General features: G+C 39.0%; 4 protein-coding genes across 7 annotated transcripts; 1 reads left to right on the top strand and 3 right to left on the bottom strand.

The window, feature by feature from the left end:
• Nucleotides 1-2,205: 2,205 nt before the first annotated feature.
• On the bottom strand, nt 2,206-10,253 carry PSMC1 (proteasome 26S subunit, ATPase 1). Of its 2 annotated transcripts, none has more exons than XM_084287124.1 (11): nt 10,170-10,253; nt 9,707-9,760; nt 8,833-8,929; nt 8,316-8,440; nt 7,630-7,815; nt 7,304-7,432; nt 6,581-6,677; nt 6,247-6,436; nt 4,750-4,901; nt 3,107-3,261; nt 2,206-2,516 (listed from the first exon to the last, which is right to left on the bottom strand). In XM_084287124.1, the coding sequence occupies exons 1-11, from the start codon at nt 10,170-10,172 to the stop codon at nt 2,382-2,384; spliced, it is 1,323 nt and encodes a 440-aa protein (XP_084143250.1). In that variant the 5' UTR covers nt 10,173-10,253; the 3' UTR covers nt 2,206-2,381. The 2 variants fall into 2 exon arrangements, with proteins under 2 accessions (XP_084143250.1, XP_084143251.1); XM_084287125.1 differs by lacking the exon at nt 10,170-10,253 and adding an exon at nt 9,888-9,907.
• A 55,534-nt stretch (nt 10,254-65,787) lies between these two features.
• KCNK13 (potassium two pore domain channel subfamily K member 13) lies at nt 65,788-127,908 on the bottom strand (the record flags this gene model as incomplete). Its single annotated transcript, XM_084287332.1, has 2 exons — nt 65,788-66,680; nt 127,563-127,908. The coding sequence occupies 2 exons, from the start codon at nt 127,906-127,908 to the stop codon at nt 65,788-65,790; spliced, it is 1,239 nt and encodes a 412-aa protein (XP_084143458.1).
• Nucleotides 127,909-139,955: 12,047 nt separating this feature from the next.
• TDP1 (tyrosyl-DNA phosphodiesterase 1) lies at nt 139,956-181,999 on the bottom strand. Of its 3 annotated transcripts, XR_014618458.1 has the most exons (17): nt 181,935-181,964; nt 181,253-181,800; nt 179,707-179,750; nt 178,033-178,088; nt 176,913-177,009; nt 175,420-175,454; nt 174,254-174,346; nt 171,648-171,818; nt 169,691-169,769; nt 167,903-168,088; nt 167,658-167,706; nt 165,494-165,560; nt 159,863-159,970; nt 157,938-158,040; nt 153,755-153,816; nt 152,908-153,006; nt 146,582-146,680 (listed from the first exon to the last, which is right to left on the bottom strand). XR_014618458.1 is itself a non-coding variant. In XM_084287364.1 (16 exons), the coding sequence occupies exons 2-16, from the start codon at nt 181,794-181,796 to the stop codon at nt 140,259-140,261; spliced, it is 1,821 nt and encodes a 606-aa protein (XP_084143490.1). In that variant the 5' UTR covers nt 181,797-181,807; nt 181,942-181,999; the 3' UTR covers nt 139,956-140,258. The 3 variants fall into 3 exon arrangements, 2 of the variants coding, with proteins under 2 accessions (XP_084143490.1, XP_084143489.1); XM_084287364.1 differs by lacking the exons at nt 152,908-153,006; nt 153,755-153,816 and adding an exon at nt 139,956-140,332 and having other exon boundaries at nt 146,566-146,680; nt 181,253-181,807; nt 181,942-181,999; XM_084287363.1 differs by lacking the exons at nt 152,908-153,006; nt 153,755-153,816 and adding an exon at nt 139,956-140,332 and having other exon boundaries at nt 146,566-146,680.
• Nucleotides 182,000-182,242: 243 nt separating this feature from the next.
• On the top strand, nt 182,243-241,552 carry EFCAB11 (EF-hand calcium binding domain 11; the record flags this gene model as incomplete). The annotated part of the gene is made up of 6 exons (XM_084287993.1): nt 182,243-182,296; nt 183,388-183,483; nt 186,898-186,943; nt 189,228-189,305; nt 190,675-190,765; nt 241,453-241,552. The coding sequence occupies 6 exons, from the start codon at nt 182,243-182,245 to the stop codon at nt 241,550-241,552; spliced, it is 465 nt and encodes a 154-aa protein (XP_084144119.1).
• Between the last annotated feature and the right edge of the window lie 19,222 nt (nt 241,553-260,774).

Below are 260,774 nucleotides of genomic sequence, written 5' to 3'. Positions count from 1 at the left end.
AGCTTCTAGAGAAATAACGTGAAATATGGTAACAATTTAGCAATATAATTGTTATACGTTTATTTTGTAAGACAGAAGATGCTGAAATATCTAAAAGACTGCATTTAGCATTCCTGCTCAGGACACCCAAATACTCAGAAACTAGATCCTCATCTGAAATAGAGTACCTGCAGCTACTGAGTACCTGAAACTGTTTCAGAGATTTTGGTTTTGTTTTGTTTTGGTTTGGTTTTTAGAAGAAAACAAACAACTGTCACTAACAGCACTAAAACAGTTGTGGGTCATCCAGCTGGAGAGAGATGATTACATAGAAAACTGTGGCTGGAGAAAGTCACACAAGCTCTAGCTCATTTTTGCCTAATAGTGGCATAGCACAAGATACACACGTTAGTTTAGGCTGTGCTTCATTTATTCATCTTTGTTAAAGTATTATAAATGTTACAGGGAACATGCATAATTTTTAAATAATAGTGCATATTCTAAGAGCCTTAAAATATCCTGGTGATTGTAGGTGATGCTGTTTTTTCTATAAAAAAACTTTTTTTCCCCAAAGCTTAGTTATCTTTAAAATCCATTCTTTCCAATATGAGACCACCTGAATTGGAGGTAAGAGTTACTTAGTGTATTGAATGGTGACATCAAAAAGTAGTTTTTTTTTTATAATTTGCTTTTGCTCTCCTGTCAAAGCAGAATGCCATTTCCTCTAAAGACCTGGAAGAGGTGTGGAGGTAGGGATGAGGGGCAGCATTTTTGTGCTCCTGTGTGTGTCTCATCTTCAATCACCTTTCTATTCCATGTGATCCTTCCTCTGGGGTCTTTCCTCTCTTTCTCTTTTGCACAGCTTTTCCTGGTGCCTCACTACAGCTGCTTCCTTCACTTGGGATGGTCAGAGGCTGGTTACTCAGTGGTGTTCCTGGAGTAAGTCTTGCCTTTTAATTCAGACCCCACGAGATTTTTTTGTCTCTATGGTGAAGTTTTTGATTTGACTTCAGAAATGTTGGAGAAAGTGGTAGAAGTTAAATTCTGCTTTAAAAGCTAAACATTTGTCAAATATGTATCTTCTTCAGCTAATGTTGTGGTAGTCAGTGTACCAGAACACAGTTCTTGATCTTGTTTAATACCTTGCAGCTTTCCTTGTCAGTTCCACCAGCCTCTCTGTGGTTGTTCCTTCGAGCCTGCCTTACCCGCTGTGTCCCAGATAAAAAAGAAAGCCTTGTTTACTGCATGTTCTAAAGCTCTTGAGCCCAACAAGCAGAGACGAGGCCTCCTGTCATGATTAGAAAGTGCTTGCCTAAAAAAGTGCTGGCTTTTTGTGAGTTTTTGAGGGAGACAGATCTCATAAGATTTACAGGAATGGGTAATAAACATTGCTGTTTTTTTCCTTTCTCCAGATGAAAACCAGCTCTATTTCAGGGTTCCTGTCATCCAGATAAACATTCCCCTCATATGTAAGATTTGTTTTTAACAATGAACCACAACTTTAACATGGAAAAACAACATCTCTTGGCCTTGCTGCTGCCATTGTTGTTAACAGCACTGGCAGTTATCAAAGGGATTGCTTTATGTGTAACTAACTTCCAAATTTCTGTTACTGTCCAGATTTTCTTCCCACAGAAAGTTTCCACAGCAAAGACTGTGCTCTACTTAATTGCATTCTGTATACCAAACTTACAGCTTTTAGTTATATATGTATATATATATATATATAACAACTTTTAAAATTAAGCATGTAGTGTTTGGAAATAAATGAGAACTGCCCTTTGTTAATGGTACAAGTATTTTACCCAAACAGATTACTCAGTGATATTAGTGTAAAGACCTAAATATTTCTTGTTTTTGGAAGCACAAATGCTAGATACAGAGTACTTTTCAGTAACAGATAAACCCTTAAAGTGTAATTTTTGCATTAATTTTTATGTATATATTACTTAGGAAAGTGAGGTACTTGGAGGTGACTTTTGTACTAGTTAGTTAGGCATGACCTGCTCCCCACCCAGAGTAAAAAAAAAAAAAAAAAAGGTACTCTAAGAATAGAGGCAAGTTGCAGTACTTGTACAAGATGGCCCTGCCTAACAAGAACAGAGTGGTGAGGAACCTCCCAATGTGCTCTTCGCTATGCACAGGGGTGTGCCAGCACTTCTTGGTGGACACAAGCCTGACTAAAGCAACAACAGTGTAAGTAATTCTTAATTACCACCAAAGCAGTTCAGTTCAAATAAATGTTTTATTGGGAAACAAAGCGTTACACTGACTGAAAACCACAATCCACCAGAATTTAACCTCTTCAGGAATGAGAATTAGCTAGACAAGGTGGTTTTACACACAACAGTCATCTCAACCAGGCAAGAGTTTCCAGAAGTTCCTTAACAGGCAGAGATGACTTAAAGATACAGTCCCTCGGGGGTTCCCTCCTGCTTCTTATAGAGAACATTCTCTTTTGATTTTTTGAAGTCTTCATTTGTTACTTTCATTCGCCGTTCCCTCAATGCCATCAATCCAGCTTCTGTACAAATTGCCTACAACAGAGAAAGCAGAAAAAGTTACTGGTTCTGCAGCTACTTCAAACACCACCTCAGAAGACAGCTAGAGCTATATGAAAAGGTTCACCACAGGCTGTAGTGCTAAAGATTATTAGCAAAATTAAAATGAAGTTTTTCATACTGTTTAGTAGTGCTGAAGCATGTAACACAACCTGGATAAAGCCAGATGTCTTCCCATAAAGTAGTATTTCCATGGCAAAAAAAAAAAAAAGGCAGCTTCACAATAATTCCATTTCCCTCCTGCCCACAGAACAAAGGCATCCAGCTCTTAACAGCAGACTGTTACACTTTCGCACTGGGATGACAAAAGAAACTTAATGCCATGGTGGTAACTCTAGCAAGAGCTCTGTTTACTTCAGACATAGTAGTCTGCTTGTCTGAAGCTTCCTAATCTAGAATTGTATTTTTATCTGTGTGCAGCATTGTCTCTAAAAAACGCTTCATATGCTGGACTGTTTTGCATGATTAATAATATCTTGGATACTCCCGCATGATTCCATATAGGTTTGGATACAGTTAAACTTGGGATTTAGGTTTTGAACAATGAACAATGGTGATGTACACACCTTAATATCTGCACCGCTGAGATCGTCTTTTGCCATAATCAGCTCATCCAATGTCACATCATCTGCCAGCGTCATCCTGCTTGTGTGAATCTGAAAGATTCGTTTCTTGGTCTTCTCATCAGGTAAAGGGAACTCTATTTTCCTGTCGATACGTCCTGCACAAAAGAAAAGTTTGCTCTTAGTTGTTTGTTGTGTTCTTTTTTGTGCGTGCTTCTACTGGAAAAAGAACAGAAAGAATGTTTCAAATTCATACTGATGGTAACTATCTTCATGCCAGAATCAATCATGTCTTACAGTAGAAAGTGCAATCAGACTGTTCTGTTTGTAATGAACACAAAGGTGGAGCTGAAAAGAGATGCACTGGTGCTTTGTAAAAGCCTGTGTAACTGCAAGTAAAAGGCATCTTATCTGGGAGGCATGAAAAACCATAGCTTCCTTGAGTCATGTAAATATAAGAATAATTCATCATACCACAGAGAAGTGTTAATCCAATACCTATATTCTTGTAACACACTTCATTTTACTGAGATTACATTTAGCTCTGAAGCTAAGTGATTACATTTAACTCTGCCACATACATACAAAAAGGAGTAAGTTACTGTGGCAACATGAACCCTTCCAATATAATCTTCTCAAAAAAAAAAATGTTAGAAGTATTATGTAGCACTGTAAAACCTATATGAAGAAAGAAGGCTTTGCATAAGTTCTGCTGGAAGTTCCTGCCAGATATTTCCTGAAGTCCCTACTGCCAGAAAGCTGTTGCAGCTCCTATGCTTCCAACATAATAATCTTTAAAAGGAATGCTATTTTCCATCTCTAGATCACACTTCTTCTCTAGTTTTAGTCTTTAGTAAAAGGGGTTGATGGTACCACATACAGTATTCCAGAAGAATACACACAGGTAACAGAGTTTACCAAGCTGCCAGAAGTACCATGGTTGCTCAAGCAACGGTAACTAAAATACATGATAGGTATAGGAGGTTTCTTTCCATTTAATTTCAGACCACCCTAACTTGGCTTTTAACATCAGTACAGTATTTTCTGCTCAGTTCTCAAACAACTGCTTTTGATTTGGAGGGGTAAGCCTAAGATGGGGACAAAAACAGCTTATTGAAAAATCACACCTTGGCAACTTCATACTGTGGAAGTTTTTCTCTAAACTCCTTGGTTCCGTACAGTCTATTGACCCCTCAGATGAATTATCTATCAGATTAATCTAGAATTATCTTTGCTCTCTATTTTACCTGTGTTACTTAAGAAGAAAAGTATCTTTACAACTCCTTCAATATTTCAGATTTATTCAGAGACTCTACCAGGAAGCTTAGCTTATTCCTTTGATCTCTCTGTGGCTTTCAAATTTCTCATTTAAAAGACACCGCATGTATTTATGCGGGTTTTGGTACATTTTTACTGGCCGTTTAAAAATAGTATGTGTGTCCGTTCAAGCTCTGGACTCAACATGTAACACACATAAAAATAAGATACTATTTCTCCCTCACTAATCCCTTGTGACTGAGTTCTGATTTTAACAGATACACTAGCACAGATGGAATAGAGACAAACCACTGACATGCGTTCTTTTGACCAGCCCATTTGTTTAATAATCTGTGTGACAAGTCCTTTCACAGGGGGAAGTCTCTTACCTGGCCTAATTAGAGCTGGATCCAGTGTTTCTATTCTGTTTGTGGCCATGATAACTTTAACGTCCCCACGAGAGTCAAATCCATCCAGCTGGTTCAGCAGCTCCAGCATTGTCCGCTGGATCTCTCTCTCACCACCTGAATTTGAGTCATACCTTTAAGACAACAAAAGAGTCAGAAAAAGCACTATGCAAATTTAAGAACATACTTTACATTAACTGCCATAAATACACAAAATGGCCTTTTTAATATGCCCATGTTACAACAGAATTTTAAACATTCGCCTACAGAACGCAAAAGGCAGGTTTTCACAATCTAATTGTGACATCTAGGTAAGCACAAAGGCACTGATCTATTCTTGTAGCTATGGAAAATAATAGAAATTACATGAAAGAAGTCTGTTCTTATCCAATGTCTGTAATATAGTTGGAAATCTCATTTATCCTTAACAGATGAATAAAAATATAAAAGAAAAAAAAACACTAATTTTTAAAAGGACATGCATCCAAACTGGAAGAAAATAAAGCCTGACAGTTGTTTTTCCCCTTATGCATACAGGTACAACTGTATGCCTTTCAGCCTTACTAATGTGGCTCCTTGTCTTACTCTGCCCTTACTAAAACACAGGTACCAGGGGATGCAGTGCTGTGCTTCGTGCGTGAGTCACTTTACTCTGCAAATACCAGACTAGGTACTCTTCATACAGAAAGCCTCATCCATGTTTAGGAACAGTCTGAAGCAACATAGCGTGTATGAAAAATTCTGAGTGTTACCCACTTCCCCATCTGTCCCGTCTGTTCTACATATGCTGAAATACATGGGGCAGAAGTTCCTTCATATTGGAGATTGAGGGTGGCAGCTGGGTAGTAAGATACATGAGCATCATTTTGTTTATTTAAAGGAGAACATATGACTGCTTTAAGGACTATCTGAATTGGAGAGCTCCAAGCAGCCCAAGGAGTCTTCAAATAAATACAGCTTGGCTACAGGCTGTACAGCAGCTTAGCTTGACATAAGCAATGCTGATCAAATTCCACATCCATGACATCACACTCTGTAACTTCCTACATCATTCTGAAAACTTAGTTATAACTGTTCAGTTAGCTATTTAGAAAGGCAAACAACACATGGGCATACTCAGTGTTAAATACACTGCTTTACTCTTGAATCACTAAAGCCAGTTTCTGTGTTTGCACTTGCACTGAAAGCATGCCAGACACTTGCACGGTGCCTCTTCCAGTGCAAGAGGCTGTGTCATGAAACCAGGTAGCAAGAGAAAAGAGGTTAAATCACTGGTCATACCTATTTAACGTGAAAATGTTGTGGTTAATCTGAATATTTGACCTTTTACTTGTCAAAAATTGCTTAAATCAAAAATAATACAGAAATTGTAGCAGAGCTAAGAAACAGAGTATCAACATGGTTGCAAAAGACTTTCCAGTAAGCCTTTTACTGTCCTTGGCAATACCTCTGTGTGAAGTGGAAGCTAGAACACCGTACCTCTTTGTACCAATGGCATCAATTTCATCGATGAAGACAATGGACGGAGCATGCTCTTCAGCTACACGGAACAGTTCACGCACAAGCTTTGGACCATCACCTAAGTATTTCTGTATAAGTTCTGAACCAACAACTCGCAGGAAGGTCGCTGAAGTTTGGTTTGCTACTGCTTTGGCCAGTAAAGTTTTACCTAATTGCAAAGAAATACTGTAATTAGTCTGCAGGCAAAAAAAAAAAAATCATATCAAATTTGTGACAGATTGGGCAGTGGTTTAACACTACCCAAGTGTAATTTATTTTTCTCGTGCTAGCTTGGTACAGAACCCCAAGATACCTGTGCCAGGCGGGCCATACAGAATGACTCCTTTGGGGGGCTTTATACCCATCTCTTCATAGTATTCAGGATGGGTGAGGGGAAGCTCCACAGACTCCTGCATCATGACAAAAACAAATGTGTTTTTATAAACAGTGAGCACTCTCCACAGAAGATCTGTGGGGTTCTTCAGGACTGCATTAATAAAAGTAAGAAAGACAAAAAGAACGCAAGTAATTGCAAGGCAGACCTTGAAAAACATGCATCTTGGTTGCCTGCAATTCTAAGGCAGGCAACTATTCTATCTAAATAGATCTTCGTATTGCTTCTCTTCACACGTCAAGTTGAAACAGTGAGAGTACCCCCTACTTCAACCTAAACACATGATGAATTTAGAACTCAGCAGTTCCTGGCTCTCAAACACGGGTGGAGTACTTCAAGGGGCAGACTTTCCTTAAATGATGCTTTCCAGTATGAACTACCAGATGCTATGGATGAATGTTTTAAGCATATTTATGATTTTGGATGTGTATCCAAAGCAAAAGAGTTGAGTTGGCTGTTTGACTGAGAGTGTTGGTTGATGAGAAGCTCAACACGAGCCAGCAATGTGCACTTGCAGCCCAGAAACCCAACCGTATCCTGCAACAGCAGAGCCAATTGGTTCTGCTGTTGCTCCTTCAGGCTCCTGACCTAACAGCTATGTTTATAGTTCACTTAACAGCACAAATTAGCACATCAGAATACCTTGATTTCCTGAATCTGGTTGTCAAGGCCACCAATGTCAGCATATGTTTCTTGAGGAGCTTTCTCAACTTTCATCACAGTAACTAGAGGATCCGTGTCATCCATCAGGACTCCTATCACAGCGTGAACCTAAGGCAAGCATTAAGAGTTGTTAAAGTTAGCAAGCAGCACTGATACAAGATCAAACCAAAACCCAACATCCATACAATAGGTGCATGAAATAAATGGCACTAGCCTCAGACCCTGTAATCCTGTGATCCTCAGAACAGAGGCCAGATAAAACAGCAGAAAAGCATGTGCTTCTTTTATCATCTCGCATAACTCACCTTATGATTTAGCAGAACAGAGCAGCCAGGCTCCAGCAAGTCCTTGTCCACAAAAGACAGAATGCTGACGTAGTGTTCTGATCCCACTGAGGTGGACACAATAGCGTGGTTATCATCAATGATCTCCTCCAAGGTACCCACAGACATCGGTGTTCCCCTCAGATCATCCACCTTTGATCTTTCCTCCTGTTGTCAAGGAGAATCCAAGAAACAACTTAAGAACACAGGCAAAAACATTACTATTCATTAATTTCTGGTTGGGCCAGAATTTTGAGTATTATCTTCAGCTGAAGTACAACACAGTTAAAAGCTGACAGCACATTTGGGAATTTCATTGTATTAGTCAATTAATTTTACAAGCCAAAAAGAACAGAACTAATTTTTGCTATTGCTTCACTGCCCCGAAAGGCATAAAAGCACAGGCCAGTAACAGAATTCACAATTATTTTAGTCCTATGGACACTAGTATATGGATACACATAGTGAAAATATTCTTTCTTTCTAGAAATTTTCACTAGAAAAATACCCTACCTTCCAAATAGTAACTGAGATGCAAGGAAAGATTTTAATACAAGTAATGTTTACATTGACTCACACATTCATGGCACTCTATTTCCATTGCTTCTGTATGAAGTAGATTACATTAGAGCACTCATTTTATTATTAACAGTTCACTCAAAGCTCACCTCTTGTTTTTCTTCCAAAGGTTTCATTTGTTCTTGATTTCTGATAAATTCTTCCTCCATTAACAGGTAGTCTTTAATCCTCTCTAATTTCAACAGTTTGAGTCTGCACTGTGTGTGAGGAGTCACTGCAATCACAAGTAAAATTTTAGGTCAAAATCGACCTAATTCATCCATTAACTATTAATTCATCATCAGAATTTCTGCTTTACTTTCTGACAATACTTTCTATACAAACAGCAATCAGTAAGTGACACCATTAAGTAAATCTTGCCGCACTAAATTCTAGTCAAAAAAATTTTTAAATGCTATTTCCCCTACTTTTCTCCTAATTTCAATGTCTGTCTCTTAAATGGGAATCCATGGAATGCATCTTGCATAACAGCAATCTTATTTTGTATTTTTTAAGCTTCTATGAAATAAAATTACATCTGGCCTTGTGGTTTAATCACTTGTGTCCTGGGCTGTACATACAGCCCCATCTCGGGGACAGGACTGCTGGGGCAGGCAGAAAGCTCACCTAGAGGGAGTTTGCTGGCAGCATCTGGTCCCTTTGTCTTCTTCTTCTTTTTCCCCACTCTGGTTGGAACTGGAGGTTCATATTTCTTCTTCTTGTCCTTATCCATAAAGGGAATTTCATGGGGAAAAAAAAAAATCATAATAAAAGCAATGAAAAAACACACGCAGAGGTTAGGTACACAGACTGAGAGCTCAACTTCAACTGAACGACTACATAACAAAATTGTTTCCTTTACGATATGGAGAAACAAAAAGTAATAATAATTTAAGTAGTATTAAGAAAATTTTAAAATTTATTCTCCTGCTTATTTCATTTTAGATTTCTTCCATTTTCAGGGAATATAGAACACAGAAAGCTGAAACCTGAACTAAATCACAAACAACTCATACACGAGAGGATGAGGAAAACACTGACACTGAACACTTCTGTTGTGTTTTAATCTACATGTAACATGCCTTCAGTTTGCCAGCTCATATACAGCTCACCACACACAGTATTATACTGCCTTTTCCTAAGGAAACTGACCTCTAAGGTTCCACAACGTTATGTAAAGACCTCATGCAAACACCTGTACGGTGCCATTTTCAAATCAAAACCAGTTACTTAACTGCCGCCTTAAAGACTTTCCTACCCCAGGCAAATTTACAGGTCTTTTATTTTTACAAGTAAACTTCTACTGCCAAGTATTTTCAGTTTTCCTTTGCACCAAAGTTCCCTTTTCTATTTTTGAACAGCAACCTACTTTCTCCTGCGTGCGTCCAGAAGAGACAAAACATTTCATGCAAACAAAACCACACTGTGAACAAAACCCACGGCAGCCAGCCTCTGCAGTAGCACAGCCGTAAGAAAAAGGCGTTTGTTTGGGTTCAGTTACCTTGTCATCCTTCTTGCCACCACCAGGACCGTGCCCTCCGCTTTGACTCTGACCCTAAATAAAATAAAATAGAATAAAAAAAAATCACAAGGGGCAGATAAACGCGGAAAGGCAGCAACCCACAGGCCTAAGCGCAGCTCCGTGTAAGCAGAAGGCCCCCTCAGCCCCCACCTACACAAACCTCCCGCCGCCACAGCACCAAGAGGCTCCAGGCGGCAGGGCAGGGCCGGGCCGGCGGCCGTTGTGGGCAGCGCTGCCCCTCACAGTACCGGGGCCGGCCCCGCGGCGCTGCCCCGCTCCCCGCGCCGTGACTCGGCAAAACGGCAAAACGCGCCGAGGGCTCCGGGGAACTCGGGGGTGGCTCCGGGGTCCCGCCGGGGCGCTGAGGGCCGAGCACGGTCCCCCCCCTCACCCCAGCCCCGGCCCCGCCGCGGCCCCAGCCCCGGCCGCGTCCCCCCCTCACCATCTTCCCTCCGCACCGCACCGGAAGCGCTGCGCCCGACGGTAGCCGGCAGGGGACAGGGCGATGGCGGCGCTACGGTGCGCCGAGAGGGACAAACGCCGCCGGCAGGAGCGCGCTGGGTTCCTCCCGGCCGCCCTTTTAGGCACCGCTGCTGTGTAACTTTTTCTGGTTTTCTTAGCGGAAGAAACATCCCGTGACAGCCAAGCGTGACGTTTTGAGCAGTCTGGGGGCGGCAGCTGTTGATTAAAACGAGTGGAGCGGTGTGCTCTGCCCCTCAGTGCCAGAGACTGAGGAGCTTCCAACTCTCCCTTCCCTCAGGAGATGTTCAGAAATTCCTACGCTTTAGTTCATGTCAGAACCAGAAGCACACAATGCTCACTACATCTCATCATCAACCAGCTGACACAATGTTAATATCCATAAAAACGATACTAAATCTTGTAAAATTATATTAAATCTGGATGCATTGGAAAAGCGTGTCTTAGTCTTCCTTGTCAGTCCAAGTGACCCCTCCTAACCATGACGAGAGGGGTCTTTTCATAAATGTTCAAAGCACTCTGGTATTGTTGTGCCACAAGTTGTGTTTGCAGCTCTCCTCTGCTGTCTGCACCTGTGAGGGAAGCCATCCTGCTCGGGTTGGTGTCATGGCAGGGGATTTAAATACACCATGGTGACAAAACTGTCAGTCATGTCTTAGCCTTGGCAGACATACTGCAAAGTCTGCTCTCAATGTGTGGCCTGGTGCTGTGAAAACAGGTAAGTGAACACTACAGAGAGTAGCCTGAAATACGGAATCATAGGGTATCTGAGTTGGAAGGGACCCATAAGGATCATCAAGTCCAAATCCTGGGTCCCCAACGTTTTTCCCCATAAATAAGTATTTTTTCCCCCATCTCCCCCATAAATAAATAAATAATAGAATCATAGAAGGAACAACAACAAAAACAAAAACAAAAACAAAAACAAAAACAAAAACAAAAACAAAAACAGAGGTAATGTTTTGCAATACTGATGGAAGGATCTTCTACTGGACCTGTGCCTGAACTAGCGCACTGAGTACTGCCTGCAGCAAGCGTTTACAGAGTGCTACCAGTACAGGTTGTTCTCCACCTGTAGTGTGAGCTACCATGTGTTTTGATTGTTCCAACAATATAAACAGGAATTAACTTTGTGTATAAAAAGCCAGCAGCTCTTCTTCCAAAAGTCTGTTTTCCTGTAACATTTTTTCCATCTGTGTTTTCAAAATAAATGAAGGCAACCAACCTTGTTTTACAGTTATTTGCAGAGAGAGTAACCAGAAAACCTTCTCAGTAATGAAAGAATGGAAATACAAATCAAAGAAAGTGAGTTTTTTTAAATGTATGTCTAGGAATGAAATCTAAATTTTGGGACTTCTAACTGCCAATAAAGAAACATTGTGGTGAATTTTCTGTTAGGACTCCTTGCTGTGAGCAGATCTGTGTGGGAGTGCAGCAGCAGCGGAGAAAGAGTAGTAAATATTCTTTGAATTTGTATTCAAAGTTAGTCTTTTTTTTTTTTTTTTTCTTTCCCCAAGACTCGATGCTTCCTTTCATCTCTCCCATCAGCTACTCAGTGTAAAAGCACAGAGTTTTTTTCTTTTAAGAATTGCTTTTCCTATAAGCAGCCATGAAAGAACACTAGTGAAGAAATCCCCCAAGTAAACATACTACATGTCTGCAACCTTCCTGGGGAAAAGCTGTAGAAACTTTCAGTGTTTCCACTGACATTCTCAACAGTAAAGCACAGACTGAACACAAGCATGTGCTCAACCCAGAACCAAACACCTGTTTGGGGTTGAGCCTGTTTCCCACTGCTTGCACACACAGAGCTGGGCACAGCAGCCCCGTCCCTGTTTTGGGCCCACCAAGTTTGCTCCCCACCTGTCCCCTGCAGCACCCAAATGCCTGCCTTCTCTGCAGGAGCAGTCACTGTGCTTTTGTAACACATACTGTATGGAATTTACTGTCTTACAGGATCATACCTGTTTATTTGTTTATTTATTTATTTGTTTATTTAATCTTACACTGTATCGCTAAACGACTATCCTCTCACTAAAATATATACACCTGTCCTCTCTTCAATCTCACTTTAGATTCAGGTATACCCATATTTATTTACAATTATACCTGGTAGGACTGGTTTCATAGAATTATAGAATCATTGAGGTTGGAAAAGACCTCCAAGATCACCTGGTCCAATCATCACCCTACTACCAATGTAGTCCCTGAACCATGTCCCTCAGCACCACGTCCAACCTTTCCTTGAACACTCCCAGGGATGGTGACTCCACCACCCCCTGGGCAACCTGTCCCAAAGCCTGACCACTCTTTCTGAGAGGAAATGTCTCCTCATTTCCAACCTGAACCTCCCCTGGTGCAACTTGAGGCCATTCCCTCTAGTCCTATCACTAGTTACCTGCTAGAAAAGGCTGACCCCCAGCTCCGCACACCTTCCTTTCAGGTAGCTGTAGAGAGCAATAAGGTCTGCCCTGAGCCTTCTCTTCCCCAGACCAAACAACCCCAGTTCCCTCAGCCACTCCTCACAGGACCTGTGTTCCAGGCCATCCACCAGCTTTGTTGTCCTTCTCTGGACATGCTCCAGGGCCTCGATGTCCTTCTTGTACTGAGGGGCCCAAAACTGAACTCAAAAAGTTACCATGCACCGCCCGGGAATCGAACCCGGGTCGCAAGAATGGGAATCTTGCATGATACCACTACACCAGCGGTGCAGCTGTGATTCAGATTTCTTGTCACTTCTTATAAAACCCAGATTTTAGTGTCTTGTAGCTTAGCAGTCATTTGAAATGGGAGAATTATTTCATAAACTCACCAGAATGGTAGGAGTGTGGGGTGAACCTAAAAGCTCAGCTTTGCATTTCTGAATTCACAAGACACATCTGTGATAGCAATCTGGTTTTGTAGCTTTTATAAATATTAGAATATGAGAGCTACATTAAAAGGATGTTGTCAAGATTGTCATCCAACTCATTAACTTAAATACATGCTATGAAACAGTTGTGGCAGAAAGCAAGAATCACAGAAGGGAAATACTGTGTTTTTTAAGCCAATTTCCTGATTTGGGGTGATCTGGTTAATGGTTTTGAATTCCTGGGGTTGTCAATGCTGATTGACTGTGAGCGCTATAGAAATACACTCATGTAACCTGGCTGCACATCTTAGCTATCAACATCCAGATTTTTGGTTTAGATGGAGAGCTTGGATGATGTCAAATTAGGAAATGTGAAGAATAAATAAGTTTAATGATCAAAGTGCCTCTGATTTTTGTGTTGCCCTCACTAGAAAGAGTGAACAAGCAGGGGTAGCAAAAAAGAACATACGGTCCCTTGTTTGCTAAAAATGAATGTAGCATTAAGAGCATCAAAAAGCTGGCCCTTCATATCAAAAAATGTTGAGCATTGTTCAGGGAGGGTGATTTTTTTTTTTTCATTGTGTTTTTCCTACAGTATTTTTTACTCCCTCTTCTTTATTCTGACATAAGCTTACTGCTGATCTTTTAGGCATATTGTAAAGCTCACATCTTTATTACCAAGCTTTTGGGGAAGAAGAGGGCAGTTGGGGTCTGGGGGAATACTGGGGCAGGGATTAGTAGCTAGCAGGGAGGTTTATTCTCGCTTTGTACATTGAGGAAATCACTAGGATTGCTTGTACTGTTGAGTTTAATCTCTATTTCTTAATACATAGCAAGGCACCTAAAGCTTTTTTAAATGTTTTCATAGATTTAAACAAACCTCCAGATAAGAAAAAGATCAGTCTTGTTATTGCAACTACATATAGTGGGTTTGGAAGATATTCCCACCACTTGCTGACTGGCACGTGACTACATGAAGGGGAGTTATAGGCAGGGTTCTGACTCCCTGTAGCCTCCCCTCCAAATCAACCAAGAAGTTTCTCCACCAATTCAGAACTATCACCTTCTGGGAGAGACTTTTAGAGTCTTTTACTTGACATTGCCCATCCAGCGAACTTGGGAGATGGCTTTTTTTAACCAAGCTGCGTAAGTGCCTTACACTAGGCAGCATGATTACCTTGTCCTTCTCCCATCACCAAGGCTAATATTATAATTTTAAAAATGTGAATGTCACCTTCAGTCCATTCTTTTCCTGACATCCACATTACACATGTGCAAAGTACAATTCATTGGATGTTGTTCATTTTAAAAAGGAGTGTTAGTTTTGTCCATACCCCCTTCCATGGCTCTTAGCTAAAGCCCATTTGGTATGAATTATCGGGTATGGATTATTGGGTATGTACAAATGAGGATAGCATTCCCTTAGAACAGATTCACTCAATCTTCCATGACTTGTCTTGTTAGTCAGAACGTCTGTGCTCTTCCTTGCCATGGCACTGTGTTTTCAAACTGCTAACAGTGGTGGTCCTTGTGCCTTCCCCATCCATGGGATATTCTGCAGCTGCCTTGCTCTCAGTGTGGATGAGAGCAGCTCTCAGCCTGCTCTTGTCTGCAGGGACTGCTGCATCCCCAAGGTGTCAGGAGCTCTTGCCCTGCCTTTCTTTCCTTGCACATAATCACCACACTATTACTCAGGAGGAAAGACTAAACTGCAGCTAACACCCACCTGCAGATTGCTCATTTGAGTGGAGAGCCCCGAGATGGCTCCCCAGCTCTAGCGCAGCTTTATGTTGCGTGAATTAGCATCAAGCAGCTGTCAGAGAATGGAGGGCTAGGGCTGCAGCTACAGGCTTAGCCCTCTGAAACATCAATGCGTGTTCCCCCCAGTGGTCCCAAAGACTCCTGTGAGAACATTTACCTGCTCCAACTGAAGTAGATGCCAAAGTGGATCGATTATGCTACACATTGGAAAGGAGATAATAAAGCAGATTAAAAATCCTCAGCAGCGTGACTTCCAGAAGAACAGGAAAACCACATTTTTGCCTGCATGGTTAGGAATAATCTGGGTGGGTGAACTTCATATCCTTGAACATGAAGTCCTCCATTCACACAACCTCAGTTGACATTTATTGTATTCATAAACAACCTTATGCTTAGATTACTGTTGTGAAATTTTATTTCTTGGCTGCACCTACATTAAAGGAATGTTTAGATGTACTAAAAAGTAAATGTTTTGACACCACTACTTATAGTCTTCATTTGAATTTTTGATTACTGATGTTCTGTTTAAAAGAAGGACACGTAAGAAATGGTGCAGGGATCATTCTTTAAAAAGGGTTAATGAGGTTTTATGCACTTGATTTTTGCAACAACCAGCTTAGAGATTTATATAAGCTGTGAGTATTCTATAAAATTGTATGTGAAGACAGAACTAAGTTTTTTTTTTTTTTTTTTTTTTTAATCCTTGAGGAAAGGAGCACATGAATCTTAATACATCTTAATGTACTGGGCACATGAATCTTAACCCTTCACTAGGAGGGAGTATCGTGAACGGCTACTGGGCTACCTAACAGACTGTTAAACTTCACCAATGTCTAAACAGATTGTGTAAAAACACCTTGGACCAGGTCTCTAGAAGTCTGCGGGGCTGCAGGGGGGCAAGTGGGCACAGGCAGGGCCATGCCCTAAGCAGGGTCCTTCTGCCCGGGGCAGGCTGAGGTGCTCTCAGCAGCCAGATTAACTCACACACCACAGTGAACAAACCTGCAGCAGCTGCCAGCACATTCCCTGATACCTGCTGGCTTTCCCCTAGGAGCCTGGGGACACCTCTTGCACCTACAGCTGCTTTTCTGGTCCTGACATGCTGCTGCTTACAGCAGCATCTCTTATAATAATTACCAGGCTGACCTTTTCTCCCTCCTAGCTTCAGCAGGCAAGGCAGGCACACATACCCAGCAACTCTCTGGGGAAGGCTTCCTAACCCATGAAAATTATTTCCACTATCACCATCAAACTTCATATGTTAGTCTTTGCATTTGTTATTCAAAAAATTTATTTGTGCTGCCACAATTGCCTGGTAGCATGCTTTAATCTGTCTCATTCTTTTAGAGGTTACCAGCTAATCAAAAATTCTTCTTCAGTAGAAACTTTTAACCCCTCCCTCCCCCCCCTTTTTTAACACTTATTAGTCAAAGAAAATCTATCTCGTGTTGTTATGAAGTCTGAAGGCCTAGTTAAAATTTAAATTTCCAGCGCACTTATGTTTTTGAAATATTAGAGGTTTCAGATTATTTCCTGTTTCTAACAAAACCAATGATAGAGAATAAATTTTAAAAAATTGAATGGAAATTTAGAAAAATTCTGAAGCATTTATTTCATTTTAACTATTTTTTTTTTAATATTTTAAAGTATAAGTTAAGTAAAATTTAGAAATACAAAGACAATAACAAAGCCCTACTTATTTTAAAAAGCCAAGTGGAATGGGTTGACAATGTTAAAACTTTTCCCCAAAGCATTTCTTGAGTAAAGTAATTAATTGTCAGAAACCCTTTCTGCTGACATACTTTTGGAAAAAAATACACTTTCCAAAGAAAAATATCTAACCAAATATTCCTAGCTAGACTCAGGAATAATTTACTAGTTTCTTGGTTTTGCTGAGTTTTGATCCAGTAGCTCCCCCCCCACCAAAAAAAAATAAATAAATTTAATACATCAAAGATTTATTTGAAGGGCAGCACCTACTTGAAGCCAAGTTGAATCAAGTAGAGGAAAGGGTTTCTAATCTGCAGAGGACACAGCTCATTCCAATGCATCGTAGCTGGAAGGTGTTCCACTTACATGTGTACATTTGGGAGAGGGAGATCAGGAAATGAGGAAAAATCATCAACAGCTGAATAGCAGGATTTCAAATATAAATATGTGTTTCTTTTTTAGGTTAATAGGAAATATCTGAGCAGTGCAGCAAATGTTCACCCTCAGGAGCCTGATTAATTACACCACACTTACTAGCAGTGTAAACAGGATGCCATAATTTTGATTGTCCCTTTTTGTTCTAGGAGTTGAGGCATGATGGCATGTTGTAAAATATCTGTCCCATCCCATTTCCCTGCTGGCTGTGTTGATTAGTGACACAACTGTTGTGTTTAAACTTATTTTTCTGCAGCATCTATTCATGCGGATAGCTCACTTGAGCTTCCAGCCATGGACTCATCTACATCACTTTATCTTCAGGTACTCATTCCTCTGCACAACAGCTCCCACTGATCTGTGTGGTGTTGTTTCAGAGTGCTACCGAAAGCCAAACTTCTTGGGGCAGGAATTATTTGGAGCTGGAGAAGCAGAAATCAAAGCAATTTAAATCTTTGAAGACTGAAAGAAGCATTTATGGGCACTTTTGAAAGAAGCTAAAAAAGCATTTATGGGTACTTTTGAAAGTCTTGATAATAAAAAATTTAGGAATTTTTCAGTGCTTCAGGAAAGTTACTTGCTTGAAGAATTGCTTATACATGGTTTTGGAATATAGCAGAACAAGCCATTATGTTGAAAATAACATTTGTAATATACTGTGTCTTCATATGGTCTCTTTTGGAAGTCTCAGAGAAACACACCATTGTCCTTGGCGAAATCTCTGAGTCTAGTAGGCAGGCAGGTAGGTGGAGGAGACTGCCTCAGGCTTATCATCCAGCAGCTGAAGGAACTCACTTCTCCCTTAGTGTAAGCAGCATCAGATTCACCTCGTTGGTTCTGGTGGCAAATACATTCCCCAAAGTGATAGCTGAGTCCGGCCCAGAGGGCTCCAGTGAGTGACAGCTGTGTAAAAGCAAAGTGGCATCCTAAACCCAGCGGAAAGTGAGTGGAAGAAGAAAATGTCTTTTCTTCCTGTTTTTGAAACAGTGGCTGGCAAAATGCAAGGCACTGCATTTCTGTAAGAAAAGATCCTTTAGTAATTCAGCAGCAAGCAAAGAATGAAGTTGCTATGGGGATGTTTTGTTGTGTGGCAGGCAAATGTAATAATTAGTTGATTTGTTCGTAAGGGCTAACGTACTAGCCAGTCTGTATTTTGTGGGGCTTCTGGTAGCTTTGTGAAAGTGAATACAGCAGACTGCCTGATGAGGAAATTACTAACTTTGGAAGAACAACAAAGGAAAGGGATGAAATATGGAGATAAGTCATCGGAATGGGATACAAGGATCTTCACTTGGCCTGTTAATAGTTCCTGATGTTGGAAAGATACAATCACCCAACACTCTTCGGATTCAATCTATTGATATACTAATAGTCTAGGATGGTTTTAACAAACTGGATACTTTATCATTAATTCCATCAACATTCACATAAACTAAGTTTGTTCCAGAGCCACTCTGCAGGACTCAGTCAACTGATGAAGAAATAGAGAAATAATTTTCAAGGAAAGAGGAAAACATGAAACAGGCTTTTCCTCTCATTTCTCAGACAGACAGTAATGTTTCTAATGACACATAGAAATAGTTTCTAAAAATTGTATTGGCTACTTAGGGTGTCAGTATGACATTCTTAGACAGCATCAGATATTTGCCAAGCCCGTGTGCTCCATCCAATTAGTAACTGCTGGTGATTTGTGTGTTTTTCCCCATGAAAGGGCCGAGTTGTTATAATTACTTTTATTTAATGCTGTGAGTGCTCATGCTTTGCAAAACCCAACAGAAGGGGTGTGCCTGCTCTGCAGGACTTCTCTCCTCAGCCCATGTAACACAGGAGGGAGGCTGGAGGGCAAAGACCATCAGTGTGGGTGTGCCAGTGAAGGATTAATTATAAGCAGTAGTCTGGAGGAGAGGCTTGAAGCTGGAAAGCAGTTAGGGACAGTCCTGGAGACCACTGAAGTGGATGGAAAGAAAGGCTGAATCTAACAATGACAGCCTAAGTGGACTGAATGCACCAGGCCATTAAAGGGAAGCAGAAAGAGGAGAGAGCAGAGAGCTATTGTCAGTGCAGGAGAACGGGAAGTCACCGAGACACAAGAAAAACAAGCGGAAAAGTCCTAATGCCCCTAATAACCCAGGAGTCACTAGCTTCACCACCTTGCCACTGTAATAAAGATGAAGATATGTTGGTTTTAATTGCTTCTCACTGAAGTACTGGTTCTGCATTAATCTGTTGGCTCTAATGTAATCACTCCTCTCTGTCATTTCCTGCAGCCCTGTAATCTAATGCTGCACAAGCGTCTCACCATGTTCACATCCTCTATTGAATAATTGTGGCTTCAGTTCTGTGATGCATAGTCTGCTTAATCAGCCTGTAATTGCAGCACTATCTGGAGGTATGGTTGATATACCTATGTAATTATGTTTACTGTTAATAATGCAAATTGAATCTATTGGGTTATTCAAATCAGTCATCCTCACTTGCAAGAAAAAGTTTCTACAGATGATTTCTTCAGCTGCTGAAGAAACCATCTAGTTCTAGTTTTTCTAATTCTCCTCTGCTCACACACAAAGGATACTCTTACTGAAAGACAGCTGAAACTAAGAGCCAAAGCCCTGTTGTGGAAGTGTTAGCACTTATTATGTAGGCTGTGCAGAACTCTTGTCTATACAAAAATAAACAAACAAATAAATAAATAAAAGAAAATGGAGAAGGCCCTGAATACAGTGGGGTGAGAGTGGTTCTGGTATGTGGAGTGAGAAATGAGAAGTGCATGAATTCTTGTTTGGATATTGTTTTATACGGGCCTTTCTGAAAAAATGGGCAGAGTGATGAATTCAGGACTATTTGGAGGTGCCAGTCTCATCTGAAAAAGTTTAAGAGAAACAGAAGCAGGCATGGTGATGCTGTGGCTCTGAAACTGTATTTTATCTTCCGTTGAACTCTGTTGAAAATCCTTTGTCCCTCTGATACAAATTCTCCCCTATACCAATCCCATATATAGTCAGCCTTGGCAATGATTTTCAGATCTGGGTTTACAGGTAGTGTAACTGTCCATATTCTCTGCTGTAAAAAATACCTCTACTCTTCAGTTTCCTTCTTCTTCATTCATTGCAGTTTCCCTCATACTGTACTACCCAAATGTTACATCTGTCAGGATAACATATTCCATAATTTCCTGTGAAGTGTTTAGAGATGTATACGACTGATTTTAGGATTATACCATTTTCCATTAACATCAAACTGCTCATACTCTAACATTTCGGATGTCACCTCTTCTTTCATAATCTTTTGTTTTAGAAGGTATGTCGTTTACTTTTATTTGCACTTGAAACATACAATCATCTGTGTTAATAATTTCTTGAATGGTAACATGAAGAGGTTGTAATCCTTTGGAAACAGGCTCATGTGAAAAGCTCTTCATGTCAGAAGTATTACACTGCATCAGTACATCGACTGCAACAGTGCTGCGAGCATTTGGTAGGACTTGTCTATGTCTCTGCTAGCACAAGAGAAGGGCTTAAGCCAAAGATTTGTAAAATTATACAAGTTAGAGGTAGAAGAGACTTCATTTTTTGCAGAGTAAATTTCTCAATCTGCAGAAACTGGTGTAACCCATGAGAGGTCTGACATGACCTATCTCTGGAGCTTACATAGCTACAGTACTACGCCGTAGCTACAGGCTACATTTCTCTAGTCAAAGCTTGTTGCCGTAGGCTGCTGTTCTTATCTTGACAGTGGGAAATGTATATTAGAACTGATTTCAAGCCAGCATCCATTTGTAAAGTGTTTCATCTTCTACTGACACAAGCTATATGTGGATCAGCAGCAAGGTACAAACAAAGTTTTCTGTTCCATTATCCTCCTGCCTTCATCATGCTTTGAACACCTAGATATAAGTCTCCGCAGTGGCACTATGTTGCTGCCAGGTCTCACATCCAAATAATGATCACATGTATTTATACCCAACATGTGATGGGATCATGGCATGATCGTGGCTGCAGGCACCTCATGGAAATGGAAGCTGAGGAAGTGTTGCAGTTAATCAGATATGAAACAGGGATATGAAACAGCAGCGTCAACATATTCTGCTGTCAGCTCTCAAAAGCATGTCAGCTTATGGCAAACCAAACCTTCCCAGCCTGAGGATGAAAACAGCAGATGTCCACTCAGAGGAACAATGGTCCTTTTGCAAAATTAAAAGAAATCCAGCTAAAATGGTGTGCTAAACACGTGTTGCACCACTGGTAATATTATGCAGAACTGTAGCTATCATTGGATCTAAGAGTATAATTTAATTTGAGAAATTAATGTCTTCCCATCACCAATTGTATCAATATCTATCATATCTATTTATTCAATACATATAACCAATATCTATCTATATTTATTATTGATATCTGTTTTTGTGAGTGCATGTGCTAAATCCACCTGTGCTTCCCTGAGATCAGTTTTAGAGGTAGCATATCTACCATGTATTGCCAACCTAGTGATGAAGAATTCAGAGTAGAAAAACAATTGCAATTTCAAAAATTGCAGAGTTAAGTTGTTTTTCATGATTTCCTGGAGGCCTGGCTCCAAACTGAACTCAGGGTTAAAAGTAAAATAAGTAGCATATTTCTCTACTTCTCTCCCAAACCCAGTCTGTCATGAAAGTCTTAGCTGACTCAGAATATATTTTCTGTTTATGCTGTAGTAAACAAGCAAACAAAACCCACACCAGTATCTGGAAGTATCAAGGACAGGGCAAGCCTTTAAGATTAATTTTATACCTTCACCAGGTAGAGCTGAAAGACAACATTGTTTAACATATTTTAGCATGCTAAGGACAATTATGATAACAAACTGCTTTATTTGAACAAAGATTAACAACTCGCTTCACCTAAGTGGGCTAACTGTGTGCACGTATGTGCAAAGGCTAAGGTAACCATGCAACTGTGAGTCCAGGGATGGGATTTGAGAGGGGCTTGTGGCAGGAAAAGCTGAGGGGAAGGCTGCCAATGACCAGTTTATGGATTGCAAGGAAAGTAGTGGAAAACAGCCAGCTGGGTTTTCAGACTAGGTTAGTAGTATTTTTGGTGGGAAATACACATTAAAAAAAAATCATGCATTGTGAGAAAGAATGCCATGACAACATGACAATATTCCTCCACAGACACACAAGTGAGGTCTTACATTTAGAAATAAAATTCATTAAACAGTTGAACATTTTAAGATGCTTTTTCTCATTTCAGTGATTCTCACATAGAGCTTGCCAGCAGAGGTCTATGTGTGCTTTTCTCATCATGAAGAGATGCACTTTGCTCTAGGTTTTTATGGTTTTCTCCTGTATTACTCATTTATTGTTTGCTGTTGCTCTTATTGATGGTACATATCTGTGCAGTGGTCATACAATCTAAGTCAACTGTCTCCCTAAACAGAAAGGTCACAGCTGCAGAGAAAAATAAGTGAGACACTTATAAAATATAGGCCAATTTAGCTCCATCCTAGCTACATGATAAAGTGAGAGAGCTAAACAATGACTGAATGGGATGTATTAATGCAAATTGCCAAGGGGGAAATATTTACCATTGCAAAACCAATAATAAATAGAAATGAAAAAATAGCTAAGCAATATCGAAACACATATCAGGACATACATATATAGCAGGGCTTGGGAAGAATGGTAAAGCAGTTTGTAAACACTTGAAGAACGTAGCCACTGAGAGAGGATGGGTAGTATGTAATTAGGAATACTAGAATGACAGAAAGAAGCAGAACACAATTTCATTGCCCAGAAAAAAAAAAAAAAAAAGAGGAAAAAGAAAAAAATAGGTAGAGGTGAGTTTGTGGAGTATCCTTCTAGACAGAGTATTGGAAGTTTAAATCCTAAAGACATCTGGAAAGACAATGAGCCAAATATTTGGGCACACACTGTTGGCAACGTCTCACTATGGCACTGAGTGTTTCTGTACATGAGGCAGGGACTTTCTGCTTCCCAGCAGTGTGTGGCACCTTGCTTCCTTATGCTGAAGCCTGCTTTGTTTGAACTCCCATGTCAAGAAGAATTACTTTGTGGTCGTTTTAGCTCAGGATGCTCCTTCTGTAAATTAAGAACTGGTCATAAATTACAAATAAAGTTTGAAAGGGGATGTCTTGAGTGCATTTAATTGAGACTGAATGTAGCACCGTTGCAGTGAAGTAAATTCAGTTCAGTTGCCAATAGGCAAGAACACTTCAAGGTTTAGGTCTCATAATCTCAGAATTCCTCCTGCCCCTCTTCTGCATTTAGATGGTTAGAGAAAACTGTTGATACTATATTATTCTGGACAACTGTGTTGCCAATGGCTCTGTAAACTCCCTGAAAACAATTATGAATGGCTCTGGGCACAGCTATTTACGTAATGGCTGTGGAGTTTTCTCAGGAAGCACGTTCTGAGTGTGCAGATCCCTCCTCCTGTTGCCTGTAGGGTCACCCTGCTCTGACTGACTCCAGACATAAGAATCAGAGAATCATCTCGGCTGGAGAAGTTCTTCAAGATCATCAAGTCCAACCGACAACCTGACCTTCTGAGTCCCATCACTAAACCATGTCCCTTAGTGCCACATCCACATGTCTCTTGAGTACCTCCAGGGGTGGGGACTCCACTGCTTTCCTGGGCAGCCCATTCCAATACTTGACCAGCCCCTCCATGAAGAAATTCTTCCTGATATCTGATCTAAACGTTCCCTGGCACAACCTGATGCCAATTCCTTGTGTCCTACCAGTTATGTGTCCTACTAGTTCTGTCCGTTCCTTAGCAACTCTGTTTCACACTTCATTTTGTTCAACTTAAGCTTTGAAGTTTCAGGACTTCAGGGCATTTTCAGTAGTAAGTCCAGGCTTTTGGGTAGTCTCACCAGAGCACAGTTACTACTTCTTAAATTAGAAGTACTGTCAAGTTATAGCAGTTCAATGGGAAGTATCAGGGTTTCCTCACAAGCTAGACAAGAGCTCTCTCCCATTGGATTTGATTTCCACTGTTACTCCACCTCCACTTTGCTCTGAAAGTAGGACTTGGCATGGAGATGGTCTGCTTTTCTTCTTTATAATATAGGTGACAAATTGCATTCATCTGTCTCTTCATTACATCTCCTTGATAACAAGACTTTTTGTTTGTTTCTTTTTTATTTTCTTTTTCTTTTTTTTTTTCTTCCCTGATATAAGTTTTGCTCCTGTGGAGCAATTCCACAGCCCTTAGAAGCAATCATCCCAGCAAATGCATAATTTGGTCTGGGCCTCAGATAAATGCAAACCTTATATCTCCATGCAAACTGATTTCACACCAGAGGTGGCTAAGAATGTCTGAAAGCTAGGCATCAACAGTGTGTTTCCAGAAAGCCAGATAGCCTCAATAATCATCTCTGATCAAAGAGAGTGAAAGCTTCTCCAGCTTTTTATCTGGTCTGTTCTTTAATGATGCCACACTTCTCGGCTAACAGATAAGACACAGTGTGTCTCAAACACAGCAGAACACCTGTGAAGCTTTTTTCAAGATCCTGACTTTCTCCATGCGTTTCCCAGGGGAGCCCATGCACCCAGTTCAGGGTCATGACTTCTGAGAGATGACAAGAGAAACAATACACAGCCATGCGATTCCTGAAGATTTTGGTGGGTGTTTGAAGCCCTGCTAAGCATTTGCACATTTGTGGATCTAAATTCATGGCCTTCACCCCTACAGTAGCTAAAAACTGCCCTGTACCATTATGAACCATACTCAGGTAGAGGAGAACTGGACATATTATAGTAAAGAATTATGATAATTAGCTAAAACTCTTAATACAGAATATCTGTTTTTAGCCAGAATAGTCTGTAGCCCATATAGCTGGTGTCTTTTTCACTTACACTAGACACTAAACTATTAATATACTGCCTCTAAAATACAACAAAATCCTAAAAGAACTTAATATGACTCATTGCCTTGTAAGGAGACTGTCTCTCTTTTTATTGACTAACTGCAAACTGTGTCTCCCCAGGGTAATTGGAGTGGCTGATCTGCCTTTCAATTCATGACTGGGTTATTGGTTATATCACAGCAGGATAAATAGTATCAGAATAAATGGTAGGCAAATGACAAATTTGTACAGTGAATGGCAGCACTGCCAATTATGGCTTGTGTAGACTTCATTGAAAGTCTGCAAGTAGCTCAACATCATCTGCAAGACAAACTAGAAGCAGGAATCTCTAAAGCAGGTGGATTTACTACTCCAAACAGATGTATTTTCCAGCGATCCTACTGCCAGTTAAAAAGTGATTGGCTATGTAATTACGGATATGATTACGAATATTAGATCAACAGGCTGACAATAATCATGGTAGCCAGATTTTAGTCTCTGGCACAAATGAGATTAACAATTGAGAAGTCCACTCATGGAGGCTAACCAGATTTCCTGTACGACATAAGCATTCTTTATTAAGCTTGTCAAACGAAAAGGCCACAAGGCATCCTGAAATAGCAGTTCCAAGAAAACTATCATTTCATCTGTTTTTCTTTCTCTGAATAGGTCGATGTGTGATGTTCCCCTGGCAGTTTGTTCTGTAGACTCAGGCAATGTGGAATGACAGCCAGGTTCAGTGAGCAATCCGGACCTGGCAGGTAGAGAGGCAGAGCTGGATCAATGCTAGGTGAGGCACCTCCACTGACTCTGGAGCAGGGCAACTCACTTGGGTACTGGACAAGCAGCGGGGAGCTGGTGTGAGCACAGTTCCGGGCAGCAGCCAGATCTGAATTGCAGTATCTAGAAGTCACCAACATCCCAGGCCAAGCAGGCAAAAATTCTGGACAAAGGCAGTGCAGCTGCTGGGAAAGGGAGCCAGCACCCTTCACTTGAGGCTCTGTGTTCACCACACTGGGTACCTTCCATTCATGCTGGTGCAGAGTCCGAACACTCTCCCCCTTAGGGATGCTAAATCCCTTTTAAGAGGTTCTTCTCAAAGCTTTCTACTGCCTTCTCCTCATTATTTTTCTATGGATGTCAATGATAATCCAATCCCTTGCTAACAACTGCTGGCTGCAGTGCCTGTGTGCAACATTCACAGAAATGCCAAGCCCAAATCTCCAGCCATGCTGTAAGCACCAAAATAAGAATCATGAATATTTGTATAAATTTTAAAAACATATTTTAATGGTCCCTCTGCTCTCAGCCTTACTGCCTTGCAGAGTGCACCTGAACCTTGTGTTCAGGCTTTCTTTTGTGGCCATGACAGCATACTGTCTTTTATAAAAGGAAGCTGAGGTGTTCCTGTATCACAGTAATGCAGGGACTGGGACTTCCAAGGAAAGTTTTCAATATCCTCAATACTCCAATAAAACCAACAGTGTTAACAGCGACAATGAGTACTGCTAATCACTCCAGGAGCAAAGCGGAGACCTTGCAAGGCAATGATAAAGCCATAAGAACATTTTGGCTGGATGCATGGTGGCAATAGCTAAAGTGATGAAGGGAGAGGAGGGGGAACAGAGCTTCGAAGTGGCCTGCTGCCTGGCTGCCACACAAATGGATTTTAGCCGATTCTTGTCGCTTATAGCCAGAGAAGGGATTTCCAGAAGGGGACAGCAAGAGTCTGGAGGTGTGTAACAGTGAATAGAAAAAGATGGGACTGTCGTTTCTTTCTCATCATTAGCTTGCGTTAAGAACATTGGCAAGTCACAGTTTACATACACTCCAAACTAAAAAAAAAAGGAGCGTTGGGTCTGACATGTCCTCAATTAAAACTGAAACCAGCAGGAATATGTTGTCTCTGGCTTTGGTGCCAGACTCCTTGGAGGAGGATAAAATTTCAGGGCAAACCCTTAACCTTAGCTCACATTATAGTGTCTTTGGTCTGTAAACTGTTCTATTTCTCCAGTGGTAAAAGAGATGTGAGGGAGGAAAACGAAGCCCAGAGTTTCATTTCTATGATGAGATATCCTTATAATGCCATGCATCTTTTGGACCCAGTCTAGCCAGGCTCCCCAGAGACTCGGGCCTGCTGGAGAGCTCACTGCTGGCCCCTGAAGGACAGCATTACACAGCAACCTGAGTGACCAAGTGGTCAGGAGGACCAGGAAGGCTTCATTCTTCCTTCTCCTTTCTATTCCCCATGCATCATGGCTGGAGATATTCACTGACAATCTGGTGACTGAAAATGTCTATACGTGCTAAGGACAGCCTGGATTTCATCCTTACCTGTCCACCTTAGGTGAGGGATACACTTCCGAACGCGCAGAAGAGCTCAGTTTTCTTGACCGTGTCTCTCTTTAAACTCTCCCCTCAGTGCACGTGGTGGCAGGCATCCCACCTGCAATGTACTCTGAGGCAGGAGCATCAGCCCCAGAGGAGCTGGCCACAGACTGACAACTTGCTGATTTTGGCCACCTCTGCGTACCATGGAGAAGGTCTCAAGCCCTTGGTCTGCACAAGGTTGGTTGGAAAGAAACTATCACTGCCTGAGCATGAATGCAATGCTCAGGACCAGAACCGGTTTTAGCCATTAGGTTAATTAAGTGTGGTGAAAGTAAATCTACACCAGGGCTGACTGTAAGAGCCCTGCCTGCAGTAAGCTGCAGCCAGGGCAGAGAGCGCCAATGAGAGTCCAGAAGCAGCACTAACACAAATATTTTAAGTTACCTCAATTAAAAAAGTGGAAGTCTGTTAATGGCTGTAAGTTCTTTTTGTTAGGCTTAAGCACATGGGATCAGAAGCATTTCATGCTGCCTGAGGATTATGTTATCAAACAGCTACTGTTACAACTAGCCATAATAGATAAAATCCTCTTTAAAGCATATTTCAGTTCATTGTCTGAACTCTGCCTTTAGCTCAGTTATTCATTTCCTATCTAATTACCAAGTCATATTTCCTCTTTGCTACAAATCCCCTACTATTTTATCCCTTATACAGAGATAGTCTGAAATTTTACTTCCCTGCTGCTATATACCTAACGTGTAAATTGCTTCAGGAATTCAGCTGGGGCAGTTTGTTAAGGACAGGTCATTAATTTACTTGCCTGGATTGCCTGCCCAGTTCTCTGCAGCTGGGAGTGCAGGTGCAAGCAAACACTGGTAACCCCATCTTGCAAGGTGCTAGGTATTACTTTCCAGCACACAGCCCTGCTTTCACTGCAACCAGCCTGGCGCTGCCTGGCAAACACTAGCGCAGGGAGTACCTTCATTAGCAGCCCCCCAGAGAATGAAAACACCACGTTAGCTTTGAGACTGGATTCACTTAGCAGCAACACAAGTGCTTCTCCTAACTGCAAAATGACAACGTTCAGGAAGTAGAGGGGGATTTGCAAGACTGAGGTTGAAATGTGAGCCAGCAGATAGCATTTGACACTTGCCTTTCCACTGCTCACTGCCCTCTAAGTTACACTGTTGGGATCCACTTCTTTGCTACGTTTCCTGATTACAGGGACGCAGGGTGTCTCTTTGTGGTATCTCTTCCCTCACAGTTGGTGTGGGGAATCCTTAAGCAGAAAAATCACTAGAGGCTGAAAGGCTGCACGGAAATACTGTTGCATGAAGTCCCCTGGACTTCTGCTATTGACTGCTGCTGGAAGCAGAATCAGGTCTTTGACTTGATCTGATCTGGTACAGCTTCATTAAGACTTTTTCCATGAGTGCTTTTTAATTACCCTCTAGCATGTTGCAATGTAGAGGACAGCTTATATACAGAAAAGCATTGAAATTAGCAGGCAGTACAGCCACAAGATGCTCACATCTATTCCTTTGTGCCCCTCGAGAGAAGAAAGCTCATTTCTAGCCACAAGAAGCATAGCGCTATGTAATGAAGAAGCCTTTTTTGCTCGATTGGCAGCTTTGTTTTGGCAGGCTAAATCAGACAGCAGAGATCCCTGTCTGAGCGTTACCTCTTTAGTGAAACTCAGAACAATCAAATTCTGCCTCGAGAGGTCTTTGGTTTGCAGGAGACAAGCGCATTTGTGGAAATGTGCATAATGGCTTGGTTTCCAACAGAAAGTCTGTACTAATGCAGGAGGAAAGAGGGAAAACACCACCTGCCAGTGCTATGCACGCTCATGATGGGGAGAAGGGGCTGCAGCGATGCAATCCTTCCCTGCTAGCACTGGTGAGTGAGGCACACACTCCCCAGAGTTGTGACAGCCTGTACCGAGCAGAGCTGCCCGTGCTCCTGGCTCCTGGTGAGCAGCTGCAGCACCCGTCAGCCCTGGCCAGGCACAGCTGGGGCTCAGCTGCTTCTGTCCATGTGAAATTTTAGCTCTGGAGCCAAATAAAACTTCCCCTTCTGTATGGAAATCAGAGAGCTCCCACACAATCATGTATTCCAACAAGTTTGAATAGCTGGAAGAGGTTGTTCGGGTCGTAGATCCCGGTCCCTGTGATCCCCGGCAGCCACACAGGGGGCATTTAACCACTGCATCCTCCATGCCAGAGCTCTGTGATACGGATATCTCCCCATAGCCTGTGATAAGTGTAACCTCTGTTGTATACATCATGCCAAGCAAAAAGGCACAGGAGATGCAAAGAGTTACCACAGTCACTGGAGCAGCAGTGGGGCTTTGGTGGGGAAACATGTTGGTCTGATCTAGAAGCTGGCAGCAGCTCAACTACCCTGCAGTTTGTGTTTCAATCTGCAGAGCCTTCCTTTTACCCCTCGGGGACAAGGAATTTCAGTGGTTGTTTTCTCTCTGCAAACTGCCTGGGTGGTTTTGTTACTGCAGTGTGCCTGGTGCCCTCTTTTTGCCTCTGGTAACAGCTTCTTACTCAAGCCCTTTGGATTGCAAATTCCAGATAGTTTACTTACATTTAATTTTGGTTTCTCACATGAAGCCACAGCCAGAAACCACATCCCCAGATGAGAGAACAGGGTTGTGCTGCTAATTAATGCCCTGCCAATTTATCATACCAAGCCTAAGCTCCCAGCACAAGTGGCCACATGTTGCACTCTGCTCTAAATTTGCCCAGGAGAACAAATGGAAACTACATTGGTTCTTTTTTAGAAAAGGGAAAATTAAAATTAAAGCAAATGTCAAAGATACTCTGAGGTCCTTTGTTGCACTTAACAGTCCATTATTCCTATTGATTCATCTCGAGTGCATGCAGCACGTCTAAGCCTCGACACAGAGCGAGTCTGAAGTCTGTCAGGAGGGAACCGACCTGTGCCGAGGCCAAGTGATGGGCAGATGAGCATCAGCCCCAGGTCCTCCAGCACTGCAAGCAAACCCCCAGGGCACTCATCACACAGGCAGCTGATGCTGTTTTTCGGCAGGGGCCCAGCAGAAGGAACACACAGGGAGGGCAGAGAGCCTGTGATGAGCAGTGTCTGTACGAGCACCCAAAGGAAGCCGTAAGACAGTGATGCGGCATGACAAGGGCAGCACCAATGCTGCCAAACTTCCAGTTGCCTTTCTGCTTTGTACTCTGCCCTGCAGATATCAGCCTGAGCTCACCAGGTAGTGCTCTCTTTCTTAAGCTGGGGACAGGTAGGCAGCATCCCCCTGCAGCAGCTGGGTGTCTTCTGGTTAGGAAGAAAAGCACAGCTGTGCTAACACCAGGACTTTTGTGTTTTAATGTCCCCTGACTTTGCAGCAGGTGCTGCTGCTGTCCTAGCACCATGGTATGAGCTCGAGACAGAATCTGGAGGAATAACTCCTTCCCCTAGAAAAAACCTCCCGGCCTCCAGTAAGGAGAGAGGCACAAAGGAAGGAGCACGCCGCAGCACAGCTGCTTCCAGGATCTTGTAGCACAAGATGTCCGTACGTGGGAGATGTGAGAGCACTTTGAGGTTAACCGCAGTGAAACACCTTATGTCTTTTTCACACCTCCACAGATTGCTCCAAGAAGTCAGCACAAGTACATCCCAGCAGGCGTGCGTACTGCCACCACTTGAGATGCCAGCTGGGGAGAGCAGTTGGATGTGAAGCATCTCAGAAGGGCTGCGCTGACTCACTGACTGGGACAACCGTACTGCGAACATCTTGCACCTGAGGCCCCCAGCCGCTCTGCAACATCTGTTAATTCTCACAACATGCTATGGTGTCGATTTTTATTGCTCTATTTTTGCAGAGATAAAGAGCTTGAAGAATAGGTGACTGAAGATGGAAAGATAGCTGGGTCTTCTATAAGATTACCAAGCTTGCAGGTTTCCTTCTTAAAAGTTGGAGGAAGTTTTTCTTAGAGCTCTGGAGCTGGGTAGGGACAGCAATGCCAAAAAGGGAATAGGAGGGCACAGCTGCCCCCCCAGACTGTAGCTACATGGCAATCTGTAGCTAATGGTGCCATCCATTGGCACAGTGTGGAGAAGGGAGGCTTTTAGAGAGAGGATTTCCCTTCTCAAAGGCATTAGCACTTACTTAGATAACTAAAAAGAGCATTCATGTCAATCTGATGCCATTATGTTTAATGGAGCTGAATGCGTGACTTCTGCTGAAATAAAATAATAGTCTTACAGCAGTGGGAGGAGAGAGAGACACACATTGTGCATTGCAGCAGCCTCACGGGATGGAGAGGAAAGCTGCAGATGACACCAGGCTAATCACAGAGCTGTGGTTATGCTGTGCATTGCAAAAGTGAGCATGGGATGGATATTTACATTAATTCCCTGGGGACGGTGAGCAGGGCTTCTCTCCTCTTCTCTCCTCTGGGGTTTCACTTTGCTTCCAGTGTCATGCCATTACACATGGCATAATATCAGAGCCTTTGTTGTGAGGGTTTGGTAGAATTAACCTTCCTGGCAAAACAGCTTCTCTCCCCAAAGTTCAGAATTTTAAAATTGGATAGGTTAATATAGTGTTGTTTGCCTTCTCTGAAAATGAAGGAGAGAAAAATGTCCTTCCTTCCCCTTAACACCTGGTCAGGGTCTCACTCTGGCCCATCACGGAAACTCACAACAGAGTGAGGTCTGACCCTTACTTTTGCCCACTGAAGGGTGTCTTGCTCACACAGGCCCTCTGGTCCCAATTTTCCTCCTAGGCTTCCTCCACGGGGCAAGACTTGCTTGCACAAGCAAGCATGAACAGTTAGATCCACAAAGGATTCACATGCCCAGGGTCATGCAGATAGCCATGGCATGGCCGTACAGAAAGTCTGAGACACTGAGCTTTAAACACAGTTGCTGCCCAGCCCTGAAGGTGCCTGGAGTCATTTCCATGGTGGGCTCCTCAAAGTGAGTCAGCAGCAGCTGATTTGGAGCTGAACAGCTTGGTTAATTCCGTGGGGCACCTGGATACTGCTGTTTGGCCTGCAGGTGTTTTGGGAGCACACCTGGTTGGACTCTGTATAGAGAGGACCTGGGAACAGCCAGCTACCCTTCCTCCCTTGGTGCTGAGGCTGCAGGCACATGCTGTTAACTCAGGTTTCCCTAGGATGGCAAACAGACCTGTTCTTTATCTGCCCACAAGCAAATCTGTACTCTTTTCTTGGTGCATTTTTTCCCTATACTGTTCAAGTAACTTTTGGAACAACAGATGGTAATGTGACCGCCGGTCAGCTTTTCCCCCTCTCTTCTGTTATGATTGTGGGTCTCTGCTCAGTTCCTTACTACTCAAGGAATCTCCAGTTGTACGTGCCTCTTTAATTAATCCAGTTATTCTCTGAATTACAAATCACAGTTTCAATTTTTCCATTTATCAGGCTTGCAAACCATTTGATTCATTTCACAGCCCACAATTCCCATAATGCCTGGTTGTTGCAGAACGGCTCCGCATCGCCGCTGTGCATCTATCACTCAGGGCTCGTTCATTGCAATGCCCATCAGGAAGAGAAAACATTTTGTATTTCAATGACATCATTTCAGTCCTGGCTCAACAGAGCATTTAAGCCCATGCTAATGGCCTAGGGGGTCACCAGGCCTCAGCATGTGTTTCAGCAAGTGAATGGTGTACTGCTGTGTCAAGGCAGGGCCCGGAGGAGCTCAGCTGGGTGCAGGCAGCATCACTGCACCTTTCCACAGCAGAGCCATGCCACGCCTCCAGCCAGGCTGCTTATCGTGCAAGCATTACACAGCTGCTCGCCACAGGAGTTGGGGGATGCTGGAAGAGTCAGCAGCAACTTCATCCAATTTCTGTTCCTGAAGAGCACCTGCAGGAGTCCCACTGCAGTCAAGTGATGACCCAGAGCTGAAGGTGCATGCCAGCTGCTGTTGCTGCCTCCCACCGCAGCCCCCCGGGGCTGTGCGGCTGCTCCCCTCCACAGGAGCTGCGGAAACCCTGTGGTGCCATAGCAGCTCACGCCTACCTTACGGCAGACAATATTAACACATTTTTTCAGAGAAACATTTGCCTCGCTGGCTTTCTGTTTGAAGGAGGAAGGGAGAGCCACTCAGAGCCGCTTTTGGTACTGCCCAAGCGAGGCATATCCCCGCAACTCAGGGTGCAGGAGACCAGCTGGGGACTGGCAAGGTGTGCAAAACCTTCTCCATGCCAAAAGGTAGCAAATGCCATCCAAACCCTACATCTGGCTGCAGCAAGCTGTAAGACATTCAATTATGCCAGCCAAATTAACTCACTATTTTATTAACAGTTTTAATCCTCAGTACTTACTCAACACCCTTCAGTCAGTAGACTTCAGGAGACTAAAATGCTATCATCAACTTAAAATACCCAAATTCCTTTTTTACATTGTGGTTGAGTTACTGAAAAGCAAGGTGCCATGCGAACATGGAAGCTGGGGCAGAGAGCCAAGCCATGGCACACTGGCACCCCAGCACTCCCTTGCAATCTGCATCTTCTGCACGGCTGAACTGGGAAGGAACAAGTGTGGTGCTCATGTCCTGGGAGCAAGCTGGGAACTACCAGGTCTCAGATCAGGGAGAAGAGACAGCAAAAGTGATCTTCTGAGAGCAGGAGCAGAATGTTTTTTGCTTTGTTTGTATTCTTCCTTCCTTCCTTCCTTCCTTCCTTCCTTCCTTCCTTCCTTCCTTCCTTCCTTCCTTCCTTCCTTCCTTCCTTCCTTCCTTCCTTCCTTCCTTCCTTCCTTCCTTCCTTCCTTCCTTCCTCCCTTCCTCCCTTCCTCCCTTCCTCCCTTCCTTCCTCCCTTCCTCCCTTCCTCCCTTCCTCCCTTCCTCCCTTCCTCCCTTCCTCCCTTCCTCCCATTCTCCCTCCCTTCCTCCCTTCCTCCCTTCCTCCCTTCCTCCCTTCCTCCCATTCTCCCTCCCTTCCTCCCTTCCTCCCTTCCTCCCTTCCTCCCTTCCTCCCTTCCTCCCTTCTCTCTCAAACTCCTCTCTCAAACTTGCCAGCAGGTACTGTAGTAGCAGAGCATTACAGAATCAGCTTATATTTGGTTAGATATCCCTAGTTCTTGAGACCATGGGCAAATATTCTATCAAGAAAATGAAACTACTTTTTTCCATTCACAAAGTTACTAGTATGGCCATAAAAGCAGACCAAACACTGGTCCATGATTTCATCCCTATGGGTCTCAGCTTGATCTCACCTGTAAAATTATCTTGGCTCCAAGGATCACGGTGTGCTTTGCGAGCCTGTTTCCCATACAAGTGTGCTTGTGCCTTGAAGATTACAGCCAGATGCACAAGGTGCTCATTTAACATACTGTGTCCTGAGCCAGATCCTGCAAGGACACCAAGTGCTCCCTCAGCTTGCTGAGATTCTCAGTTCATAAAACTCAAAGGAATTATGCCAGAGGCAAATTTAAGGAAAAAAGTCTTGCCATTTGGACTCCACTGTGAGCCTTTCACAGGTCTTGGCTTCATTGGTCTGACTTAATTCCCCTCATTTGATGAATCAGAGCACTTTGTAAAGAGAGGAGCCCTGACACAGTGCCACCAAAGCAGCGAGGTTCACTCGCTGTTTGGGAGCAAAGTGCTCTGACTTCTGTTTGGTTATAATCTGCGCATCAGCGTGCTGCTCCTGAAGATCAGAACAACCCTTTCTGGAGGGCTTTTGATTTTGTCCAGGGCCTTTCAAAACTAACATTAAAATGTTACGATGAGCTACGATGAGAAGAGTTTGTGCCTCCAATGCTTCAACAGCTCAGCACATTCATTCCAAAGTGAAATGCATGTCTGCTATTGAGTCATGTTGGGCTCTATTACCAGAGTTTCACCTGAAAAAAAATAAAAAAAAGAAAGAAAGAAAAGAAAAAAGAAAAAAAAAATCCTTTATTTTCTACTCTCTTCAGCTTTTGTATTTATTAGTTTTAAGAGACTCAAAGTCTTCAAGTCATCAGGCAAAAGTGCAAGAACACACGGGAAGGGAGTAGAAGTGACTATACTGTCTTAACCCTTATAGTGTAGTACCCTAAATGAGTATTTAGGAAGATAATTTCCCTGTCCCAGAATTTGTAATTACTTTCAGACCCATAAACATAAATCAAAACCACTTAATGCTTAGTGCATAAATGCTGTTTATTACCAGTGCTTTTATTCTGTAGGTCTCAGTGAATCCCACAAAATAAGTTATTGCAGACAATTCTACAGATGGAGAAATTGAATTACAGAGAGCTTACATGTAAGTTATTCTCAAACCACTGCTCTGAAGTAACATCACCTAGATAAAGTCCAGGCTTCATAATTCTGTATCTGATACACTGTAGTGCATGATACACTAATCACACGTAGAAAAGCAGTAGAGCTGTGCTCTAAGCCACAAATTTCACATCTCCATTTGGAGCCCACCCTTCCAAGCCTTGCATGTGTCGGTCAGTCCAGAGCTGAAGTATGGTTGTGAAGTATATGGATCTGGTGTTAATATGCACAGACAGTGATGGTGAGTTTGATCACAAGAATGCTGCCTCCAGCCTCTTCCAGTTGCTCAGTAAAGGACACTTAACAGCTAAGCTGTTCAACTAGGAGAGCTATTATGAACTCAGATAACCACAAAAAGTAACATACTGTTTCACCCTCACTGAGGACAGAACTCAATTAACTCATAAAAGAGAACCATGGAAAAGCCACATAGTCAAAACATACACTGATTTATTCATTGTATGGTGGGAAGATAAATACTCATCTATTTCTATATCTCGAGCACAATAAGCCTCATTAGAAGTCTATTCACAGCTCATAGCAAGCTATAGACTTAAAAGAGTCTGTGTACTTCAAGGGAGGTGTAAAAGCCATTGTCAGTCAGAAAAGCTATAATTAATCTGATCATATTCTCTGATGACTAATTGGGGATTACATTATATTACCCTTGCTTTTCAAACAAACCATGGTAGCCTTAAATTGCTGAAGGGAAATATTAGCTGTGATCTTTAGTTGCTGAAATACTCTGATATATTCTGGTATTTAGTGTTATCATTTCTGTACTTGTTTGAAATTGTTTACTGCATATGGCTCACTCTTGAACAGATGGCAGGGAGTTTTGTTTCTGAGTATTGCTCTGATGGTGAGGGGTCAAGAATCCCACAATCACAGTGAACCTTTGCAAAGTGCAACAGCGAGTGGAAAGCAAGTAGGGTTGCCTTCTTCTTCTGCACAAGCAACAAACCAGCCAACCAACTAATTTCTGCACAAACTGGAGTGTGTGCTGATGGTGGGACAGCCACCCATTGCTGCTGGCCACACGTGTTGCTTTTTCTGCAGTGGTAAATGTGGAAGATGGAGGTACCGAGAGAGTTGACAAGGTGGAGATACAGAGAGAGCTGACCAGATAAATATGTTTTGGCTACATAAGTAAGATGTCAATTCCAAGGATATTGGCTTGATTAGAGACATCTTGTTGGGCAACACTTGTTTTTACAATTGGAGATTAGTTCTGTCAGTCCCAATAAAATCTCAACTCAGTCATGGATATGCCCAAATATAGATGCTGAGAAGAGGATTCTGAGGCTCATAAAATGGGACCCAACGGGTGACTCATTTGTCTATTTGTTAGGAAAAAATTGAACCTTTCTGTTTAAAGAACATCCAGTATTATTGGTATTGTAGGAAATAATTGCCCAGACAGGCCCAGTGGTTTGGATCAATGCAACAGCCATTATATCACCGGGTACGTTCCGTAATTATTCTATATTTAAACAGTGGCTGGAGCCTCATCTCCCCACACCAGCACCCTGATTAAAGCAAGCAGCATGCAATGAGCTCTCTCAAAACCTCCCTCCTCCTACCGTACCTGCTGCCAGCAAGCCTCATTGTCCCACTTCCCAGAAGCCCAAGTATGCTTGCTTTTTGCATCAAGGAAGTTTTTTGCACAAGACGAACATGTCTGCAGCACCTTGGCCTCTCATCTGGCCCCCATGAAGAAGCTGCTGCTCTTTAACCCTTCGCCAGCATGATGTGATCTGACCTGTGCAATTTGGCACCTGTTCCTGCTGCCTCCCTTCCTGCACATCACTTTGCTCTACAAGATCTCCCCCGGTGTCCCAGATTGCCTTCATTCTCTACCTCACACAACCCAGCAGTTCATGTACTTTTGGGCCCATCAGCTTTGGTTTTACATTTATCGTACATTTTAGGAGAAGTCTTCCACAGCTAAGAGCCAAAAACAGACTCCAGCAAGCAGAGGTGTTTGTATGGCAGGGAATGGGACCTGGCCAGAGCACCTCTCTGAAGGAAACGGGGCACTGCTGTGACAGGGCACTCTGATGTATTTGTCTGAGGACAAGTCTTCCCCTTTTCCAACTATTCATAGAGCAGCCTGCACAAAACAAGAGGTTTTGGAGGCTTTTCTCAGGAGGGGAAGACTTGCTTCTTGTCAGCCTCACATAGCTTTCACTGGCTTCACCTCATTAGCTGCCTACAGTCCAGTCTGTGTAGTTTCAGGACCTGATACATCCCATATCCGACAAAGTCATTCCTGTTTCTGTGTCATGTTTCAATTGCTCCAGTTTGCAGGAAGTATTTGGACGTTAAATTTGATTTAAGCCATTATGCTTCATTTTTATTGAGAATCTTTGACTCACCATTTATTTAGCTGCTTCAGTTGCTTGCATGGCAGGTTGCCAACTGCCAAGTCATCTGAGCACCTCACCATCAGCTTAAAAATCGGCAGGCAGACGAGCCCCAAATCCTGAGAGACTGGGCCACGTTTTACAAGGAGTGATTCATATTTCAGCTGACAACTTCCAGCTGCTAATATCGGGAGTTTTAGTCCACTGTATTGACAGCACAAGCGTCTCAGCCAGTCTTAGCCGTCTCGTGTGATAGGAAGAGATAACGTCTAAACTAGCTGATCCCTGATGCGAGAGGGTCTGCCTGTGTTTATTGGTAATATCACAAAGGCTATGTGCCTTCCCTAGTGCCAGTGATGGCCCTTGATGTCAGTGAGAAGGGAGCAGAGAGCAGAGGCAGAGGTGTCTGTGCGTGTCATTTTCTTCATCCACACTATCAAGATTACGAATCAGACTGAGCGTGAGGCATCTTGTAATGAAGCAACATGTCTGGAAAGCCATAAGGAGAAGCAGGTGTGGTGTGTTCCCTACAGCCTCAGGGACCCTAAATCAGTGAGAACATTGTGGGAGACTGGGGTTCCTCCAGCAAGCTTCTTGGCATTAAAATGTCAAAACAACATGCATTTGGGGAAAAGTAGTGCCATCCTTTTTGTGCAGTGCTTTGAGCAGTCTCCATAAAGATTTCCTACATCCTGTACTAGTGTACTTAACACAAGCTGTAAAGCATATGGAAACATCAACACCAAAACTGCCAAGCACTCCCGAGGCACTGGCTGGTGTTTCTGATGGGGTAAGCCCTGGTAATTCCTGCTCTCCTCACCAGCTGCTGCGGTGGCTGCACTGAAATGTCAGCCCTGCATGATCCAAACCTGGGGCTGCTCCTGGGCAGCTCCTGATGCAACCAAATCTAACTTTTAAGACAAGGCTGACAAAAAAACATTAGGCCGTTGGGTGCCAAGGGGGATTTGCGAGCTCCTATTTGCATCCGTGCCTGCCAAACACATTCAGCAATCCAGGCGTGAACGTGAAGCTGTCTGCTGCTCACAGGGCAACACCATGTCAGCCTCAGGGATCGGTGACGCACAGGACAAAAGCCAATAGGGTGTCTGAGTAGCAGGATCTGGCTCCTAAGGGTCACATACATTTTATAGCACAAATGGTTACTGAGGTATACAGCTGCTGAGTTGTATAAATCCCTGCACAACTGATTTACAGGGCTGGGCCCCCAATTGCTTGCTTAGCACTGAGAGACTTGCTTGTCACTAATACTGAACATGCACAAACTCTGACTTCTTTCCTGCATGTTTTAAAAAATTTAATCATTGTATTTAAAGTATATAGGAAGAAGATGCTTTAAAACTGTTTACATTATGATTTGAGGCATTATTAATATTAAATTTATGCAGGATGATGAAACAGAGCGGAAAGTAACGTTAATTTTGGATTAATTCATTTCCTAACATCTCTGCTAGGGAGGGAGGCTGAAACCAGTGTTTTCTTTTCTACAGCTTTCTATAGTGTTTTATTAAAAATACAATTCAACTGCAGCTACATCCCCCATAGAAGCCTGGCTATAGCTAGTAAAAAGTGAAAATCCATTCTCTGGCCCCCTCCCAGGAAGGGCTGGTATAATCAGGCTGCAGAGGAAAGGTGTGCTCTTTCTTAAATCTGGTTCTTTCACCAGTTAACCCTTGGGAAGCAATATACATACATTTAAAATAAATAAATAAATACAAATCTAACTCTAGGATAATAAAGCTACAGCAGGGAAAAATAATTTTATTGGGTAAGTACCCAACTAACAACTAAAGTGGTGTTCTGTCTCTGGACCTGCCCACTTGTCTTCCTTAAATTAACAGCTTCTCGACTCAAATCAAAATACTTCCTGGTGTAAAAACCACTTGTCCTGTTTATTCACACCTCACAGGGTAAATAGTTCACTTAGTAGACTCAGAAGGAAATCATTGTAAGCATCATCTGCAGCTGGACAAAGGCTGCCCCAGGGCTCTCTGAAAGTCTTTCCCATCTCCATCTTCCAGTCACAACGTGCCCGAGACAGCAGGGCAGTTTCTGGCATGGCAGCAGAGCAGGCAGGGCAGTGGTCCAGGAGCCAGGAGAGCCAGGTACTGCCCACTGCAACTCACCTGCTGCACGGCCCTGGTCAATTACTTCTTGCCATATGTCCTCCATGGGTTGTCTGCCTCTGGGACAGGGTGTCTGTGCAGCAGGGCTGTCTCTGGTTGCCTCTACACTGGGTGCAGCAGAATGAGGAGGGACCCTTCGTGGGGCCGTGGAGCAGAGAAACCAGCTTGCCTTGCCAGCCAGAGCTGGAGAGTGCTCTGGAGGTGTTTGCTCACCAGTTTAGTCTGGGGACAGTGCTAGATGTCCCCTCAGGGCAACGCAATTTCCTTGTAATTAAATTTAAAAATGCCTAACTGAATAACTAACTGTGCTCGATCCAAGTCAAGCTAAGGAGAAGATGTAAAGATTGTACATCTTCTCCTTCTAAAGCTCTGATGACATGTTTCCACAATATTTTCACAGGCAATCCAGGGCAATATGGCATAAATGAAACTGGTTAAAGGTGAATCAGAGCTGACTGAAAACTAATTATAGTTCATTGTCAAAACAATGACAACAGACCCAAAAAATAAAAAAAATAAAGGCTTGGTATTACTCTGCATTTTCACCAGTGAACAGGTCAGAACTAGTCCATCCCATGTCATGGGATGTTTCTGAATAGTGCATGGCAGAAGGCAGAAGGTGAAGGCAGAGGCACAAAGAGGGGTGCAACTGTTAAGCTCTTTAGAAAGGACACCATGAGGCTTTCCATCTTACTGAGAGCAAAGGGCGCTGCTGCTCAAACAGGACAGACCTGCATTGCAGAAGTAATTGCAAGACCATTAGTTTATACTTTTCTTTGAATATAAGAAAATGTGTGCATCAGATGTCAGGAGTGGTTATGTTAATTACATGAATGATTAGGTCAGATCAATGATTGCAAAGGGATTCAGAGCAGCTCACTCATCTAGCTGCATTACTGATTAAATGGAATAAATTTTCAACCTAATTTTCCTCAATCCGGCTTCAAAAACATATCTGATATTTTATGTAACTAAATTCCTTAAGCTTAGGGGGTTGGGACCTATCCAAAGATCTTAAAATTAGGTGAGATCATCCAGCATGGACCATTTTTGAGTGCCAAGTTTATGATGTACAGCGAGCTGTGCATGTACCAATATAGAGCGTGCAGAACACTTCACAGTGGTACACGGCTGGCCCCACACCACAGAGCTTCTGTTCATGGTGGTGTACAGAAAATACAGTTTGGGAACCCCTGGTGTAAAATTAAGGAGTAGAAGTCCAGAGTAACAGTCTGTAACACTAATGATGCTCATTAACACTTCTCACTCTATCATTTTGCCTACAGTAAACTACAACATATGGCAAACATGGGACTAAATTTTAATGAAGAAGTGCCAAAACCTCCCCCTTCCCGCATGTTAAAAACAGAAATCTGAAGCAGTAAGCACTGACTATATCACTGCTGGGGCTCAGGGGGAATATATAACACCACGTCTTTTCCCCATGAGCTTAAATTCTCCCTGTTCTCCTTCCATTAGTCATCGGTCAATTTCATCACCCGTGAGCCAAATTTTGGATTGTGTGTGCAGTTCAGGCAGTAATATAAGGAGTGTTTATAGCACAGAACCAATAATGCAGTATTGATCTACTAGTATTTTTGTTGAGGACTTTTCAGAACAAGATCCAAAGCTGAGAAAACTTGCCTGAAACCAAGTACTGATGTTAGACTGACACACCAGCACAGCAAGAACCCATGCTGAAGGCAGCCAATTTCCAAAGTGATCCCATAGTGCCTTGGAGTGTCTCATTCCACAGTGTCAGCCTTTCAGACCTCAAGTCACCAATAAAATGTATTCCAGGAGAACTGACACCTTTCTGTACCTGCTAATATTGCTCAGAAGCTACTTAGTTGTTTTCATTTATATTATTTATTTATTTATTACTATTTCAGAGTAATATTGGGAAACCTTGGCTTTTGATCTTTGTCAAGTTACACATAAGTTCCTCCAGGAGCAGCAGACACCTTAACATCCCTCTGAATGGGCCACCTGCACTCTTTCTGTATGCAGGTAGCTGTGTCCTCCTTACTCAACGTATTGCTTTGCCATACAGCTTCTAATGCAAAGAACAGTTTTTAAGCTGAATATTTTTTCACATTCAGGTCTTGCTAGCCTCAGATTTTGGGGGTGGAAAGGTGTATGGAATGAGACAAGGAGTTAGAGGATTTATGTTTTTGAACTCTTTGACCCAGAATGCTCCCTACTACTTCTTAACATCAAATGCATTACTTTTAAAACACAAACAGTTTAAAGATATTAACTGCACTTCAGGAAAGAAAAATAAATATAACCGCATCCAAAGATATGCCAGCCTTAAAGGCATTGGAATTTGGAAATTAAGTATATCAAAAGAAAAGAATTACATTGTGATAGCACTTTGCCTATGCCGTCTTGAAAATACTGATTTTGGAAGGCATTGTTTCAAAAGAGTGACTTGAATACAGATTTTGGAGCCAGACACATCTATGTCAGAGCTGGATGGCATCACCATGCCCAGGATGTCTTTATATTGCTTAATTGAGTAACAACAGAAGCAAATCCATGACAGGCACCAGCACTGACTGTAGAAGCCTGCCAGAAAAAATTGATATTAACCTTTGTACCTAGGGCATGCCACAATGTTTATACTCAAGTTGTTATTCAAACTCACTGGACTGAGGAGAACTGGGGTTAATACTCTGATGGCAATGACGGAATTGGTAGCGGATTCCAGAATCAAGGAACTGCATGATCCCATCATGCCCAGGAATGAATGAAATAAAAAACAGACAAAATGTAAATCTGTTTTTCATGCTTTTTGATAACCAAATGAGGAACTTCAGAAGGAGTTACAGGTTCTGAAGAATCAAAGGCCTGACATATCCCATCTGTTGGAGCATAGTCTGATTACCAGATGACAGGCTACTCTAGGGTAGGTCTTTTCCTTCCTCTCTTTTATTGCAGTTGTATTACATATCAATATTTGTGTAGAATATTTAAACACTTACAGTGCAATAGCTTGGGAGAAGGAAGAGACCAGCTTGAACACTCAGGTACAGGTACAAGTTGAAGCTGGATCTCTTGCAAACTAAACATATACTGCAACCATAGCAGCTATAAGATCAGTATCCAGGCTAGTAATAAGTTTTTTTTTTTTTTTCTTGCTCTGTTGTTAAAGTTGGCCAACATCTGAATTTTATGACTGAGATGATTAAAAACTTTTTTAAAAATTTTTATTTTTATTATTGTCAGTGTACTGTTCTGTTACACTTCCATCATCTGAGGAGATAATTAAGGAAAAAATCTAAGTGCCAAGCAATAAATTATCATGATGATAATACCAGGAGTTGGCTTGGAGCAGGGGCAGGACCAAGACAAGCATCCCACCCTGGTGGAGCTGTGCGGGGAGTGCAGAAAGACAGTGGCAGAAGTGTCCAGAACAGAGCTGGATTAAAGCGCTTTTGCAGATCTTGTCTGTAGCTGGTAAAGCCAGGAAATATTTGTTTACTTCTCCATAATCCCAAACTCAAAAATGTCTCACTGAGCCCAAACACTGCAGAAGTGTTTTCACATGCATTGTGAAACACTGGGAAAAACACAGAGCACTTGAAGGAGAGGAGAGGGCATGTCTAACCCTTGGAACAAAATGGCATTGAAGCTTGCAGCTGCTGCTCTTTCACAATTAGTAGAAGAAGGTGTCTTCAAGTGACATCAGAGAAGAAATGTTCTAACACAGTAAAACAGATTTTCATATCTGCAGTTCTAAGTACTGTGTGCTAACTGTAGGCAATGCAGCACTCACCACCATATTTCAGTTGCCTCTATGAATGCATATTTGCAAAGTCCTGTTAGTTAATAGGACATTCACAGACAAGAGGAAGAGGGAAGTAACAGTTTCCTTCTGAAGTGTTTACGTGAGGAACAGAACACAAATGAGTGATTTAGTGAGAAGTAGAATTACCTCTTTCCCCTTATGGGCCCCATTTTGTAATTGTCAGAGCCAGCCTGTTCTCTGAAGGCTCAAAGTACCATTGTGTCTTTTTCTCTGGACCCAGATAATTTTTGCCAAGAAAATATTCAGCTGAGCCACTTGAGATTGATGAGATTTCTGAGTCTTGTCCTGAAGAGATGCAGCTGCTGTACTTGGTGAACAGAAATCGGACAATCTTACTTTGATAAGCAAAGGTAGTCCAGGCTTCTGGGAAAAAATAATTTCCATAGCTCATTGGCTTCCAAACGCTTCACTAATAAATATAGATCTGAATTTTACCTGTTTTATACTCAGAACAGATGGCCTGGTAAGGCCTATGGATGTTTAACTGAGCTCTGTCTTTACCACAACATTTGCACTAGGGTAACAATTAGTGCAGAGCCATGTGGACATTTTGAGTTCTGATTCTGGCAGCAGTGACCTTTATTTTCAGTGTCCTAGAAGGATTCTCCTTTTCCCTCTTCACAAGCCAACACCCAGAGCCTTGACGAGTGCCCCTACCCATAGCCTAAGTTCAGTATATCTGCTAGAAATGAAGAAGTGTGAATACGTTTCTACTTTTCTCTGATCAGTAGCCTTGAATGGTTCCTTACCTAATCTGAACACAGCACACTCCAAAGAAACACCAGTAAGTATGATGTAAATGCAAAAAAACTTAATATACTTTATCCCAGTATGAATGTAACTCATTACTGCATGTAGTTAAATTTTATCCTCCTCCAGAAGAGTGAAGTAAACTGGAAACCAATGTTCTCAGAGGAGATTCATAAAGATAATCACTAGTGACAACAAAGGAAAATGTCTTAAATACACCAGGGAATCACCTGCACTGTGGTGCTTTATTACAGCAAGTGCTAGTAAGGTGTCTAAACCAACTTGTGAAGAATCAGAATATCTGAATTACCTCAAAGCTTTGTGACATATCCTCAGAGTATTAGACATATTATAGATCAAAGCTATTTTAACAAAATGTGTGCCTGAAGTAGTGCTGCTTTGGGGATAATTGTACAAGTACAATAGGTATATCTGATTAGCTACTTAATCATGTAACACTGGAAAACGTTTTGGGCTTGCTCTTACCTTTTTGCTGCAAATGGAATTGCTTGACTGTGTGCTACATTGCTAAAGCTGGAGCAAAATTAACTCCTATTGCTTAAACAAACAGTAAGCTGCTCTTGGAGTAGAGTGATCTGATTTTTGTCCTCTGTCAGTGAGAGTTTTCAGGTGACCATGACATGCTGTGTGGTGATAACCACAAAGTGCTAGTTGGACATGGGTTTGTTAACAGGATGGCAGTTAAATGAAACTGCCCTTCCTTTTCCTACTACAGATACTTCTACTACCTCTATCTCCAGCAGATGAAAAGATAATTTTAAATATTTTTACAAAATTACTTCGCTACCACGAGGCAGAGTTCTGAAAACTGGGAAGAGAGCAGCATAGAAGTAACAATGGTGAAAGCATGAAAAAGGATTAGGCAAAACCAACATATTAAGATTTGTTTAGAGCTAATACAAGGTGCATGCACACAAATGAGATAAAAAAATGCATTTTTCATAGGATGTTTAACTGAATGTGCCTCTGGGACATATCTCAGTCATTCCTCTTGCACAGTCTGGGCTATGGAGTTTTACTGGGGATTTCAATTCAATCTCTTTTCCCAGACTGTTACAGATATGATATGAAAAAAGCATTGCCTTACATCGTGCTGCCATTTAATCGATGAAGTATTATCTTTCTTTTAGCATTTGGCTACCATCCCAGGAAAAGCACACAGATATGGGAAACATTTGCAAAATAAAGGAGAAACCTTGGAGGAGTTGATTCAAATAAGCTAAACTGAATTATTTTCTGCGAGAATCTTAGAAACTCTGCCCGCATAAATTCAGACAACTTTAACGCTTAGGATCTGGCTGGATGTTTTTACTTTAGGTACAAATAGTAGCATGTGCAAATAAATCCAGTGCAAGTTTTTTAATTAGCTATCTGGACAACAATGGCAATGAAAACACAACCCCTCAGCACATTAGCAGATTGCATGTACATACAGCAATCAGTTAGTCAGAGTCCCTAGGTGCTCTGGTTCTCAGTTCACAATAAAACCCAGACTGCCAGATCCTTACTAAGTTGTTTCTCCTGTTGCAGTCATGCCTGATACTTCTTACCTGAGAATACTCTGGATCTCCTCAGTGTTGTTAATTTTACAGTTACTGCCTTTTGTAGGGTAATTAAAAATATCCAGGGTCTTGAACTATGTGCTCATAGATTTGCACTTATTTGCACTCCAAGACTGCATAGACATCCTCACCTGTAACATCAGCAATTCCAAAGAAAAATTCTAAACTTGTGTCTAAGATAAAAAATGAAGTAAGACCACTCAATTCACTATCATTGTTTTTTGTATTGTTGCCAAAGAAGACAGAATGAAGTGTTCTGTATTTTCTGCAAATTAAGATTGGAAAGCAGAAAAATGTTTTCTTGTTCTTTCTGAGGTCATCTGTCCCATCACAAATTCCATTTAAACAGGCTATGAGAACCCTGGTGTAACAATCAGAAAGAAATGGAACCTACAATCATCCCCATTTCAATCAAACATTTTAATTCAAAAGTAGAAAACTGCAGTATATGAAGATATGGAAATTCTGCTCCTGCATATCAGATAACCAGCTCATAAGGGTGCTACATCTGCTATATGCAGGGGGAAAGGATGGGCCATAAATGCAGAGGGAACTGCCAGCGTACTAAGCAGCAAATTTCCATGAGTGTCCACAGATTTCTATCAGTCTGCAAATGCGGACTTCCTCTGAGCACAGCTTCTGACATTCAGATCCAAAATAACGGTCAAGAGACCATTTACATTGATTTTCATCAGCAACAAGTGGCTTTAAATTACTACAGTGGCATTGGCATATGATGAAAGCCTCAGAGTCAATCAGGAAGAAGCAGGAAATAATCAGTAATTTCTAGGAGTCTTAAAAATAAAATAAAAAAAGAGGATGAGTTTAGCAGGAAGGTCCATGGAACTTGACATGGTGAAGGATAATCATCCCCCCCCTTGGCTACCCCTCACAGTAGGAACAAGACTTTCAGAAAGGATTAGAATAAACAAAGCAGATAAAGCACAAACACAGAAAACAAACAGCCAAAATCTACCTCAACACTTCAACACTTCAGTAGAAGTATGCTAATAAACAGTAAGAGAAACTAGTCACCCAATAAATGTCAGAAGTAACATTTTTAATTGGAAAAAAAATATGACAGAACTTGTGGTTATTTTATCTGAAAACAGATTCTAAGAAATCAAAAGACTGAAAAAGAACAAAGGATTACTCATTAACGAAAGGCAAGTTAGAATGCCATGGTGGTTTAACATGGCTGGGCAGCTAAGCACCATCATGGCGTTTTCTCACTCTCTCTCCTCAACAGAACAGGGGAAAAAAATGATTAAACAAAAGCTTGTGGGTTGAGACAAGGACAGGGAGCTCACTCACCAATTACTGTCATGGGCAAAACAGTCTCAGCATAAGGGAGATTAATGTAATTTATTACCTATTGATAAAAGACTAGAGCAGTGAGAACTCGAAGCCAACAAAAAACTCCTTCCCCCATCCACCCTCCAGTACCTCCTCCCTCTGTGTGGCACAGGAGAATGGGGTCCACAGTCAGCCTGTAATACTTCATCATCTGCTGCTCTTTCCTCCTAGCTTTCTTGCTCCAGTGTGGGGTCCCTCCCCTGGGATGCTGTCCCTCCCGAACAGATCCTGCATGGGCTTCCCACAGGCAGCAGCTCTTCAAGCACTGCTCCCACACAGCTCCATACCACGGGGTCCGTCCCCCAGGAGCAAACTGCTCCAGCACGGGTCCCCCATGGGCAGCAGCTCCTCCCAGGTCCCTTGCTCCTGCGTGGGCTCCTCTCCACGGGCTGCAGCTCTGGCCCAGGAGCTCCTGTGGGGGCTCTCTGTGGGCCACAGCCTCCTCCAGGCCACATCCACCTGCTCCACCAGGGGCTCCTCCATGGGCTGCAGCGTGGAGATCTGCTCCATGTGGGACCCATGAGCTGCAGGGGGACAGCCTGCTCCACCAGGGGCCTCTCCACAGGCTGCAGGAGAACTGCTGCTGCATGCCTGGAGCATCTCCTGCCTTCCTGCTGCTCTGACCTGAGGGGCTGTAGGGCTGTCTCTCTCTTATTTCTCATTCCTTTCTCCCACCAGCTGCTGTTGTGTAGCAGTTTATTTCCCTTTCTTGAATCTGCTCTCGCAGTGGCCCAACCAGTATCACTCGTGGCTTGGCTCTGACCAGCAGCAGGTCCCTTTTGGAGCCAGCTGGAGCTGGCTCTGATCTGACACTGGAGCTGCTGTGATCTGCTGAGGCAACCCTGCAGCCCCCTGCTACCAAAACTTTGCCATGTAAGCCCAATACAAATGCAAACAAAAACCATTTCATGGCCTCTTATATTATCTTACCTTGTTAGTGCATTGGCCTTTTCCAAAGATATAATCTTCTGGACAGGCTTTCAATTCCCACTGTAAATTTCACTGTATGTGACATATATTCATTGGCTGGAAGACAAGATCCTAACCTTGGGATGTGAACACACCAAAAGAGAAAAGGGACAGAGCACTAATCTTCAATATCCCTAGCTTCCCAGAAGCTCCTCTAGTCTCATTGGCATTGATGTAAAACAAGAGCAATGTCAGGTAATGACAAGCCAGTGTCATGTACTCCAAACTATTAACATCAAACAACCCTACTGCTCACAGTAAAGCACCACGCATTCCTAATAGAGTGCTTGTTGGTTGATATTGATTGCACTGGAAATGAGGAACAACAAAAGGAAATGGAAATAATATTCAGTTCAAAGATACTGTCAGCCAATGAATAAGGAATGTTATAAATGAAGTCTCATCTCAATCTGAATTTAGTAATATTTATAAAAGAATATTTACGAATGGTATAAAAGGCAAGTAAACAGTGCTGGGTGTGCGGGGAGTCTACACTCCACCAACACACACACACGAACATCAAACATTCTAAACATATAGAACATTGCTTTACATACTAAACCCAAGTATGCCTATACATGCGTACAATCAGAAAAGGTAACAAACAATCTTTTAAGTTCCATGACTTACTAAACCCAAGTACACCTATACATATGTACAATCAGAAAAGGTAACAAACAGTCCTTTAAGTTCAATGACTTAACAGTTTCCATTTTCCATTCCTTTTCTTGACTACAAACAAGTCTCCGTTTTCCATTCCTTTTGAGCAATATGCCTTGCTTTAAGTTGTCAAGCAACTCGGTCTTCAGGCCTTATGTATCCCGTTTTTCCCAAATCAAAGAAAAGCATATCCATCTGCCTTTCAAGGCCAATAGGGCCTGTGTCAAAAGGCACATCCAGGTCATCAGGGGGCGTAACAGCAAAAGCCTTCGATGGCAGTAGCGGCAGAGGGGCCGCTGGCATAGCAGTCAGATCAGTAAATGAGCCTGCAGTTCCCTCACTTTCTGGCAAACCACACGTTTCTGACTGTGGTCCCACATGGCTCTTTGAGGCCTCAGAGATTGCTCACCAGGTGCCAACCAATTCCACTGCAACCTTGTTGTTTTTAGTTGCGGAGTCCCACACCTTGACCTCAGTTTTGTCCCATATTTCAGGATCATAAACTGTCCAATTGTTAATAAGGAGAATAAGCTGTAAGGTCACCAGGACAGTCTTTGTTTCTAAGGACGTATGATTCCCCATAATGCACAACTGCTTACCAGCGAGGGGCGAGGGGCAGTTGTGTGCGCGGGTCCACTTCTCTCAGCTTGAGCTTCTTCCCAGCTCTGGTGCACCCATTTCCAGCGACTTTCTGTATGCGCTTCCCTGAGCGGTTTGCTGAGTTTGGCCGAACCCATCTTCATGAGGCAATCAATGTGCCTGTTCCCGTCCTGGTCTCCGTTCCACTAGCCTGTTCCTCTTCTTCTTTCTGCCTACCCATTGACGATATAACTTCATTACTTCATTACATCGTGTTGCCTTTTTTTTTTTTTTTTTTTATCCTGAGGACAGGCTTCCCTCTTACACCCTTCACCCCATAGCAGTTCTTTTGAAAAGAACTTTTCATTGGTCAAACAACTTTGAATATAACAACAGCAAACACCCAGAAACTTCCATGCCTTAACGGCTGGAGAACAAGCAACCAGAGACTGCATGGAGTTTCCTGAATCACCCTTCTTTGTTCCCTCTAAAATCTTTTGCATTCATGATGGCCTCATGTTTAAGAGTCTAATGTTATCATCAACCACAGGGCTTTCTGACCCCCATGGCCACACTCCCAAATGTCCCCCTTCTTTATTAATATCAACCATTTTCTCAACACGAATTACCACTCCATATATAACAAGGAACAACCAAATGCACGTTGACATTTACATGCATTTGTCTTTCTGTGCTTATCAGGCCTGCTCCGTCATCATGCCACAGGTAGCAGTCTGCAGTGAAGATGAAAACGGTGGTTTTTTTATTATTTTATTTTTTTTTATTTTTTTTCTTGTTTGTTTGTTTTGTTGTTTGTTTGTTTGTTTTGTTGTTTGTTCATTTGTTTGTTTTTTTTTTTAGCTGGCACAGCAGTGTCCTTCATCACCCTAGTTATTCACTAAAATAGATCACTGATTTTTTTGCCTTAGAACAAACCCTATCTTGGTCAAAAAAAAAAAAAAAAAAAAGGCGGTGGGGTAACGTCTCAGCTGTGACATTAGTTATTGCATCTCCTCTGTCTAAGCATGTTAGGAAGATGAAGAAAGTGGAGGTGTGAAACATGCTGAGCTGAGGCTGCAGGACTGAGCTCTCTGCTGCACCTCTTGTTCCCAGGCTTTCCCTGGCAATGCATCAGTGGCTCATCCATAAGTGGAGCTTGATTTGCACTCATCTCCAGGTTTCCTTCAAAAGTAAGTGGTAGCATAAGTGAAGGGGATGATCTGATCTCCAACAAGCCTCTAGCTAGGACTGGTATGGAAGAAAGGGCAACCTGAGCATATAGGAAAATACTAGGGATAGCTCTTTTCCCGCCACAAAGACTCAACATCAGCAATGACCACAGCAATGTTACAGAGGTTTTAAACAAATAATTGCCTGGAAGCACCCTTAACAACTTCTCCATCAGCATGCCTAATCCTTTGAAATAATTTGATTTTTTTTTTTTGTCACTTACTAATTGTAAGTGACAGGAAGTAGGTATTCCTAATACCTTCCAAAGCCTATAGTAACATTTTTTCTGAGACAGATACACCCCAAAGAAAGCAGTCCATGGCCTGGTGACTGAAGCAGCAACCTGGGATATAGGAAACTGCTCTTTAAAATAACATAAATGAGGTCTGATCATTCGTTTCCAAAGGGGATTCCAATGTTTGTCCTGCACTTACTCAAAGACAAGTAATTCTCTTGCAGCATTTGTTATCTTACACCAAGCAAAGAGGCAGGAGAAGCCTTCAGGAATCTATACAACACAAACCCCAGGTTATGCTCTGAGAACAGCGAAGATCATTTATTTCACGTTAGAACTGAGTTCTCTCCTTGCTCACCATGTACCTGTCAGGAGCACAAACCCAGCCACAAGATGAACTTCCCGAAAATAGAACCGAAGACATAAAAATCATCTAAATTACAGAAAGTGACTTTCAGCGAACAAAAATACCTGCCTTTCAGCAAACACAAGAGCTGTATGTGTGGATTTGACACATTGCAATACAAGGGAGGAGTGTCTCATCTAACTGTTTACTGTCATTCCCTCAACGCTCTGCTTAAACCAGGAGAGCATTTCAAAAGCTGTGTTAACATACTAATAGACAGGGTTAGTCACACAAAATGGCTCCAGCCTGTGACAGGCAGATTAAAGGAGAGAACATTCAATTGACCCACTCCAGTTTTGTGGTGGCAGGGAGTGCTGACTGGCTGTCCCTGCCATGGGGGCGGCAGGGCCCTGAAGGGCTGCATCACAGGCTGGGGGAAACACTGATGGGAACAAGACAGGCCTGAAGCAAACCACAAACCTCATCATGCTCTCATCATCCCTTGAGAAACTTCTGCCCCAAAGAGACCGACCCTGCCCAAGTCCCATGATTCCACATCAACCCTCGGGCCTTCAGCCCCTGCCCCATTGAGGCCACCAGCAGGGCCAGGTTACAGCTCCCCACTGCCCAGCGGTGCCAGCCATGGGCCTGCTGAGCCATGGCCCTGTGGCCATCCCCAGGGCTGTGTCCGGCTCCAGTTCCCCTCTGCAGGGTCTCGTCCAGACCCACTTCACCCTGACACCTGCACTGCCTCTGCTCCTTGCCACTTTAACACATTTGCTGTGTAGAAATGCTTTTGTTTTTTGTTGCAAAGTGCCAAATCCTAACGTGACCCCAAACCACACACCATCAATTTCTGTGTTGCTTTCCCTACACTTGTTTGCACTCTAAAATTCTAAATTTGCACAGAAACAAACAAACAAAGAAACAAACACAAAATATTTCTTAATGTCTGTAGTCATCTTGGTCTATGTTACCTGAAAAAAGCCACTCGTGCATATGTGATGACATTGCTATCTCTTATTGAATAGAAAAATATCAGTATTCTTGTTTTTAAAACACTTACAAACTGTTTCTAAGCATGAAAATAAATGAACTACATGCTATCAGATCCTCTAACATCTTTTCATCTGTGGGAACCAAACGTGGTGACAGTAGATCTTTTGTAGGTTCATATTTCGTACTTCCTTACTGCTTGCAGCATGCTGCACCAGTCTCTCTAACAGCTGGTTGATAACTGAATATCTCAATGAGAAAACTTTATCAAATTAATAGGTCATTCAAGAAACAGGAAAAAACATTTCAAAAGACTTGAATCTGATAAAATGTGAGTTTTGAATGGTATCATAGCTGCCTGACCTCATGGAACCCTATGGTCCTGTATGTTAAGCTTATACACCAGTTCCCAACCTCTGTAAAAGAAAATAGCTGTTAACGTAGAAAATGATGATGAAATGCAATGCTTAAAATAAAGTTGAAAGATTCATACAGCTACATATATTAGCACTGTAGTATTTATTTCCTTACATGTCTTGTAATGTAAATGTACTTCTATATTGTACCACTACTGTTATTATAGTATTTAACTGCTGCATTAATCATAAATGTGGGCCCTCCAGATGTCCTCAGAGAAAGCTGAAATGTAATAGGAGACAACTGGCCTAATGTTTCTGCCAACCAGTGCCAAAGGCCAAATCTTTCTCTGGTGTAAATCTAAGTAAATTAAACACTGTCAATTTAACCCACCTGGAAATCTGTGTAACTGCTTCTCCCTTAAACAGTCCACCCAACATTTCAGCATTTACCACAACTGAAAAGGGGCTTGGTGTTTTGCATCAGTTTGTAACAAGCCTGTTGCTTTTGAGGGCATTCATCAGTAGAGAAAAATTTATATATGTATGATATACATACATATTTGCGCTGGGTGGATGAGGGAAAGGCTGTGGATGTGGTCTACCTTGACTTCAGCAAGGCTTTTGACACCGTCTCCCACAGCATTCTCCTCAAGAAACTGGCTGCCCTTGGCTTGGACTGGCGCACGCTTCGCTGGGTTAGAAACTGGCTGGATAGCCGGGCCCAAAGAGTCGTGGTGAATGGAGCCAAGTCCAGTTGGAGGCCAGTCACTAGTGGTGTCCCCCAGGGCTCGGTGCTGGGGCCGGTCCTCTTTAATATCTTCATCGATGATCTGGACGAGGGCATCGAGTGCACCCTCAGTAAGTTCGCAGATGACACCAAGTTAGGTGCGTGTGTCGATCTGCTTGAGGGTAGGAAAGCTCTGCAGGAGGATCTGGATAGGCTGCACCGATGGGCTGAGGTCAACTGCATGAAGTTCAACAAGGCCAAGTGCCGGGTCCTGCACCTGGGGCGCAATAACCCCAAGCAGAGCTACAGGCTGGGAGAGGAATGGTTGGAGAGCTGCCAGGCAGAGAAGGACCTGGGAGTGATGGTTGATAGTCGGCTGAATATGAGCCAGCAGTGTGCTCAGGTAGCCAAGAAGGCCAACGGCATCCTGGCTTGTATCAGGAACAGCGTGACCAGCAGGGCTAGGGAGGTGATCGTCCCCCTGTACTCAGCTCTGGTGAGGCCGCACCTCGAGTACTGTGTTCAGTTTTGGGCCCCTCGCTACAAGAAGGACATCGAGGTGCTTGAGCGGGTGCAGAGAAGGGCGACGAAGCTGGTGAGGGGCCTGGAGAACAAGTCCTACGAGGAGCGGCTGAGGGAGCTGGGCTTGTTCAGCCTGGAGAAGAGGAGGCTCAGGGGCGACCTTATCGCTCTCTATAGGTACCTCAAGGGAGGCTGTAGCGAGGTGGGGGTTGGCCTGTTCTCCCACGTGCCTGGTGACAGGACGAGGGGGAATGGGCTTAAGTTGAGCCAGGGGAGTTTTAGGTTAGATGTTAGGAAGAACTTCTTCACTGAAAGGGTTGTGAGGCACTGGAACAGGCTGCCCAGGGAAGTGGTGGAGTCACCATCCCTGGAAGTCTTCAAAAGACGTTTAGATGTAGAGCTTAGGGATATGGTTTAGTGGAGGGCTGTTAGCGTTAGGTTGGAGGTTGGACTCGATGACCTTGAGGTCTCTTCCAACCTAGAAAATTCTGTGATTCTGTGATTCTGTGATATGGCTGTAGTATATAAACATACACGTTTCTTTTCAATAAATATTCTGATATGGGATCTATATTGCCCTTACCACAGTCATATATCTAAATTACATTTGCTTTGCTCATGTACTTCCTGAGCAGTTTAATAACTTGGGAAATAGTATTTATGAGAACTGCAGAGGTTTATTGGTCTTGTTACAAGTCCTTAACAACACCTGCTTAAAGAGAAAAGTATAAAACCTTCACAGGCACTATGTCTTGAAATGTACATGTTGCAGGAAAAGACAATTTTTTTTCTTAACATTATCAGCACAGAAGAGTGAGGGTTCAGAAACATTATTTTATACCATATCACACAATTATTATTTATGTAACCATCCATTTTCTAAACCCTGCTGTATTCTTTACGTGGATATTGCTCATCATCTAAACACAACCTTACAAGTGCATTTTTTCCTTTTGCCTACTTTTTATTTATTTTCATTTTAATCCAATTCAGTCATTTCAATTCTTTCAGTGGAGAAAAACAAATGGGTCCTGATAGTTACCTGTCCTGTTCTTTTTGCTCTGCAGGTAGTCCTGCTGCTGCACACCCAGGACTCCAGTGAGACATGTGAGCCTTGCACAGGAGAGAAGGACTGTCCTCTCCCACCAGCATCGCTCCTGATGAAGGGCTGCCTTTTCTCAGCTGTGTGTTTCCTTATGCTCCTTGGTTTTCCTCTACTGTCCAGTCATGATATAAGCGAGACTCACACTTATTTCAAGAGTCAGATCTGCAGATAGTTCTGACTTTCTTTTTGTATGTGTGTGCCTTAGGGGTTAGCATGTAGGGACCTCTAATTTGGATATTTGTAATTGCTTTTACCTGGGCTTTATCTTTTTACATTTGTAATCATCTTTTGTTCAAACTATTACAATAATAGCTAGGATGAGGACATATATCTAATCTATATAGTGCAATAACAGATTCTTAATACAATTTCATATGCTACTTGTTTTTTGATTGATGTTGTATCTTGAGTAGATGTCATCGTTCAACTGCCTTTGGAGATACAAACAATAGCTTTCATACTTGCCTCTATAAATTCAGAATCCATTTCATGCAGTTTAATATTCTCCCTTTAAAATAGAATATACTCAGATGGTTTGTGCTATTACATCTGCTATTAACACAGTATTTCTGGAGTGCTTCAGAGTTGTCTCTGGCTGTACATATGCGAAGTATTATTCTTTGTTCAGATTTTCCACTAACTGTTCTCCTTGAAATGTTCTGATCTTAATTCCTGGAATACTCAGATTCTGATTAATTATTGGAGTATTTATGCTGGCAGCTGGACTGCGTCAGACACAGATTCCCTTCCCTCCATCACAATACCTGTTTAATTTAGAGGTTTACCATGTTTACCAGCTCCTGCTCACACATTTATTTTTTTTTTTTTTTAGTAATGAGCTGGGAATAACAACTGTTTGGACTGAATGTAAGCTCAGCCCTGCCTACAGAGCTTTGCAAATACATGTACATGATTTCCGTGGGAGTTGGGTACTTATTCTTTTTTAATCTGCAATGGTCTTCTATGCAAAGGTATAAAAATACCTTTGTAAATCTGATCAGTGCTGTGTTGCCAGCAATTAAAGACCTGTGGTCTGATAGGGGCAATGGAAACCATGGAAATGCAGTTCCTTTCAGAACCGACCAGGCTTCCAGAGATGAGGTGAAATAGACCCATACTCCTGATGTGTCCCTTTTCATTGATTTATCTGGCAGTTTGTCCTGAAACAACATTTGAATCTCTTATCTTTTTCCAACCACATTTAATTCAGGGGTAAAAGTCTGAAATATATTAAATTTCTACACATTTTTGTGAGGAGAAGTGTGCGTGAGGGAAAGGCTGTTCCCTGGCCTGTCAGCAGCCTGCCCAGCGTAGGTCCTGCTGGCCAGGGGAGGGGGCAATGCAGGAGGCAGGGGTATAAAAATGTGGAAAATAATTAGGGTATCACTGTGCTTGCAGTGGATACAGGAAGAAGCTGAAACTGTCAGAGTATTGGGGTAGGGTGTCATTGGGAATAGAAAGAGAGAGGCTGGTTGTTTAGGGAATATGTGGATGTTACAGTCATGCAAGGAATGAGTATAGGGGACATTAGACATATATGTGTATGAAAACCCCTAGTTCCACTGCTCATGGAAAAACTTGCTTATTGGGATTATGGGCAGCGAAACCTCTGGCAGTGGCTGGGCAGACCACCCGAGGTGCAGCCTTTACATGACAAGTGGGCTGGCTTCTTGTTGAAGGAGCTGCACATTTGGAGTGCTGAGGCCACATCGCTTGCTTTCTGCAGAGATGTGGTGTAAGGGGATGGTCAAAGAAGACTGATGTTGACAACACAGCCACTGTTTTTAAGTGGCTTATGGAGCTTGAATGACTAGTGAACAATATGCTCCCTCACATGCAACACATTCATTCTAAATCTGTAAGTTTTGTCTGGGGAATGATGTAAAGGTGTTTCTATGATTTGTTGGTTGCACAGCACTAATCCTGAAATACTCACAGAGACCAGTGTTTCAAAAAGATAATCAATAGCTTGACACATTGAGGGAAAATAATTCCTGAAAAATCTTTTTATCATAAAAAAGGCATTCTGTGTCTCAGTACTTTCAACCAACAAGATTAAATATCCAATATAATCTCACTTAGAATTGGATTTTATATACAAATTTAAATTAAAATTGAGCTCATATTTATAGAAAAATGGTTTATGCTCATGTATGACTTTGTTTTAATGGATTGCAACTTTTAGAACAGAAATGCATCGGGTGGGGGGAATAACAACCCAAATCCTCCAAGGTATTGCCAAAATACATTTTTATTTTTCAGAGTAAATTCTTCCAGATAATATTTCAAGTAGTTTAATCTGTTTCACTAGCTCTTGGAACACATTTATTTCATAAGAAGTAACTGTAAAAGAAAAGGGTGGAGTTTTGTGCTGGAGGCTTGGTAAATCAAGATTTGCATTTATTTCATTTTATTATTATTATATTTTTCCCTACTAGTCGGTTGTGCAAATTCACTTAGAGATCTTAAAGCTAAATCTTTTCTCGCTCATAACTCATGACCCAGGATGAAAATATTGCAGATGCAGGTTACTGTCATTCACACTTGGTGAGACTAACACAAAATGAGTGCAGAATTGACTGAGAAGCAGTATTCAAGCCACAGTATGTATAGAGTGATGGTTAAGTATCAAAGTGCAAGAAGGTATCTATTGGGTTCTGCAAGACCTGCATGGGGTCAGTATTTTTGTTAATTACTGGGGTGGTGGAGTAGATGTTGAAGGACTAGCATTCAAAATGAAATGGCTATGGGAAAGAGATCTGAAAAATCAACAATTCAACAACAATACATGTAAATGGTGCATAGAAATAATGACCAGCATAGACTGGAAGCATTAAAACTTAAGTAACAGTTTTGCAGAAAATAATTTGGCATTAATAGCATGTGACAAGCTGAACATGAATCAACAGTGCTTTAAGGTAGCAAGCACCTGCCTAGAACCTAAATGCATAGGAGATTCTTATGTAAGATGAGGAAAATAATCATGCTGCTCTGCGTGCTATATTAGCACATTTTCTGTGTCATTGTGTCTGATTTTGGGCACCATACTTCAAAAAAAGTGGATTAACCAGACAGTGTGGAGCAAGTAGATTAATGATTAAGAACACATTTTTATCATTAATTTTAATGGGCACCATATGGCTCTGAATTCATATTGATTAAAAAGGTGGGTTTTGTTTTGTTCTGGTTTTGTTTTCCAAAATCCTTTTTTTTTGACAGTGAGTCCACTTTCAATTGCAATGTTAAGGAGAGGGAAAACCCATAGTATATTTGGGTAGGAGAATGCTTTGTTGAACTGAGGTAAAGATGAATGGAAAGAAAAAAATGAAGGGTGGAAGACCTGGCAGGTATTGCCTGAGGGAAGAAAGGTGAAGGAAAAAACAAACTCACATGGGCAGCCAGGACAGAGCTAAACCTGCCCTTGCAGAACTGCGGACAGTTCCAGGGAAAAATGTGAAACTTGTTAGTTTTCAAGACAAGGAACTGAGTAACTACCAAACAGTTCTTAGAGATAATAATCAAGATACTTTCAGCTGAGATTCAGTATGTCAGGTTGATGGTTGGAGTTGTTGATCTTGAAAGTCTTTTCCAACCTGGATGACTCTATGTTTCCTTGTAATTAGACTGTTATTTTCAGACCAAATAATGGTCACTGGGTAAAAAGCTCGTGCACAATAAAGCAAGGCATGAGCAGAGTTAACATTTGTACAGCTGGTAGTAAAAGCAAAACAAAAGGCTAGTCAACATTTCTCTGGATTATTTGTAAAGTGAAAATACTTCTTGTGAAAAATGCTAGATAAAGAGCCCAGTAGCAAAGTCTCCATTGATTTCAGTGGAGCTGAGTCAGTTTCTGAGCTGAGGATGCAACCAAACCCAAAGTACAGAGCAAGACGAGATCTTCTGTGCTGCCTGCCAGAGGTTTAGGGCTGACAGAGACTGACTGACCTTTTCAGTCCTTGCCATCTCTAATAAGACTGACAACAATAAGGATATCTAGGGATCAAAATACCCATCTGCTTTGTATTACGCTGAGAAAAACAGCTGCCTAGATGCTATTTACAAAGAAATGTGTTTAACCTAGAGCTAAACATTTTCCCAAATGCAATAGCTACAGAGGAAGGGTTGTCATTTCCTTTTCAAAGAGAAAGGTGGTCAGTTTTAATGGAGAAATGTGCTTTGAGTGCTATGTGCAGAAGCAGGATTACCTGGCTGCATAACAGGTGAGATGGGCAGGAGCTATCTGGACCCGCTTTGAACAGGGGTTTCGGCTGGATGGCATCCAGAGGCCCCTTCCAGCCTAATTATCCAGTGAATTTCTGAACTGGTGCTTCTGGAGAGCATTATCTCTGTTTACTCTGGCCCCATGCACAGGATGCAGACGATATGACACCCGGGGGCTAGCAGCCAGCAATCACCTCTGCTGCAGCAACTTGGTCTGTAATGGCCCCAGAGTGTCTCCTGCCCGCCTCATGGACCTAAGCACTAGGACCCCAGCCTTTTTAATTCTAACAGGCGTAGCACAGTGCCCACTCTTCAGATCACCAGTTCATTTCCAGCATTTAGAACAGATGGAACAATGCAACTTGAAAGTTGATTTGAACTGTGACTATTCACTAGTAAGAGCAAACCTCTTCGGTGAGCCGGAGAAATTAAACTCTGACACAAACGTCAAATTAACAAAATGGAGAGGATTTTAGCAGCTCCAAGCATGTACATTTTAAGGTTATTTAAGGTTATTTTCATTTTTCTTCATGTACATCCTTTCCTTCTAAAGGTAATAAAGTGCAAGGTTAAGTTGTCTCAGATAAGACCACAAACAGAAAGGACTGGTAGCATTCCATTGCTTTGAAAGGCAGAATAGCTTTGAAAAAGCAAACTTTGATAAAGTTTGAAATCCAGGGCACCTTGCCTCTCTCTAGTAGCTTCTGCATGGACACCTAATAGGAAGTCCATTTGGAATCCAGAAACTGGCACACTTGCTTGGAAAGGAAGCCCAATAATTCTTCTTTTAATCAACTCTTCCCTTTATAAAATGCTAGGAAGCTGAGGAAAAGGATATTTCATTTTAAACAAATCTCACTTGCCTCAAAATCTTAGTGAATGTATATTCTTCTGTGCTATTGTAAATAATTTTGAATCATTAAAACTGTAGGAAATGTTAGAGCAGAACTAAGAAAAACAAAATATAAATTAGTGTTTCTATTCTGTAATATTGTTCTTATATTTCTTTAAGCTTTCAAATGTCTGCAGTGACTGGGTTTTTCTCTGGTGTCACATGAAACAGTTCTATAAACACGGGGCATTTCAAAAAGCTTCTGTCTCCCTGGACCTGAAGAGTCATTCCCTGTGTTTACGCTGTGCGTCTGTTGAATCTGATAAAGAATAGGGCTGTGTTGTTCCATCTTGATGGGCAATGGCTTTAATTTTCCTAGTGAAATATGATCTTTTAGGCAGTAAGCACAGAGTATTGTGTAGGCATTGTTGCCAAGAGATGCTTAGAAAATAGGGAAGAGGGAAGGAGTTGTATTCTTATTTCCTGGATTAAGCAAAACACTACCATGAAGGCTCTCAAACAGACAGATTGCTCTGGTATATTTAGCAGTATTTTCTGCCCAGTGGAAAGACAACACTTGGTGATTCTCCACAGCTTGTACATAGAATTTTACAAAATAATTTTACTACTTCTTGAAGGAGTCCAAGGAATTACAGCACTAGCCCATTTTTAGTAAACTAAGTCAAAATAAGAAAAGATGTAAGCTGAGCTGCTGTTCCACAAGTGGAGGCATTGGCATGGCACAGCAAACAGCTCCCCTTCTGCAGCCGTAGAAGAGGAGTCATCCAAACAACTTAACACCCTCCACCTCTAGAGGAAATGTATTCAAATGCAATGTTAATCAGAAAGCTTCTCCCCCAACCTGACCTCTTTCTCTTGATTAATTCAGTCTGAGAAACGGAGCCAGTTTGTTTTTCCTGCCCAGCCCAACCTCCTATTTCCTATTCAATTTCTAAATGTGTCAAATATAATTAAAACTGGCAGAGGCCAAGATTAAATCAAGCAAACTGTAAACATTGCTTGTGCTGTTGGGTAGATGCAAAGCATTCACCATAAAAGGCTTTTAAATAAATGAATTCAGCTATTACTGCATGGCAGCACTGAAACCTTGCTCCGAGTGCCTGAACTTTTCAGGGACACTGTCAGGGCAGCTTAGATTCAAGACCTAAAACATGGCTGGGGATCTCAAATTGCCTTAGGGAATTGGCTACCTAACTTCCACTGAAAGTCAAAGTGCGGCAGGAGGTGAATTGACTTTCAGCAGGAACTAGATGCCTTTGAAAAGCCTATTCATATCCTTGTAAACACAGGACTGTGCCCTTTGCAGAGATAAATGAGTGTAACTCTGTCAGCGCCTACCTACCCACACAGCAAAGCAATCAATGAACAAATTTTACAAAACCTAAGACTGTCCTGAGAGCTACCTTTACTTAAACTATTAGATCATATTTTCTTTAGCATTAAATATTTCCTTTTATCGTGCAATAATGATAATTTACAATACTAATATTATTACAGTGTGGCATAACTATAAACCCAACTTTCAAAAAAAGTTAATTTATTAAGGAGTATCAGTTTAAATCTTCTAGCTTGCAACTTGCTATTTAATCCAGTGGCATTAGAGGTACTCCTGACCTTTTAATTGCAAATTCAGAGCCTCAGTACATCCAAGATTTCACAGAAACATTTTTGCATTAAAAAAATAAAGTCCACATCTCATTAGCCATAAAGCAAATTCATATCAGGTAATGAGGAAACACGGTAATTTTGAAAGGTTTCTGTCTTGCCAGCTGATATTTTAGTTCTAAGCAATACAGAATTAAGATTTAAATTAGACATCTTTGAAAATAGATCCATGGCTACTTGACATTATTTCCTTTCATTCCTCATTTCCTCATTTAATTCCTCACTGCTTTCATTTGCTAGAAATGTGATGTTTCCTGTATATTTGGCACTCTTGTAACAAATTTTGCCTTTTTTTAGCACATGTATGCTTACATCTCCACATATTCAGTGTCTTTAAAATTCTGATGCTACATTATGAAATGAGCTTTTGAGGATTTCTGTCCAATACCTTTAGAAAAACAACTGTAGTAGTACCATTGGACAAAATTTTCCCTTTCCAAACTTGAGGTCTTCTTTTTAAATCCCTAATATTCTCCTAGAATTCCTCTGGCCACCCAAGGAAAGCATTCTGCATGGCTTCTTAAAGACAAAGTCAGAGGTGCTTCGGGGACAGCATGACTTCATGATAGAAGATGGCACGGTCACAGAATGTACCAGCCCTTCAGCTCTGGAACGGCAATTCACATCTGAACAGAGGTGATTAGCCAAAATTAGTGCACTTATTCCCTCTTTATCTTCAGTGGACATGAAACCAGACCACAAAACAACTGTAGACTGTCTTGCAACTGGCAGGCTCTGGTCATGAGAAAGCCAGAGCTTGAGAGAACAGAAGGTTGGGGCTGATGAGGAAAGGCAGAGCTATTGCACACCAAAAATCTCACTCAGCCTTGACCAGGGTTAAGACTGCATTTTATTGCCTTGCTTTCATAACTATAGATGTTTTCAGATCTATTGAATTTGATAAAGATTCCTCTGTGGTGATGGGCAACCAGGGGTTGGTATCACAAGGAATGGAAAGGAGCAGTATAAATGCTCTTGGGAGCAATGGAAACCACCTCCTATTGATCCGCTGCTGGGATGTGTCATATTTGGAAAGATCTCTGCAGAATTGACTGTGCAGATTGTAATGTTGTACCTATTTCCATCAGTGTATATGTATTCCTTTCTCCTTCAATTTTCTTTTTCACCTATTTGCTATGAATGTTGCCTCATGTTATTTTAGTTGTCTCACTGTGTACTGCTTAGACTTCTAGAACCAAATTTGAAAGCTAATTAGGTATGGAAGGATGAAGGTCAAAATCCTGTATGGAAGCCAGATCCTTCATTAATGATGACACAAAATGATAGAATAAATGGACTCAAGAAACTTACATGTTTTGGTTGTTTGTCTAAGAGGTTAATTGGGGCATTGCCTTGATCATCAGGGAAAGGGATTAACTTCTATCTACAGTGCTCAGCAAAATCTGACATTTGCACCTAAGAACTCATAACTAGCACAAATGGAGAAGTAAGCTGCACTTTTCAAGTCTGTGGCTGTTCTGACCAGGATGAGCTTTCTGCTTAAGCAATGGGCTGAGTCCTAAATTATTTCTGATAGTTGGCAGCACAAGGAATACTCCTGTAACAATGAAATCTTAGGGCACAGGAATTGCTGAATGAAATCAGAAAGAAGACTTCAGAGCAGAACTTTTTTGTTTTTATATGCAAGTCTTTTTATTCAGTAAGGTTGAGACAGAAGATTTTGGGAGAAAAAAAAAAAATGTAACAACATAATAGATCTTGGGTACTATAATATGTCTAAAACATCTCAGTGGAATTTTTTCCAATATGTAACACCTCCCCTCCCCCCAGTGACAAATAAGACTGCTCTTCTCACCAAAGTTAAGGTTTGTGAACCGATTTGGATTCCACATGAGCACTAATGTGGGGGGATACCATTAGGCATATTGCGCTGCTGTACAGGTGAGTTGATACTAGACTTTTGACTACTGACTGCAGCTTGAAGCTCTCCTTGCAACTAAGGACAGCAGGATTTGACTTTTAATCAGGATATTTTAATTGTAACATGTCAGGAAGAGCTAGGAATTCTTTTCACTTGTTTAGTGCAGTTTTTTAATCTAATCTCTGGTTTTGCTTTATGATAGGAAAGGATTCCAAGAGGTATGTTTTTATTTTCAAATTCAAATATTGCTTAAAATGAGTATTAAAATGTTATCCTGTAGTATTAGGAACCTAAATAAAAGAGTTTCTGGTCAGAATGAACAAAAATAATATGATATTATTTTGCAATACAAGTTAAACTGAAGAAGCTATCAGCATTGTTCCATATGAGAGAAATTAAGAACTACATAGGGGTGTTGCCTAAAACTGTAGTATTCTGAAAGGTTTTCTTACTAACAGAAGTGAGAAAACATTCAGTCCTGATGCATGTACTATTCTCTTTAGGGAGAACTGGCTCAGGTCCTTTGTGACCCATTCTGCTTATTTACACTCTCATATAGTGTTCAGCTTTAATGCACTAAGAAGAAACTGGAATTCAGCCCAGACTTCCTTAAATTCTTGCTAGAGTTTATGTTAATTTCATCCCTTTTTTCTACAGTTATCTAACAGAAAGCGTGATTTCACTGTCGTTAAAGATCACCTAGTCTCCTGTTTTCATTTTCTTTGTGCTGTTATTATGCTTCTCATTGAAGTCTCCGTTCTAGTCATAATGAACACTCAGAGCATTTCATTGAGAAAAATGAGGAGTTAAATATTTTTTATTTCCCTAATCAAGACCCTGTCTTTATCATTAATGAATGCCAGAAAACAGGTGAAGAATTACATTAGAGGTAAAAAGGACGTTGCCAAAGTGATTTTGTGATCACAGTCACTTATAATAATGCACTGAATGTTGGCATGGCAATCTAATTGCAGAATAAAGCCTGCTCTGTAAACCCAGTTACTAGCTGCATTACATAATGTTGATGTTGAACTGCTTCAGTCACAGTTGAGCATAATATGGACAGAAATTTCTAAAAGCCTATGGTCGTTATTGTGGAATAATTCATACAACTTGTCAGGATGGCGATTTTTACAATTTGATAGTTTTGAAACAGAAAACCACAGTGATTCAATTCTAGAAGGAAATTTAGCCTAGAAAAAAAAATCATGTTTTGCAAATAGAAGAAAAAAAATGTAAGGTAATTTTTTATTCTATCTCTTTTGACAGTATCCTTTTAAAGGGAAGACTAAATCAAATTCTAAAGGTCAAATTCTCCTCTCATTCACATCACAATAGCTCCAGAGTTCCTCTACTGACTGTCAGAGAATCGCTCCAGATCTAAACATTTTTAGTGCAGCAGAACCTGGCTTTTCAAGCCTAGATGTTTCACAAGAATACATGTTAAGAAGTGATATTTAAAAGGAAATTGTTTTTCTATTCCATTAAATTAAATCTGTAGAAGGACAGAGTATGCTTTATAATGATTCCTCTTTTGGTTTCAGATAAGATACCTTCAGAAAACAGTTATGAAAAGTGTAAGACGGAAAGCTCAAAACAATCATTGAATTAAGTATGTGTCCAGAAGACACTCTTGATTTCTTCCAATACCACCGATTTTTTTATCCTGAAATCTGTATTTCACATAAATGGAGAAGTACAGGGCATGGAAAATTGATCTGAAGGCTAAACAGAATTTCTCCTGCAGTAGTCTGTTTGAGGAATGGAAAGAAGAGGAAGATGGGGAGGAAGGGGAAGAAGGAAGGCCGAGACTGGTGCAATTCAAAGAGCCAAGATATTAAGTGGCAGCCCAAAAAATGTGTGTGAGAGGTCTTCCAACAGAAGGTATGCTTGTCACGTGCAGCCCACCCTCTGGTGACACTCTCCCTTGCTACTTCCATTTGATGCCTGTTGTTGCCATATGTGCTGAAATGCTTCACACTGTGTCACTGGTATTTCTGTTACTGTTTTACCTGTCCACGCTTGTCTCTGCCAGTCTGTTATTCATAATTGCTAGGGCTCCAACCCCACCAGAGAATCCATTTTGCTTTGAATTAGTGCTCATTTGCCTCGGGTAGCCATTGGCAGTTTCCGACAGCTGTTTCTGCATGATGGCCAGTGACACTTTATTGGAGGCCAGGAAGTCTTTCATGGAGATCATCTCTCCTGACAGCCGGCGCCCATCTGTGTCGCTCTCGTTGACAATGTCAGTCTCGATGGAGATGTTTCTCCGGCTGCGCATGTTCCCCGGCATTACCACATTCCTCCGTGACCGAAATAATTTTCTTTGGCATCTATGGCAGCACCTGCAGTCCAGCTTCTTTAGTATCCAGTTTATGGATTGTTTGATGACAATAGAGATCACGTTAAATAAGGAGTAGATGCAGCAAACCCCCATGAGTATGAAGACAAAATTGCCAAAGCGGTAAAGGCCCTGGCTCTCATACTGGGTGTTCTGGCTGCTGACCAGATCACCAAAACCAATGGTGCTGAAGGCCACGAAGCAGAAGTAAAGTGAGTCAAAGTAACTCCACCCTTCAATTGGTGTGTACATTGCAGAGGCACAGCAGGAGATGATGAGTGATGCTACACACAAAATCAACATGACGTAGTACACTGAGGGCTTCCAGCCCGCCAGGCTGTCTGCCTCCGAGGTCCCCGAGCCTCGCCGGCCATCATGAGGGAGGACGCCCTTCCTCCTCAGCTGCCTCTCGTGGCAGGACTTCATGACATAGGCTATGACGGTGATCAGGCGCTCCAGGAACAGGTTAAAGAACAAGATGGTCCCTGCACATCCTATAAGGCCATAAAATATCAGAAAAATTTTGCCTCCGACAGTGGCTGGGGTGGTCATGCCAAACCCTGGAAGACAAAACAGAAGGGTTTTAAAAAAATAAACCTTTAGTTATCACATCAGAAGCTTTGTCACAGGCTAGACAGAGGAACTGGCAGCAAATCCCTGTGGCACAGCTCAGCTTGAGAGGAGATAAAGGACTTTCTTCCAAACTGTTACCTGCTTGAGGCTCACCTCTTCCCTGCAGCAAGGGGAAGGAAGTTCATGCATTTCCTCCAGAACCAGAATGAAACAAGCAAGAGAAAACACAAAGGAAAGAAAACAGAGGTTATTGAAGGTCTGGATTTTCATCTGGTTGGTAGGCTCAATCTGTTCCCCATTGCACCCTGGTTCATTTCTAGCCTTGGGGTTATCATACTCGCTCCTTTCTGATGCTGTTCTGCACAGGGGATCCAATCCAAGGATGACTCTCACCTCACAGGCACAGGAGTCTGTCCCCACCAGAGCCGTACAACCCGAGACGAAGCCTTTCTGTGCCTCACTGAGCTAACTGTGGACACAGATGGGACATGGGCACCCAGCATCACGTCCAACCCCAGTGTTGACTGCTTATTATCGGCCTCTTTTAAGTCAGCACTGATGAAGCTTTCTTATTTGTCCATGTCCTTCTCCGCAGCTAAAATCTGTATTTGGGACCTAACAAATATCTCCTCTGGTCTCATTCTCTGTCAAGAAATTTCTCAGGTCAGAGGTTTCCCTTATCTCCCTCCTTTCCCACAGCTTGCAAATAGCAATTTTGATTTGGTTAAAACTGCCGTTAAGACCTACTTGTTTTACCAAGAGGTTGCTGAAGAATAAAAAGTGAACAAGCATGTCCAGAACAACACTGAGCAAATTAGAGTAATATGCATGATAAATAAGTTTGCTGCTGTTTTATTAGGGTCTGGAGAAGATTAATAAGGGATGAAATAACTCATCAATTAAGCCAATCCTGGTAGAAAACAGCAAAATCATGTCGGACAAGAGACAGAGTTATTTGTTTCCCTCACTTTGCAGTTGTGAGATGCTAATTATAAAATAAAGAAATTAGGCTCTGGGAAATAAAGGAAATTGTATTTGAAGTGTGACACATTTGTGCTTGGAAGATAGACAACTACAGTGTGAAGAGACTGTGTTTCCCAAAGCTCCAAACTGCAGTCCTCCTCCCACCACTGGAGACCTGCTACCAGCACAGATCCCTCTCGGAGGCTGCTTCTGCTCCCATATGTTTAGGTGACAGCCCCTGTCCTCACCCCTCTGCATGACTCTTGCCCTGCAGAGTAGTGTCCCTCTGAGACACACACTCCAAACCCCAGCTTCCAGGGGACCTGGAGGAGGCTCCAGCCTCCTTGTCAAATTTCTCTGCTGGAGGGAGCTGGGCTGCTGCTCTCTGTAGTAGGAAACAGGGCAATAGAGAAATCAAACTGACAAAATGTTGTTCATGACAGCTTTTTGCCATTGTTCCTCCTGGCACACAAATGTTTCCATCCACCTGCTTTTCCCTCCTTCTCCTTGAACCGATCCGCCTCTAATCCTAGTTCTGATGCTGACTTATTTTCTGTGCAGCCTGTTATACGCAAGTCATGACCTCCACCCTGTGGACAGACACGCAAAGACCGACAGCCAAGGGGAACCTCTGCAGCCGGTGGGATCTGCCCAAAGCGGCGGCGGGGAGGTAGGGGAGGGCTGCCACATCCAGGCTGGGCAGAGACGGAAGCTGGGCAGCCTCTGGTACGAGGTGGCCGGCAGCGGGGACCAGCGTGTGTGCCAGATGCTGTACAGTAAAAGCTCTGGCAAGAGAGATGCATTTATGGCAAACGGTGCTCACACCTGCAGCGTGGCATTATGCCTTTGGCTGCTTCGTCCCCACCCGTGGGCACTTCGTGTCAGGGGCTCAGGTTCAGTGGTCTCTGAGCTCACATCTGCCTGGGCAAAGACCCACCAACAAAGGCTTCACAAAGGCACCCAAAGAGGCATGGCAAGAAAGGCACAGTGAGCTATAAATACGCCAAAATGCAGAACATTGATCCAGGAGGCAGCGAGCCTGAGTGTGGCTCTATCCAGTGCCAGTTCCTCCTCTTCAGCTGCTTTGACCTTCTGGAGAAAATGTATTTTTTAAATTCACTTTTCTGTTTACAAATCTCAATATGGAGCAATCAATGCTAACATTTCCAGAGAAGCACTAAAATGGAAAACCTAAAAGCAGTATTACAATAAAGATATTAATTTTAGAAGCACTTTCCTTTTAAGACCATTTGTCAAAAGTGACCTATAAGCTTTTAGTCACAGAACTAATGTTAATTCTTGAAATGTCTTGTATTTACAAGTGCTGGACGACACTGAGTCTGTTCAACTTTGACCATCACAGCTAAAATTAATCTGGTATATTGTATTACAGACTAGGACTTGACTGACAATAAGTAATTTTTTCTCCAAATGGACTCTTGGGGTGTTTGAAATTATTCATAAATCCAAGTAAATTTGGTGAACTGTTTCAACAAAGAAATGCAAGAGTGCAAAATGGTAAAAGGCTGAACCAGTTGAAATGAAAGAGACTGTTTTCTTTTGGTATTTTTGTGGCAAAACTTTTCATTTTGAAAGATCGGTCACCTTTTGGTTAAAATCTCTCAGTTTGAAGTAAAACAAATGGGAAAAAAATGCAATACATTTCAGAGTTTTAAAAGCTTAATAATCTTGAAATGTAATGCAGCATTTCACTAAGTGTCAAATTAAACATACCAAAACTTTCATTATTTGTTTCATTATGTTTTCCAATACAACTTCAGGTCAAATTTTTTCCCATTTTTTCCACTGGCCATCAAGCCAGAAATCTCACTAATCTCTACTAAATAAATTAATGTTTTCAAAACCCCTTTTCATACAACAGCTCTGCAAACACTACCTGGGAATAAATTGCTTTCCTTGCTTTGCTTCTCTCTTTTTTGTTTCCAAATTTGTATAAGGAAAAATAAAGCTCATTCACAGACAAAAAGACATGATAATGGGATTCATTCTTGTAGTAAAACTGCTGACAACACTGTGCTGTGCCAAGCATGAAGACCTATGGCTTAAATGAGTTCCTTCATTAAGTCAGTGAAAGCTCTCACATCAGACGCTGCCCTCTAATCAAAAGACACTGAAATAAGCCTGTTGGCTGCATGCTGGGGTCATGCACATTACTCAGCATCGGAGGGGCTGTGAGCTCTTGTCTCTGAGAGGAGAGGTGCCTGCCCTGGGGCAGGTGTCTCCATCCATCACATCTGCTCACTGGGACACCAGCAAAAACATATTTATCCTCCCTCTTCTGCCTCAGATACCCTACAGTGCAATGGTCCAAAGACGTGGATTCCCTGCTTTGCTTGCAAAATGCCTTTTTGACAATTTGGTTATAGACCAGGAGGGTGAGGTCTGGGGTAACACTACAGCACTTAAAACTGAAATACTGCATTTTTTTTTCTTCCAAAATATAATGTTAAAAAACAAAACAAAACAAAACAAAAAGAACAACCTGTCAGGTGTCTCCATAGAAGTGAGGCTCTCTTTGACAACTCCTGATGCTGCCTGTGTGCCAAACTGAGCCAGGGGGACACGGGCTGCGAGGCGTCCAAAGTACAACTGGCACGCTTGATTGAGGCAGCATTTCTAAGCCAAAATAATTAATTGAGTGTCTGAAATACATCAATTTGGAACTGAAATCTCGGCGCAGTTGTAGGACACCTATTGATCTGCCTGCTGTCTTTCCCAGGTCTCTGCGCCATCCCAGGAAACCCACAGGTCTGCTGTTTGCCATTGCGTGGTATTTCTTTGCCATTGCGAGGCCATGGCTGTCAGCTGAGGGGTGCCAGCTGCACTGGGGCTTGGGACTTCAGTGGGAGCCTGGGCGAGCAGCGCCAAGCTGCAGGGCCACAGAGCTGGGTCAGACCCCTGCCTCTGACAACACTGGGTGTGTGATGCTCAGAGAAAGGATATAAAGAAGCATGAATAAAGAAGAAAGTATGAATAGAGTCATCTTTCCCTGGCATATCTTCCCAAGATTCAGCAATTTAGAGGCTTTCAGGACATCACATTTAATAATTTATCCATCAATCTTGTCAAATTCTTTTTCAAATAATTTACACATTGGGTCTCCTGAGGCAGTAAGTTCTGCAATTTAATTATGGTTTGTGGAAAAGAAATCTTTGTCTAACCTCCTACCTGACAATCCATTTCAGGTTTCCTACCTTTTGCATTGTTAGCTGTAGTGATAATCATTCTCTGCTCATTTTCTCACTTCACCGCCTGAGTTTATACACTTCTGTTGTTTCTTTCTTTCCCACTTCTTCTCCAGTCTGAGGACTTCTATAGTATTTAGTCCTTAGTTTCTATCTGCTCAGACATATTACCAGTCCCACTGCCTTGCTTGTTTCTTTCTACCTTAGTACAGTCCTTCAGAGATGGAGCAGGAAAATAACTATACACAGTACTTGCAATGTAAATGTACAATGAATTTATGCAGGACATACTGATGTGTCCTGCTTTGCGCTCTGTTTCATAGTAATTTCTGGTTGTCCATTTAATTGCTATTGACCACCAAACTGATGTTTTTAGAGGCCTACCCACAGAGGATGAGACTTCTTGCTCAACAAGTGACGGGCGTTTGGCTGTTATTAAGCATTTTTTTCCATGTGCACTATTTTGTATTTGTCACCACTGAATTTCATCTGTCATTTTATTACTTAGTTATTCAGTAATATGATATCCACCTGCAGTTCTTCACAGTGAAGTTTATAGCTGCCTACCCTGAATACTTCTCTATCTTATGTAAATGTTATCTATCTTGTCTTACATTGTTTATGACTGTTAAACATACAGCTAGCAGCATAGAGCCTCAAAGACCCTGCTGTTAATGTGCTTCCATTTCAAAAACTGAATAATGATACCTAGACTTTTTTTTTTTTTTAATGGTTTTTTATCAGTGATAGGAATTTACTTTTTATCCCAGCAGAATTTTGTTTCTTTGGAGACTTTGCTGAGGACATTTGTGAGAGTGCTTCTTCAATGTCTAGGTAACCTGTAATTTTTGTGAGACATGACTTCCCTCCTGAAAAGCTCCATCATCTCTATCAAAACTCCTACTAGCTCTGTTCTTCTTTACAGTTTCCCAATGTGCCCCTATGGAAGACAGACTTTGTGGCTTATGGCTCCTAGGAACATCTTTGCATCCTTTTCTAAAAACTGTTGTCACTTTTGCTATTTATTATTTTCCTTGCACCAAAAATGATTTTAAGTTATAAATCACACTTAGTTAAGCAGCAATTTCATGTCTGAGTTCTTTTATAAGTCCTGAAAGAAAAACTTCACTCCTAACAATTTGTAAGAGGTTACTCCAATATGACCCATAGAAGAGAAACCAACCGCAAATATATAGATGGGAAATGCCTTAGAGAGCAATTAGAACAGCAGTGTGAACCATACAGCTGAATAGGGAAAGAGTAAGAAGCCAAACTGCAGACTGAGAAGCAAATACAGAATGAAATTATGAAATCAGATGAAAGAGGAAATAAAAGCAGTGGCTGACACTTCGAGGTTATTTGAAAACACAAGATTACTTGTGATGAAGAAATAAAAACAGGAACCGCAGGAAAAAAATGCTAGTGATAAACATTTTTTTTTATAGTATGAGGGATGCTGATGACATTTAATGAACTTTATTTTATAAGTTGAGTGACATTTCTTGAAAAAGAGTTATTTCGTGTAGAAATCAAGATTATAGTCAATCAAGCGAAAATCACATCATTTTGAGTTGGAAAAAACAAATGTTTTTATACTACCGAAGAGTGTTTCAATGGATTTGTTGGATGTATCTGTGGATATGGCACTGTTATTAACATTGATAGATACACATGACAAATCCTAAGTATGGCAGCATGGCAATGAAGTACAAATTTCAAATTTCTATTCTGAAATCAGCACAGTACTGATTTGCCTGTGACCCATGATCCATTGATTACTATAGCCTGATATATTTCATGTTATTCAGTGAGACTGAGCGACTACATTCCTTGTAGTTTCAATTTTCCTTCAATTATTGTCTTTTTTTTCTTTTTTTAATAGTGCTTAAAAAAGAATTTAGTTTTCTTTGCTGAATATACACGCTAATTCTGAATTTCTCTGTAGCAGAGCTACGTTTGCAGAAGTTGGAAGGAATTCAAACTCCAAGCAGAGTCAATAAAAATTTTCTAAAGCACCACACACCTCCTACGCAAAACAATTTTGCAGATTTCATCTTGGCAGCAAAAATTCTGTCTTGAAGATTGTTATTTCAAAGTGCTCTAAAATCCACCTGTAAGTTCAGAGTATATTGTATGCCTTTTCCAAAAGGATACAGGGATACTTAAGAAAAAGAATGATAGAAGAATTGTAAACATATTGACAGTGTAATATGATCATATTCCATGGTTTCCTGAAGCGAGTAATAAGGATAACCAAAGAAAAGAAAGCAGCTGTAATTCTTATCAATAGTCAATTTGACTTGTGTCCAACAGGAAGCTCTCCTAAAGATGAATAATCTGACAGAAGGTGAGTATTGACCAATATTAAGCAAATGTTGTTCTCAATCTAACAGAAACAGGTTTATATCAAAATACAAGAGGAAACAAGCATTATCTTGCTATAATTAACCAACCCTACAAAATATCCAGTTTCTCTACTTTCTTTCTTCAATATCCTGGTTTATCAGCCTTTGAAAATCTAGAAAAGATTATTTATAACAAGCGCCAGCCTCCAGAAGCTGGGCGCCAGGACAAGGCTATGCAGTGGTCCCACCCAGCCATTCTCACCCTGCCCACGTCCCCCAGCCCCATCCCATCTCATTCCCCTGACGGGGCACAGCCCAGGGGACTTGTGCCACCCTTGCCCTGGTGTTCTCAGGAGGCCACAGCAAATGGCCTTGGCAAATCCAGATGTCTACTCCAGGCCAGTGTGGGTTCATCTCATTTTTTCTGTTGCAAACTACTCCAAAGCTACCAACTGCTGCAAGCATTTTTTTCCTACGTCATTACTGCACTTGCTTCCTCTGCCTGGTGGTGCACAGTTTGGCACGTGTTAATTCTGGATTTTCTGACATTCACAGGTTATACCAGTTAAACTTCCAGTTTTCATACCCTGGTACTCATGGTGCCATGAAGAACTATGAGAAACTGTTCATCAGTCCTAATCCTTCATGAATGAAGCCTGAAGCACCAAATATAATTTGTGTGTAGGAAGGCTAGGACAGACATATAGATTTTACATTTCATTTTGGATCGTGAGATTGGGTCTTTCTATTGTCTTGCAAAATACCTCTTTTTTTTTTTTTTTTTTTTTTCCTGAGAGGTTTCATTTCCTTTTTGAATGTGTGCTATCAGAAGTACAGCTCACTGCTCCTGCCTTCCCCACAAAGAGGAAGTGGGTAGAAAGAGGGGGTAACGCTATAGCAACAATAATGAGTCATTGCGATGCTAGAAATATAAATATCTTCATGAAATGGCTTTCCAGATTAACCTACAATCAGAGCTCTTTGTGTTGTGGCTCTATTCCTATTGCATTTTCTGTTTATTTGATTAACTCTCTTCCTTGTTTTACTTTATCAACTCTACTTTGGTCATGACTCACTGGGGAAATGCTGAATTTCACCAGTGGAACAATCACAAGGAAATGTTTGAAGATCAGGAAAGGTGTAAACCAAACTAAATATGACCAAGATACTCAACTACAATGAGGAGATTAAGAAAACTGTAATTAGATAAGAGAAATATAGGAAGTCCTGGATAACTGCAAAGACGCTGACCCTCTTTCTTCCAGTACACATTCTGTGCTGAGCTATTTCTGTAAGGGTATGGTGTGCCTCTAAAAGAGAGGCAGGAAAAACCACTCTAAGAGAAGCTGTACTTGAAAGACTTTATTGAGAAAATGTCCTGTACTGTTCCCACAGTGTCAAGACACTAATAATGTGGCAAAATTCACTTCTGCCATAATAGTTTATTCTTATGCTCTCTGAGCAGGATAAGTAGTCCTAGCAAAACTAGTTCTTCTGGAGTAATCCTGTCACCAGCAGGAACGCTTCTAGGAACACTCTCAAACCACCTCACATCATTCCCCTTGTGACAGCAAGCTTATAATAGAGTCCTGTATTGTAAAGGAAGGAGGACAAAAAGTCCTTCCCAAAAAGAGAAGAAAAAGACATATTTCTGTGGTGACACACCTACAGTCACACGTGTTGTCAGAAACACTTGTTTCAACTTCTTGACCTTCTCTCTAAATACAGAGGAAAAAATGAGCTAGCTGAGTCCTGAGTCCTAATATTAATTAAATAATTATATTTAATGAAATAATATTTTCTCAGGGACAGCCTAGTGTGCCATGATATGTATTTCATTGGCGATGGTATTCTGTTGTGCAGGTAGCTCCATGGCGGAGAAAGGCTCAGCCTGCTGGGAAGGCAGGGCCCGTATGGCTATAGCAGCACTGCTTTGTGCTATCTGTTCTTCTGTTTCATGATGTTCCTGGTGCCTGTGAGTGCTGCACCTCCTGCCTGGGCATCCTGAGTGCTCTGGGGAGCCGTAAAGCTGGAAATGCCTCCAGGGCTGTTAGGGCTGAGTCATATCCACAGATAGACCACTATGCTGAGTGACCGGCTGATGGTGACCTGGTACCCTGCCCTGAGTGGCGTGGCTGCTGCTTCATTCTGTGCCAGGCTACATTTGCAGTGTCATGCATCCAGCTCAGGAAGACTTAGAGAGATTGTGACCTTCTGCAGAACTCCTAGCAGGGGTAAGTCCATTCCTAAAGGGCAATAGTGAAGCTGAAATTAATGATATAAGAGGTTTTGATGAAGCTATAAATATAGTTACCCAAGTACAAGCTACACTTTCTCATATATCTTGAGATTTCTTCCCCCTTGAGCTTATCTGGAGAGTCATCAAACCTGGCAGAGAGCACTACTGCCACTGTTTCAAAGACTGCTGAATTACTTCCAAAGAAGTGAGGCCAAACCACGTGGCAGAAAAGTTTCTCCTTCAGCTCATGGTAGCAAGAGTTCAACCAGTAAAACCAGTAAATGAGTCTGACTCATTACAGCTACTGAACTGTCCTATCTTATTCAAACATCATTCTTAGCTGTCCACAATCATGGAAAACTACTATTGGGAAGAATTAGAATATTGAAGCTTGGTTTTAATGGTCCTTCTTGTGGTTCTACTAGGTTGGTTCATACATGTTCCTGAGCCACTCATGGCATGCATGAGCTTCTGGTGTGGCTCTCACACTTGGAGCTCAGGAGACTGCTGCCCTTGAGGTTTTGGGTAACCAGAGTACTTGGACCTGTGAAGCCAACAATACCAGGTTATCCTGAGACCCACCTGCATGTCCTGCCTGACTCCATCCAACAAAAGAAGGTGGGATCTCAAGATGTCCCCACCACCTCCCAAATTCAAACTAGGCCCAGAGTTCTCTGCCTTCAACCCCCCCCCCCTCTGAAAACAGTAGGAGTCTGCTGCTTCTCTGCTGTATGAGATTTTGGTAGGATTAAAAGACAACTTTTAATGTCTTTACTCTCTACTTGTCTTTGGGAGGTAGAGAAAGTGGTTTCTCTTCAGAGTTACTGCCTTTCCCCAAGATGCGCACTCCATGCACATGTGTATGCACAGATGCACACTTAGGTACACCTATGCACGTGTATGTGTATTAGAATTTGACTACATTTAAGGTCTCTTCCAGCCCAAACCATTCTATGATTCTATGTTTCAAAACCTTCCTAAATGTCAGCATCAGGGCAGCTCTGCCCCTTACACCCGGGCACAAGAGCACAATGAGACCCAGGACACGAGCTTGTCCCCAAGGACATGCAGCTGATGCCCCATGCCTGCGTGTCCCCAGCAAAACATCCACACCAATGCATATTCTGAAAAGGCTCAGAAAAATTTAGACAGGGATAAAGCAGGGGCTTTCTGACTATATTCCCTGGAGTCTTAGGTGAATGGCCCAAACCATGCTTTCTTCTGTTTTGTAAATCCTCATCTTTACCAATCAACACACCAACTTTCCAACACAGCTATTCAAACTACACCTTCCTTGGGCAGTCATCTGTGCATACAGGGTAAACAGATGGACCTGGATGTGAAGACTCAAAAGGGCATCCCAGGTTCTTTCAATGAGCAGGTCAGGGGGCCCGTGTGGCTTGGTCTCTTCCCTGGACCAATCACATATCAAAACTGGAAAATGATTACTCAAATTCTAGATTACTATGAAATGGGAATGATTATAATGTACAAATCCAAAACAAACAAACAAACAAACAAAGAAAAACACAAAAAACACACACACACACACAAAAAAAAAAAACAAAAACAACCAACCAAACAAACAAAAACCAGCAACAACAACAACAACAAAAACAGAGGAAGAATGTTGGCTGGTTTGGATAACATAGGCAAAATAAGAGAGAAAATTGTATTGCCTGTGACTATATAAAATCCTAAAATTGTGATTCAGTGGCATTTCCTTTTTATGTCTTTCAACAATCAAATGATAATTTTCCAAAACCTTTGAAGAACACAACACCAGCAGCAGTTCTGCAGACAGAGATGAGCATGGCAAAGGTGCTTGCTCTTAAACCAGTGCCAGTGTGCAAAAACAGCCGAACTGAAAGGAGGGAGATATGCTTTGAGGATGGTACCAGTCTCATGTTCAGCCTGTGATACACCAAGGATATAAAAGACTTGTGTAAGTGATTGTGCATAAAATTTATTTGCCTTCTGAAAACTGAATCTTGTAACACAGATGTAGAAGATCAGCGTCATGATGAGTGTGTGAATGGGACTTTGAGGGCAAAAATAGCAAAACTTTGGGGTTTTGAGTGATTTTGTTTTAGAGAACAGAAGGAAAGCTTTTTTGTTTTGCCTTTATTTTTTTTATTTTATTATTTTTTTTGTTAGTGTGTATGATACAATGTCTGTATTTAACACAGTGGAGTTTAGCTCACAGGCTCACAGTGAGTCACTGTTGAAACCTGTCTGGAGACTTGAGTACCTGTTATTGCCATTCTTCTCTCATTTCAAATATATAAACCACATGTTCTGCACTGAACAGAAACATAGCTTAAGAAAAGCTTCCAATTTTAAGAAATCTATGAGGTTTATATGAAAAAAATGCTAAAGGGACAACACTGGATGTAAAATATAATAAAAATTCAATATTAATAGAAAATGTCTTTATGGGGCTGTTGATACCTTAGTTGCAACGCCCTTAAATAATACATGACTCTGTGAGAGACAGCCTCTGTAATTTTCATTATTTTAAGGCTTTTTTTTTTTTTTTTTTGGTATAAGATAATTCATGGGATCTCTACCATTCTGCTTTATGTAATTAAGTTTATATTTTATTTAAGGTTCATGCCAGGTCTTGTGTAACAAGTATACACTGCCTTGTTACAGTTCCATTGCAATCATAAATTCCACTTATAAATATTTTATACCTACCTTCTGGTTTCCCTTTATAATTTTTATGCAGTTTTTGAAGCCTGAGGTGCTATACCCAATGAATTTCCATCATCATTTTTAAGTCAATACACCCTGTGTCACTACAGGACTAAAGCACAGCTAAATTTTGAGAAAGCATTGTTACTCCTTTTTTTATGGTTACTTTTTATGACTTGTAGAACAGTCATTTAAAGGCTTGTGTATTTTTTATGTATTCTTAAAACACAGAAACGTTGATTTTAATTGCATCATCTTGATGTTACTAACACATCTGTATGTTTATAAATATGTTAAAATATATTTAATATATAAATATGTTAAAATAATAAAAAATAGCATTCTCATCAGTTTTAATTTTAATCACAACAGAACTATTTTAAAATATTTTCAAATTGAAAAATCAAATGCATACACATTTGGATTTAAAGTCTTTGAGGAAGGAAATGTAACAAATGGCAGATTTGCTATGCATGTTTGGTTAACTCATAGCACCAAGAGAAGTCTCCATAAAGACATATTTATAGGAAAATAACTCCTTAAAATATTGGCCTTTTCTTTTCAGTCCCAGCACAGTATGTTCAGCAGAGAGGTATATAACGTATACATGGTATATATGAAGTGTCTGTAATGTTTGAAGAATCAAAATCAGACCTAGAGATCTCGAAGTGTGACTGAAACAGATATTTTAAAAAATTAATTTTTGACAGCCTCAATACATCTGAAGAGAAGATGAATATATTTATTTACATGCAAAACTGAAATATGCATACAATTATATCTGCATCAGATAAGCATAAGCATTTATGATGAATATGTATATATATATGTATATAAACCTTTTCTTCTGTTGAATAGTATACCTTGCTTACAACAAACAGTAACGTCAAGCCATAATTTGTCATGGCACAATAGTACTTTCTCAGAATCAGGACTGTAATGAACATTGCTTCAAGGGTATGTTTTTAAGCAGCCAGTCTGAGTAAATATGGTAACTTGAGCTATTAAGGAATAGGAACAAAATGTTGTGTGCTAATTAAGTTATGGGTTTATCTACACTAAAATTTTCCTTCTAAACAGTACAAATTTGTGTGTATTTTAAAGTTTTTCCAAGGTTAGTTTAAATTTTCTTTTTTAACTTTCATTCTTGGCATATATACACAAAGAACCTTATTTTTCTTGGAGGAAAAAAGTGTTTATGTAACTTCTGGAGGGATTTTTTTTCACCTAATACTGTAGGAAAGGTACATATGTCTGTAGCTTTTGTGAATTGCTTTTTCAGTCCAATATGTACTAATACATTTTTCCTCTGCTGTACAGCTTTAGTATTTTTTCCCATTTAGAGGTAAAGCTACTGACAATAAGGCAAGTTTTTTTTTTTGTATTCAACAGTGGGAAAAAAACAAGTGAGAATATGTGGTGTGTGTGTATTTTGGCAATATGAGGCTGAGATAACCACCTCAATGGCTTTTTGGTGAAGTGGGTTTCATAAAATTAATGCTCTTTCTTGTCTCTAGGTATCGACATGGTTGGAGCAATTTTATGTAACAGTGTCACCTGCATTTCAGCTAAAGGAAGATCTCTGCTGTGATAATTAGGGGAAGAGCAAGGGGAAAGAGAAGGGAAAGAGGAAGGGGAAGGGGAAAGGGAAGAAGAAGGGAACGAGGAAGGGGAAGGGGAAGGGGAAGGCGAAGGGGAAGGGGAAGGCGAAGGGGAAGGGGAAGGGGAAGGGGAAGGGGAAGGGGAAGGGGAAGGGGAAGGGGAAGGGGAAGGGGAAGGGGAAGGGGAAGGGGAAGAAGACAGGACAGGAGAGATCTTTTACATAGGCTGAAAGGCAGCTGGACTCAGATAAGGAAAGATGATTTTTGGTGATGTGAATAAACAGTTCATGAGCACATGTGTTTGTGTGTGATTACATCTTCCTAACCAATTTCAAGCTTTATCTTGATGACAGAAAGGCAGCCTGGGAGGCATCACTACCAAAACCATCACATGCCAAGGGCCTTGGCATTGCTACCTCAATGTAACAGAAAACCTCAGCCGGAAAATGAAGTTAGGCTGACACTTGGATACATCAAGCTGAACGACAGATCAAAGGAGCAAGTATAAAAGCCAGCACAAACACCACTTTAGTTCCTCAGAGACTGACAGACAGCCCCCAAAAAGCTAAGAAAATGACCAAAAAAAATAATCAGAATTACAAAGCAGATGCTTCAGGGGCTACAAATAAAAAGCAAAGAACATGAGCTCACACCATACAGAAAGAGCTGTTGGTATGGTATGTAGTAAGATTCTTGAAATATTCTGCATAAAAGAAGAAGAAAATATGATTATTCTGATTAAAATTATGAAAACTGGCAGACAATGATGACAGCTATGTTAACAGAGACTGTGACGAATATTTGCCACTGGAGAGCTGGTGATGTAGCACTGGCATTTCTCTGAGCAATTGCTATGAGCATATGATGAAGAGCTTGAACATGTGTTTTATCAGCTTTGAATTTCCTACCCATTAACATGTATAAGATAGATCAAAGACTAGGATTTAGAAAGGAGGCAAAGGCTATTTTTCACCCTTTTAAACATTTTAAAAGCAAGAAGTTATGCTGGGGAGACTGATGGTTGGACACTTGAATAAAGAAGCTAGTTTTGTGAAACAGTGCCAGGCTATTCCGGAGAAATCCTCTACAAAAGAAGCATTGTTGCCACCAGGTGCAAAAATGTCAAGACCAACTAAAGATTCTATACAGAAGAAAAAAAAAAAAAAAAAAAAAAAAAAAAGAGAACAACCAACAACACACAAACAAATATTAATGACAGCAATAGACAGCACAGTGGTTTTTGGTTTGGAGGAAAGAGTAAGTCTGGACTGTGTGAGATTGTGCTGGCTTCTACCTGCATGACAGCAAAACATACAGTTTAGTTTATGTCTGCAGTTTATGTCCACCTGGTTCAAAAGGCAAGGACCTGCTATGCCACTGGGTGGCTGTGAGAGCTGCTGGCACTTTTCTCATGGGTTTCCTAAACAAAAAGCACCTGCCCCTGCCTGTGAACCACAAAACAACGCCTCATGCAGGGACTGATTCTCTCTTTTCCTGCCTTTCTGCATGATGCCCAACTCCTGCTCTCTGTACATCAGCTGCCTTACCCACATGAGCAATTATAAAGCACCACCACAAGCATTCAGAGAGACTAGAATTGAATGAGATTACGGGATGTTAAAGGGTGGTGAAAAGCTACTGAGGACATCCCAAATCAGAGGATGGCTGAGGTTGGAAGGGGCTTCTGGAGAATGCTTATAGGGTGTGTCCAGTGGAACATGAAACTATCTGAAGGATAAAAGGGATATAAGGCTTTCCAGACAGGTATTTGCAGATTTATGGGAACAAAATCATACTTTAATTATGTCTAGAAAAAGAGACACCCATTTGTGAAAGATAAAACTGGGGTGAATCTTTTTAGAAGGAAAATTGCAAAACCATTTCTGAAATACTTTTGATCAAAGGTTAAACACACCTTGTAGAAGCCTTTAAGAGACTCTCAGAAACTCTACTTGGTTTTCCTCTGCTCTATGAGGTTTCTCTCTGCAAGTTTGTTAACTGAATTAACAGATTTTGTTTATGAGAAAGCACTATACTGTTGCTGAAAACATAAAACTTTTTAAAGAATCGCTCACCTCTGCCCACAGGTATCTGTAGCTGCCTGGTCCAACAAATTAGATACCTACCAGAGTTTGATACTCATGAGCCTCAAGGAAAAGTGAACTCTTTTCTGAGTGATTACTTGAAGACGTGACAACCACTGAGTTGAAATCATAAGGCTGAAAACTATAAGAGCAAAAACTCTGGGGGGTGAATGCCTGTCTGAACTTTCAAGAGATTACAGTGGATTTGGAGTGCAGCAGATGAACTACCTTTCTGGAAGTTTGCAAGATGTAATCTAGGGCTATTTCCTGGTCTCAGTGCTAAGACATAGTCACATAAGAAAGGTCCATCATTTCAAACATAGGTGTTAAATGAAATTAAAACGTTTTAAAAAGCACAAAGAGAAATTTCTCACATGAATCATCCCAGAGATGACTTAGATTATTTTGGAAGATAGTTTTTCCCAGTCTTTCAGAAGCTGTTACACCTGGAAGCAGAGAGGTTCAGCTGCTGGCAGCCTGTATACAGCTGCTCTGTAAATACTTTTTTCCATGTGTGTGGTGGTTTACTTGATACATTTAGTGCTGATCAATTAAATAACTACAGTTAATGAAAATGATTTTACAGATTCTGCTTATGAAAATAGTGAACCTGAAAAAGCTTTCACTACATATGTTTGTCACAAGAACTGAAGTATCACTAGTTAAAAATGTATTCTGCCAGGGGAAGAAGAAATGTTTGAATAACTCTCAAAACCAAACATGTGGCTCGTTAAAAAAAAAATATATATATATATATATCAAAAAAATGTTATCATGAAACAGCAAAGTCCTGGCTCTTTCCAGAAGCTTTGAAGATGTCACCTGTACTGGTAATAGGCTTAAATGTTTCCAATTTCATCATTCACAGTTCTGAAAAGCATGTTTTAATTTGGAAAAGAAGCAAAGAATTAAATAATGGGATCTCTCAGGAGTGTAAGTGACCAATGCCATGGCTAACTGTGTGAAAACAAATCTGAAAGTTTTGAAGCTATTTATCAAGTCCTTTCTGTTCAAAAAGGAACCCATGCAGCCTTTTGTCTCTCTATAATGGCTTCCCAGCCGCCATGTCCCAAACAGTTTGCCATACATGAAAAGGAAATAGTGCTTTGATATAGCATATAATGCACACGCTGAAAAATAGGTGCAAAAGCCTGTGTCACAAAAGAATCTCTTTTAGAATAAAAAGGCTGTTAGTGAAATAGTTGAAGGAAGGGAGTTTATCACACTTCCATTAGAGGCTTGTTTTCTGCTGCAAACAAGGCTTGTACACTTTTTTGTATTTTTTTTTTTCCTTTTACCCAGCCAGGAGCTGGAAAAATTAATGGTTTCAAAGTCACAGCAACTTTTTTAGTTTCTTAGCGACTTTGTGAAGGAAGCAGGCAGTGCCCTGCACAGCTCTCCTGAGCCACAACAGTGCTCAGGGCTTCAGATGGGGAGCAGAGAAGTCATGTACAGGGCTTTGCAAAAATTATAGGGAGGAGAATTGTTTTTCAGGGGCTGCTTTCTGGATATCCATGTTTCCACATGACATTCCACCTTCTGGCAAGAATAGTTTGTTCTTCTGTTTGAAAGCTGATGCTTTTGAGTACAGCCCCAGCCTGGGCAACCAATTGCTGCCTTCTCTTCCAAGCGATCACAGAACAAATGAAAATTGAAAAATGTTCGTGCTGTTTTCCACGATGGAAATAAATGCATTTCCTATTCTCTTGGAAATCAGACCTACTCCTTATTCATACCTAAAGGACAGTATAAAGGCAGAACAATACGCTGGGAGCTCCTACCTTGTTTCTGTGCATAAAGTATCACACAGTTCTTACTTTCTAGATAAAGAACATAATTTGATAGGTACATGCTTCCTAGATTCAATTTAACAGAAATGCCAGTGTCATGGGAAAGATAAGCGAATTGAATAGGAAGACAGAGCATGGGTCAATACGACTATATGCATGTGCAAACACTTCTCCAAAAACTTAGTGGAATTAAGTAAGGGAGGAAGCTAGTTAAATCTTTCAATTAAACTAGAAACTTTGTCATTAGCAAGTACTTGCTCTGTATTAACCAAGGAGAATTATGAATCATTAGCAGCTCCTTTCACATCTGCAACCCTTTCCTTACTGAAGCACTGTCATATAATTGTCCTTGCCATCTCCTCCCTATCCTTGCAAGAAAAGCCCTTTCATTTCAGTAGGATGGAAGTAAGACAGTTAATCAAATTCCATTTAATCAGCTGAGGCTGAAAATATGTTTCTTAGAGTAATGTTAAATGTTTGAATTTAGTTGCTCACTACTTTTATTACCAGAGGGCAGAAAAATCCAGTTGACCAAGTAATAACTACGGAGTTTAGACAGATTTCTGTACTATTTGTACATGATTGCATCTCAGACAAATATAGTGGGCAATCAGATTTTGGCCTTGATACAAACCATATGTTACAAATTAGACATAAATCTACTACAATCAATGTAATTATATTGGTTTTGCACCAATAAGGGTGAGGTAAAATTTGATCCACCGTCCACACTGATTTGGGATTCAGTGAGAGCTAGCTATTTATAATAAAAATATCTTATAAGATAGAAGCATAAAAACTAAAAATACAGTTGTTTACTTTTGCCAGCATTTTATCTTGTCAAGAAATTGGGGTTTTGCCTGCTGCTGTTGATGTGGAATTCCTGGAAATTGCTACTCTCATCTTAAGAAGTGAAGCTTTGCCATTAATTTTTGTGTGATGAGAGTGGATATCGTATTACAGAAACAAACTCTGAAATGCAGAAGAACAATGTAGACTGAAAACTATATATACTCATATTGCACGCTACTTTTGTCTTTCCCTACATTTGTATAGCACTGCTCAAGATCATTACTTCTTAATTGACAAGTGGTTCTGAGGAGTGAATAAAAAAGCTGTGTGACATCTCGTGATGAGTTGAGGACTTTGTGTAGAACAAGCTAAGTAAGTAAATAGATAAGTTTGCAATTGTATCAAATTATCTGGCTCAATATGTAGTAACTCAGCCTAGGGCTGACATGTCAACCTCCCCTCTGGAGTAAATAAACATAAAACAAAGAATTTGACTTCAGTAACCAAATTCTGGATAGCTGATGAAAACGCCAAGAAGGGTTTAGAGCCAGAAAACAATCAATTTGATTCCCTTCATTCTCAGGGAAGGAACAATGTTTAACGGTAGGTCATGCAAAGGAACAAACATAAAGGTTTTAAAGAGGAAAAGGAAGCCAAGGGCAGTCAGAAGAAAGTTTTTTTGGGACTTTGTACGGAGCAGAAGGAGCCATGTTTCTCTGCAGGAGAAGGCATGATAGCTACGATGAAAGGAGTCTAAATGAAAAGATACGGAATTCTGGAAAGATGGTGCAGTCCATCTCAGCAAACAGACATTTCAGCTCAGTTTGAGTATTTCTTTAACTCTTTAGAAAAAGCTATGGTTGAGATGACTATCTGAAGAGTTTGTGTGTGATAAGCTTCAATATGTGGTCCTGGAGAGGAAAACCACATCTGAGCTCCCTGGGGCCCAGGGCTCTGGGAAGGGTGGTGCTTAGGCTGACAAGGTGGCTTACAGGAGGAGTACCAGTCCTGTAAGCCATGGCAGATGAACAGAGAGAGCCATGAAATGGAAAAAAAAATAAAAATAAAAATCAGTCTTTTCCTCAAACTGGGCTAGAGAGACCAAAAATGTTTCAAACTTTAGCTCACAAAGCTAAAGCACCATGTCCATGTCCAAGTTGGGTCTAAGCACAGCAATTTGGTGAGAGTACAAAAGAGATCATTTAAAGAGAGACTACACAGATTGATGATTTTTCCTGGTTAAAAAACAAACAAACAAAACAAACACAATCAATCAAACAATCACCTAATCACCTTTTAATTAACATTCTCTGGAAGTAAACACAGCTAGGAATTAACTTGCTGAAGTAAAAGTGTGTGAAGAGCACCTAGCTGGCTGCACATCAAAATAATTGGCTGAAGACAAGAAGATAATATTGATTGCAAAGAAAATCCTTAAATATTTACAAGGACCAAAACAAAAATAGTACAAAAGTACCTAAAATGTGTTTAATTAAGAATGTATTTGACAAAGTCTAAGAACATGATACACAAAAAGCCAACTTTCCCTTAGGTATTGAAAAGCCCAGCGATCATAGTCTTCTCCCCTTGTTACTTCTCTAGATGCTTAATTTTGTCCATGCATGCCCATAGATGCTGTTACCTTCACTGGCCTGAGCATTCCAGAGCTGCACAAGCTCAGCAGTCCTCTGCTGGGGTCCCCACGATGCTTGAGCCTGTCTGGCTGCAGTCTAAGCATGGCTCACGTGCAACAACGGGGCTGTGCTTAGCACAATGCACAACAACTGCACCTCCGTCCTCTTAAAAGCCCAGCTGGTGATGTCTGCCTGCTAGGGGAAGTTTGAGATCAGGGTTCAGTCCTCTTGACATTGATCCCTTATGCAGAGCACTGGGGCTGAAGAAACAACCACGGGGTTTGTGTGAAACACAGTAAGAGACTCCTACATGCCAAGTGGTGAAGAGCTCGTGTAAGGAGGCACGGCACCCCAGTGCACTGATACCCAGCACTTGTACCTCAGCACAGCTGCTCAGCACCTTGCAGCGCTGAGCTCTGTGATTATAGAAGTATAAAATCATCCCGGCTGGATAAGACCTCTAAGAGCATCTTGTCCAACCTTTAATGTAGCTCTGACAAGTCCACCACAAAACCATGCTACTAAGTTCTACACCCACACATTTCTTGAAGAACTCCAGGGATGGTGACTCAGCCACTTCCCTGGGCAGCCTGTTCCACACCACCCTTTCAGTAAAGAAATTTCTCCTAAATTGCACCACTGTGGCTCCTTCCTCCTCTGCCTGCATATAGTCGTGGAGCACACGCAGACAGGCAGCTCCTGCTGTTCAAAATCAAGCAACCCTGTGTGTTCCTCCTGCTTGCTGCCTGGTGAGCAAATTCCAGGGGTTTTGCTGGTGAGTGGGTGCTGTCGGATGAGGCTTCTCTAGATGAATTTGGCCCCCTGTACTACCCACATTTATGCTGTCACTTACAGCATTGTAAGAAATGTGTCAGGCTCCTGACATCCCCTGAACATGTCTTTGAATATAAGGTGCCATCTGATAAATCTGCACACCACCTAGAGAGCTTTCATGAAGAGCATCATGCCAGGTGTCTGTCAAATTACTATGGATTTAGTGCAAGTCAAGAACAGGAGAAGAATAAATCAAAATTATTCTAACAAAAGTACAAGCTTCCACTCCTGATTAGTATACTGGAAACAAAATGAAAAAAAAAAAAAAATCTGCCTGAAAATTTCTCTGTTCAGACCCTAACTCAGAGTTTCACTTTAGGAGTCAGAACTGTGGATGCAGCTTCAGAACTGGTCTGCCCTGAGATTTACTTCACAGACCAAACTTTCTCTTCTTATTATACCCTCTCTTTACTAAATGTCCATGAGATCCATCTGAAACGTCAAAGTGAAGCTGTCTTACTACATCTTTTTTTAATCACTGTCGTCAAAAATGTAGAAGAGGAATTCTGTAGACTGACATGTAGAGGAGTTCTTCTGAATGTGCTGGTCTCCCAGGAATTGGTACTGGGACCTGTTTTATTTAGCGGCTGAATCAATGACTGCAAGAAGAGGGTGCGCAGTGAGATGCACAGATCTGCAGATGATGCTAAGTTTGTCTGGGTAATGAAATTCCACAAATGCAAATTCCATGCAGAAAAAAAAATAAAAAACAAAACCAAACAAACAAATAGCAACAACAAACTGAATTGGGATATGTTGTTCCTCAGATTCTGAAATACCGGAACTAGCACATCGCTCAGCAAAACAAGGAAGAAACTGCTCTAAAACTTAAGGAAATTACTTCATACAACTGGTGTTTTGAATGTCTACAATTTGCCTCCACAAGAGACCATAGAGGCAGACAATATTAGCAAGCTCAATAAAGAATTGGACAAATGGATGGACAAGAAGTCTGTGAGCAGATGACAGCAGGAAAAGGTCGGAACCTGCTCTTTAACAACCACATCCAACAGTTCTGGGTGCTGAGGAAGTACAAGGAGTATGGACCTGTGACTCTGACCAGGCTCACTTACCTAAATCTCATCACCTCCTGCTGCTGCTGGAACACTACACTGGACTAAAGGGACCATTGGTCTGGCCTCCTCAGGAATTTCTCATGTTTTTATAGGAGCCTTGCTTTCCTGCTTGCCCAGTCAGGGTTTGCATGTTATTCCACTGTGCTGCAAATTTTGTAGGAAGGATGTCTCTGTCCCCACTCTCCCTTCTCTTTTAGTTTTGGGTTATATGTCACATTTCTACCGTGTTGTTCCTTAGCAAAAGTATTAATTAAAGCTCAGAAAACCCTTTTTATCTTGCTTCATTACTTAATGAAGCACATATCTTAGAAAGTGTCTTCTGTGAAGACATCTTAGAAACATCTAATTAATCCTCTTCCAGAATTTCATACAGATTTCATAAAAGACTTACTGACACAGATATTTAAAACAACCAACCAACCAACCAAAAAACCTGGGAGGCTTGGCTGACTGACATCACACACAATTATATTTTAGGAACCTCTCTCCAAACAAGTTTTAATGTGAAAAATAAATTGTTTCCATAAAATTATTAAGGGATATTAGCAAGTCAGGTTTATTTTACAAGTCAATTTAAATTTGAGTACAAGATTCTATGGATTAAAAATATATCGTTTGATTTGCAAATCACTGTAGTGTCTCTGTACATTATTAAGGAACATGTTTCCTTTCAGCAGAGAATAATCATGAATACACACATTTCATTTTTTGTTCAATAGCAAAAGAACACAGCACTATGTGGATGACCTCCCTTGTCTCTCAACAGAGCCAAGGCCTTGGAGCTTGCAAGAAAGAGGATGTTCAGTTCTTGTATTCTTGTCTTTCCACAGAACAGTCACAATTTCAGTTGAAGACTGTTCTATTTTTACCTTGCAACAATTGAATCTAAGGAGATCTCTGATGCTCTGATGATTCAGGCAAAGACACCATTTGCTTTACAGTCCACTTGGCATGACAAACAGTAACTGCCTTTTTTTTTTCAGGGACTTTGCTCACTGTAAATTTATTGAAAGTGCCAATGTTATAGTACTCTCTTACTTTGGCACATGACTGAAGGTAAATTAAGAACAAACAATCAAACTAACAAAAAACCCCACAACCCTGCCAGCTTTTATATATCCCCATAAAAAGCATAGGATGAAATGAATTAATCCTTTTAAGGAAATTATAGTTATGTTTCATATATTACAAATGAGTTCTGCTTTACTTGTTCTACTCAGATTAGTGAATTGTGAGTCCTTATTACGGCATTCTCCAATTAATTCTGCTTTAAATAGCTTGAAGTGGCTGTTTTAAACTCAGCAATGTGAAGGCAGAAATTCAGGATAGTTATAACTTAATGATGTGAACAGGTGTGAGGAAATGATAGATTTATTCCAGCACTGTAAGGGTAAGCAGACACTAAAGCATCCTGCTAAAGGATCTTATCTTCCACAATGTAACAATACCAACTAGTGAAATTGCCTTTAAAATGAAACTTCCTTTACTGCTTTTGCTCGGAAGATGCTCATATGTCATTTAAAGACCTCTGAATCCCACAGTTTACTTAACTTTTTGCTGCAGCAAAGCTCTGCTTGGAGGGAGGCAAAGCATACAGTACTGCCTGTACCAGTCCACTGACAGCTGGATCAGGCATAAAAACAATTATGCAGGCTAAAATGATTAAAAACTTAAAGCATGGGTTAAATGCTTTGAGTAGAATGGTATCCATGAGTATTTGAGCTTCTCTACCCATTGTCCTAGGTAAGGTCTAGGTTCCCACTACAGTTTCCATAAGCTTCTTATCAGGATTTATACGCCCACTGTGTATTTTCCAATATTTTCCAATATTTTCACGGTCAGCCACATACATTTCTTTTCTGATTTGTATTTGGACGTAAGAACAGCTATAGCTGTAAGAACAGAAATAAACTCCCTCAGGAAATCATTACCTACTAAAAGAAATTCAGCATAGCAAATAAGAAAATGAAGGCATTATTAGCATTGATCAGGGGCAGGTTTTAGTTGCCCAGTTTGGAGCTGCACTGCTATTCTGAGCTTCCACATGGCAACTTCAGTAGTTCATGTTCAGTGCCCTCACTGTGTCAAGCCTCAATCGATGCTGTTGCAGTTTTGCTATTTCAGTAAATCAAATTTGTGTAATCTGATGGGTTAAAAGCTACAGATCCATGGTTACACAAAGCTGTCTGGTGGTGGCAGATGTAGGGGAAGCAAGAAAAAAAGAGCTTGATATGAGGACAAATGAACTGATGTGGAAAGCTTAGATGTGAGTCCAAACATCCTCGACATTAAGGCCAAGAAGACCAGGACTTGGATCTCCAGGAACACAGACTTGGCAGACGCTGGAGCCGTATCAGCATTGGGAATCTTTTGCCAAACCCTTCATGCTTCCAGCTAATGGCAGATTGAGTGTGAGACTCCAGTGCATGTGGGTCCCACACTACCTAGTTCTGTCTGATCTCTGTTGCTGTAGTTATACCAGCACAAATAGAGAAGTTGTCTGGTATACTAACAAAAATAAGTAGCTTTCTCAATTTACAATGAGATCAATATGCATTCACCTCAGCGGCAATGGCAGCAGAAGCAGCTCTCATCCACTGATCCCAAGTCAGCTTCCTTGTGCTGGTGTACTTATCCATGGCCACAACTTGATCCAGAGGAAGGGTTAAAAATAACCCTTTTTCTCAGATTTTTTTTAACCAGGTCAGTTCCTTACCCCAACTAATGGCACAGCCCCACATAAAGCAGGTGGATGGGAGGGGAGGGGTGTGCTGGTTGCTGGATATGGATGGGATTTGGGGCTGCTGGGTGCAGCGCTGCCCTGAAGGAAGCTACACGACATCAGCAATGTGATATTTCCAGCAGGAAAATGCCAGCGTGGCTAGTCACGCAGGACAATCCCTGGTAAGCATTTTGTCAGATGCTTTTGGGTTGGGGTGTGCTGTCCTCTCATTCCTGCAAACTGCTGTTTTCTGAAGGAATGCTTCTGAAGGGAGGCTCAGAGCTGAGCTCCTCCAGAACTACGGCTGGCATCACTGAGCTTCCCTCAGAAGGCCCGAGAGGCACCGGGCCTTTTCTGATGGGTGTTGCTACAGGCAACTGTCCGTAGGAGAATATAGGCTAAAGGCAGGGGAAGCCAGAGGGATGTGGAAACAGCCCACGAGGATGGGTATAAACACTGATATAATGGCAACTCAAGTGTCTGCCAGCACAAAATCACAGGCAATACACCAGTGGATGCTGCCGGCAGCACACAAGTTCTGGTGCTCCCTCAGGTGAGGCGCCTGCTCCTTGGAGGGCAGGGAGCGGGCAGAGAGGTTCAGGGACTCAGCCAAGCACTCAGCTCTGCACCTTGCTCCACTGCCACCCCTCCTCTGAGAAAGACGAGAAGGAGCTGGCATCTGCTGTCCATCCTGATCAATAAGTTGATAAATAATTATAAACCTTCCTCATGCTTAGCAGAACACATTTATTAGTAATAGTAGTGTTTTTAATTTGGAACCATCAAGGAAATTCATGCTTAATTTTTCTTCAGGCATTTGCTGAGTGTCTGACAGGCACTTACCAGCTTCAGGCAGCTTAATCAGAGTTTACTCATCCTGGAGTAGAACAGGTAACCTCCATGCAACCCTCAAGTAGAAAAAAACATTTTCTTTCCATTAACATCAAAAGTAACAGAAACTGCTATTACACACCTGCATTTAAAAGCTGACTTTCACCTCCAGTTGACCTGCAATTGCATTTAGGAGTCCAAGACAGACAAGCTCTATGAAGAAGTGACAGAGAAATAGTCTTACACAATTTATACCTCATTGCTCTTTTTTTCCAAAGAAGGATGATTTTCAGCAAGCCCAACTTTAATAAAGTGAGCTAAAACATACCAGGAATTTTCACATCTTCAAGTGCCCAATTTTCTCTAGCATCATTAAGCAGGTACTGTGAGAATTCTGCTAGCACCTGATGGAAAACCCTAAAACAACTTCTAATTAAACACGATTCTACCTAAAAACAACATTCAACTTTCCTGCCCCTGTTTTTTCTCTTCTCACATTTGATACAGATATAGCATGGTAGAAAACAGCAGTCTCACTTTCTTAAGATTTTAAGCTTCTCTTCCTGCTATTTATGTGCATGTAAACTAACTAGAGCACTGTGAGAGAATTATAGCTCTATATGGGAAATACAGAACAGGAGAACACTTCACTTTAAAGCAGATGTAAAATGCGTGCACACACAGATGAAGCACTGTGTTTATGAAAAACTCTTCCCCTCCCTGCCCTCAGCCCTCCAACACGGGAAAGTGCTGAAGAAATTCACTAAAGTAAATTAAAGTACAATAAAAATTGAGAAATGAATTTATCCTTTATATGTCTCCTTGAAAGAGCTGTATTTGGATTTGTCATACCGGATAAGATGCAATTGCTGCCACCAATAATTAAGGAACAATTTCTATCAGGAGAATCTAACATTAGACATTGTAGAACAAGTGAACAACTCCATCAGTACAAGTAGAGTCTCGACGATTTTGAGATGCAGGATACTGCCATGTTAGCTCCTCACAGAAAGTTAAGCATATCTGGATGGGCAATGGACCCCTAAACTTCCTGTTTCTGACAATGTCTTTTACCATCTTCCAGGATGAATCCCACAGAATGTCAATGAGCAATATTGAACTGCTATGAAAAGATATTTCCTTTTAGCTTGACAGATAGAAATTAAAGCCTTACTGTGAAATGTGCACAGATGGTGTGGGGCTTATGCCTTGAGAAAAGTGAAGTGGTGACAGGAAACAGGAACTCCAACTTTCTTTTTTCTTAAAAAGAAAAACAGTTGTTGATGGCACATTCCGATAAAAAATGCGCGTGCAATGTGTGCAATGAGGTTGATTCTCAAACTTCCCTTTGAGTTTCTCACCAAAAGGTGAATGACTGAAAATATTGTCATCAAAGAACGTACACATTTGCTTATTTATCCTTTGATGAGGAATTACTGGCTTTAAGTCATGAGAAATTGAAGTGCATGGGGTTATCTGTGAAAGACAGATGAATAAACTGATGCATGGCTATTCAATTCCAGTGACGATTTTCAGCGCAGTTTCAGTTACAGTGGATGGGTCTGGAATTTTCTTTCACTGATACAGAAGTCTGAGACTGTGCTTTCTTTTTCTTTTCTTTCTTTTTTTTTTTTTTTTCATTTTTAAAAAAAATGTGTTACATTGATCCTGATAAAATTCTGTGGAGATCACCACTGGTTCTCCCAGAGATGAATTTTATCTTCACAATTCAAAAAAAACACAACTCAAAAGTCAAGTATTTCTATTTCTTCTTCATTGTTAATAACACAGTGATAGACAACTGAAAGTGAGAAAGGCAACAACAACAATAAAGCATTTCAGTAATTGCCAGCTGTGGCCATTCTGAGTTTGTTGTTGGTGGTGTTTTTTTTTCCCAGTTATTTTGCAGCTAGCAAAAACAAGTACGAGTTCTGCTTTTGTATCTGGACACATTCTCAGGCAGCAATGTACAATGCCATATATTTTGGCTGCAAACACTACATAAAAAATAAATAAATAAATAAATCTGCGTTTTAATGGAAATAAATATTTCCATTAAGTAATCATGCTGTCTGCCACAATAATGTCTTCATCAGCATATGGAATAGCAATTAAAGGATAGAAGAAAATATTAAATTAGTGTTCTTTCTAACATTTAGACCGTCCCTGCAGAGAAATGCCTTCCATACAGCATCTTTTCCTGTATTATGATGCCTAGAATGCAGAGAAATATGAGTAGGTTTTTTTTTTTTTTCCTGTGTATCACATGAAATTGAGAAAACATGGCAAACAAGCAAAAAAAAAAATTAAATTGTTAACTTTTAAAGTATTTTGCTTTGTTGTTCATGTCTGAAAGGGGATGTGTTATGTGAGACAGAAGACTGTGTTTAAAGCAATTAGAGCATTTAATCTAAGAAAATACACACAGTTGTTTACTTTCAGTTATATTGAATATTCTTGCTGGCAGTTCTTCTTTACATGGAGAATTAATGAAATCTTCAGCAAGCAAAAATTCTTCTTTACATATTTTGAATGAAAGAATCCTCCTTTGTAAATGCTGATGGACAAATCATGTCCTAACTCCAACAGCTAAAAAAAGCACCGAAAGCCTGAGCTGGCCAAGCTATACAACCCAATCTGCTATGTCCAAAATCAGCTTCCTGTCCTTGTGTGGTCACAAGCTACCTGGTTTAGTGGGAGGTGTCCCTGCCTGTGGCAGGGGGGTTGGAATTAGAGGATCTTTAAGGTCCCTTCCAACCCAAACCGTTCTATATTCTCAGATTCTAACTTAAAATGAACTCAAGACTTTCCTTAGAAAACAAGTTTCCTGATATGCTACTCATTCTCATGGCTCTTTCCTAGAACTTAATCTTCTCTTTGAGCTTCAGAGTATGATCCACTGGCACTCAACACAGTGCAATCGCTGTTGGAACCACAACCTCCCTACTTATTCCCAACATCTCCTTGCAGAGATGTTAGAGAGAAACCCTGGCTCCTTCAGCTACAGAGCCACATGCTCTGCATGCTGCTTGCTGAGTTGCTGACCATGCCAATCCCTTGCATGGTTTAGGAGCATTTCCCAGCCTGCAAATATGAGCTGCAATCTTTGCCGTAGGATGCACAGCATATCTCTTTTGGCCCTGCTGAAAAGCCTGGAAACTTATGCTTGTGCTCCTCATCCAGTGACACAATCAGATTGCCCAGGAACTAACCCAGCCACACAGGTTTGCACATCCTTCCAGGATCATGCATATTTCCTACACCAAAGCAGAAGCCTGCCTGCCCTCCTCTTGCAATTTCCCCATGCTTTTTGTGTAATTTTGAAGCAAGAAAGACAAAGCATAGACTTGTCCCAGAGACAGAAACCTGGAGAAGACTTTGCTAATACATCTCAGGTGTCCTTTAAAACAAACAAACAAACACATACAAAAAAAAATAATAATAAAAAAAATCCCAAGTAATGAAGCAGGACACTGAAGGAAGTTTCTCAGAAATAACCAGCAGTGCCCTGACATTACTTACTCGCAAACCAGGGGAGGCCATGGGCACAGAACTTACAAAATGCTTCTGTCTATAATCACAAAACTGAATGGGGTAAGCTAAAGAAACTCTCTCGTGTTAAAATATGCAAAAAAACCCTGCACTTGGAATAAAATCTTGACAAAAATCAATGTCAAAGTATCACCTTGAAAACTGAAGAAGCTAAAATCAATGATGTCTTTAATGCTGGTATTTATTTGTCTTTTTCACAACTCATAAACCCAAATATTACATCATGTATATGATTAAACCGAATCTCACTGCACTGGTATTAGATAGGCAAGCATTCTGGCCTGGTTTTCCAGATGTTTAGACTGAGGCACAGGAGAGGCAAAGCCCATCTGTCCATTAGTGGCAGACCTTCACACTGATGTTACAAGTTTTTGACTCAGATTTTTAAACAATTTACAGCACAAATTCTTTATCTAAGCAGAAGTCACATGAGTAAAGAATGAATGCTTATCAGCTGAACTTATTAAAGCAAATACAACAGGAAGACCCTGCAACTGCTACCATCTAACATAGTCACGTTGGTGTAAGGTATTTCTTGGCCTTCACCTGACTTCCCACATTAAGTTATTCTGTATTCGACCCCGTGTGGCACTTCCATTTCTAAAGCTTTAGTACATGGGACCTGTGACAGAAAGGACGATGACTGAGAGGATGCAAAAAGGCAAAAACGCCATCAGCCTCACATCTAGGCTGTATACTGTGATATCCCCCCATTTCCAGCCTCATTGACAAGACAGCACATTAATCCTGTAGCACAGATAAATTTCTACCTGCCCAGATCCAGGGACAGCTTCCTTGGCTGCCCTCACCCTTGTGTGCTGTTCCCATGTTACTGTTCTGTGATCACACCAACAGTTTTAGAAGAGACACAGGTGCTGGTGCTCAGATCTTCTGCCCATGGCACAGTACGAGGCAGAACACATCGCATGGGAGCCCTGTGCTGCACAGCCTGGGAGTGACTGTGAGTGGCATTAAATAAAGGCGAGACCATGTTTTTAGAATGTCATTCACCTCATGTGCTACTCATGTGCTACTGTTTGTTTTCCTGAGGAATATAAATACAGCACTACATATATATATACACATTTATAGGCATCTGAATGCCTGACGCAGTGTATTCTGGAAAGTTTCCTTCTGTCTGTGTCAGCTGGAGATCAGTTTTGACTCCAAAGCATAATGATTTACACATCTTACCTCCCCAAAAAGTCAAAAAAAAGGTCTCTATTTGTGGATATTCGTATTAGTGATACACAGGTATTCACCTGGGAAAATTTTACAGCAGCCAAAAGTTTGGTCTAGTGCTATGTTAGTCCTTCTGTACGCCTTTGTAACTCCATTACAAAAAGTCTGTTTACACCGGGGCAACACAAAGATGAGTCAGACACCAAGATAGCAAATTCAGTGACATATAAATGTTCTGTAAACAACAGATGTAAAACTTTGCACAAGTGACTCACCATCTAGCAAATAAAATAAATATTATCTGATAGGAATGACAAAAATTGAGGGGAAAAACATCAAAACCTCAACGTCATTTTAATAGCTTCATTGAGTAATCAGCTACTTAATATTTCAGCTATGTTGCTTTCAAGTTACATAGAAAAAATATGAAAAGATTTGGTGTTCTGAAAGCTATTGTTGGGCACAGCATTAAAATGAAGTTACATGGCATTCCAGAATTTAAAGTGGGGTTCTTATTAAACCAAGAATTCTAGCCCACTGAAGTTAAATTCAGTAAATAGATCTAAAGGCTAAAATAGATCAAGTAGTAGGATCCACACAAAGCATACTAATAAAATATTCCAAATACACTTATAATGGATTCTGAGAGCTTTTCCTGGGCAAAAACCCTTATCTTACTACAAGGGATATTTCATGGGTACCTCTTCTACTTGTGACTGAGCACATTGATCCCCTTGGCATTTGCAATCATAGCACACCCCCTGCCAAACTTGGCACAAGCACAAACTTGGAAGGAAATAATAGGAAAAGATTCGCAGTACTTTTAGTCTCCTTGAAAACCACTTAACAGATCAAAAAAGCTAGAACATTTAACAGCAAGCATCTTGTAGACCACTACTGATTCAAAAGCACAATCTGACAGATAGCAGTTAATAAAATTTCCAATTTTTTTCTGATATTCATCCTACATTTTCTTTCTGCTAAATTTTATCCCATTGCTATTAATCATACTCTTTTTATACTAAGTAAATCTACTCCTCCCATATGTTTATGTTTTCAAATATTTAGAGATCATTACCAATTTATCCTGTACTATGAAACATTTACAGGCTGTTACTTTACTGCTTCTTATCAAGTGGTTAGTATTTGCCTTTTTTTTTATCTTCTCTCATCTCTCCACACCTTGACTCACAGGAAATTTGTAAGGCTCTCCTTTATTCTGTAAAAACTTTGCTCAAAGGAGGGAAAAATAAAGGGGAATAAAAAGGGTCCAAAAATCTGTATGTGCTTTCCCCGAATGAAGCTGTGGATTGGCCCTCCTGCTCCCAGGAGGCACAGGACTGTTTCAGGAGCTGCCATAGTTCCTGCCCACCCTCTGGCACTATTTGTGTTTCTTTTACCTGGCTATGGCCAAGGATGGTGGCAGATGATCGGTTTGCTCCACTGCCATCCCTATGGAGCCCACCAATACTGACGTGTTTCTAGGAGGTTTCATAAGGCATCAACTTGAAGGTTTTCTTTGGAAGCTCAGTGCTTGAGAGTCAGTGCAGGAGCTGGCAAAACCTGGCCACACAAGTCAGAGAGCATCAGGGGTGCTCTAGGGAGAGCTCCTGACTGTGGAAATCTGCAGACATGAGGGGATATCTGTCCTGTACCTCTTTGTCTCCTCCACAAAACTCGGTGAATTGGCTAAATGGTAACTGAGTTTCCCAGTTTCTGGAAGTACAATGGAAATCCACAACCTGACTTGCAAAAGGATGGTGTATTTTTCTTGGCACCAATGTATTTATCACAAGGACATGATACTACTGTTTTACTGTTAAATAGTAATTTATTTTTTTAAAGAAAATACTTTCTGGATTACTTTCTTCTAAATAGGAGGGTTTATTTTAAGAAGTCCATGAAAGTCACATAGTTTCCTCAGCATTCTTCCAGAATGCCTGAGATCTGTGATATATTTATACCTACATCAATTGCATGAATGTATTTATTGGTAAACTCATGCTGTCTGCAGACTAATACTGCCATTTGCTCTAAAACTCAATTTCCACCAGCATTCATGTTCTGAACAACCATCTATTAGCAGAGGTAGCTCAGGGCAGCTCTAATGAGCACTTAGGAGAAAAGTCTGTATGCAGATCTCCGTTAAAGCTGGGCTGAATCCCCAAAATCAATACACAGCCTTGGTGCTAAAATACACAGCAATAAATTAATCCCTAATTCAGGGTGGCCCGTGATTTATATTAAGTGGCTTTTTTTTGTTTGTCTGTTTGTTTGTTTTCCAGGTTTTCTCAGATGAAGACAGGCTCTGAACCAAAACTTTACTTTTAGGCATCGATTTTAAGCCACCATTCATACGTACACACTGTAGCCACTATTAAGGGCTAATTGAATAGACTGTAGCCCTACTGATTTCATTACATACCCTGGCCATGGGCAAAGTTAAAATGCATACCAAGTGCTAAAATAGCAATGTCAGAAAGCATAGAGAGACTAAGTTAATTTTACCACTAGCAATTTTGCTGTTACTATGGCAAGTGTGAAAGCATTCCCATCACTGAAGGCAGAGTTGTACAGTGCTTTAAGTATCCTCACACTGTTTTCCACCCAATTAGGGAAGAGCAAGCCACCCCGGAGATAATAAACCCCCTTTTTTTCATATACAAATCCATTCTACGTTCACCTCTAGCTTTTTTATTGTTGAAGAATATTGTTCTGCACATTGGTCACAGATCTGGGGCTTTCATGACAGCTTCAGTACAACATCTGGATCTGATGTCTAAAGCCGCCTCCATGCATTGGTTTTCCCCTGATTTGATTCACAGTCAGGAGACCACAATCAGGCACTAAATTTTACCCAGGGAGTAGTTCAGTGAAGAGTCTCCCCAGAGAAACAAAAACAAAAGCAAACAAACAAATAAAACCAGAAAATAAAACAAAACAAAACTTCAGGCTGTGCAAAGAAAAATGCTGAAGAAGAGGCATAAAGTAAAATAGGAAAATAACTTTTAATTAACTAAATTAGTCTAATACAAACCTGTCTAACACTGGTCAAGTAGTCATCTCTGGCAGGAAATGCAAGAGAAGACATGGGTTTCCACAAAAAAAAAAAAAAAGATATGCTGACTGGCCACACCAAACTGTTTTACCATTAAAAAGATGTAGAGATTAGTGACCATCAAAATAGCCAACAAAAGATAGAACATAAAGAACAGGAGCTAAAATTAATCTTAAATACAGCAAAGGCTAAGGTACCACATATGCAATTAAAGTTAAGCACCTAGGCAAATACCCTGCTGGAGTCAGTGTGTGCAGTGCTGGGAAAAGCCATACCCTACATCACCAGTGTGCTCTCATCACAGTTAGCATCTTCAGCTGTAAGCTGCTCTCAGTGTAGGAGAAAGAGGATTTGAGATAATAATGATAATGACAAAAAGCAAGGGAAACCACTGAACAAAGAGAGACTGAAAAGGCTCTGGCTGTTAAATTCAAAGGGAAGATACACTATGACAGTGAAAAAAATACTAAATGGCTTAAAGAAAGTGAGCACTCCTGCTTATGTTTTCTTCTAACCTAAGAATATGAGCGTATTTGAAAACAAATGCATACTCAAATAGTGATGAAGACAAGTAAATACGTTCATATTATAAAATCCAACCTGAGACAGGAATTGCACGCTACCGCACAGTTTCACAAGGCAACCCAGAAGCAGGTGTGTCCTCTGGATATGAGAGCTCTGTGCACTACTGCAATTTAAATATGAATAAACCTAATCAGAAACAATAGCAACAATATATCACAGAACAACATCATTAAAACAAATAACAGTCACTCTGGCAATACTGCTGCAGGACTCGTTGATTTATGATAACAGGAGGCTAGCAAGAATACACAATTTCTAATTTTACTGTAGCAAATATCCTCTCTTATGAAGAAGTTGATAAAAAATGTAAAGGATATATAGATTTCCATGCTTTGAGGCACAAGCAAAATCACTCGTTGACTCATTGAAGAAGAGAAGATAGGACTGGTAGGACCCAAAAGCTCATCTAAGCTGCTTATTGCATGCCTCTTAACTAGCTAATGATTTCTTCAGCAAACTATGCCTCCAGCTGTTCCCTGACAATTTGTTCAGTCAAACTCCATGCTTCCTCTTCTGCGAAAGCAACCACAAAGTATTTTTCCTGAACTATCCTGGCATTCTTCTAAAACGCTATCTGGTCATTTTCAACAGATGACTTCATTCTCTTTTATCATCTTTCTGTACATTTAGGTTCCAAGTGAATAGTGAATAGGTTCCAAGTGGGCATATCATACACAGAGAGCAACAAAGTCTCCACAAGAGGTTAAAATACCAGTGAGGAGCAAACCTCCAAATGCTCCCTTTTGTTTGCTTACCTGTTGCTTATGGGTAAACTGTGAAGCAAAATGCTTCATCAGTGCACATGGTGAGGAATGGGGGCAACTTCCTAAAGGCCAGCTCTGTCCTCCTGATGGATGTAAAGTCTTCCTGATTGTTTGTCACCTTAGCAGAGTATCAATAATGATTTCTTTTTGGTTACAGAGCTTCTAAGGGAAGCAGGGAAGGCTAACATCAGCTGATTTCTGTTTCGGGAAAGGCCTAGTGGCTCAAACCAGCAGCATTTATGCATGTTCCAAAGCAACAGGAAGAATGTGTGTAACACCAATGTGTTTACCTTCATAAATAGCTCGTAAGCACTATATATATGTACATACATACATAAATGAACATATATGTATCTTAGAATATAACTACATGTAGTGTATCTTAAAAGCATGTAGGCCTTTTTTCTTCATATTTGCATTACGTACTTGGCTCAAATACATCAAATACATTCCCTGACCATCTCCAAGATGTTCTGCAGTGATGTCTCAGGTGTGCTCGTGGGACACACAGTACTACTCCGTCAGCAGCCAGGGTCTTGTCCCAGCACAGAGCCAGAGCTGGATCCCAAGCCTCTGTCTCTGTCTTCTGGCACAGCTGCCCCAGCCTATGCTGCTGCTCCAGGACTCCAAGAGTGATGTTTCCTATCAAGACCATAATGAAAATTCCTTTCTTCATTTTCACCAGAGGTACAGGGCAAAAGAAATATGTATCTGAGAATGCTTCCTGTTTCTAATTTCTGGTGAAACACCCTCTTATGTCTCCTTAAATTTCTATGGCATCTTCTTCTGCATACTCATCTTCACCTGCCACTGACAGTGGACTTTGTACGTTCCTCTCTGTAGTTTATTTAACCCACTGGGATTCCATGCTAGCCAAATTTTGCATTGAAAATTTTATTTCAGCAGTATTAACAGGGCATAATTACTGTGTATTTTAGCTCTGACATTATTTGTAATTGAAGGATTACTTTACTAATAAACCTAAATTTATTCAGCTGCATCCTTAGCCCACAAAATATGAGCTAAACTTAGTCCTTTTTTTTTTTTTTTTTTTTTCAGTGATATTATTGCATGGAACACATTCAATTTTCTTTCTTTTTCCTGCTCACATAGGGGGGGACAGATTGTATGATGCAGTACGCAAGATCTCTAAGGTATGGCCAGCTGACATTGTATAATAGCAAAGAGATGTTCTGACATCTGTAAGCAAACAAGATGTGTTCTTCCAGTGAGGTCAGACTGCCCCTCATTCTGTTCTTATTTTGAATTATTCCCACACGGGAAGATAAGCAGTGCTTCTCCAAGACCAGAAGGCATCAAATGCTTCTCCTCATGTTCAGACATTATGCCAGTGTGTCTTCTATCCATACATGGGTGCTGTAGAGGTGGGATGTAAAGACCCCACAGCACTTAAAAAGCATGTGGAGGTCCTATAGTCCTAACCATCTTCACATCTTTCCATATTCACTTCAGCTGAGGCACTGCTCACTTTATTTCTTAGAAGGGGAAGCCCAGAATATATTCACAGTATGAAACCATATTCTGAAAGACAGAAAGACCTGCAGGAAAACATTATTTTTAAGCTACCTAAACACCCGTGTTCAGTACACTGCAAATCATCCCTGATGATTTATATAAATGGGAACTCTGTCCATAGAGCCCCAAAGGACAATTTCATTCTAATTTTCTTCTTAGAATACTTTGTCAAGGGAAGTATATTTGAAAGATGATGCTTTTTTCCGTATCATAAAGATCTAGGTCAGGTCATATCACTGAGCATTACCTGGTAAGTGTAGCTTGCTACATTTTAGCACATTTCCCATCCCACAGCACTGATACAATCTCAAAATATGTCAGGATCAAATACAAATCACTAGAACTAACACAAGTGGATGCGTCATGAAAACCTGAAATCATCCATTTCTTAACGACATTTATTTCCTTCCAGATCACACCTGTTTTGTTTTAGGTGATCTGTTTGTCCAGATCACCTAAAGTTTTGTTTTAAGAACAAAAGACCACTTCTCAAGGCATATATCCAGTAATGCACAGTTTGGAATAAAGAAAAAATGTAGTCCAAATTTGTCTAGATAAGAAACTATCATATAATTTCCTTCTTCTTTCTTCCTTTCTATATTACAAATTGACTGGTGAGAAATAAAAGTATTGCTGAGTTTCCAAGTCCAGAAGTTTCTGGGCTTAGGTAATTACCACCAGGCTCTAATCTAAGACAGTGGACCTGTGGCTCAAAGCACATTCAGTTCCCAGCAATAATCAGTGGCACAGTCTCTATCCGTGAGGAACTAAATCAACATTAACAGTGAGTTTCATATCCCAATGTGCTAAGTGTGTACATTAGCATTGTAAAATGTGCAATCACCAGCTCCTTTCCCAGTGGCAGAGCTGCTACTTTCATTGCTATAAGGCTCCTGAAGTGAGGACAGAACTCTTAGGATGATTTGCATTTCTATACAGAAGCCAGAAGGACCTGAGAGCTGCAAATTCAGATTCATAAAGTCATATTGTTATGGGTACAAGACTGCATTAGCAGTAATATTTTCCTTGTAACTAACAAACATTATCAGGACAGCTGGCTTTCTTGTCTATGCTAGTGATAATCTTCCTAGCTGGCACTACACGTTTGTTCAAAATGATGGTTCCATATTCCTTAAGTTGTAAATCCCCACGTGAACCAATGATTGTTTTCCATTGTTTACATTTCAAGGTTGATTAATTGTCCTGGATTTTCCCTACAGGGTGCTGAGAGCTCTGACAATGTATGAGCCCCATGATTATACTGACGAATGGAACAGTGAAAATTCTCCCAAAGAATTTGCCTAGCATTGTTCCTCAACTGACACAAAGGCTGCTTTATGCAGTAACTCCTGTCTTAATGCCTGCTGAGGAAGATCCACAGTGCTCTGATCTTCGTATAACATTATCATGAGCAATGTGTAAGAGTTGTGAAGTTGATTGACTGGACTTTACTGGGGGAAAAAACACAGTCGTGCTATTTTTACCCAGCAAGTTTTTTCCCAGTCCCATGGCAATGAGGGGGAGGAGAAATGGAAGTCTTCAGCAGAAAAAATGGTGGAGGTAACAATAATAATTTCAGATGATAGTGTTTGAAAAATGAAAGCAAAGTTTTGTCTTAGCCATTTTCATTTGCTGCTCAGAAGTTGCTCAAGTTTTAATGTGTGTGAGCTTCCACATTGCAAAGACCTGCTCACTCCTTACATTCTAGCTTATTTAGAGATCATTTACAAAGCAAAAAACTTTTTTTAGGCAGAATATGTTAGCTTGTAAAGGTGTAGGGCTCATAAGTTCCATGCCTAATTCATGCTCTGTTGAATTTAGTATGTACACTCAGAACATGTAAATGCAAAGACATTCTTCCCATGCCTAGCCAAGAATTCATTACTCGCCCACAGATACATCGCAAAGCTCAGAGCTTTCAGAAATCTGAAGAAAAGTTTGGCATAGAAAAGTCTAGTAGTGACAGTATCGGAAAAAATAAACATGCTTATAGTTTCAGCTGAGTTCTGCAATAAAATGGAGCGTATATGCCCACCAGCACATCCTCCTGATTCCCTGTCAGTCAGAGAATCATTCTGCCTGAGCAATTTTTGGAGCAGTCAATTAGACTCAGTCAGATCTGAAACAGGGCTAGAAGTTGCCAAAATAATTATGATCCCACAGATTTTCTGATAATAGGAGTTTGGGTGGCAGACAGAGACCATAATTCATGTTATCTGAAAACAAGAGCAGTCCGGAAAAAATTTTTATATTTTGTTTGGCAGCAATCAGCATATATACATTGTCCAGACACCTAACAATGTAGCCCTTGATAAGAAACAGCATGTGCTGATTTTTGCAAAACACAGGGGGCCAGAAGACACATGTTTAGTCTTGAGAAAAGGAGGCGGAGGGGAGACCTCATAGCTCTCTACAACTACCTGAAAGAAGGCTGTAGGGAGGTGGGTGTTGGTCTCTTTTCACAGGTGACAAATGACAGAATGCAAAGAACTGGCTTCAGGTTGTGCCAGGGGAGGTTTAGATTGGATATCCAGAACAATTTCTTCATGGATGGAGTGGTTAGGCATTGGAATAGGCTACAAAGTGGCACTAAGGGACATGGTTTAGTGATGGGACTCCCTTGTGTTAGGTTGATGGTTGGACTTGATGATCTCAAGGGTCTTTTCCAACCTAAATGATTTTATGATTTTGTGAGGACATGTATGGTTACTGTAGAGTTGTTTGTTGGCTAAGGAAATAAAAGGAACAAATTAAAGGAAACTGAGTTAAGGTAAAAAAGAATAAAATGGAAAAAAAAAAATGTGATAGAACTGATACAATCTTGATAAAATTTCGATGTATCTTCACAAACATCTAAGTCAGTCTGGGTGTTACACACAGTTCAGTTGAAACCTACGCTATAACCTCAGCCTTGTTTCCTGAGGTTATTACCAGATGTACGAATACCCTGGATACAGCTAAAACCATATCCATAACCATCCCTAAGCTCATTTCCTCTACCTGGACTGCACAGTCTTCACCAGTCTCCTCTCTGACTTTGAACAGATAAGCAAACTTTGCTGTTCAGTACAGGAGAAACTGGATACATTTCAATTGCCTGAAACACAGAAGTCAGCTAAGTGATACACAGTGGCTACAGGTCTGAAAACATCAGAATGCCAAATCAAACACTGAGAAACTGGGGAAGACTTTGAGGATTCGGTTCATTTCTGTTTATTATTACACTTGCTTATGTGTAGACATGTAAATAAATGCAGGTCTTCTGAGGCATGGCAAATGTCAGATACACATTCATGGAGAGGTGTCCCACCAGCCCTTCTCTGTAACTTAAGGAAGGAAGCATTTTGTAAGATTAGAAACCTTCATTTCTAATTGCTGATGCCCTAAAATAAATAAATAAATACATAAATAAATAAATAGAAAGTAATTTCTACCTACATCTAAGCTACCATCACAGGCCTGCACTTGCAGATTAGCATGGTTCATAGGCACAGCAGCCCTGAAGTCAGGCTGCTGGCGGCACGTCAAGGCAATCTTTGGCAGTGCGGCATCTTGAGCCGAGACCTTGTGATTTAAGAGCGAAAAGCCACAGTTTAGGCTTCACACTTCACACATACAGTCAACTAATGACCATGAAACTGTTATTGCCATGGTTCATTATGTTATGTCAAAGGGGACAATGACTGTTTTCCCAACAAAATGCACTTAATTTAGTGAAACTAAACTGGTATCAATTACAATCCAGAAGGGTTCAATGGAGATGAATATCTCTAAAATCCTGCAGGGTTGTTGTTTTTTATTGCTACTTTGTGCATGTTTTGACAGTAATCACTGAACTCTTTGAAGTTTCCAGAGGTTCCCATGGTGCTGTTATGAGAAGTTTTGGCAGATTCTGCAGTCCTCAGATGAACAACAGGAGGATTTATGCAACAGCAAGTATTGGATTTGTTCTTGTACTTCACACATCAGAGCTTCAGGCCTATGTATTTTTCTCCTATCTTAAAATGAAATCTAAAATGTAAGAGCGAATGGACACTAAAAACCTGAAATCTAATCTATTTTAAAAATAGCTCCTTCCTTATAAGAGCTTTTTGTGTTTTTAGAGAAGACTTCACTTACTATTTTGTTTCAGCTTACTTTAAGAAATGCCAGCACAGAGAAAGCTAGCTATACTTTGCTGTCCTGTGAATAAACAAACAAACAAGACATTTCTACTACGTTAATGATATATTTTACATATACTTGTGGAAGGAAAATTTAAAACTCACTTCTGCAGAGAACTGTTTATATATGTTACTTGTCCTGAACAGGAAAGCAAGTAGTTCAGATACTTCAGGGAGATTATTGAGCATGTGTAAAATAAAGCATCCGCACAAATCTGGATTGTATTTCAGACACCTGTATACAGCACCATCTCTTTGAGGCACACTTTCAACACAAATTCAAACTGCTATTCAGACTCTCTGTCCTTTGTAATTACCTGACTTGAAATTCCTGGAGCCTGGTTGCTCCTCCACAAAGGTCCCCAAGCACCTGAGTTGCCATGAATACTCAGTGGGATCTCAGCCTGAATATCCAGACTTGGTGTTTCCAGAGTCATAGAGAGAGATGTCTAAACTCTCTTTACATCTCCTGACTGACACTCATTGACTTTGCTAGGCATTGGCTATTATGAATTGTGTTCAAAATCACCAGTGGTGGTACCTAAATTTACTGCGTACAGTGGGCAATGACTGAAGTGATCAATCACCCAGGAAGTCAGGAGCTTCAACTCTAAATCCTACTCAGCCATGGGGAGGTTTCAAACATTGCCCAGGTCAGCATCTAACCCACCAACTTGAACACAAGGCTGAGACAGAAAAGTCCCCTCCTAGGGAAACCAGGCTACTGTGTGGATTACAGCAGAAGGAGAAAGGGAGTGTGACAAAGAGCTGCCAGGGAAGAAACTATTTGGATGGCAGCTCGGAGGTTCCAGTTCCAGCTCTTGGACTGCTTATGGATTTTTCATTACGAGCTTCACTGAAGGAAATACAAAAACACTTTTGGAGTATGTGTGGGTCCAGACTCCTGAACAGATGGGAATGGGACTGCCCAGTCACATGTCCCAACCTCATTCAGATAGACTCCTTACCTAGCTTCTCCCAGGTCTAGGCGAAAAAAATGGAGTACAGCACTGCCCTATAAAAGTACCTGGCCTTCTCCTTCTAGCCAAGGACAGCAATATGTATCTCATTTAGGAGTGCTGAACCACTCCATAAATATTCTAGCTGACTGTATAAAGGCACTTCAGTAACTCTGTAGGCTCATCTAAGTCCCCCTGCAAGGCTAAACATATTACCTTTTAATGTAGATAAGCCATCTAAAAAAAATTGTTCTGGCTATATAGCCTTCCACCATTTTAAAGATATTAATACCAGTGACAAGAATATTGGCTATAGAAATGCAGATGAACTTCAAAAAGACTTGAAGGTATTTTTAAAATTATGTCATTCTGATTACTGGACAAGAAACAGTTGACAAAGCCACCAAAGACATGTAATACAGCCAGGAAAAATGTAAACATACAGCAGAGATCTGAGGTATGAATTCAGGGTAGGCTAAACCATTATATAAAAAAAAAAAAAATTACCTCCCTGATTTCACCTAATTATCTGGATTCTGCTGTAAGCCTCCTTTATTAACTGTTATACTTCCATCTCAGTTAATTGACATTGTCATGACCAAAGGCTCACTGCCCAATGCCACTGACTTCTGTACAGAAAGCAGCTGTATGGCTGTCCATTAATTTTGGTCTTTGAGGCTGAGCTGATTGAAATCAATGATGGAAAATAGCAATTTACAGAAGAAATGACCTAATGACTTTGTCACCTCTGCATTTTATTTTACCAGTGTAGCAAAGTTCCAACACTGCCATCACTCATGATTGTAGCCAAGGGATCAACTTTCTGCACTGCCCTAGCAAAATGAGATTCTTCAGAGGAATCTGCTCCTAGAAAAAGCTCTCCTGTCAGTCCCTGAGCTTATCACACCAGACAGCAGGCTCAGGTAAAGGCACCGTGGGGCTTCTCCAGAGCTCTGTTCTGGGAGAGCATTCTTCAGAAAAGACAAGGTCTGGTCTAAAGCAGCTGGAACGCCTCAGTCATGTCTGTGTTATCATCAGGGACAAGGTAATGGTCAGGAATGAAGGAAAAAACACACAGTGAAGAGAGAAGGAGGAAAAAAAATGTGGACCAAGCATACCAATGAAACCATCTGTAGCAGCGTCTGCTGCTGTCATCAGACCCCACAGCTTTACTGGACCCCAAAACAAACACCAAGACCCAGAGAGGCTATGAAGGGGATCCACTTCTCTGACTGGACTGTTGTAAGCACTACATTTTCCATGTTAGATACAAAATTCTGAAATTAAAAAACACACTGTAACTGCTTCTATTTGGCCAAAACCAAATCCATGATTTTAGAAAACAAAACATTATGTTACTTCTCTGGATGTCCTCTGAAAGGGCAAGAACTAAGGCCAGAACATTGCTAGAAAATCAGTAGTCCCATCTGAAGATTCTACAGTTAAAAATCTTTCCCATTCTTTTGAAATCCCTGATATTATAAGTACTTGGAAATTGTTTTTTTTTTTTTTTGCTTGTTTTTTTTTTTTTTTTTTTTTATGTAATTGAGCCTTTTGCTTCTTCTCTCTATCTATAGGTCCTCTGTTCACCTCCTAATTAATGAAATAATGACAACCAATTATATTTGCATCTAGCACAAAGCGTATCGGTGAAGGTTGTTATACCCACTTAACCTTCCTTTCTCACTTGTTAACACAACGTTGGAATCTTAACTTTTCCTGCCTTTCTGTCTCACTGCTGCCTGGTGCGCTCATCAGCAAAGTTATTTCACTTCAACATTTTAATTAAGTGGCAGTCGAAAACTATGACCTGAAACGTCTACATAACTTATGTCTCACGGAATGCTTCTTGCAAGTGAAGTCTACAAAAGACTTCAAATGCCTCAGGATTCTGTGGGCGATAAGTAATTTAGAAAAAATAGTATATAGTTCCTGAAAACTTGGGGACCCTGTGAAGTTCTGTCATGGAGTCAGACCAAGTTGCCTAAAGTGAGGAGTCTAAATCCATGTTTTATCGCTGATTTGAGTTATCTGATCACTAAGCCAGAGCCCTACAAGCACAAGAGCCTCAGAAAAGGAGAGGAAGGCCCTGTTCACTTTCTTCTGTTCACGTCCATTAGCACTGTAGTGGTTTTGCCAAAGAAAATTTGAATTTGGCCCTGTAGTAAGGGCAGAGGTTTCTGACATCCTCTGTGGAACAAAAAAAAAGTTTGTTTGTTTTCTCTGGATTCAAGCAAAGTTCTGTTGGCCACTGTAGCTAACTTCACCAGGCAGAACAAGCTGACTTTTTACCAAGTCCCATAATAGTTACTTGAACTGAAAAAAAGCCCTTGTTGCCAGATACTCAGTTCATTTCTAATTTTAAAAATAGAATATCTGTAAAAAATAAAAACAATAAGGGAACAAAGAAAGAAAATTTCTTGTATTCTAATTGTTTCTGTGTAGTGGAATTAAGTAGGAATTTTCTGACAAAACATTTTTTCATGGGGAAGTAACAAAGCATCAAACCCAAGTGGTTCACAGAAACATTTTGGTTTTGACATATTTTTCCCAAAACAGAAAGAGGGTTCTGACAATTGAGAAGCCATCTCGCTGAGCAGCCTGGCTTCCACGTGTGTGGCTGTGAGATGTCTCCACTGCACAGGCTACCCCACGACAGGTAACTGGTCACCCCAAAGCAAACCCCCTTTTTAGGTCCAGCAAGTGAAGTCCGTGGTGCACCTGGAAGTGTACAGAATCCCTGACAGTTCAGACATTGCTGCTTCGTGTTGCTTGGAAGAATGAGGAGAAAAAAGTGTTCCTGCAGACAAATTTGTATATTATCTATGGAAACTTTTGGAGTCTCATGCAAATGGCATCTCCTGTATAACAGAAATCCTGAGCCTGATCTAGCTCCAGCAGGTCACCTGCTTCCCCGAACTCCTTCAAACACTTTTATTGCGTGCTGCCCTCTGGAAATGTAACCGAGCACTAAAGCCATGTCCTGGGACAGTTCCAGAGCTCAAGTGTCTGGTGGGCCAATAACCAATTTCCAGCTAACTCCTTTCTTAATAAAGTTGAGCATTTGTTTTGTAAACAGTTCTGCTAAGAAACACATTTTCATTGTACAATTTAGTCTGTAATTCTGAATTATCCTACAGTCCTGATTTATTGTTAATGGGCAGATAAAATTATGAGCACGTTTGAATTTACAAAAGCTCAGATAAAGAGGAATACTCATTATTCCTGGTCAGAAGCTGATATTCTGCTGCAGTCAGGAAGAGATTTGCCCCCTAATATCCACCTCCTCACAGCTGGTTATCTGATCTCCATGATTTTGGCATAAGATCAGAACCTTGGGCCAGGGCCCACGAGGCATCACATGGAAGAAAAAAAAAAAAAAAGAAGGCATGCAGAATAGAAAGGAAGAGCGAGGAAGAATATATTCTTGCAGAAAACAAGTCCTTCCTCTGCTACATGAGGCATTATTATGCCATGACAGAGGTGGACTGGTGGGCCTGATGCTGTGGTCCAGTAAGACAGATCCCATGCCCCTGCCTGCAGGAGGCTCTCAGAGAATCCAGTATGAGATAAAGGTTTCTACACAATGCTTTGCTAAGAGCATCTTTCTTCTAAAAAAATCACAGGAATCAGTCAAGTATGAGGTTTTAGTTTTTCCAGTTACAGAATTTGGGCCTGGCTCCAGTCAATAGGTAGGATAAAAGTCAAAATAAGATGGGGGAGAAAAAAAGGAATGTATTTGGTGATGAAACTCCATTCAAGATGAAAGAAACTGATGTGATTTTAATATTTCAGATGAGACTCTCCTTCTGTGGATACTTACAGCTTTCCTGTAAATTCACAGCCCCTCACATTTATTCCTTCCTTCCACAGCTATTTCAGCTTACAGCTGGGTCACCCACTCTTCCTAGCACTGCAGCAAGGCACACGCCAGCCCCTGAGCAGCACAGCGCCCAGCTGCAGCCAGCTGCACCAGCATCGCAGCCAGCACCAGCAGCAGGACTCAGCTCAGAAGTCTCAGAGTGGCTCTTATTCTTACCCAAATTTCTTGCTTTTCCTTTCCTCTATGCCGATCAAGTGTTGATTCTATGTCAACACTAAGATATCTCAAACTAATACTTAAACGTTTCACACTTTTTGTTTGTTACTCATTATATCAAGAGCTGACATGATTTTGTCAGGACTGTAAATGCTTGCCAGTGCTCCCACTTTTATCTGCCAGGAAGGCAATTCTAGGTAGGAGCCTGTTGTATCTCACAGCTCTAGCAGCAAATAAACACATCAGAAACTGAGCTGATATTTTTGTATGCTCCAGAGATGTTCATTTTCATGCTAGATTTGGGCTACTCCCTACTACTTCCTTCTTGTGTAACATGTTCTGTCATGGAAAAAATGATCTGTTTGCAATTGGAAATGCTGCTGATATAATGCATTGCTCTAAGAAAAACAAAACAAAACAAAAAACAAAACAAAACAAAACAAAAAACAAACAAACAACAACAACAAAAAAAAACCACCATAGATCAAAAAAGCTATTTTAAGCTATTTATTCTAGCCAGTATTTGATTTACTCTAGTATGGACAGAGGGGCCAGTTACATCCTAGAGAGTCAGAGAGCTTGCTCCACCCTGGGTACTTTCTCCTGAGCAGCTGGAGTGGGGGGTGACTGGCAGCAGGATCACCCCAGGGATCCCACTCAATCAGAACAGCTTTGAATTCCAGCTATGACAGCACAAGAGACTTGGAGAAAAAATGCCCCCAACGTGTGCAGGCTTGGTGACAGTTAACGCACTTGCTCTGCCCTCTCCTCAGTCAACTTTGGTGATTTCTAAAATATCAGCCTCACTGTCTCAGACCTCCTTATCCTGCAGAACTTCCTGCCACCAGTGGCACTGGGCACAGCCATAGCTACATGTATGTGATCTAAATCTCTGCAGCAAGAATTGTGCACAAATCCATGTAACTTTTAAAATACTTAGGAAGGCTCCCGGTGTACTGGGAAACTACCAGAGGTTCGGAACAGGACTGCCAGGCTGAAGCTGAGGAAGACGGAGGTTACGTATAAAGGACGAGATCATTTTTACTCTATTTAGGTTTCTGGTTCATGTTAGTTCCTTGTTCAGGGAATTCTTCAAACGGTCACTTGACAGATCCCATCCCCGTTGATAACTATATGTGAAGTTTGAATGTCTGTGCTCAGTAATGAGATTAGGAGCACATCTCATTTTAGGATGAGGCTAAACAAACTTTAAGCCCTTGCCCCATGTGAAAGAAAACACTAACTGTAGCTACTCCAAGTGACTATATTTTCTACGTATGTTCTCAGTGCTTCCCACTGAAGTGGTGCAAAGAAAAACAGGCATTCCATGTGTGGAAGAAATGGATAGACAAAAACCAAACAGATCCTTTCATTATGTTAAAGGTCTTTCCTTTTCAGGAGCTACAGACATGCCAGTTATCAGTTGTAGGAGGAAGCACCAGTGTTATGCAGTAATTGTCAAGTACAAACAACAAGATCTATTTTAGGGCTCATTATAGCAGACAGTCCAGGAACATGCAAGCCAAAAGATTTTGGAGCATAGCTCCATTGTTAAAAAGACAGATGTCAATATTAAGCATGCTCTTTAGCCAGACTTGTGTCTTCAGAACATCTGTAATATCTGCAAATGAGGGACAGGGCATTTGGTATGGGTAATATTCAGTGCCACCAGAAGACAGCTGGATAACTGTGTTTGAGCAAGGGGAATGGAGTACCCATGCTGCTGCTGAAGCTCAGCTGGTGACTCTAAGTCCATGATCCTCACCTGCTTACCCACTGGCCCTCCACAGTGAGCCCCTTTTTCTCTGCAACTGCCATGATCACTTCCCCTGGCAGCCCTCTCCTCACATCTGCTGCTCACTCCCCATGTATCTGCTTTAAGCAGTGTCAATACCCAGCTGACTGCAGATCTTCCCTAGAGCAGATTAAAAGTAGGATTTCCATCTTCTTTTCTGATGCAGTCATTTGGGTTAATGACCCTCAGAATTAATGACAAAGAACTTTAGGAAGAGAAAATACATAAACTAGCACTAATGAATGGTATTTATTTATTTTTTTTTATTCAATGGGGGCAAAATTTGATTTTTAAAGTGCAAGTCTGTTCTGAGACATGACTGTAAAATCACCTAGTAAACAGAGCATATCTGTTTTCTGTGTATTTTGAGTCATGCCAATGTTTTCTTTAGGGTGAAAAGGCTTTGCAGGCAGCTTCTGTAAAACGTTGAATTTAGTCCCTTGAACACTGGTAAGATAAAAACGAATCTTAAAATCATCTGCCCTTCAGTGTAACAGCCTCTCCAAGATATGACATAGGCTTGTAGACTAAATAAAATGCTTTTCCAAAAACCAGTATTTTGTCCTTGATGTGAGTAGACAAACACTTTACAAACTGTATAGAAGTAACACTGCAAAAGACAGCTTTTAAACTGATTGCAGACTCACCTACCTTGTTATTTACATGATCAACTCTAAACACATCAGGAAAACAGTTCCAAAGTTTTTGCAGTAAAACCTCATCCCGCTAATTTGCTTTTTCCAGTACTCCCCTGCATCTGCTCTCTAAGCGGGAGATAATTCTTTCTGGGGAAGCATCAGAGAAAAACTACTGCTAACAGAAGCATTTCTCATATCAAAGGACAATTTGCAAAGCGGTAATCCATCCCCTGCTGCATAAATTACAAAGCATTTACTATCTAGTTTTGACAAAATTGTTACATGCCACCTTCTATTCCTCTGCTCCTTTGGATTCCAAAGAAAGAAATTGAAATGAACAAACGTAGGGAGCCTTGAATCTGTCATTAATGGGACCAAAATCTGACCCTCAGAGTAAATGTTTTATTCATCCATTTATACCTAAAATACTACTAACTCCTGAAAAAAAAAAATCCTTCCAAAATGATTTTTTTAGATTGTGTAGTGGTGTCTTGTCATGGCACTGAACGATAGCAATTCTGTCATGAAACAAGTTTGTGACAGAATATATTGCAAATTAAAAAAAACACATGGGGGATGAGGCAACAGAACAGCATGTCGGTTGTAAATGTGGGGAGAATTCCTTTTACGTCCCTGTTCTGAAAGCATCCATCCCCACTGAAATATGGGCAAGACTGAATTCTTACAGGGGGTACCAGGGCAGTTTTAATAATATGGGGATTTGGCTTACAGCTCATCTGGAATGCAGTGTCTCTAACAGCACAATGATGTTCACACTTGTGTTGAAATGGCATCTTAGAGGCAGGAACAGCCAACATTACTAACTGAAGCACACAGGACAGTCTTAAGAACTTTCTCATCATTCTACAAACCGGGTTTGTTGCCGCTTACCCTGTGAAACAGGAATACTACAGCCACAGGTGGGTGATGCAGACTCTGGTTCTCTGGACAGATGAAAATTCCTACTTAAAGCATTATACATAAAAGATGAAAGGAGGAAGGGCAGCCTGTATAACAAAATTAACTCGTGCTTACAAAAAGAGAGAAATTTGCCATTACAGAATATAACTTTTCTGACAACAAACAGCACCACAGTGCCACTGCAGAGCATATAGAGAATGGAAAAGAGATGGGATGTAGAGAGAACAACAAAAGGAGGGAATAAAAAAAAAAAAAAAAAGAAAAAGAAAAAAAAAAAGTTTCATTTAAAAAGAAGGTTCTGTCCCAACAGCACTACCCCATTTATATTTTGGTAGAAATAACTTCATAAAACAATCAGTTTCTGCTTCTGACTGAATTTCAACATCTTGTTATTTTCAAAGCATCTCTTGGAACACAACCATTTTGCTCCAACCAGCTTTAAGATGTTTAAGTTTGACTATGTTATTAACTGGATGTGTGTGCTTAAGAGCACAGAATTCATTATCATGGGAAGCAGCAAAGCTCAGCTGTGTGTATAGGCTACATATACGTTGCTGACATGAATAAGAGAATCACAAGTACAGATGCACACAAGGAACAGTCTTTTTTAGTAAGAGTGCTGCACAGCTGTTGCTGTGAAGTTCTGACTACTGCAAAAGAAGTGTTGAAAAAGTATAAAATGGATGCAAATACATGCTTAAAATAGAAAACTTTTTTTAGTTTACTTTGGTACATTTGTATTCAATGTTTTATCACCTCTTACTACTTTTTTGCTTTTTTTTTTTTTACAATGTTCTAAAAGTGAAGCAATAAGTACTTCCCATTTCCTTTTCTTCCTAATGACTGAGGACTATCAGATTTTCAAAAGAATAGCTTTCTACTAAAAAGTGTCACACTTAAAATGCTCACCACTTCCCCTGTGTAGATAGAAACACATTAAGAGTCTTATTAACATTCTTATTGTGAGAACAAAACCACCTCAAACGCAGAATTGGTTTGAGGTTGCAAGAAGCCTGGGCTATATTTACAATCAACACCATCTTCTGGTATATTGATTTTCACAAGTCAAGAAAACTGAAATGCTTCTGCAAGCTATAGCCCTCCAACAGGGATGGCACTGTGAATTCAGTAGAACCCTTAAGCCACATCAATGCTTTAAAAAAAAAAATCCCTACTTTATAATCCTATTTTTTCCCCGGCAATCTAAGATATATAATAATATTTCAAAGAAGACTGTGCAGGGATGATTTTTTTTCCCAGTTTTAACATTGAAACAATTTTATTTTCAAGTATTTTATGCTGCTTTGAAAAGGCTTTAAAGTATTAACTGTTCATGCATCAACTATCTGAATAAATGCTTCAGTTTATCAGCAGAAATAATTTCACTGTAGTAGGCAGAACTATTCGTATGAGTAATGATAAACAGTCATCAAAGCCTTTATTTGCAGTATTTTATAACTTGACTAAACTATTCTAAAATTCGTTGAGTCAGCTAATATTGGAATTAGAGTTTGCAAGCCTCCTCCCCAGCATTCATTTATTTACAAATTTCCAATAGCAAAATATGTATATGCTTCTTTATATAAGTGGTCTGATCCAAGTTAAAGGAACTATTTTCTATTAATAGCTATTATATAAAACATTATTTGAACTGACCACTTTTAATCACTTATTTCAAGTCAATACTGTCTCACTATTAGGTATACATGGTCCTGCCCTACTCTTAGCACTCATCCATTGCACAAATTAAGACAGCACCCATAACCAGCAAGTAGTTGGTTTAAATTGGTGTTTTTCTTTTCTCCATCCAACTTATCCCACTTCATAGCATGTCTAATGTTCTCAGCTCTGATTAGGCTTTTACTTTCAATTAAAAAAGTAATTTTCTCTCCAGGAAATAGGAAAACACAGTATCGCATGTGTCACCACTCCAGTCAGAAAGCTCTCGTTTGCTGTGTGCTCCAACATGCAGAATTAATCTCCAGCTCAGCCTGCAGCACACTCCTCGGGAAACTTCTGGCTTAGAAAATTATGCAGATTTACTCCTTGTTTTGATACCTATTTTTTTCATGTCACCATATAATGAGCAATTTAATAAGGGCTCACCATTACACTGGAAAGTGTTTTGCACAAAGCCAAAACCTCAGGTCTTTCAGAGAAGCATCCCTTCTCAGTCAGGCAAGTGGACTACATAACCCAGGGAGATTTTCTTATTCTTTGCAAATGTGCTGAACTCTTTGGAGTACCTCAAGGTATTAAACATGTTCAGATCCATGGTTTGATGTTCCCATATGCTGTGAGTGAAGTTGTCCATCTCTCCTTGCATTCATACCTGCAGGTTTTATTGTATTTGGTCTGGATGAACACATGGAGAAGAGTTTTTGAACAACAAGGTAGGCAGCCTCGAGAGAACCACCCATTACACAGCAGTCAGTACCTGTAACAGATACTGCCGGCAGCAGTTCAGATGAGTTCCTCCATGTCAAAAATCACATTTCCCTGAGGCATAGCTTTAGTACTTAGGAAATTTTGTTCTGCAGATTTAAATCCTTTGCTTTTGTCTTGCAGAATTCATGCTCCACAGCATTATCCAGTGTCCCCTTCAAGGAGTTTGCTAGTTAGGCTCTTCATAAGGAGAATATTGCCATCAAAAACATCCAGGTGAGTTCAGAAGCAAATTACAAATATTTTAAACTTCTAGGATCTGATCCAGTTACAAACTCATGTAGGGCCCAAAGTTTTGCATCATTTAAAGAGGATATAGTTTTAGCTTTCCCAAATGTCTCAATCCTCTCCTCTCCTCTCCTCTCCTCTCCTCTCCTCTCCTCTCCTCTCCTCTCCAGCATTTACCCAAAACCACTCAAAACCAAACACTCAGCTGTGGCCCCAGCCATGCCCCACCCCTATGTGAAGGCGAGGTCTGGGTGTGCACAGCCACCCTTCCTCCTTTTCCTTCCCTCCTCTGGTTTCTGCAGGGAAGCACTGCAAGTGAACAGTGGTGTGTTTTGCAAGGTCTCCCTTTAGAACAAGTGGGAGATGCAAGGAGCAGTGGAGGGCACAGAGGGAGATACCCACTGCTCAGTTTAGGTATCATTTCATTGCTTTAATTCTCCAGCTGTTGAATAAGAACAATCGTACTTTCCTCATGCTCTTTGTCTCTAAGTCATAGGGATATATATAACACTACAGAAGGAGGTACACTTAATTACAGCTGACAGAAGAGCATCTTCCAGCAAAGTACTTAGCTCCTTACAGGACCAAGTTCTTCAAAGTAAAGATCTGTTTATATTAAGCTGTGGCTTTGATTAATCTCATTTCATCCATTTTTCTCTTTTCACTCTAACAGCAGTAAAGATATTGTTGTATCTGATTTCACTGCTTTAATTAAGTGCTTCTCAGTGCATGATCAGTTCTATTTTAGGCTGTTTTAAAGTTTATTTAATTTGAGATATATACTAAGTAGGGTAACACAATTGCACTTGTCAAAGCCTGTTTCGTTCTAATATTAAAATCCTGCTTTCATTTCCTGAGGGTTTAACAAATTTTTTTTTAAATCTATATTTTCCCTGTAAATTTGTCACAAAATGCTTCTTATCTGCATCCTAAAAATACAAGGGAAAACTGCTGAAGAACAAACTTTTATATGCAGGGTGCTAAACACATAATCTTTTTGGAGGCTAATGGGGATAAGGAATATACTATGACAGAACCTGGGAAAAAAAAAAAAAAAAAAAAGCTCTGGCAGGAGCATAAAAAGGTCATATTGTCCATTCACTGCCCAGTGACAGAATTAAAGTTTCTAGTGTCATTCTTGGGATGACACCAGGGATGTCTGGTTAACCTGCTTTCAAGGACTACAGTGCTGGATTCTCTATGGCAGTCCCAGAGAGACTGCACAACTGGTTCACTTTATAGTCAGTGTTAGGAGACTTTCTTGTGTGTAACCTGAACTGGCAGTGTTGTAATTTAAGCCCCATTAACTTTTTTTCCTAGCTGCTGTGCACTTAGAGAACAGAGTATTAAATCCATCTTGCATCAGATTTTCACATATTGTTTTCTTCCACACAAATTCTCTTCTCTCGGCTATTCAAATTCCTTGATTTCTTCCAGTTTTGGCATAAGTTCTGTTTTCTAGATGCCTGGTCATACCAAGTGCTTCCTTCTAGACCCTATTTCTGGAAGTGCAGCAGCCAAACATGAAAACTGTTTTCTGGATAATGCTTCCCAGAAAAGAATATAGTGGAAACATAACACTGCAAGCTTCTTCATACATTTCAATGGGATTTATTTTTCCACTGGCATAGCAGCAATTCTGGACTGCAGGAAGGCCCCTGCAGAGCCCCATTTGATACATGCTTCTATTCTTACAGGGATCCAGTGAAAACTGTTCAAAGAATACCGTGTCCAACTGGGCCCTACCCTATTTCATCGTGGCCACATGACCATTTCCTGTATGCTTCCTTCTGATTGAAATATAGTTTGAAATCTATAACTAACGGAAAATTTAAACATGCTGGTCTTTCACTACAGCTCTTGTCCTCTTTCTACATGTGGATTATTTGAGCCAGCATCATGAGTAACTTTTGTCAGAGCGACTGCTAGCCTGCCTTAACCTAATTTTTCTTTAGTTTTGGTTCCTCTGAGATTGTTTGCTGCAAGTCCCTGAGTTATTAAAACTTTTGCTCTTGAAATCCCCTGGTTTTCTCTTTCTCCTTCTCCTCTAAAGATTAATGAACTCTGCCACTTTGTGGTCACAGAAGCTGCCTTCTACATTTACACCACAGCAAAGTTAGAGACAAATTGAGAGGGTTTCCTCTTAAATTGCATTTATGTTTGAAAAATTTATAGGAGAATTTGTGCTAATCTCCCAGCATATAAACTTGTAAATAGAAAAAATAAATCCTCCATTATGATCAAGCTCTATGCCCTGGACAAAAAGCCTCATCCCAACCTTCCTGAAAGAGAATTGCTGATATAATTATTGCATCTGTGGATTTCAGAGTGCTCTTAAATATTTACTGATCTATTTTAATGGAGAGGAAACCTGTGGCAGAGAAATTAACAGTCAGTGTCTTGATTCTGCTGCTTTCTGGGTGCCCATCGTCAGATTGCTAGGGTGGGATTTATTTCACCTAATTTTCAATGCTGTTAGTATCATTATCAACTTTTGCATTTGGAACCTCAGCTTTTTTTTCTGGTCAGGGAAGAGAAACAGACATATTAGGACACATTAATTCATCTGACCTACATAAGATATATACTGAAAAGTTGGATGACTTGCAGATCACTTGAAAACTCTGACACTAAGAGAAATAATAAAATGTACACAGTAGAAGTCACCTGGCCTTTTCCTAATCTTGTGGGTTACTCTTGTGTGGTTTAACCTTTTGTTTTAACCTCTGTCCAAGAGCAAATGTGCTAGGCTACCACTCCTGTGTTTTTTTAGATCTTGTTTTCAAATGTCACAAAAAAGAAATTCCAGATTCATTTAATTTCATACTTCTTTCCTATTGCATGGTTTGCTTAACTTAAAAATTTCTGCTTTGTTCTGCGTATAGACTGATGGTCGTTCTGTCGTGGTAACCACCATTCTCCTTTTCCTATTTCTTTTTACATCTTTGCTTTATACGGATCTGTTGTATATTCATCAGTAACTATTACAGTGAACCAATCACTAACTTGGGCAAATAGGTCCTTCAGAGGTGGGGAATGTACTAGTTACACAAACAGATGCAGTTCTAGAAACAAATAAAAGTTAAGTAAATTGAGGACTACTTGGTAATCTCTGTAAAGCAAATGAACTACCTCAGTTTACCTGCATCTTCCCTAAGCTTTAGCCTAAGATCTCGGTATTGGCAAACACGGCTCAGAGAGAGAGATGAAGGATGGGAATGTAAAGTGAAGAGCCTTTAGCTCTAGACATGCCTTTCCTGAACTTTCCCCTCAAAGCCAAAGGAAGGGAATCAGTCTTGTAGTCATCCTCTAAGAGCACACATCTTTCAGGCTCTTAGAGCTATCGGATCAGAAGCATTAGAATGCATTTTTAAAGATGACCTACAACTAATGAAAGCCTTTTTATATAGAGTAGAGAAAAAACAAACAAACAAACAAACAAACAAACAAACAAAAAACCTTTCTTATTAAAGTATCAGGATGAGATAGAGGAAAGATTATTCCCTTTTTGTCACTCTACCAGTTGCCTGCATGTCAAATAAACCTCCTTGTTTTTTGCTGCTTCTAATTGCCTGCATGTAAAATAAACCTTGTTTTTTGCTGCTTCTAATTTCAGCTTTTTGGCTGCTGTTTCCTCCTCTTGGCACTGGGCAAACCTAGTTGTTCCTCTTTCTTTAGTAGGTCCATTTTTAAGAAATTAATTAAGTGAGTTTTTTAATATTTAATTAAAATCCTCTTTGCACTCCTTAATGCAAATGCAATATTATTTGAAAAACAAAAGAAAAAAAATGGTCTGCTCTATTTACACAACAAAGGCCAGTAGGATTGTTTCAATACCTTCAGAAAATAACAGCCTCCAAAATGATCAGTGTGACAATTTTTTTTGCATTTTGTTTCTTTTGCATTTGTGAAATATTTCAAAGAAAATCTAAACATCATCTCCTTGCTTAATCTTACTTAGCCAGACACACTTTTCATTTCTAATTATCATCATATACTTTCTAACACATTAATTACTGCAATAACACTTTTATGAAGCCCTTCCTCTACTATTTCTGCTTATCGCAATGCCAGGTTTTCTACACTGAAAGTCTGAGATCTTTGAATACCTACCTTTTGCCATCATGGAAAATTTTCTGTGATTCTGAAACTAATTACTATTTTTAACGTATGCTGACAGGAAAAGGACATCAGACATGACATTCAGTTCCCCGTATTCTACATTTACAGGGTGTAAGTGGAATATGCTTTTCAAGTCAGAGACTGCAGGATATGGTAGATTCAAAGGGAAAGAGAAAGTGGGTGTCATACTAACTCAAGTAGCCATAACCTGCGCTGATATTTGGGGCATTCTCATCCTTCAGGCAGCTCTAGAGTAGAGGAAAGCAGGGAAATCATTTGTTACCTTTAACAGAGCTTGTTGGAACTAAATGTTTTATATAATTTTTAAATGTTTTGGTTTGGTTTGGTTTTAATCTGAAGGAGAACCTAAGCAGCCTGGTGCAATACTTCTGCTGATGAGTATGGCAAGATGACAAAAAGCACTTTACATCCAGAAAGGGACTCAGAGGCTCAGTGGCTCCAGGAGTGTAATCCATTCCTTGCACAGTAGTTCTGTATGTCATGCCTGGGAGAACTTCAAAACTTCAGAAGGGCACCTGAAACAGTCCCCACAGCACAAAGTTATTCATAGGAGTCTCCATTACTGACAGCAACCTTGGTGAAAAGGATCTCAGAGTCAGTAAAGATCCAGAAAACTGAGCTATATATACATCACCCTCCACTAAACACAGGTGAACGGCACATGGGCTACACCCTCAGCAAGAATAGCCAGGCTATGCGAGGGGATAAAGCAGGGAACTGAAACCCAAACTCTCTTCTTGTGGAAGAATTTTAAACATGATGCTTTTACATAGCAGCCATATGCCACTGTTTATAAGGAGAAGAGGGATCTCTTTAAAAGAAAATGTGTAAGAGTTTACATTCAGACAGGATTCAAGGTCAGATGTTGTCTTCTGAAGTTCATGACATTCAGAGACAAGTTCAACTGACATTCAGGGACAAGAACCACAACAGACTTTATGAACATAAAAACAAACTTAGCCTAGTACCAGCTCACCAAGAAGAAAAAGTACTCCAGAATCTATGACGCGAAACATCCAGAACCTGAATGAACTTAGAGAAAAGAAACACTGGCTCCTGTGAGCTTACCGCATTGTCTCACCCGGGATTACTGAGTCTCGGTCACGGCCCAGTGGCTAGAGCAGGCCACTGTTTTGAATTATTAGGGCTGCTTGCAGCATAAACAGAATTTAAAGAATAACATCAGCCAGCAGAACAATGTACCTTGTGTTGTACAAGTTCCAACATGCAGATCGGGTTCGGTTGGGTAACGGCCTGTCCCTTGGTCTCTGTGACACCAGGCCCTCGGCCACCGGGGTGGCACTCGGTGCAGCCGCCACCCTTTGCTCACCCAAAGGATGGCAAAAACAGGGCAATCTGAGGCTACAAACAGTAGCCCAGTTCTCTATCTTAATGACCTTGGTGTTTTGTTGGGCATTATTCCTCCCCCTCCATTTGGTTCCTCCTCAGATGTAACTCTCCTCAGCAGCAGGTGCTGCATTTACACAGGCAAAAACGAGGATACCAGCACTTTGTCTGGCACCTGGAACACTCCTTCCTTTGCTCGATGGGCAGCGTGGCTGCCTTGACAGGGAACAGCCCTGCCATGGGGGTTCCCCCCAGTTAGCCAGCAATGTTCCCCTCCCAGCCCCCTCTAGGTGCTCAGAGGAGACGCCCTGACTCCCCGTGCCCCCTTTCGCACACACTACCACCTGGTTGCCTCTTGCTTTCTACTGCACGAAGCCCACTCTTCTGCCAGCACATGTTGGCTCCTGGGCCTCAGGTAAGGCAGCAGGGGGACAAACCTCTTTTCTCACCTTGCACCAAGGCTGTGCACCTCCAGAGCAACACGCGGCAGCTTCTGCCACAAAGGACACAAGTTACGGCAATTTCTCCACAAAATGTACCTAGTTTTGTGAAGATGATATAACTTCCTCCTCTGCCTCACTACTTATAAGGAGTTCACACAGAAAAGACAAGAGGCAATGGGCACAAACTGAAATACAAGAAATTCTGTTTCAACAGTAGGAAAAAATACCTCATTTGCTGTGAGCCTGGTCAAACACCACACATATGCTACATCATATGTCAGTTTGATGAGTTACTTTCTTTAGGCTATGCCTTTGTGACAAGACACGTTTCCCATCATTTAGAGTTAAAAATAAAACACTTTTAATCAAGACCATGATACTGCCTGGGATGAGCACAGGTTTTGTTTGTTTGTTTTTAAAAAGGAAACAAAGTCCTTTCAATTTTGTGAAGTTATTCACAGAAATACAGATGTACATGAGATATGGAGGCAGTAATGGTAAGTCCTTCATTTGATGCAGCTGAAGTCAGTAACTGTTTTTTTCAGTGGTTTCAAAAAGCAGAGAAGAACGTATATGAGAAGGACCTATATGCTGCAAATACCCCATTATGTTAACCCTCTGGGCAGCTGCATCTACCTATTTCAAGCAGAATAGAGGGTGCCGAGGTGTCTATCACGAAAGACAAGCAGCAATCCAATCCATAGCTCTTCAAGCACCTGGGCATCATCTCCCTAACTCCTGGAGGCGCTGCTGTCCCAAAGTACCACAGAGCTTAGGTATCAGAGTGTCTTCTGACAGCCGTGACCTTACAGTCCGACACTGCTGAGCATCCAGAGCCTACCAAATGCTGGTGCATTATGTGGCAAACAGACAAACTAACCTGGAAAACAAAGGGGGTGTATGAAGGATTTTGCTACAGACTTGGCCCTGTGTGGAGCCAGGCATTGGACTCAATGATCCTTGCGGGTCCTTTCCAACTCGAGATATTCTGTGCTTCTACGATCCTACACAGGTAGGCTCCACTCCATAGGTTAGAGTTAGGCAACTGCCTTCGTGGGATGAAGGAGCTTTGACCCCATCTTATTCCCTGGGATGACCTCCTGGCAAAACTAGGTAATCTGCCAGTTGGGCGGGTGCTTGTGGCTGCCTTCTTATGCCTCTGTTGTTTCCACTTCAGGGCCTAATGCTGGATCACATTAAGCAAAAGACACATCAAAATTAGGAATTACAGGCTGAGCATTGATATGAATACATCCTTTGACAGAACAAACTCTAGATTATTAAACTGAAAAAAGGACATTTTTTTATTAGTTTAGCTTTGTATTTTCTTGACAAATGAAAAGAGTTGGTATATTTTGTTTCAACCTCTTGACTCCACACACTGATATCACAGTATGATATCTGTGTGACAGACATCTTATGTGAATCTTAATTAAAAATACAGTACTATCCCCTTAGATACTGTAAACCTCTCTTCTTTCCTCTCAAAGCCCAAAACACATGATGGCAAATCTTTCAAGCTAAAGTACAGGTAGGCAGTTGATACTAGCAGTAACATTTCAGTGATGCTTTAGCAGTGTATCAAAGTGGTTAGGTTTTCCTTATTTACTGCAGAAGAAATACATTTATTCGAGTACAGTAGCAAAACAATTGCCACCATGTGGAAGAGAAAAAAATATAAAAGATAAAGTTTATAAGAGAAATAGAAGACCGCTTCTTTGACAACAGTTTACCTGTTAAATCAAAACCTTTGACACCAGTATGTATTACTGACTGTGGACAGGGAGTATGTCATAAAAACACCAATTCCTGAAAAAGTGTCTTTAACTGAAGGCACCAAACTTAGCTATAGAAATGTATGTGGCCACCAGAAGGATAGAATAAAAAACACAAGCCATAATTTTTCCACTTTCCATAGACTAGTAAGGTCACAGCTGGAGCTAATACATTGATTTGGGGGCACTCTACTGGGGCATGAAAGAAATGCAGACCATTCAGAAAGGGTCAAGAAGAGAGCAAAAACTTTGATCAGAGACGTATAACACAATCTAGTGTTAGGATGAGCCATGATATGGTTGATAAAAACAAACACACTTGCAGGGCATGTGGGAGAATGGTCCTGCATGGTGTGGCCCCAGGGATGTGGCCAAGTCACCATCGTCTTGTGACCATCCAGAGAGCCCAGCCTGCGGCACACACTAAGATAAAGAGCTGAAACACACCAGCAGCCTCACAGAGCAGCCACGCTACTGAGGAGATTAAGGAAGAGTGATGACATTGATAAGACCAAAAACATGCAATGCTACTGACCAGATTAAGAAAGAATGATGCTGTTGATAAAACTGAGAAAGTGATACTATTGATACAACTAAAAATGAGAAATGTCAAGTCAAAAGAAGGGGTAGGATGTAAATCTTCAAAGACTACAGACCATCTGAAGGAAGAAGGGTTCTCCAGGGCATTTTCTGTAGAAACGCTGATTGAGTTCTCAATTGTGGGCAACGGAAATCAGCAAACCAATGAAATTACTAGGAAGTATGAGTGACTAAGTGGATATTTGTGCTTGTAAGTAATTACAGCTAATAAGACCACAGATACTCTTCTCCCTCTAACAATCTCATTCATATAAGATAAATATTAACATTAAGAACTACTGGCATCAGTTATTACAGGTAAAAATTAACTCTATCACTGCAAAGGGGTTTTATAATATTGTGGCTTTCTAAGTTGAGAAAAGACTGAAGGGACACATGACAGTCTTTAGAGTACCTAAGAGGCCATTCTCTATGTCTGAGGATAAGACCAAAATTAGGAAAGTCACTAAACTGCAGTTAGGCAGACATCAGGAAAAACTTCTTTTCCAGTGAGGATGATAACACACTAGTCTGGATTCCTTGTGGAAGCTGTGGAATCTCCGGCATTGCAGGTTCAAAACATCAGCTTGGACAAATGCCTATCAGGAAAGTAACTGCACACAAGATACCTCCTCTAGGAACAGAGGTGGACCTAGTGAACTTCGGAGATCTGTTCCCAGCTCTGTTTCCTGTGATTTTATGGCAGTAGCAAAGGTTAGGATGAACACCATATTTTGATCATTCAGGGAACAGACCTGAATGGAGATGTTACAATCTCAAACAAACAGTATCAGTTCTCAGAAATGGTTTTAGCAATGTTATGTTACTTTAAAGCACCAGTTCAGCAGAACATTTAAACATACTTCTCCAGGTCTAAGGACACAAAACACCCAAACCTTAATGCCCTGAGGTAATGTAAAATCAGTCCAATGACACCTGTCATCACAAAATGAACTTAAGATCTAAGAAACTTGGTGCTGGGGAATCAGTAGAACTGCTGGGAAGCATCAAGTGTTCAACAAACTGATGGACAGCTCGCAGGTCCAACATAAAGCAAGACATCTCAAAGCCCGTGTTCAGGGAGCAAGTGTTAATGGTGATTTCTTGAAAAATTGCCCTTAGTAATTAAATAATCATTCCTCAGTGTGTTTCTCATGTGGAGTGAAACTGATTTGAATTGGAAATCCCATTACTAAGACATAGTGACCCCATTTATCACAGTGGTAAATGTGCAGAAGATTGCCTGTCTTTCACTAAAGCAAGCTCCGTTTCTCCGGGGCTCTTGGCTGCCCACAGCAGCTAACGCAGCCTTTCTGATGACACCCACAGGCTCCCTGGGGCGCTGATGTCAGTTCCCGGCTCTGTCCCTTTCCATCTTCATGTACTCTTCTCAGCCCCCCTGAATTTCTGTTCAGTATCACCTTCCCCTGCAGCTCCTTCTGCCCGGATAAACTCGGGTTTGTTCACCAAGAAGCAGGCAGTGCCCACCGACCTGTTGACTCTGACACGGAAAGCCAGCGCGATGGAGAGCTGGGTGGTTTGAAACCCAACCTTCCCAGGTGCTACAGCTGCCAGCTGGGCACCGCTGGTTTCAGGACTTTTGTTGTGTAAAAGATTAGCCCAGCAGCAAAGTCCCTTCAGAGCTCGCTGCCTACCGACCCTCCCCAACTCCGGACCGAAGACTCGCTCCAGTAAGACGCTACAACATTCGGGATGCCGTGGCGGCTCTCCAAAACCTTTCGGCTTCGGGTGTGAGCGGTGATCCCCGGAGCCTGTCCCCGCATCCCGAGGCTCCCCCGTCCCCCCGGGGAGGCGAGCACAGCCCGGGGGCGCCCCTCCACCGCGGGCACCGGCACGACGGCGGCACCCCCACCCCGGGACCCCGTCGAGTCCGGGCACTCACCGATGGTGGAAACGACGGTGCCCACGAAGTAGAAAGCGCCGGTGAAATCCCACCGGGGCCGGATGTCATCGACGCGGATGCCGGCCACGGCGGCCTCCTCGTACTCGCGGAGGAAGTGGCGGAGCTCGGCGCGGCTGAGGTTGTGGCGCTGGGTGAAGTTCTCCAGCCGCTCCTCCCAGCGCTCCTTGGCCTGCCGCTCGGTGGGCAGCTCGATGGCCGAGAAGACGGCGGCGCCGCACAGCATGTACAGCACGATCAGCACCGCCAGCAGGAGGAACCGCGCGTTGTCCGCGTTCAGGCGGCCCGCGCTGGAGCAGCAGCAGCCGCCGCCGCCGCCGCACGCCATCCTCCGCCGGGCGCCACCGGCCCTACCTCGGGGCCCTCCCGCGGCCGCCGCCCGGCATCACGGCGGCGCCGCCCGCCACGCGTGAGCGGGGACGAGGGCTCGGGGCGACCCGGCGGCGGCCACCGGCCGTCCTGTCCCGTCCCGTCCCGTCCCCTCCTCCCCGCCCCGTCCCGTCCCGTCCCGTCCCGTGCCGTCCCGCGGAGCCCCTCAGCCCCCTCGGGCCGCCCCCGCGGCCGCCGTCTGGGCGAGTTTCATATCCCCTTCCTTCCCCCGCCCCGAGCACGTCGGAGAGGGGCGCAGGGACAGGCACCGCCAAGCGCCTCCTGCCCGCCCGCCCGCCGCCGGGGGGGTTGAGGCGGGCCCGGCGGGGGCAGCGGCAGCTCGGCTCGCCCCGCCGCCCCGGGACGCTGCCATGTGAGGAGCCGGCCCCCCGAGGGCAGCTCCCCTCGGCCGAGGCGGCACCGAGGGCTCCTCGCCCTTCCAGGGGCTCCTCAGAGCCCCTCAGAGCGCCGTGGTAGAGCCGGGCGGCTCGGCGGCTGGGCGCCGTCAGGTGCGAGGACTCCGGCGCGGTTGTGGCACAGCGCAGGAGGAGTTCCTGCTCGTTGCCAAGAGAGGGCACCGCTTTCTTTGCGGGTCTGGCGCTCTCTCCCCTCCGCCAAGCGTTATCGGCTCCGCTCCCGGCGCCCGGGGCTGGGCGTGAGGCAGGTGCCGCGCCCGGGCTGCGGGTGCCTCCACGCCGGGCTGCGTGCGGCCACAAGGCGCCCTCGATGGAAACTTTCTGGCAAGATAAGTTACTGTAAAAAGAAAAAGCTGAAGTGAGCGATATCCGGCAATTAACACAGTGCTGAGTTCTACTTGAAAAGATCGGGGGTTAGAAATTCAGCTCCGTACAACATATTCATACATAAACGCTTTTTCCTTCCGGTGAAAGACACGTTACACACGTTATTTTAGATAGTAGGTTAACGAGGTACTACTGCAACTTTCCCCACTCCCTTCTATTAATCATGTTGCAGCAAAAATGCAATGGGAACGAAGATATTCTTAATAATTATTCCCTTAATGTCAATCCCCCTTAATGTCAAATAAAGAACACTTAGTGTGAGAGCCACTGGCCATCTCGTAGCCTGACGTGCTTGCATCTCAGGCATGGGGCTGAGTCCTGCAGGCTGAGTGCGTGCAACTCCTCGCTGGTTTTCAAGAGAGGATCACCAAGGATGGCATGGCAGGGGATCTGCTTGGCGAGGGGAGCGAAGTCAATTCCCACATCGCACAGCAAACCAACAGATGAGGATGAATGAGACTCATGCTTCCTCTTTGTTTTCCTGTTTATTGTTATTCGTAGGTGAAACGTAACACATTATGTTGTGGTTTTGTTCCCTCTTCATTCCTCTTCAACATACAGTGGCATATGGCAATTAAAATTAGCAGCAAAGCTGGAAGATATTGAACAGCCAAAAAAGATGACTTAGATGCCAGTCAAACTAACCAGACTGCGTGCCATGTGCAAAGGTAACCACATACTTCCATTAAAAAGGATGCTCTATCTTTAAAATTATTGACAGTTTCTATTAGAAGAAAAACACAACAAAACAAAAACTTTATCCCCTGCTTTAACAGAAGATGGATCTACATCAGTTCTCTTGCAGAGAAGCTTCTTGCTCTGAAGCTTCTGTCCATCAAAGCTGTTCTTTGGTGGCTTGGATTAGCACAATGGGCACACAAGCCTTCACCTGTTTGTAACCATGATGTCGCTGTGATTGCTACAGGAATGTGAAGAACAATCACGTTACCCAAAGAGTTATCCAAGGAAAAATATCCAGGGTTTTAGAGTTCTTACTGTTACTTATTTATTTTTTTTGCATTAAATAGTTTTTGTGTTGGTTTTATGTGTGGCACGAGTGTGACTGTTAATACAGGTACAGAACATCTGGCACGTTCCTGAGAAACAATGAAGCATACAACTGTCACAGGGCATCAAAAATTGCAAGTGATCCTAATTTGTCAAATCTGATCTTCACCAAGCTAAAGCATTACAAAGGATGTGCAGTGATTTAATCTCTTGAGAAATCATCTTATTAATGCTTCCTATTCAGGGATAGAACAAATTTGAGATTATATTGACTGGAATCCTGAAGCGGAAAATGAAAAACTGGCTGGCAAATACCACAGGTATGGTACCTTTTATTGTTTTAAGCTCCCTTTTCTTCCTTTACTTCCCCTGTTTCTAATTAAGGTACTTTAAATAATACTTTCTTGTATAAAGGTCACTAATCCCATTGCTGTTGTGTAGACAGCTAGAAAAATCTGAGTGTGAGAAGAGCACGCACAGTGTAGACGTAGTTGCTCATCCAGAGCATTTAAGCATGGTTGAATAAAGAAATGAAGTGTGTTCACGAGCATAAGATATTTTTTAGTTTCAGGTGAAAAAAAAAATGTTTAAACATATTGGTGATATTTAAATGAACCCTAAACCCAAATTAACACCTTTTGAGCCTGAACACTGAATGCATTGCCATTAACCTCAGCATGTTTCACCTGTGGTATTGTCATCAGGAAATTTGCTATGTTTGCCTTACACGTCAGAACCACAAGGACACAGTTCCATTGTTGTTTTTTTTTTTTTTCCGTGCATGTTTTTAGAGACAAAGGGATTGATGGTAGTGAGGTTGAGCACAATTGCAAATAGTAGAAAAAAATCAATGTATTTTCTGTTTCTATTGATATTGTTAAATGATAACCCAGTAAATGATAAAGATGCAGTCACTGAGTACCCTAATAATCACGGAATGACAGAATTGTAGGGGTTAGAAGGGACCTCCATAGACCATCGGGTCCAACCCCCCTGCCAAAGCAGGTTTCCTAGAGCAGGTTGGCCAGGTAGGCGTCCAGATGGGTCTTGAATATCTCCAGAGAAGGGGACTCCACAACCTCAGTTGCTCAGTCCCAGTGCTCCGTCACCCTCACCCTGAAGAAGTTTTTTCGTACGTTGGTGCAGAATTTCCTGTGCTCTATCTTGTGGCCATTACTCCTTGTCTGTCCCCACAAACCCCTGAAAAGAGGTTGGCCATATCCCTTTATCTCCCACGCTTCAGGTATTTATAGACATTGATAAGATCTCCTCTCAGTCTTCTTTTCTCAAGGCTGAACAGACCCAGGTCTCTCAGCCCTCCCTAATAATGATTACTAATAAATGTCTGATCAGAACAGAGCTATTATTAATGTGTCAACAAGTAACTTGGAAGACTCACAAAGAGATGTGGTTTCTCTATCTTGCTGATGGTATATTTTTTAATTAAGCATTTATCACATTTGGAAGTCATAAACTGGTACACTTAACTGAAACGCACTGCTTGTCTTTGGAGAAGCCTTTGAGAGAACTGCAATTTACTTCCAAGCAAGTTTTATACACAATGAAGTTTCTTCCAAAACTTAATAATCTTGAAATTAACAAAGCAATCTGGGAAAAAAAAAAAATCAATCAGACAAAAACAACAACAAAACAAAAACAAACATAGCAACCCTTTATAAATGTGCAACATTTTGGGCATTTAGAATAGGCTAAACTTTTCAACATGCCTGTTCCACTGTTACGATTTCCAATGAGATTACATCTGTGGTAGAGTTCTACTGAACTCAAAGTAAGGAATGTCACGCCTTGCCTTTACCCATTGTCGTGGTTCCGCTCGAGTGGGCAGCCGAGCTCCACCACAGCCGCTCTCTCACTCCCCCTCCTCAAAGAGGAATGGGGAGAAAATATGTGAAAAGGGCTCAAGGATTGAGATAAGGACGAGAAAATCACGCAATAATTATTGTAACGGGCAAAACAGACTCGGCATAAGGAGATAGTAAGATTTATTGCCTACAACTAACAAGCGAGAGAAGTGAGAAAACAAAGGAAAAAAAAACAAAAGCACCTTCCCCCCATCCACCCTCTTCCACCTCCTCCCCCCGAGCGGCGCAGGGGAACGGGGAATGGGGGTTATGGTCAGTCTACAGCACTTCTTCTCTGCCGCTCCTTCTCGGTCACTCTCGTCCCCTGTGCTGTGGGGTCCCACCCACGGGATGCAGTCCTTGATGAACTGATCCGGCGTGGGCTTCCCACAGGCAGCAGCTCTTCCAGAACTGCTCCAGATATGGGTCCGTACCACGGGGTCCATCCCTCAGGAGAAAACTGCTCCAACCTGGCTCCCCTACGGGCAGCAGCTCCTGCCAGATCACCTGCTCCTGCGTGGGCTCCTCTCCACGGGCTACAGGTCCGGCCCAGAATCTGCTCCGGCAGGGGTCTTCCACAGGCGGCAGCCTCCATCGGTGCAGGGCCACCTGCTCCACCGTGGTCTCCTCCACGGGCTGCAGCGTGGAACCCTGCTCCACCGTGGTACTCCATGGGCTGCAGGGGGACATCCTGCTTCACCATGGTCCTCACCACAGGCCGCAGGGGACTTCTGCTCCGGCGCCTGGAGCACCTCTCCCCCTCCTTCTACACTGACCTTGGCGCAAGGCTGTTCCTCACTCCTCTCACTCTCCCGGCTGCTGTGTGGCGCAGCGTTTTTTCCCTGTCTTAAATATGCTCTCACAGAGGCGAAAAACAACATCGCTTATTGGCTCGGATCTGGAAAACAATGGGGCCCTTCCCAAACATGGGGCAGCTTCTAGATCTTTCTCACAGAAACCACCCCTATGGCTCCCTGCTACCAAAACCTTGCCACGTAAACCCACTACATTCCACCCCTCGCCTCTGTTAAAAGCATATTTAAGACTACTCACAACATACTCTTACTTTACAATTATCACAACAACCTTCACAAACTTCACTTACATCAAAAAGAAAAAGAATTCACCACACCAAAATAAACATAACATCATCACAGCACCGACAAGGTGGACATTTTACACACACACCACCCCTCGTCCCTTCACCACACTAACATCTCACAGTTACTGCTTTCTTAAATTCTTCACAACTTGTACATTCCTAACAATCATCCTGCACATATTTTTGCCCGTTACTTCTACTAACTATCATCCTTATCTCAAATTCCTCGAGCCCCACGTTGGGCGCCAAAAAAGACTGTCGTGGTTCCGCTCGAGTGGGCAGCCGAGCTCCACCACAGCCGCTCTCTCACTCCCCCTCCTCAAAGAGGAATGGGGAGAAAATATGTGAAAAGGGCTCAAGGATTGAGATAAGGACGAGAAAATCACGCAATAATTATTGTAACGGGCAAAACAGACTCGGCATAAGGAGATAGTAAGATTTATTGCCTACAACTAACAAGCGAGAGAAGTGAGAAAACAAAGGAAAAAAAAACAAAAGCACCTTCCCCCCATCCACCCTCTTCCACCTCCTCCCCCCGAGCGGCGCAGGGGAACGGGGAATGGGGGTTATGGTCAGTCTACAGCACTTCTTCTCTGCCGCTCCTTCTCGGTCACTCTCGTCCCCTGTGCTGTGGGGTCCCACCCACGGGATGCAGTCCTTGATGAACTGATCCGGCGTGGGCTTCCCACAGGCAGCAGCTCTTCCAGAACTGCTCCAGATATGGGTCCGTACCACGGGGTCCATCCCTCAGGAGAAAACTGCTCCAACCTGGCTCCCCTACGGGCAGCAGCTCCTGCCAGATCACCTGCTCCTGCGTGGGCTCCTCTCCACGGGCTACAGGTCCGGCCCAGAATCTGCTCCGGCAGGGGTCTTCCACAGGCGGCAGCCTCCATCGGTGCAGGGCCACCTGCTCCACCGTGGTCTCCTCCACGGGCTGCAGCGTGGAACCCTGCTCCACCGTGGTACTCCATGGGCTGCAGGGGGACATCCTGCTTCACCATGGTCCTCACCACAGGCCGCAGGGGACTTCTGCTCCGGCGCCTGGAGCACCTCTCCCCCTCCTTCTACACTGACCTTGGCGCAAGGCTGTTCCTCACTCCTCTCACTCTCCCGGCTGCTGTGTGGCGCAGCGTTTTTTCCCTGTCTTAAATATGCTCTCACAGAGGCGAAAAACAACATCGCTTATTGGCTCGGATCTGGAAAACAATGGGGCCCTTCCCAAACATGGGGCAGCTTCTAGATCTTTCTCACAGAAACCACCCCTATGGCTCCCTGCTACCAAAACCTTGCCACGTAAACCCACTACACCCATCTATTTGCTTATCTCACAAAGCAGAAAGACCACTGAATCTACTTCCATGCTAGTTATTAAAATCATATTCTAGACTTCTTAGAGATGACTATTTCGTTTATACTTTGAGCATACCCTAGAGAGGATATTTTTATTTGAAGATTAAATTTAGCTATTGTGAGTGAAAGACAGAGAGATTCAGGACTTCATAGTCCCTACAAGGGACTCCTCAAGAGCTCTCAAGAACTACTACCACTTCTGGAAACCAATTTACAGTTGCATGCTGCTTAACTTCTCTCAGTTCAACAGGTAAAAAAAACAAAGTTGATAGCTTGGTTTTCCAAACCACATAACAAACCAACACCATTCAGAGCAGGTTTTTCTTTGTTTATACCTTTTTCTTTTTTTTTTTGTTTCCACATATATAGGCACATAATTGGAAAAGTCATTTCACAGTTTTCTGTGCCTGCAGTACATCTGCTGTGTAATATATTTTGTCTCTCATTTCTGTGTAACAAGACCAGTGATTATGCTTTTCCCCGCCCCCCTACTTTTATTATCTGCAGTGAAGTAGCTTTTCCCAAGCTATTCATATATAAGCATGCTGCTCATCTTCCTCTGGGGCTTTCAAAGCACCAGGCTGTCTCTTGTAGGGCTTTAGCAGCCTTCCTTCAAGTTCCTCCTACTGCTTTTCCTTCTACATCTTGCGACGCTGTAACCCACATCTAACGTTTGCACGACCTGGGAGCAAACTTTAGGCAACGTAAGGAAATGCCTAGGCTGTAACTGTACATGGAGATGAGCTTTATCCAGATGGAATGCACTTTGTAAAAATAAGGTCTGGAGATAGGGTAATATTCGTATCTTCTTCGACCTATGCCTGGGAACTGCCTTCTCTGATCTCAGTTGACTAAAAGAAGCTGCCTTCATCTTACTTTAAGACAATATTTATAAGAAAAACCAATACATTTGGTAAGAACAAAAGAAGTTGACTTTAGAGCAATGGACAACCGTACAGGTTTGCATTCCTTTTACTAGTATATGATGGCTTCCTTCCCTTGCAGAGATAAAAGCATCAAAAAAGAAGAAAACATCAAAAAGTTGTGGTGTGTGTGTGTGTGGTTTTTTTTTTGTTTGTTTGTTTTTAATAGATGACTTAAAGTTCTTCCTTTACCCACATATATACCATTGCAATGAAACTATAGAACAAGGAAGTGTCTAGATGTTTAGCTTACTGTGAACAAAAGACATGAGAATGGTGTTAGAAAGCTGTATTGGAATATTGTGTCCTAGATTAAGATTTTCACTGGTGATATCTCTAGAGAAATTTGACTCTTTTTCATGGTATACATAAGAAAAAGCAGTACCTTTTTTTAATCTGCATAACAGAACCAATCAAGAAAGTGTTGGCTTGCTTACCCATTTCCCACCCATAGCCTAGCAAGAAAGGAAGAAAGTAGGACTCAGGGGAATTCTGAGTAAACAAAATAAAGACACTCATATACAATATATTTCCTCAAAAAGAGCAAAATGGGGTCACACAATGTGTCAGGAGAAGGATGCATCTCTACAGACATTTCCATGGAGGATTTTTCAGAAAGTGTGGACTATAATGTTATTTGTAGCATTGTAACAGTTTGCATATTCTCATTAAATAGATTTTTTAAAAGCACCAAAAAAATCACTTCAGCTTTACACTTTCCACTTCCAAAAGAACAGAAGAGAAGTCACAAGAGGAGAGATGATGAATGAAGTCAATGCCAGAACTTATTTGTTTCAGTATAGTCAAGACTTCCACAAAGCAGAATGCTGTTTTAATGACTTACTTTAAAATACAGACAGTTAAAAATCAAATGCAAATAAAGGAGCTGGAGCTGTTACAGCAGTTGAAAAAAATAGGCAATTTAGAAGAAATTAAAGAGAACTGGTCAACATACAATTCCCAGAGACCATGTAAACTAAACCAAAACATTAAGTTCCCAAATTAGCACTGGAACTGTGCATGGTAGTGAATTACATGTTAAGGGAGAAACCTAGACACATGAATCAACGTGTATATAGTCAGAATGGAATTAGAAAAAGAGTAAGTAGAATCTATTTTGATGAGTGAAGCTGAAAAGGCAATATATTAAAAAAAAAAAAAAAAAGGAGAAAGGAAAAAAAGAAAAAAGCCAAGGTATAAAGTCTAAATTAAAATAGGAAATTATTTCTCTGATCTTACTGAGCTCATTTTGGCATCTTTAGCATCTTCAATACTTCTCACCGTGTTTCTTGCTTTTGTCCTTCAGGATGCCAGTTATAGTTGGCAGATTAAAGGAAATTCAGAGGTAAGAAAGGAAATGGTAGGGCTGATGTCAGTGTGTGGATGAAATTCTGACAACCTTGGTCATAGTGATTTATTCTAGAGCTGTGAAATCTCATCAGCTTCACCAATATGAATAGAAATATCTGTGGAATTAGGTGGTATCTAGCATTGTAAAGAACATGAAAATCCATTTGATTTTTTTCAAACGCTCCTTGGGTAGGTAAGATATATGAAAGTATCTGCACACTACATGAGTTTACTGGTCTCAGTATTCAGTTCTTGGCATTACATCTGTATTTGCTTATTTACTTGGGATGTTATGTGCAGTTATTTGTTACTTTCTTCACATTTGTTTGTATTTACATTACTCGGAGGCTGAAATACTGAAATCATACAAAGTCTTAACAGCAGAAAGTACAAGAAATTAACATATTACTCATTACTGAAAAAGCACATTGACACATCTAAAAAATCCACTAAAGGAGCTATAATATCATTGCACATTTGCACACCTAACATGGAACAAACCACATGGAACTTTTCATGCCTTTTTATATTTATAGTACTGGATTTAATCTCAGGAGCAGCGAAAAAACTAGCTAGATCATTGTTTTAGGCCAAAATTAGGCCATCAGTTTACTACGCAACTCCAGTAAGAATCTAGTCTTATGTTGCTCCAGACAGATTAAATCTTTTCTAAAATCACATGCAACCAAGTTTCTTGTTTTGTCCCTGAAGGGAGTAAACTGGGACTATCACGTTACATTAGAGGATACAGCGATACAGGCCAATAGTGATGCGCAACTATGAAACCAGATTTTCAGTTATCCACCTTGATCTCTCCTTGGATGTTTGACAGCTCTGCAGTTTGCTTCCCTTCCACACCATGATCTCAGTGATGGATGGTTTATAAAATCAGTACAGAACCTTGTACGGCTGGGGGTTCAGTCAGTTGAGCTTTTAGAGAACAACCTATTGTATTAGCCATTAAGCCATTAAAACAGTTTGATCAGACCCTAACCAACTTTATCCACTTAGTTACAGGGGAAAATAAAAGCATTACCTTCTCCTTTACAGCCTTATTAGCAACACTGCAAAAACGTATGCACGTTATTTACACCAGTATGTAACAATACAACAATGCAAGAATTCATTGTTAATCTGTAAGGAAAAGCACTTCATTTTGAAGGGGCACCAGAACAGATCCATTCTCAGCAGGAGCTGACTATAGTCTAACATGCTCAGGCAAATCTAGTTACATACAGTCTGTTGTATGTCTTAACAGAATGAAAACAGCATCTGAAAACAGACATTTCATTTGTCTGTTTTCTCCTTTGCTTTCACTTTCTGAATATTAGGGCTCCTATTTTCTAAAGACAATTCTGAAATCCAAGAGTTTTCTAGATAATTCCTAGAAAAATAGTGTTATCTATGATTCAACTACTTACCAGAATTAAGCGAGATAGGAATGAAAACAGGAAAATTGTAAAAGAAGACATGAAACAAACAATTAGGATGGTATAAAAAATGGAATTTTAAAGGATTCTAAGAGGAATTTTAAGAGCAATTAAGAAGCATTCAAATCTGTCCTGGCTCCTAAGAGCTTGTAAATAGTCTACAAATAGCAATTAAACAGCATTTTCTGACCAAATGTGTTGCGTTTTCAGGAGCTTTCTGGACAGCTCTAGTACGTCATCAAGCCCAGCTAGCTGCAGAAGTGTGTTACCATGCTGGAGCTTTGGTCATCTTTGGACAGTTTCTTCAAAACAGGTTTTCCTTACTGTTACAGGACAGTGGAAGCTAAAAAAAAAAACAAAAAACAAAAAAAAAAACACACACAACAAAAAAAAACTATGTACATATCTATGTCTACCAAGCTCCAACTTTTACTTGAAATGTTAGCCTTAAACCACATACTGTTAAGCAAGCCAAGTCAAAAGCCTTTTCTTTTTCTTTCACCTCCACCATCCATCAGTGCCTCAGTTCACACATTATGTCACAAAATTGCTTTGGGCCACAGTCATGTTGTGGAAAGACTTCATGCGTTTCCTAGCAGAACTAATCACTTGGTTTATTTGTTCACACTGATGAACTTTGGAATGATCTTCTAACAGTGGATTAACGTGAGCCCTGGAGAGCTGAAGTTAAACCATGCCAAGTTACTAGAGACCACAATATTCCAGCTAGAGTTTATCCAGGAATGCCTCAGCCTGTCAAACCACTCTATGTCAAAAACAGAAATAGCCATAGATGTAGCAGCATTAGTAAATTGCAATGGTTATCTATTGTGAATGGATAACATGTATTAATTTTCAGCCTACATTCCAGAAGTCTTCATATAGGACTTTTCCACTCAGAGCTTCCTTAATTCTCACAGAATGGAAATAATTAAAACGTAATCATACTCTTAAAAATTAATAGAAAGACTAGGAAGTTCTCAGATTTCAGAACATATTGCTCCATTTACAAGTTACTTTCCCTGATCCACTTATTTTCAACCACATCAAGGATAAAAATCAAACTTACTGCAAGTAGTATAAATAGTAAAGATTCTGCACATAGAATCAAGGAAAAATGGAAATCAGGAAGCCCAGACAGCCATCTTCCAATCTGTTCCGCAGACATCCCTGTAGCACTGATGCATATGCAGTGTACATTATGTGCAAAGTTCTCAGAACTGGAAAAAACTACGATCAACGGGCCTGTAAATTGCCAACACCATAAAAGAAACGAGCAGCCTGAATACTTAAGTTCATGGTATATGCTGTGTAAAGTGAGTGTAAAATTCCTCTGTGCCATAGCCAAGGTTATCTATTTGCCTTTTGCATAAGAGACTGTACAATGGTTTCCTGAACAAAAACTTCAAAATAACCTTTTTGATTTGTAAACTGTAACTGCAGGCAAGAAACTGAAGTTAACTAGAGAGGGTACACCAATAGTGAAAGGCTAAGACAGATGGCAAAGAAGCAGTGCTTTAGAGTGTTTCTTTATGGATTGGTAGGAAGGACACCATAGGAAGGAAGACTTCTTGCTAGTCAGATGCCATGTCAACCTAAAGACACCTTTTTCATGGCAACTTCTGAAAGAAACAAGGATATACACTAGGAAGCATGGGGAAGTCACGCTTCCCAGTGTAGTAGTCCCAGCCATCATGGGGAATGACACTTCAAAAATGAAAGCAGCAGTACTGGAACTGCTACCCAGTCAGATTTGGGATCCAGAAGGAATTGTGAGTGGAATACTGCACTATACAACAAGATTTTTGGATTACCAGAGCTATTGTTTATACATCCTATAGAATATTTAGGACTACTTTTCAGCACCCCCACCTACCTAATTTAGTGTTTTTGGCAGTACTTGAGTGCCTGCAAGTGGAGGTAAAAAAGGGGGCTTAGGAAATAACTGATGTGATGTACTGCCAGAAGCCAAAAACAGCAAATAAAGCTTGCGTTAGAAGCAAGTTACCAAAGGAAATGTTCAATCCAATTTGCGATGTACACACTTAGAAGATGGAACCAAAGATATATAAACAAGATTAACTTTATTTTCACTTAAGTTTTACATACAATAGCTTTTATTAGAGCTACTGGGACCAACTGACAGTCTCCCAAAACAACACAATTCAAATCCATTACAGCTAAAAACTGCAGAGAAGATCTCCAGTCTTACTCTTGTTTTAAATCTTGAAAAACGTACTGAAAACAGCAGTAATGAAAAAACATATAAAAAGGTATTTAAAAAATGCAATGTTACGAGTTCATTTGTAGTATCATAGTTACAGATTCTCTAAGACTCTCCCCAGTATCAACAATTACCTTTCAACTAGAACTTAACCATTACAGCAGACATCATAGCTTAAAAACACAAATAAGCAGTCTTGCATCTAGCGTAGCAGGCTCAGTGTCAGTAAGTGAAACATCACAGAACACCAGTAATGTTCACGATGGAACCCACATGTTTCCATGTGTATCAGGGGCATCAGTGTAAGGAATATTCCAAATCCATGGTTGATCTGTAAACCAAAACAAAAACAAGCTCAGGAAAGCTCAGTTATTAAACGTAGAAGTCTGATCTTCCTCTTCCCTTGCCTTTGGAGGAAGAAGAGAGGTCAAAGCTTGCACTGGTTATCACACGATCGATCCTATGCATAATGAATGTTAGTACAAATCCTGATAAACAAAACAGAGGCCATGGTCAGCCATGAATCAGAGAAGATGGTAGTATAGTTGTCAGACCAACCTATGTATACTGCAGGTTAAAACATCTTTCCCTTCAATATCAGTAATATTTCCTCACAGCCGCTATGAATTTGTACCTGCTGACTTTACCTGGTACACACCAAATTGAGCTACATTGCCTCCTACTTGGGCACAACGAAATGGCTATTTTGATTAGTGTCCCAGTGCTGTACTGCTGCTCTTACAAACCTTTGGCACCAGCTTCCTAACACTAGGACTTTAAGAGAAAATTTCCTGAAAAAGGAAGGTAAACTGAATACAGCTAGCAGTCAAGTTGTATCAAGACATCCACAAGCATGATCCAAGGCTTCTGCTTTGCCCATGCTAAAAACTAGAGCCATATCCCTTTGTGCAACATGATTTGGGTGCAAGGAATTTCTCTATGCAGTGAAATAGAGGTGATGTAAGAATCAATCCCCAAGCATTCTAAATCAAGAGCATCCTTTTCTCCAGACTAAATAACCCCAGTTCCTTCAACCGTTCAGAAGACTTGCTCTCTAGACCCTTCACCAGCTTCATTGCCCTTCCCTGGGCACACTCCAGCACCTCAATGTCCTTTCTGTAGTGAGGGGCCCAGAACTGAACCCAGTACTCAAGGTGTGGCATCACCAGAGCTGAGTACAGGGGGACAATCACCTCCCTGCGCCTGCTGGCTATGCTATTCCTGATGCAACCAGGATGCTATCGGCCTTCTCATCCACCTGAGCACACTGCTGGCTCATATGTAGATGGCTATTGACCAACACACCCAGGCCTTTTTTGACAGGCAGCTTTCCAGCCACTCTTCCCCCAGCCTGTAGCATTGCATGAAGTTCTTGTGCCCCAAGCGCAGGACCTTGGCCTGCAGAACCTAATGCAGTGTGTCTCAGCCCATTGGTCCAGTCTATCCAGATCCCTCTGTAGAGCTCTCCTAACCTCAAGCAGACCAACACAACTTGGTGTCATCTGCAAACTTACTGAGGGTGCACTCTATCCCCTTGTCCTTATGACTGATAAAGATACTAAAGAGGACTGGGCCCAGTACTGAGCCCTGGGGCACTCCACTTGTGACCAGCATCCAACTGGATGAACTCTCCACGACTCTTTGGGTCCAGCCACAAATAGAAATAATAGGAATATTTCAAGTCAGATGAGACAAAGGAGCTTGATGAGAAGAAAATTTTATCCAGCAAAATAGCAGTACTCATCAAAAAGATTCAAGAGGGGAAAAAAGTCTGAATGTTATCAGCAAAGCAGAAAGAAATTTAATCTATAAATATGCCTAGCTGAGATTAGCTGTTGTTGGCTCATTTCCCAAATATGAGACTGAATCATTATCTGTTTTACTTCCAAGGAACTATTAAATTATATACCTTGCCTATATATTTAAAAATAAAATCCTAGTACCATCAACATATCCAGCTTTATCGTAGCCTTTTCTGCTGTGACAGCCTGAAAAAGCCCAATGTGAATTCCTGTCACTGACTAACAGATCATCGTATATAGTTTATAAACTATATAGTTTTATCTTTAAAGATATGAAGTAGTTCTATCATCTTTCAGATGATTATTTTTCTTCTTAATTCTGTTTTGCCCTGAAGATACATCTGCTGCCCACAAATAGGCTTCTGCTGTTCAGCTGACAACTGGAGGTGAACAGCTGCCATTGTTCAAAACAGCAATTTGCAAAGAGTTAATAATGTGCAAGTTACATGTAACAAATGTTATCTGCTAAAAATTAATGAGGTCCTTCATCACTTCAAAGAGTAAGATTATTCCTACTCTATTTTCAAACTGCCAGATGTTAAACATGCATGTTATTCTCTGCAGCAACAGAAAAGATGCAAGCTACGTATATCATACATGGCAAAACTGATAGCTTTTCCCTGCAACTCCATTTCTTCTGGTTTGTGCTGGCATTTTAAAGCAGCTGGGGAGAAATAGTCTAAAGGAAAGATGCCCAAGTAAAGGCTCTATGTGCAGCTAACTCTGATTTGTTAGGATGACATATTGTTAAATTTCTTCAGACTTCAGCTACAAACCTTGCAGTCTGCACAAGATGGATAAATCCCATGCAAGTGCAACAACTAGACTGGGAATCACACATCTACTCTGAAAAAGAATAAAACTGAAGTGCTTATTTTAGACTCTTGGGTTGACTGACTACTGAAGCAAAATATGAACCATGATGAATATGCCATCTCATGATGCTCTCAATTAAAGACCTGAGGCATATTCTGGAAAATCTCTCTCAGCCAAACACAAGCTTTGAGTTCAAATATATTGGCTAGCAACACGAGATAGATCAGACCAGAGAATGTAGTGGCCCATTCTGGTCTTCAAGACTCTAACCCTATTACGACAATACACTGAAGTGGTAAAACTAAACATCGGCTAACTCAAATTCCTCTCATACAAAGTGTTCATTTCTTCATTACCATTAAGAAGAGCTTGACAAAAAAAAAAAAAAAAAAAAAAAAAACACAACAAACAGGCTTTGCCATGTTACCAAGTGTTATATGTGGACTCTGAAAGGCCATCTGAGTAAGTGGCCTGTCTGAAGAAAGCTGCAAGCACATATGGGATGTTCACCAACCAATAATGCTTTTGGTTACACTCAGGGAAGAAATGGATGACAACACTGCCTGAGATGAGTTCCAACTTCTCCCAAGAAGACTACCCCGATATACAAACTACAATGATAATGTGTACTCACTACTTCACAAATTGAAAAATTAAACTTCTAGACATACTCAGATTTGTATTTACCACTGCTGCTAGCATTTAATCTAGTAAGTGAAATACTGTCTATTTAATCTATTAATAACACTAGAAACAGGACTATCATGTCATCTCCTCAGAAGGAACATTGTACAGTATTAAGCATACTGAGAGGACTTAAAGTTCTCTAAAAAATTGAAAGGATGCTCCAAGTCAAGTTCTTGCAAACTCTAGAAAGTACACAGGTCATGTAGCTATGCAGTATTAATATGAAAAATAGATGTTACTGAAGAATAGGAATGACTTCCCCAAAAGTCTTCTTTCTTAATTTCCTTCCCAGATATTTTAATTACTTAGTAGAGAAAACAGAATTCTAAGAATGAAATAAAAGTTGGGAGAACAGAGTCTAAATAAAGTGACATTCTCCCAGGACATCTGCATTTCTAATAATATAGCAGGTCCTTGTACAGGAGCTCAGAGTAATAATTACTTTAAGCTTACCTGGACAAGACATTGATCTCCTCTTTTAGGCACTGTCACTAGACAGGATAAATTAAAAGTTGCCCTACTCTTTAAATATTTTTCTAGTCATAAATAACTAAAAGCACCAGACTGCAGGCAAATATGCTGTGAAATTTATTTTTACCCAATACTGAACAACTTGTGTGAAACAAAAAAAGATGGTGTTACTCATTTCCTGAAATCATTACAAATATCCACTAAATGTAATTCCACCATACTCCTAATTCCCACTTATTGAAAGTTGGGCAGAGTAACACACACTGTCTATCTGGAATTACAAGGAAAAGGACAATTTCTTCTTCCACAGCGTGGCAATAGAAAAAAAATCAAGAAGTGAAAAGGGCCTGCCACAAAGGAGAAACCTGTTCATGTGAGATATGACATGCATTTTTGTGCATTCTTAATAAAATGAAATCACAACTGTCAGAGGTTACAAACTTTAGCTAGGGGAACTAACGAATGGTTAAGTAGACTGTTCATTTTTCCACAATGCTTTAACTTGCACTAAATCCAATTTCAATCTCATTTGCCTACCATTCTTCCACCTTCTCAGAGTACGAGATTTGACACCTTTAGCCCACAGTTAACAAGGATAAATTTGATTTCTTCTGGAAAAAATGAAATACATTAATACATTTTCAGAAATTACTAGAATCAGAAGACCTCAACAAAAAAGCAAAATAACCAAAAGAAATGTAATACTGGAACCCATCTTGTATACATACAATTTTCTGTGTACTGTTTGTCAGCTGAACAGCTAGTATGTTTCCTTGATTTAAATACACTGAAAAGAAAACTCAATGGGAAAACTTGTTTATCAGAAACTCCCCTATTTTGTAGTGTGTCCCCCCCCCACCCAGAGGGTTTGAACAGTTAAAACGCTAAATTCCTGTCTTGTAACCCAGTCACAACTTAATTCTCACACTGGAAGCCAAATCCCATCTGAAACCCCAATTAATATGACCAAGCTACTATGACAATGACAAAGAAGAATCTTTGCAAATAGATTTCCACAGACTAAGGAATTGCTTTTCTTTCGCTATTATATAATGTAATTCTGTAACATGATTCATGTCTGATCAAAGATTGGAATTTGTATGAGCACAAGAAAAGTGTATTTTGGTATACATATCTTCTACTTTGAGCTTTAGATTGCATGTATGGCCCTGCTCCTGACCATCTGTTCACTAGTCTACTTGCTTCTCTTCCTTCCTGCTGCTAATACAAGTTTTCTGATTATATGAAAGTGATCTATAATTTGCTTTCCCATGTTCAGAGAATCTGAGTTCATGGAAAAACCCCTGGAGCCTTTTCTCCTTCAATTATAGGGATCAGTCAAAACAGTTTCTTTAAAGGAATGATAATTACTTGCATTTCTGCTTCTCAAGACTTCATTAAAATAAATTTATACTACTGTCTAGAGACCCTGAGAGTTGATAACTGTGTTGTTACAGAGAGATTATTTTACGAGTCCATCCCATAACATGGATGTTCTTTAAATATCTGTTTCAATTCTTCTGCCTCTTGGTGGAAAATGTTCAGGGAAAAGATGTGAGAAGGCATGGGCAGCTGACTGTGTCTACTGCCAAAGCCTATAGAACTTAAGTTCTGACACGTATTCATTTCACAGAAGGCGGCTGAGACCCAAAAGCTGAACTAAAGAAAAATAAGTTCTCCACAGAACTGAAGTTTTCCATGCAAAAAGTGAAAAAGGATTTTTAGAAAAACTGTTTAGACAAAGTATACATGAAAAAATCACTGGCACAGTCAAATGCAGGAATTAATATATATAGTATACAACTATATTTTTTGTAGGAAGAAAATAGTAAATGTAACATTTGAGTATACACAGATGGATTCTAATTTTAATCTTTGTTTTAAAGTTTTCAAGAAATAAAACTTCATACTTAATTTAATTTAAGTATGAAGTTTTAGAAAAAACTTTCAAAATACATCAGTTTAAGCATTAGGTACCAACCAGATATCAGTGTATCACGTCCTTAGCACTACATAAGAAATAACCCACAAGTGTACGTGTTCACAGCACTTAATGGAACATCAGCAGATAATCTGACCACTTCCATTCTCAGAAAGAGCTGAAAGCTGGGTCACTAACAGTGATAACATGCAGTACATTCTTCCCCTTTATTAGCAAGTAACTCAGGCACAACCCCATATTATCTCCCCCCAACAAAACGTTGTTAGTACTTAAACATACAGTGTTTTATACTAGATAAAAAGCAGTATTAAATAGATTATCATTTCTACATTGAGCCTTCCCCTCTCTCTCCGGGAAAGCTAGAATACCACTTAATACTTTTAGCTTAATTCTTTTCTTAATAAAAGAATGCAGGAAGCTCTTAAAGCAGATAAGCTATCTTTGCAAATTATAAGAATAACATGCATCACATTCCTGCAAGTCTTACGAGAGCAGATCTAAAGTCCTATTGAAGGTAAAACAAAAAGAGACAAGACCAGCCACTGAACTAGTTAATGCAGGTATGACTACTGCTACTAGCATGAAAAAAGACAAGATCAATCCATCCAAAACCTAAATAACAATAAAGAAAATTTGGAACCAAAAGCATGTAAACTGCTTTCTACCTGCTTTCTTCAAAGTTTTAGCCAGAATGTGGGAGTGATAACGTTTTAAATATACAGTCAAACCACAACAATGTTAAAATAAAGCTCTGGAATATAACATAAATTGAAGTGACTTAAGAGTTACTCAGATTAGTTTGACTCTATATAATACACCTACTTTTCTTCTGAAGTCACATCTTACCTTTGCTTCCATACCGTTCTGGTGGCAGGTCAAAAGGTACAGGAAAAGACGTTGCTGAATCATTACCTTCTGAAAGTGTTTTCCCTCTCACACGGAAGTAACCTTTTTCCAAACCCTATGAAGGAAGGTAAACACACAGAAAAGAGGCATGCTTTTTTTTTTTTTTTTTTTTGGGGGGGGGGGGGGGGGGGGGAGAATCTATTGTTAATTAGGTTTGTCTTTCCCAATAACAATATTTCAATGAACAAAAAGTTTTGTGCTTCCATTACTGAGATGAGATGCTTACTAAAGCACTTTGTCCTAAGAACTCGGTGGTGGATATAATCTACCTTCTCAGTCCCATACATCCCTACCAATTTGTTTCAGGCTTGTGATCTTGCTTGTGTGAGCAGTTCCATCCCCTAAACTGCATAAGGTCTTTCCTAGTACCATAGGGGCAACATATCCTAATACAAAATGTTGCTGCTTTCACAAACATGCTTATGGACACTAGAATTGAATTTTAATCAAAGATTGTTATGCATTTGGTCTTTAATATTTAACTAAAGGGAAGAGCTTTAAAAATTCTCTTTACTGTTTAGTTTCATCACTAACCTATTGGTTAGATGCTTGATGTGTTTTGCTAACCAAATTAAGATTCAACCTGAGATAGAGAAAAGTCTTCAAACTTCATGCTTTTCAGTTAGGTTGTATAACACCATTCACGAGCAGCAAAAAGACTTAGTGTAGATTTAAAACTGCTTGCACAAAGATTTCATGCTATTAGGGTTTGACAGCAGATTTCAAAGTCAGATTACACATTAAGAACTGCAAAAGAACATGCTACAATGAAACATGGTACAAGGACAAATGGATTTAAAGCAATTCAAGTAACTTTGGCAGATTATATCTCTTAGCCACTTTTTAACAGGAATGGGAACCCATTCATCAGTTGTAATGAATTAAAAGCAATCTCTAATGTTGAGATTCTATTAGTATATTGCCAATCAAGTACAATTTAAGTAGAACAGACCAGAAGTTTAAAGGCTACAAAGCTTTTTAAAAATCATTTCAAATTCATTCCTAAACAAGTGTATTTTTCCCCCCATGAAAGTCTGAATATCAACTTATACTCTTGAGCCACAGGACCCATTTGTTCAAGTTTTACTAGACTAAGATTGTTAAAGTACAAGCAAAATTCTTAATTATGACTAAGTAATTCTATTTTATTCAAGTATAAATGACTGAATTGATAGCCCTGCCTATGTTTTTACTTTTTTACAATATAAAGTTTTATTTTAGCTAAAGTTATCATTGTAAGTCAGAAAACAATATTCATATGACCACAGAAAGCAAGGGAAACAAAGCAGCCTTTCCCCTTTCCTTTGATACTCTAGAAGCATAATAGACAAAAGGGAGAGCTACCAAAGACAATGTCAAGCCACACCACAGCAGTCCTTGCAAGTCATTCAAAGAAATTCCCTTAGATGCTTATTTTGCCTTGTGACCCAAAGCAACTGGAAATCACTAGTTACAAAGAAATGCTATGAACTACTTCAAGGACTAGGTAAAAAACAAAAACAAAAAAAAAAAAAAACAAAAAAAAACAAAACACACACTTCATTTTCAATGAAAGAACAGGAGAAAGAAACAAGGACCATGCTAAAGGACTATGCGAACCAAAATCTGTTTTAACTTCTCTTTCTTATGCCTTTCAAGTCAGTGAAATTTTGATAAAGTCTTCTTTAAAACCAGTCTCTTGTAGAGATTAGCTTTTACATACAAGTACTATGTTCAAAATATACCAATACAGAGATGTGTAAATTTTTAAAAGCTCACAAATCGTAAGGGATTGACTGAATAATAAAACAATTCAAAACTACTTAGAAAAAATGCAACAATCAAGTTGTACAGCTTTACCTTCAATGATGTTGCAGTCACTCAGGAATAGATAGAAATTTCATATAAAATGCAAATAACCATGTTTACCATCTTCTGTAGTAGAGCATATGAAATACACAAGGGATGCTATAGGTCGTAAAGTGCATGAGTTGTGTAAATGAGGTGGTAGGGGGACAGCATTTTTGTACAACCCACAGTAGTTAGGTTTCATTTGGTGGAGAAGGTGGGTGATGAGCAGCCTTATAAACTATTCATAAGTTGACATTTTAATTGCAAACTAAAATGAGGAAATCAAGTCACAGAAACCAGTTATCTGTAAGCTCTCATTTTCCACATACAGCTAATAGAGAAATATGGAATAGTAGACAGTGTCTCTGGTGTTTCATGAGTTGGTCCTTTTTCTACAGTGTACTTGAGAGACATGTCTGACCAAGAGCATTGAAGCTAGACAAGTATTGCCTGGCACCATGAGTTTTAAGTTTTTATAATCACTGCCATCAAAGCAGATGGAACAGCTACTTGGACTCCACATACACACTTGGTAATCTCAGCCAATTCAAATATGAAGAGCAATACCACATCTATTCCACTCCGAAGTTCAGTGTATTAGGTGTTTTTCACAAAATATGAAAGAAAATACACCATAGAACATATAGCATATGTTCTATGCTATATGTTGTTCGTATGGTGTTCGTAGTACATTTGTAATCTCATTTCCTTTTGTTATCCAGATTTCTTTTGTTGCCTCCCTCCCCCTCACTGTTTTTGCTTCTGCTTCATTTCTTCTATTTCTTCTACTCTTTGTTCTATTATTACTTACGTGTTTCTTTTCAAGCTCTTTGCTTTGTTCTTGTTCTACACCTTCACTTTCCTCTTCCTTGCTCTTCCTCAGTCACCATCTATATTCTCCCCACTTCTGAGTATTATCTTTCTGATACTAACCCCCACCCCCATTGGATTCCATCACAAAACCATTCTATCAGAATTTAACCCATATCTCTTCTGAATGGATGATCTCTCTCTAAGAAAAGAGATCTAGAAGTTTTCCTCAAAAACATCCTGGAGTAAAAGCCTAGGTTACAAAATACATTCCTCAACAAGGCTCTCTGAGGAGATTCACATGCTTTCAAAAACAACTCTCGTATGTCTATCTTCACACAGAAGATCACACAGAAATTGAAACTACTCACACATTTTGTCTGTTTTGAACATTTCCTGGATGTTGACAGCTCTCATTGCTGCTTCCAAAAACCAACCAGCAGGACCTTGCCTGAAGAAATACGCTGCCTTGCGTCTAAGTTTTTCCCCTCAGACATACCCTGTTCTTCCAGAATGTTTCCTCTACAGCTATATTTTGTTCTCTGACACTGCTGCTCAAAGCAATAAATTTTGAAGTGTTAAGAGATGTATTTCTCAGTTGCAAAAGCATGTTTTTTGTTTTTGTTTTTTTTTTTGTAGTTACAGAATTTCAGATACTGCTGTGGGTTTTCCTAGTACCTTAACATCATACATTGATGAAATAGGCACTGGGAGGAAGAACGGGAAAATGGAGAATAAAGTACCAAGTTTTAATATCCTGAATTCCACATACAACATGGGTAAAACAAGATTTTATATTTAATTCTATATGGAACATATTTAAACAATCTAAATTGCATTAAGAATTTTATTTCATTCGATGCGGAATAGTACTTCACTTGAAACCAGAAACTGACAGGGGAAATGGTACTCCTACATTACTTTGCAAATTAAGCTTGGTCTAAATCAAGCAATGACTGAGGTTGCTTTAGTTCAGTCTGAATTCAGCAAAAGCTGTTCAGTTCTGCTCACACACAAACATGATTGACTACTGTCTAATCCAGATTGAGCTCATAATCCTCTCTGCAGAGAATTATGAAACGATTTTATTCTTTACCAGTTGGTCAATATTTGCCATCAATATGGCATTTCAGAATCTGAAGTATTACTGTTAGATGTCTGTACTGATCTTTTATCTGTAATTATAGTATCTGATACCACTAAGTAGCAGTAACAGGTAACCTCTCAGTTTAATCACAATTACGATATTTCTTTCTTTGAGGTTTTATTTCCAGAAGCTCGCTTGCTAGTACCACGTTCTTCAGCATTCCTTTTAAAAGATTTAAGTATTCCACAAACATTTTGGGCTAGTTAAGCTCAGTTTATCTTCCAACCTTATCAGACACAGAAGCTACCACTGTGGAAGACTCTGCTTTTCCAATCCTTAGAGGATTTTAACATGCTTCTCAGAACAACTCCATACCATTAGGTGAAGGGCTTCTTTCAACATTTTGTGTGTTAAAGATTTGAGTTATTCCAACCTTTGGAAAGAAATCCCCAGCAGCTGAAAGAGCAACCTTGAACGTGAATGACAATGAAGATATCAGGCAAGAAACAGAGATAAAAAGTGAAATGCAGGAGAAATGCAGTTCCAATAGAAGACACGACCTGTGACTCTATAAACATTACTTTTCAAAATCAATATAAGCTTATGATCTAATGTCTGCATCAGCTGATTTTTCACTAAACACTAAATTGTAAATGATGACAGCTGCAGCTGTGTTGAGAACAACCATTCAACATATTTCTGTAAGTCTGGATTTGTAGACCAGGCCAATACCCAACCTCAAAGCATAAGTGCTGGAAAGCGTTTGGAAAAAGAGACAAAAAAAAAACAAAACACAAAAATGCTGGCAGTCAAAAGATGGCAATGAAGAAGCAATCTACTTCTAAGCTTGTATTCAGCAGAAAACAGAAAGTAGACGTTGGAGAGCTAGCAGCTATTTTAGGGTTAAAAATATTAAATGTGTGGTATGCAAGTCATAGCTATCAAAATCGGTGTCACTAACTACAACCAAACTGCATGAAACAGCCTGAAGAAACAGAATTATCAGGAATTGGCAGTGTTAAATTGGCATTCCAACAGCTAGAGTGTACTGAGTCTCTTGATGTAGGAATGCTCTAGTTGTTTCAAATCACTTTGTCTCATTTTATTCTGCATATTTCTAATGATGAACTTTAAAAAGTTTCTAGAAATGTGTTAGTCTATTTCTCTCTCTCCATTATCTTCATCTAAATCAGACTACTCTAACACGTAGTATGTTAAAACCATACTGAACCAACAGAAGTCTTCACAACAAACTAAGTTATCTAAGAAAATCTGTAATGCATAGTTAACTGCAGGGCATATACATACAATAGATTAACAAATTAGGCATAGCAACTTGAGTATCAGATGATTTAATGGGCATTAAAGCAAGTATAGATATTTGATTCCACAGCTACCTCCTTGTTATCAAGGTGTCTCCACTAGTGTTTCCCAGTAAGGAAAGGAAAGACAGCTGCAATGAAATAACATTCTGAGGTCTGAAACTCAAACATGAAACCATCTCATGAATGCTGACAGATTTCAGTACAGCCACCTGTACAGGAGCATGTTTGCTTTTGCAATTTAAGAAGAAAGCTGAGAGGTCTGTAGGAAGTATTGCATTTCCTTGCATGAACCACCTTTATATTGCATATATTTTAACCACACTACTCAACATAAAATCAAACCAGAATTTATAATGAAGTATGATATTAGACATATGTTTCTCATGTATACACATTTCTGTCAATTTTGGATGAACAGCTTTCTCATTTGCTTGAGCAGGTTTAGGACTCTTCATCCTAGAAAAATATAACGGCCTACAGAAGGAGTGGCATGGAAAGAGTGAATAGGGATCACATTTATTGCCTCTTCCAGTATAAGATGAGAAAGACATCAAATGAAACCCGTTTCAAAACACTGTGCTTCCTGTGACAGTGTTAAACTCAGCTACAGCATGCTGTGAATGCCAGGAGCTTAGAGGCATTTAACAGAAGATGTTATATTGCCTCTAACTCAGGAAACTTTCAGAGAAATTACCATATACATACCCATTGTATGTTTCCATAAGCATCTGCTTTTGGCCACTGAGTTTTGAGATGGCTTACTCTTTTATTGAATGTAGGTATGAAACTTCCACAAGCCTTCCAAAAACTTTGATAATAGAGAATGGGGCCAACAGACAGTAATTCTTATCTCTAAAGGTTAATGATACCATTGAAGTGAATGATTTTTGACAGATGGGGATCACAAGGGTCAGATCCTCTTCTAAGAGAATCCAGCGTCACCTGGCTGGAAAACAGCCTTGAAGTAAGTTACCTCAAGTTACGGATACTACATTAGCTCTCATCTCGAGGTATTTGGAACCATCTTCTAGAAATACTGAATCCTGAAGCTGCATGGAAGGAAAACAATTGCCAAAAGCATCTCTGTCTACTGAAATATTACAAATGCACTTACTGAATGGCACATCACCATAGCAGCAGCAACTTGTACAGGTATGCCTGAGAAAACCTTAAACTAGCGTGGACACTGCTAGCATAGTAATCTTACTACTTATCGTAGCTCTGTATTACCTCCAGTTCTTGGACAGTCCCAGCATTTCACAGAACTCTGCTGCTATAACTGTCAGCTGGGAATTCTCAAAAAACATCTTGCATGCATTAATCTCATATCTGAAAACCAAAAATAGTTCGTGTTATGCATGCATCCTAAGGATAAATTCACACTGCAATAATAAAAAACCATCAGCCAAGGATTCAAAATCCTTGATGCCTACAGTTAGATTTGTTTCAAGCAGTACTCATTCACTTGTTGGTAGTGACTCATCCTCCTGATATCTGTGTTTCAGCACTCTTGGAAAGCTAGCAGGTTCCTAAACAACCCCTCTTCATTCCTACCCACTCCTACCCTCTCCCCAAAAAGCAACTTGTTTATACTTCCATGTATGGTATACAAGTGAAAGTTCAGTTTTAAAAATACTGGCCCCTAAATTTCACAATTTGACACTGTCTATACTAAATTTAACATTTATTTTCCACTTAAAACCACAATGAAACACAGTAGCTGCATTTTTCATGACAATTTGTCTTATGGGCAGAGAAGGTGGATGCTCCCAAGATGAAAACTAGAACTTCAGTACAGAATTTGGAAGTAAGGTTGACAAAGTTCCAAGGATAAAGCAGCATAACTACTACAGCCTTAAAGCTATAAGGGAAAGCCACAACAATCAGATATTAGGAGCACTGGAATGGATTTACAATGGACAAATCCCGCTTATCTAATCAATCTGATAGAACCTTAGAGGCATACTATGAGACTAGTTTGTTAATTGCTCCAGTGCAATTATTAATTCTCCCTCCCTTTTGCTACTACAAACATCACAAGACAAACATTTTGCAACCCCTTATTTGTTGGTCCAACCTGAACTTTCAGCAGTGATTCTTCTGTACTGCAGGAAGTCTCCACACTGCTTGCTGCATTAACTAATAGCAAAAAAAAAAAAAAAAAAATCAGAGCAATATTTGAAAATAAAGAATGGAAAACTTGATTTTTTTTTTTTTTTTAGGAAAACTTGATCTTTTGAACACAGTGGTGATTGGAACTGAGGGAAAGGGAACATCTTGTTGCCTTTACCAAAAGGGTGATCAAAATGCAAAACAGAATACCCATTATCTTAAATCAAGGACTTTTACACATCAAATCAGAGAATGGTTTGGAAGGGACCTTAAAGATCATCTAATTCCAAACCCCTGCCATTGGCAGCGGTAACTGCCACTGGACCAGGTTGCCCAAAGCCCCACCAACCTGGCCTTGAACACCTCCAGGGATGGGGCATCCACAGCTTCTCTGGGCAACCTGTGCCAGTGCCTCACCACCCTCTGAATGAAAAGCTTCCTTCTAATATCTAATCTAAACCTGCCCTCTTTTAGTTTAAAACCATTATACTCCTTGTCCTATCACTGCACTCCCCTACAGAGTCCCCCCCCAGCTTTCCTGTAGCCCCCTTTAGGTACTGAAAGGCTGCTTGTAAAGTCTCCCTGGAGCTTTCTGTTCTCCAGGCTCAACAATCCCAACTTTCAGCCTGCCTTCACAGGAGAGGTGCTCCAGCCCCTTGATCATCTTTGTGGCCCTCCTCTGGGCTCATTCTAGTAGGTCCATGTCCTTCTGGTGCAGGGGGCCCCAGAGCTGAACACAGAGCTCCAGGTGGGATCTCACAAGAGCAGAGGTGGACAGTCACTTCCCTCACGCTGCTGGCTACACTCCTTTGGATGCAGCCCAGAATACAGTTGGCTTTATGGGCTGCAAACACACATTGCTGGCTCATGTTGAGCTTCTCAAACACCCCCAGGTCCTTCTCCAAGGAGCCGCTTTCAATCCATTCTCAGCCCAGTCTGTATTTGTGCTTGAACATTCTACAGTGTTCTCCTGCATTCATTTTATAAACAAATTTAGAGTGTATATGAACAAAGAATATGACCAAAACTAATGAAAAGCCTTCAAAGAAAATTCAAAGCAATATAACCTTCCCTCAACTGAACAGAATTCTCTCCAGTTCCTAAACAGAGGGAAGTAGTTTGTCAAACGGAGAGAAAGCAGTCCTAATGTCTTCTCTCTCCTCCCCTCCCAATGACCACAAAACTTGGGCTTCGTTATGAATTGCTCACCCATGAATATTTATTTAAACAGTTCTTCTTCTAGTTGTCATTACTAGTAGAGTGCTCACATGGGATTTATAGTGAACTGAATTTTCTGTGTAAACAGGCCCATAGGCTTCTGCTGGAGCAGATGCTTAATGAATATTCAATGTGTTTTTAATCATCAGTAAACTTTGCTTTGACAAACTTAAATCCAATGTCTTTTTGATACAACATAAGAATAAAAATACACTTCTATTTTTAGTAATTTTCAGTCTCTTAACAAATGGCTAAATAACGTTTGTTCCAACTGCTACGACTAGCCTGCAAGCAGAAACAAAAGCTTTAATAATTTTGGTTTAAATGACTTTTCAACCTTCTGGGTGTTTAACAGTAGAAAGGTCAAACTAACTCGCAAATAAAGTAAATTGTTAACTTCAGATTGCTGAAATATTACAGTATTTGAGTGCTTCAAAAATATTTATCTTTCTGATTATTAAATGCCCCTAAACATACATTTATTTTCAACAAAAAAAGATTGATTTTAATGAAACTGAGTTAGAGAAAAAACTCATGAAAAGGAACACAGGCATTAAAACTACTATGATTTTAGGAGTAGGGAAGAAACTTCAAGATTCTTCCTCCATAAATTTTAGCCCTCTAAAAGATATTCTGGCAATCTTCCTTCTCCTGGTCCATGTGCAAGAAATTCCATATAGAACTGAAGGTTCAGGACGGCATGCAAGCCAAATATTCTCAGATTTGTTTTTTAAAGCCTACAGGTCCAGTCATTCTTGGTAAAGAGACTTATGTTAACTTTATTACTGACTTTCTACCCATTTGAAATATGTTTTCAAAAAGCTAGCAATGCATGGAAAACATGAGTCAGAACAAGAATGTTAATTTTATATAGAATGACTGCTTGATCTACTGATCAGCTATCATCATTAAGTTTAAAAAATCCACAGAAGTACAATCATTTCACTGCCACAAGCAAGTTATTTGCTCAGCAGCATCTGGAGATAACCGCAGCCAACTTCTTAGAGTATTATTTTATCCCTTGATGTCAGTTGCTTTTGTGCAGGAAGTTTAAGCAATTTTTTTGCGCAACCTTTCATTATTATGTTACCAACGCTTCCTGCTATAGGTAGTCATAGGATGTTCTTGTTTCAGTCTCTAACCAATCCACATTATCTAAAAGTTGTATTCCACAGAAACCAAGCTTGAGAACGTAAGATTCAGTATCCATCTGAGACGAAGACCGCACCACTACATAAATGCCTCAAGTTTACAGCCGTAAACTACCAAATCTTAGTATGACAAGTTTAGGAGACAATAAAATTATATATATATATAGTTATGGTAAGTAAATATTTCTATGAAGTTATAACATTAGCAGATATTCATTTGGGAGTACATTACTGATCAACAGAAGTGACAAAACATGAAGGGAGCTGGGATTGTTCAGCCTGAAGAAGAGTAGGCTCAGGGGTGACCTTATCGCTCTCTACAGGTACCTTAAAGGAGGCTGTAGCGAGGTGGAGGTTGGTCTGTTCTCCCATGTGCCTGGTGACAGGACGAGGGGGAATGGGCTAAAGTTGCGCCAGGGGAGTTTTAGGTTGGATCTTAGGAAGAACTTCTTTACCGAAAGGGTTGTTAGACATTGGAACAGGCTGCCCAGGGAAGTGGTGGAGTCACCATCCCTGGAGGTCTTTAAAAAGACGTTTAGATGTAGAGCTTAGGGATATAGTTTAGTGGGGACTGTTAGTGTTAGGTCAGAGGTTGGACTCTATGATCTTGAGGTCTCTTCCAACCTAGAAATTCTGTGAAATACATATTCTTCAGAAAATGTTTGAGGATTTTTGGCATACAAACTCTTTCAGAGAAATTTGCCATTTGTTCTCCAGAAAAGTATAAGTTTCACCAAGAAAAAAGTTTGAATGGCTTCTGATCATAGACTAAATACTGTTAATAACATTTTGGTACCAATAGGTTCACAAGAAAGAAGCAGTAAGCAGCATTAGCAAACTCATATCTCCCTACTATCAGGCACCAAATTTAAGAGAGAAAAACAAGAAGTCATCCATTTTTCAAGTACAATGCACAATTAAATCACAGAACTCAGTACAACAGGATTCTGTGTGGGCTAACACCCAACAAAATTAGCTCAGTAAGGAACCTGACATGTTAATAGATAATTCAAGTTGTGGCACTAACTTACTCTGGACAATTTTCATTCTTGTAAGTCTTCAAATAAATCCCAGGGAACACACCATAGAGCTAACAGATACCGTTTATCGTGCTAATCCCCATAGCATAAAAAGGCTGCACTCAGACTGGATATAAGCTGGATAGGTCTTGGGTCTCACTAAAACATTTTTATGTCTCCTAGTCCTCCACACGCTAAAATGTGTATTTGGGGTAAAACTTGTTTTCTATATACTGAGATTGCTGTCATAGGTTTGGAAAGTAAAATACTTCAGCATCTAGACTCTTAGGAAGATGTTCTAAAATCAACATAGGAATTTAAGACAACACATCTGAGAATTTATTACTCAGAGCAGAAAGTATGAGAAGAAAGTCATGTAGCTTCACAAATACATGTCAGAAAGCATGAACAATCAGTTTAAAATTAGGATTTGTTTTTGAAGTTACAATCCATATACATCACTTCCTTGTGAATATTCACTCAGAATAGATTTAAGTATGAAAGGGATTTGATCATCCTCACCAGCAACATTAATTAGCATTGTAAAGTATTACTGCCTTTTAACAACATGACAAAAGTCATATCAATACCAAATCCATACTTGCTGTGCAGGAAAACAGCCTATTACCATTTGAAAAAATGACTCGTACAAACTCCATTTGATACAAGCTTTCTAACCTGGAAACACAGAAGCTCATAACTAGATTATTCTGTCACATTCTTAGCAATCCCAGGATTTGTACTCGAACTATGAACTTACAAATGCTGAAGGCAAGAAAAGGACTCCAAGTTCATATGAGCGTATCATCAGCTGGGTGCCATTTTTCTCCAAAGCTCCCCACGCTGCTTTAGATAGATTGGCACTGAAAAGAGAAAGCATTTCAGCAAGGAATAATCTTCAGAGCAAAAAATGCTGAAGCTGTAGCAACGCACTACAGCTGTAGCAACACTTCTACCAGGAGAACTTCACTTCAGTCAAACCAATTTTTACTAAAAAGTGATTTGTGTGGTGGGAGCAGCAGGGGCAATAATCAGAAGAGAATTGATAGAATACATGCAGATAATTATACAAGCCTGCTCATCTCATACAGAGATATGAAGAGATTCAGCCTTTGGGATCTTCTCCACGCATTTCAGAAAGGAACTTGGTAAATAGCTTCAATTTCAGAAAGGAATTGGTAAATAGCTTCAATATAACAACATTAGAAGATTAAAGGCTAACTAAATTATGACTAGTTATAAGATATTTAGCATAGAACATTTTTGCAAGTGTTAAAACATAGAACAAAATGTTAGGAACAAAAGGTACTTAGACACATTCATAAACACAAGTATTATCAAGTAAGAATATCTTTGTTTTAACATGCTATTCAGCAGCAGCTCATTAATCCTGCATCAGTATTGGCTACGAAGTACATTGAGCCAGAAAGATACAGAACTGTTCTCATAACCTACTTTTACAGAATAACACATAGCCTAAACATTATACTTAAACCAACAAACACACTAGATGTTTTTTGATAGTAGCATACGGTGGAAGGGAAAAGACATTAAGAAGAAAAGTCAAAATAGCCATGAATTTCTATATCAGGTGGACTAGCATCACATTTAAATGACATCTGTATCCTTTAACTACCACTTTAATCACTGATACTACAACCTACAATAGTATCAGTAACCAATGAAATTTAAGAAGCCAAAATATAGAGAAAAAATCAAGTAACTGAACATTTTAAGAGGAATGATACAAACATCATAAGCTTTCGTATGTATAGTTACACAGAAGTCATTTTTTTCCAGAAATTAAACAAATCTACATTTTCATTCACAGTAACACATCCTCCCCTCATGTTAAGAAATCCAAAGGAGCAAAAAACAAAAAAGATGCAGTAAGAATATCGTCTGTACTTGAAGTTAAATAGCATTTATTAGATATCTAAACAGCAAATATTAGATATCTATGTTTCATAACAATAAGCCAGCACAAGGATAAACTTAACCTTAACTCATTCTATTTTGTAGCAGTCAACGGACAAGCCAACATATCCAGCATGTCCATATACAGCATGTTTTAGAGAAACTCAGCCCAAGGTTTAGAAAGTATTTATTACTTCCATTGATGCTGGACTCTGATACTGCAAGTTACAGCCCAGAGAACAATTTGGGTTGTCACCATTAAGGGAGTACTTTTAAGGGTTTCTTACACATCTTCTAAATACGTAAAATTTGGCATGTGCTTTCAGGAAATGCTAAGAACAGAGTCAAAGCATCTCTAACATTTAAGTTCTCACAAGATGCAACTGATTCTTTAGTCTAGCTTTTCTAAGTAGCGTTATCTTGTTTCTTACAAGCATTTTCTTAACAATGGAAAATTTATATTCTTACTTCGTGTGTATGTATATGAATGCAGATATACAATGGATATATAAATGTACATACACACTTAACTATTTTAAGGTCAGTTCTGTTTCCACTAAAACTTTCATTTAAATCACCTGTAAAAGAATCAGACTTTCTAAAAAGAAAGTCCCTGAGAATGTATCAAAAAACATTATATATTGACAAAAGTTCCTGATACTAATTATAGCAGTATGATTACAGTAGTAACTCACCTGTGCCTGCGATTTATGAGAACTTAAAAAATGAAGCCATGTAAAAGTGAGAGGTATATAGTTAGTTATTTACCTTGTAACTAAAAACCATGCAATCTTTTTGAAGTCAGGACTGGGTCTCATATACGTCTTAATGTGAGGCATAGCATGACTTCGACCTGAGACTTCTGCTGACCATTTGCTAGAGAAACAGAAGAAAATGAATGTTTTTTCAGATATCTGTGTTTTGATTAAAAAACAAAACCCACACATACTCACCATGCTACAATGCCATGTTTTGATACTATCTTTCTTTACCACATTTGATACTTGTATACCTTACAGAGAAGGTTGAAATACCTCATTAAACTTAATTTTTAATCTTGAAATCCACAATCTTAATGTAAGCTGAACAGGCAGGATAATAATTCTTACTACAAACAACCCTGACAGACGTTCTCCTCAGTGTATTAGAATCCCCTGAAGAGTTTTCCATTCTTCCACTCCAAACAGCATTCAAGAAACCAAGTCCAAACTTCCAGCCAATTTTCCTTCTTTGAAGACAATCAATGGTTATGCCTTTAAACAAACATTTAATGTCTTGGCACCAAATTAAGCCTTGCAGAATTCCCCAAAGTTATTACAATGCATTAAACATAAAGTAGAAGCAGGGAGCAGATCAATTACACTATCCTTTCTCTTCCCTTCTCTATGCCCCTAAGCCACTCAGAAACTTGAGGACTTAACGCAGTAGAGGTTAAATATATATACACTCACACAATAACCAGTTCAAAACCATAAACCATTGCTAGGGTAATTCAACATCAATTATTGGTTGTCAGAACTCAACTGCAAGTAACCAGTAAAGGTATGTACAGAACTGAAGGTGTGTAACCATGGTGTCCACAAGCACTTTCCATTTAACTGTTAGCCCTCACTCAAAATCAGGAAGTGAGAGGGCCTCCAAATACACCTACATTAAACCAGAGACTTGTCTTCCCTAGGTTCGGAATGTAATACTAATTAATATGCTCTGGTTTTGGTTGTCACAATCTTCTTTTACTAGTTTGGCATTCTTTTCTAAAAGGTTGATCAAAAAGAATTTATCAGCTCTCAAAAACCTCAAGTGAGCTTTGTTCATTTAAAAGCCTAAGAAAATTCAGGAAGTGGAAGGCCTGGAATGATTGAATTACTTGAACTGACTTTCAGGACTAACTTTCACGCAAGTAAGTCAATAGGCTTCGCAGTTCAGCAGTTGAGATTAGGTTACTTTAACATGCCTATCCTCAGATGAAAACCTACTGTTTTGCAGAACTGGCACAATATTCTGAAAGGGCAAGACTTGAAACACTGCTCAAAACTTCTATTTTGATGCATGCCACATTGAAGTTGTTTTCTGAAGAGTAGGCTAAGATATGTAAAACAGCTAACTAGTGGTCCCCCACAGAACTCAAACTTCTATAGAAGTATATTACATTATTTCACATCATACATACTATGTAACAATACCATGAGTAATTGTTAACATCTTTCATCTCACAACTAGCAGTTCAGGCAAACATTATCTCCCATCTTCGCAGAAGAAAACTTAAAGCACAAAGAAAGTTAAGATGTTCCAGTAAGATTATAGAAGTGAAAAGCAGGAAGAAATAGAACCAGCAATGAAACGCCTTTTTTAAAAAAAGATTTTTCATCTCAATACCTTACTTGAACACAAATTTCTCTCCCCATATCCCAGTATCTTTGTAGTTAATATCTGTCTAAATCCTTCTTACCTCCTTATCTCAGAAAGATACAATTAAGTACTGCATTTTAGCAGTACTACCACTTCTCTTCCACCTACATAATGCTAACTGCACTTAGATTACTGTAGTAACTAAAAGCAGTTGAAACCAGTAAAGGCAGGAAAAGTTACTTCCAGAAAGTTAAAATAAGAGAACATATATTTTGGCCATACTTCCTTCAGTAGGGCAGTTCTAATATATATGGATAAGAAGAGGAAAGTGATTATGTTCTTTTTAGTAATATACTATTTACTACCTCACTGAAAATCTCAGATGCTTTTAGCAAAATCGCTATTAGCAAAGAGGTAGTTAAGAAATGTTCTCAATTCAGCCTAAAAGCAAGCACGTAACTGAACTGCTTACCAGAATGACAAATTGAATGAATTGGAAGGGGTTTCAGTCAGGCATTTCTGATTTTTAATACAGCTAAATTTCAACTTCATCATGAAACTGTCCTGACATGTTTTAGAAAAAAAATAGCTGAAGATATGCTTTGATAATAGCTCAAAAAATAGCTGAAAAAAAAGCCTGAAGATATGAGATCAGTTGTTTAGAAGAGGGCAAAAAAAAAAAAAATAAAAGAACATATAATAATATAACAAATTGAGGCTAATTCTAGTAGAACTGACTTAACACATTTTGATTTGTAAACTTTTCATCAGTGTAGCTGGCAGAGATTGCAGAAAGGGCTGGTATCATCTTGCAATAAAATTTCCAGCATATTCAATCTCTCAAAATTCAGTCTCACAGTAAATACAGTAAGTTAAATGAAACTAGCTTTGATGTACTTTATGGACCAAAACCACAGCTTAAGGCAGTTATTTTCTTGACAGTTAGATGGGTCACAGTATAGTCTAAACTGAAGGCACAAGTGTGAGTAAGGAAAAGTTGTACGGGTAGATTTAAATCAACTATTTGACCAGTAAAACATGAGAGCTTTTTGCTGTTTTAAGATTTTACTAGCTTAACTGACTTCAGACCACACTATTCCTGAAATTTTTATCACTAACTTACTACTCAGTCTTTTGTGGCATTTCAGTCCAAAGTTTTTTTTAAATTACACATTTATGATTAGGTGTAACTAAGTCAAAGCATTGAATTGAAGGGTCCCCCTACTTTCCTACTCTTAAAACACAGAGTTTTTACTTGCCCTGTCCCTCTCTTTTTCCAATAGCTGTCTTTGAGTTTCACATAATTGTTGCTTTTTTGTTTGTTTTTTTTTTTTTTCAAAATATATTTGTGCAGCACTACAGATAAGAATGCTCACAAATTATCACTTCATTTACTTGTAGTATTTCAGAAGTATTATTTTTTTTTTTTAAATTAGTTTTAATATTTGTGATAAAAAGTGTTTTACTATCTGGTAAATTTCTGAGTTTGAAAATAAGAGACACTGCAATTGCAGTGCATTTAGCTGGAAGGCATACAAAAAATATCATTCACCACTAATGCCTGACATTTCTGGCACAAATGATGTAAAGGAGCAAACACAACTTCCCTCCACCCCATCTTTTCAAGTCGAGCTACTGAGACAGGGAAGCCAGATAATCCTAACATCCTGAAAAATAAATCCAATGCAAACACATTCAACACAGAAGCAGAGCCAGGAATAACTCATTTTCTACAACATCACCTCATTCATCATTTAGTTCTTAACTTCAAATAGTGAATGGGCTTTCTATCTTGAAACACTAGCAAGAAGGCTAGAACATAGTGAAGAGAACTCATACCATTAGTCTCCACCACAAGAGAACAGTAGGTCCTCTGTGTAAATGCTTCATCTCTCATCTTTTATGATGTTAAGGGAATGACTGTTGTTCTTCAAATTGAGAAGAGATTATTCTTCTTCAAAACTCTAAAGGCCTAAAGAATACACAATGCTCTAAAAACAGACAATATAACCAATTACAGACTTGTCACTGACAAGTCAAACAAGGTTTTGTCAAGCCAACTTTAATGTTTTGAAAATAAGTATTTGACAAGGTAACTGCATAAACATAAGACATGCTATTAAACATCGCTCAATTAAAATTAGCATTAAAATGCAATGCTCTATGTACTCTTAAGAAAATCAACTGCTGCAAAAAGTAGTAATGAAATCATTGAGGATTATATGTTTCTCCTTATCAATGAGTAATACTGAATGGAAAAGACAGCCACTCTATCAAAGAAAAATTGAGCAATTGTACCACTTATGCACTAGCTAATTTAACAGAGTAGTCTAGTTTTCATTTGTTCTGTTCTGGTAAGAAAAATGAAATCGATATTAAGTTTAGTCATCTTGTTCTTTTGTGAAATTACTTCTGAGAAATCACAATTCAGAGCTATATTACACTCAACTGCTAGAAGAATTAAGAAAAGTGGTCCGTAGACATAAAAATTTGCATAGGTTCTACCTCTTTAGAGGACAACATAGACCACAATTTTCCTACTCCATAGATCTCTCCGTGCTTCTAAAAAGGAGCTATTCCTTCACCCTTGCTTTAAGTATGATGTATTTCTCTTCTTTCAACCCTGGTAGGTTTCCCTACTTCCTTAATGGTTTTGCATTATATTCCAGTGAGGTAAAGACAAATTCCTTCTATTTCCTCTACTGCCCAAAGCCTTCAAGTCTTTAAAATAGGTCATCTTATATTTAATATTACTGAAAAAGGACCTACTATTTTTTCTCTCTCTCAGGTTACTACCATGCATTGTCATGTTTTGTCATCCACTGTGTTAACAGCTTACATGCAGGCTCTCCTCAAGTGCCAGTGTCTTGTATTACTACTGCAGGATAAGAATCTACATCTGGACACTCACTACAAAGCCAATTATGCAGGGCCACTTGTCATTTGCAACCACTTCAACAGATGAATTTAAAACAGCTCTTTTGCTGCCAGAGAAGGACATGAATATATTCAATGAGACAGGTATGTGGAGTGTTCTTATTGAACAGGAATAATACGATGAATGTTATTACCAAGGAATGTTCTGTGTGCTAAAGAGACTAATTGAACAGAATTGGTTTTCTTCCAGTAAGATTCTTATGAGGTATATGCTTACAGAAGGAGAACTGAGGCTGGACATTGGCCAGCAAGGCTCACAGTAGCAATCATGCTCACTCCAGAATGGGGGATGCTCTCTGCAACTAGCAGTTTTATTCCTAGCCCTCTGAACATTTACAGTATCTCCATCAATTCTGGCTGTACTTCAATGTGGGCTAAGTATCTTGGAACAGCTTCCGCCTGGAAGAGTTAAAGTTTCTGGTGAAATGAATGGAAACCAGTGGTCTTGTAAGATGTTACCAGATTTTGACTTTTTTTTTTTTTTTTTTTTGATCTGCACAAAACAACTTTTCCCATTGTTCTCAAAAAAACAATTAAAATTTTAAAAAGATCCAGCCTGAGGGAGACATCTGGCTCTGGTTTTGTCAGATGGTTAGAGTTTGGCAAAAATTAGTAGCAAGTGAAAATAGAAGCTTTTAATGGAAAACGTCAGACACCTTTGACAAAAGATGGCATTACCACGAGGAACTGAGAATTTTTAGAGCAAGACTGCTCCATTTGAAACAAACAAAGCCTAACGCTGCTGTGCCTCAGCTGAACTCCTGTTAACAGTGAGGCATAAGTAGAAAAGTGAAGCACAACTGCACTAAAAAAGTAACTTGATTCCAATGCAGAGAAGGAAAGCCTAAATAGAAGATTACAGAACCCAAAATATGACTACTTGTTTCATTCGCAATGGTACTCTGTATTTTTGCAGGTATAAGAAGAACATGTTTTATCCACAGTTTGGAGATGAGACCAGCAAATAAGTACTTAGAGGCTTTTATTTTAAGGAGTTTAAAGATTCCATGCTTCTTATCACTGCCACTTAATTTGCTTTTAACACTCAAACATACAGAAGTTTTAGTTTAAATGTAAGAGTCTAAAACAAAATCAAAGAAGAGTTTAACTTACTGAAAATAAGTATGCAACCACAGCTGTTTCTGCGCTGTCTGTATACTGTATGGAAGGGAGCCACCAGCTGGAAAAAAATATAGAACACCTATATTGACATTTTGAAAGACATTCTGAAAAAAAAAACCAAACATGCAGACTTGGGGTATGTTATCTCTACCCTCATGACTTATTTTTGGAAAATTTACATGCCCCAAAGATATATTTTTTCCCCTCCCAATTCTTAAGATGTAGCAAGTCCCTGAACACAAAGTAGCAGATTTACACTTGTTCTTTCTTTCTAGAACACAGGCTCTAGAATTAAGTCCTCTTAAAAGAAAATGTGCATTGGTGCTTTGTTACGATACCACTTGATATCAACAATCATTACTCACAGAAGCAAGCAGCATTCAGAAAAGAAAAAAAAACATTTTAAAAAGCAAAATCTCTTCAGTTGAAATTGTATTTGTATTGGATCTGGTCTTTGACTAACACACACTAATTTCTTGGAATGAATTTAACGTAGACAAATCACTTGTGACATACTGAATTATATCAGTGCTGTGTATTAGAAACGTGATGCAGAACTTAATGCATTCAACTTGTCCTTCAAGAAGCCATAAGGACTTCTCACAAAATCTTGGAAAGTCCCTAACATAGCGCTCTCTCACAGGTGTGGTCTCACCCGTGCTGAGCAGAGAGGAAGGATCACTTTCCTCAGCCTGCTGTCAACACTCCTCTCAGTGCAGCCCAGGATGCTGCTGACTTTCTTGTCATGAGGGTGAACTGCTGTTTCATCTTCAACTTAGTGAGCACCAAATTGCTTTCTCCAAAGCTGCTTTCCACTGGCCAGCCACCAGTATGTCCTGGTACCTGGTGTTATTCCCATACAGTACAAGACTTTGCACTGCCCTTCACTGACTTTAATCAAGCTCCTGTCAGCCTCAATCTCCAGCCTGTATAGATTCCTCTGAAGGGCAGCACAATCAACAGATATATCAACCACTCCTCTGATTTATATCATTTGCAAACTTACTGAGCAGGAACTCCACCCCACCATCTTGGCACTTCATGGAGATGCTAAATACTTGGTCCTAATATCAATGCTTCGCACACACCACTAGTGGCTGACCTTCAGCTGTGCTTCATGCCATTGATCACAACATTTTGGGATTGGTAGCTCAGCTAGTTTCTAGCCCACCTCAGCCTCCACTCAGCTTGATGAAGTAAAGGCTAGATATCTGTAGGGTTGTTATAGGAAGTCATCATGAAAGCCTTACTGAAGTTGAGCTAAACAACATCCAGTGCACTCCTCTCATTCATGAAGTGAGTCATCACAGAAGGACATCAACTTGGTTAAACATCATTTCTCCTGTAAAAATCCCTCCTTTAAAAATCCACGCTGACTACTCCCAGTCAATTTCTTTCTGAATCACCTTCCCAAGGATCACTGTGAGACTGGCTGGCCTGCCTGTATGTCCTCATATCCTTCTTTCCTACCCTTCCCAAAGATAGGAAATAATTCCTTCCTTTCAGTCCTTAGAAATCTCATGCAATTGTCATGACCTCCTGAAGACTGATCAGTGGCCTCACAATGACATCAACCTCGGCATGCATGTGTGTAAGCCCCAAGTGTTTGCTTTCAAGAAATGAGCTTTACTGCATCAAAACACTACAGTACCTCTTCCTCTTTCAGGTTGGCTGAGGCTATGATTTCTGCACAAATATTTAATGAAGATAGATGTGGGAAGACTGATCATACCAATTGCATATTGCAGTATTAAAAATAACTAACAAGCAGTAAAACACATTATCTGATGTGTAGAATGCTGCACAGAAGGCAAGGTGAACTTGAAGTATGAACACTAAAAAATGGGAGCTTTCTGCCAAAAGTCAAAGCACTGTTCTAACTCCAGTCAAGAGCTGATATATAAACATAACTATACAGATTAACACATCAAACACACCAGTGCCCACAAAGGTATTTCTACTCAATTAGAGCAGAAAATCCATAGTCAGAACCCCAGTAATATTAAAATACTACAAGGATACTACTGCCAGCTGTTCAAACAAGTTATCAGCAAGATGACAACTTCAGGTTCACTCAAATAGCAACCACTGAAATGATTTTGCAAGACACTGACCACAAAAAACTAAACGTACTTCCTTTTGCTTATCTGCTTACCAGGATAGCCTTCCAGACTTTGCCTCACATTGTTCACAGTAGGATAAACCTTCATGGAGGGAAAAAAAAAAAGTTAGCTTTAATAATGCAGCTTTAAATATATATGCTGTCAATTTTCAAGTAAAAAAAAATCTTAAAGTAAACTTGTTACATGCTACTTATTTCCAATGTTACAAAATACTAAAAGCTTAATTTTTCAGAATAAAGTTGCACTTGACTTAAAAATTAGCACCTAAGAGACATACCAAATGGACCGGAACATCACATTTAAGGAGAGTTGTCACTCTGCTGCCTGCGGCCACCAGACTCTCCTGGAACTCAGAGCACAGCCATTTGGACTCATCAGCTCCCATTGATCCAATGCTTGAAAACTGTCCAACAACAGGCCAAGACTCCTGTGCGGGTACTGATGAAGCATGCTCTTTCAAAAGCTAGTGAGGAAAATTAAAACAGTAACACATTCAACAGGAAGAAAGCCTTAAGAGCTTGTATTCACTTCTGAAAACAAAGATTAGCATTCGTACTATCTAACTTGGCAATTAAAAAAAGTCATCAGGATCTCCAAGTAAACCAACTGCTCATTTAGAAGATCAAACATCACCAGTTTTATCCAAAAGCATCAGAGCCAACCCTTAAATTACTGGTAAAAAGAATTTTGGGAGCTTTTCCTAAAAACAGGAAATACAAACTTCAGACGTTAAAAGTCTTTTTATATATGGTGGTTGTTGACCTTCAAATTCTCACATTGTAAAGCCCCAGATGTAATGACAGGAAAACCAGAACAATTTAAATGAATTATTTCAGTTTTCTTCTCAAGTTGTTCTTAAGCTGTGAATGGAATTTAAAGTCACATTATAACCAGATAGATATAAGCATATACTAAATTTTATGTAGTAGCAACCTCTCCTCACTCTAGGTAGGGCACTTATGCCTAAAGGGGTTCATTGTAGCATTACCAGTCATACCTATGTTGTTATTAAAGAAATTAATCTTAAAAAACAAACAGTGACAAGAATTTTATCCTTTACTTTTTTTCTGGTTTATTTCATTTTCATTCAGTGTCTTACAGGCAAGAAAAACTATGCAGGTGACATACATCAGACAGGGTATACTCTACCCTTGAGAGGAAGTCCAAAAGAGTAGGTTTGATTTTCAATACAAAGTGATAAATTGATATTTTATACACCACTGAAGTTTGCCATGGACAGTACCAGAATTTCTGGATAATACCATTAAAAATTCAGCATGGAATTTTAAACAAAACCACTTCATCAGGAGATGCAGAATGAAAATTCCCCAGATATGAGAAGCATTTAAGTAAAGTATTTCACGTCACCTGTTAATACTGAAGACTGAAAAAGAAGGAACCCTAGAAAATCTTGATATGCAATATTGTACAATTAATTACTATTGTAGCTTATTTAAATAATTCAGGGGGTTAAAAAATTCTAATTATTTATTAAAAATAAAAAGTCAAGATCTTAAATATAGAAGAACAACACTAAAAATCTGACTGAAAGGATAACATCAGCTGTACACAAAGTGTTTTTTTTTAATTCCATGTTTTTGGCTAGATAGTTAAACAAAAATACTTAATTTTTAACAGTTAAGTGAATTAAACAAGCCTGATCCCTGCATGCAGGGAAGTCTTTATCAACACCTCATTCCCCAGAAAAAGCCTCTGAAAAAGGCCATGTTTGATACCCAGTCACAGAAGGCTGGATCTTGATAGCAAACTTTTTACAAATGTCAAGAACAGATAAAGTCATTTAAGTGATGGGGCTTCCTCAGATATCTCTAAGGGCATGACACTTCAGACAGCAAGCCGAGTTTGATAATAGAGCTCAGAAACATAACATGCAAGACCTACACTGCTGTAAATTGCAAGCTTATGTTTTTTGTTAATTTAAACTGTATCAATTTTTTCAAATATTACAGAGCACAGCTGGAAAAGCTAAAAGGAACTGAAGAATGCTCTGAAAATACACTTACAGTTAAAATGATACTAACAAAAGAGGTTACAGTTTTAGTACCTTTCTGAGCCTAAGATGACCCCACTTTTCTTTATCAATACCTTGATATCGTCCAGGGGTAGAACCAAGCAGATAAACTCTACAGAAAGGAAAAAATACCAAGTTATTTGCAGCTTTGCTACTCCCACAAGAAAAAAAACATACAACCAGTGGGAATCAAGTCAATGGGAAGAGCTACTTTAACACCAGGAAATGGAAGGTACTGCACATCATAGCAGAGGGCCATGTCTTCTGTTTAGGATTACAAAAATAAGAACACCAAGCAATTAAGTACCATATATAACAGATTTTGAAGTATTTTGGTTTGTGAAATTTCAAGATATGCTAATAAGTTTTCCTTGCATAGCTCAAGTAGTATTTAATATTTCACTCAGGACTTACAATATGAAGAAAAGAAGATTTCCAGGTATGTAACTATTAGAATCCTGCGTGGCTGTCATGCACCACCAGGCTGATCTATAGCAGAGGCATGAACTGTACCTGTTTCTGTGCACAAAACCGCAAGAGACGGGTATAGTCAGAAGTCTTTGCCAAATGAGAATTATTTGCACTTGATTGGGCATGTAATTTTGAGTAAAGCCAATCTACTGTTACATACAAATCAACAGGTTTAGGTAAAGATTTCATCCAGGTACCTAACAGCTCAGAAGCAAAGTGCAGCTTTTTTAAACTTTCTAATAATGGTTTAGTAATCTTTTTGACTTTGTCCTGAGAACGGAAACTTGCCCAGAATCTTCATTTAAGAAGCTGTTCCTCATTGCATCTCTATCCTAGTTCTATCCAGGAATATCCCTACATATTTTATACAGCAAGGAACTGATCCACATCCTAGGAAGTGCCTCTTTCCTAAACCATGCATAAACTCACATCAGCTAAGGCTCACCTGACCTGTCCAAGCTGAAGCTCATCAAGTGTACAAAAACAGAAGCTCAGGTGAGCTCAGCTCACTATAGGCTACGCCTTTCTTTATGATCTTGTAAGATTTTATCTGAATGAAAAAGGCACGTCATTTTACATATTGAGCTAGATATGGTTTCAGTCTCTATGCCCAAAAGGTCATTTTCAGCTTTTTTTCCCCCTGAACATTTCTGCTAGCTTGCAGAACTATTAAGTTGCCAAGGAAATTTATTCTTTCTGAAATTACTACTGTCTTTCTGTAGAAGCGCTAGATGTATCTATTAGATGTGAATTAAATGAATGCGATTTTTTTTTTTAAGGTAATAATAACAGTGTAATATTAGAGAAGACTGTTTCAAGACAAGCTATGCTATTGCTCAACATAATATAGCATATTGCACACAATCTATGACTAATGGGCCAAATTCTACACATAGATTAATGGATCAAGCTCTGTCTTAAAGTGCAGAAGCCTATTCTTAATACAATCCTCATTACAATAACCTTTGCTTACATGATCTCTCATATGAGAGAATCTAATACAACTCTTTTTTCCCCACTGTTAATTTTATTGGAGCAAATACTTAACCCAGACCAACTTAAAAGAAACCCCATGTCCCCATCACTTAGGGCCACCTCTGTCAAGTTACTGTTGATGCACTTTTTTCATGTTTATTAGACTAGAAGTTGATTAATTCAACAGTCTGCATAAAAGATTTAAAGGGAACTCCTTACAAAGCAAAATGACAAAAACATTAGCACATACATACTTAAGTGATAGTTTATCCAGAAATGAGTGCTTCTGTGTTTTGTTTTTTTTTTATTAAAGCTGAGAATATCTGTTTTGGACTACATGGTCTTCAAATTCCAGAATGAGCAGCTCATCAAGTCTGTTGCTCCATTGACAACTGCCCATAGTCAGACCCATATTTGAACTGTTAATCCTGAAAACAACTAAGGTTAAGGAACAAACTTGTTGGCTAATAGATGTTAGCCACAGAGCCTTAAATAGGGGGAAGAAAGCATGCAAACAACTATAAACAAAAAATACAAGAGATACCTTGTCTCTGATAAGTCATGTTCTTGAATCACATCTACCCATTCCTTGAGTGTAGGAGCATTGTAAGCCATCAAGTAACTTATCAGGTCAGATTTAAAGTTAGTTTCAGATTCACCAGCAGAACCAGCTTTTCCCTGAGGTAGCCTTGGATATAAAGGGCTTAGCCATATTCTAAAAACAAAGGCACAAAAAGGACACCACACATTATCACAAGGTTTTAGTAAGTCATTAAAGCAGATCTGAAGGTCCTAAATGACTTCTTGACAGATTTAGTTTACTGTGATGCTACTGAAGATAACGCAACTTACCATTGCTTTACAACTACAGAATCATCAAGTCTTATGGTCAGTACCACAACACCAGTAACTTCAAACAAAAACAACAAATGTAAACACATTTACCCATGCAGATGCTTACAGATTTCTCTACTCTTAGAGGCCAAGCTTAGATTTACTGACCAGTTAGCTTTCCATCAATACTTTCAGTATGAATAGAACACTGCAACACATTCTAAGTTACTGGTTTTGTAGAGACATAGAAAAAATCCTATTAGAGAGCCTGAAAGTTCTATATGGCTTTAAAATTACCTTATGGTAACTTGCCTCTCCAGAATTTCCATCAGAATAAAATGGGGTGGGTACTGTACAGGGCAAAACCATCTAGCAGTTCTTCCCAGTCACACATTCTTATAGCCATGAAAGCCAAATGTTCTGCAGTGTCAGCTCCACAAAAACATTGATGTTATCCTTTGTAATTCAGGAGTCAATAAAACATACAGGATCCCGTGACCCATCATATTGGTAACATTTCATATTACTGAAGTGTGCATGAGCTAAAAATTATTTTTCATGTTTGACAAGTAGGACAACGTTAAGCACCCCATGTAAGTATTTTCATGCCTTCTTGGCTTTCTGAAAAGCTGGCTGTCAAAAATACTGAAGCCATCCCAAAGTAAAAGACTTAAAGGCAAGAAATCAATGGCTGTACCTCTGCCACTCAAACCTTATAAGAACTTGCTTCAGACAAGTGAAAAGCCTCAAAATCTTGTCATATTTATTGGTAGTAAGATGGTATCAAGATGACGGTGACATCTGAAAGGCCAATTTCAAGTCATTTGACTAAGAAATCTTAAATCCTAGACTACTGTGGAGCACTAACTAAAAATGCTCCCAGAAAAGGGTCAAGAGAACAGAAGGCTGTTATATTAACGTTATAATAGTATTATTAATATTTCACTTAGTCCTAGCATAATAAGAGATCTGATACTAGTCAGAGTTTAAAGTAACAGTCAGCTCAGGACATGAATTTTATTTACAGTAGAAAGCAACCAGAGATCAGGCCTTGACAGCTACCACCATTCTAGATCTATTTTTATAGATTTTTTTAAATCTTAACAGTGTTAAGACTTGTAGCACTGGATGATCGTATCTACTGTCCTGTCTCCAGAAGTAGCAGATACCTATGAAAAGTATTAAACTTACACCTCCCCTGGGACTGTCCAAGATTTCAGATGTGTAAAAGGTGAGCAACTACTCCATCTCAGGAAGCTACTACCTATTTTTCAGTATTCTCACATGGATTTTGACTCCACTTCCCTCCAAACACATTTAAATTTTTAATTATCTGGAGCATCCTTTTGCAAGGAGCTCACAGATAAACTGCATGCCTCAAAAAAAAAAAATCCTTTTCCTATTTTTAAGTGATAACTTCATTTCATGAAACCTAGTGTCTATTGGAAAACTATCCTCAGCCTCTTCCATATCATTCAATGTTTGAGATCTTATGGTTTATTTATAAAAAGGAATAAAAATAAAAAAAGTCTTCAGATTGATGTATGACATCAAGATATATGTACCTCAGAGCTGATTTTGATGAACTGCCTTGTACACAAGCTAAAAATGGCTGGACTTGCAAAAACTGAATAGATTGACAGATCTTAGCTAGATTTGATAATCTAAAACTGACAGATCCTTAGCCCTGACAATGTGATTCCTGTAACAGTACTGATACATTTCACAACATCAGTCTGGCACAGAGCTAAGAATCGTTGTTGCCAGTGATAGCACTGAGCAAAGAACGTTTACAAGTCTCTGCTACAGGCATCTCATTTTCCCAGTGAATACTTCCGGTATCTCAAAATAAGTAGTCATGAGCACATAGGTATATTTCTAAATTGCATCAGAAATGCTCCAATGACTGTAAGAATGTCCCTCATTTCTCACATCCTCAGAACTCCCCAGGGGAGAATTCCATACTACCTACTATATAACAGATCTTTGCACAATTTAAAGTACAAGGATTATCATGTGTTTATTACGTCATCAGGTCAGTTGAGCTCCAATTGCTGATTATTTTCCAGTAAAGACAATAAGGCCTAAAATACGTATTTCCAGTTGTTTTGACACATTAGTCAAAATGATTCAGTGACTTAAATTCTCTTTAGTACTTACGTAAAGCCTGATTTTCAACATATTTGGGTGTTCAATGACAGGAGGAGTTGCATATCTAGCGCAACCAAGAAAACAGACCTCTAACACAGAGCAAGCCATACAAACTGACAACTCAATAGCAAGTAATCAAAAGACCTGCTAGAGATTGTTACTTACCCCTGAGTTTTCTGATGCCAGTCATCAGCAATAAGATTGGATGTATGTATCACAACTCGAAGACCTTCTTCATATAACAACAGCATCATTTTCCTTAAAAATAGAATAACACTTGATTTGCTTCAAGCACACTGAGTAGGAAATAACCTAATAACTCTCTAAAATGCTCCAAGAAGATCAATTTCAAAAGACTTATTCTGTTCTCCATAAAAAGTAGCGTTGAAGTGTTTTGCCCTACACACATGCCAAACTTGCATGTCATTAAACTATTGCTGTGTATTGTCAACATCATGATTTATTCCTGAGTACAGCTTCATATCTCCCGTGACTGACTTCCAAAAGCAACAATGAATCCTTTCAGAACAATATTTGCTATGTTCTTTCAAATAAAGATATTACTTTGCAGATAAAAAAAAGCTGTATTTTATAAGAGAATTGTCAAAATGATTAATTCATAAAAAGCACTGGATTGCCCTGAAACCAGAAGATCTTCACAAAGGTCTTCACTGTACAAAATACGACACTGAATCTTTTCTTACTTGTTGCTTGCAATCTATGATATTCCATCTGTGACACTCCCACAATATCAAACTCAAATTTTCCTTTGAAAAAAAACCAAATTCAGTAATTGCTTCCAGATTTTTTGCAGTTGATGTAGACAAAGAGCTGTAAATTAGTGTTCTATCCAACCTACCAACGGCTGATAAAGTCTGCATTATACTTTTGGCATCAAGGCATGAGGTACTAACAGCCAATACCTACAGTTCACTGACTCCAGTTGTGTGACTGGCACGCCTCATCTTACTTCATTTGTTTCCTATCAAACAACAAACCAACCTCTCACTTATAAATACAAAACAATGAAGGAAATTTATCTTTAGGACTCTGCAATTTTTCTATGAAACCCCATTTTATAGCTTTAAAATAACTCGCAGATACATGAAATAGAGATATACAACATGAAAGACATCACTTTCAAATTTCATCAATATATTAGGCCTTTCCTTCAGAATTCTGTCTTCACATACAGTAATAATCTATCTTTCTGTTCTCTAAGTACTTTCTGACATTAGATTCTAGTTGCTACACTGAACGCAGTAACTGCATGTATCAGCTCTAGGGTCGTCTTTAGAAGGGGAACATTCTGCTTCACAGCTGCTACTTACGTGTGGTGAGTTCCAAATGCAATATCCAGTTTAGCCTACAAAATGAAAGAGTCAATCATTAAAAATTGCTGTTGTGCACATCTCATATGCAAGAATGTTAAAGGCGGAAGGGTGCTTCATATTTAGTTTCATTTCACTGCTCTCTAGTGGACAGATCACAAAATACGTTATCCTCTATCACCTTTAAATATACTAATTGCTAGAAACTGTATTATAAGTTGCAGTGAAATTGTTTGCTGGATCTGCTACAACAAAATTTCTTTACCCAGCAATATTTTCAGAAACAATCAGCCTTGCAGAAACAGACCTAGGGATCCAGAAACCAGTAGCGTTCCCTTGCAGAAAAGGAAACTACTGATAGGCTGCACTAGTGGGAGCATTGCTAGCAGGTTGAGGGAGGTGACCTTTCCTCTCTGCTCAGCACTGCAGAGGCCACAACAGGAGTACTGTGAACAGTTCAGGGTTCTCCAGCACAAGAGAGCCATAGACATGCTGCAGAGTCCAACAGAGGGCCATGAAGATGATGACGGGACTGAAGCATCTTTCCCATGAGGAGAAGCTGAGAGCTGGTACTGTTCAGCCTAGAGAGGTAAAGACTCACATGGGGATCCTTAAATACCTGAAGGGAAGGTGCAGAGAAGATGGAGGCAGGCTCTTTTCAGTGGTGCCCATGGACCAGGTAAGAGACAACAGGCACAAATGGGAACACAAGGGTTTCTGTCTGAACACCAGGAAGCGCAGGTGACTGAGCACTGTCACAGACTGCTCAGAGAGACTGCGTAGTCTCCCTCCTGAGTGGCCTTTAGAGCCATGTGGACATGGTCCTGGGCACCCTGCTCTGGGTCGCCCTGTTTGAGCAGGGGGTTGAGTCAGATGGCCTCCAGAGGTGCCTTCCAGCATCAGCCATTCTGTCATTCTGAAGCATATAACTGTCACAAACAGCTTAGTGGCTGAAGAAAAGGCCAGAAGCCAGGGACAGAAATGCTTTTTTTATTCATTGCTTTGCTCTTATCAAGAAGGACATTTAAAACACTATTTCTAGGGAAAGGATAAAACACAAGTTACAGATGTTGAGAGAACTTTCAGTCAATGATGGCTCCAACATTGTGCCTAGTTAACATGAGTAGAGCAGATGTAAACATGAATATTTCATTTTTGGGTACTGGCATAATGGAATGCATGGGCTGCTGGAAGTACATGAAGCAGTACAACCAAACAGGAAAGCCATCACAAACACAACTTGCCCCTACTACTTGGGAATGACTACGTTGCCAAGTCTATCATATGGGATAGATTACGCCTGAATTCTTATGTGTGAAAAAATTATATGCAAAACCATGAATTTGTTGTTAGAATATTTAAACTCTGAAATTAATAAAAAATTGGTTACTAGTCTACCACTTAGTGTAAACACATGATTAACATAGCACACAGCAGCCCAGAGATCTTGCCCTGATTAATTTCAACCAAAGGATGATGAAAATATCAGTTACCTGACAGAAACTAATGTTGTCAAAAGGGCGTGCTTGTGCAAGCAGTTCAGCTTTGGATTCCCTCTTCTCACCATGAACTATCAACAATGGCTTCTTCCTGAAATAAAGTGAGATTACTATTAAAACATCAAAAGAATTAGCAATCAGCCCAAACCAGCTTCTGATGTAGCTGTGACTTCTGGTTCCTAAACCCAATGGCCCATCAGAAAGATGGCACTAAATTCTACATGCCTAACTAACTGAAAAAGACATTAACTACCATATAATTCTACGCGAAAGATATTAGAACACTTTAATAGAAAAAAGAAAACAGGAGGTGTATGGAGAAAATCAGACTTGAAAATAAAAACTAGTAATACAGGATCTTGTAAGGAACTCTTGTCTGTATAGCTAGAAATACAGAAATAAGATCTCTGAAGTACTGATATAGCGAATGTGGATATAAGAATTTATTATTTACAGAAAAGATTGAAACAAAGGAGAAGCTAGGTTTATTCTAGCAGTAGTTTCATTTTTGCTTCCTAATACTCTGTTCTACTGAGTGCTGTAAAAAATACAAAACAGGAACAAAAACTGTTATAAGTTCACTTCATGTTGCAGGTTGCCATTATCAGAGTAGAACTTCGAGGAAATAAGAACTACTTTCACGACAATATCCAGCAACTCCAGGCATTACATAACATCCCAATCATTTTCACACTGTTTTCTTATGCTCCTCCTATATTCCCTCCTTCCTCATGCATTATCTTTTTCTTGGGTCTGTAAATTGCATGGCACAGGGGTTTTTGTTCCATTTGCATAGGTCATCTACTACACTGTAGTACTGGTGCACAGTGGGGTCTTCTAAATGGTGACTAATAAAAATCAGAAACCAGCCGTACTGAACTCTGTCCATTTAATACTTAAAAAAAAAAAAAAAAAGCAAGAAATCAATAGAGAAATACAAATGTGGAATAAGTGTGAAAGGAAAAAACAATAGCCTACACATACACAATCAGAAAATAATTTCCCAGGGTAAGCAAAAGCTTATCATTCAATTGTAAGATGAACTCACATGAACAGAATTTCTTGCTATTATAGATGAAATTGCTATTATTTCACCTTTGGAAAATAAACATACCTGAATTCCTGTGGATACTGTCTAACGAGCCATTCCACATCTATGCAGTAGTTAAACTTGTGCATAAAAAAAGAAAACAAGCTCATGAAAAAGAAAACAACTGTTTGTCAAAACAATGGAATACAACAAAAATGCATAAAGTTATTGTTCATTACCACTTATATCATACAAATGCGCAACGATGCATCATAACAAACAAAAACAGTATAAAAACTTCAAACAGCATGTTTTAAGAACAAGTACATTTTTGAATTTCAACTCCTTTCTTTCATGTCTCTTAATTCAAGGACAAATTTGAGTTTTTCAAAAGAATGCATTAGTGTTCATAAAGTTCAGCATGCACACAAGAAGAATCACATATGCACGATGTAAAAGCTGCAGTGCAAGAACCATCTCTTCGTACAGGAAGAGCTTCCAAGCATTAACAAGAATATTCCTAGATTGTTCCTAGATTGCAACACACTTATTTTTAAATCACTTACAATTACATAAAGATGCATTTTTCAGTTACACATTCCCAGAATGTGAGATGGTCTTATAAACAATTTAATTCTAAGAACATGGGATTATTTTTATATTTCATAACACCATAGAAAGGCTTGGGTTGGAAGGGACCTTAAGATCACCCAGTTCCAATCCCCCTGCCATGGGCAGGAATGCAACCTATTGAATCAGGTTGCCCAGGACCTCATCCAACCTGGTTTTGAACATCTCCAGAGATGGGGCCTCCACAAACTGTCTGGGCAACCTGTCAACCTGTTCCAGTGCCTTACCACCCTCTAAGTGAAGAATTTCCTCCTGATCTCTAATCTAGATCTCCCCTCTTTTAGTTTAAAACCATTCCCCCTTGTCCTGTCATTGTTTGTTTGCTCCCCTCCCTCCCCCAAGTTGCTCTCCATCTCTTTTATAGTGTCCATTAAGTACTGAAAAGCTGCAGTAAGGTCTCCCTGGAGCCTCCTCTTCTCTGGGCTGAACACCTCCAACTCTCTCAGCACACCTCCATAGGAAAGCTGCTCCAGCCCTCTGATCAACTTCATGGCCCTCCTCTGGACTTCAATAGATCCACACCCTCCTGGTGCTGGGGGCCCCTATGTGGATGCAGCGCTCCAAGTGGGGCTTCAAAAGGGCAGAGCAGAGGGGGGCAATCCTCTCCCTTCACCTGCTGGCCATTTTTGATGCAGTTGGCCTTCTGGGCTGCAAGCGTGCACTGCCAGCTTATAGCAAACTTTCTGCCCGCTAAAACCCTCAAGTCCTTCTCTGCAGGGCTATTCTCCATGAGTTCTTCTCCCAGCCTGTACTCCTGCATGGGACTGCCCCAACCTAGGTGCAGCACGTTGCGTCTCATTAGGTTCACATAGGCCCACTTCCCTAGCTTGTCCAGGGACCTTTGGATGGCATCCCTTACATCTGTTGTATTGACTATACCACTCAGCATAGTGCCATCTGTGAACTTGCTGCAGGTGCACTCGGTCCCACTGTCTGTGGGATTTTGTCACTGATAAAAGCTATTAAACAGTACCGATCCCAAGACAGTTGAAAAACATTTAGGGTTCCCTCTGTATTTTAATCAAGTTCCCTACTAGCATCAGCTATATGACAAACATGGATTATCAGGTTTGAGGTTAACAAAGTGAAATAAGCAAGCAAAGTAAATCTGACAAACAAGAAACTCACCTGAGCAGAAGATACAAGAGTCCCAAAAAGAGGAGACAAAATATCTATTAAAAACATTAAGACATAATTGAGTAAAAAAGTTCAAGTATGCATTCTGCATCTTGACTGGTGTGATAACTACAACATGAGTACCAGACTGTTCACACTTAGTGCAGCAAACATTCACAATTAAGTTTACTGACTTGAATATTAAAGTTCCCAGTCCTGCTGTGATGTGACTATGGTCTTACAGTTTTAAATAGCATTACCCCACTAAAGTAGAAAGTCAAGTGCAAAAACTCATTAGGAAAGAGACTAAGATCAGATGGAGAAAGAGACACTGAACTCCTCTCTTCCCTGTACAGAGGCCTTGAAGAACTGTGGCAGGCTAGAAACCATAAGTGGAAAGTTAAAGACTTACCTGTTGCAAGCTGTTTGTACTAGTACTGGCAGCAGTTCCAATTCTCCTCCTTTTTTTTTTTTTTTTTTCCCTTTTTAATTATTTTAAGGGGAGAAAGGAAAAGAATAACAACTGCCCACAGCTTTGTCTGGTACCCTGTCAATCAACACAGGTAGACAGACTAGAAACTTGAACCATGTGAGGGCTACACAGCAGACTGATTGCAGAACATGTGTATCCTTACTGTATTTTATTTATGGGAGCAGAGTGCTAATCAGATTGAGCATTGAAAACCCTAAAAACTGAAGCACAGCAGCAACTTGAAAACATATACTACAAATGCGTTCTAATAAAGACATGATATTTCATAATCCATCTCCATAGAAATGTTTTTACAGGTTAAACTAAAAAAAAAAAAACACAAAACAGCCTCTGCACCAGCTCAAGGAACCACCTAACAAGAAAACTACCCTTAAGACTGGCCAAAAGCCACAACGTGTTCATGAGGTAGGTAAAGATGTACAACAGTAATGCAATCGAGGTCTTAGACACCAGCCTGCATTCAGTAATAACTGATGCTCCAAGGGGGTGTGTAGGGTTGAGGCACAGCTACAATCTAGTTGTATGCAAACAAATGATTAAAGAGCCACATGAGGAACTACAGAACTTTCCTAACCTGTTTTAATATCTCTGTGCAAAATCCCCCTGTAAAGATTGCTTTTGTTTCAGCCTGGTGACCTAAGAAATTTTTCAGAATAAGGAGATGATTGCAGGTGCACATTGCTTTTTCCCCCCTTATATCAGCTATATAACTAATTTTAGTTACACAGCATAAAGCATCAGTATCACATCACTGAAGACTGCTCTATTTTGACTTATGCTCATTTCCAGCTGCACTGAAATGTGAACCCTAGCCATAAAAACCCACTAGTGGTACCTTCTAATGTATCAAGTAACAGTGAATTAGTAGGTCCAAACCACTCCGTAGCATGAATACAAGCACAAAGGCAGGTAACAGCCCATTCCTGCAACATTCACATTCAGAGTATCAAGCCTCAGTTACACCATGGGATTTGGGCATTTAAAAATATCCACAGGCTATAAGGAACTGTTCTCATGCACACAAGCACCCCCGAAAGCCCACTTCCACAAGAGTCACTTGCTCACCTTTTATGTGCAAGGCTCCAGAGTTATAGCTCTGCTCAATTCCCGTGACTTTAGTGAGAAAAAACCTGAACGGGTTCCCTCCGTTCAGCAAATCCCAGGTATCCTGGGCTTCACTGGGTGCTTCGTTATAGTCCTCTGCTTTATGATTCCCCGAGTGCTCGTCTTTGATATGATTTGGAGGCAGCTCTTCGGGCGCATCACACTTTTCTTCTTTCAGCCTTTTTTGGGGGGCACTCTTCTCTCGGTCTTCGGGCTCTTCATCACTACTGGAAAGACACCAGCCCAAGCCTTCCTGGGTCGCTCTCTGTTTCTCTGCGGGAGGCGTTTCTGGAGCGAGACTTTTATCGCTGAACTTCACCGGAGAAGCTTTTCTCTTGTGAGCAGCCTTCCTGGCTTCGGAGCAGGGGTACTGGGGCCCGCTGGCTTTGCCCGGTGCGGCGCTGAGCAGCGCAGACGTGGAGGGCTTCTCGCCGTCCGAGTTCTCCTCGGTGCTCTCATCGCTGCTCGACACCGTCCATTTGCCGTGCGCGCCTTCCTGAAGCATGGTCCTAGGAACTAGAAATAAACAGAAATCGCGCGTTTTTGCTGTGCTCAAGGCTGCTTCCCTTCCTAGACTCCACCGGCCTGTTACCATGACCTTTGTTTTGTTTTTATTTGGCAGAAAGCTCGCACAATTCCTAACCTCGCACCTGGCTTGCTTGCCCCGCTCCCCGGGACACAAAGGAAGGCGGGCACAGCAGCGGCTGCCAAGCAGGCGGCGAAGGGGGAAACCCACACGTGGAAAAAGGGCCGGGATAAGGGCGCCCCCAGACACGCATTTAGGATGCCGAAGGAGACGTCCCCGCACCACACAGACCCTCACGGACCCCCACAGCCTCGCTCACCCCGCCACCGGCCACGGCACCCCACAGCTGCCGCCCGCCCCTTCCCGTTCCGGCAGCGCGGTGGCTTCCCCCGGGCCCTAGCGCCCGGGCCTGAGAGAAGGAGGAGATGAAAGAGGAGGAGGAAGAAGAAACCCAGCCCCAGCTCAGTCCTATGCCTCTTGTCAGTCCCACCGGGAGGCCCCGAGGGCCCTTTCCATCTCTGCCATGGCCCCCTGGTGCTGCCCACTCCACAAACCGGGCACGTCCCAGCCGGCCGAATTAACCTCATAAATCGTCACTTGAGCTCCGTGCCGGCTCAGGGCAGGTGCGGGATTTGCATAATCGCTCGTTCAGCTCGGTGTTAATTACTGCAGCTGAAGTGCCCTGCTAATGAGATAACTGCATGTCGACTTCAAGGAGGGAGTGGGAGGAAAGCAGGTGTAACAGTAATCAGGGACAGCCTGGGCTACATCAAAGCGTGTTCCGCCCAGCGGACTGAACCGTCCCCGCGTTTGGCTCTCATTTATTTTATTCGAAAAATAGTAGTGAAGTTTCAACTCGTTTAGGTAATTTTACTAAGACTTTTCTACAGGCTTCAGAGGTAATATTGCATGTGGCATTGCTTCCCCAAACAACTTATGGGTGTATCCTCCGGTACCAGAAGATCCAATGATTTATTACTAACCCTGGCTGAAGCTCTTCTGGGGGAAAAACTCTTAGGAAAAATGCCCATTTCTACACGTTTTGTGCTTAATCTCTTTTCTAAGCATAGATTATGGAAACAGTATTTTTTTCTAAAAGTTCTTTAGAAAATTTGATGGCTCCTAACTACACTTGCTTTCCAGTCTCTCAGTCCTACATTTCCTGTCTATACAGGAACTTCAGTGAGAAATCAAGCATGCCTGCATATTTCAAGAGTAAACATCCTACTGAAACAAATTTAACATGATTTGGTTTCTAGAAGTCCGTACTGATATCTTCTAAGTTTACAAAAAGGCTTTTATTAAGCACATAAAAAATGAGGAAAATGTATTTCAACAAAAATTTAAAAGTAAATTGACTAGGTGTAGTCCTTCAGCTACCATAACAGAGTTCTGACAGAGATGGGACTAATCTTCACTTTTTTTTCTTTTTTTTCTTTTTTTTTTAACACATAGTTCATTCAGCTAGTGAACTAAGTGAACTATTTTATTTTTCCCATAACAGTCACTCTAAGTAAAAAATTTTGGTCATGTTTATTGGTTTTTAACCCAAATCAATTTCTTTCTGCAGGTGTTTGAAGTGTGTGGTGAAGATAACAAAGGCTATTTAAGCAGAGAGGAATTTAAAGTTGCAGTAGTGCTGTTGTTTAGTTACAAGCCCTCAAAGGTGTGTATATATATATTTTTTACTTTTATGTTTTGAAGAACCGGTCTATGTGAGATCCAGCATATATAGACGTCTTGCTACTGAGAACGCTGTTTTCTGAAGGGTCTGTACAATTTAATTGTGGTAAACAGGAACACCTATAGTTTTTTAAAGTGATTTTGTTATCTGGGGATATTTATTTCAAAAGAAAATAATGAAGTACTTTCCTGCTGAGAAGGTATCCTATAGACTGTGATGAGCAGAGGGATGCGTTGTATTTATTGCTTAAGAGATTAAGTCAAAACTATTGTGTTTTATTAGTAGTATGCTCCATTTCTTTACTCAGTGGTTTAACTAGGTGTGAAGATGTGTGTATCTTAATAATAAACTGGTATTCTCAAAAACACCTATTTCTGGATTCAAGTGAAAGTGGGACGTGTTTAATCATGACTTCTCTAATATATATCTTCCTCTGTATGAAAATCTTAACAAAAGAAAGGTTTATTGAGAGGAATCATGTATTGGGTACTCCATACTCATAGGAAGGTACGTGATAAATTGTTTGACTTAATGCAGTTCAGGAAATTACATTTTTACTCTAGTACTGTAAGTGATCTCAGAAAGAATATAAAGAACACATACAAGAAATAAATACATGTATGTCAACAACTTTGTCTTTCTCATGCCATGACAATACAAGCTTGACCTGTATGTTATCATATATATTTAGCATAGAAACTATGATTCATCTTTCTTCTGCAGTTTCAGCAATATTCAGGGGGTTACTTGTGAATGATTATGTATTTATTTTTTCTTCACATATTTTCAGACAATAGCCTAACAAAGTCATAGATAAAATTATGTATATGATTATTTAATGTAAAAACCATAGAAATGTTTTATTTAACTGTGAAAGCAATCATCTCTGATACATTTCAACTATGAGTAAATATTTTCCCACAGAGCTAGGGTCAGATCTAAAAATAATTTAGGCTTTTAAAGTGAGATTTAACTATTGGATTCTGAATCTGAAAATGCTCAGATTCCCCTTATCTGTCTTTCACTGTCTGTTCTTACATTTGTGTTAGAATTAGCTGTTTTTCTGTTATATTCTCTGAATATAACAGGAGTACTCAAAGCTTGATTAAGGCATTCAAACAAGAGGAGTTTGTGTGTAAGTCACTGATGGCTCCTTTATGGGAAGAGAATATAAGTAGAAAACTCCCAGGCAGAAATGAGGTGCAGGTTTAGTTATTTCTTCTTGTAAAGGTGCCAAGTTACACCTGCTATGTCTCTAGACAGTGTCATGACCACCTGGCTGTAGACTATTCTGTCTGTGCAGCTGCACAAAAATTAATTAAAAACACTTGTTCCAGGTGTGATTCTGTCCTCTAGTGGTTTTGCTAGCTCCTTAAGTGGTCACGGTTCCAGCAACTGTTGCTTTTTATCCAGTGACTGATTAGTGTAAAATACTAAAAGCTCCAGGTAGACAGGTACTTCTCTTTGTGCCTTTCACTAACTATGGTTAACTATGGTTCATGGCTGTGCCATGCTTTTTGCTGATGGCTGTGCATTGTGAGTACTCCCTTCGGCATTTTGGTTGTTTTTAATAAAGTTATGAGAAACAACTTTTTCTGTGCACCAGATACGAACCAAATGGAGGTCATGGCCCTAAAAATTAATTGTTAGTGTCTAGTTCTTGAGAATATTATTGTGCATTTTACCTTGTCGCAATTATTGAAATCTAGGACTAAATAATAGCCCTTATATTTCTTTAGAAGTCATAAAGAATAGCCCGGACAAGTAGAGTACTTCCAACAGCTTTTCCAAGAGATAGGGAATGGTGTGCGTATGTTACTTGTTGAGGCAAAACTGTTCACTCAACTACATTGCATACTAACATAATTCTTTTCAGTAGAAATGGCATTTATTTAGCATCACTAACTGCAATCAATCAACCGCATTTATAGTAAATTGCTTCTTTCTCTTTTGGTCATGTTTTCATTTATTCTACAAATTAAAAGTTATTCTAATGTTACCCACAAGATGTCAGCAATGAACTCCTTACTGGAGGAAGTAGGACCTGAAAATAAGAATCACATTCATACTTCACATGCTTTTTCAAAATCATTCATTGTAATTTAACAAAATTCTATTTTTTTTTTTTTTATAAAATACTGTAATTGTGTGCTTATTCAAAGAGATTCTGAGCTGTCTACTGTTAAAATTAAGCCTTCTGAGAGAGGTAACTAGAAATATACGAAAATGGAAAGAGGTGAGCCTGATTTTTTGATTGATACTAGATGTACATCTGATATATTTATCAGCACATAGGAATCATCATTTCTGGTAACTAGTAGCATTTTGGGGTCATGCTTGGGTGACAAAATACTTTTTTTTTTATCTCTGGATGCTTGGTTAAGTCATCCCTTTTTCCCACAGAATATTTTAATTGATCTAAGGTGTGCCATGTTTCAACACCCATTCAGCTAGCTAACTGCACATTCAGACATTGTTTCAGATGAAAAGAGGGCACTGCAGGAATAGTAGCCATGAAAGCATTTTGTTTTCCAAGCTGAAGTTTCACTCACTGTTCTACATGTTACATTCAGATCTAAATAAAAGAGCTTAACACTGTGCCTGGGTGTCCAGTGTCCAAAAAAACACCCAGTGTTTTCCCTGACTGAACTCCATACCTTCACATCAGGACACCTGTAGCTCAGCATCTGCTACTGATCAAGAAGCCAACAGCAGAACACCTTGGCATCCAGAGTACAGAAAGGCAATCTGAGCTCAGGGCTGCTCACTAACTCCAGCTGCTCTTCTGGCACATCTTATTAAAGCTTTCTGAAAAGGACTCCCATGTCTATTTGCCCAACACAGGCTGTGAAAAGTATTGCAGGCCAAATGGACTATAGGCTTAGGTTAACTGGTCACAGCATGCTTGGCTTGTCCGTTCTCCAGAATGGACTGTACTTAGCTGCCAAAGCCTCGTCTACTCCCATTGAAATGTTTCACTGCTGCAAGTATGTGCAAGCTGGTATTCTAACAGCATAGATGCAAGAGCTTGGATTTGTGAAAACAGTCATGCTAAAAAGCAGTATAAATACAGCCCAAAGTGGAGGTCTGTGCCTTTTTAGATATACACTCCCTTTTTGTTCCTTAAATTGTTCAAAGATTTGCCAGTAATCTCTCAGTCAGTTCCTAATATAGTTCTGAAAAGTCAGTCTGATTGTTTTCATCAGGTTATTTAGCTTTAAAATCTTAGCTTTAAATCTTTTCTTAAATGGCATAGATGATAACATAATATGTACTACTATGAAATGAGCATTTAGTGAAGTCACATATTGTTCATATAAAATGGAAATCATACAGGAATCATTCAGATTTATCACTTCTGTAGAAAACCACTGTGTTATATCTTCTCTGTTCTAGGTGGAGGTGGATGCAGTAATGTCTTCTGTGAAACCAGAAAATTCAGGTAATATAAGAACACTAATCTGTCGATGATCTCCACTCATTTTTCATTCATAAATTTTAAAAAATAAAATAAAAATCTGATGCTTGCTCCCTAGAGTTTTGAAAAAAATGAGGTAGATTAATGATAAATGAGCTGACCATAGCTATTAAAGAGGATTATAGGATTTAATTTAGTTTTGGAATATTTTCAGTGCTTATGTGTTAAATTTAACTTGGAATTCATTTGCTTCTCAAAGTAGCATTTCTTAATATTATATAGATCAGTGAGAGAGAAAAACAATTAAAATATTGGTGTTTGAGTTGGTAAGTAATGAAAAAGATTTTCATTTAAAAAAAAAAAATCTTTTCTTTTGATACTGTTCCACTGTTCACCTGGGCAAATAAATAAGTCTTACAGCACAGTTCAATAAGTGTTTCTTTCTGTAACAACATCCCCATTCATATAGTTCTGCTTTTTTTTTTTTCCTGGTCCTCAACCTTATCAGTGGGGCCATGTGGCAAATTGTAGAGATTTTAGAGATTGTACAGATTCTTGTAAAAAATAAAAGTTGTGGAAAAAATGGTTGCTTTCATCAAGAAGTCCCCTCATCCGATTCACCACATGGCCCACAAGAATTTGTATCGATACATTTGAAGGGTGGTGTGAGAGCTCTGTCTCTGTTTTGTATTGATGCCAAAACCCATGTTCGTTAAATTTCACCCTTACTTTCAAATTTTTAGTTTAAGCAAAAATAGATAAAGGCTTAACTTGGATTTTTTCAAGATAAAACCCACACATGAATGCCTGAACCAAAATAAGTGAATGAATACATAAAGATAGACCATGGATTTGTCAATGTCTAAATGGTTTGAATATTCCGTTAACGTGACCTTTTTGTGGGTTTGAGATAGCTTTACAGCCTGCTATAGTAGCACATAAATTGCCAACTCTCAAGATCAATGAATAGGTGGCACTCTATAATAGGAGTCATTCTATAAAAGGAAAATTGTATACTATAATTTTCTGGGCTTGTATGTTACTCTGAAAGAGAAAAAAAAAAAAAGGATGGAAATCTCATATTGCTTTTTATGGTTTCACTTCCATAGTTATCCAATTGAATGGAAAGCTGTTCATGCAGGCAAGTTCAGTATGTTTAGGCAACCTCTGTTATTAAAGAAATTGTGCATGTACAGAGCCTAGCAGTTGAAATCAGCATGTCTTTGTAATCCTGGAAACTGAGACTATAATAGTTCTTAATGTAGGAATTTTCAAGAAGAAATAAGGGAAGAAACACCAGAAAGCTACAGGCTTGGAGTCTAAGATTTGAATTGAGACGGCAGGTGGAGCTGAAGGAGCTGTGCTTTTGAGGCACTGCAGAAAGAATAGAATCTGAATGAATCAAAAGAAAGAGAAGTGCAGAGCTTTTGTTATGTTATTAGATTAAAAAAAAATAATTAAAAAATCCTGCAGAACACAGTCATATCACCTTCTTATGAAAATTTAATAGTTAAAAATGAGCATAAAGCATATATTAGAAGGGTATAAGAAAAATATTAGACTGTTTGAATTTTGAGCTGAAGTGTTGTTTTGTTTCCCAAAAAATGTATTTGCAGAAATTTTTATATATACATATCTGCGTATTTCATAAGAAGGCCTAAAGTTTGGGGGGCAGCGTTTTGTTTCTGTATTTTATGCTTTAGTTCAATTTTAGAACAAATGGTCAATTCAAACAGTACTTGCAAAGTAGCTTTGCTTTTTAAATTTCTTTCAGTTTTCATTCATTAAAAGGGTAAGACAAATGTACAAGTAAAGACTTCAATATAGTACACAGGAGGAATAAACAATCCATGTTTACGCTCAATTTTAGTGTGACTCTCATAGGAATCTATATCTGATTATTTCAGAGTTCTCTCAGTGCTGGGAATGATGCCAGATACATTGTTTATGCAGCATCTATGGAACTTTATCCATGGCATGCAAGTGGTTTGGACTGAGAAAAGTCCATGTTTCTTTCCAGTTCAAGGAAAGATGAGATGACATTACAAGAACTTAGTAGACATAAACAGATGCATTCTAGTCAAATACAGAAAATACATGAGAAATTTTAAAAGTCATTGAAGTGTTTGCATGAGCCAACTTTGAAGACTTTTATTTCCATTTTTATATTGTATTTATTTTTGTTGTTAAAATGAATTTTAATTATTAGACAATAGTAATACATATTTTAAAGGAGAAAAATAAAACTGACATTTTTCAAGGAGATTTATTTCCATTTTTCTAGGTATATTATTTTAAAAGTTTTTAGATCTCATGAGTGCAAGGAAAGCTGCACAACTATACAACAGTGAAACATGGCAAATATTCACAGCTTTTGATGTGCAAAGTAAGTTTCTTCTTTGAAACATTTTGAGTGTTAATTCTAAAATAATAAAGCAAAACAAAACATCTGAAGGAAAGAAGAAGAGATTAAGATGAGGTGTCATGGATGTTGCCACATGAAGTGGAAAAAGTATCACAGTAACAAAGATGGTGATATTACTATTAAAAAAAACACTCAGGGTCAGTAGGCTACAACATTCTAGTTAGTAGCTCTGGCTTTTATGTTGTACAGAGATCCTCCAGCTGTTGAAAGAAACCTCCAGCCACTTACCCTCCCTACCTGCTGTTACTACCTCTTGTTATTTCTCTGTTACTCTCATATATGTTGCCCTCGTATATTTATGCCACATATTTTAGACATTTCTATCCTTGGTGATGGCTGTAGATCTTTTTCACTTTTCCCAATAGATCAAGGAAGGGAAACCAAGGCAACATGAATTTCCTCTAGTTCTTTTTGTGAAGTAGATGTGGTGATTTTTCTTTGTTCCTGTTAGACAGCAAAGAGGATTTCCCATCACCAAACTGAAAAAAGGAAAAAAGCCTCTGAGCAAATAGATATTGAGATGATCCTTTCCTGGTTTCTTCCTGACCTGAGATAGGACTATGGCCCTTGAAACAAGTGAAAGTGAAACATATGGCAGATCAGATGTTGGGATGATCATATGAGCATTCACTGCAGCTTTTTGCTGTGAACTGAAAGTAGCTTTTGAAGTGTTATTTTTAGTGAGTTATTTCAAAGGACTTAACTGTTTCAAGCACTGTGCTTTTGTTTGTCTTGCTATCTGCTGCACACCATCTGTGATAGCATGGTTTGAGGTACTTTATTTTCCAGTTGGATCTGGAAGTGAATTTATAACCTACATGACCGATCAGTTGATATCACTGATATGTTTCAGGAGCTTCAGCAGGATTGAACTGAAGGGGAAAATTTTTATGGAAGTTTTTTTTTTTTTTTGAAACACAGTGCTCATAGTGACTAGCATGTCAAAAATAATAGATTTCAAATATGATTTGGCATATTTGAGAGAACATATTTTCAAAGTTTCATCAGTCTGAATTTTCAATTCAAAATGTCTAATTTTAAAATTAAAAAATTTTAATAAGAGAGTTGTGGATATTGTAGGTAGTACTTTTGAACAGGGTTTACGCTGGCACAAAGGAATTTTAAAATCCTTTCTGAGTATAAAATCTTTCTGAGACTGCTTATCAATATGATGTAGCCATCCTAAAATATTTTTTGCAAGTACAATAACTTAAACTGTATAATCATTTCAGAAATGTAAATTGTTTAGCTCCCGTGCAAACATAATTGTATTTTTTTTTTTTTAAGTTAATTTGTATTATTTTTCTCATGTCTAATCTTAATTTAAAAGGTAGAGGGTTTTTAACTTTTGAAGACTTCAAGAAAACCTTCGATTCTGTTTCTTCAAAATTACCTGAAAGCGTCATACCTGAAGCCTTCAGGTAAGAAAAACAGAGAGATCCTTTTTCCTGACTTGCAGTCTTTTTATTATATATGTTTCAGTAAGTTGAAATGATTAGATTTTGTTGTGCAACTGAACAGACTTCAGCACATTACTATGTAAATGCCTTTAATAATGAATATTATAAATGTATACAATATATTTTAATATAAAAATAACACAGAATAAATAAAAATAACATATGATACATACAATACAATAATAGATACCATTAAATACAGGAAGTAAATTGGTGCCTGAATACTTTCTTAAGAAACCTAAAGTTATTTACTTTTACATTTTCTTCCTGTAATCAGGAAATCTGCATTCAGGAGCTGTCTCTTGAAAAATTTAGGGTTAAAACTAGTGCATCTGTATCTTGTAAGATTTGGCTGAGGAGTGAAAGGATAAAAGTTTGAGAGTTATTTGTGGATCATAAAAGAAATTGATCTTACCGCAGCAGTTGCAAGTTAGCATTATTTCAAAAGTGTTTTGGAAAACATTGCATGGCAAAGTGTAAAACTTTCTTCTTGTGATATGAATGATTTGTTTGGTAGTAACTCGGCTATTGAAAGATATGCTACACTTTTGAAGGCATGGCATCAGGTAGCTTGCTGAGGACCATCGTTAAAGTAGGTTATGTGCAGTTTTCCATGAAATTTCCCAGTTTCGAATTTCAATTATAATCATGATGAATTTATTAAATGAACAGAAGTATACCACAAATGTTGCAGTATACCATGCAACTAGAGAAGAAGACATGTCACAATCAACAGCAGTTCTAATGTTAGCATATTAATCAGTGAGTAACACAGTCCAGCAAGTGCAACTTGTGATTGCATATTTATGGATGAGGTTTGAAACAGAAAAAGAAAAATAGAAAAATTTCTTTTTCAAACAGAAATTTGCATGTTTGTTTGGCTACCCCTGAAAGAAGTTGTGCAATAGTGTTGTGTAATACACATTTCCATAGGATTGCACAGGTTATATCTGCATGGAACTCTTCAGAACAATAATTTGGAATGGGAATCCTAAATTCTCTTTTAAAATACACATCCCTTTTGGATGTTTCTTGTAACTCTCGGTGTGTGTCTTGAACTTTATGTAGGGAAGCAGAACTAAGACTTTTGCCCTAAATTGTACAATTCGGTTAAAACTGTATGAAAAGAAAGCCAGAGGAAATATTTTGGGCATAGGTATTGGTCAGAAGAGTCAATGTACTTGTTCCTATCTTACCTGTACAGCAACTCTATCACTCAAAATCATGTTATGGCTAAAAGGAGATGCACCTGATACACAAAGCAAAAATTTATTGTTAATAAATTGAAATCTTAGCAATCTAGTCAAAGAATAATTACTAGTAGAAATCTAATATTTTCAGAAAAATAAAACGAAAAAGAAGACTGTATTAGAAAAAAATCTCAATTTACACCTTCCTCTTTTTGCATTGGTCTGCAAACCCATGTTGTATCTGAGTTTATGAGATATGGCACATATTACCTGCTTTAGATACTTATTCTTTGCTCTCTTTCTCATCTGTAAAGCTGATTTTGTATAGCTCCTTTGTCTGCATTTCTTTAACTGACTGTTGGTGAGTTGTTTATAGTCTTGGTCCTCCAGTGTTAGCCTGTGCCCTGCATCTTAACATCCTAGGCCTATATTCTTCTGCTCTATATGCTGTCCTACTTCTGAAGGTCTCTGCTATCAAGCCAGGTCTGTATTTCTCTACTGTACATCATTATCTTAAACTCATAAATATTTCATTTTACATAGAATAAATTCTTGTTACTGCTGTCTCTATAAAACTATGTTTATACTGTATAAACATAAGAACAAATTAGGCATAGCCGCCTGATTCTTAAAAGACTTGATGTTAGAGATAAATCAAGTAAAAGCTTCAGGCAGGTCAAGCAAGCTCAGACCAAGTCTGACAAGTTTTAGTCCTCAGGCCTTGCACACTCAGTACAGAGTCTGTGATCTGTTACTCCACTATATTTGCTGGAATACAGAGCTATGAAATACACACTTAATACGTCTGCTTTACTTTAACACTGCATATTCTTTTATTAACGTATAAAGATGTATTGAATTGGTAATAGCATTTCAGGATGGGGTGGTATTAAGTGCTCTGTTTTATAAAAGAAAAAAAAATGGCATTGTTTCTGATTATAGTAAGTGGGCATTTTTATTTTTTACTTTTAATTCCATGGGAATATGACCAAATGTATTTTCATCTCTTCCTGATAAAACAGTTTTAATGTAGATATTCTTTCTCCTGATGTATTGTTTTCTTAGAAATGTCAGTAATATTCTGCAGTTAGTTGTTGCTAAAGTTTCACAAAATGTGGTTGAATTTTCAGTTTATTTTATTAACTGACCCTAACCTTGCCTGAATTTTAGGTTTACAGTAGTATAATATTTCTTGTTTCTGTGTTAATACAGCATTTATATTGAACAAAACACTCAAATGCTTATCATGCACCTGGTGTGCACCTGATTGAAATGCCATCGTACCGTGAAAACTCAACGTTCTTTGTTGAGTTGCAAAAGTACCTTCTGAGGTAAATGATGTGATGATCTGTTCTTTCATGGTGGGGCTCTTTTTAATGGGTAGCACAGAATATAATAATGCTGTTGTTCTCCGTTTTGCAACATGGATATGAAATGTGACACGTCCTTTGCAATAATAATTTGTGATAAATTGCTGGGTGTAAGTGAACATGTCTTTTAAAGCAGGATCCGAATTCTTTAAAAAAAAAAAAAAAAAAAAAAAGAAAAAGTAATGTGATTATGAATTAGAATTACACAACATTATTAATTATGGCTGCTAAGAAAGTGTTTGTCTTAGTTGTAACATTTGTTTAGAGAAAGTCAGTATTTGTGTGCTAAATCCTCAGGCTGTGATAATGGAAGTGGTAACAGAAATAAGCTGACAGCCAATCGCACGTGAATGTGAGTGAGCTTATAAATGATGAAAAATGTCCTCAAATACAAAAGTGGACAGAAAAGTCTCCTACAGCTTTTAAAGCTGGCAAGCATAAAGCAGATCTCAAGGAAGAAATGAAGGCGTTTGTGATCTGCATTTTATGCTGCTGTACTCTTAGATTGATAGGATGGCACACCAGAGGTATATTAGTACTTCTGTGTGTATTGGTACTTTCCATACGAAAAAATGACCTAATTGTCTCGTTTTTCTTTCATGTAATTATATAATAATGAGAAAATAACCCGGTTTTCAGAGCCACCCCACGGAAGAAATCTTATGCTCTTTTATGCAAGTTTGATTTATAGACATGTACTGCAGAGCACGGTGAATATGAAACATTCATCTTCCTATGGCTAGTTGCCGTGGAAACATAGTACACAGTACAATGTCATTCCAGCTCTGGTGATGCCTGCAGTAGTTTATTCCTTTGTTGTTCTTGTTTCTTAAGCAACTGTCTTGCAGCCTTTCATATTATCACACTTCGTCACCTACACACATCTTACACATCTTTTTCTTTACCTCCTGAGAGCCATTTCTAATAGAAAAGATCAATTTTTTTTTGTCTACCCATGCATATCTGTATATGTACATTTTTTTTCAAATCAGCAGTTAAGAGCTTTTCCCATGCCCACAAATAATTAACTATTGCCCTAAAACTGGTAAGACAAGATGGTAAGCCAGATTCAACATCAAAGTGGAAAGAACCTGGCTCAGCATCTTATCTCCTATCAGGGCCTGGAGTTAAGACTGTTTTTCTACAACTAGTGTCTCATTCCAGGAAGACATGAAGTAAAAATAAGCCAACAGATTCTCTTACCTGTCCTTAGCTGGCATTTGTGAGGTGGAGAAGAATGCAACAGCTGTATTAATATCCACTCTCTTTCACTCTTGTGAGATATAAAACCAAAGGAAGGGGGAAAAGAAAAAAAAAAAAAAAAAGAGAGAGATCCTCACAATTAATCTAGAAAGGTACTAAGGATGTTCAGGGGGAAAGAGTAAAAGAGTTTCTTCTCAGGCAGAGCAGGTCTAGAGATTATAGTACTTATTTAGGAGCTCAAGGATCTTGCTGGTATGGACTGTGAAATAAATCAGAATATGTTGTCTTGCATCTCTCACTCATAAGAGTAGAGGGTAAAGCCTACTATTTATAATAACTGCATAGCAGTACTGTGTGTGCATCAAAATAGCACTTTGTAAGTAACTAGTAACGAAAAGAAAAGTAATGCTTATCTTAGGAGAGTTACTTCATACAAGGCAGTTCATTTAATTATTTTTCTCAGCTATTTTTCATGGACCATATTTGATCTGCATGACTCCATCATAGAGTTTCGCCTTAATAATGGGATGTGGAAATCTGCTTTTCCAATGTTGTAGCTTATTGTATCTTTGTATCCAGTTAGATCATTATGAAATGAGTTGGTTGCAGTGTTAACAAGATTTTTTTAATAGTTGTTTTTTTAATGGTCTAAAGGGATTTGCCTAAGCTGGCCAGTTAAACCAATGGAGAATGGACTAATTAAAACACTAGAGCATGCTTACCCTTCCATACTGCAAGGAAATTGAATGTGTTTTACACTGAGAAGCTGTATCCTAACACGGGTTCTCATTTTTCAAGGCAGTACCTGTTTGATTATTGATTACACAGGGACATGATACACACAGTATAAGCTGTATGAGTCCCAAGCTCTGCCTTGGTGGGTTGATACTTTTCAAGAAAACATGTATGGTCGAAAATATTTTGTAGAAAATCCTGAACAATGCCTATTGATAGACACATCTTTTTGCTAATTATTAATACTGTATTTTGGTTTGTTTTCCTATCTATAAATGTGTTACTATTTTTGTAATCCAATTACCTAACAGCTTTGCTGCTCGTGGTGGGTTGACCCTGACCAGCAACTAAGCACCCGCCTGCTCAGTCAGTTGCTCACTCCTCTCACAGTGGGATGGGGGAGAGACTCAGAGGAGGAAAAGTGAGATGGGTTAGATAAAGACACTAACAAATGAAGCCAAGTTGTACATGCAAGCAGAGCAGAATAAGGTATTCATTCACTACTTCCTGCCTGTAGGTGAGTTAGCCACTTCTGAAAAGCTGGGCTTCAGCACACATAATGGTTACTTGGGAAGATAAACACCATGATCACAAATATTCCCCCTTCCTCCTTCTTTCCCAAAAGTTTTATTGCCGAGCGTGTCATATGTACAGAATATCCCTTTGGTCATTTTGGGTCAGCTGTCTCAGCTGTGCCCTCTCCCAGTTTCTTGGCCACCTCTGGACTACTCACAAGGTGGGGAGAGTGGGAAAAAGAAAGCCTGGATGCTGGGCAAACACTGCTCAGCAGTAGCCAAAATACTGGTACGTTGCCAACACTGTTTTAGTCATAAATCCAGAACACAGCATCATAGAGGCTGCTATGATATAAATGAATTCCATCCTAGCCAGACCCAGTATACTGCTGTAAATTCAAATTTTTCATTAATCCTATCATTTGTCTATTAAAATTCCATCTAGCTAAATCTAGCGGGAACTGGGCATAGTGTTCCTTTTGTACCAATATACACTAATATCACACCTACTGAAAGGTATAGAGCTCTCCCTACAAATATATATGACACCAGGGCATCCTAACAAAGATTTGGAATAAAATTTTTATCTGTCATGACCCAAGTTTGTTTATTTTCCTAATCCTTCAGAAAATTCATTGAAAATTTTGTGTAAAATTTCCTGTATACTGAATTTCCTGTATAACTGAAGAGACAAGGACTTCTAAAATAATTGAAATAATCACACACATGAATTTTTGCAGGTTTGAGACTGAGCATGTGAGTGCTTTGTGCAGCATACAAAATACTGTGTTTACACTCATTCATTCTGAATAATTCAGCGCACTTTTTTCTCATTTGAGAAAAAATACTGCATAAAATAAATTTTAAAACATTTTTAAAGCAAAATCCGTGAAATAAAAATAGTATTTAAATTAAATTATGCTTTTTTTATAATTTCATAAATTAAAAAATTTATGCTTTTTTATGCTTTTTCAAACAAATATTTGCAATTACACTAGCAAATTTAAATAAGTCATTGTATTGCATTGCTGTGGAGTAGGAATATGCACGTGGTCAGTTATGATATTACATCCATGGTACCACAACTTATTAAGATGTGCTAATGCCACACTAAGTGCTTAGCTGGTAATATCCTCAGGGCTCTCTTTTAAGACATTTTCTTTCAGATAGGATAAAACTATGATACACAATTAAAAATATTAAAGTGTGTCAGCTATAAAATAGACCAAATCCACAACATCAAAGGTTGATTTTTTTTTTGAAGGAGTAACATCTGGGTTAGCAGCAGCACAGATATTTTTTGTCTCACCTTCAACTGTGAAGCAGGTCTTTTAGCAGTAGCTTCTATTTGTTCAGTTTGCTTGATTGCATTGGATGGTAGAAACTGGCAAAAAGACTGACCCCAAAAAACTCATTTCAAGTAAACTACTAAACAACTATTAGATTACAACTATTCTTGTTCATTTTAAACTCGAGCTACACATCTACACTATAGGCAAAAATGTTCCTTAAGCTCTTTCAGAGCATACTTTTTAATAAAAGTAGATTTTATTTTTTTTCTCCAGAGTTGAGAATAAAATATTTTTACCAAAATAAATGGCACCTTGTATTTCGAGTGTGATCTGTGATTCTGTGTGATTCTGTATGATGTCAGACTGAAAACCAGATTTTTTTTTTTAAAATCAATTTCAGCTAATATTAATACCAACAACTTTGCAACAAAGAAGTTTTTGTAAAGTCTAGGGTCCCTTTATAATAATAATAATAAAAAAAAAGTATGACAAAAAATAAATATGAGCCTGTCTGCAGCATAATAAAAGAACAGCCCTTGTGTCAAATTGTCAGCCAGTTATCTTAGTTTTCTTTTTTTGTTCTTTTTTTTTTCTTACAATCTCTGCTGCATTATAAGAAAACTAATCAGCATCAGAATTAAAAAGAGGATATTGTAATATTGAATTCTAAAAAAGCTTAAAAAAAAATTTAAAAAATACCTGGTGACAACACTTGTTTTTAGTATGACAGACTAAGTTAAAACTTGATTTAATAACTAGTCACATGTTAATTGGCATCATGTGGTGTTTCTGAGGTAGCTGCACAGTGACCCTTTACTTCATCTTTGGTGTTTTGTTTAAATGGAGAGTAAAATATTAATAATTATAATGGCATTTAATTATATTAATAATATTAATTATTAATAATAGCATTTAAATGACTCCCAGCAATCCCTATATTTCTGAATTTGACAAGGTTTATAAAAGTCTTCAAGTTTCAGCTTTAAAAGAAGTTCTGTGAGTTTTTAACTGACTTCTGATAAGGCTAGCATGACAATGGGCTCCTCTCACTGATATCTTTGGAACCTACAGGTTGGTTTCAGCAAAATATCACAAAGAGCCAAGATCAAATAAATAATTGGATTTCCACAAAATTCATAAAAATAAGGGAACAAAGAAATAGAAAGAGATAATGTGAGTGTCCCTAGCAGAGGAAAGGGCCATTTACATGAGATATTGAATCTTAACTGGAGAGTCTACGTGGAAGTAAGACCCAGTAAAGGCCTAACTGCAGAGAAGCCTCAGACAAAGGTTTCATCATAGGCTCTAAAGCCAGTCAGTCAAAAGATGCAAATCTACAGGAAATCATGCATCAAAAGTTAAACTATTCACAGAATTGTTTGCTTAATGAGATTGATATCTGTTGTATTCTCTTGTTGTAGTATTTCCCTCAGAAGCTTAAAAAGTATAATGCTTTTGCAAATCCCTATTAAATAGTTTAAGGTGATTTCTCTGTTTAAAATTTAGCCACTGATTTTTTTCCTCCAAATATTTTGTATATTGTGCAAATTCTCTTAAAGTAAGTTTGATAAAAAGAGCACCTTTTAATCATGGAATCCTTGAAAAAATAAGATTACAGATACCCCTGAACACGTGCTGTGTCTTGTGTTTTGGTACGCTGATGATGTCAGAGAAGAGGATTCTTCAGTACCAAAAGTCATACAATCATTAAAGAGACCCCAGTATGGAACGAGGATGTACCATGACATGAGGTAATGTGTACAAGTTGCTTCAGGGGAAATTCTGTCTGAATATAGGGGAAAAAAATCTTCATTGCTGTGAAGAATTAACACTGGATTAAATTACAGAGAAGTGGTGGAATTTCCCTGCCTGGAAATATTGAATGCTCAGCTTCACAGGGCCCTGAATATCTAAGGCCCTACTTTCAACAATAAGTTTGGATCAGATGATTCAGTGCTTCTAAGATTTCTGCTACAACACGAGAACCTCAGAAGTCACAGTATCACTTGAGGGAGTTGGTTAAGGTCTAGGGTCACATTATACCAGGCAGTATATAAGTACTTAGTATGAAAGTACTCTTTCTTTCCCAGAGACTTTATGAGTTACTGCTGAGTAATACATACATGAAACAACGAATTCCAGAACCTGAGTTCTTCTCTTCATCTTTGAGAAATGACCTCTGTTTCTCTGGGTAATGAGAACATTTTGAGCATCCAAAACCTTCAGTCTTAAGAACTGTGGCATATATAGAGTTGGACAGACATATGGACCTGACTATTCTTAATGATTTGGAAAATGATCTTAAGGCTCAGAAATGTATCCACCTGTCATAGAATAGAACGGAGCATACTTAAAAAGAAGTTAGTGTGCCAAAACAAAAGATTGTCCTGCAGTAGATGGAGTTGGATTACTATTGTCATGGAGCTCAGTAGTCTGCATCAGGCCTGAAGCTATGATAGGGACGATGTGTCCTATGCCAAAAAGAAAACAGTAAATGGTGTTTTTTTCTCCCAACAAAGATTGTCTATTGTGACTATCTGGTAATCGAACAAAATAGCTAAAAGAATGATTGAGGGTGCTTTACTGGTGTGCTGCAGGTAAAAATTCTGAGTGTTGATGTATTTATTGGTAATTTGAATAACAAATTTTGTTAACTTCCTTACCAGGTCTTTCAACGATCTCTTTCTCTGTGTCTGGGGTCTGTGTGCCTTTCCTAGCTTTTTCTCTTACAAATACAGTGCATCTAAACATAAGAAAGAGTATATGTGGCTTTCACACAGAACTTCAGTGTCATTACCAGCAAGTTAGTACAGAGAAAGCTCTATTCAATCCACTGATTCATTGGAGTCAAGAGGATTCAGTTTCCTCTCATTGTGAACAATTTTAGATATTCCCAATAAAATGCTAGTCAGTTATGAACCTTTGTTAGTATCATCCTTGAGCACTCACAGTACTTACCTGACACATATCCTGAAGAAACGTACCCTCTTGTGTTACTATTTTGTTTGAAAAGTGCTTTCTACAAAAAGGCCTTCACTGCCCCACTCTAGACTTCCTTCTCTCAGACCTGATCAGAAAATGTGGCTTCAGAATTCTTCATGCTGTGTTTCTGTTCTGTAGCAGTGATACGAAAGGTAACAGTCACACTAAATCATATTTTCCTTTGCAAAAATAACCTTCCATGGCATTTTCTTACACTGTTGGTAAGTGGTTTGTAGAATCTCAATCCTTTCATTTCTAATTCTTTCATCTCACCTCACCCCTAAGAATTCACTTTTTTTTTTTTTTCTCCTATTTTTCTTTCTTTGTCTATGTTGGTTATTAACCAGGTATAGGAAAAGCAACAACAGCAACAACAAAAAAACACGCCTGTTTTTATTGGGTAAAGTACTCCATAATATTTCTTTTATTTGGAATGTGATGATGACCACTGTGAGAGGCAGTGAGCTGGGGCAGGAGACTGTTCATTTGTCAGATAGGCTATTTTTATTCCCATGTTTCTGTAGAACAGCAACTTTTTTTCTAGGAATTTTCTCATGCTTCTTTTGGAACTTTTCACTAATACAAACAGTTACAATTTCCCACATGAAACTCACAGATCCATTTCAACTTTGAACTGTTACTATCCAGGTTCTGTGTCTTAGAATTGTGCAACAGCTGTAATTTCATTCTCTTCATTGTACACAGACTCTTCTAACTGAATTATATTAATTTATTTGTTTTCACAGCCAAGCCATGGCTGTTGACGTTTACAGTTTCCAATTCTATCATCAGGTGACATGTCATCTGAGTAACCTGATGTGGTATCTTTTCATTATCATTTATAGCTGGATCCAGTTATAAACAAGAAAAAATGAGCAGAAGGATCTTTTGTCATATGATGTACCACCAATACTCTATGTCCTCTGTTAGGTGTACTTGGCATGACACAGTCTCTTCATCTTGATATGGAAAATGCTATTTATATTCTGTGTATATATGTATATCTGTACTACAGATGTATTCAATCTGCTCCCAATTCTCACATGTGTTTAACAATAACTGAACTTCTCAAAAATTATTTTGACAATTTAGGAAATGTTTTTTGTTTGTTTGTTTGTTTTTGTTTTTTTCTCTTGTGGGACTTTTCTGCCAAGTTAATAATAAAGTGCCAGTAGGCTTTAGAGCTTTGCAGCACATTCCTAATGTCCTAAGGCTGTTGGGCAGCTCAGAAGAAGAGATTCCCTTCCTCTTTTCCCTCCCCAATTCCAAATTTCTTCCAATAATCTGGAATTCACCAATTCTTCCTATCTAGTTAGGGTAGTGTGTTTTTTTTTTTTTTCTTTCTCTTATTCCAGTTAAAATGCTGTGTTTACAAAGTTTGATTAAATATTTGCATCTCATAGGAAGTATGAAAGAATTGATTTGGAAACTGCAAATCAATTTCAGCAAAACCAAAATTTTGCAGCGTTACGATGTTTCAATCAATTACTTGATTGAATGCCTATTGAAAGCCCTTTGTCAGAATTATGTAAGTAGAGGCATCAGAATATGTGCTCACTTTGCAAGCAGGGGAGTACATTCCTGACAAAGGTCATATTTCTTGCACCACAAAAATCATAGAGGAACAAATTCAGATCTTCCTCTCAAGGTAATGCATCACTCCCTATTGTAAAATAGCCTTCAGAAACAGATGAAGAAATTATTTCAAGTCCTCCTTGATTTGAAGTCTTCTTTTCTGGGAAAGTTTTGAGCTTTGCTGAAAGTAAGCCAAATTCCACAGGTAGAACGCAGTTTTGCTGTTGAAAAATGCATCGGTGATCTCTGTAATTGGTAAGTACAGCTAGCAAGAAAAATAATGATCCTCTTATAACCACCTTGTGTTAGGGATTTATTTTATTTTTAGGATATTCCTAGTTAACCAGTGCCATGCCTACTGTGTTTTATACGTCTTTCTTTGTCCCGTGTTTATAAACTTCTAGTATCGTTAATCACTTTTGAAATCAAAGAATTGTAGGAAATGGGGGAATGAACAACGTGTGTTTTCTTGCTTGATAGTTTTGATTCATCTTGTCTACTGTAACTCACAGTGTCTCCTGATTCATCTAATAAATACTCCACTGTTTGTCTCACACTTCTAAATAGCAAACTTGGCAGAACATTCTCTTCTTTCTGTAGGTCTTTATCGACTGCTTTTTTCCCACGAGTAACACAAATATGGTATATGCAGTACAATGCCAAATGTAATGTGAATTCTTTCCCTAAGTTAGCAAATATACATGGAGCATGGTCATCTATTTATGCATAAACATACATAATATTTCATGACTGGAATTATTCATTGTGACTGTTATTCCAGTAGAAGAACCTAATAATTTGTTCTTTATACTAATTCTATATTGAAAAACTAACAACTCTGGAAAAAAAAAAAAAAAGTGTAAATCAAAGGGCATTTCAAGTTTTATTTGAAAGAATTTTCTCAACTATTTACTCTTTTCCTCTTGGCTTCTTGTGTTGGAAGGTTAATAAATTCTTCAGGCTAACTTTTTCATGCTGGCAAACTGTGCTTCATAAGCACTTCAAATGGAGTCTGATGTGGAGTTGTCTAGTAAAAAAGGTCAGTAAGGAGTTGCTGATGCATTTAATTAACAAGGCTATAATTAACTAATTTGTTCTCCTGCCCTCACTTAAATGTTGTTCTTTTTTTCTGAAGATAGATTTTAGGGTGTGTTATACTTATTTTCCTATGTTTGTACAGCACAGCAGTTCTTTTGTACAGACTCGTTCCTGTTTTTCACACTTTAAATCCTGACTGTTCAGGACTGGAAGCTTTTCATAGTTGGCCTCTTCTGGTAGTGAATTTCCTTTTGCAGTTGCTGTTGTTCCTTCATTTGGCAGAAGGTAAACAGTAATCATACCTCACATATACACATAAAGATAACAGAGGAAGGTATGACTTTTAGTGTCTGTTGCTTCTGAATTCAAGTGACTAATACTATAGGTAATTCCCCTAGGCAGTGTTAGTAGTTAGAATTCAATGGATTTGAAAAGCACTGTTCTTACATGGTAATGTAGTGTGTTTATGTGGCAAGGTTTTGGTAGCAAGGGGCCATGGGGTGGTTTCTGTGAGAAGGAACTAGAAGCTGTCCCATGTTTGGTAAGGGCCCCACTGCTGACCAGAGTAGAGCCAATAAGTGATGTTATTTTGCACCTTTGTGAGAGCATATTTAAGACAGGGAAAAAAACTCTGCGCCACACAGCAGCTGGGAGAGGGAGAGGACTGAGGAACAGCCTCGCAGGCTCCAAGGTCAGTGAAGAAGGAGGGGGAGAGGTGCTCCAGGCGCCGGAGCAGAAGTCCCCTGCAGCCTGTGGTGAGGACCATGGTGAAGCAGGATGTCCCCCCTACAGCCCATGGAGTACCACGGTGGAGCAGGGCTCCACTCTGCAGCCCGTGGAGGAGACCACGGTGGAGCAGGTGGCCCTGCTGGAAGCAGATTCCGGGCCGGACCTGTAGCCCGTGGAGAGGAGCCCATGCAGAAGCAGGTGACCTGGCAGGAGCTGCTGCCCGTGGGGGAGACCACGGTGGAGCAGGTGGCCCTGCACCGACAGAGGCTGTCACCTGTGGAAGACCCCTGCCAGAGCAGATTCTGGGCCGGATCTGTAGCTCGTGGAGAGGAGCCCACGCAGGAGCAGGTGACCTGGCAGGAGCTGCTGCCCGTGGGGGAGACAGGTTGGAGAAGTTTTCTCCTGAGGGATGGACCCTGTGGTACGGACCCATATCTGGAGCAGTTCAGGAAGAGCTGCTGCCTGTGGGAAGCCCACGCCGGATCAGTTCATCAAGGACTGCATCCCGTGGGTGGGACCCCACAGCACAGGGGACGAGAGTGACCAAGAAGGAGCGGCAGAGAAGAAGCGCTGTAGACTGACCATAAAACCCATTCCCCCGTTCCCCTGCGCTGCTCGGGGGGAGGAAGTGGAAGAGGGTGGATGGGGGGGAAGGTGCTTTTGGTTTCTTTCCTTTGTTTCTCACTTCTCTAGCTTGTTAGTAATAAGCAATAAATCTTACTGTCTCCCTATGCCGAGTCTGTTTTGCCCGTTACAATAATTACTGCATGATCTTTTTGTCCTTATCTCAACCTTTGAGCCCTTTTCATCGTATTTTCTCCCCATTCCTCTTTGAGGAGGGGGAGTGAGAGAGCAGCTGTGGTGGAGCTCGGCTGCCCACTCGAGCGGAACCACCACAGGTAACTGTTCTCCATGCTAACCAATTGTAAAATTTGGACATTTTTGTCTTTTAGTCTGTTTTATGAGATATGGCTTCTCTGATTTGGTTGGCTTGTTTGCAAGGCTGGTGCTGCCTGTGGTCCCTGATGGTCTAGGAGAACTGCTAGTTTATGCAGGGCCTACTTTGCAGGAACAACAGTGGAGAAAAGTACACATTTAAACAGGCTGCAAAGAAATACATTAAAAACAACAAAAACATTTAAATCTGTGCTTTTTTTTTTTTTTTTTTTTTTTTTTTTAATAAGTGCCAGAAGCCTAATATGTAAGATGGAGAAAATTGAATGTTTTATTTTAAGCCAAGTTTGTTGACTATATAGATTTATTGAGAACTTGAAGAAAGTAGGGCAGTCATTATAGCATTGACATGGACTAAATCATACTGGTGTATGAATGATACCATGTAGTAAAGAAAATGCTAGTAGAAATTATGTTGATGGATCTATTGATTTCTCCTCCCTTCCTACTCACCCCTCTTAATGTCTCTTAGTTCTGTGAAAGACTAAGAATGGAGCAAGATTTTTGGAGTAAATGGGAAAACTAGATAAAGTTTTGTCTGTGCTCAAATAGTTTTGGCTTAAGAGGGCACTCGATTGCACAGTTTAATGCAAACTTAATCAGAGGCCTTTTAAAGGGATCATACATATGCTGACATGTACAAGAAACATTTAAAGACAAGGTTAGCTGAAGAAACTTACAAAATACTGTCTACTCTGGAGTAGGCAAACACCTTCACTCCCCATTCTGTATTGTGACTTTTTACCAATACTACCATATACCATTCTGGTTCCTGCCTGCCTACTACATATAGGTAGTTTTTAAACATAAATATAGCTTCAATCAGCTGTGGCATATCCTGCCTCTTACTCAGCTGAACACATGGGAGACAATGCAAGAAAAAGGGTGAGAAACATGAAAAGATTTGGAAGTCTTGTAAAGGGAGAAGTCACTGGGGAATCAGGTTATTGTGATAGGGAGATGTAGGAAATCTATAGGAGGATAGATAGATTTCGTTATTTCTGTACACATTAAATACCTTGTTTCTGCTCACCTTTTTTTTTTTTTTTTTTTTTTCCAAAAAGAGAAAATTGGATTGATGCTGGCAGCTTCTGTTATTTTGGAAGACTAATTTAGGATTTTATGAACTACTTTTTACCCTACTGTAACCCATCTGGGTTTTTGAAATATTCCATGACTAGAAAGAATGGCAGGTGGTTGAATTTCTTTCATATTCTGTAATAGTTTATAACCAAACTTTTTGATTTTTGTTAAAGCAAAGAAGAATTCTTACAAGTAGACACCTGTGATGTCTATATAGTCTTAAAAATCTTCTGGAAAGAGTTTACTAAATTTAACCTGCTTCCTATTCTGTACAGATTTCAAGAAACAGATACACGACCAAAGCTTTCTGTTTCCTAATTGCCAAAGTAATTGGTTTATCCAAGACATTCTGCTTTTTAAATCCCACATTAGCTCCTTTTTCATAGCTGCATCTAATTTACAATTTTCTCTACCTCCAAGACCCTGCCACATAATGAGAGCAGGTGAATCTTAGATGCTAACTCATGTGGTCTTTTGCCCTTCCAGGGGATCTGTTCTTGGTAGCCTTTCACTCTTCTATCCTTGACTTCATACCTCTGTGCAACTTAACAGATACCTTTCTTTTTACTATGGAATGTTTTCTGTATCAACTGTTTTTATTTATTTATTTTTTTTTTGTAATTGGATAGTGATAAAAATGAAAGAGGAGCATCAACATTGAGTATTAAAAACTATATAGGCTTCTTAGGACTTATATTAAAAATTGAATAGGTATTTTTAGGCCAGTTACTGTGAACAAGACATGAAAGAATGTGGAAATCAATGGCAAAATTGAATGGGATAAAGTATTGGAAGAGAATGACACAAATAGGAAGTAGAACATGTTCGAAGATAAATGAATGTATGTCCTAATGTTATGCATGTTGCTTAGCGACAAGCAGTAAAAACGTGGATGAACAAGTAAGTAGGAAAAGTAATTAAAGGAAAGAGGCATATGCGTGGCATGGTACAGTATAATAATCAGGAATACAAAAAAGATGAGAAAAGCAAAGATGGAGGAAAAACAGATTTAAAGAATGTTAGGATAAATATTGAAATTCTTTTATTCCCTGGAGACTTTTTTTTTCCCTGCAACGTTAGCTGGAGAAGATAGACAGCATCTTTCTCTGTAATAATGCCTTAATATAATATAGATTACACTAAGGAAATATGATTTTCAAAATGTGAATTGACTGTAAATATAAATGTTTAAAAAAAAAAAAGACATCAAAATAATATATATTTTAAAGTGTACATTGCAACATAGAATTAACATGGGTTTTTAATAATTTTAATTAGAAAGGAACATTTGAAGTAGTACCACTCTCTTTCAGGAAGAATCCAGCTTGCCCATAGCTTCTACCTCTGACTCAGTTCTCAAAAGCGTGTTCTTGCTGTTGGTTTTAAGGATTCATTTTCCAGTGCTTAGATAAAATTCCCCGTTTTGGACTTATGTCTTCATATATGATTCTGAATTTATGAAGATTTTTTAAATAAAAATCTATCAAGATACATTTTAGGCTTTTTTTCTTCTCCTCTGGACTTGTGATTTAGAAAGCTATGCTAAGGGTGTCCTAACATGCAGAGATCAATGAATATGTTTATAATGATTGGCTTGTAAGAGGAGTGGTGAGAGGATCTGTGGTTTGCATACATGCCAGAGGTTATCGCATACTCTTCTGAAAATTGCCATGCTGGTTGTGCCTCAGTTTCTTTATTACAAAATGGCATTTCTCACCAGCCACACTGAGCACCTTAACATCATAATCCCTAGTGCTTTTACAAAGTTTGACTATTTGTAGTGGTTAGGCCATAATGGAGGACTGCAAAATACATGCAATAAATTTCCTATTGTAATACATGCCTGTTGTTACTTGAATTTTATTCTCGTAATGTACATAATCAGTAGGAGTTATTAAAAATCTAAATTAAGTTATAGTCTGTTGCTCAGCTGTAGTTTTCTAAATTTATTGTGACAAATTTGAATAATGACTTGAATGAACGTTAAGTTGTAACAAGGGGCTGAAATCTAAAATTAGGAGGACTCTGATAGAGGTCTGGAAGGAGCCAAAAATAACTGATAAGTATCTTTCTTCTGTTACTATTTCTGCTGGTGGTTTTGAAGGTGCAATATCAGTGTCATTTTCCTTCATATTTTGTAATTGGTCCCCATGAGGAAAATCAATTACTTGGTGTGGAATGTGCTTTTAAAGTAGAAGTGTAAAGTTCTCCTATTCTTACAAGATACAGGTCTGCCTTGATTCAGCAGCGGTGAAATAAACAAGGTGAATACTTTAATTAATCTGACTTGCAGAGTACTTGAAACAATGAACTCTGTGTATAGACATAGCAACAGTAAGTCTCCCAGAGGAGACAGCTCAGGCTTTTAGAATGACTGGATGAGAATGCAAGAAAACAGGAAAAATAGATCCAGTATGCTCCAAAATATTTTTCATCAGAAAATGATTGCATTCTGCCTCAAGATGTTGAGAAGAATCTTAGCATGTATGTCTCCATTTTTGCTTTTGTGCTCTATTTATATGGGAAAATTATTTTCATATGCAACTTGCCTTCTGTGAAGTTGGTAAAAAGTCAAGAAAAAACTTTTACTGCAGTTGTTGTCAAACACTAAGACAGGTTTCACAGAGAGTTTGTGAAGTCTCCATTCAAACCCCAAGTCGAGATGATCCTGGACAACCTTCTCCAGCTGACCCTGCTTGAGCAAGGATGTTGGACTAGATTATTTCAAGAGGTCCCTTCCAACCTTAACGGTTCCATGTTGATGTTGAATTAAAAGATAGGTGTGTCTGTTCTCAAAAGAGATTACTGTTCCAAAGTATTTTATAGATATTGACTGGAGGCAAGCTTCCAAGGTTACTGAAGGCATTTTAGAATAAAATGAGAGGAGACTGCAAAGTTGGGGACACTTCAATTTAGGAAGCAGAAAAGTATTAGGATACATAATATCAGTTCCTATTACGGAGGTGAAATAATTTAATCGTCATCTGATGGGAGTAGTAAAGCAAAGAGATAGTCATAGAACTGAATAAAGAAATTTCATTTTGATGAAACGATGTATTTTTTGATATTCATTTTGGCCCAGACCATAGAACAGTTGCCTATAAAATACATGCCATAAAATGTAACCAATACTCTAAAGCTTAGCTGCATTCAAGAAGTGTTCTATGAATAATAAGAATATTTGTAATTGCATTAGTTATTTGCAGTTACACTGACAGTACATTACAGTTATATTGACAGTTTTTAATTACATTACATTGACAGTGACATTACAACTAGTTTCCAGCTGCAGATAAATTACAGTAAGAAGAAAAATTATCTGCATACAAACTATTTAATGCTTTGCTACAACAAAGTTTCAGGTACCCATCTATGAAGGGTCTAGGAATAACTGTTGGAAAGGAACAGAAACTGAATTAAAGAGATATTCAGTCGATTCACTTTTTCCAGGACCAACACCAGATAAAATATTTGGGAAACAGTTGACTGTTACGACCACCATGTTACAAGCAGATGCTGAGGTAAAGAGAAAGTTGTACTGTCAATCTAAAAATTGTGTTTCATTTTGAAAATGATCCTGCATTTGTAATTATAAAGAATCCACTTTTAAAGTTTAGAAGCTTTTTTGTTGTTGTTATTTTTAATTTATTTTTTGTCAGTTCTTGGTGGCTTTGAAGCTGCTTCTGTCATGTGAGTATTATTTCCCCAAAATTTGCAGAGAAATCTACTGAGAAAACCAAGGGGAAAACTGGAATTGAAGAAACAGGATGGAGATGGGCATAGCAAAAATAGAACTTATAGCATGAGGTGATGTTTGTCATAGCTGCACTTGTACTGGCTAAAAGGCCTTTAAGAACTGGTTGAAGACAGAACATTTTTTAATCAAACAAGGTAGATAAAGAGTAGTTCTGGAGAGTTCAAGCAGTGGAAACTTCATAAATACTTGATTAGTGTACAGTACTCATCAGGACATGACAAAGCTCTTTGCATACAAGATAGTGTCATTATTCCATTTCACAGAAGCCAAATATAGTGACCTCATCACAACTGACCAGAAAACTAATAATATCAGGCATAATCAAGGCATATTAGACAAATGTATTTTTTTTCTATTAATGCTGTTTTCTCTGAATGAAACATGATAAAATCTGTTATTTGTTAAGTATTCTTTAGATGAAAACATATTTTGATTTGTTTTTTCTCTTATTTTCTTATTCAAATTTTTGAAATGTATGGGAATGTTACACTTTGCATCTTGAAGTGCATTTTCTCTGTTAGATTGGTAGTAAAAGAAAGACAAAGATGATAATTATCCTATTGGTTAAAAGGATCATTTTCTGTTTTGTGAGTTGTTTACACAGTAACATATTTTACGGACCATGAAAGCTCTTTGAGTTGGGAACTGGCTTTCAGTTTTCATGGATAGAGTAACAGAATGGATAATTAATGGCATTGATATAGATGAGGAAAGGTTTGCAAGTTAATATTTTGTATTAGACTAACTGGTGCAGTTGGAAAAACTGGAGAAGTTTTCAGATGTACCAACATTTATTTATTGAGGTCAAAAAGTTAAGCCTTTTGTTTAAAAGTTTGGAGTATAAATTCAGTCTTTACCAGGATTTGTGCCAGAGTTCATCTGCTGTAAATAGTTATCTAGTTGCCTGGGCTGAGGAATCAAACCCTGACTGCTTCACATTTTGTGCCCTGTTGGCTACAGAAAATAGCAAACTGTTCTAGCATAATGAATATATGGGTTGGATTTGGCCTTTGATCTTGACTCTTCTATCTTTATTTAAGTCTTCTGCAAATACAGAGACAAATCAGTAATACACTTATTCCTGACTGAGACCTGTTGACTTTAATGGCTGTTCTGGTACTTCAGCATATGCACAAGAATCAATTGGTTAATGGGAAGTTAAGAAACATGCATAAGACTCCATTTTAAAAGGTCCACACTAAAATATCCAAAACTTTGACTTAGATTTAATGTAAAAATTCAGTAATATATTAATGCTATCGAGTAGATAGAATTTAGACTTAAAGCATTTTCCAAATCCTAACAGCCTATTTTATTTTACTTCCTTGGCAATGCTTTTTTTTTTTTTTCTCTTCCTTTTTTTTCCTTCTCGTCTAGTAAAGATGTTCCTCATAGTAACAAGCTTCCTCGTGTAGAAACAGAAGATCTATTCTGAGAAGAAAGAGCTTTCTTAAAAATATGTTTGTTAAAGCAGACACAGCAATGTGCTTGGCTTGAAGGGTGTGAATCAATTTTGTGATAGTAATAGATGATAAAAGTCCTGAGCAAAGGCTTAATAGGTAGAGCTATGATGTTTCAGGAGTGTGCACCTACTGCTGTAATTATTATTACAGCATTTTATTAAAGGGCCGCTTTCCTTGGAGCTGGTGATTTCCTTTCCTTGGTGATGACCTCTTCTTCTCTTGGTGGGTATGATGCTATCAGTGAAGTGCTGGGTTTCATGTGGAGCCTCAACGCTATGTTACTCACTGAGAGTCATTTCTATTTAATTAGTATTGTCATAAAGAACTCTACCATGTGCAAGTGAAATGTACTTGTATAGATGACATGCACAGCCACGAATTATTTGCAGTTTTAATGGATCTCTTTTGTTACCCCAAGATCAATTGTATGCTTTACAGTTTCAGTGCTATTTCTGACCTTGTTGTTGTTTATTGTTATCTTGCTTAGCATTAATTGTTGCTCTTCACACAAGAGCACTTTTCTCATTAGTATTATAAGGTCTGTATCTGTTCTCCTGCCTCCACTAGGCATTGGATGGATTCTGGAAAAGGATAAAGGATTATTATTTTTTTCTTTTTTAATAAGCTCAACTTAGTATTTTGTCCCATTTTAAAAATTACATTGTCTGTATTATTTAGAAGTAGAAGGCTGGCAGTCAAAAATGTACAGCAGAATTGGTAAAATGTCTTTATGAGCATACCATTCAATAACATCCTATAAATATAATAGAAAAATGAACTGATAATCTCCATTCCTGATAAAACAGGTAAGTAATTTTTTTTGCAAATAATGTTAAGGTCCAGAGAATTACTAGATCTACTATAATTATCTTTATGAAGATAGTATTATGTTGAAATTCACACTTTCATATTTGAACCTACTATTTGTGAATATCATAGTTCACATTGTCTTTTATTCCAACATCTTTCAGAAACATTGCTTTTAAGAGAGATTTAAATTCGGTTGTCACTATATTGTCCATGCAAATCAAGAACAAAAGCTCAAGAACTTTTGCTAATCTATGTGAGCTATTTTCTAAGCTATATGAGTTCTCTGTACCTTTTAGGATCCCATCTGATGGTACAAATGAGCAGGTACGACACACTCTTTATTAGTTTTCCCATACTGCCCCCTGCAAGGCAGATTTGGGATAATACTTGATTTTGTTCTGTGAGATATAAGGTTTGGTAATAAGGTTAGGTGATAATGATCGCGTTGGATCACCTAATGATCCAACACCCAATGATCCAACATGACAGTTGGATTATTTATGAATTTCTATGATAAACTTAGACAGCCTATGCAGGTATGCAATGTACCCAGTTACTAAGCACATCCATGTGGATGGGCCACCATTTTCAGAGAATGTCTTCAGGTTATTCCTAAGGCCATTGTTGACCTTAGGACAATAGACTCACAGGACAATGTAAACAAACATAGCTAAGACCTCTACTAGCAGCAGCACTGTACATGACTCTAGTGGGTCAGTCTAGTGAGATGGAGAATGTATCATTTCTAGATCTGGGTCAAAAACATCAATATGCTTTAAATTCAAGGTCCCACATGAACAACGAGGCATAATTGCCACTGAGAGCACATATCTTATTTAGCTTGCACAAAAGGAGTGAAATTTACTGAATGTTTTAATAATACTGTTTGGTTTACAAGTTTCTGAAATGTCTTGTATTCTTTGGTTGAAAACTGAGATTTCTAAACCATTACAAAATGCTGTTAGGGTTTCTTTGTAAGTTACAGTCTAGACTGCTTTCTACAGCTACCATTTAGAGGCAATCTCAGCTATCAAACAATATTTCCAGGCTCTTCCCATTGCTATATTCTCAAATATAGTTCTATGTTTTCTGAGGGAAGTGGGAAGTGAAATAAATATCTTTTAATTCTCATTTGACAGGGCAAAATCATGGAAATGAGACTTACAGAAGAAAATACACAAAATCTGTAGATGAAACAAACTGACGCCAGAGTTTATGAGCGTAGGCAGTTATGGTGACCCCAAAGTCACCTTTTTCTTTGAAAGGTATTTTTTCCCTCAGTGATTACAGTTGCAACTGTTTTACCAACCATTCAACCATTTCAACGTCCATTTTCTAGTATTGTGAGAAAGACATTCGGTATCATAGTTCTCTTGATGAATGTGTATAGGTGTATTCACTGTAGCAAAATTTAAATTCAGAGTCACTGAATGGCTACTGCCATCTTTCTGAAATAATTATTTTATTTACAGTGTAAAGAACCATGTAAAAGCAGACCTATTTTCACTTTTATTTTATTTTTTGCTCCAGGTTCATTGTTTGTCTCACTTTCATTAACTCTCCTCAGAAAACAAGGTAAAGTGCAAACTGTAATTACTGCAGGTTGGACAAGGCCCTGAAAAACCTGATCTAGTGGGTGGCATCCCTGCCCATAGAAGGGGGGCTGGAACTGGGTGGTCTTTCAGGTCCCTTCCAACCCAAGATTATATATGATTCTGTGATTCACCATAGCTGAAAAATTAGGTGAAGTTGGCAGCTTTGTCACTGGAGAACCAGTACTAGCCTGCAGTTACATATATGTCGTGGTTTAACCCGGCCGGCAGCTAAACACCGCACAGCCGTTCGCTCACCCTTCCCCCTCCCTCTCTGGGACGGGGGAGAGAAATGGAAAGTGAAGCCCGTGGGTTGAGATAAAGACAGTTTAATAAGACAGGAAGATATTAATAACAATAATAATAATAATAATAATACAATGATGATAATAGTACTTCTACTAATAATATGTACAAACAAGTGATGCACAATGCAATCGCTCACCACCCGCTGACCGATGCCCAGCCTAACCCTGAGCAGTCCGGCCCCCTCCCCCCAGCTAGCCACCCCTATATATTGTTTAGCATGACGTCAGATGGTATGGAATACCCCTTTGGCTAGTTTGGGTCACCTGTCCTGGGTCTGTCCCCTCCCAGCTCTTACTGCACCCCCAGCCTGCCTGTTGGCAGGACAGAGCAAAAGGCTGAGATGTCCTTGGCTTGGTATAAGCACTGCTCTGCAACAATTAAAACATCGGGGTGTTATCAGCACTCTTCTCATCCTAAGCCAAAACACAGCATTCCACCAGCATTCCACCAGCTACTAGGAAGAAAATTAATTCTGTTCTAACTGAAACCAGGACAATATAGCTTTCATATAGTTATATACTAGCTTCCCAGTTATATAGGTGACCACTGCACAAACATAGAAACACCAAAGACCGGCATAAGAAGAAATAATTACCAGCTTGTCATGCTAACATTGAAGAAGTAGCATTAAACCTAGCTCCCCTCTCCTTCCATCTTCTCTAGCACAATACCAATTAGTAATCAAACTACATTCTCTCCAGGGAGTCCTGAGTCTTAAAACATGCTTTGGCAGGTTTATAGGTGAAATAATAATTATTTAAAGGCTGTAGGCAACACATCAGTTTGACTCTCACTTCATTATTTGGCCAAGTTTCATTAAAACAATTGGTCGTAGTAAGCCCATGATATGAATAGATTCCAGAGCTTTTGACAAGAAATAAAACTACGATAACTTGATCTTTGCACTCCAGAGGTCAAAGATGTGACTTCAGTGTAGAGCTCATTAAAATGAACATGACAGATAATGTGCGACTATATATGAAGTTGGGAAGACTCTGCTAGTAAAGAGACTTTCTTTAAATAGAGTCTCTGACCTGCTCTCTGCTTGTATTTTTTGTGATTATCAGCCAATGCTAACTATCTTCCTCACCCCTTTAAAAAACATATCTAAACAGCTATAACTGTCCCAGATTAAATAAAGTTTTAGTTTGGTCACTTGTGTCCTCAGTAACATCTCTTTACATTAAATTAATTGAAGATCACTGCAATTTAACTTAGTTTTAATTTCTGTGGCAGTTTCTGTTGATTCAAAGGTCAGTTGATAAGAGGGTCTTTCATGCAAGAAACACTTTCTCTAGTTATTAAATTCATATTTGGTGGGGGTTAAAAACAGTGTGTTGTAAGCAGAATGTCTCAGATGGCTTTCTGGACTTTCATTTGCCAAAAATAAAAATTACATTTCATAAGGTATTTCCTTGTGGTGGAAATTCCAGTTAGATATTGCCTTATATAAGCTTGGATTAATAAAATAATTCTATGTATTTCTACTATATAGTTCCAATCAGTTGATCTGGTTTCTCCCATCTTTTACTCCCTTCATTTTCTATGATTTACTTTTTTTTTTTTTCCATAGGTAGATTGACATTTAACCTTTTCCTTCCTTGAAAATTAGTCCTTTTCCTGTTGTCTTCTGACAGAGTGGTCTTCTGCTGATGTAGCTAGATCCAAATAGCTAAGAATACCTGCCTACAAAAATAGATTTGTCAGCCCTCCTCTTCAAAGGCAAAAGGCTGGAATTCCTCAGTACTCTTACTGTATTTATAAACAGATATGCATGAAGCAGCCCCATTCAGCAATAAGACACTGATCCTGTTTCTTCCTCAGTTTGACATTTCTTTACGCCCCTGGATTTGTAAAATGCAAGCAATGTGTTTATATACCATAATGGCAAGGGTAGTCTCTTTAAATGCTTTTTCTAAAAAGCTGCCTCAACAGTGGTTAAAACTAAGTGCTAGCTTATTTATTAAAACCTCTGAGCTCACATACAGTTCCATAGCATTCCTAAAATACTTGTCAAATGAAGTTGCTTTGCTGAAGTTGTGGTTTGCCGTAAAATCAGTGAACTAATTTCTGTTGAAGCACAGCTCTCTAAATAATATAAACTGGAAAGTACATACAGTTATACTACAATTTAATTCTTTTCTTGAAGAAGCTGGTAACGTGTATAAGAAAATAATATTGAGTTGTTTTTTTATTATTTTTTTTTTATTTTTACAGATACAACTCTTGCAAGCTAAGCTGGAATTCAGCTTTTGATATGTTAGTGATTTGAAATTATGTAATAAATTGTATGAAGATTTGAACATGTAAATTATTGCCAGTAGCCCACTGCTTTTCTTGTTCTCTAGACTGTTTTGTTGCATACTCTGTTATACACTTGAAATACATTTTTCAGATGTGTGATTATTACAGCATGCTTTCTTCAATGCCTTGCTCATATTTACATCAAAAGTTTCCCCTCACTTGGGTGTATCAGCCAGTTATGACTAGGTTTTGTCTTTTTACTTAGTTGAAAACAGAAGCAACATGTTTCTCCTAGAAAGCATATTTAGTGAAATTATAGTTGTGTTTGCCATATGGTGCTTCATACAGATGGATGATTATTATGCAAATCTTTTGATTAGTGAGTTTCTGCTATTCTAGGAATCATTCTCTTTGTGTGTGTTGGCTTTGTACACATTTAGTTCCATTCTTAGGATGATCTGGGACTGTGCCAAATCTTTGATAATCTTGGTGATTTTTTTATGACTTAAAACTTTTTTTTTTTTGAATTTATGGTTTATTCTATTTTCTTTGTTAATCAGGCAAAATAATTAACTTTCACTTCAATTTACCATATGAGAAACATAATGCAAGAAGCATCATTCCATGCTGAATGAAATCAATAACATAATTTGCATCTTTCCATCACAGATATTGCCTCTATGGCTTTAGGCAAGTAGGACTGGTGAGGAGAACTGTCAAATAAAATAGTTTTGTATGCAACATATGCAAATAGAATCTGTTCTGATGACCTACTAGCTTTTCTCCAAGTAGCAAGATTTGATGTTGAGCACTGGACAGATTGATGTATAATGCTACTTGGGTTGTCTTTTTGTTTTGTTCTGTTTTGTTTTATTTCTACATGGTTCATAAAGATTTTGGAAAGGTATCTTCAGCTCTTCAACTATGAACATATGTGAACATTGTATATGTTAAGAAAATGCTATTTTTGTAGGTAGCCCTTTTGTTAACTTCAGATTGCTCAGATACAGAGGGTCAAGGTCCTTAGATTGATAGAAAGCATTCCATCACTGTTGAAGTCTGTTGTATTATGTTCAGGCTCATGTAAAAATCGTTTGTTTGTTTGTTTTCCATTGCCTTGAGCAGGCCTAATATTCCTAAAAAATAAAGCATTGAGGTGAATGGACAGGAGCAACAGACTTATTATTTCTTCAGAGAGGTAAAAATTACAATTTAATACAGCAGAGATCTGAGATTTGAGAGATATCATTTAAGCTCTCCCACAGAATGATAATGTGTTCCAGGAGTGGATTTTCATAAATTAAGCTAATCTTTTATCTTTGTCACAAAACATTCAAATGAATGAGCCTAATGATATTTTTAATTGTATTTCACGTAAAATTTTGATGTTTTGCAAATATTTGAGACATAAACAGTATGAAATCATGCATTGCTTTTCCATAACTGTATAATTCAAGGTTATAGTGAAGGATTTCCAAGAGTAAAATAGTATTTTATAATCAAAGCTGTTGCCTCTCATCCATATCTAAGTCAGCTCATTAAAACATTTAACAAATATATAGATGCCTATCCCATAGAAAGCAGCTCTTATTTCTTCAAAGGTTGCTGAAAATAATGCAGTAATGCAGTTTTATCTATATCCGTGTTAAAAAACTAGATTGACTAGCTGTAAAGCAGAACTGAATAATTTAATTCATCAGAGGCATTATTGATTGGAAATTTTGTGGCCTCATGTAAAAAGAATAACTAGATGGTTACAGCAACCCATCTGAGTTTTAATCCCATGAACTTATTAATCATCTTACTGTAATCAGTTGAATTGTAGAAAGTTTAACCCACTATAAGGTAAAAGAACAATTTCATTGCTGTCAGATGGAGACTCATTAGAAATACTGTATGTTTCTGAATTTTGAAAAAATGCTCTATTTTCTTTTCACTAGTGCAATAGTAAGAAATGTTTCATTTTGATATAGTAAAATATGGTTTTTTGCCACCTCTGTGAAATATTATTATACCTCTATGAAATATTGATCCTTATTTACTTTTGAAAATGCTTTTAAATGCTGTTTATTCTAAATGGAGATGTTCCAGAAATCCTACTTGGAGAGGTAATAGTCTTCTTTGGACTTTCCTTTTCATTGTAATTTTGTGTTTGAACAATTCTATTATTTAATACTAAGTATTTATCACTTTGCTCTTATTTGAATTTTTGCATCGTATCAAACTGAGACATATGTTTTAGTATGAACTTTCTAAATGGCCTGTGCACAAAGGTAAGCAGACAGGGCAACAAATGACAAATAAAGGAACCAAACTGTCTGCTTAAAGCTATAGAATTGTTCAATAGCAAATCAGTTAGAATTCAGCGGATAACATTCTTCAGTAGCAAGGCACAAAGCCTCGATGACTTGGTTTCTCAGTTTCCTATCTGAATGTTTTAAATATCCTTATCCCTCCTTATTGCAAGTCTCAGTTCTGCTCTTAGTTTCTCTTCAATCTACTTAACAATCCTGTCTGAGTGTTATGACCCTCAGTTCTGGCATAGCATGTGTCCTAGGTTGAACTACTATAGCACTATGCTTTATTTCTTGCTCAGACTTACGTATAATGCTGTGTAGTGACTGTTCAGTATGTGTTAATGGCTGCTGCACATTGCACTAGTAACTGCTAATTTTCCCAGTATTACAGTCCTTTTTAAAATAACCTTCATAAGAATCTGCTGATATGGAAATATACAGTTTGTATTGCTCCTATAACAATTCACTTGGAATGGTATTCATGTCAATCCATTCAGCAATTTCTCACACCCCTGTGAAAACATTGATAAAGAAAATTTTTACTATACATCCAAAATACTCATAATTTGACTCAGACCATTTAGCTTTTTTTTTTTTTTTTTTCTTTTTCAAACCAGTACATTAATGATTTAATAACAATTTCTCTAATATGTTTTCACCTGGAGGAACAAAGATAAGTGGATATATGTTCATGAATATAGCAATTCTAATGCTTATTATGAATTTAGGAAGGAGCTGGTAGGAAATAGTAGGAAGGGGGGCATGTTTTCTTTACAGGCATTGAAGATTTAAACAATAGAAAGAAAAGTAAGATAGTCTGGAAGGTTGAATACAAATTTAGAGTTTCTTTTGAAAGGAGAAAATTCAAGAATGGCTGTAAATGCCACTGTGTTAATGGAGGAGAAGCAGGTAGCGTATAGATTCAGACTATGTTGAGATATAAAACTCATTTCTTCTTTTTTATTGGTTTGCATATCTGCTTTCTGGCCCATTCATATGTGAGAAAGATTGTTTTTCATACTTATGATTTCATAATTAAAAAGTCAAAAATTATTATTAAAACAAAATGTTATCTGCAAATAAGTATTTAGTAAATGAGTAATCTGTTTGAAAATATAGTGAACTTGTGAGCTATGAAAAACCTACCAACCAGTAAAGTCATATTTAGGGATAATAGTATTTTGTACCTTTCAGAACTATATTTTCTTTCTGGATGTAAAGGTGTATATGAATTTGCTTATATTGTTCTCTTTCATAGTTAAATCTGTATTGTGATTGCACTATCATTAAAATTTCAATATGCAGCAATATTCCTTCATTACAAACAAATTTATTGCTTCATTGGTTTGCATAGTAAAAATGTGAGGAACTACAAATTAAAAGCATGGCTTTCCTCTAAAACAAAAAAATAGTTGGATGTAAGGAAGGTAAATATCACTTACTACAATTGTATAATGTTTGTCTTGCATAATTACGCACCACAATTCAAAGACTGATATGTACCTTTAAGCATTTGACTTTAATATTTTGTTCTGTTGGACTGCTGATGATTGAAAGTGTAATTTCTAAAACACTAAATGCACTATGTTCTACACAAATGGATAAAGCTGGTCAGACGCAATGAACAAAATTACTTGTGGAGAATGATGGTCAGCAAAATTTTTTTCCTCCCCAAACCCAACCCCTGTTGTCAGATATTTATAAAATTAAAAATGTGAACATAATTCATATTCATAGAAATTGTGAGTGGTATCTTTATCAACTATAATAAGAGCTGAGTAAGTCAAAAATAGCTTATCTTTTAATATTTAGACCGTTATGTCTCACTGTTTTCCACTGCAGCTAAGAGTTTTATTCATCTTGGCTGTTTTGGTGTAACACAGTAAATACCCCTTTCAGGGGTAGCATCCAAACATCATGAAAAACTAGCATGTGGTAGCATTTTGTTTTTCAAAATTCTTGATTTTGTTAAAACTGCCTTTATTTTACTGCCATTTAAACTTCAATATTGCATTTAAAGTATTGTTTCCACCCCCAAAAAAAATCAATTTAAAAGATACAGAATTTGAAGAATTCTGTATCTGAATGCCTGTAATCTTGCCTGATTTAGCCATCTCTCTTGCCTGATTTATCCAGTGGTCTAATGAATTTTTCAGTTCTTGGACTATCTCAATTGTGACATTACACTAATTTTATCATAACTGATATTCTGAACCTAAAAGTCCTTTGTCTTACAGAAACTGGATGTTGGAGTTCCAAATTAAAGAAATATCTATTTATTTGGAAGTAGATGGGGAGCTACTCTTATTTCTATAGAAAGAGACATGAAATTCCCTTCACAATATATCTTCTAGTATTCAAAGTAAGAGAATAGAGCAGTCTGGTCATGCCATATTTTCTACCTTCTTAGCAACTGATCAGCAATGAAGAGAAAAATTGGGATTTTTCCCAATTCCAGAAGCTGCACTAACTGCTTTTCAAAGTACCTCTCCTTTTGTCATTAAACATAGTAATGAGCAAGTTCTTCTGTGTTCATGGAAAATTTGCCCATGGTATTCAGAAAGTTAGTTTTTGTCTCATTTTTGATGCTAAGATAAGGCTATTATCAGCTATTGAGACACAAAAAAGAAGAGCAGGTGAGACAGAAATAGCATTAGTAGGAAGAAGCACTTCAGGTTAGTAATATTTGTGTCACTTCAAGGGTAGATCTCATCTTTTTCTTCAAATTGTCCAGTCACCAGACTGCACCTGATATCCTTTCGGAATCCACAGATTTACTGTGTGAGCCAGAAATATGCAAGAACACATCTTTCTTTTGCATATGCAAATAAATAGAAGACTGCATTCTGCATTACAACATGAGGGCTGTGCTATGGTGATCCTTGCCTTCACGAGCTAATGAAATTATTTGCTGCAATTCCAATCTGTTACTCTTTGCTGTAGCAAGTCATGTGCTCAGATAAGCTGTTTAATACTGTCAATGGTACCTAGCATGACCAATGGCACCTAGCAATACCATCCTACCCTACAATGAAGTTTTCTGTTATGCATAGCTGAAATAGGTGTTTTACTGTTCATACTAAAGACCTTTAAAGGTATTGGTACAAGGTGCTGGAGCTAGTGCTTCCCAAATTCCAGTAATTTCTTTTTAGCACATAAATCCAGCAGGAACTGCAAAGGTGAGTTTCCTCAATACAAGGAAAAGATTGTTACATTTCTTACCAGAAGAGAGAACATAGACTTTGTCTTATTGTGTTTAGGACCAAAATACAAATTCTTTACTTCAACTCTTTTTCAATAGTTGCAATGTAAAAGAGAAAAAAATGAATGAAAGCCAGGAGAAAGAAGTGCAGGTAGGAATGAAAAGAGAAATAAAAACACTGTGACTGGCTCATGATTAAACTACTAAGTAGCTGTGATTTTATCTGTGTTGGACAAAATGCTGATAAAGAGGTCTTGTGTTGGATATTGTGTCAAAATTACAAATTACCTTAGTGATGTCTGTAGTAAATATGTTAGGAACTTTTACATCCGCAGACTAGGATACGAGCACCTTACAAGCACTTTTAAAGTGTATGCTTTCACGGGGTGAAGAGGTGCGTTCCCTCCATGTTGTGAACGCAGTTGAAGCACGGAGTAAATGAAATGGCTTGGCTGGTTTGATAACTGAACACAGGCCTCCAATTCTAGACTCGTCCGTCTGTCTGCCAGATATATTTCTTCTTTATGATTCCACCTATGATTGGTTATTAAATTCATATATCATTTTTTTAAAGTGGAGCAACTCATTCCATTGTTTATGCAGTGCCTTTCCAATTGTATATGATTTCTTCTTTGGAAAAGAAATGTCACCTATTTACAGAGCAACTACAAGCCTTCATGGGAAAGAATATAGTATTTATATCTAACTAGTGAAATAGACATTGCTTACTACTCTGCTTTCATTTGTCTTTCTGTTTTGTTTGTAAAGCTGTTGACAGAATGTTTGCAGTATTTCAGAATAAAATAAACAGTTGCATCTGATCACAGAGATTTTTTTTGTCAATGAGAAAACAGAATTCTAAGAAATAAAGATAATTATAAATAAATTTACATCTAAAGTAATAATATCATTTGGTAGAAGATTTACTAATCTTTCTAATATATTTATTCACCATTGAAGGTTGACTGCTATTTCCTGTGATCTTTTAACATAATCTACACTGCTAAATAATGGGATCTCATTAATTTCCGTGTGGGATTTACGGGTATAGGGAATCCAGTGTATATAACTGCTCCTATGTATTTAATTTAAATTGTTCTTACCTAACCTTGGCTGGGGTGGAAGTAGGACAAAAAGCACGTTTATTTTCAGAGAGTTTAGGGTGAGGAAAAATACATTTATCTCCGTAAAGACACTATGGGTCCTCTGTGGACATTTTGCTTTTTGCTTCATACGAACTTCCATGCTGATGACAGATTTGGGCAATTTCAGGATGAGGACTATGGGTATGTCTGAAAAACAGAGAAGCACAAATGAAGAGTAACTTCAAACATGAGTCTTGAATAGCATGATGGTGCTTGACTGCATCCAACAATTCTTAGGATATTTATTAACTATCCAAGAGGGTGCGTGATTAACAAAGTCACTATTCAATAAATAATGTCAGATTATTTATGTTGGTAGGGACTGAGGGTGCTTACCAGGGTATCTAATGGGACTTTCAACGCCAAGTAAATAGGTAGCTCAATAGGAGATAAGAAACATTATCTAAAGAATTGAGGTTACATATATCCAAATGAATGGTTCTCAATAGTCAAGTGCATTCTCAATTCTAAATTTACTTAGCAACTACTCAAGGAAATGACCTGAATGCTGTCATGGCCAAGTCGATGAATATCTCAGCTTATATTAATCAATAGTCAGAAGCATATGAGGTAATGCTGGGAAGTAAAAGAAACAAGGAAAAAAAAAAAAAAAAAAAAAAAAAAGCAACATTGGAATATTTGTAATATACTGTTGTAAACTGGTAGTATTCCTTTCCCCTGTTTGCTCCATGTAACTCAGTGGAAATGGATGGTCTCATCTTCAAAGAATTTCTTACAGGGGATGATTTATCCCACCTATGTTAGATGCCTGTGGTAGGATGGGATGCCTTCCTCTCAGCAAGTGCCCCTCCCTCTGTCCAGTGGCTAGATGAAACCAAGGTAACTAGTTAAACTGGGTAGCATTTTTAGATGACAAGTTGGACCACTTAAATCCTACCTCCTGACTCAGAAGGGATTTGTGTTTAATGGAAAAATTCCAGAAATGGGCAAAAAGTGTTACAGATAAGGGCAAATTTGTATGTTAGAAGAAATTGGAAAGATTTGAATCAGCTTGGATGAGAGAGGAATAAAAATATATGTAAGTGAAAGAAACAAACAAAAAAGGATGGTTAAAAGGCATGTAACTACAAGCTACTACTGATTCTCTGTTGTAATAAAAGAAAAAACATTTGAAAAAAAGCAAGGAGGATTGCATGAGCACAAAAACTGTTACATAAATCTCAATATACAGTATTATTCAGAAAAGGCTTAAGCATTTATGTGAGGAGTAAAGATACTGAAAGTTATATTTTAGGTGATGAAATATGAACTCTGAGAAAGTAGGCAGCCACATAGGAGTGAGCACTGAGAACAATCTTCCATGGCCTTAGTTCAATAATTAAGAGTGAATACTAGTATTTTTTCCAGAAGTATCTCATAGATAACTGTCAAAGGCTGGATACAAGATAAAACCAATGGTTTGATCTAGTGTGATCATTTTTGTGTTTATATTCTTTATTGTTCTTAGGTTATTTCTAATATAAGCATATTAGTTTATAGGGAAAGCTAGTTCATTTCAGATAGAATGCAAATATAGTAGCTTTTGTGTTAAATCCTCTTATGGTATTAGAGGGTACAGTTGTACCAGAACATTTATCCATAGGACATGAAGTATCTGTCTATAGATTGTAGTAAAAATGTGTAATTTTTGAACAATTGTTAAGTGTCAATGAAAACCTGAACTCTCTGAGTCTAATCAGATTCTTGTTTTAAAAATATAGTCTTGCTTTTACGCTTCCCTACTACCTTTTCTATCTAATACAGTTGTATCGCAATACCAGAAAGGAATCTGTAGAACTGATTCCTGAAAGAAAAAGAAAGTTTGCAAGTGAATAGCAGAATTTCAGGGTAAATATTCTAATTTTCTCACTTCTTTGTGGCTTTTTAAATTAATTCATCTATCGAAGTCCCTTAAGACAGAAAGAAATATATGTCTCAGTGAAACTCATTATAGAGTCTTGTATTCATGACGGAGTGAGCACCTGGTTCACTGACCTCTGCTTTCAGTAGAGCACTTGCCAGTAGTGGGGATTTGCAGAAACAGCATACCTGAGCTCCACAGACTGGTAAATATTGTCCTTTTCCTTTAAGATTTTTGAATAAAAATATGTTGCTTCTCTTTCTGAGGCACTGAATATGCTGGCGTTGTACATACTGAAAGAACTTTAATATGATATTGGTAAAAACATGTTCTTTAGTACTTCTACAAAATGTATTTTTTATATAGAAATAAAGACAATTTAAGGAAAATACATTTGGCCAACATAGAATAATGGATTATATAACATGTTTATTTAGTATGTTCAGTAAATAACTAGGATTTTTTCTAAATCTATGATTTCTATAAATCTAAAGAGAGATTTTCTCACCTCTACTGTTTTCATTGTAAACCTGCCCAATAGCATGTTTGTGTATTTTTGTGTGTTGATGCATACCTTTGCTTGTGATGCATGCAGGTTTAATAATAGTTTAGTTCAACATTTAAAGTAGATAGTAACATATCTTTTGTTGAAATAGTCTAGCTAGCTGGCCTAGTTTTCCTTAAATAAATACAAAAAGCTCCCTTTTTATAGAAAAAGTATAACTTCAGCAACTGCACATTTAATGATTATGCTTGTATCATTCCATCTGTTTTTATCAAGGCAGCTTTTGAGGCAGTTTATGTTATCCAGCTCTATGCTACCCTTGCATGCTGTTTTAATACTGAAACAGATGGTAAATCCAGTTGCTGAGTAGGGAGAAAAAAATGAGCATTAATTGGAAGGCATAAAAATCTGAAAACCTCTAAGTGAAAAACTTCTGACACACAGTTAATGCTACTTTTTAACCTCAAGTTTTTTGATAATAGATAGGTAAATAAAGAGGAAAAAAAAAAAAAAAGAAAAAAAAAAAAAAGCACAGAAGTGATTTCAGCTTCATTGTAGCTAACACTGTTTTTTTTTTGTTTTGTTTTGGTTTTTTTTGTTCGTTTTTTTTTTTTATTCACTTGTTTCTAACGTTTCCTAAAAGAATTTCTTAAACCTCCTCTTTCATTGTAGAAAAATTAATTTGCTGTGATCTCAAATTGAGACTAAAGTGTATGGGAAAAATGTGGGAGATGATAGGACTCAAAAATAACAAATCTTTGAATAGAAGTTTTTATTTTACATTGTCATTCATGGTATTTAATAAAATCAGAGTGCAAATAGCATTGCTATTAAAAGTGGAAATTCCTGATACCATTTTCAGAATTTACTGTTACCTCTTGATTGAAGCTCCTTGAGATTTCTGCCTCAAAACAAATAATATCATCTGGCCCATGGGTACTGCAAGAAAATATGTGAATCGAATATGAGTAATCTGAGAAAGTTGCTTTTTTGCATCACTTTACGTATTTCACAGTCAGATATGCAAACTCATCAACCCATCACTGGAGTAAAGCCACATCTTTGAGACGTGGTAGAAATGTATGGTAACGCAAGAAACAAGTTGGAATCAAGACATAAGGCCCACCATATACAATTACAGAGAGTTGTTTAGGTAGGCAGAATGTAATAATTGAAGGTGTTGGGTTGACTGCGTGCCTCAGTAATTGTGATCTATCTTATGAGGGAGTTACCATTCGTGTAATACTAGTCACAGAAACCATAATACCTATATTTCTTAAGGACATAGTGGGATAAGAAGTCTGTTTTGATTAATTAATATCAATAGGTGATCACAAGGACACCTTCTGATGAAAATAAAATGAATTGAAAGATACTCATTTTTCACTGAAGTGTAGAAATGTTTTATTAAAAACCAAACCCATACAAATAATAAAATCTCATATGAATGCCCATATTTTAAAAAGAGGTGTTGCTGTCATTTTACTATTTTCCAGTAGTAACTAAATGTAACTAAATATTCTTCCTTTTTCTATAAAATATTATGGAAAAGTTGTGGATCTGAAGTTACCTCAAGAATTTAATCTTTAAAATAATATTACAGTTCATGCATAGTTTAAGAGATCAATTATATGAATCTGCAGTGTAATAGGACTACCTAGTGAAGTATTAATGCAAGTCTATTATAACCGTATCTCTGTGCATCAGTAAGTCAGGGGATAAGTATCAATTCCAGCTGCTATTAACACATGGCAATATTAAGAGCTAGAGCTCTATGATGTATACTAATATGTGAAAAGTTGTCAGTGTCTTTTGCATATTGCATGTGCTATCATTTGTATTTGACTCGTTACAGTCACGTGTCAACAGAAAGATTTATGCTTTACTGCAGCTTTAGTGAATATTTTTAAAATAACGGTTGGGTTTCTTCTAAGTTCCTCTACTCAGAGCACGATAAAAGTGTCTGTTGTTTTTCTGTAGTGATTTACATTGTTTTTCTCCCTAAATAACTTTAGCATTAATAACTAATTAATTGTGTAACTTAGGCATTCATTTTGATCAGATACTTTCTGCCTTTACAGGTATATTTCCATTTAACAGTTTCCTGAGCCCTTCTATTTTTGTTTTTATCACACTAGATTTCTTTATAAGTAGATAACAAAGAGTTTATGTTGGTTTGTACTGAAATTTTAAAGAAATTGAACTGACTGCATATTATGAGTGAGTAAGAAAACTCAATATTTTTCCGAATCAAATTGATACCATTATATGTCTCTCTTTAAAATTGTTGAAATTTTAATTTTATATGTTGCTCAAACATTTAGAAAATAATTTTTCTAGGGGAGAGAAGTTGATTTCACACTTACTGAAATATCTTGCCATCATGGGACAAAGGATCCTTTTAAGTATCATTTTTGTGCCTTTAGTGGCTGAAGTGATGTTTTCAAATCTTACAATATTGAAAACTTTGGCTACCTCAGCATGTGATCACATGATAGCTATCACAAGGTTAACATTTCTTGCTGCACAGTTTTTTTTCACATATCAACAGGGTAGATTTGTTTCTGATTACTGGTAGATTTTTCAGATGTTTCTGGTAGATGTTTCAGATTACTGAATTTCTCTAATTAATAAAAATAAGCACTCCATAAACTACTCCCTTTATGTAGCACAGTAACTGGTATTAGTTTCTCTTTTCCTTTGTTTTTGTTTTGTTCTTTAATGAGATTGTGTCATGGTTTGAAAAGGATAAGTTATATTATATGCTGTGCTTCATAGGATATGCACATTATTCTTTCAAAATTTTATAAATACTTGGTAACCTGTAGGCAGAATATATATATGTATATTATGTATAAAGTTTAATCAAATACTGCCATGCTCTCTGCTTTAGTGATATTTTTACTAGTTTTTTTTTTTTTTTTTTCTTTAAAACTAGTCATTTGGACTGCATTCAAGTTTGATTGACATCACAACACATTACTTTTGTGTTTATGCAGCCACTATGGAGCATCTGCTTAAAACATTTTAAAATATTTTGCAGTAATAGACACAGGTTCTCAAAAGTATTTCAAATGTTGGAGTAACTGCGAATGCAAAAGGAGGTTCAGCAAAAATTACCTGATGGGAGGAAGGTTTTACAGTCATTTTCATGCTCTTTATATATATGGTAGAAAGGGAACCCTCTGCAGTGCGTTATTTTGAGGTCGCATTCTGCTACTCACCCTGGAGGATGGCATTAGTGTTCCACGGGAACAACACCACCAGTTCCTGCAGCCCTCAGGACACCCCAAATGTGCCTCTTTCTCTTATCTTTGTGCTGCATAATCGCCTCTCTGCAGCAGGTTGACAAATTGGTTGTACTTGGTCAATCGTCCTCAAGGATTCCTTGAAACTCCCTTGAGCAGCCGTGCTTCCTTTACTGGCAGTCCATGTAGAAGCTGCTTGGGTATTTCTCACCACACCTTTCTGGGCCTTCTGCTTGGGAATCATGACTAGGATTTTGTTTTGAATGTATCAGTGAATGTATAGTAGAAACCATGAAGTCTCTCATCAAGTAGTGAATATATGCTCAGCAGCTGGCCACAATTGGCCATTGGGTGTAATCTCTGCTATATCAATTCTGAAGTCTCCAAATCCTCACCAAATCTTAAGATATGAACTCATCTCTGTCACAACTGCAGTGGTGCAACTCATCGATGACGCCATCAGCTGAAAGTGGTCGCTTTTCCTTTATTGTTTCTTTTGTAGGACTTCCTGTTGCTGAGAAGATTCTCTGTTACTGGAAACATAATTTTCCTCATCATTATACTTCTTTTTGAGCTGGATCATAACATACTAGAAGACTGTTGAGCACAAAGTGAAAAGCTCTTCAGAATAGTTGTTCTTAAGGGATTAAATGATTATCATCTCTGTCCAATTTCTTTCATCTGATAATCAAGTTCAAGATGGTACTAGATAGCTCATTTGAAGTGATTATATATTTGAAATAGAAATTATTTGATGTCCTTTATGGTTTCACACTCTTTAAGACAGATGGATTTCTTTTTATTAATGTTAGTGTATCTGTGGTTCCTTGCAACTGTCCACTTACGTGAAGATTAGAGTGACATTTAGAGTATAAATCTGTCTAACAGGAATTGATATGCTAGAAGTAAAATTTCAAGCTCTTTTATCTACATTGGTACTAATAAATACAATTAAGAAAAATGTCATCGCACTTCAAGTATTTCTGTAGCCAAATTAGGTGCAGAGAATGGGAACTTAATACCTCCAAGAAAGCTAAGTGGGAGGCAGGCCCTCTCATTTGAACAGTTATCAGTTCTCAAAAGCTTTTGTTAAGTGATGATTATATAGTAGTTAGTATTCCTAAGATTTCTGAACAGTTTCTGTTGATAAAACCAGTATTTTTGTTAGTATTATATGGCATCCATTTTGATAGTTTTTACAGAGAGACTAAGATTATTACTTCCGTGAAGAAATTTTCATTTATATTTGTCCTTTGCAGAATAGAGTGTTTCTGGAATTTCAGTCCATTTTTTAAATTTAGTCCTTGCATGTGAGATGTGGCATGAGCTTCAGTTTTTTACATCACCTTAAATATATTACTATCTAATAAAATTTAAATGAAATTATTACAAGTGTCTAAGTCTTACTTTTGGGTCTGCTAGGCACTTACAAGTCTGTCTTACTGAAAATAAGTTACTCTTATGTCCTCAGACTTTTTAAGTGCATGCCAATTAATATATTTTTTTTTCCTAAAGGTTTCTAAAACACATTAGTTCTGATCTATTCTGATCTAAAACACGTTAGCTCTGATCTATTTTTTCTTAAAAAAATAAGTTAGTTTTCACTAACATTAAATATCCTGGTTCATGTAAGACATGCAGTGTCATCACATTTGGAAAAATACAGCAAATGCTCTTCTCACCTATTTATACATACTTCATTATCATTGTAGCTGAGTCATTTCCAGAGAATACAGATAACACCTGAGTGTGATTTTATTTTCCTTCACTGTCTCATTTTACAGCAAGGAAAAAAACCCTTAGATTTTTATAAATTTATTTCTGACTGTTGTGTTACTATTACAAAAGAAATTGTTAGTGAGGTTAAGATCCAAAAAGTACATCTTTTACTCAATAGCAAGTTCTGATGCTTTAGATGCGATGAGAATTTGTTCAACTGCTTTAGACTGTTCTCTGTCAAAACTCGATCTACAGCACAAAATACATTTTGTCCTTAACTGGGCAAAGCTGCAGATTCTCAGTTAATCATTTAGGTATTTTGAGCCTAGACTATCGGACACCTTAAGGATAATGATAAAGACATCGAACTTGGCTCACTATTTTACAGGAGCTAGTGTGGAAGATGAAAGCAGATTTGATGTGCTTATAGTTCCCTGGGCTGCAGCAGAAATGTGCTGCTGTGTTCTGTGCTATTTTGAGTTTCCTAAGGGCTAATGGCTTCATGCCCAGGATACTGCATTGCCGTAGTCCAGCTGAAAGGTGACAAAGGCGTGTATCATAGAGGCCAAATCATCAACAGCAAAGACAGGATGAATTCTTGCACCTGGTTTAGGGTTATTGTCAGAGAGAGGTCCAGGATCAGTTCTAAATTATAGACCAGCTCACCTAAATGGAACTATGTAACATCAGCCAGAAGGTACTTCACGGTGCCACAAGCTCCTTAAAGTGTTTCTTCCTGCCACCAGTGTAACTTTTCTTTTTCTCACTTTCTGCTTCCACCCTCTGCTTTTTATCCATGAGCTCAAGTACCAAGGCAGTTTGGTGACACTGTGTTATTGTATGCAATACAATATGATAAAAGGGGGGAATTTTGTAATACCTACATAGTGTTTTCACTGGAGTTCATGACATCCTTCCAGTTCTGTAAGTGTCTGTGTCTGTATTTTAAATAGGATTGAAGAAAAAGGGAAGTGAGGTCCATTTTTCTACTGCTCCTCTCTGGTTATGGCTCTCTTGAAATAAACTGTTTCAGAACAGTCAGCCTCTTCCACACACAGTTCATAGTTCATTAGTTATGTCAAATGCTGTAGAGAGGCTGAAAAGAAAGAGCAGGGAAGTCTACTGTGTTTGTAGTGTGGATTCTCTGACAGAGACAGTAATGCTCTTTTTATCCTATGTCCTGCAGTAAATTCAGATTATGGCAGGTCTAAGTGATTGGTAGTATCCAGTTGAAAGCATAGAGAACAAGAATATAATAATCAAGGTTTAGCAAGAATATCTTCTGAATGTGACATTGGACTGAGATTTGTGCAAGTAGTGCTACCACATCAAGTTGCTGTCCTAAGTTGTGAAGTGTGAAGAATGAACTTAGAGCAAACTGTGCTAGGGCAGCTGCACACAGATGAACAGATGTGCGTTTGAAAGTGTGAGAAACAAGCAGGCCATTCATGGAAGTTAAAGATCTAAGAGTGAGAAAATTACATCGTTCATCAAGGAGAACATTTTCCTCTACTTTCAAAGTTTGCATCGTGGGTTTACAACTTTGGACAAATAGGAGAGCTTAACTTGCCACCTCTTAGCCTATTCACATGTCCATGACCTTCAATACTCAACTTTTAATCTTTTTAGAAAGATAACATCTCATGGCACAGGGCATCTGCTTTGTCCATGCTAGAACATTGTTTCAAGAGTGACTTAGAGGAATGAGTACTAGAACACTGGTACTGCACTATTCTTCTTTTCTGACCTATGCCTTTGATTTGAAACTTTTCAGATCTGATCCTATCTAGCTTGCAAGATCTGAACGTGCAGCTTTAAATACTAAATAAATAAATAAATAAATAAATAAATAAATGGATGTGTGGTGTTTGTTTGTTTGTTTTTCATGCAATCTGCAACCTAGCTAGGGACTAGTATTGTTCTTTTTCAGTATTAGAATCAATAATGCTAGGATATGGAAGAGGTAAAAATTGTTGTAGTTGTAGTATTGTTGCAGTTGTGGTATACAATGATTTAGTTGCTTGATGCTGTTTAACTATTTACATGTCTCCAGGAAAAATCCTCCTCTGCTTCTGCCTTTTCTGGGTGAGCAAGGTTAAGCACTCATCACACAGGGAATCTTTTGGTAATGCCTAACAAGCCATCTCAAAGAACTGGCAGCTCTGGAAAGTGGGATCTCCTTTTGCCACATAGAGTTTAGGAAGGTTTTAACCTAAGTTCCAATTCATGAAACGTTTAGGACTAGTTCTCATCTACTTTTTTTTTTTTTTTTTCATCTTTCTTAATTATAAGTTCATTTTTTCCAGTCTTTGTCTTCTGTATTTTATAATTCCTTGTTAAATGAGACCTCAAGCCTGACTGGGGCTTTTAGGCAAGACCAGAAGATGAATACTGGTGATAAAAATAGTTACATATGTTAGCCATCAAGTAAGGTATTTCATGTTTTCAAATGAATCTGTTCAGGCCTGCAAGAAGGTGATAAAAGGATGAAAACATTACATACATTAGATTTATCTAAAGACTTGATTTTTAAACTCCTTTTTTTTTCTCAGCTGATGAGTGCTATGGGGACAATAGACAATCTCTGAGTCAGTCTCGGTGCTTTCACTGAGTAATTTAAGGCAGAATTAGAAGGATCCAAAGTTAGGTATATAGTCCCCAGCAAGGATGATGGTTTAAGTGAAGTAAAATAGTGAAATGGGAGTAAAACAGTAAAATGGGAGGAGATAAGGGATTGTCTGAACTCTTTTGACATAAGTATAGTGATTAAGGTTAAAAAAAAAAAAAAGATTAGCCTGACAATTTGTACATTACAGGCTATATAATTAGACTCATACTTTTCTAAACACTTCTGTTTTATTCTACATTTTGTCACTCCTTAGCCCTTCTAACTAGTTTTATTCACCATCTCTTTGTTATGAACTATTCTCTGGATGGAGGTACTCTTTTGTCATGTCAACAGCATCTGATGGAAATGGAAGAACTGATTTCTTTCAAGCAATTTCTCTTTCCAAATTATTTTTGGCAGGTTAGGTTTCTGCATCATCTAACAGTTTAAGTATTCTTTAAAACAAACAGAAAAACAAATCACCAAAGCAGACAGAAGAGTTACAGTATTCCAGTACTGGTGTCAACCATGGCATTTTGCATCCACAGCATATATAGTGCTGCTCCCTTATTTATGTAACAAAAAATGAGTTCACTCTTTATATCTTCACTGCTCCTTAAAAGCTCACACTGGGTTGCTTTTCCACTAAGATTCCTAGGCTGTTTATGATCTTCTTTCTATGATAAGCCTCCCATTGGGGATATTATCTGCATTTCTTTTTCTTAGGTTTCTAGTTTTGATTCTGTAAAACCTGATTTTGTTTGAACAGGCAACCTTGATACATGATTCATACTGTTGTATCCAACCACTGTGTTTTTCAGTTTATATACTATTGCTTCCTTCTCTGAATAATCCACAAATTATATATTACATATTATAATAAATAAAATGATAATATTATACAGCATAGTATCCTATATAACCATGCTACATAATACATGTTATGTATTACATGTTACATATTATCTATTATATGCTATATATTATTATATACTATGCTATGCAGTATATCATTATAATAGTGTATATTATTATAACATCATATATTATAAATTATACTTAATTCCAAGTCAGGGATTAAAATATTAATTTTGATCCTACAACAGCTCAGTAAATAAGTTCACTAGAAACACATGCATTTGATTATGATCACAAATGCTAGTTCTTTCTTGACCTTTGCGAGGCATTTTTCAATTCTTTTATAAAACCTGTAGATCCTTGTAGGTTTCAGTAGATCTTTTCTAAGGGGCACAGGCTTAAGAACAAGAAAAAGAAGTAAAAAAGACTGACATAAGCAGGGTCATTTACATTCAAGGGGTAACTTTTTTGCCTAAGTGCAAGAGACTGAGAAGACGTGAGGACAAGCTGCAGTGGGCAGTTGCATATGAAAAGAAGTAGAAGCTCAGAGGTTCTTCTATGGAGTGTCAGTGGAAAAAGAAGGCAGAAGTGATCACGAGAAGAGGATCTGGGGCATTTTTTTCTCTGTGAAGTGTTCAGAGATATAAAATGAAGAGTTGCTCTACACAAGTACACTACTAGCCCTATCGGATCAAACATGGCATGAATGATAAAGGCTTCAGAAAAGACAATCATTTAAGAAGGGACAAAAATTGGCAGAACTATTGTACCCAAGACTATTTCTACTGTTGAGGGAGAAGAAAATCAAGGAAAGCATAGAAAAATAGATAAAGAATATTGCAGGTAGAGAATTGGGCATCAAGAATAAAGTACTTTACAGTTATTGACAGCAGTAGTCAGGTAGTGCACTCAGAAAAACAGGACAACATTTATCCCAGAGAAGAAACAACTGAATGTAATATACTGTTGGAACAGTTCTCACCAGATAGTAATTTGTTTGCTCTCTACTTTAAAATAATATTTCTAAAAGCTGAACAGCATTGAAGGTGAGGCATGATTCCTTAAGTTCTCCTATATGATTGAAACTTCTGACTGGGAGCATTCCACATCCTGTACTTTGTGTATTTTTGCATCCTCTACTGTATGTACTTTGCTTGTCCTGTTTCAGGAAGCAAAACCAGAGGTTTCTTCATAATTCTTCTGCATTTACCAAAGACCACAATGGCTTTTCTCAAAATTAATATACACATTAGTAACAAAACAGCTGTGGAGCTCTGCAGGAATCCCATCAACAAAGAGGCAAGCACTATGAGAAGGAAGAACCAGCTGGTTAATCAGAAGAGAAGGCAGCTTGTTGAAGAAGCCGTCATCCTTGAATCTTCAGTTGGTGGGTCATTTTATCCTCGGCAGGGATTCCTTGCGTGATGTGTAATTTTTACTCTCACTGCTCAATCAGTATGACAGCTTTGGTTCTAATCCAGTGAAAGTATTGACTCTGGTTTCAATTATTCCCTGATGGTTTTATGTAAGAATATCAGATAAACATAGTAGCAATAAAATTTGAATGTAAAAGATATAATCAATTTAAAATTCTGGTTGTGAAAACTTTATTCTTCATATAACTGCTGAGATTATATACATGTGGTCTACTTACACATTTTCTAGCATTTTCTGGTTGGGGTTGGTTTTGTTTTCCTTTCTCTGAATATCTGTCAAGTAATGAGTTACTTATTCAGAGCAATTCAAACTGTGAAATACAATATTTCAGCTATTGAAGTCCCAAAAGTCTGTATGGTCTTTGTGAAGTTTAGTACACATTTGAGTAATATTTCTGCTTACTCCCTGAAATTATATTGTAATCATAGGGAATATTTTTATGAATCTGTTTCACAGGCGGGTACTTCAGAAAGTCTAAGAAAAGATTCTGTTCTTTTCATTGCTCTTTTCATAAACAATTAATATAGGAGAGGGGAAAAAAAAAAGGAGGCCTTTTCCCAGTTAATAAGGCATTTTTCTGCTTTATGTTAGGTACCTATTGGAGCCAATATTAATTTATAAGGGTGTTACCAAATAGTAGGCAAATGCATTTAATAGATCTGTGTTTGTAACTTGCCTTAGTTTTAATATTTTAAAATTATTGTTTGTATTGTAATTCCAAAAGGAAGAACTGAAGGTTGAAATTTCTAGTCAGATAGTGAAGAAATAAAAGACACTTCTGAACACAGTGCTCTTAAAATATAATCTGTGACAAAAGGCAGTAAATCAGTCATATCCAGCTCATGCCAGACAGGCAACATGTAACCCTACTGATCTTCTGATGTTCTTCTGGTAACAAGGAATAAGCTAAAATGAGGGACAACAGGATGACAGCCAAGTGTCATTTATTCATATTGTTTTAGAAACACAGTGGATCAAGGAGGGTTGGGAGAAGATTGTAACAAGTGTCTGTGCAGAGCAAATGAAAGTAGAAAAAAGGATGTCAGTAATAGATTTAAATGTAATTTACATACAGTAGACAAACATAATTTGGAAAATTTTATCATTGGCCACATACAATGGATGATTATGTTTTGATGGGAAAGGGATTCCCTTGGAAATTGAATCCAGATTTTCTGACTGTGGCAGAGGAAGGCTAGTGTCAGAAATAGTGGAGGAGCTGTAAAGGAAAATTCCTGGATCACATTGTGAGTTGCGTTTCTTCAGTGCTACTACTTCCTTGAAAATACAAGTTAGATCAAACTGCAACATCTTTTGTTATTAGAGAAAAAGGCAGTTGGGTTTTAAGAGTGCCTTCTCCTTGTAAAATCACCGCGGGTTTCCTGAGTAGGCTGGCTCCCTATGATGTTCGTGTTTGATTTCCTTAAAGAATACAAAGAGAAAAGTTATTTTAATAGAAAATGGGCTTTGGCTTATCCCAGTCAGGTCAGAAAAATGAAGGTACAGCAGACATTGTTAGATCTGAATGGTGCTGGGACTTTAAGCATGAAAGAACCGTGCCCAGACACACTTGCAAAAATGACTTCAGGCCTAAATCATTCATAGCCAACAATCCTGCTGGCCTCTGGTCTGTAAGTATGACAGAACATTTGAAATGTAGAAAATATTTATTGAGGCAATAAATGTATCATGAGAGTTGCAAGGCAGTACCACTGAGCTGTAATTAAATATGGTACAGTACTTAAATGCAGTTTAAATACAATGTAGTATGTTAATTCAGAAAACTGTTCTCTAGCACTTCTCTGAAATAATTTAAAAGAAATACACAACTTCTCCTCATACATGGTATAAACCTAAATAATGAAATAGCAGGGACCTTTTTTTTTTTTTTTTTTTTTTTGGAGACTTGATGGAGACTTGAGATGGGAATGAGGCTTGGCTACAATAAATGGTTAAAGACCACCACTATTCTTGGAATGTCCTAAAACCAGTGAAACTGCAGAGAGGTTGAGATCTGAAGACACTGTATCCAGTCCTTTGTGCCTTGTATGCTTCTGCCTCTAATTTAGAACTAATATTTCTAGGACTTTCAATGTGGAAGAAAAAATAGGGACAAAAAAAGTTACAGTAGATCACAAACTATTACAGAAATAAGTTACTTCTGTACATGGTATATCTTATTATAACTTCATCTGTTCTGAGAAAAAGGTTGTTACATAGCAATGCATAAAAAGCCATCTATTAAGTCACCACATATAGTTGTTTGATAAATTGCAACTGTGTTTGGAAAGTAGAGGCCTTTTAATTTGTTGTTTCTCATAATACCTCAGCTATAAAGTGCCTAGTAAATTGGTGAAACTGAAAGTGTTTGGAAATAGGTAGTAAAAATTTCTCAAATGTCCAATTTTATATCTATTTGTAAACAGAAAGTCATCTTTTCATATTTAGTTATGGAAACTGTTAATGATGTTTTACCCAAATTTAAAGGGGTAACATTTTAAAGTCTTCCATTAGCTAATTTGGAAAATCAAGTGACCATTTCTGTCACTTTTAATGGAATTATGTTTTTTGTTTGTTTGTTGAACAGTAGCCAAAGTAAATGCTTATTCATGTAGACTGTTGTGAGAAGGAGACTTTTTTTTAATTATTATTTTCAGTTGTACCTCCCATATATTTCTCTACCTATATTTGGTTTACATGATAGAGCTGCTGTTTTCTCCTCACTGATCTCTATATATGAAAATCGCTGCCCGCATGAAATACAGTAAATGAAAACTTCCTCCCTATGGGTTAACTTCATTTTTTTCAAAGTCAAAGTGAGGACCATCCATCCTTACCTGTATAATTAATGATCTTTAACTATGTTTGCATAGTGGAGAAATCTATGCTAGTTTTAAGCTACCCTCCTCACTTGCATATATATGATGTATGGCAATGGTATCAGAGATCTGAGTAATGTTTAATTTATCTTGGCTCTTACGTGACTTTGGGGCTTCTTCTACTGAGCTAACCAGTAAAAGCCAACTCAACACCAATCTCTGCTGGCTTTTCCGTACTTTCACTACTCTGTGATTATAAGCGAATTGTTTTGAGGATAATGGGAAAAAAAAAAAGAGTCTGCTTAATATATTTATAAAATAAAAGGGTAAGCTGTATTTGCATGTGGATACTTTTCTGATAAGTACTCACTTCAGCGAATTAATAAACACAAAACTTATAGAGGGAACTTATACTGACATTAGTCTTTTAAGCTATTCATTTACTATACTCAGATTTATGGTTAAAATATTCCTGTCAGAAGGAAAGTGCCATTTATCTAATATAGTTTGCTATGAAAATACACTTAGGTGATTTGGGGAGTCTTCAACTACTTAATTGTATAAGAGAATAATTTATACTTCACAGTCAGTAACTTGTGATGCTGATTATTACTCAATTTTCAGTGAAAAATCGTAGTCTACCCACGGCACTGCATACCTTGAAACATCTATATATGTTTTACTAAGAATGTTAAATGAGTACAGGTCTATGAAATAAAGATCAATATACTGTGACATAGTATTTTCAGAATCATAAGAATGAATATATCATTTGCTTCTGCTAGATGAAAATGAAAATTTAACACTCCAAGACCATCCTAGCTTTTAGATTACCTTTGGCAAGGTTTTGGAAATTTGTAACATTTAAATAAATGCAGTGTTTCTTCAGATTACAAAAGCTAACTACTTACCAGTTTATTAGTAATTTATTTATCAGCCAACATATCTTCTAATCTCTACTTAAAGGTTGTTCAGACGGTGATACACAATTCAGAGTCATTTGGTGGCTTTTGCAATGTAGAACAAACACCATATAAAGTTTAGGGCCATTTTTCAAGACAAGCTTCCAAACAGGTACACGTAATTAATATAAACATTAAATACGTGACTGTGCACATAACTCAGATATATGGGGTGAAATAGGTGTCTCCTGAAAATTAACGACAAAACTCCTATTAAATTTGGTTTAGCCAGATTGTCAGCACTACCTTCTAAAATGCTTGTGAATTGTTCTTTCAGAATTAAATTCTGAGAATACCTTGCAGTATTAAGAAAAAAATAGATTTTGCTATTTGATTATTAAGCATTCTCTCAGTTATTTGAATCTGTACATTTTCTTTAAATAAACTATTTTACTTGCAAATAACACAGATTATAGTAATAATTACTGTCATTAAAATAGGCTTTTTGTTACAAAAAATGCTTCAGTTGTTGACTTTTAAAAGAATGGGAACGTCAAATGATTTTGGTTCAAAGCAGGTTCAAAACAAATAAGATGAGGTACTTACTCACTGAGCAGGTGCTCAGGCTGTGGGCTTCACACGGCTTTGAAAAACTGTTATAAAAATTTATGCAATAAACATGCATCAAGAATAATTACATACAAACATGCATGTCTTGTTTAGGAAACCCCTGAATGTAGAGAATACACCAAGGGAGAATAACCCAAGGTAGTATCACTACACTCGTCCTTTTTTTCCATACATTGATGGCTGCTGTCAGAGACAAGCCATTTGGGTAAATGAAGTGATTGTCTGGGATGGTAAAACTGTTCTTTTTCTTCTGTAGTTCCTGTTTATTCAAAAAGCATCTGTATACAAATAGGGATGTATAAGTGAAAACAAGATGAGACAAGCATGGATCATCATTCACCATCTACAGTGTCTTTTTTATAAGGCTATATCAGGGGAGAAAGATGGTGACATTATTCCTATCATCAGGTTCTTAAATCTTGCTTAAAATTTCAGGGTGAGTTTCGTTTTATTTACCTCTATTCATTGTTTTCTAAAAATGCCTCTTCTGCTCTGTTACTGATGGAGAATATCTAAATAATACTTTATATGAGATAAGGTACTTACATACAGTGCAAATCAATGGGTATGATTACCACCACAGAGTGAGCCAGTAAGGAAATAACTAAACCTACTATTCTTCCTTTCGGCTAGAACATATGCTATAGCAAGTTATGTAGTGTTGATTTTAATGTGATAGCAACTGTCCCATATCCGTAGGTAAGTTACCTCAACAACTTGTTGGCACCATTTAAAAAAAGAAATTTTAAGTAATTTATAAATTTGTCTAGCTTTGTCTTCCAACTTTTGTCTACCATTGTGCCTTTCCTTGCTGCTTAAAAGAATATTTACTATCTGAAATATTCTCTCTAGATATATATACTTGTCATCTTGATTTGACTGAATCCATTCTCTAATCTTTTTTTGAACAGACGATTTTAATGTCTCATTATAAGGCGTCATTTCCAGAGCTTGTTTTTACAACAGTTATTTTCTCAATTCTCTATCCTTTTTGGAGCCTGGACACCAGAAATTAGACACGGTATTTCCCTAATAATTTTCCTAATGCCATACTCCGAAATAAAATCACTCTTGTATTTGTTTTAGATATTATCCTGCTTATACATTCAAGGATCATATTCACCCTCTTATGTAAAGCATCACAGTAGGAGATAATCTTCATTTGATTACTTTTTATGACTCTTCCTCCCTTTTCAGTCACTGCTTTCCAGGACAGCATCTCCATTTTGTAATTATTACCTGAATTCATCCCCTACTGGTGAATAACTTTGCATTTGCTTATATTATAACATACCGTGTCTGAAAGGATCCCTTTTACCAAGAAATTCATTAGATTGAGTTATGATCAGCTGTCATATTGTCCATAAAAACACATAAGTGATCATCATCCAAAACTTGTCATTACCTGAAAAGCAGTAGAATGTGAGCATGTTTTGGTCTGGATCTAGAGCTAATAATGAGCTGAAGGAATTAATTTTGTTTAAATATTTCCTCAATGGTAGGGTGTTGTTTCATGTGTTTATGGTCATGTGAGGTTCATCCTTGCACCATGAGGTTTGAAGTTCAGCTGACCAAGTTCAGAAAACATTTAATATCACCAGAGAGGTTAATAGTTCACGTGTAGTGTAGTTCAACATAGTACAAATTATTGCCAAGAAAGGAGAAGAATCTTACCAAACAGTGTTAAAAGTTGCAAGTTAGCAGACTGGAGGATTCTTGAATAAAGTGCAGATTAATATTTGTATTGAAAGGGAGAATGATAATATTTTAATCTAAATTGTACTTCTTCAGGGAGATGGAAATAAGAAGTACATATTCTAAATCAAGACCCTCCTTTGTGAAGACAGAGATGCAGTATTTTCTTCAGAAGAAACCTTTCTTCAGTCACGTGGTTTGATAGTTACTGATATATTGAAAGCTGAATATTATAGAGAAGATTCTTGCAATTGAAGTGAGGATAGACAGATGTAAGCAGTATTCTGTTTTCTTTTATCAGCCCTTGTAGCCCTTTGAACTGTTTTCATATTTGAAGGTGTTGTAAATAAATTATTTTCTTTTACCTTTAATAGAGTTCTCTCAAAAGTGTGTTTAGAATAAGGATATCTTACAGAAGAGAACATCCCATTCCTTTGTGTGAGGTTTTCTTTAAAACTGAGACAGTGTACTACTTCTACAGGGTCTAGAATCCCTTTGAAATTTCCAGGGTATTCAGGGGATAATAAAATTTGCCTCTGCTAAACAGCATGGATTATTTTGGAATTTTCAATTTAATCTATGTAGAAGATGTATCCATTTTGCATACTGCAGTATAGTAGGAATACTGCCATACTACCACTAATGGTGAATGTTGAATAAACATTATGATACTTGTTCTTTTTGAAAAGCTTTGAGATCTACATATGAGACATACCACACAAAAAGCATTTTTAGTTGATTAATTCTTTTTATAGAATTCAAATGGGTAGGATTTGAGCTCTTCAAAACAATATTGGTGTTGGATATCTACAACTAAGTATAATGTCTGTTTTACATAATGTCTTTTAGGTTTTAGATACCAGATCTCATTTCTCTTATAGAGAGGTTGATCAGGATTCTGATGGTTGCATCGGCTTCAAAGACTTTGAATCTGCAATGAAGTATGGACAAGATGAAGGATCACTATTGTACTTTGCTTAAAGTATAGTCTCTAGTGAAGAGACAAAATGAAAACTTTAGATCTCAAGTTATTTAAAAATCAATGAAACTTCATTTGTTTCAGCCAGCATTTTAAGAACTTTGACTATAAGTGTAGCTCTGAAGAACAGCCTTTGAAGCTTTACTGTTGACAAGTTGGGTGTATTAATTTACATGTGTATATGTGTGTAGAATACTTAAAATATTTGAAAACTCAATTGATTCCCAGTCACCCTAGTTAGGAACTGACTACAACTCTCTACTTTTTGGTTTTGACAACATATGGAAAAGGACCGACTGAATCCTAATTACTGTGAAATTTATTTGCATGATTTTTCAAAGTCCTTTGTTGACAGACCACAATACCTCACACATGTAGAAGCAGATAAATTTATGGTGGATAATGTCTTTTTTTTTTTTTTTTTTTTTTAATCTGTAGTATATTTGTCTTTCCTTTATTATTTCCCCTTCTTATATTGTTTATTTTTAATATTACACCTCATTTTTAATTTAGCATTTATTTATTAACTGTCTATCAAATTTACTTCTGAGCTATTATGGAGACCTGTGTGTGTATAATAAAAGTAATGAAGTAAAGTAAACATGAATATTATTTTCTTTTGATTTTTTTTTTTTTAATGGAGATAAAAATAAATCTGGAAGTGTACGTCATGGACCTAAATCTGTCAGTCTGAAAATAGTAGGTATTCAAACCTTCAGCTGACTCTTAGTGAAGAACTTCGATGTATATGCTTTAGTAATATCAGAATTTTCCAAGAGTTGAGGAGAAAAATAAGGTAGAATCTGTCACGATGTACACACCACTCTCTTCCATTTTCTCTACCTTCCTCCTTCCTCTCTCTCTCTGTCTGTATCATCCAGTAACTGCTTATGGAGATGTTCTTGCCTGCTCTAAGTTTATGTACACCCATCCAAGCTGTGCTGTAGTGAGATAAATCCTTCTTATTCAATTTATTTTATCTGTGATCCTTTACTTCCTACTGCCTTTCTGTTTTCATATTAGTAGTAATAGATAGTAGAGATTTCATTATGGGCACTGATCTCTGATCACATGTTCCACTCTGTTGCTCTATTTCTGTTTACCTGCCAGTTGTTAAATTGCTTGGATTAGAGATTTCTGCTGAAACTGTCCAGAAGCAATCCCCTCCTCATGAGGCCTTATGGACTGCAGCATGCACTTAATACTACTGTAAATAAATAACAAATAATAATGATCAGTAAGAGAAAGATTCTACTCTTAAATCAAAAGAGAAGTCTCCTATTTCTTCCTACCTTTAGTGAGACATGCCAGAATATAATACGTGGGCAAAGTATTTATAAAATAATGTCTATGTTTTCTGTTCCTGTTACATATATGCACCTTACTACATACACATAAAGTAAAATCTTTATCTTTTTTAATTCCAAGGCAGATAGTACATAAATAATGGGAGGAAATTAGAGGCACTGAATATGTCAGCAGATGTATCTGTTTCTATATATAAGAAGCAGATATCCATTAGATGAAATGAGCTGTAACTCAAGTAGCATGCTTTATGTGCTAATCAGTGCAAGAGGACTGGTGTTATCTTTGAAAGGTGAGGGCAAGACACGCTAATAGATTGGGGGTTTGCCTTAGAAATGCTATTTCCCAATAGATGAACGTTTTCATAAGAGAACCGTCATCATGGATGTTAATTAGCAGTATCATCGCTGTCTCTGCTGAGACACAAAAGATTGAATTATTATCCCACAGGGACAGTTGCTACAGGTCTAGACACATTCATGAAAAAATATATGATGGGTTGCTGTGCTATTACTTATATTCTATTTTTTTGGTCAATAGACTTCAGTCTACTGACTATGGTATCCAGTCCTTGTGCCTTTCCTAAATCCTAATTCCATGCAGTATTATGTTATTATTATATATATCATTTTATTGTTTTATTTATTTCAAAGTAATTATTTAGTTCATAACGGGCCGCTGATCTGAGAAGTTTCCATCTGCTGGAAATCTCATTTTTACTACTAGCTTCCATTTAGCCATTAAAAAGTCAATAGCCTCTTGTTTGTCTTTGTAGACTGACTGTGGTTTGCTATCTAAATATCTGACAATATTTGCAGTTTTTAAACTCTGTACCATACAAGAATAATCTTCTGTTAAAGGTTATTGCAGACCATTAAAGATTATTGAAGTATTTGTATGCTTTTCCTTCTAAGAAATATGTCTAGAAAATGTATATATGAAGGAACTCTAGAGAGAAAGGGGTTCTGTTTCTTTTACGTCCATATGCTCTCAATCCTTATTTTCTCAAGGACCTCGGAAGTTACTGTGAACTTGAATTATCTCCAGCAAAGGCCAACAAAATTATTTTACAATGTCACTAAAGGGCTTTTATTTTTCTTTGTTAGGAAAGAACTGAACTTTACTAAAGGTTCGTAAGTGTTTTTGTTTATCCTCCCATGAGAACCCATGGAAAGAAATTGCAGATGATCACAGTTGAGTGGAACTGAGTAGACTCTGGTGGTGCTCTCCCTACTGAATAGTTGAATAAAGACTAATTACTAGCTAGTGTTTATCATGGTTTTGACTAGTGAACTGCAGAAATACTTCATCTGTCACTACAAACATTGATAAAATTAGGAATGACATTTAGTAGGTGTGTTAGGTGGTGGATTATTCTCACTAATGATTTGGGAAACAATAAAAGCAGTAGCTACTCAACTATCAGATGAAAGAGACCATACTCTTTGCATTTTTGTATGTGTTCTATTGCTGATATAACAGCCCCCTTTCTGGTCCACATGAAAGGACTGGCAGAGCTAAGAGCTATGATCAGTAGTAGATTGCAAGCTGCAACTCATGTCAGTGACAACTCATGTCAACTCTAGAGTGACATAAAAGGGACTATACACTCACTAACAGGCTACATTCTTATTTGCAACACTTCCAAGCAAGTAAGGATGATGATAATATGAACCCAGAAAAAAAAAAAATAAATTGTTTGATGGCTACCCTCTTTGGCAGAATCCTTGGTACAAAATTGGGACTGAATCTCTGGCACTGAAAAAATGAATTGCAGTAGCTAAAGAGCCCTAGGTTTAAAAGGAACAAGTAATTATTCATATATGCAATGGAACAGTGCAGAGGTGAATCTTCAGGACTTACTTAACAGAATGCTGTACTGTATTTCAAGTTTATAAGCGCATTTGGTTTCCTATTATGTAGATTTTTTTGTTTGTTTTCTGACACCTCAGTTACTTAACAAGCAGGATTTGCTTGTTAAAAATACGCATGAAAAGATTATTTACTTTTCTTGAGTTTTCAAATGAGGGATCATCTGTTCAAATTACTTGCAAATGGATACTTTGTGCACTTAGTTTATTGCTGCCACTTTATAATAAACAGATTATATAACCATACTTTCAAAATATATTTGTTTTGTTCTACTGGAGCTTCTATAAGTCACTAGAGCTCTTGAAGTCTAGTAATCTGTAATTTCTGTTTAAAGGATTTGGATGATTTTATTGATGAAATGAGCAGGTGTTGAACTATGGTCTTTGGGCAACCTGATATTTCTGGTAGTATAGCATACCGAAATGCAGGAGAGATTTGACTGAAAAAGAATTCTGAGGACTGAGACAGCTACCAAGATTTTCCTCATTGAGATGTTTGCTTGTTTGTTTGTTTTTGTTTTTGTTTCCTTTTCCGGTGTATCAGATGGTGAATATTTCATCCATATATTCAGTAATCAGAAGACTCCAAAAGTAAATATGCGCGGTACGTCATAGAATATGCAATATGTCCCTATTAGGTTCCCAAAATAAAACTTAGTTCAAAGATAGTACATTAGGTTTGTGGCAGTGTTACTGTGTCTTCTATCTTTAATCAGCTGGGTGGGTGGTGGCTGACAAGTCAAACCCAGTAACTAACTGACACACAAAATGTCGCAGTTCAAAGAAAAGCTTTGGCATGACTCTCATTTACTATAACATATTAGCTTTATACTTCTCTGGCAATGAAATGCTGTCTTAAAATTAGTATGAATTACAGCTCCATCCCTGCTTTAATTCCTTAACACTGTTCTTTGAATGGACAGCTACCCAAATGGAAAAAGATTAAGACCTGTTTTTAGCCAATAATGATTTCAGAAAATACATTATACCATTTTCCCATGAGAAACATAAGGGAAAAGTTGTTTTGTTTATTTAGTTGTTTGGTTGTTTGGTTTAATCATAGTTCTTTAAGGACTCTTATCTGAACTTCTTATTTGCAAGAAATTGAAAATTAGTGATGAATTTTAAAACAGCCCATATAGGTTGCACATGCATTAACATGGAGTAGTTCTGAAGTGAATCCCTTGGAATTCCCCACTTTCTGTATATTAGTCCAATTTGCAAAGCCATTATGGTGCATGCAAATCTGATTCATTCTGATGGAAAATAAACTAGGAGTCCACTCAGGCACCCCGAAAATATGCTTCAATACCTAATGGAGGATACATGGGTCTGAATGAGTGACTAACTTGCAACACCATGAAGTCCTCAACATCTTCCAGCATATATCAAGCAGACATGCAGAATGGTCAAGACTTTCTACCATGCTCTGAAGGGCTTCTCATGCTGTAGGAATGATGAAATGGCCTACAAACCTTTAAATTTGTAGTTGACTGTCAATCAGTATTAGGAGGAGGGATTCAGAGTTCTTGATCACAACTTGGCCAACAGAGAACTCATCTTAAAGAACTATGATTAAATCAATAGAGAACGACTTTGTAAGAGCCTCAACACCAATGTCAGCAAAATACTAAACTGTTTCTGCACTGAAATATTTGCTAATGTAGATTTAGCCAGAAAGAGCTGGGTGCTACTGTGAAAATATCAGCCTTAATCAGATGAAATCTCACTAACAGCAAGGTGGAGTACTTCTATGAGCACTGCAAAATGTCCAGTTGAGTTTGCATTTAAATATATAATTCTGTTAAAGTTATTCTAACATAAGTAGATTTAATATGCAAAGTGAATTTTTTGTTTCTTTTACTATTAGCTTTACTAAATACAAGAAAATGTTGAAGAATGTAGATAAAGATGGCTTACAAACTAGTTTTTTTCATAGAAAAGTGAGACATATACAACAGTACATCTTAGGATGAATTGCTGCATTAAAAGATATAAGGTGGCTCTACTGAGAAAACCTTAGAAGCTGCAGAACATTTATGCTGGAAAGGGAAGAACTTTGAATACTTAATCTTTCTTGAAGAAGAAAGCTGTGAGAGATGTTAAATAATTGTGAAATACTCAGTGACATATTGAGATGTAACAGATGCTATGGCATCATGTCATAGTCAAACATTGTACTAATTTTGTAAGTGTCATATATTTGTTAACATTCCTGTTCCTGGCTAAGGGCAATTTTGAGAGTTAGTAATATGAAACTGTAGTGTTAAAAGAGTACAAATAACAAGTCAGTTGAAGTTCTACTTACTCTCTCTGCTGGGGAAGCAGCACACAGATATATTTAACTGTCTAAGAAGGCCTTGGTTGAAGAACTTGAAATTCTCTATTTTGACAGTGTATTGGAAGAGGGAAGCATTATTCCAGAACTGATATGCTGTACACAAACAGAGCATCCCTGAAGAAAGACCCTAAGTATCCCAGATTTTCCAAGTCCCCATTTGGAAGATAGGTCACACCTTGATGAACTAGCAAATATATTAGCAGCATGTTTTAAACCTTCTTTTCTCTGAGAGGCTCTTGATTTGACTTAATTAATTCAATGGAGGGTGTTGGGGGAGGACTGCTTGTTTTTTTCTTGGTCTTTTTCCACATTTATTAATTTATTTGTTTATTTGTTTATTTGGGGGGGAGAGGGGAGAGGAAGTGGACAGATTTTAACACTGCCCTGAAGTCAGATCTACAGAGACAACTGCAGAATAGTGCAGATGGTGGAAACCAGAAGCCCCGTCTGGACAGAGACTCAGGATTTCACTGTGTAGAAGATGGAAAGCAGAGTCCTGAAGCTTAAGCTGAGCTCTAGAAAATTGTAACTGTTGTACAGGACAGACCTAAGACGCACCTGTCCCAATGTCCAGCCTCTGACAGTTGGCAGTAGTGATGATTAACCATATAGCAACAGGGCTGCGGAGAGTGCTGCTTCCGCAGCACCCTCTTTTATCAGAGGTTTATCAATCAGAGGTTTACAACTCCTTGCTATTACATCCTGTATTACAGAAGTGATTTCATCTTGAATCATACTTGCTCTTTTCTTTGTCTTTGTCTTTTTTTTTTCTTTTTTTTTTTTTTTTCCCAGTCCTGCTATAGTCTTTTTTAGATGATTAGAACTGCACTCAGTGCTGAAATTGTGGAAATAACCATGGCTTTATATAGCAGCATAATGATATTTCCCATTTTATGTTCTATAGCTTTCATAACAATAAGTTGAAGATTCAGTAGTGAAGCACAGCTAATTCAGAAATTATATTAGGAACCGGTTAGATTTCTTTTTATTTTTTTCCATTATCTTCAGTCATACATTATGTAACTTTACTATCATAAAAAATATATTTCATGAATAATAAATAAAAAATAGAAGTCATATTTTTTGCAATATTTAAGCACCTACATAAATAGGAAGATGGCTCTTGCAATCTGCAAAACTGTTGAGGCATCCAGCTCTTAGCTTCTGGAATCTAACAGTCCTTACACTAACTACTTATGGGGCTTTGAAAATCCTGCAGGCGTTAGCCTCCATATTTAAGATTTTAAAAGTAGACACCACATGTGAATAAATACTAAAAAGAACTTTAAAAATAAGACAAGTCATAGATCAGAGCAGAGTCTCCTGCCCTTAACCTGCCATATTAGGCAAGCAGTTCCAACCTTTATGCAGGGCCACAACCTGGGTATATGTGATCATATGATCGACATACGATGAGACAGAGACGACTACTTAGAGAGATTTTCTCCATTTGCAGCAGCCCATGCGAACAGCTGCAGATTTCTAAACTGAGCAAATCACCTAAATTTACTGGGGCTTAAGAAAAGTGACTCATCTGGATTTATAAAAAAACAAAACAAAACAAAACAAAACAAAAAAAACCACAAAACACTGAAACTTATTAGGTGCCTTTGATGAAGACTAGTCAGATACTATGATTACATTGTTGACATGATTATAATAATTTGCTCATAATTATGAAAACTGTCACAGTCTACAAGCTGGTACAATATAATAAAACTTAGATCAGGAAAAGACATTCTCAGGCATACAGAATTGTGGACTGTAAGCCAAGGGTGAGAAATCACATCGTATCTATTGCTGAGAGCCAGTCATGGCAAAAAGAACAGTAGGATAACAAAGAAAACATTTGTAGCTCTCTGATATGTGCCAGTTCTCTACCGCGGTGATTCATTATTGCAGTTCCCCGTTCTCTATGGCAATTTTCTAACTCCTGTATGGAACTAAAATGAAATGGTGTACATAGACCAAAGGACATAAAGAAATTTAGGCATCTTACTCCTGATGAAGAAGAAATACCCGATGAGGCCAGGTCCATGGTCCACCTAGTTCCATAGCCTGTCTCCAGTTGTGCTGATGGGAGATGCTATTCAGAAAGAGTGCACAAGCCAGGATGCTACCCGCAGTTCAGTCCCCTTGTGTTGCCCCAGAGGCACTGAATTAAGAAAGCTGGAGGGGACACCACTTATCTTGAAGACTTGTGAGAAAACAGAACATTTACTTTACAGGAACTGTTAAGCACAGACTAGTGCTAAACTTGAAATGACTTAGACCCTTCCAATCATCACTGACAAAACAAAGCCTAGACCGTGTCATGAGAAAATGTAAACAGTCCAAGGTTTTCGTAGTGTATGTATGATCCTTCATATAGATATGTCATTTGATGTTCTTCTACAGTTCTTTTTTTTTTTTTTTTTCTAGAAAGTGTACAAATGAGATTAGATTTTAACTGCTAATTAATGGTGTGCCACAGTCTTGTGCTAACAGAGGAAATTCTTCAATTCTTCAATTCTTCAATTCTTCAATTCTTCAATTCTTCAATTCTTCAATTCTTTCAATTCTTTCAAGAGGCAACTTTGCTCTCACTTACATCTTCTGTCTTTTAAATGACTTTCCTAGCACTTCCAGCACAGCTATAGCTCTTAACAGGGATGTTGGTATAAAAGTTGGAAAGATCCAAGGATGTGCTTGCATGCAGAAGAAGGGTTGGACAAATCCTTCAGTTAGATTTTACTTCAACACCTCTATTTAGTTGGGCTGAAAACAAGAAAATTATTTTTCTCAATGTCATGTCCCTGGATCTCACAAAGATGTGCTTGATGTGGTTCATGTATTGCATCATTTTAAACATGGTGAAGAAAATGACCTAACTAAGGAATGAACACAATCATTAAAGAATAGCATATTAATAAAAAAGATCACAAAACTAGTCTTCCAGAAAATAGAAATACACAATGCAGAAAATAATTGAACACATATATTCAGCAAAGATTTCTCATAAGCTTGTCAATGAGTTTTTTTGGGCACTTGAATCCCTTTAGAATATGCTGTGCTGCTTTTATACAGTAATTTCAAAATCCAAATGCTATTTAGTACTGAGTGAAATGCCTCACAGAGACTGTCATATCAGAACAACATTGACATACCAGACTTGTAATCTCATAGGAAAATCATATCAAGTTTATTTAATAAGATCCGATTTTAAAAAATGTGTTGATTGACGTAAGTATAGTGCTGTCCTGTGATTCCTTATTGCCTGAGTACTGTATTATCTCCTGCATGATCTGCAATTCTTATTTATACTTAGGCCTTTTCATGTCATTCTCACACTGCAAAGGGATTTTAGAATGAGTGTAAATGTAATTTATACTCTTTTGAACATGCCTTTATATTTCTCAAATGGTATAAAATGAACAAATGAAGATCATAGGCATGGCTATTTTTATGTAACTTTCTCTGTGTTTAAAGTTGTGGGCTTCTCTGAGAGCCTTTGCAGAACATCTCAGATTCCTGCAAATATTACTTCTTCCAAAGTGCCTGACCATAATTGAAGTACCTATCTTCTATCTCTCACTTTAGAGGTTTTCTTCACTCCTTCTGTTACACAATGGATGTGGACGTGACATCCTGTTATTACAAGAAAAAGGGGAGATTTCCAGGAGATTAAATCTCAGTTAATATAAGGACCCTTTGAATGTATATCTCTGGGAAGCATACCTAAAAATTCCCCTGAAGGAGGATCTGAAGCTGAGTTAAGCAGATTGTATTTTTTGTCTTGTTTTGTCTTGTTTTCCAGAGAAACACTGAATCTTCATACTGTAGATGAGCTACTTCAATTTCCTCTTGACTTAACTTTTCTGTTTACTTTCCAACAGTATGAATTTAGTTTATATAAAACAAGATTTAAACTTCTGTTAATAAAATTGCTACATAAAAGTTTTAAATAGGTTACCATATTTAAACAGTCCTGCTGACTGTAGAGTAGAAATACTGATGGGGACTTAGTAAAGACACTGTTTTGAACAACAGAGCTGGAGCAGGTCCAGAAGCAGACTGCTTCACCCCTCTGCAGATGGAAAAGGAAAGTCCTGTTTGAGGGGCATGTAGGTGAGTGAGACAGCCCAGCCTGCTCCCCATGTAACAACCAGTCCCAGTAGGTAAAAGCAATGGGTGCCAGTGGTAAGAGACTGTCTTCTGAGATTTCCCGATCTGCTCTTGGAGAAAGTCTGCCACTTACCAGGGGTTCGTAACAAGGATGTTACCTGGAGACCACCAAGCCTCGTACAGCCTAAGGACTGTTATCCACTGCTGCTGTCTCACGTGGGCACCAGTTATGCAGCCAGGAGCAGTCTGAGGAGTATCAAGAGGGATCACAGAACCCTTCCATCCCAAACCAGTCTGACTCTAAACGCCAAGCTTGCAGTGTTGTGTCAGACTGACCAGAGGATGTCAGTAGAATTGAGAAAACCTTGGAAAATTACACAAATATGAACTTAAAATATTGGAGGAAATATACAAACAAAGAGAAGTGTGATTTTCACGTGAGAATAGTTATTATTTTTTTCCTTTGATGCATTTTTATTCCATGGGCATAGTTATAACAGATTATTAATTGTGCAAGGGATTTTTTTGTAATCCATTTCACCTGATGCAAAGTCAATATGTGCAGGAGGACTACCTAGGGACCGGTGAAGGTAAAAGTGGGGTTTTCAAAAGTGTCTATGAAAATAAGTTGCACACCTCACTGAAGTCATTCCACATGTTGCTGAATACCTTGGGGCTTGACACAGCACTTAAAATGATGCATGAGCTAATTCATGTCAGTGAAAAGTAGTTGAAGCTAAACTGCTTTCAATATCTGAGTTACTTCTATCTGAGCTACTTCTGAGCTCTTTCTAACTGGGGAGGTCTCCACAGCAGAGAAATACCTCTGGACATTTTTAATATCCCACCCATAGTCAGTGGAATTAGAGATGTCAGTGAAGATTTTATTTTGTCTGCACAATCTTGAGTTCTGATGGTAGTGCATGAAAACAGTAATCTAGTTACATGTCAGGTCTGGAAGTTTTGTTGGAAGATTTGCAGCTACACAAAGCATCTTCTTACTTACAACATATATTTGATTAAAAAATCATTGGTGCCCGATAAACAAGAAACACTGCAATATCATTTTATTGTCACTTTTCAGAGCATAACAGTTAATCTAACTCTACAGTTACACTGTTACTGTATGATATAAAATATATGTTATATTCACTTACCTGCAATATAGGGATAGGGTTATGTTAAACTTTGTATTTTTATGATGTTTAAAGCCTCCATGCTGTAAACTGCATGCAATCCAGTATAAAAGCTTTTCTTTCCTTTCAACACTCGTGGTCGCTATTTCAAGAATATTTACTGCAGCAGCATCTATCCTTGCACAGGATCCCATTAGGCAAAGCACTCCACAAACACATCTTTAAAGGGTCTCTAAGAAACAGGTGCACACTCAGTCCATCTTTCTTCCTGCTGAGATAACCTCCTACTCCACTGTTTTTTGACTGATTTTACTTATCTCCAGCTACACGTATGCTGAAATTTTTGCAGGTTTTGCAAAACCCACTAATGCCCCTTCCTGAATTAATCAACAGATAACCTAAATATTCCACCTCTGTGAAATAGTCTCTGGTATTATCGAAGAAATCACCCAGGCAGCAGTAGGTTGGCATGCTATGTTTGGTGTTTTGCCTCTGTGTGCCAGATAATATATGTGCATAATTGCTCAAGTACCATCTGGGTGCAACTTAAGATGTGTTGCTCATTGATAACGAAAGCACTGATTTGGTCCCACACATCAACTACAAGGGTGTTTAATATGAGCCTGCTTGATTTGGTAGGACCTTGATATTTAAAAAAAAAAAAAAAAAAAAGAGGAATGTCTTGTCAAAACCTTTAAAGAAGTGTGCATGTAATAACAATTTTTCCAAATGGAATGAAAGTGTGACTGGAATATACCTAATTGTTTGACACTTGAAAAATATAATGTCTATTATGAGCATGAAGTGTCAGTATCAAGCCGTCACCCAATTTTACATATACTACTAGGGCTTCCCTGACACAAGGGAAATGTTAGGGAGTAGTTGGGTTTAAAGGTGGTCACAGCTTAAGCCAGTTGCTGTGACAGTAAATGGGAAAACTCCCTTTGCCATAACAATTGATGGCATCACCCTTGTCCCTCCAGAACAGTGGGAAGTGCCAGAGCCATCTTTAGCTTGCTTTAAAAGTCAGGGCAGGTAGAAAAAGACAAGTGGACAGTGCTTTGACCTCCAGCAATGCTGGGCAGTGTAATGGGATTGTCTATCAATAAAGCTCTTCTAGGCTTGCTTATATTACTCATTCTTGTGTGTTCCTTCCTAAACATGAATATGAATACATGCTCTATAGAGCAGTATATTGACATTTGTCAAAACCACTGCCTGAAGAGGGAGATCCTTAAGCAAGAGCCCCAAAAACTGTGAGGACTGTGGAGGAGTTGATTTTTGCAAAAAGAGTGAATGAGCTGTGATTGTTCAATGAGGAGTGAAAACTGAGCAAGGACAGAGTAACATTATTCAAATGCACAGAAGACTTGCAGATACTAATACTTTTATTCACATCCATTGATAGTACAAAAGCTAATGTGACAGAACTGTAGCAAGTGAGATTTTTCTTTAAAGCATGAACTCTTCAGTGATCAGGGAGTGACTGGTAAGGATCTATTACCTGGAGACATTGTCAAGTGCCCATTAAGAGGGGGTGTCTAAGGACAAGCTGAACATATACCTGCCAGGAAAAACTTAGGTATAGTCGGTTCTGCCAGGGGACATGGAAATGAGAGAATGACCTTTGAGACCCATCCAGCCCCTGCTGTGGTTCTCTGTATCGCACTTGAAGACGTCTCATCTCCCATGCCTTTATACCACCATTTTTTAATAGTTGTTCAGCTGAGCCATGCCCTTAGCAGTTCTTCCAGATGACCTGTATTTGAGATGAGCAAATGGTGAAACATTACATATTTGGAGTTTTTAAATCAGTTTTAAAATTTGCTTCCCTACCTGATAACTTCCAATTTAAACACAGATTACTGTCATTTCAAATGTGTGCAAAAGTGATAAGGGAGGTGACTAGAAGCTTATTATTAATTTGCTGCTTTTATCTTTGGGAAATTAACATTCTGGCAAGGAATTTAATTGGGCTTTTTTGTTAATTCTCACAGTGATGCTTTGGTTTTTCCTTTTGGGACTGCAGAGAAAAACCAGCATCTGGTGTTTGAGGATGCTAGGGATTTACACCATATTATGTGTAATATCTCTACTGTAAATAAACAAAATGAATAATTAAGTGAATAATGAGGTGTCCTGAATGATGACTTCTCTGACTGTATCCATGGAAAATCAAAAATTCATTTGTACTCCTGTAGTTTTTGCTCTGTTGGGCATCTTGGGCTTGTCATTACCTATATGGATAGGTATATGGATAGCAATACATTTTTTCAAGCAGAAAGCTGAAATAATATTAATGAAGGCTACTGGATAAAATGGAGGGAATTTTGCTCTTCAGCACTCTATCTGTGTTATATAGGGTAAAACAAAAAATACTAGAGATTGTGTTATGGCCCTGAGGACATGACCAGGCCTTACTGCTTCAGCCCAGCTTCCCTCAACCTGCCAGGCCCAGGCCCCCACATCACCTTGTGGTCTTCAGCCCCTGCCCCAGCAGAGCTGGGCTCCAGCTCCTCACAGCCTGGCCCAGCCCGGAGATGGGCCTCAACAAGTGGGCCCACGTGTGGGCTCATGTCTCAGCCCATTCATCCGTGGGGGGTGCTTGGTGCCCTCGGCTGCCCTGTTCCTGGCTGGGGTGGTGGGACAGACCCTGGCCACCAGGCCTGTGCTGCCTCAATAGGTTGTGAGGTGTTTTTTTTTTTTTTTTTTTCTCTTTTTTTTTTTTTCTTTGAGTTTAGAAGAAATATAGAAGACAGATATTGAAGGTGTTGTATGGTCTGTCCTGATACAGAACACAGTTCTTAATTTCTCTGGGGACATATTGGATGCACGTGCCATCTTCCACAGCGCCATAACAAGTGGCCAGATTTGCAATGGATGGTAGGAGGAAGTGTTCAAATGTGTGTGACTTGTGCATGGCACAAAGGGCAGCTCTGCTCACAGCCCATGCGTCAGTGTAAGGACAGAGTAAGGGACAGGACAGAAAGGTGACAACACAAATGACTACTCAGTACCTTTATAAACATGTGGTGTCAGAGTGCACACATGATTTTTTTTCTTTGACCACTTCATTAACTGCTTGTGCTTAGAGCTGAGATCGAGACCCAGGCTGGTCCTGTGGCGAGGCAGCGGGAGCCACCTCCCACACCTGGGCATGGAGTCAGCACCCTGCAGGCTGCGGCAGGCATGGTGCCGCAGGAGTCCACAGGAGCACATCCTGTCCCCCGATCGTCCTTCTGAAGGGAGATTACCAGGGACACCCGACACTGGGGCTGCTTGAAGCTGTGGCTGGAATTAATATTACCTCAATGCCAGCTTTCCACCTTGAGCAGAGCTGCATATAAGTAGAAGGCAAAGTGATTTTTATGCGTATGTGATATGATAATTAAACTTAGCACTTTCTCAGCATTTGCTATTCAAAACTGTAAAGGGAAGCTAAATGAATTGCCAAGGAGACATAGTGAAAATTAATGATGGGGATAGGACTCAGAAGAGCTGTTGACATCTGGGCTCAGTGCTCTGCAGAATATCCAGTCATTGGTTAAAATCTGTTAATATCACCATAGGTGAGCATCCTCTTTTTTTTTTTTTTATTTTTTTTTTGACAACTCCTCTGGCAGTTAGCTATGGTTTTGTGCCTTCATTTCAGGCCAGTGCCAAGCATGCTCTTCTCCTCTTCTCTGGGGAGCTGAATTGGCAGGTGACTGCTGCAACCATCTCACCCCCTTGCTCCATTCCCGTGGGCCAGTGCCCACTGCCAGCCATCAAGTTATGCAGTCAGGAGTGTGAGCCTCCCCACCTTCCTATCAACACTGTGCTGCTTATGAAGGATGAACTTTAACAACTGTGCCAGACAACATTCAAATTTGTAACAAATAATGTCACTGTCGGTGATGGAAAACTTCATATATCTCATTCTGGACCACAACTGTATGAAAATGAGTCAAAAAGCATTGGTTCTCTGCAGGAACATCACTGAGATTTGATGAAATGACTATTCTTTTAGAAAAAAGGGATTCTGATGTCTGCCTTAAGACACCATCTTATATAACAATTTATATTCCCAGAAACATGGCATGAAACTGTTAGACATCACAACTACACAAAGTATGGTTTGTCCGATGTTAAACCACCAGCAAGGACAAACTATTTTTAGAGCTGTCATATATTATTGCACCTGAGCTTTATTTGTCTTCTGATTAATAGAGGTTTTTCTTCAGAGAAGTTCACTTGAATTTTATACTCATTTACTAAGTCTTATGTTCCAATTCAATTTATTTTAAAGCAGATTCTTTGGGGAAAATTATAAAGCTAATTTGAATTGATTCTTTGGAGATTCAGGCTTAAATGAAGTGCCATAAAATTGGCAGTCAAAGTGAAAAAATAGAATTGAATGTTATACTTGTATTACTCAATGGACACAGGCACCTTGCTCTTTGCTGCTGAGGGTTTTGATGTTGTATATTTCAGACAATTTAAACACACCTAAGAATGAAACTTCACTGAAGTTTTAGTTACTAAGGAATCCACAGAGTTTTCCTTGTTCAAATATATTTTATCAGATTATATATCTGTGGCTGACAAGATGAAAAAGTTATTCATATTCTTTTTCCATTTTTTTCAAAACTAGTTCTAGAAACTCTTACTGGTAATAGTCCTAATTTTGAGGAAGTAGAATTAAGTCCTATATTTGTAACACCTCAGAAATACGTTACTTCAGTGTCTGTTTGTCAGAGTAGTATTACTCACCAGGAATATTGTCTTACTCCTTTTCCAAAACTACAGGCTAATATTTGGTAAAAATACTGAGCTGTTTTGGATGTTGAGCAGTTTAGAAAAGGTCTGAAGTTTGGGTGGCAAATGTGTGGCTTTTTCTGAAACCAATGACGTTTTTAAGGTTTTAGGATCTCATATTCCTGGGCATCTAAAATCACTAATCCTTTCATACAATTTAGGTCACCATGGTAATTCATTAACAAATGAGCCAAAATTTGGTCTTACAGGTTTTCTGTCAACAGGTTAGTTCAAATTTTTTATTGTTTTTCTTCCCTAAAGCCTGTAGACATACCTAGAAAAATGGGCCCTTTTGTTTAATAAAATTTATGTTTCTCTGTTACTATTTGATGCATTTACAGCTTGGGAAATTCACAGAAATAATGGCCAAGGAGCTGGTTGTTCAATTTCCTGTCACATAAATTACTGGCTGGATGTTCATTACTCCATCCCAGCACTGTGCTTCCAACCTAATCAGAAGCAGAAGTGAGGATATGAAAAGACATGCTAGAGAAAGCTCCAGTCCTTTCCATTATTTATTCTATACACGTGGTCCTATATTAGAAATGATTGTTATGTTGTATGAGTAAATACGTTAAGAAATAAATAAATAATAATAACAAAGTAAAAAGGTTTTTTGTTTGTTTGTTTGTTTGTTTGTTTGTTTTAATGTGAAAACAATTTTACTGAAAGAAGCCTTCAGTCTCATGATTATTTTCTCCTATGCTCAGCTTTCCAAAAAGAATTAGACAGGAGCATGGATGCTCATTTGCTTTGGCCACCCATTGTAAGTGTTGGACACCTGAAATCAGACACCAGAGGTGATATTTAAATGTGGAAATGGAAATCCCCCAATCTTTCACACATGCTGAGTTGCTACAACCCTCAGTGATCTCAGTGGGAGCTGTGGCTGCTCAGCATTTTGAAAATCACGCTGTTTGAAGTGAGGTGCTTAGTGAAGGAAATAGATGTCTGACTGCCTTGATAGCGCTTGAACGTGCCCTGGAACTGGATGGAGGTGAGGGGGATGTGATGCTGCTCTTGTTTGCAGTGCTGCTGAGTTGATGGAAACCCATGGACTGCTCCCCTCACCCACCCCTGGCTTTCTGAAAGTAGTCTGGTGCCTGCTCTTCAAAAAATTTCTTTAGCCCCTTTTTAAATAAATAAATAAATACATACATACATACATACATACATACATAAGAGTAGAATTTGCCAATGTGCTGCCAGCTACAAGCGTATCTTAAGCTGCTGGGCTCAGGGCAGCACCACGTGGTACATTACCTCATTTGCAGGGCAGAATTTTGATAGAGTGAACTGATCTCTGGATCCCTGGAAATCCTCCTCCATCTGTCATGATTACAAAAAGAATATCGTTTGCTGGGCAGTACCTCAAAGACAGATCTATGTCCTGGTTTTATATCAGTGGCTGAAAATCTCACCTTTCCCTCTATTAAAAACTGAATTGTTTCTGAATTCCACGTGCATTAAGAATGTAACACAGTGAAGAATAAAGAAAAGAATAAGAGAGGTAAATTTTATCCAGTTGTCTCTGCTTTGCATTTCTGATCTTTCTCCACCACAAGTCAAAGTCTGTCCTCTCCACACAGAGTAGTGCTTTAGGAGCTAGTGACCCTGCACCAGGGGCATCCCCCCCCCCTTTGCAGTGAGCATGTGGAAAGACAGCAGCACTGTCCAGTCCTGAGGGCTTTGTCTTATTTATATGCTATAATATTAAGCTACATCAGATAACTTTTTTTCAATGGGTAAACTCAGCTGTCTGTTCAAGTTACCTCTTTTTGCCCAGTGATCTCTGGTGAATTCTGTTTTTTCTTTGGAGAAGGAAGATGTCTGGCAGTTTTGGTTGTTACTCAGTTGTCAATAACAATACAAAATAATATTTGCATGATATTTATTTATCTGTTGAAACTGTGAAGGGTTATTTTTTTTTTAAGATTTCTTAAATGTTAAGAAATCTTTGGGATATTATTAAATTACATAGTAAAATACTTTGTTCTAAGGGCCAAGTTGGTTATGATAAAGGACCATAGAAAGTATACAAACAGAAAGTAGGAGACTATATTTTTTAGAAATAAGCTGTATTACAGCAAGAACCTACTGGAAAAAGTGTAAATAAATTGAGATTTAAATATTTTATATATAGATAGATATTTAATATCAGTGGAGTGTCCTTTCTGCTTAACAGTGCCTGAACCTCTTTCCTGATGTGAGTGCTGTCCCTCAAGCAGGGGGTCTTGTGTCTCACTTGTCATAGGACGAAAACCCATGTTTTTCTTAGTTTCTGTCTTCTAATCATTACTTTAAATAGACACGACTTTATTTGGGTGTTTATTTGATCTTGTCACCAGAAACAGTAATATAGTAAAAGCAGTTCTGTTTATTAGCTGATGGAACTAAGCCCTAGGCAATACGAGCTCTAACAACAAAAGAGCTCACATACCTATTTAGCTTCATCCAATCCTCTGCTTTACTACAAATTAAAATAGATAGGTTTTCTTTGTGAGTTAAGCAGCAGATGCAATTCACATTCTTCTAGACAGAACAATCATTTTCTTTAGAAAACTTTTTGATATGTCTTTTAAAAGGTTCTGACATTTTTGTTCTCATCTCTTCTAGGGGCATGTGAAAGAAATACGGAGATTCAGGTGCAGGAAGAAAAAAAGGATGAAGCTGAGGAGAAACAAATAAATGGGAAATGGAAAAAATCTAACCAACCTTTTCAGAGGAAGCTGAGCAAGAACATATTTTTTACTTCAAACTGCCCATAGAAAGAGTAATGTAAATGAAAATACTTGCCATCACTTCAAGCTACCAATAGGCAGTCTTGCTGTAATTACTTTTGTCCATGTATAGTGCTATGGTATCATACATGGGGGTAAGTGCTCTAGAGATGCCAATAGATAGATAGGCTTTTGATAGTCAGTCATGTAGTGTTCAAGGTGAGAAACAGTACAGTGGATAGAGGATTACCCTTATTTGGGAACTGGATGTACATCTCTATGGCAAAGTGGAGAGCGAAGCAGAGCATGCTTTGCACAGCACTGTATGTCCTTGCTCCACGCTATCCATGAGGAAAGTGGCAAGCCTGACTGGGTGCTGCTGGCAGGCAGGGTGCTAGCCAGCAGTCGTGGTGCCCCCACCTTTGCAAATGTATTGACAACACATATTCTGTGCAGACTGCATTTTCACTCTCTGATGCTTTCCAGGTATAATTACAATGGGACATCAATATCCAGTTCCAGCCACAGCTATCTTCACTATTTTTTAATTATCTAGTGACCTTGGTGACTCCATTTATTTATTTCATTATTTTACCTATCTATCAGAAAAGTAAAATCTGAAAAATACATCTGAAGAGCCAGAAGATGTAGAAAAGAGATATTTTCACAAAAGCCCAATTTGTAAAATGACTATAGATAATTATCCATCAGAGCATTTACAAAACAAAGACTTAAAAGGATGAAAATTAATACTTAAAGAATGTGCAAGCCTCAGAGTGAATCTTGTAGGTTGATATACATAATACAGGTAAAAGCATTGTTGTGTCAGTAACTAATTCCTGTTTCCACAGCACATAGAAAGACCTTGGATTTGAGCTGCCCCCTTAATAGTCTGACTTGTTCTTTGCTTGTTGTCCATTTAAAACGTGTACATCTTCACTCCTCTGCAT

The sequence above is a fragment of the Netta rufina genome (genome assembly GCF_964035555.1).
Source record: "Netta rufina genome assembly, chromosome: 5".
Classification (NCBI taxonomy): Eukaryota; Metazoa; Chordata; class Aves; order Anseriformes; family Anatidae; genus Netta; species Netta rufina.
The sequence above is the reverse complement of the archived record's forward strand: the minus strand, read 5'-3'. Positions and strand labels throughout refer to the sequence as shown.

Bases quoted from the DNA above. Each gene is read 5' to 3' on its own strand.
- TDP1 (XM_084287364.1), bottom strand. From the start codon at position 181,796: ATGCTTCAGGAAGGCGCGCACGGCAAATGGACGGTGTCGAGCAGCGAT. The intron at 175,455-176,912 runs GTAACTGATATT...TTCATTTTGTAG, and splicing joins ACAACATTAGTTTCTGTCAG to GCTAAACTGGATATTGCATT. The intron at 167,707-167,902 runs GTATGTCTCTTA...CCCTCCATGAAG, and splicing joins GTGATGTTCCGGTCCATTTG to GTTTATCCTACTGTGAACAA.
- PSMC1 (XM_084287124.1), bottom strand. The intron at 7,433-7,629 runs GTGAGTTATGCG...TGCTTGCCTTAG, and splicing joins CTGTTCTGCTAAATCATAAG to GTTCACGCTGTGATAGGAGT. The intron at 6,678-7,303 runs GTATTCTGATGT...GTCATGATGCAG, and splicing joins ACCAGATTCAGGAAATCAAG to GAGTCTGTGGAGCTTCCCCT.